This window comes from Pholcus phalangioides, unplaced genomic scaffold, assembly GCF_987345545.1.
Source record: "Pholcus phalangioides strain wild (caught in Gottingen) unplaced genomic scaffold, Ppha-v1.0 ptg000024l_1, whole genome shotgun sequence".
NCBI classification, from domain to species: Eukaryota; Metazoa; Arthropoda; class Arachnida; order Araneae; family Pholcidae; genus Pholcus; species Pholcus phalangioides.
In genome coordinates, this window is record NW_028301616.1 from 12706977 (window position 1) to 12990746 (window position 283770).

At 35.4% G+C, this 283770-nt stretch overlaps 8 protein-coding genes and 1 non-coding gene across 10 annotated transcripts; 5 read left to right on the top strand and 4 right to left on the bottom strand.

Moving 5' to 3' along the window:
- Window positions 1–10600: 10600 nt before the first annotated feature.
- Window positions 10601–103310, bottom strand: LOC149068750 (nuclear pore complex protein Nup155-like). Its single transcript, XM_089251217.1, has 36 exons — window positions 103198–103310; window positions 97441–97644; window positions 95830–95967; window positions 94057–94153; window positions 93421–93491; window positions 85607–85699; window positions 83188–83321; window positions 82957–83059; window positions 78193–78266; window positions 76330–76421; window positions 73569–73666; window positions 73067–73216; window positions 72824–72927; window positions 70018–70194; window positions 68171–68284; window positions 62690–62752; window positions 60520–60634; window positions 58725–58884; window positions 58027–58090; window positions 54297–54394; window positions 48762–48841; window positions 46752–46885; window positions 46051–46110; window positions 45643–45774; window positions 45137–45214; window positions 40889–41085; window positions 40414–40567; window positions 38446–38565; window positions 37755–37859; window positions 36690–36844; window positions 34500–34629; window positions 32954–33061; window positions 30826–30946; window positions 29465–29575; window positions 26651–26894; window positions 10601–10876 (listed from the first exon to the last, which is right to left on the bottom strand). The coding sequence occupies exons 2-36, from the start codon at window positions 97592–97594 to the stop codon at window positions 10732–10734; spliced, it is 4173 nt and encodes a 1390-aa protein (XP_089107343.1). The 5' UTR covers window positions 97595–97644; window positions 103198–103310; the 3' UTR covers window positions 10601–10731.
- LOC149068751 (U6 spliceosomal RNA) lies at window positions 77210–77316 on the top strand. The gene has a single exon (XR_016195161.1). It is a non-coding gene; the product is annotated as a U6 spliceosomal RNA (small nuclear RNA).
- A 312-nt stretch (window positions 103311–103622) lies between the features above and the next one.
- LOC149068752 (metal-response element-binding transcription factor 2-like) lies at window positions 103623–118967 on the top strand. The gene is made up of 9 exons (XM_089250424.1): window positions 103623–103775; window positions 106484–106556; window positions 106740–106792; window positions 108218–108329; window positions 108689–108815; window positions 108991–109058; window positions 110559–110729; window positions 115288–115366; window positions 116182–118967. The coding sequence occupies exons 1-9, from the start codon at window positions 103718–103720 to the stop codon at window positions 116689–116691; spliced, it is 1251 nt and encodes a 416-aa protein (XP_089106550.1). The 5' UTR covers window positions 103623–103717; the 3' UTR covers window positions 116692–118967.
- Window positions 118968–124293: 5326 nt separating this feature from the next.
- On the bottom strand, window positions 124294–131361 carry LOC149068753 (selenoprotein F). The gene is made up of 5 exons (XM_089250425.1): window positions 131272–131361; window positions 131072–131134; window positions 126380–126550; window positions 124854–124917; window positions 124294–124755 (listed from the first exon to the last, which is right to left on the bottom strand). Exons 2-5 carry the CDS (start codon window positions 131126–131128, stop codon window positions 124580–124582), a joined length of 468 nt encoding a protein of 155 aa, XP_089106551.1. The 5' UTR covers window positions 131129–131134; window positions 131272–131361; the 3' UTR covers window positions 124294–124579.
- A 216-nt stretch (window positions 131362–131577) lies between these two features.
- On the top strand, window positions 131578–189481 carry Megf8 (multiple EGF like domains 8). Its single transcript, XM_089251246.1, has 36 exons — window positions 131578–131695; window positions 136309–136654; window positions 140134–140297; window positions 144017–145181; window positions 145352–145523; window positions 146676–146763; window positions 149320–149506; window positions 150969–151171; window positions 151365–151589; window positions 152354–152545; window positions 152639–152878; window positions 152994–153097; window positions 154271–154420; window positions 156330–156478; window positions 159967–160180; window positions 160293–160484; window positions 162416–162592; window positions 163025–163195; window positions 163751–164135; window positions 165282–165560; window positions 166296–166451; window positions 171931–172102; window positions 174383–174561; window positions 175967–176117; window positions 176897–177149; window positions 177448–177589; window positions 177846–178047; window positions 178605–178819; window positions 178918–179182; window positions 179638–179815; window positions 180879–181074; window positions 183312–183476; window positions 183807–183955; window positions 184574–184712; window positions 185510–185615; window positions 188200–189481. The coding sequence occupies exons 2-36, from the start codon at window positions 136432–136434 to the stop codon at window positions 189267–189269; spliced, it is 8418 nt and encodes a 2805-aa protein (XP_089107372.1). The 5' UTR covers window positions 131578–131695; window positions 136309–136431; the 3' UTR covers window positions 189270–189481.
- A 21962-nt stretch (window positions 189482–211443) lies between these two features.
- On the bottom strand, window positions 211444–228347 carry LOC149068755 (zinc finger CCCH-type with G patch domain-containing protein). 2 transcript variants are annotated; one of them, XM_089251279.1, is made up of 14 exons: window positions 228241–228347; window positions 227251–227353; window positions 225494–225573; window positions 223754–224011; window positions 222453–222547; window positions 222060–222122; window positions 221071–221228; window positions 219461–219630; window positions 214995–215038; window positions 213208–213272; window positions 212928–213119; window positions 212645–212727; window positions 212341–212423; window positions 211444–211732 (listed from the first exon to the last, which is right to left on the bottom strand). In XM_089251279.1, the coding sequence occupies exons 1-14, from the start codon at window positions 228283–228285 to the stop codon at window positions 211594–211596; spliced, it is 1578 nt and encodes a 525-aa protein (XP_089107405.1). In that variant the 5' UTR covers window positions 228286–228347; the 3' UTR covers window positions 211444–211593. The 2 variants fall into 2 exon arrangements, with proteins under 2 accessions (XP_089107405.1, XP_089107404.1); XM_089251278.1 differs by having other exon boundaries at window positions 211470–211732; window positions 219461–219633.
- LOC149068756 (ATP-dependent DNA helicase DDX31) lies at window positions 228343–247769 on the top strand. The gene is made up of 16 exons (XM_089251277.1): window positions 228343–228585; window positions 230965–231173; window positions 231961–232036; window positions 233957–234071; window positions 237649–237758; window positions 239371–239412; window positions 240158–240222; window positions 240651–240770; window positions 242503–242615; window positions 243279–243613; window positions 243765–243824; window positions 244276–244466; window positions 244563–244644; window positions 244745–244847; window positions 245078–245270; window positions 246805–247769. The coding sequence occupies exons 1-16, from the start codon at window positions 228475–228477 to the stop codon at window positions 246908–246910; spliced, it is 2031 nt and encodes a 676-aa protein (XP_089107403.1). The 5' UTR covers window positions 228343–228474; the 3' UTR covers window positions 246911–247769.
- Window positions 247770–249525: 1756 nt separating this feature from the next.
- Tsf2 (transferrin 2) lies at window positions 249526–255385 on the bottom strand. Its single transcript, XM_089250517.1, has one exon. It carries the CDS (start codon window positions 255295–255297, stop codon window positions 253042–253044), a length of 2256 nt encoding a protein of 751 aa, XP_089106643.1. The 5' UTR covers window positions 255298–255385; the 3' UTR covers window positions 249526–253041.
- A 5483-nt stretch (window positions 255386–260868) lies between these two features.
- On the top strand, window positions 260869–282613 carry LOC149068758 (cilia- and flagella-associated protein 77-like). Its single transcript, XM_089251218.1, has 6 exons — window positions 260869–260931; window positions 265724–265823; window positions 272583–272805; window positions 276851–276959; window positions 280236–280343; window positions 282383–282613. The coding sequence occupies exons 1-6, from the start codon at window positions 260869–260871 to the stop codon at window positions 282500–282502; spliced, it is 723 nt and encodes a 240-aa protein (XP_089107344.1). The 3' UTR covers window positions 282503–282613.
- Window positions 282614–283770: the final 1157 nt, after the last annotated feature.

Sequence of the window (283770 nt, forward strand, 5' to 3'; positions counted from 1 at the left end):
GAAAAGCCTTTTTGACACGTTTTTGAAATCACGTTCTTCCGGCTCTAAGGATTAATGATTATACTGAATAAAACAGAGTTTTTGTGATGGTTAATTGTTAATACTAATCATTAATTAGTTATGAAAATAAGAGCGAAATCTTTAATCACCAAGTAATTAAGGAAAATTAGCAATTATAGTAGGTATTCTTATCGTGGATATTATATTCCAATTTTGTGACGATTAATTATTGCTAATACTAATCGTTAACTAGTTATGCCATATTATAAGCGAAATCATTAATTAATAAAGGATCATTAATTGTCATACTGAATCCAACGCAGTTTTTTATGACGAATAATTATTGTTAATACTAATCGTTAACTAGTTATGGCATAATATGTCTTGTAAAAGAGAAATCTTTAATTATTAATAAAGGATAATTAACGATTATACTGAATCTGATTACGGAGTTTTTGTGATGGATAATTGTTGCTAATACTAATCGTTAATTAGTTATGACATAATAATAAGCGCAATCGTTAATTAATTAATTATCATTAGTGATCATACTGAATCCAACGGAGTTTTCATGACGACTAATTATTGTTGATACTAATCGTTAATTATTTATGACATATTAAAAGCGATATCGTTAATTATCGAAATACCGTTGGATTTAGTTTTATCGTTAATTAGTTAACTAATGAACGATAAAACTAAATCAAATGGAATTTTGTAACAATTAATTCTTGTTTTTCTAATCGAAAATTAGTTATGACACTAAAAGCGAAATCGCTGATTTATCATTAATTAATTAGTTAACCATAATTAGCGATTACACTAGATCCATTACAACTTCAAGGCGAGTCCTATTCATTTCATGTACATTCGTCATTTTTTCATGTTTAATGTTATGATAAATATTATCAGTTGTCAACAAAAAAATATAATGGATCCCCATGTGATAGCCCCATCCTACATGCAGGCGGACGCTCCCGCGAGCGGTGCACTATAACCACCACCGGCTAGAATCGCGCGGGATCATCTCGCTTTCTGCAGCTGGGGCGGTTTAAGCAATAAAGCGAGAAGCGGTGCAATATGGACATACCCTTAGACCTAGTTGCGCCCGGTGCAAAAACAGTAGTCAGCGCCCCTCCCCGCCAGATGCGGATCCAGAGTGATGTGTCGGAGGAGGCAATTTTTGCTAGTCATTACTGTCCCGTAAAATACGGGACATATTCATTCTACCATATTATCAGACTCGGTGTGTGGTGATCGTCCCCATCGCCCCCCCCCCCCCCCGGTTGGATATTAAGGAACGAAGAAGTCGGAAAAGCTTTCTTCCTAAAATGGGGTTACCACCATTTAACTTGTAAACAAGCATAAAAACCAAACTTGTTTGATTTAAAAACATTAAAAAACGTCACACATTTATGCAGGGTACTCATCACAAAGGATCTATCTTCTTCGGGTTCCGTTCACAATCCCGACAGACGAAATCCCGACAAGTCACAATCCCGACAGACGAAATCCCGACAGGTCAAAATCCCGACAGGGTCGAAATCCCGACAGGTCAAAATCCCGACAGGGTCGAAATCCCGACAGGTCAAAATCCCGACAGGGTCGAAATCCCGACAGGTCAAAATCCCGACAGGGTCGAAATCCCGACAAGTCAAAATCCCGACACGGTCAGAATCCCGACAGACGAAATCCCGACAGGGTCGAAATCCCGACAGGGTCGAAATCCCGACAGGTCAAAATCCCGACAGGGTCGAAATCCCGACAGGTCAAAATCCCGACAGGGTCGAAATCCCGACAAGTCAAAATCCCGACACGGTCAGAATCCCGACAGGGTCGAAATCCCGACACGGTCAGAATCCCGACAGGGTCGAAATCCCGACACGGTCAAAATCCCGACACTGTCCAATTTAAAAATTCAATTTCGCCGTATAAGCCGCACTTCGTGATTTCTGTCGGGATTTGAATTTCTCGCGGTGAAGGCCGTTGGGGTGACGATGAGAATGATAAATTGCTATCAAATAAATTTTTCGAATTTTAATTTCGCCGTATAAGCCGCACTTCGCGATTTCTGTCGGGATTTGAATTTCTCGCGATGAAGGCCGTTGGGGTGACGATGAGAATGATAAATTGCTATCAAATAAATTTTCAAATTTTAATTTCGCCGTATAAGCCGCGCTTCGCGATTTCTGTCGGGATTTGAATTTCTTGCGGCAAGGGGCGTTGGAGTGACGATGAGAATGATAAATTGCTATCAAATAAATTTTCAAATTTTAATTTCGCCGTATAAGCCGCACTTCGCGATTTCTGTCGGGATTTGAATTTCTTGCGGCAATGGGCGTTGGGGTGACGATGAGAATGATAAATTGCGATGAAATAAATTTTTCAAATTTTAATTTCGCCGTATAAGCCACACTTCGCGATTTCTGTCGGGATTTGAATTTCTTGCGGCAAGGGGCGTTGGGGTGACGATGAGAATGATAAATTGCGATGAAATAAATTTTTCAAATTTTAATTTCGCCGTATAAGCCGCACTTCGCGATTTCTGTCGGGATTTGAATTTCTTGTGGCAAGGGGCGTTGGGGTGACGATGAGAATGATAAATTGCGATGAAATAAATTTTTCAAATTTTAATTTCGCCGTATAAGCCGCACTTCGCGATTTCTGTCGGGATTTGAATTTCTCGCGATGAAGGGCGTTGGGGTGACGATGAGAATGATAAATTGCGATGAAATAAATTTTTCAAATTTTAATTTCGCCGTATAAGCCGCACTTCGCGATTTCTGTCGGGATTTGAATTTCTTGTGGCAAGGGGCGTTGGGGTGACGATGAGAATGATAAATTGCGATGAAATAAATTTTTCAAATTTTAATTTCGCCGTATAAGCCGCACTTCGCGATTTCTGTCGGGATTTGAATTTCTTGTGGCAAGGGGCGTTGGGGTGACGATGAGAATGATAAATTGCGATGAAATAAATTTTTCAAATTTTAATTTCGCCGTATAAGCCGCACTTCGCGATTTCTGTCGGGATTTGAATTTCTCGCGATGAAGGGCGTTGGGGTGACGATGAGAATGATAAATTGCGATGAAATAAATTTTTCAAATTTTAATTTCGCCGTATAAGCCGCACTTCGCGATTTCTGTCGGGATTTGAATTTCTTGTGGCAAGGGGCGTTGGGGTGACGATGAGAATGATAAATTGCGATGAAATAAATTTTTCAAATTTTAATTTCGCCGTATAAGCCGCACTTCGCGATTTCTGTCGGGATTTGAATTTCTTGTGGCAAGGGGCGTTGGGGTGACGATGAGAATGATAAATTGCGATGAAATAAATTTTTCAAATTTTAATTTCGCCGTATAAGCCGCACTTCGCGATTTCTGTCGGGATTTGAATTTCTTGTGGCAAGGGGCGTGGGGGCGCCGATGAGAATGATAAATTGCGATCAAATAAATTTTCAAATTTTAATTTCGCCGTATAAGCCGCACTTCGTGATTCCAGAGGCCTGAGTTAGGTCCGACCGTTCATCGCATACAAGTTCCAAGGAAAAATTGATATTCTTTGCCTTTGTAGTCTAGTGGGCTCACCCAGAAAGCTCGAGAACGTGGGTTTGATTCCTAGCAAGAGCACAGGTGAATTTTTCCTTCCTAACTTCATCTCGCATCAGCCAACCGTTGAAACCTTCGTATAGATAGCGGAAAGTGATATCATCCTCGGGAAATACAGTGTGTGTGGCTCAAAACAAAAAAATCTAAATTTTTCTTTGATTTCCCGTCCTTTAACTTCCAATTTGAAAGTTGTTGCATTGTCTCTCCTGATGCCAACAGAAAAATTGCATGTTTCTCAGTGCAATATTCGCTAAGATATTTGAATTCGAAAACTGGAGAAAAGTTATGAAAAGACAGCAAAAACTAATCGACAACGCTCCTTCCCCAAATTTATGCTGTCCTTTCCACCTTTCCTTCGAATTTTGAATTCAAATATCTCGGCGAACATTGTACTTGTCAACTTAGATTTTTTTTGTTGGTCTCAGGAGATACGGTGCAGTCACTTTATAATTAGAAGTTTTAAAAATTTATATTTTTTTATTTTGTTACACACTGTGTTTTCACTCTCAAAACTGGTACAGGTTAATTTTTGAACGCCTTTTGAGCATTTTTTCAAACTGAAATCATCTCTACCACGGATGGTTGAGAAGACAATGGCCGTACTAACTCTTAAAGGACACCCTGTATGCAACTACACTACCACACAATTTGCATACTCTCTTCAAAGCCTTAAGACCAACTTAGAGATAGAATTTTAAGAAATTTTTTTGGGAGTCTCAACAGTATAAAATAAAACTATTGACAGAATTTTATGTTTATAGCTTCGTAGTGAGAAGGGGGGAATTGGGGATCCGGTCCCTTCGAAATGAGAGAAAATGATTGAAATAAGTTAAAACATGGCCAAATATATTATTTGACCACCTTGTCCCCCCCCCCCCCGAATGGAATTTCTAGATACGGGCCTGACCTTCAGTGGTTGCGGCTCGGCGATGAATCAGTGAATTAAGCTGTCAAGACATGTAATTTTATACATATGAATAAAAATATTTCTCTACTATTACATTGCTTTCGAAAACCTTGAAAATTTTAAATTAAGATCTTCATGAAACGGTCTAACTTTGTGCAATATCATTTGACATTTTAAGTCTATTTGAAACTTGAGCGAGAAAGAATTTCGAAAAATTCTCAAAGAAAATAATAAGGAACAGCAGTGTTTGTGGAGGATAGAAAAATCGATAAATGCCAGAAAAAGGCAACCCTGAATCCTTTGCTTTTCGCCAAGTTGGAAAAGTAAATGAATTTCCAAATTATTGATCTCCATTGATCATGGTATGCGCCACAAACCACTTGCAGCGACAAACGGAAATCCCGACAGAAATCGCGAAGTGCGGCTTATACGGCGAAATTAAAGTTTGAAAATTTATTTGATAGCAATTCATCATTCTCATCGTCGCCCCAACGCCCTTAATCGCGAGAAAGTCAAATCCCGACAGAAATCGCGAAGTGTGGCTTATACGGCGAAATTGAAATTTTAAAATTTATTTGATAGCAATTTATCATTCTCATCGTCACCCCAACGCCCCTTGCCGCAAGAAATTCAAATCCCGACAGAAATCGCGAAGTGCGGCTTATACGGCGAAATTGAAATTTTAAAATTTATTTGATAGCAATTTATCATTCTAATCGTCACCCCAACGCCCCTTGCCGCAAGAAATTCAAATCCCGACAGAAATCGTGAAGTGCGGCTTATACGGCGAAATTAAAATTTGAAAATTTTATTTGATCGCAATTTATTATTCTCATCGTCACCCCAAGGCCCCTTGCCGCAAGAAATTCAAATCCCGACAGAAATCGCGAAGTGCGGCTTATACGGCGAAATTAAAATTTGAAAAATTTATTTCATCGCAATTTATCATTCTCATCGTCACCCCAACGCCCCTTGCTGCAAGAAATTCAAATCCCGACAGAAATCGCGAAGTGCGGCTTATACGGCGAAATTAAAATTTGAAAATTTTATTTGATCGCAATTTATTATTCTCATCGTCACCCCAAGGCCCCTTGCCGCAAGAAATTCAAATCCCGACAGAAATCGCGAAGTGCGGCTTATACGGCGAAATTAAAATTTGAAAAATTTATTTCATCGCAATTTATCATTCTCATCGTCACCCCAACGCCCCTTGCTGCAAGAAATTCAAATCCCGACAGAAATCGCGAAGTGCGGCTTATACGGCGAAATTAAAATTTAAAAAATTTATTTGATCGCAATTTATCATTCTCATCGTCACCCCAACGCCCCTTGCCGCAAAAAATTCAAATCCCGACAGAAATCGCGAAGTGCGGCTTATACGGTGAAATTAAAATTTGAAAAATTTATTTCATCCCAATTTATCATTCTCATCGGCGCCCCAACGCCCCTCGCCGCGAGAAATTCAAATCCCGACAGAAATCGCGAAGTGCGGCTTATACGGCGAAATTGAATTTTTAAATTCGACCGTGTCGGGATTTTGACCGTGTCGGGATTTTGACCGTGTCGGGAATTTGACCCTGTCGGGATTTCGACTTGTCGGGATTTTGACCTGTCGGGATTTCGACCCTGTCGGGATTCTGACCGTGTCGGGATTTTGACTTGTCGGGATTTCGACCCTGTCGGGATTTTGACCTGTCGGGATTTCGTCTGTCGGGATTGTGACTTGTCGGGATTTCGTCTGTCGGGATTATGACCCACACCCATCTTCTTCATACTTATTTTAATTGAATTTTATGGTAAAATAAGTATAGTTTCACTCGTTAAGGGTTAAACTGATAATAAAAGTGGTTAAATGAAAGTGATATTTTCGTATGATTACTTTCATATTTATAAAACTCACGTGAACTTCATTTAAAATTATCCCTTTCAGACCCAGTACTAAGAAACGGAAGGGGCAGGCAAACACCAGCTAAAGCACCGGGCTCTGCAACTTGGGCAGGCCCGTAACTATTCCGAAGCAACTTGGACGGTGACCCGAGCGGAATGGGAAGGGGGCACTTGTAACTCCTTTTTCTGAGTATAACCATTTCAAGAAAAGTCTGTCCCCGAGAAAGCACGCTACGGACCCGGGTGAGTCCATGCGTTAAAACGGCACTGAGAAGGGGTTATTTTTCTCTCTAGATTTTTTCTTTTAACCTCGGGGACTTCGGCTTTAATCTCAACGATAACACGCGCAATTCTCTTCCACCTAGTACCTTACCAAGGTGTAAAACAATGCCGTGAAGCATATTTTAGGGACAACGATCCCAATGGAATAAAGCAATATATACACTGCTGGCCACCCAAATTGCAACACCAAGAAAGACAAGAGATATCGCAACAATATTTATTTTGTAGATAACATGTTGGCCAAGCATCAAATGATTAAATTTATAGACTTCTGTGAAGTGTGGTTCCTGCCAAAATCAGTAGCCAGAGTAGCCGCCATTGTTGGAGATCACCGCTGCCACACGCCTCGGCATTGATTCAAAGAGACTTTGGATGTGTTCTTGGGGTACAGCAGACCAAGCAGCTTCCACGCGTTGCCAAAGTTGATCTGGTGTGGCAGCTGGGGATGTAATCTGGGTCAATCGTTGAGCAACCATGGACCACATGTTTTCTATCGGCGGAAGATCCGGAGAGCGAGCTGGCCAGGGAAGCAATTCAATCTGGCGATTGACGAAGAACCTTTGGACAATGCGTGCCACGTGTGGTCGCGCATTATCCTGTTGAAATATGGCTGTGGGCAAGCCCTGAAGGTAAGGAAGGACAACTGGCTCCAACACCTCGGAGATGTAGCGCTGGCTTTTTAAAGTACCGGCAATGCGTACTAGAGGAGTGCGAGAGTGATATCCAATACCGCCCCATACCATAATACCCGGTGCAGGACCAGTGTGGCGGTGCATAACGCAGCTGTTCAGCATCCTCTCTCCACGGTGTCTCCAGACTCGAATCCGACCATCGTGGTGTTGCAGACAGAAGCGTGACTCGCCAGTAAAGACAATTTCATTCCATTGTGCCGTCCACATCCTTCTTTCATCGCACCATTGGCGGCGGAGACGTCTGTGGTTCTGCGTCAAGGGTAGACGAAGCAATGGACGTCTTGCGGACAGACCACTCTGCTGTAAACGGCGTCGAATGGTACGCGCAGACACTGGATGATGCGGTACAGACTGGATGTGCTGTGCTATGGTTCGTGATGTGGCTGAGCGATCCGTCACTGCCATACGCACAATACGCCTGTCATCACGTGAAGTGGTGCACTGAGGTGGATGCGATCGAACACGTCGGTCCGTCGTACCCTCCTTGCATCCAACGATCACATATCCGCATTACAGTTGTTTGGTTTCGTCCAACACGGCTACCGATTTCCCTGAAAGATAATCCACAATCTCGGTAGGCCACTATCCTTCCTCTGACGAACTCGGATACTTGATCAAAAGATGATCGCTGTTTTCTAGGAGGCATAATTGATCGTTTTTTTGAAAAAACCACAAGAAAAACACAATTGCCGTACTTCAAATCGTCGAAATCTCCAAGGCTTAAATAGCGCTTTGAAGTGGCGCCACAGGCGCGCGTGATGTGCGTCTGCGCTGAAATTCTAATCATTTGCATACCTCACCTCCGCTAATGCATGTTGTAAATTTCATATTATTTGCATGCTTCCTTCAGGGTGTTGCATTTACGGTGGCCAGCAATGTATTTTGCACCTCACTTTTTTTTAGTTTAAAAAACAGAAGGGGGGGGGGGTCCATGATTGTAGAACCTGGTTTACAAAGCTGTTTAAAAAACTCAAATTGAACTTCCAACATACGTTCCTCATTAGTTTCTTGAAAGCAAAAAGATGTCCTTTCAAAGTCCCATTGTGGTCACACCTTACCAGAGATACTGTCTAGGAGCCTCATAGGAAGCTTTACCGTTACTCACCGGGTATCTGGAACAAGATCCATGAAACTCCGAAAAGATGTTCAGTTGTGTATGTACGGTTTGTTACAATTTTCAAGTCCACACACACACACGTTGCACTTAGGGGCGGTTCGAGACAAAATCTCTATCCGAGCGGGATTTTTATGTCCCTGACTTCCCCTAATTAAAAAAACTTTTGTTTCAATCTTTTCGTTTTGATGCGTTCAAAGGAACAGCGATATTTTATGTCATAACATATCATGTCGAATTTTTTTCTGCCATTTTACTTTGGATTTGGTGCTCTTCCTAGAGCGGGTAGAAATCATTTTCCCATTTTTCGCCCTTCTCATTTAGCGCCCGGTCCAATTGCGCCGGTTGCACTGCCCTAAGACCGCCCTTGCTGAAGGCACATAGATACCAGAATATTCGGCATTCAGGAGACCACACAAATGTTTCTATGCCACCATTCAGACGAACATTATAGCATTAGCGATTGAAATATACCCCACGTTGCGTGCTTGTCTCCTAGCTATTCCAGTATCGCGATTGTGAAATAGAGCATTTCTTGAAATTATGGCTCTTTCACGTATAGATGGCACACCCACTTCTCACACTTCTTTCATGTACGCAACCGCTCGTTTATAGTTGATCATTCACCGTTTTTGATTCCGAGTACGCCTCGTGTCTTTATATAAACTAATAAATGCTTCATTTATCTTATCACAAAGTAGCATTGGCAAATATTCTTGTGATCGTATGAGGTAACGGCGAATTGGGTAATTTTTCCTGTCTTGTTTTTAGTAGCACCATGTGAGGTAGAATGTGAAACTCGAGTAGTTCAGTCTCTTGGCTACTCTAGATCGGTTTAAATTTCTTCGAGTGAGAAGAACCTTAGATTGTCGAAAGAGACACTTTTCTAGATAATCCTGAAGAGACTCATAAGTTTTATGGATCCAAAGAATGTCAATAACGTTTTTATATGCTTGCTGGCTGATTTCGGAATACTTGGCGCTAATTGTAGTTATCGGTGATCATTTCCCTATCTTAGGACTTTTCTATGATGGTAGGCACCCGATCTTATTTCTTTGAAGCATATAAAAAGAGTAGTTCTTTTATATGCTATTCCACCACACGAACACAACAATTTCCCGCGAGTTCTACAATTCATTACCAAAAGTTTTTCAGTGGAATGTTTTGGAGGTGCCTGAGTGGTTGTGGGAACGCACTATCTGCCATCATGGTTCAAACTTATTGTATGGTTTCGATTTTTAAAGGAATTGATCGTTTTGCCTACACACGATGCCAGCGCGCACTAACGACAGGCCGCGTCAACGGCCCGTCGTTAAGCTGGCAGGGAAGTAAAATTTAACTAGCTCAAAAAGATATTCCAAGTCCCTATGTAATTTTTGGAAGGATTGTGTCGGTTTTGATCATTTGTCACATTGCACAAATAAGGTCATTTTATGCATACAAGGGATAATTAGACAGGGAAACTACAGTTTAAAGTCAATTTTGCTTTTGTCTTTAGGATGGCGCACTGATTGCTTGAAATGGGGACTGTGATTACTGGAATTTATTCTCGTGCCACAATTATTTCATAATGGGAACGATTAGTCTCTCATATCGAAAGATTTGTCAAGAACGATTCTGCAATGAACTGAGTGGGTTTCGAAACCATGAAACATCTGCACATCTTTTGGCCCAGTAGAAGAATGTCCCATTAACCTGAACTGCAGCACCCGCTGAGAGGCAGCTTGTATTTGTGCCTCAATAATCCAGATAAAACCAATTTCAACCAACCACTGCTGTGTAGTCACAAGGATCAAACTCTGCCTTCATGATGTGAAGACAGGGCCGTCTTAACGAAGGTTGGCCCATAGGAAGCCCGATGATAATGCAATTTGGTACTATGACTTTTGAGATATGTATAAATTGATAGGCACACACTTTCATTTGAGTTAGTCAGACCAACACTCCGCCCGGGAACCAATAGTGATGTTGAGACAGCCCTGTGTGAAGAAATGACAAAGAACACTTTGCAATTTCTAGGAACTCTGAAGCTTTAAGCAACTTGGATAGGCAATGAATGATGCAGATTGTTGCAGATACAACAAAGACAAACTAACTTCATTTATTGTCAATGCCGTGAATAAAACAGAACTAATATATAAAATATACATAAAACCAATAATATAACATATGTAGAACACGTAATACGTCTTCATTTTAAATAAAAGTTAAAAATAAAAATGCTAAAAGAAATGAGTAGTATCTCATAGCCCGCATCTTTTCAGATGGTGCTGAATAGTCTGGAACACTTTTTGCAAGGAGAACACATGATGATCGATAACATTCAGGGCATGTAAATCAGTTAAGTATCCAGCCACTAAGTTCAGACACTTGCTTTCGAAACTTTTCCTGCAAAGATGTATAAATCTGTGATTTATATATATTCCAGTGATTCACAAACTTTTTTTATTACAGCTCCATTGCCCTAATGCAGTGTTTCTCAACCTTTTTGCACCCAAAGACCAGTGAAATTTCTAAAGCAATTTTGATAGACCACTGAGTAGTGTGACTATAAGACCCTTATTTTACGCAGGACATTCCTTTAATTTTTAGAGGGCCAACTTTGTACAATTGTCCTATTTTTCAAATACAGCCCATTTTAATCAAGATTAAAATGGTTATCTACTCTAAAATTCCACATGTAGATAACTTTCATAACTATAATTTTTCAACTATGTTATGATAATTATGACTATAGTCCTCCGACCACAAGATGAATTTTCGCTGCGTCATGTCACATCACGTCGGATGATTTTATTCAATTTTTTTTTGGTAAAACGATTGCACATCGAGAAAAGTTCATCAGTGACTGAGCTTTCACGATTGGCATGTCCTTCTAGGATAAAATAGAATCGTTTTACGTGACATGACGTGCCGTAGCCAAATCTCATCTCGTGGTAGGAGGACTATATTTCATTGAATATTCATCTCCCATGTTTGTCAGATTCAATTTTTATTTCCCAGGAAGCTACATTTAAACCGCAACTCACTGATTTCCAGGAGGCTACTTTTTCGGCAATTTTAGCAATAATTCGTGATTTTGCTGGGTTATGAAAAAGCTTTTGGTGACAATTGGCAATGACCTTTATTTTGTCGCATTCAAAATCCATATTTTTCTTCAATAAAATGTGATCACCAGGTTTTCACATTTTTTTCGTAAGATAAATTTTTTCTTTACTGTGATTTGCAATAGCCCTTAATTTCAGTAATTTAACCAACTGGCAATTTTATTGAAAATTACATGCTTTTGAAACAATTAGCAATATCCTGTATATAAGATAGCAATTTATGGTATTTTTCTTGGTGAAATAGGGTCATCCAAAGTATGAAGGTCTAGTTAGACCAAGGCTCCCACTAAAAAAATTAGAAAAAGCAGGATGGAGGGAGGAATTTTTTTATAACACTATTTCAGTATCCTATAACATTGAGTGAAGCCAAAGCAAAATGACAAATGACTTGGTAATAATAATTCTGAGCAAACACAGCATACTAGCAACCACAGCTAATTGTTTTCTTCTCTCCTCACAATATATTACATTCTTTTTTAGGGGTCTTCGAAAGTCCAGTCTGTCAACTATCTTCGTCCAGGTACAGCAAATTACAAACACATGCATGTCTTTTTAAGAATGATCCTCCTTCGAGACCACTTCCAAAAGCACAGTGCAAAATGTGTAAATTACAAAGTGCAATGTAAATAAGCCAAGGTGAACCAGATGGTTTCACTGCACTGCCCATTCTTTTTTAAAGGGATTTGTTTACAATTCACTATTCCATACCAGTTCATTGTTTTTGACAAATGAAGCACTTTCATTAAAAGCTCTCTGCAGAGCTTCGTAAGCATTGTTTATGTCTCTGCGCATCCTAAAAGTACAGACGACAACTGAATGCTATTCAGTAGCATCAGAATCACAAAACCTAAAGTAGGCCTATCTATCCAACTGCTTTGTTATGCAAACTGTTGTTTCCCCCATACACAAAATGTGCACCATAAGTTTGAATGATAAGTTTTTCATGTTAGTTACTGTACAATGAATAATACAAGACCATGAAGTAGTAAATACAATTTTTGTTTATGCAGATAGAAGTTTTTAATGACTACCCAAAACATTGACACAAAATGAGTTTTTGAACCCTCAAATGAAGCAACAGAAAAATTAATAAACAAAATGGTAAACATACACCCCCAAATAACCTGAAAAAACAATACAATTTGTTTTTGGCAGAATCATAATTGCAATCTACTACATTTGTATTATTTGGTAACATTTCATGACTCCCTCTTCATTTAAAAAAAGTTAAACAAATTTTGTTAACAGGATTTCATAAAAGATCATTTTAACGAACACTTTTTCTAATCCCCCAGATAAGTTTACACAGAAACGATGCAAAATCCTGGAATTCCTTTATAACAAAATTTCGTTATAGTGAAGTGTTTTTCCAGTCTGTTGGAGTTCGTTATAGCAGGATTCGGATTATTGCATATTATCAGTTTCATAATTGGATAATTTTCCATTCATTACCAAGTTACTCATTACATTATCATGTCTGCTTGCGACTACTTGTACCATCATAACAAGCCACCTCTGGTCCGCAGACCATAGGTTGAGAAACACTGCTCCAATGGGCTCCAATAGGTATCCACAGCTTCGCATAATAGTCTAACAAAGAACTACTTCATGCTACTACATAGGCAAACATTAATAAAGACAGCTGATCATGACACACACACACACGCACGCACTTTCAATATTTTCTATCTTTCACACTCCTTCAATATTTTACATATGTTACATTTTGTGTGTGTGTGTGTTCAAAAAATTGTGTCCTTCAAAAATTCTCCAAACTTTCCAACACACAGACACACATATATATATGCACACACAGTGTGTGGCAGAGAGGAAACGCCTGCCTTAACTATACTCATGGGTCAGCAAAATTATTATTGTAAAAGAGTTCTTGTTACAAATGAAGTATATTAACACTATGAAAAGTGCATCAGAACAAGAGATTAATATCAGTATAAGGCCGGGATTACACTATAAACGTTTTGTAAAAGCTCTTTCATAAAACTTGAAAAATGCAACCAATAAGTGTATTGGCAACATTAGCTCGAATGTAACCAATGGGGGGGGGGGGGGGGCCTTTTGGTTTTTTTTTCTCTTTCAATTATTGTAAAAGGTCATTCATCCAACTTGTATAGTGTAATATCAGACTAAAGAGTATTGTTATATAGGATTTTCACTGCATTATATGTATAAAAGACAATATTTAAATTCCAGGAAAAAATCCGTCGGAACAAAGACATTTATGCCATGTAAAACAAATAATGTAATACATCATTATCATTGCAATGGGATCGGAAAAAAAACAAATGCTAATAATTTTAAAGATGAGCAACTTCAATGTTCGTTGGCTTGAAAAAAAATTCTGCAAAGTGATTGGATTTGAGAAGTTCTTATTACAAGGAATAGAACAATTTTTAGTCCAGTAGCTTGTTAAAGCTTTCAAATATTTAGGAACAGGGACTGCATTTTCACTGAAAAATGTTTCTGAATAGACAATATAGAAAAATATCTAGTCTAAATAGACAATTACACAGTATCTAATAAAGACTCTGTATTGATGATATATTAAGCAGACAATGATAAAGTCAACAGGTAACAAACATGTTTGAAAAGTATTGACTATTAATTTCTTTAATGTAAAAACGCATTTTGTATGCGTTAATATTTTAATTACAAAGTAAGAGAGACTGGATACCAAGCAGAAATGAAATACTGAAAGAAAATTTCCATGCCCTGCATGTGAATTTTCTTTCCAAACTTCATTTTCATCTCTGCTTGGTATCCAGTTTTTCACATTTAGTATAAACATTCATAAGACCAGTAACTGAATCTGAATATCAAGGTGAGTTCAATTTTGTGTAAACAGTGGTACCTCAAGTTACAAGTTCAATTACATCTTAATCATACCCTGAAAAAAACTTGTATTTCAAAACAGTCTTAAGTCTTATCTCTTTCCCTCTTTAAAAATAATTGAAATTGCTTTAAATTATTCTATAAACCTCTACAGTATTGATACTTGAATAAAAATCAATTATCATGGTACAGCACAGTGTTCTGTACAAGATTAGAGTGATTTTCCTTACTAGACAAATACAGTATCGCAATCACTGTCGACTTTGCCTCATTCAAAATACCCAATCTTCCTTCCGTGAAATGAGACTTTTCTTCGTGCATTTTTAGCTTGTAAGTAGCTCACAAGTTGAAGCATTTTCAACAAGTATATATTTTTTATTTTAAGTCAAGCCATTTGCAACTCAAGATATCACTGTGTATATATATACACAGTAGAGTCTCTTTCATCCAATCTTCACTTATCCGACGTCCCACTGAAAAAAAAAAGCATCATAACGGTAACAAAAACTACAAGTTGTGAGCAAGAAATCGAAAGTTGGATGAAGGATGATGATCAGCATGAAATAACTGATAAAGAAATTGTCGCTCTTGTCAACAGAATCGAAGATCAAGTACCAACTGTTCAGCCTCTCTCTCAGTATTTCACATAACAACGGTTCTAGAAACTGCAATTAAATACATTGAGCAACAAGAAGCTACAGGAATCAGCATGATGATGCTGCAAAGATCGCAAGAGTTGGCAGTGAAGAAACAACACTCATCGGGAAAGCAGACGACGATCAAAATAATTTCTTTAAATCATCACAGGACTGAACTTTTTAAGTACTGTATTTAATTTCAGAATATTTTGTAGCTACGTTTATTTTTTCCGTGGTTTTGTTGTAAAACATGATTATTAGGTTCATAATGTGTAAAATTATAACATAGTTTGACATTTAATAGGCTTTTTCTTAACACCATTATCTGATACATGTTGGATAAGCAACTCTACTGTATCCTCATCAACAACAACCACTTTCAATCCACTGCTGGATGAAAGACTCCTCTAAATTTTTCCATTTTGCTCTGTCTGATGCTTTAGCCTCCCAGTTGACTCCAGCCACTCTTCTGATATTGTTCTATCTTGCATTGGGATGCTTTCTCTGACGTTTAACAATACGGGGGTACCAATCCAGAATACTTGTGGTCCATCATTTGTCCTGTCTTCTCGCAATATGCCCAACCCATTGCCATTTTAAACGTTTAATTCTTTCCATAATATCATATACCTCCGTGTGGCTTCTTATCCAAGTGATTCATTTTGTGTCTATCCTTTTGATGCCTAGCATACATCTTTCCATGCTCTTTTATGTTGTCTGTAGCCTTTGTATCATCTTGCTTGTGAGTGTCCATGTTTCAGCTCCATAAGTAAGTGATGGTAGCACACACTGGTTAAAAACTTTTCTTTTCAGGCATAATGGCATATGACTATTCAGAATTACACCGTTTTTGCCAAAAGTGCTCCATCCAATCCTGATCCTTCTGTTTATTTCATTAATGATTCCGTTGTCCATGGTAATTTCTTGTCCCAGGTATACATAGCTTTCTACTTCTTCTATCTCTGTGTTGTTGAGTAAGATTGTCCTCTTCAACGCGAGTTGAACATAACTTTAGTCATTTGCAGATCCATTTTCAAACAACCTGAATACTTGCCTTCAACAGTTCTTGTATCATTTCTTCTAGTTCGTCTGGGTTACTGCTGATAACAAGAGCCGCTGTGGTGGTCGAGTGGTTATAGTGACGGACACGCGATGCGAGGATCCGGGTTCGAACCCCACAGTGGTGGTCGGCTGAAGTTGGTTTTCTGTGGTTCCCAACTTCAAGGCGCGAATGCGAGCCGATCTCCCCGTTAAAAAGTCTCGCCACAGAGAGCAACAGGCCTACAACGTTACAAATATTCAATCATTACACTTCACTCACAATTTGAAGTATAGATGGCAGCACTGAAATATCATACACAACACTAGCTACACACTTGGACTGTTAGGTGCACTCACTTTGTTTCAGACTCTGCCACGAAGCTGGGCTGGAAGAGATCTCGGCAACGGGATAAGTCAGGTGGCAGAGACCCTGGCGTTCATGCTGATAACAAGATAACAACACGCAAATGGTTGAGAAATTCTCTATTTAATTTAATTCCTTTTTCATCCCAATCCAGTTTTCTGAATGTTTCTTCTAAAACAGCGGTAAAGAGTTTTGGTGAGATAGTATCACCCTGTCTGACTATCTTTACAAGTTCAATTTTTGCTTTCCTTTTATCCAAATTAATCGTTGCAGTTGCTTTGTCATATATTTTCTTGATGATATTGAGATATAAGTCTTCTCTACCCCAATTACATACATCTAGAGCTTTAACAGCAGCAGATGTGAAGACAGAGTCAAACGCTTTCTCAAAATCAATGAAAGCCATACACAATGGTAATTTGTACTCCTTGTGTCTCTCTATGAGTTCCCGGATTGTTTGGATGTGATCCATTGTACTAAATCCACTTCGAAAGCCTGCTTGTTCTTTTGGTTAGGCTTCGTCAAATATGGATTCAAGCCTGTATGTCAGCACTTTTGCGAAGATTTTATAAATTACTGATAAGAGACTGATTGGTCGATAATTCTTGATATCCTCTTTTCCGCCTTTTCTTGTAAAGAACCACCATCATTGCATTATTCCAATCTTCAGTCACATCCAATTTTGCGAGACAATTTGTAAACAAAGCAGCTAGCATACTGGCAAATTCTTCTCCTCCTTCTTTAATAATGTCTATTGAAATCCCATCTTCACCTAGGCATTTCCCTTTTTACATACATCTTTAGCCTTGTAGACTTCTTTCAGCACAGGTGCTACTTGCACAAATTTTGCTCCATTTCCTTCTCTTCCTGCTCCCTTTCTTCTGTTTCAATCCTATTCTTCATGTTTGTATAGAGAATTATAAAATTCCTCAACAATACTAATAATTTCATTTCCATCTTTTGTGATGGTTCCATCTTACCTTTCTAGTGCAAATACTTCCTTCCTCCCAACACATAGTTTTCGTTTTGCTAATTTTAAGCTCCTATTTTCTTCCAATGCTTTCTCTACAATATTGCAATTAAATTTTCTAACATCTTCTGTAATTCACTTTCATACTGTCTTACAAAGTTCTGCATATTCCACTTTTGATTTAGGGTCATTCTTCTTAATCTGGAATTCTCTCCAGTCTTTCATCAGTTTTTTTCTTTCTTCTGTTATTTTGTTCATCGATTTGACTTCTTTTTCTCCAGCGACTTATTTTGCTACTTCTTTTAGGGTAGTGGTTAAAGTTCTGTTCGTGGTGGTGACATCTTTTCCATCTTCAGTGGCATTATATAGCAAATCAAATTGGTTCTTCAGCTCTAACTGGAATTTATATGAATGTTCTTGAACCTTTGCCATATCTATGACAGTTTTTGTATTTTTGATAAGTTTCGCTCTTTCCGTTCTAGTGTTAAGCATTATTTTACATCTCACAAGTCAATGATCGCTTCCTGTATTGAATTTGTTGAGAACACTGCAGTCTTGGATCATATGCTTCTTATTAGATATAGGATCTAGTCAATCTCGCTTGTTCCAGTTGGGCTTCTCCAGGTTCACTTTCTTTGAGGTTTCTTCTTAAAAAACGAATTCATGATGCATAACTGTTCGCTCTTTGCAAATTCCATGAGTCTGTTTCGTCTCTTGTTTCATACACCATAACCATGACTTTTAACTGAGCTTTCAACATTTCTTCTCTCTCCAATTCTAGCATTGAAGTCACCATTATTTTGATATGTTGGTTTCTTTTACTATTCATCTTGTCTAATTCTCATAAAAGTCTTCTACTTTTTCCTCAGAATAGCTTGTTGTTGGTGCATAGAGTTGTATAATCTGTATCGGATATCTCCTTGATATTTGCATAACCAACTCTATCAGATGTACTATCTAACTCAACGATGTGATTTTTCCACTTTTTATGAATGAGAAATTCTACTCCACTAGTTCTTCTATTATCTGTTCCTCTGTAGTAAAATGCATGTCCATTGGCAAGTTCGATTTTCTCCTCGCCCTTTCTTCTTATTTCATAGGTGTGTAAGATATCCCAATTTATTCTTTCCAGTTCTTCTGCCAACTCCTGCAAAAATGGCCGGACTTAGGGCGGAGCGAAAGGTGCGGTCGCACCGGGCCGCAAAAAAAATGAAATCGTTTTTTGCCTCAGGTAAATAAATAGTAATTTGTTTTACATTTTGTAAAATACTAATTTTTGTTGAAAAAAAAAATCTGATTTCCGATCCCATATTGTTCAGGAAATGAGAGCTTAAGGCAAAAAGTAGGGTCTTTTTCTCAGGAGCATGATTTTTTAAATGGAAATGTGTAGGCAGGGTGGTATCCCCATTCTATTCAACAAAATAAGCGGATGCTTAGAGGGCATCAAGAGAAAAGCGGCACCACAAAAAGACACCAAAGTTTTTTTTTACTTACTGAGTGTTGTTACGTCAGTGTAGTTCCATTGGCGGCAAAGGAACATATATAGTGGACATATATATTGCCTACTCCCTCTCTCACTCTGTTTGCAGGCCAGACAATATGCGTCGAAAGGGAATTTAAAAAAACTACGCTATAGCCAACCCCCATCATTCTTGGACATCACTAGAATATGACTGCAGCGGAGCGAAATATACATCAGTAGGCAAATTTGGGGAAAAAGTTAGTCAAAGCTTGCTAATTTGTATTGAAGAACATAAACACGCAAAAAAAGGGGGGGATGGGTAACCAGATGTTTTTCTGGGCAGTAGTAATTATAGGTATGGCACGCCTCCCTGGAAGGCTCTAGGGTAGCGGTTCTCAACCATTTTGGACTCGCAGAGCCCTTTCTGGTATATAATTTCTATGGAGGAGCCCCATAGGCCTATTGGTCATTGATTCATCAAAGTTACTGATTACTATGATACTATTGATACTATATACTTTTGATACTATTCAAAAATACTTATAATTATTTTTTCCAAATTTACTGTTTTTGCATATTTTTCTCGGAGCCCCTGGGGAGTTCACACAGAGCACCAGTTGAGAACTGCTGCTCTAGGGAGGCGTGAGAACATTTTCGAAACTGTCATCACCACCATCTGAATTTGAATCATCCTCATCCTTTCATATATATATATATATATGAGTACATAGGCGTACGCAGAATTTTCTCAATGGGAGTGTTTCAATTTTTTTCCCCTCTCAGGGGGGAAGGGGGGGGTTACGTTTTTTCCTGTAAAATAATACTATAATCTCAGCTTGGGGGGTTAGAAGCATATGCCAATGTATGAGTATGTCACTCCTTCAGGTAACACCAGCACAATGTTACATTTTTATGGTGTCTAGACAGACTAGCATCAGAACACAAACATCAAACACAGAATAAATCGTCTAGCTGGCCGAAAGGTTCACAGAAGGATAGTTCACTGGACCTGTGTGAGCCGAAAACCTCCTCTAAGTAATAAACAAAAGGTTGGAGCTGATAAATTGTTGTACACGAAGATGTGAGAAATTTTTCTGTAAATGGTATATGGATTAGAGGAGAAAGAAACGTTCACATACAGTCATTTCATTTTATCGAAGACATCGTTGAGTATTCTTATACCAATTTGTGTAGTCAACGATAATCGTATCTCATCCTTTCTCCTTGTACTTCAACAAACTCAACTGGAAGAAGATCACCAATATAGAGATTTGCCGTCCATGACTTAATTTGGGTAAGTGCTATCTCAGTTGCTACTCTATAGCAGTGTTTCTCAAATGAAGGGCTGCAGCCCAGTACCAGGCACAGACATTATTAATACTGAGCCGTGAGTGATTTTGCCATTCAAGTTTTTCCATTTACTCTCCATTAGTTGTGTGTATGACTGAGCCTTCTACTTGGAAAATTAAATTGACTGGGCCGTGGGCTTTCAAAGGTTGAGAACCGCTGCTCTAAAGCAGTGTTTCTCAACCGCCAGGCCCCAGCCTGGTGCTGGGCCGTGACATCATTCATACCGGGCAGCGACTGATCTGCTGTTTCCTTTTCCCCCATTCATGTTCCGTTAATCATGTGTTTGACCGGGCCTTCCACTTATAAAAATGAATGAAACCGGGCTGCGGGCTTCCAAAGGTTGAGAACCACTGTTCTAAAGGAGTTCCTTTAATTTTGGGGCATTTTGCAAATGCATAAAACGTTTACTCGGATATTCTCGAGGCCTAAAGCTTTTACAACTATCATCGATGGAAACAAGGACAGATATCAGAATTTAGATAAGTAGAATCTCGATTATCTGGTAGGTGGATTTTCTGGAATGCGGATCAACAGAGTTACAAAAATTCCAAAACTACGGATAGCCAAGCATGAAATTATTGCTCAGATAACATGATGTTGAGAGTAATATTTTATTTGGTAATCAAAAGCAGCATTATTATTGAAGTTATGATTTATATTTACACTATTATAATATAACTATTTTTACGTCAAAAGTGGTCTCTAATAGAGAGAAACCGAAGATATCAGAAAAATAAATTATTCTAAGGGCAACATCTATGAAACCCAAATTTTATTGCTTTACTGGCAGCCAGGACCTTTGACTTGTAGGGCCTTGGGAAAAGTGAGCATTTAGAGCCCCGCCCAAATAGGTCAAAAGTATTTGGCTTCTAAGGGAATAAAGTAAATGCTATCTAAATTTAAGATAGAAAATTATGAAGGCTCCAGCAAATGCCATATTCGATGCAGAAATCAGGCCTGGTACAAAACTATATAATGCATAAAAAGTTGTTTTTGTGTACTTTTGCTTTCATTTAAATGGGATTGTTTGACATGAATATACATACAACATTAGAATACAATGAATATTTATTTTAAACTGGCAAAATACACTGCTGGCCACCCAAATTGCAACACCAAGAAAGACAAGAGATATCGCAACAATATTTATTTTGTAGATAACATGTTGACCAAGCATCAAATGATTAAATTTATAGACTTCTGTGAAGTGTGGTTCCTGCCAAAATCAGTAGCCAGAGTAGCTGCCATTGTTGGAGATCACCGCTGCCACACGCCTCGGCATTGATTCAAAGAGACTTTGGATGTGTTCTTGTGGTACAGCAGACCAAGCAGCTTCCACGCGTTGCCAAAGTTGATCTGGTGTGGCAGCTGGGGATGTAATCTGGGTCAATCGTTGAGCAACCATGGACTACATGTTTTCTATCGGCGAAAGATCCGGAGAGCGAGCTGGCCAGGGAAGCAATTCAATCTGGCGATTGACGAAGAACCTTTGGACAATGCGTGCCACGTGTGGTCGCGCATTATCCTGTTGAAATATGGCTGTGGGCAAGCCCTGAAGGTAAGGAAGGACAACTGGCTCCAACACCTCGGAGATGTAGCGCTGGCTTTTTAAAGTACCGGCAATGCGTACTAGAGGAGTGCGAGAGTGATATCCAATACCGCCCCATACCATAATACCCGGTGCAGGACCAGTGTGGCGGTGCATAACGCGGCTGTTCAGCATCCTCTCTCCACGGCGTCTCCAGACTCGAATCCGACCATCGTGGTGTTGCAGACAGAAGCGTGACTCGTCAGTAAAGACAATTTCATTCCATTGTGCCGTCCACATCCTTCTTTCATCGCACCATTGGCGGCGGAGACGTCTGTGGTTCTGCGTCAAGGGTAGACGAAGCAATGGACGTCTTGCGGACAGACCATTCTGCTGTAAACGGTGTCGAATGGTACGCGCAGACACTGGATGATGCGGTACAGACTGAATGTGCTGTGCTATGGTTCGTGATGTGGCTGAGCGATCCGTCACTGCCATACGCCTGTCATCACGTGAAGTGGTGCACTGAGGTGGATGCGATCGAACACGTCGGTCTGTCGTACCCTCCTGCATCCAACGATCACATATCCGCATTACAGTTGTTTGGTTTCGTCCAACACGACTACCGATTTCCCTGAAAGATAATCCACAATCTCGGTAGGCCACTATCCTTCCTCTGTCGAACTCGGATACTTGATAAAAAGATGATCGCTGTTTTCTACGAGGCATAATTGATCGTTTTTTTGAAAAAACCACAAGAAAAACACAATTGCCGTACTTCAAATCGTCGAAATCTCCAAGCCTTAAATAGCGCTTTGAAGTGGCGCCACAGGCACGCGTGATGTGCGTCTGCACTGAAATTCTAATCATTTGCATATCTCACCTCCGCTAATGCATGTTGTAAATTTCATATTATTTGCATGCTTCCTTCAGGGTGTTGCATTTACGGTGGCCAGCAGTGTATATTGATATACATTTCATTCAAATTATTTTGTGATTACTGCTATTTTTGGCCAATGCTTGGCAAATCGGAAAGAAATTTAGACACCAGCCAAATTTCTTGAGATCCGAGCATGGTTTTTGCTCAAGAAAAGTGGTTCGAAATAATGTTTTCTCGACTTTTCAGGATTTAATATCACTTTCTCATGTTGAGAGACACACTCTGTCATAAAATCAGAAAATTTTATACCACTCTTAAACTCCAATTTAGCAATTGCGTATAAAATTTTTAGGCGCCAATATACCAATTTTCTACTCGTCATTACGACCTGGCACGTGGGGTTTGTCATGTCTATGTTTGGTTATTCCTGGTGGTGTAACCGAGGCTTTCGTTTATCCATGTTCTTCTTCTTCATCATTACCCCGGATAATAAAAGTTCTGATGCCGTTTGAAATTCTCTACTACCACGTTACTTACTTACCAAGTTTAAGCACGAAGCAACAACACAATAAAAAATAAACCTTCCTCATTCAATACAAATACAGTGAAAACTTGCTACAACGATATTCGATATAATGATGAATCCCCTGCAAAACGATATGTTCTCGAATCTTGTTTGGAATTTTTTATAGTGTAATATTAAACTATTTTCCATATAGCGATATGCAGGGCAAAAACTATGAGGGAGCAGGCGAGTCAGAGCGCCGTAGCTGAGGGGCGCAGATACGGCACCTTTACACCTCCTCCAACTCAACATTACAAGAGGGGGTTGCAAAATGAGTGTCTGCCTCGTCTGACCATGCATCTCGTTGTGGCGCCTTGTATACTTTACTATGATAAATCCCTCTATATAATGAAATTTTTTAGGATATTTCGAAACCGCTCTCTCTCTCTCTCTAACAACATTTTTTTATATTTCACTCAAAATCGCATTCTTTTTTAAAGTGTCAATGAAGTTGACGATTTAACTCTTTGTTACTCTGAAAGCTCTTCAGTTAACTTGAGGAATAACATGCAGAACGATCTTAGCTCAATAAATATCTGGTTTAAAAACAATAAACTTAAATTAAATGTAGATGAAACTAAATTTGTCATTTGTTTTACAATCACACCTGAATTAAATTACTCATTTCTTGGATAATGAACTTATTGTGGATATTTTGATTTTTAAATTTAAACTCACACGTTTACAAAATACATAGATTATTTTTAAATGGAATAGATACAAGTGTTGTGTGTTAGATCAGATGTCATAAGCAAAAGCATTTGTCTTCCCACTTGTGAATATGTATTTTTCTGCAACCAGAAAAATGTATTGTGAATATGTATTTTTCTGCAATCATTGTTGGTGTGACTCAGTGATGGTAACTCGTGGGAAATTTCCCATATTCGTCTAAAAAATTGACTAAAATTGGTCCGCATGGGAAATTTTGTGGCGTCTGTGGGAAATTTTGAGAGTTTATCTAACAAAAGAATTTTATTGAAAAAAATATATAAATGAAAAACAATGCTTTTTTCTCTAGTGTAAAATACTTGAATGCATATTTCCACCGATAGATGGCAGGACAATTTTCGGAATGTGTGGGAAAAATTTAGTCAAAAGGGAAATTTTTCTTGACAAGGTTACCATCACTGGACTGTGACTAGTGCAGGGATAGAAAAATCGGAAAAGTTTAGATGTGCCAAGATTTTATCTCCTGACAAAATCCTCAATAAATAGTCTATTTTTTTTACTTCTCTGCTTTATGCTGTTTACAGATTTTGTTTCAGTTATTGTAAGTAAAAAAAAAATTAAGCACCAATGTGTCAACTTTTTAGTCGCCATGGCGAATGTGAGCATGGGATTTTTCAAGCTCTGGACTAGTAGCATTACTACTTCCCACGTAATAGCATTGTATGAATTCAACGAAGTGTGATTCAAGAAGATTCTAGCAGTATTTTATTTCCTATTTCGCAGATCGTTATGCTAATCAATTTGTAAATTCTGGAAAATTCGAACCTGACTAATACTGTGGTTCTCAAAGGGAAGGGTGTGTCGAAAAAAACTGCGACATTGATGAGTGCTTGTTCAGTTCTTTAGAAAAGTTCTATTTTAAACGATTATCATTTCTTACCAAACTATTCTGGAGAGCCGCGGATAAACGTTATCATGGCAAGGGAGCCGCGGGTGACCAAAGTTTGAGAACCACTGACTTATTAGGTAAGTTTGAATGAGGTTTGACAAATATCGACACAAACAATCAAACATTCACCACTATGGCCAAAATACTTCTGTTCGTGACTTGCAAAGTTTGTAAGTCAAGGAGTGGTTAGTTATGACATTTTTGGGGGGCCGCAAAATTAATTTTCGCACCGAGCCAAAAATTCCTAAGCCCGGCTCTGCCTACAAATGATTTTCTGTAGAAAGAGATCGTCCGTTATATGTAGCCAAGGTCATAATCTTATGGAAACCTGGTCGAACCCAGAGATTCTTAGCACCCTGTCTTCATGTCTTGATGGTCACTGCTATAACCAAGGACACTCAGACTGTTGGGGACTGAGGGCCTTAGTTTATAGACAAAGTTCTTTCTTTTATTTTTTTTAGAGGGTTTTGGCCATAATCTTCCATGCTGGCCAGTGCGAGTTGGAGAAAGTCCATCCACATCCGTTCACCACGTGTTAAACATGGCTACTTACATTTTATATGTATATAAAATTGATTTTCTGTTTGTGTGTATGTTTTCTATACAAATCTACAATTTTAGAGCGATCGTCACCAAATTTTGCATATATACCAAATGGGACCCGACTTGAACGATAAGTTACTTTAAAATTTCATCAGAGCAGGGCAAATGCACCAAATGGACAAAAAATTGTCAGGCAACAATGGTTTTTGGGCCTAAACAATCATTTTCCGAATGCTTACTTTGGTTACCGTGGTTCCCTAGCAATGCGTTTAAGATGCGTATATGCCTTTATAATGGTTTGCCATTTCTTCAACGCTGTCAGTATATGTATAATATTTATGCCTTTATAATGTTTTGCCACACTTTCAATACTCCCAGTAATGAGGTTTTTGAATGACGTCATAATCATCAGCATTGCTTTGAGGGTCAGGAAAAGAGTGATCCTGATAGAAATCAGTGTTAAAATTGCCGATTTTAATGCAGAAATGCGGAAATTTGGTGGATTTTCTATCACATCAATAGTTCACAACAAAGCCCAGAAAATTAAATATGAAGTAGTTAGCCGGACCACTTTTGAGTTGGATATCCATGCAATAACATTGATTTAAACTTTTTATTTATATATTCTCAAGCATGAAAATTAATGTCTCCAAATTGTCTTTTAATATTCAACTGCATAAATTCATATAGTTTAGGTTGTTTTAAAATTAATTATGGGCCCGTAAAAAGTACATCGAAAAAATTCCACAGCTTTAAGAATTTTTCGAAACAGAAACAGGCAGAGATGGATAACTTGCAGTTCAAAGAGGGGGGGGGGAATCGAAATACCTAGCACCCTTTAAAAAAAGGAAAAACATATATTTATTTACTTATATATATAATTATTAATAATATATATTTTTACGTTTCTTTAAATCTAGATTTGTTTCTTTCATGAATCGTGCAGGAAGTCGCCATAATGGTGAACTTAGACACGGTTTGCATGTCCCTCAAAGAAAGAGGGAGATATCACGTGATCCAAAAAGCCCATTGAAGAAAACCCGGGCAACGCCAGGTATTATAGCTAGTACATATATATAAATACAATACTTTCATATGCATACTTTTGGTAAATTTGTTAGGAAATCATTAGAAATTGATAGCATGAGACTTGATACAGTATTGTGTTACAATTACAACTTATTCAAATGCCAATCATTTAGCAAGTATAATGCCCAAAGTTGAGATCATACTATATGCAACACACCTTTCATTCTTTGGAATCAGTTTTACACCTCGTGTATATTCTGTAATTATGTGACTGATGACCCATAGAAGATGTAAAGGATTCTTAGTCGTCTGCCAACAATTTTCCTTCAAGCAGTAAATCTTGTGATAAGTATCCAGGATTTCGTTGAAAGATAAACCAATGCGCAACATAATCCGATATACCCAATTCCAGTTGAAACTCAGGATGCATGACTTGAGTTCTAGGTACTTTATTATAGCAGCTGCAGAAGAAATGACAACATCAGCATTTCTCATCTCTAAATTGTAATGGGAATAAACATCCTTACACTTTATATGCTTCTATTCATTCAAGTCTTTTAAAATGTAATAAAAAGTAATAGTTTTTATCTCACACATAACATTAATCTAATTCTTTGTCTAACAGAGAAAAAGAGTAAAAAAAATTATGTTCACAACATACATAACATGTTTTTCTAACTTCAGATCTGAGCTGCCCACAGGGATGTGAAAAAGACGCAGCAGCAACAGCCCTATACTTGGAGAGGGGATGTAAGCACAGTAATAGAAATGAAATAATGAAAACATTTTTTTTCAGGCGCTCAAAAATTATCCTGTACCAGTTTTGTGTGTAACAAAATTAAAAATCTAAATTTTTATACAGTTCCACTGTAGTGTAACTTTTAACTAGAAAATTGTTGCCCTGTCTCTTCCGATGACAAAAAAAAAAATCCATGTTTCTAAGTGCAATATTTATTCACAGAGATATCTAAATTCGAAAAACGGAGGAAATTTGGGAAAGAACATTGTTAAATGCAGGTAAAACGGTTTTTCCCACATTTAATCGCACAGAACTGATTATGTTAAAGCCAAAGCAAAAAAAAAAAATCAAAAGCCTTGTTGGCTTTAATACCTGGTGCACTAACATCGATTTTACAGCCTTTTAATGATTATTTAAAAAATTTATGGACTGAATTAATGAGTGCCGAAAACAAAGAAACAACAAAAAGAGGTGCCTTAAAAAACTTGACATTAGCCTAGTATGCCAGTGGATTCATGTGGTGTGGAATTCTGTTTCCACCTAAATCATCGTAAAATATTTAAAAAATTTGCTGTATCAATAATGTAATGGATAGAAATGAAAATGATATCCTCTTTGAAAATGGCGCCGGTGATGACAGCATAGGTGAAGGCGCCCCCCCCCACCCCACAGGAATGTATGACCGGAAACCCCAACCTGACTCTCAAACTCTTTATTTAGCAATACTTTACACGAGGGCAGTATGTGTACACATTAAGTTTCAAACAAGTGCTCAAAGTTCTTACCATCCACGGGTGTGCACACTTGAGGGTGCACCAACGTCATTGCAAGAATCTCTGTCGCAGCTGAAAACATCAGCAAAAAGCCAGATATTTTTTGAAAGGGTTCAACAATCAATTCGTTGCCGCTGTAAAGCATGGATGGTAAGAACTTTGCTCAAAGTTCTTACCATCCATGCAAAACTTAATGTGTGAAACTTAACATGTATAGGACTGTCCTTGTGTAAAATATCGCTTAATAAAGAATTTTTCCACCCATTATTGACTTGTCATTTCTGCATTTTCGTTTACCCCTCCAGCTAATCAGGTTGGGGTTTCAGGTCATACATTACTATGCCATTCTGTTTTGGTTTTGTGTTTTCTACACCTCTCCTAAAAGTTCATACATTCAGTTTTTAATCACCATACAAGAACAAGACTTTTCATTCAAATGAAAAATCCCTACTTTTTAGAGAATCATAAGAAATGTCTTATCAATAGTCTTATCAATCACAGAAACAATGTAAATCTCCCTCATCCATGAAATTTTCTTTCACACATTTTGTGTGCTAAAATGGAGGCATATAAATGAAGGTGGAGACTTCATTGATAATAATGAATTAAACACAACAATACATATTTCTCTAATGAATGGCTTAGGTTTTCTGAACATTGTTCAATGGTGGTCAAAAAATCAAATAGAATGCTCGGTTTTATTTTCAAAAGGTCTCTTCACGTTCTCCAAAAGTCATTCTTCCGCTTTTCCAAGGATTGGTTCGTCCTGGACTGGAATATGCTGTAAGGTTTTGGAGACCATATCTACAGAGGGACATTAGACTTGGTTGAAGGGGTGCAGAGAAGAGCTACGTGTGTCTTGATTAGCACACAGGGCTTGAGTTATGAAGAGAGACTTCATCTTTTGAATGTTTAAATTGGATGAACGCAGGTATCAGGGGGAGATGATCAAAGTGTTCTAAATTTTCAAGGGATGGATAGGATGGATCATGATTTAATTATTCGCCATCAATCGACTTCTTTTACAAGGGGACACCAGTATCAATTGGTAAAAAACAATTCTAGGTTATATAGTGCCGCAGGGAATTTTTCTCTAACAGGGTTGTGAATAAATGAAATAGCTTACCCTCGGAGGTAGTAAACTGTAACACAATTGACAGATTTAAAAAGAAATACAATAACATGTTGGGGTAAATTGAGAAGCTATTCATACTTAGAATAAGACAACCATAAATACATTATGGGCATTTTATACTATTTTGTCATGTATATATTGTTTTTAATTTTTCTGATTGCATTTTTAATTGGGTTGCTGTATTTTAGTAATATATGACATCCATACTTGTTATGGGCATCTTTTTCTCAGCCACCTTGTTGGGCATTTTGCCTGTTGTGGCCTTGTATTTGTAATGAATATTACGCAGTTCCACAAGCATAGCAAAATGTCATGACACCCGGTCACCATCTCAGCATATATATATATATATATATGTATATCTAAACTAAAACTACAGCTTACCTACTGGGAAGTACTTGTGAGATTTCATGTACAATCGGCTCAATGAATATATTTTCTTCTGCAATAGTTCAATTTGTTCTTCTGGTAGATTTGCACAAGATGCAACAAATTCTAATTAAAACACATAAATATCAGTAATTAACACACAGCTCAGTTCAAAAATTTAATTTAATAATACATTTTAATTTAATCCAACAGCAAAAAGAAGTAATTCACTGATTTTCAACTTTATGACTGCATTAAAAAGTAAAATAAAATGAATTCCTAATTATAAAACAAAGTTGTATTATTTGAAACCATTGAAGAAATCGAACATTGCATTTTAGTTGTTTAATGAAAGATAAGTGATTTTAAGCAACCACAAGCTTTGCTAGATAGTAATTAGTTTAGACGACAGTGATACCTCGGCTAATGAAGATAATTCGTTCCAGAATCTGCTTGTTAGCTGAAACATGATTTCTTAGAGGTTTCTATGGTAAATTTATTAATTCATTTCAGGCACTGCCCAAAATTTAAAGATGCTTTTTGAAAAAATACTAAGGAACACTATAAAAAAGGCAAAAAACAAACCGAAGACTTAAATAAACAGTTTCAAAATTGGATAAATTGATATTTAAAGGAAGATAAGGTACCGAAGATCTTCATATTTTACACTATGTATGCAACCAAACTGGTAAATTAAAGCTGTTGTTGCCACAACCCAGTGAAGTTCAAAAGTGTCCTCATCCATTTGTGATTTGGTCAACTCATTTCTGTGTCTGATACGTGCAGATGGAAAAGATGAGCTCCTAGCATGCTCAGACTGTTCAGTTTGATGCAGAAGAGTCTTGCACTAAAAGAACGTGTGCTCTAAAAACATAGGCTCTTTTCTTTTTTCAATGCATTTTCTATTAGCTAAATATTTCATCTGAAAAGGTTCAAAACCTTTTAAAAAGAGAAGTGTAGGTATATCTGGAAAAAGATTTTGGGGTGGACATGAGTTAATCAGCTCGAGTGACAGCAATTCTGATGATGATTGGCGCAAAAATTCAGCTCACAAAGTGGCTGTTTCATGTTAGCATGTACATAAATATCGAAGAAAATGTCTGTTGGCTGAATTCATATTCGTTAGATGAAGCAAAAAACCATGAAAAACATCTATGCTAGGTGAAAATTTTTAACAAGAGGTATCACTGTATTTTTTTATATGATTAATGTCTCTGCGGATTCACTTATCCAACTGCTTTCATTTATAATCAAAAATGACATCTATTTAGCCATAATCAGAGGCATAGGGTCTACTGCAGAATTTTTGGTTGCTAACATCGAAATCACTAGCTCAAAACTTAGGCAACCACTACAACAAGAGAATATGGTTTCACCTTTGTCAATGATTTTTTTCCACAACTTTTCTATCAGACTAGGGTAGTAATGATCAGCGCAGTAAACAATCGATAGCATGATTTCAGGCAGATCGTATGGTACAGAGTAATCTTCATAAAGCTAGCAGAAGAGTAGCATTACATTAAGTTTTTTGAGCAAGCAGCACCAAGTAAACATTTCAAATATTTAGAAAAAAGATGAGTAAGTTCAATTTCAGCAAAAAACTTGTATACATAATGATGTGTTTATAGATATCAAATACACAGAAAAGTATGAAAGTTGAAAAAAATTCCTAAATTTTGATCTAAATTAAATAAATCTTCTTTGAAGTACAGATAAGGGAAACAAAAGACTAATAACAATCTATGGTGTGATAGCACATCAGCATCATAGCAGCACACACATTGATTCATAGTTAATAATGATTTGCTTCATTCCTGCCTGAATGTTTTTGCCACATTCTATGAGAGAACACAATCTTTTGAAATCCTTTTACCCACACAGTGAAACTTGAATTTACCAATGTTTGCACACATATTAAAAATGTTGTAGTAGAGAGAGTGGTTTCTTTTTTTTGCAGTATAGCAATAAGTCTCACACAGGTGCAGATCCACAGCGATGCATCTGGATGGGCAACTAATTATGTAAGTTCCTAGGATCGTCCAGTATTTTACAAGACAGACCAATTTTTCTCTCAGATTACAGCTCTTAAAAAGTGATAGCCTTCACCATCCCTCCTCTTTATACATGCCCAGCCCTTCAGGCAACACAGTGGTAGTTTGCTGAAGTTAGCTTTAAGCAGTTATTTGCAATCATGAGGCATGAATGGGAGCTGGTCACCTATTCACACAAAAAGTCTCCCCAAAAATCTTTACAAAGAGCAGGCAGATCTCCTCCCTTAAAAAAGATATTGCAAAACACGAAAATTCAAGAACCTGCCACTTTTACCTCCCATTTGGAAAGCAGACACTTTAAAAAAAATCGTAACTTTGACATCATAATTACTTTAAGGCTACACATACACAACACTTTCTGCATGTAAAAATTTGTTAGAAATTTCTCAGAGGAATGTTTACAAGATGCATGTACAGAGTAGTACACTTTAAAAATATAATAATATGCACACCTCAGACAATCATAAATATGTTAGTGGCACACACATACAGTCAAACTTGAGACACTCTAAATAAGGGACACCTTAGGACAAAAAGCATTTTTAATTGGTTATCACAATATTACTGAACAACATATATGTTGCGTATATATATACAGAAAAAATAATTATTTTAAGAAAAAAGTAAAACAAAATTGAATTTTATGAGAGTGAAATAGAACCAATGCAGTGAGTCGTCATAAGGGGCAACCCCATGCATGGTTTGAAAAGTGAGCAGCACTAGTACTTTTGTCATTCAAAAAGGTACTTTTCACTACCTCTCCATTTTTTATCTTCATTTCTCTTGTATTTTATCCTACTATATATATATTGTAGAAGTAGTTTTATATTTTAAATGAGATGCTGCAAACAAATAAAGTGAACTGAAAAGATATAGTAAAAAATGAAAATTCAAAAAGGAATTCAAAAATTAAAAAAAGTTAGCCAATGTCTAGGACTCTTATTGGGGGGGGGGGAGACGATACCCTGGCATTGGCTTAACACAGAACATTTCTGAGAGCATTTGGCCTCCATATCCTAAATATATGCTCGATCCCCCGACGTTCTGCTGAAGTACCATTGAATTCAAAAATCAAAATAGAAGCAAAACAAATGTTTTTTGTCAATTTGAAAGAAAGCAAAGTAGCAATCAATATAAGAATATATAAAATAGATACAGAAGGTGCAAGTATATACCATGTGTTAGTCCTACGTGTGGTGTGGTGGGTTCTGTTCAAAATGAAGAGTTTCGACAAAAAAATTTTTTCCGTAATGTACGTTTATATATATAATTACTGTGTATTCCCCCGTTCAACACCAACATATAGTCCCCAAGTATGCTTTGATATCATTTATATGTGAAGTCAACCACTTTCTTCAGTTTGTGTTGGAATCAATCAATTAAAGCAATTAATAAAACGTCAATAAAATTCACATAAGAAAAATTGAAAAGATGAAAAAAATAGTAAATATACTTCAGTTAAGGTCATGACGCTGGAATCCAATTTTTTAATAGAATTCTGAATATCAGGATCTGACCTAGACTTCAGTATCTGTAGTATGTTTAACTGTATTCGACAGACCTATAAAAGCAATTACATGAACAACAATTTAAAAAATAAAAAAAAAGCGGTTTTAAGACAATGTATTGAGAATATATAAATTGTTTCCATATTAGAAATAATGAATATCACTAATTAGAAAATCTGCGGACAAAACTGATTGCTAAAATAAACACATATCTAACGTATTTCAGTTCTTACCTTGTAGCTCAACACATAAAATTACATCAAAGAACTAATTTGCTTACTGTTGTACCTCCCCTGATATTTTTTATTTTATTATTATCATTCATGTACATCATATACATCTCAGCAAACAAATAAAATCACCAAAGGATCATACGATCCATACTTGTAATCATAGATGAAAAATATACAATTAATTTCATGTGCATAATTCACACAACTACATGAATACAATTCATCATGTATAAATGAAATGGTTTTAGAATTAATGTTTTTAGAATTTATTAAATATATGAAATTTCTTTTAAAACGAAGCAAATAAATAAGCAAATACAAAAATCTGGCATAAAACTTTAATATTATTATATAGCAAAAAGGAGTCAGTTTTAATTCAATATAATATCAGTCATTATAGTGTTATTTCAGAATTAGAGTGAAAAATAGATGACAAATAACCAAAAAAAACTACATTTAAAAAATATTGTTCAATATTAGTAATGGGAAGTACAAATTTTTTAATAATTTTTGGAAGTAGTATTCATTTTTTTCATTTTGGATATCAAAGGGTAGTCTATTTTATTATTTCGGAGCTAAATAAATATTTTACATAAAATATTTTCATTTGGTTTAGGAATAACTAAAATTTGATTTAGTCCTCACGGATTAATAACATTGCATGCATTTATTGCATTGAACTCCATTTCTATGAACGGCAATGCAAATTTTATAAAAATATAAATGTCTGATGGATAAGATTTTAAGGTTTATGTAGTTAGTGAAAATTATACTTTTATTAAAAATAGATAAAATTTTGATAAATTTATTTTGCTTTTTTTTTTTGTAAAACTTTGTTAATGTTAGTGATATAGTTTCCTTCCCATACTATGAGGCCATAATTTATTTGAGATTGAATTCAAGCATTGTACAATGTTAGTAAAAAATTATTGTTTACTTTGAATTTTAGATAAAAAAATTTTCTTTAAAAAAATCTTAATTTATTTGCATCATTTCGACCGACCTATTGCATCATTTTTTATATATTGGTTTTCCATTTCGGTTAGAGTCTATGTAAATACCAAGATATTTAATAGATGAAACTTCTTCTAAGTGTTGGCAGTTACATACAATGCATATTGCATGTAATTGCATGAAATACTAACATATTTACAGAGGAATATCAGAAAGAGAAAATGGTGTCAGACAATAAAAATCATTATAAAATTCACTGAAAATGTTTGAAATAAAAGTGTAGAATATTATGGTAAACAATCACCTCAATTTTGTCCTCTAATTCATCAAGAATCTCTCCTTTGCCCTTAGCTGAAAGTTCAATGTCTGAACTTTTTAAACATGTTACGGCTCGACAAAAGTATTCAATTCTTTGAGATAAGGAAAGGTTTAGGCTGAAATTAGAGTTAAAACAGATATTAAAAAGAGTGATAAATAATCAAAGATACAGTACTTGTTATATATGCTCTTATATTGGGTCACTATATTTTAGTTATATTTAACATCCATATTTTTTATGGACATTTTTATTTAGCAACCTCGTTTGGCAATTTGCCTGTTGTGGTCTTTGTGTTTGTAATTAACATTGAAGAAAACTCCTTATTCAAAAGCTTTAGTTTTTAATCATATATTTGCATGATATACCTACATTAATTGGTGAACCTGATAACTAATATATTCTAATTTTCTAAGGGGTGAAAAATAAGAGAACTGAGAGCAGTGACAGCTGCAAAAATAGATGTGAAGAAATGAAGTAACCCAATTTAATTAACCTTTTAACGGCCAATGTTTCCAATTAGGAACATCAATTTTATTAATTGCAAAAAAATATTTTTCTTACATGAAAGCACTTGATTTTTTTTTTTCCCGAATGCATGAGATTCCAAACTTAATTTGCAAAACAAAAATTTCATTCATTTCAGCACTTATGCCATATGAATTTAATTTTTTTAAATCACCTATTTTTAAGGAAGAATAAAATTTAATTATCTTTGTTTTGATTTTAATATTGTTTCTATGAGCTTGAAAGGTCCAGAAAACATACAAGAAAAAAAAAAAATTTTCATGAATTTTATGGTTGATATCTCTAAACTACAGGATCGGGACAGGAAATAACAGAAAAAAAATTAGAAAATCAATTCAAATCCTAATTCGGCTGGTAAAAGATTAATGACTGAAGAAATAAAGTATGAAGCAAACATAGAATTAAACATAGAATAATTAATAAATTATATTTCAGTAAAGATTTACTATTAACTTGAATAAAACCACAATAAACTTGAATAAAAACTGGTTAAAGCCACTTTTTAGTTTTTATTAGTGTCCTTGTTGAAATTGGTTTTAACAGACAAAAAGGAGTTACGAAAAGGCTACAACTCTCCATGGAGATCCAGAGATAAACATATTTATAACTTTTTTTTACAGGGTAATTTATTCAAATCAATTTAATAAGTAAAAATGGTCTCTGGATATGGGAGTTTGGGGGGCAAATTAAGTTGGGGGGGGGGGGGAATGTTACAAAAATATGGTCTAAAGAGGGTCACTGAACAAAAAAAATAAGGTTAAGGGTCTGACTCTTAACCTTGAGTTATTGTTCTGTGCAATATAATTAATGTAATTTTGTTTAGTATTGACTCAACCAAAACATAGCATTAATTTCTTCTGGAATTCTGTGACTATACCCTGACTAAGTTATGCTCTCAAGTTAGCTTCAGTCAGTGTCGTGAGGCCGGATCACGACACAATCAAATTAGAAAAAACGAAAACAAACAAATACACATTGAGTATACTGAGGCGACATTATTACATTGTTCCGCAATTAAATTTTAATTATTTATTAAACTTCAAAACAATTAAGCTTCATACAAATATAAACGTATCATTTTAATTGCTTAACCTGCGATATTGATTGTTATATAGGAAATCAATTAAAACAAAAAAGCAAATTCATATTACGAAAAGGATCATATTAAAAAGCCGCTCAAATAGAAATTATAATAAAAGCTAGGATAATCTCACTAAAAGCCACCCAATATACAAAAAAAAAGCACAACACTCACCCACCATCATCCCCTGCCATTGGAAGCACCCTGTGGCAGGAAAATTCTTATATTATAATTTATTACATTTTTAAATTGAGTTTCCAAGCAATTCAGGTCGGTTAGGCTGGGAAGGGCCGGAACTCCCTACCCTAAAAATTTCCACCAAGAAGTGTGTGATACACTTAGATTTAGAGAGATTTGACAGAGATACTATTTTCTGATTGGTCAATAGAGATCACGCATTACTTCTGGAATTCCATCCAAACGTGGGAACGAGACAGAAGAGAAAATGTTTATAATCTCAGCCAAAAGAGACAAAAGAAAAAAAAAAGTGTTCAATTCTATGATTCATTAAAAGGAATTAAAAATACTTAAACAGTGGGAAAACGCTCTCACAACATCAGTGTACTTACCAACTATTATCAGCCACATTCTTTAGAATTTTCGAAGCCATAGAGAGATTCTTTTTTTTCTCATAAAGTTTCCATAGCAGATCACAATGTTCTATACGGTCAAAATTAAAAGATGTTTGTCTTTCCAAATAATTCTCAAGAAAAGGTGACTCTACCTGAAATTAGAGGAAAAAACACAACATTCATATAAATGAAAAGCCAACATTAAAAATATGAGTACAAGTTAGATTTTTATTTTTCAGAAATAAGGTATACACGAATCAAAGAAAGTATTATGAAGAATCAGTATCATTTTTTAAAAAATAATACAGCAACACCTGCATACACTCAATGCTCATTATAACGACTTCTACCTTTCCCCAGTAAACAGACGTTATATTGAGGTCATAATTTCGAAAGTTTAAAAAACATTTAGCTCACTTCCATGTTTAGATGATTGAAAATTATATGAAATAATTATGTTTTTATGTAAGCAGTTCAATTTATCAGATTAGACAATATCAAAAAATGGAATAGTTAATTGCATGTATGAACCAAATATTCTTGTCTTAGAAAAATTATTCTTTATGAATGCTAACTGGACAACATCATCTCATGCCATGAATCTTTCATACCCTTACTCCTCAAACCACATTCCAAGAACCTCCCCACCATGAGAAATGGAAGTGTCAGTCATGTAACAGTCACACATAGCTTACATATTTATCATCGAACATCCTATTTTGTTTCTTACAATTACAATCAGATTATACAGAATTCTCTAATATCAAAGATAAAGGTTAAACACACTTTTTGTTCATTCCTTTTTTAAAAAAAGGGGCAGAGATAAATTTGCACGTTATATAGGATTGGTCTTTGCTGGTCGTTATATTGGATGAAAAATAATATGGGACAAATAGGAAAACATTTGAAATTTCATCTCATTGGTTGTTATAATGCCATCATATTCGTTTGATCGAAATAATGTATGATCATTATAACAAGTGTTGAGATGCAAAAATAAATATTTATACTTAAATTTTCATTAAGACAAAGAAATTTAGTAAGATATTATTAATAGCTTACAGATAGCATTGCATGAATCTGGCGAGTTTGCATGAGCCAATCATATAATGCGTAGTGAAACATTTCATCATCACTTTTCACAGCCAACTCAAAAATTGATTCATACTGAAAGGATGTAAGAAGACATAATCAAACTTCATAAATCATGAAAATTAAGATCCATTGGTGAGCAATAGCACACTGATTTATCTAATTAAAGCATTTAGTTCACTCTTAAACATCTACTGCCATTTCCAAAAAAATGCTCTTTTTCTTCTTTTTTCTTCAAACAGTTGATATTTTTAGTAATTCAAAATGAAAAACAAACTTCTGATAAGCGATTTCTAATACATCTGATGAATGATTATCGTGTTTTGTAATAATCAAATATTAACACAAATCAGAAAAAAAAAATCAATTTTTTTCTTTTCTTCAATTTTTCCATTTTGATGAATGTTGTACAATTTTGATGCATTATGGAAGTTAAACATGTTTTTCACATGCTCAGAATCCATAAAATAAGAAGCTAGATCGAGAGGGAAAAGTGAATATCAGATCTCAAACATACAAATGAAAGTTATGTTGTTTGATGCTATAGGAAAGTATTAAAACTTTTCATTTGTAATGTGTGCGATTAAAAATAATTACTAAAATGCCCAAGTCAAGTCATGCACTTCAGTATTTATACTTCTAATTGAATTACAACACTTACATATTTCTTGGTTTCCATCAGTGCCAACTTTTTTTCCAGTTTTGATGATGATCCATCAGATGGATTGGAAGTATCTGCTTTATTAGTAATTTTATTGAATTCACCCTTCAGAATCAGAAACTAAACAGAATAAGTGAATACCGGATCTTAAAATGTAAAAGAATAAATGTCCCATGCTAAAGAAACTGTCAACACTTTCAATTTATAACTACAGTGAAACTTTACTACATCAATACTCAATACAGCAATAAATCTATCTACAAGATATATATTTTTTAAATCTTAAGATTTGCTTTTAGTCAAATATTCAACTACTCTTGATACAACATCTTCTTTTATGATAAATCCAACTAAACCGATTTTTTTAAAGAGACTCGTAACCAACTACACCGCATTTTTCTATATTCTGCTCAAAATCACCTTTTTTTAAATTCTCAGTGACTGAAACATGACTCATATATTAGCTATGTTTCTGTTATGCATCAAAACAATTGAGAATTTTTTCCCCCTGAAGTGCAGTGTTATGTCTCACACTATTTTACGAGTTGAATGGTGTTATTATTCCGGATGAAACTAGGATCACCGATCTGGGTAGTCTTATTGATGATCATCTTAGGTTTTCTGAACATTGTTCAGCAGTGGTCAAAAAATCGAATAGAATGCTCGGTTTCATTCTCAAAAAGGTCTCTTCGCATTCTTCTAAAGTGATTCTTCCACTTTTCTGGGGCTTAGTTTATCCTGGATTGGAGTATGCCGTCAGGTTTTGAGGACCATATTTACAGAGGGACATTTTGACTTGGTTGAGGGGCTGCAGAGAAGAGCTGTACATGCTCTTGGTGGCACACAAGGCTTGAGCTATGAAGATAGACTTGATTTTTTGAAAATGTTTATATTGGAAGAGCACAGATATTGGGGGATATGATTGAAGTGTTTAAAATTTTCGAAGGGAGGGATAAAATGGACCACGAGTTATCAATACATCGTCAATCAACTGCTTTGACAAGAGAACCCCAGTATCAATTGGTAAAGGAAAATTCAAGAGGTTGTGGTGTGTCACAGGGAGTTTTTCTCTAATAGGTTGTGAATAAACCAAATAGCTTACCTCCGGGGGTTGTGAATTCGAACACAACTTACATGTTTAAAAAGAAATATGATAAACATACTGGGACAAATCAGAAAGCTATCCATACTTAGGTAAGACAACCATAATTTTTTATGGGCAGTATATTTATATTTTATCATAATTATTGGTTTTCTATTGCCCTTATTGGGTTGCTGTACTTTGATATAGTTTAAATATATATTCGGCATCCATATTTTTTTATGGGCATCTTCTTTCAGCCCATCGTTGGGCATTTTGTGTCTTGTGGCCTTTGTATTTTGTGTTTATTATATTGTCTAACAAGAGCAAGATAAAATGGCACCAAGATAATAGCAGCTGACCACTAAAAGGAAACTAGAAGGTATAAAAAAGTATAATAGTGATATTGCTAAAAAATTAAAGATCGCAATCTAAAATCACTACTTCTCTGAGGAGGAGATAAGTTTTTTAAGAATGTGGATTCCAATTAAAGCAGTTCCTATTGGAAAATAATGAAAACTACAACAAATGAAGGCATACGTGGAAAAAGCGTGGTTCTGAAAGAAATTGTTTCCCATAAATATATTGCAGCCTTCTTATTATAACTCACATACGACCGCTGTAATGTGGTAAGCATTGATGGGGATACGCTCCAGTGTGATTGTCACAACCTGGAATTTCACATTTAAATATGTCGGTTATTATGGGTTTCCACATATAAAACATTCATAATTTGTTTTAAAAAGACCTTACAGATATGTACTATAAACTAATTTAATTTTTTATAAATACGTTAAATTTATCTTTAATATATAAACATGAAATTGCTGACTTTTGTGCCCACCCTGTACATATACGAAATTGGAAAACAAAACAAAGACACTCACATATTTCTTGACTTTCATCAGTGTAAGCTTTTTCTCCTCTTCTGGTGGTAATTCACCAGAGGGATCCAAACTATCAGCCACCTCATCAGATTCAGACTTAATCTGCGCCTTCAAGTCTTTTACACAATCAATAATGATACTATACAATTTTTTCCTAAAAAAACAATCAAATTCTACATTAATAATTTGTTTCATGGAAAACGAAATGAATCAATTAAAAACAAATTAAAAATGTATGTGTTCCAAGTGATGGAATAAATAATCATTTAAAAATAAATCCTACATAAATTGTTCTATCATTTACAGTGAAGAGCATTTCTCTTAAAGATGAACGCTAATATCCCGGTATTTTCCAAATACATATCTTGCTGTGTGATTTATTACTATCATGTCCTCATTCAGAGTTTTTAAAATAAATAAAATTTAAAGAATTTTTCATAATTACCACAATTGAAGAAAGCATGAAACGACAAACCTTTGCACAAACATAAATTTAATATGCTCATCATCAAGGCACTTCCCGTTCTTATAATAATATAGGGCTAGATCTTGAGGATCAATCTTTTTAGCAGAACTGAGACATAAATCCACTATACCATAATAGAAATTGGATGCTTGAAATTGGCGGCAAATACCGGCGATATCTAAATTTGGGGAGACTTCTTTGCAAAGCTAGAAACATAAAAAATATGTTTTCTGTAGTTTATATGTTTTTCTTTTTTTTCATTGTATCAATTACAAAAAAGATTACAGAGAACTAGAAGTTTTCAGACATTGTGTTTATAGCCACAGATTGACATATAATATCGAAATATATATACTTGTACGTAAATTTGACCATTATCTATATGTACAGCTGGTGTTATACTTACATCTCGATGAATAAGGTGATTTAAAAACCAATCAGTGTAATAAAAAATCAAATTTAATAGGAATATTATAAAGGAAAATACCTTTTGAGCAGATAGAAGTAGTTATTCAACACCTGTGACTTAAAATACAAAATTCAAAAATACCATACAGCTGTTTCGAGACTAATATATCCCTTTTTTCAGTGGAAATGATGTTAGGTTCACAACACATACACAGTGTAGCTCATCCATATTCCTCTGTGGAACTTCTAAGATATAGATTATGTGCATGTGTGGTTTAGTAGTGGAAATGATGGTGGAAAAAGGAAAATGATCTGCACTATATTTTGACAAATTTATGATGCCTCGTCCGAAATTGATTTTTTTCCCGATTAGATCAATTTGGAGCAAAGCTTAAAAACTTTAGGTGTTTCTCTCACATATAAGATGATTTTCTGCATTCCCAGTCAAAGATGTAGATAAATATTGTTATTCACTTATATGTCTCTCTCCCTTGTGCATCTTTCTTTCCTGTTCCCTTGCACTGACATTTAAGCATTTAATAGAGAAATCACTGTATTTCCTCGAGAGTCGCATAAAAAAAGGACAAATAGATAGGAAATACTACCTAATGGTCTCCCACTCCAGGAATAGGATGGATGGTCGTTAATGGAATCCACGAATCCAGATTCTCCGGAAGGGTGGGGGGGGTCACCCACGGACTCTATCAAAAAACAATTATTTCCGTCTTACAGGATTAATCAATTGAGAAAAAGTGCCCCCACCCCAGGAAGGCCCTGCGTAGCCCAAGAAGAATACAATCATCGTGGATGCTGTCAGTGACGTATAACCTTAGTTATGAGGTGAATAAAGTTAGATTGTTGCCAGTCTGCTTAAGCTGAACTTTCCTCGGAGCAGGTTTTTCCAAACCGCATGAACCAAATAGGACCATTTTGCGTTGGCAGAAATGTTAATTATTTGAAAAATAGAGTGTCGCATTCCATAACTAATGAGACTCCATATTTCAGGTGGTTTGGGAAAAACCAAATGTCAGTTACTTCAAACGGATAGGATGCATAGTATATGTGCATGTACTAAGACCAAAACGTCATAAACTGCAGTCTAAAGCTAAAGTTGATATCCTAGTAGGATATGCAGTATTTACAAAAGGTTATAGAGTATGGTATGTATCCGAATGAAGGGAGAGTCATTGAAACCAAAAATGTCACTTTTAATGAAAAGCAAATCGGAATGGGGAGAACCCTCACAAAACACAATTCAGATTGGAATATGTTCAATTGGTCAAAGTTATATTTGCATGAAGACCATAACATTCACTAAGAAGGAGATACCTTGTCAAAGTAGAAAGACAAAGGGAAGAGTTGATGTTTAGTACTATCCTTCAATAGGTGAAACTAGAAATAGAAGCAGAGTAGAAATGAAGAAATACAAGGATGACGTCACTCTCCGCTACCATACGAAGGTTTTTTAACAACTGGCTGTTGCGAAGATATATTTTGGAAAGAGAGAAAATTCAACTGCCCCTGCGGGGAATCGAACCCACGTCTTTTCACTTTCTGGGGAAACCTGATACTAAGAAAATCTGATGTTCACCAAGACTGTTTTTGATGGCTGCTCGACAGAAGTAACATTGTCAACCGAGTAGGTAAGTTCCGCGAACTACGGCAACCCTCCATAGGTTTTTCCCCAATGGCGGTGTCATTACATCACTGATGTAATGACACCGTGCAAGCTGAGGGAAAATCTAAAAAAAAAAATCAATCTAAACGAAATTCATTCTCTGCATAAAATATTCATTAATGACATAAGTTGGGGTATCACTGTAGATGTTTTGCCCCTGAAAGGTGTTTATTGCATTGTACTTCTGTGTACAACACAGAAAGTAGCAAATACAGACATTCGTTAGCACTTTTGATGATCACAGGTGGTGCAAAATACAGATATTATTAGACATCCTCAGAAGAAAAAAAGCAGGCAATGTGAGTTTAAAAAATATATTGAAGGTTATTTTGAGCAAGATATTGAAAAATATTGTAACAGTTCTGAAAAATTTTCAAAAAATATAGATATTGATGGATTTGCCATATTAAAGAATACTGTTTTATCAAGAGTAGTTTAACATAGAGCAGAGGTTCTAAAACTGTGCGCCTCCAATCTTTTTCATGATCACTGCTCCGCGGCGCCCCTGACAAAGGTTTTTCAAAAATATTTTTTGTTAAACAGCTCTGGGGAGCCGGCGGAGCGTGCGGATAGGCATTGAATAGGGAAAAAAGGTGCCTCGGGTGGGAAAAGTTTGAAAACCCATGCATTAGAGTTTAACTAAGGATTTGATAGGGAACTTGAGCTGTTGAGCTGGGGAAACCTTTCAATTTCCCCCTTTTTGCTGAAATTGACAATAATCAGTGCACGTGATGATTTCTTTGAAATCATATGAGGTAAGCTATTACTTGCACTGCTTTCACAGCTAAGCTACTGTTGTGCAATGAATAGAATCTCTGTGAGACCCAAACTGCAAAAAGGGGGGAAAGGGGTCCCGAATTGGCAATCTATAGTCACATCGGGTAGAAAGAATAAATGTTCCAAGGGTTGGAAATCTGACATACACACTGTATATGTTATCCTATATGAGTCAATTCTCAACTGTATACGGGTGCATAGGTAACAGGGCGTATAGCATTTTAATTGCAAACCACTAGTCCTAGAGGCATACTTCCGAATAGAAAAAGTGTCCAAACAGCATGTAGTACTCTGATATGTCCTTCATGTTGCACAAAGGGTTGTATGATTACTAAAATAAAATAAAAAATTACTTTTTACATACTTCCCATGTGCCCAAAAACCCAATTAGGAAGTTGCTGCTTTGTCTTTCCAACTAAAAAAATTCTATGTTTCTAAGTGCAATATTCACTGAGATATTAAAATTAAAAAAACTGAGAAAAATTTGGGAAAAAATCATTAAATGAGGGAAAAACCGTTTTACCTGCTTTTAATCCAGTTTTTTTTTCCCCCCAATTTTCCTCACTTTTCGAATTTGAATATCTCAGTGAATATTGCACTTAGAAAAATGAAATTTTTTTAGTTGGCATCAGGAAAGACAGAACAACTTTCTAGTTGGGTTTTTAGGCACACGGGGATGGTATGAAAAGTTAATTTTTTATTTTAATAACTACAGAATCCCTTACAACATAAATGATATGTCTGAATACTACAAGCTATTTGGATACTTTTCTAATTGGAAGTATGCCTCTAGGACCAATGGTTTGCCAGTAAAATGCCATACTCTCTATTACCTGTATGTGCATCATGTGTATATATATATATTTCAGAGTGTTACATCTGGGAAAAAATATTGCATGCGAAACATGGCAAATTTTAATACCCGATCTGCCTGTATAAGGTAGATAAATACGTCTAGAAGATATGTGGAACAAAAATTGAGAAACACAATACAGAGTATTATTTTCAGAGTATGTTATAATTGAATTCAAATGTATGAAACACATTTCAAAAGCATTGATGTCGATCAATCTTTCATCAATAAAATGTGATCAAATAATAAACAATATCTCGATATTTCGAGGCCCAAAATATTTCATAACGATGCCAACTACTGAAGTTGGAAAATCATAAAGTAAAAAATACCTAAACCAATCCTTTATCCAAAAACATTTTTTAACAATGATTATCAACTTGAAAGAAAACAAAAGATGATATTCTTAGATTCAAAGTTAAAAAAATGCATCGTCACTGATTGTAGTCTTTCTTTTACATCAATGGATGACTTTTTATTATATCTGGAGGACACATAAATTTCAATATATTGAGTTGATGAACAGTTAACAAACACTTACCGCTAGAGCTTTCATGAGAGCTTCTGCTTTCATTTCACTGTTTGTGATTGAAGTGGTCCCAACAATAATTTTTTCAGCCTGGAGGGAACCAATTAAATTTTTCAGATAAAATAGAAATTTTTTTAAATAATAAAAACCACTGGTGCAGAGTGATACTGGAAACAATAGTTGTATTTGTATACAGCCAGCATAACTGCTGCTAATAGTCTGATACCTTTGCTTTAATGGCGACTATGTGCCATACTGGTGATGTTGCTGTATTACATCATGCATTTGTGATTTTATTATGTATAATTCAACTAAAACAGTTACAGCTGCAACAATCTTAAATTTGATAAGCACAAACATTAAAAATATACAGAGATTTCATATATAGTACCTCAATGATGGGAAAATTATTAAAAATGGTACCTCAAGTGGGATAATGATCATTAAAAATTAAAATTAATGTAAAAAAAATTATTGTCGCACAAATGTTAACCTGGACATAAAGATATATAAATTACCTCTGATACCCTGGCATCTTCAGCTCTGTAAATGGAAGGACAAGTTTCCCTCAGTCTGAAGTTCACAGCTGTTATATCAGCATTGTCTTCAAGATAATATTTCATTACTGCAGAAACCAATGCAACACACAACTAGGGGAAAAAAAAATTTTTTTTAATTATAAAGCAAAGTAACTAATTCTTGGTAGATAATGTTCTTCAAACATTATCGAAATTTATTTCATATTATTCACTATACAAACCTATAATATATACATGCATCTTACCAGCATGTCACGTACAAGAAGTTTATTCCCCAATTTTACTAAAGACTGTTTTTGGTTTGGTTTTTTACATGTATTACACATGGACGTCATTCACATAAAATAAGCAAGGAAAAACATTAAATGATGATAAAAAAAATCATACATCAGAACCATCCACAATGAGATCCCTAAATGACAAGTCCTCTAATTGCTCTTTTTCTTGCTGGAAAAAAAATTAATCATGAGAAATAGAAATACAGTGACAATTAAAAACTGTCAGCCAATCAAATCATCATAAATTGATATCTTTCAATAAGGTTTCTGTTTTACTTTATCTGTAGCAACAAGGACCTACCAAACCGCAGTCAAGTTTAAATAACTATACTAAAAATTCACAATAACTATTTGTGTAATGACTTATGGAAATAAAACCAGTGCCTTTATTAGGGATGCCCAACCTTATGGACTTTCTGTGAACCGTTGGAATAAAATATATGGTTTTGGGCCACACTTAATATACTAATGAGTTGATGAAAACACCTGATACCCTTATATCATTCTACACCTGATAAAGTGTGGACTGAGCTCTTCCTCCTACTCCTTGGAAGTGAAAACATAAAATTTGAAACCTACCTGAAACCATAATGAAGCAATTGATTATTCAGGTTATTTTAAAATAGCTGATCAGACATAGTTTATGGCTGTCCTGAGAAGCATGCAGCTAGGGAGCTAAGCATCCCTACTTTGGAAAAAGCGATGTAGGAATCTATTGACATTAAAGTGAATGAAAATTTATTTTCAGATGCTATAAAATTACTTAATATGCTATTTATTTTATCTAATGATTAGGAAAAAAGTCCATACCTCTTCCAAAGAGGAAACTATAGTGGCGAGCTCATGATCGCTCAAAATTTTCCACAGACCAAGAACTTCACATGTGTAGCTAACAAACATTTGTAAATTCTGAAGAGAATTTTTTTCGCTTACTTTCATTCCATCTAAAAGTGAATAAACAAACATAATAAATTCTCATTTAACATAGCAATTAACATAGAATGGATAGATGATTATATTTTGAACTATTTTATGTGAAGCAGTTAAAGGGTGTGAACAAAAAACTCGATATTTCTTGGAACAGTGTTTTGCAATTGCCAGGCCATGTCATCAATCATACCACAACAGAAAGAGACTAAGATGTTTTTAATAACTAGTAGCAGATGTACCAACTTTTGGAATCCAGAAATGCAGAGATTTTCCCGGGATGGGGGGTATTAGGCTTCCCCCCACCATAGCCCCAATTACAAAAAAAATTTTAATTCAATTTTGTGAAAAATAAAATCAATTTAAAAAAACTACCCCTCCCCCCCCCCCCAAAGTAGGTCCTGGGTATTCCCATAAGCAGATTAGAATAACGCAAAACAAACATTTACAGCTCAATTTTTATCGTACAGTAAAACCTCTCTTTTGCGAACACAGACAGGACAAAACAATTCATCCATAAAACAGGATTAATCAGGGTTTAAAATATATAACTTTTATTATACAACTCGAAAATTATTATTTGGTTGTAAAAGAGGGGCGACCGCATCTGAGGGGTTTCCGGGTTTTACTGTATCTGGAATGTCCCTAGTTTTATTTTCAATACAATCGTACCGCTCAAGCTTTTCCATGCGTTCGGCCCATTACAGCGACCATGCAGAGCTGCCACAGATCAATGTAGCAAGAGCTACCTTAACACATCAGCCCACCCAGGCACCTCAAGAACAGAAGGGGCCTTGTGATAATTAGATTTACTGTTATGATTTTTGATAGAAAGCATAAGAGTTGCATAAAGAAAGCATAAGCAGGTACTTTCAGCTAGTTGGGGGGGGGGGGCAGAACAGCACTTTGTCTGGGGCAGTGGTGCTGATAAGGCAGCCCAGAACACAGCTGCCAAAATAGCAGTTGCTAACATAAAGCAAGATCTAGACTGGCCACACAGTGTCATAAAAAACAAAATAGAAGCATGGCTGAGGACAGTGTGGGCGATTATGACGGCATGACAGAACTAATGAAACGGGGGACGAGGGAAATCTCTATACATATATGCTGAATCGAGCTCTCGCAAGCAAGAAATTTACATAAGATGGCAAACTGGTTTGAGAACCGCTTGAGAAACATTGCACATTAAGAAAAAAAGAAGAAACAAAAATCAGCCACAAAGCATATGGCAAAAATGACATGCATGCAGTTAATGCTTGAAATTTTTCCGCTAAAATCCAGAGAAAACTTAATTTTTGGCTAAAATCAGGGGAAAATTCTGGAAACAGAAAATTCTGCAGAGGGGGGGGGGGGTTAAAAATCTGGAAAATTGGCAGGTCTGTAGTTGGTAACTCAGTTTTAATTAGATAATTGTTTTATATATGTCAGTTAATAATCATATAAATAGTGTGCAATTTTATCGTCCTATGAACAAACAAACATTTCAAGACCAGAGCTTAACTCATATAAATTCAATTACTTGGCCACGGTATCAAAAACGTTGAGAACCACTGCCCTTGGAAGTGTAACTCTTTTATAAATATAAACCCCATGACTCCCTGTAGTGTATCTGCAGCTATTACCAGCATCCCCAAGAGGATTGTATTGCCCATTTTTGGGAACTCCAATCTACAGAAAGCGATTGCATGTTATACGTAAGAAAAACCCTTACATAAAAAAATTTTCACTGTCATATTGTTATCAAGCAAAATCAATGTTTTTTTATTAATTTTGTTGGTAATATTTAAAAGAAGCATTAATCATTCGATAGTTCCATTATGAGAACCATTTTTAATAAGAAAAGCTCATGAGAAATCTTATTTCAAAACAAATAATAATGATAAAGATTATTACTCTGTGCCTTCAGTGCAGCTATTTCAGCAGTTGATATATGAGGAGTAATATGTAGAGTTGCTCCATGACTGGGCACAATTCTGCAATGTATGCATACATATACATTTATGCATTTTATGTGATAATCATTTAATTTTATGTGATAATCATTTAATTTTATGTGATAATCATTTAATTTTATGTGATAATCATTTAATTTTATGTGATAATCATTTAATTTTATGTGATAATCATTTAATTTTATGTGATAATCATTTAATTTTATGTGATAATCATTTAATTTTATGTGATAATCATTTAATTTTATGTGATAATCATTTAATTTTATGTGATAATCATTTAATTTTATGTGATAATCATTTAATTTTATGTGATAATCATTTAATTTTATGTGATAATCATTTAATTTTATGTGATAATCATTTAATTTTATGTGATAATCATTTAATTTTATGTGATAATCGCAGGTATCAGATATATAAGGCAAGGTACCACACACGACTGATACTTAATTTAATACTTAGTTATTGAATGTTATTTTTTGATTCATCAAAGATATCAAATGTGGCTAATACACTCTATTTGTCGTCCAATAGATAACCCTTTAACCCTTAGGCTTGGAAGAAACATCAAAATTTAAAAAAAAAAATTGCTTCAAATGTTGTCCTCCAATCATCATAGAAGCTGTCTAATTAAACCATAATTTTTTAGAAGTTATAAAATTCAAATCTTTTATGTCTCTTGGGTCATGCTTATTACTGAGATGTTAGAACTTGGCTGGAACAATGCATTTTCTAACAAGGAATATGGCCTGTAATTCAATATTTCATAACTTGCACAACTTTGGTGCTAATATGGATTTTTTTTTTTGTTTTTTTTTGTTTAACATGACTGTGCATGAAGATTTTCAAATTACATATGACTTATATAGTCCAGGGAGCACAAAAATATTTTAAGAAAAAGCTTTTTAACTTAAAATAGTTTCTAGGATGACAGATGACCACATTTGAAACATTTTGTGTAGTTCAAAGTTTCCTCTAAGACTAATGGTTAAGGAATCAGGAATTGGACTACCTATAGGAAAGACATCCTGTACAGTCAAATATTGTTAAGGAGTCATGCTTCAGAAAGCAAAAATATGATCCTGTAAGTGGAGTGACCTGATAAACGGAGTAGGCCAAGGCATCGCTACTACCTCTTCCCTATCGATGGATTCATGCATGTAAAACAAACTGATCATTAGTCAGCTGAATTCAACCTTGGAAATTTATAGGTTCAATATATATATTTAATTTTTCCTTCCATCCCAAGATAATGAAATTTTACAAGAGTGCAAGATAGGGTCATTTTGACTGCAGTAGATTTTTTTTCATAGTTTTTATGCTAAAAATTACTCCAGTAATAATTAAAAAATAAAAAAAAGTTCAAGATACCAGAATTCATTAAAGGGTGTCATTCAAGTATTACGTCAGCATCGGGGGGGGGGGGGGGGTAGAGGGTTTCGGATTTGCTGACTTTTAACGACAAGGGGGGAGGGGCTTTGAAGGTTGCTTACATCATCAACCACCCCTTTTTGAAGATATGAAATATTCTAAGCTGCTAAAGAAATTTTGCTGACAGGGGAGGGGGGTCAGTGTTTTGCTGACAAGGGGGGGGGTCAAAAATGGCTGAAAATCTGCTTACGTAGTACTTGAATGGCCCCAAAAGAACTAAAAATGAAATTTATCAGAAAAGAATAATTGAAATTACAATTATAGCAACTATTCAAGTTTGGCGTATGAATGAGGCAAAACTAAAAAAAATTATGTTCAGTTTTATAACAGACTACAAGATTTTAAGTTATTAGTTGATTCTAATTTCTATTAATTTAAATTTTTTTTGAAGAGTGGTAACTCAAAATTTCTTGGGAAGAAAATTTTTGTGCCCTCTGCAAAGGTTGATCCTGCGTATGCCCCAACCAAGCTTATCGCTCGTGTACTTGGTATAAAGAGTTCCTAATTTCTATGAAAATTAAAAAAAGGTTATTTTCATAAAAGTGAACCCCTTAAGCAGAGTGTGGAGATGCATTATCTGGAGTTTAATAATGTAAGAATGAGCTATTGAAGATAATCAGAGTTTTAAAAAATATGACCCATAAGAAAAGTGACATGTTATCCGGGTGACTTGATAATAAGGTTTGACTGTGCATATAAAAGAAGCAGATATACAATGGCAAACATAGAAAATAAATCATCTGCAACAAAATAAAATTAATAATTAGTGTTTGCTTCTTTCAAACTTAAATGTTAACATCAGGCAAACTTTCTTTTATATAAATGAATATATTTACTATTGACTAGTAGTTTTATTTGCATCACCTAAAAATATTTAAAAAAAACAAAGACTTTCTAAATGCAGATCATAAAAGTAATGCTGGAAGTTTCTAAGGAACGTGATCATGAAAAAGGAAACTCTTGAAATAGGTTTAGGTACATCTAAAGGCTGTGTATAAAAAAGTTGCAGTCACAGAAAAAAAAAATTAATGGATATAATTTTTCAAATTAAAAGAAATGAATGACCAATCACAAAATACATAATTCTTTTTATAATTTTGAATCCATTAAATATTTTTTTATCAAAATTAACCCTTTCCCTGGTAAAATTTTTAATTATTTTTTTAACTCTCTGTGGAGAAGAATATTACACAGGCACATATTGAAATGGAAAACTGTTTGGTTCAAATTATTAGAATAAATAATGTTTAATCCTTCCCAGCATTCTTCTTTTGAAACTTTATCAGTCACAGTCAGTCATGTTGTGGAGTTGGAACTGAAAAATTAAGCTTCCTAAATTCTTTTTCTAAAAAAATCTCAAAAATACCATGCACCCAAATCATTATAATTTAGTTTGTTTACTTTTCTTCTGAATCCTATCCTATAGCATTCCTACAGCACAGTTTTATTCTAAACTGAAGACCAAAAAAACTGGTACAGGCATGTGTATGAAAATAAAGGGATATGGAACCAATCAGAGTACGGTGCTGCGGTCGGCAACGCCTATATAACACAACAAGTGTCTGGCATAATTGTTAGATCGGTTACTGCTGCTACAATGGCAGGTTATCAAGATTTAAGTGAGTTTGAATGTGGTGTTATAGTCGGCGCACAAGAGATGGGACGTGGCATCTCCGAGGTAGCGATGAAATTTGGATTTTCACGTACGACCATTTCACGAGTGTACCGTGAATATCGAGAATCCGGTAAAAAATTAAATCTACGCCATCGCTGCGGCCGGAAAAAGATCATGCAAGAACGGGACTGACGAGAGTCATTGAATGTGACAGACGTGCAACCCTTCCGCAAATTGCTGCAGATTTCAATGCTGGGCCATCAACAAGTGTCAGCATGCAAACCATTCAACGAAACATCATCGATATGGGCTTTCGGAGCCGAAGGCCCACTCGTGTACCCTTGATGGCTGCACGACACAAAGCTTTACACCTCACCTGGGCCCGACAATACAGACATTGGACTGTTGAGGACTGGAAACACGTTGCCTGGTCTGACGAGTCTCGGTTCCAATTGCTTCGAGCTGATGGACGTGTACGGGTATGGAGACAACCTCATGAATCCATGGACCCTACATGTCAACAGGGGACTGTTCAAGCTGGTGGAGGCTCTGTGATGGTATGGGGCGTGTGCAGTTGGCGTGATATGGGACCCTGATACGTCTAGATACGACTCTGACAGGTGACAGGTACGTAAGCATCCTGTCTGATCACCTGCGCCCATTCATGTCCATTGTGCATTCCGACAGACTTGGACGATTTCAGCAGGACAATGCGACACCCCACACGTCCAGAATTGCTACAAAGTGGCTCCAGGAACACTCTTCTGACTTTAGACACTTCCGCTGGCCACCTAAATCTCCAGACATGAACATTATTGAACATATCTGGGATGCCTTGCAACGTGCTGTTCAGAAGAGATCTCAACCCCCTCTTACTCCTACGGATTTATGGACAGCCCTGCAGGATTCATGCATAGCTGCCAACTTTTAAAAATGAAAATTCTGGAGATTTTCGCGCGAACCCGCATTTTATGCTAAAACCACTCCCTAATAAATACGAAAGGGATTTTTCCAAATCAAATAGGAATTTTCCACACGTAAAAGTTAAAGCGTTGGGGAATAAAAACCCCAACGCAAAAAACATGTGAAATTGGAGGCCAAAACTTCAAAATGGTGATCTAAAAAAATAAATAAATATTGTGTTCAATCAGAAATGCTGCGAACAAACATTCCCCAAAATCATCATCGGAAGATGAAAAAAAGCGTCAATTTTTGAAGAACACTGACTTTTTGTGACACTTCACATGAGTGATGATGACAATTTTTCCATGACTGATGTTTATGTCCGTAACACAACTTGTACAAAGGAAAAGTCGGCCCTTTTCTGGAACGTTTGATGAAAGGAAATTCATGGGAATAAGTATCTTTAAAATTGATTAAATATGTTTTTGCTTATCAGTATTCATGTTTTGTTACATCTCAAGTACGTAACTTCAACAAAAGAAATTTTGACCATATGCACGTCACTATAATCTTCAATTATTATCCATGACTATTGGCTGCTAAGCCATTTCCCTGCACGATAAGACAAACAACTTTCTTGTTACCATCAGAGAGTTTGTAAAATGGGGAATTTCCCCATTTACGACGTTTGACGTTATTTCGAAAGGAGAAAAGAAGAGGCTTCATGCCCCACAAGAAATTTCTTAGGGATTGTTTTTATAAGTGGGGATTTTTTTTAAACGAAGTAGAGAACTTTTAGGGACAATTAGGGATTTTTTGTTATTTTCGTAAAAATTCGGGAGATTTAAGAACTTTTCAGGAGGTCGAGGGATGAAGCTGAAATTCGGGAGATTTCCGGAAAATTCGGGAGACTTGGCAGCTATGGATTCATAGTGTCAATTACCTCCAGCAGTACTTCAGACATTAGTCGAGTCCATGCCACGTCATGTTGCGGCACTTCTGCGGGTTCCCCACACGATATTAGGCAGGTGAACCAGTTTTTTTGGCTCTTCAGTGTAGTACAATTCAAGTATTGGAGAAAATCTGCACTAATTTTTGAATCCATCAATCATTGATCAATGAAAAACCCAAATATGAACGATTTGATTAGTATCAACCTAACTTCACTTCAACCAGTAAAGAAATGGATTGGGCCCCAAATTTGAAGATTTCAATCTGTGGAATTCAATTTATATTATGTGTATGTTATACAGCATAAGTTCCAGAATGTATGAAACTGGAAACACTTATGCACACTGGAAAAAATATTCCTGATGCAATGTATATTCAAAAAATAACATTCTGACTGTTAACTTAAATACATACACCCTGCGCCTAAAAAGAGGATTCTTTGAAGAAAAAAAAAACAATCAGGGAAAAAACTGCAGATAATATTGTAAATATTTTACTGTTTGAAATCGCTTTGCTACAACTTAAAAAATTAACAGAAAGGCTGACTTTTCAAAAATAAAAAAAAAGATCGACCTGGTACATCCCATAGTATTTTTCTGCATGAAATCCCTCAAGGAGGACACCTGCTTGATGACTAACGAAATCTCCTTCCGAGAAATGGTGCTATACAACTGAAATAATTACACAATTCACTGTATTACACTACACCTATACTATTAGAATATAAATCTTTGCCCTTTTCATATACATATATATGCATAGATATTGGGTTGCTTCATAATGTTGATAGATTCTGACAATTCTAACTCTTCAAGAGAGTGTCATAAGAGTGTTACTTTTTTTACTTGGAAGGGTGTGAAATGGGAGGCGTTCACTACCCCCCAGATCTACCTATGATTGATGAGATATATCACGCCTCCTTAAAAAAAGCATCTTCTTTCAGCAGTGTAGAGCCATATTTTGTAAAGTTGATTTCTCAATGTGCAAGTAACACTTTTCCCTATGCCCCTTACTTTGCTGCTGCTGAAAATCGGAAGAAAGCCTACTTCATAAAAAAGATATGACATTTTACAGGGGGGTTTAGTGATTTTTACTCCGCCATGGATAGGGTTAAGAACAGTGCATTGCTGCAGAAAGCAGATTTTTTTCTGTTAATGAGAGTTATGTAATCTTGGTCAGTTACAGCTGTTTTTCGTGTAAAATCAGCATATTATGAAACAATCCTAATAAAAAGAAAAATCTATTTGTACTTGATTGCCGTTAGCCATTGCTAGACACATAAATTTTAAAAATCGATTAGTAAAGATCGCTAGAGTCAACGCCACTACACTACTCATAGAAGTTCATAGACATCTTGATTGCTAGACAAGAAATGTATGTTTTTAGAAACATTATTTTAGAAATTGCAGTGTTTATATCAAGAAAACATATTGCTGCACAAACTTTCATTCTCCCGGGACTTATACACATTTAGCCAAAAGTTACATGCATACATAAATTATTTCAAAGCCCAAATATGAGTGAAAAAAACTGGCGAAATCAATTTATATATACTTGTTTTGTGTTCACTGACGTACGCAGGGGCAGTAATCCCTCACGCCGAGATTATAGTGTTATTTTGCAGGAAAAAACCTAATCCCCCTTGAGAAAATTCTGCATACATCTATGTTTATGTTAAGAGCAAAACAATTTGGCATCATTTTCTTTTAGCATAATCATTAACATGCATAACAATATGAACATAATAATCAATTGGCATGCATGTATGCCATTTGGCTTCAAATTCTACATCATATTTTAAAATAATGGACATTGTTTTAAATATAATGATTAAAAAATTCTGAAATAAGTGTAATTTTTTGCGGGACAAAGTTTGTTCATGTACCCATAATACAGCACATGCATTAATATTTATTTATTTACTTTTTTTTAATTTTTAAATTATCAAAAATAACCTAAAAATGTTGATACTCAGGCCACTAGATGGCACGAGTAGTATTATGAGCCAGCAGCCATTGCCGTGGGAGTTGCACACTTAAGTCAGCAGTACCATCATGGAAAACCATCCATGCAGTAAGCACGCTTGTACCGTTCCCCAGATACAATCTATATGCATTTACATTATTGATTTTCTGTGTGCATGTATTCTCCAATACAAATCTACAATTTTAGACTGTTTGTCACCAAATTTTGCATATATACCAAACAAAACAGATTGAACGATAGGCTACTTAAGTTTGTCAGAGCTAGGCAAATGCCAGAAACGGACAAAAAACTGTTGAACAATAATGGTTTCTTAGCCTCAACAATGACTTTTGGAATGTTTACTTTGGTTTCGTGATTGCGTAACAGCACGTCTCAGATATGTTTATTCCTTTACAATCGTTTGCCACTTCTTCAATGCTTTCAGTTATATGGAGAAAACCCAGCAAGCGCCGGGCATTACATCTTGTACTACAATAATCTGATAGTTTCAAGTATTTAATTGTTCATTTTCTATCAATGGTTCACTCCACACAGGTCATGAAAATCATTTCATTGTAGAACACCCATTAGCTTGAACGAATAAAGGGGACCGAACCCATTTCAAATATGAAAAATTTCAGATACAAGTAAATATTTTTATGTAAAAGGGCTAAAAGATGGGTCTTTAACCTATTAAAGACGACTTTGACTTTTTGAAATTAAAAAAACACTGAGTGGAACCACTTCCCCCCCCCCCCCATTTATTGGCAAAGAAAAAAATTAAAATTTCGGATGGCGAATTTTCTTACCAACCAGCATCAATGGGTTAAAGGTATAAAGGACTGAATATTGTAGAAATTTACTTGTTTGACTTTTATGGTTTTACATAAATTCAATAAAATTAGCTGCACTATTTCTTTTGTCACTGACTTCGAATACACCCTCTTAGCCAACACATGTATAAAAACGATTTTTTGTTCCTGATATGAAGGGTTTGGAGGTTACAGGTTTCATCATATTTTTAAAAATATCAGTTCATTGGGGGAATTGTTCACTGTTCATATGTAGGAATGTTTGTTTACATAATGAAGGAAAAGATAAAAAATTTGAACCCTGCCATAATGAACTGCAAACAATCAAATATTTGGTTTGCAATGTTCACTCCAATAAGAACATGCATACCAACTCACAAAAATATTTAAAAAAATAATAAATTATACACACCTATCAGATAACATCCAGGTATCCGACAATGTTTAAAACATTATTTTAGAACAAAATATCATTTTTGATGAAAGCCCCATTTTTGTGACTCCAAAACAGGCTTTGTTTTGTTTACATGACACTTAGATACAAAGTTAAAGTTTTTATTTACAGATGGCATATATATCTGTGAAGAAAAACTTTAAACGCGTTTAATAAAGAATGCTATTTTTGACATTTTACTTTCGAGTTTGAAACATAATTTTTAAAAATCTATCAATTGTACGAGATCATTAAGAAATTTTAATATAATATTCTGTCATATATTGTTAAAGTTATGAACCAAAATCTAAGGTCGATTACATGTATTTGTCTAATTAATTTTTATACACAATATATGTTAAAAGAAATTTGAAAAATTAACATATACGTCAACAGATTTGAGTGTAACTCACAAAGCATACCATACAATCCCTTAAATTTTGGTTCATTACCTGCATCATTACTAGCTGAATGTACTGTGAAAATAACAAGCCATTTCACTGATAGAATTTTTGCAACTGTATTTCGAATATTACATGAATTTTGCTTAAAATTTGACATAAAAATGACTTATAGAAAATGGCACAGGTAGTCAAAAATTTATTATTGTTTTCTCCATTTTGAGACATTTTCTACCAAAAAATGTTATTAAAGTACCATTTTATAGAAAAGTGACAAGAAAGGTAGTCGGATATCTTGATATAATTTTTAAAAAAATGATATTGATAATTCATTATAATCAAAAAAATTTTTTTTCTTTCTATCCAAACAACTAAAAATGCAATCTTGCTCTCCAAAAGAGCCTTAGTTGGCACTTTGGAAACTTAGAAATCAGCTCTATGCCCCACTTCTTCCAATGACATACAAGAACATCCTATACTATGTGTGGAATAGGGATTAAACTTACTGTTACCAGTTTACTATTTTGTCTTACCAGTTTAATCACTTTCCCTCAAAAAATTACCAGTTATTAAGCTCACATAATAGATTTCAATTCACATAATATGTAACAATATCATCACTGCTTGACACATTTCAAGAAATAAGAAAATTAAAACTGCAACATCAAGAAATTTTTTATCTATCAACTTACCACTTCTTCATTATTTTGGAGAATAACTGTCTCAGCAGAGACTATCTTTGAATGCCAAAGTGGCCTAAAAAAGATTGTAGTAGAAATAATGAAAAGCTGATCTCTGTCTACTATGATTAAAAAAAATTAACAGCCTAACAAACTAGATGTGCATGGAAAAAAAACAATATGTAAAATACATATTTAAAAAAAGAACAAAGGAAATTAGTTTGTACATCCCATCTTTATGTTGAGCTCCAGCACACACTAAAATTCTTATAAGCCAAGTTAGCAGGTTAATTAAAAAAAATTTATAATTTCTTATTTATTCAATTTTTTTTTGAGTGAGCATGTCAGTTGAGGTGGACACTGTTTGCCGCAAAGCGAAGAACATCTTTGGTTTGGCTTTGAGACTGGAACTAAAAAACTAAACTCCCCCTCCCAACTCTTGACAAAGATCTTTCTTATACTGTATTACTCGCTGACTCACACACAGAAGCATGTTCAGTTTGTCTGATTCTTAGTTGTCGCTTATATTTACCTTGGTAATTTTTGCTAAAATGTTTAATAAATTTGTGTTATGTGTACGCCAAGGCTTCATCAGTCTACCTCAGATGAAACGAACAGGCTCAACAAAAATTATTGCAGCTTCCTATGAAGAATAAAAGCCAAATTATTTATCTCAATATAACACATAACCAAAACAAATTAAATCTAACCTCATAATCCGAGAAAAATATAGATATAAAGCATCATGCCTAGGTGAATATAAGTTACTACTAGAAGAAGTATTGCTTTGACCAGGAATAGTACAATTAGGTGGAATTGACATCAATTTTGGTTGAGCAGGTGAAAATTGGTTAACAGAGCTGTGCACATCTGCAAAAGAAAAAAAAGTTTATCTCCAGAGATATTTTTTTCATTCTAACTATTTTACATATGACAACGTAATCCCACATCATGAAAGGTATACAAGACACATAAGAAATTTTTCTATTATGTAGAGATGATTTTTGGAAATAAAAACTCACTTGCCTCCATGGAAATTAAACCAACATCCTCTCATAGTCTGGGCGAGTGCTCTGTGAGACTGTAAGTGGACTGCAAAAGGATGGAAATTCCATTCCCCATGGAGGCAAGTGAGTTTTTCTTTCCAAAAAAATCACCTCTACATAACATCCAGTTCCTTGTATAAACAAGAGAGTGGCATTTTTCTCTCTCTCTATATATATATACACACACGCGCGCGCGCGAAAGGCATATTATGCCTTTCGTATATATCCATATATCCCATCCATATATTTCCATCCAAGCTAAAAAGTAATACAGTCGATGCTCATTATACAACGACCCCCATAATCCCATCGAAAACTGTTGTTATATTGAAAGGAAAACATAATGCAGTCATTATATGAAAATATGTGGGACTCTTATCATACCGGCTGTTATAATGGATCGATTGAGTCATTATTGTTTGGTTTAAGCCAGTGTTTCTCAAAGTGTGTCGCGGCTCCTACTGGGTTTAAGCTAGATAAAAAATTCCTTTCGCAAAAAAAACAAAAATGGTGGGGAAAGCTTTAGCAAAATGCTACAATGCTAATGATTGATGGTTGCATGTCTACTTCTTTCGTACCTCCTGTACGTATTTTTGCAAAAGTGGCTACTACTTCGTTTGCATTCTAAGATTTTCTATCACATTTTTTGCAAAATTCGACTGTAGCTTAAACCCTGGGCTCCTAAAGGCGTAGCCAACCTTTGTGAGGGTTGTTGCAGCAAACTGGAGATATTCATTTCAGTGCCTATTTATGTTTTAAAGTGGTTCTTTTATAAGTGAAAATATCTACTAAACTATTCTGGGGAGCTACTACGGATGAACCATGAATCAGGCAAAGCAGCCAAACCATGGGTGACAAAAGTTTGAGAAACACTGGTTTTAGTTACAACACAACGTAAAAAAGTAAAGTGTATTTTGTACTTTTTCTTTATTTTCCCCAATTTCAAAGCTTGACTAATGCAGATCTTGTTGCAGTTATCCATTGAATAAGTGGAAAGTTTTTGCATGAAAACTTTGTGGTGTTTGGTCAGAACATATCTCACAAAAATGGCTCTTTGATCTAAAAGTATGTCTTGCTAATTATAACTAATTCGAAGCACAAACATGTGCGTATGGCTAAACAACATGCTAATGTATGATATTTTCATTTGTATTTGTGTGTATGCTTTATTTTTGATTTTTAATTTATTTTGATTTTTAAATGCCAATGAAATGTAGTTTTGAGATACCCTTATACCTCAAAACTGTGATTTTGGAGTTATGTTCAGACTAAAAGCACCACTGAATTTTCTATTACTTTTCATGAATCTTTTAATTTTTTGGTCACAGACTGAAAATCATAAAAATCAAAGAAAGTGGATAAGCAAATTGGATAAGCAAAGTGGATAAGCAAAATGAATTTTCTTGCAGAAAAGCATGAAATAGATATATCTTACATATAATAAGTTGTTATACTTTACTTAGTGATTTTGATGGCTTTTCTATCTTATAATGTACATCTCCAGTTGAAGAAAGCGTCATGTTAGAATGGTGGTTACCATATGTTAAGAACACTTTTGTTGCAAAGTCAGAAACCTGCAAGAAAACAAAACATCAAAATTTTCTGCAAAATAATTTCATATCAATCAATTTCAGTTCACATAAATTTACAATGTTCTTAAAAAGAATTCCATGGATAAAGATTACAACACTTATGCAATTACCATAACATTGTAAATATTAAGTTGACAAAAAGTTATATCAATTGATGTTTTTTATTGTTATATAAAACCACTGAGTAGAAAGAAGAAAAACCAACCACCAAATCCAGCAAAAAACCTGAACCTTTTGCAATTTGATGAATTTTTTTAGTTTCTTTTCTTTTATAAAATAATTGTAATAAATATACAGGGTGATTATAAAAAAACTATCCCGACATATGGGCCCCTAACTATCATACCATTCACAGAAACTGAATGAAATTTTGGCATAAGGTATTTTGATGTATGCGCTCAAGAATGATATGGAAAACAACAGTGTCACTCTAACAGTTACGGTTACAGTGAGAAAATTTCGAAAATATCAAATGGCAACACCAAGTTTCTTGTATTGGAATGTGATCTCCATTGTGAAAAACCCTAAATAGCGTTCGAACGGCAACTGTAGCATGAAAATCACCGGTGCTAGATAGGCTAAAAGTGAGGACAACCAATAAGGACAGAGAAGCAGCATAAAATAAAGCATTTTATTGTGTTTCACAAATTTTCCACCTGACCTTGTGGAGGACTAATCAGGCTGGGATCTCAGCCAAAGAAACGGTGTGACGAATGAAACGAACATTAATGCTCTGGTGCACGGCAAAGTCCTTTTTACTTTTTCCCTGCCTAGCTCCGGGGATTTTCGTGCTACAGGTGCCATTCCAACGCTATTTAGTGTTTTTCAGTATGGAGATCGCATTCCAATACAAAAAACTTGGTGTTGCCATTTGATATTTTCGAAATTTTCTCACTGTAACCGTAACTGTTAGAGTGACACTGTTGTTTTCCATATCATTCTTGAGCGCATACCTCAAAATACCTTATGCCAAAATTTCATTCAGTTTCTGTGAATGGTATGATAGTTAGGGGCCCATATGTCGGGATAGTTTTTTTATAATCACCCCGTACTTAGCTATTTAAAAGGCTAAAACCAAGAGGGTTATTTTGCTATCAAATAGTGGCAACAGTGCTTTTTGCAACACAACGTTTTTGTGTCTGCCAGTAAGCAGTTTGGGTATTTTTACCCCACTGCTTAGTTGATGTATCTCCACTTCTGACATGATAAATAATCTGTTATTAATAGTAAACCAGTTCTTGAAACATTATTTATAATAACTGCAAGTAATTTTTAATGCAATAAATACTGCATGCATTAAAGTTCAGATAATTTGCAAACAGATGAGATATCCATTCAGTTTCATTTGTATAGTATTGCATATGTACTGTATCTATACAAAGAATGCAAAAAACACAAGTTCAGCTCTGACTATTAATAAGCATGACAAAAAATTGAGTGTTTTGATGCAATACTGTTTTTGAGTCTGATTTATAAACTGCACAGCATAATTAATCTAAAAAGTTGTTAAAGAAAGGCATTCATTATTTGAACCGCTTTAGGAAGAAAAATTGTTTTCACAATTACCCACATTTAAGCTTTAACAGCTTAAATCACTTTAAGATGCTTATCACTAATTTATTTCCAATGCTGAAAAAAAAAAGTAAATTTTCTCTTGTGCATGCGTAAAAATATATCTCTGACTACTTATGCACAGTTTGAAAGTTGAAAGTATCCTCACATGTCTCACAAATCATATTCTCTTTAAATTTAAAACAAAACAAAAGAATAATATGTGAAAATCGTGTGTTCATAAATTTTATGACTTTTCTTTTATTAATTCCTACAGAGAGTTATCTCTTTCTACATAAAAAATAATACATGCATTGTGTTTTTTCAAGCATTTGTGCCACGAGTTTTTGATAATGAACAATAGGTATAAGAAAATGAAAAATTATAAGTAATATTTTATTGCGGACAATGAAATAATGTAATAGAACCTTTTCATAACTAGGATACATTTGTAAATCATTTTGAAAAAATGGTATTTTTGATTACCTTTACATCCTCGACATTTTTGCAGCATGCAAGTATTAAGCACATCACACAAGCTTCAGTTTCCTGCAAAATCTATTTTTATTTATCAGAACTGAAGTGTACATGAATGATGATGGAAAAATAAACCATAAAGCAAAAAACTCTAGAGGTATTTCAAAGATCCCAGACCAGGAAAATTATATCCTAACACTCTGTCACTGAAAAAAAAAATTGTACTGAGGCATGCACGAGAAGGAGGGGAGGGGGGAACGTATAAAGGAGTTTATGCCCCCTCCCCGAGCCAACCAAAATTGTTTAATATCATAAAAAATTTAAATATTGAAAGAAAATACTGTTTAATCAATTTCTGTAAGTTTAAATACTTTTCGAAGGTTGGTAACTCAAAATTTTGTTAGAAGAAATTCCTTGGACCCTCCCCCCAAAATTCGATCCTGCGTACAACCCTGCTGAATAAATGTATTTTACATGTATGTATCACATTTTATAAAACATTTTGATACTGCAGGAAACACCAAATTACACACATTCAAGTCACACTGATGCGACAATCGCCTAATTTTGACATCAATACTGAATGAAATAAAGCATGTACAGATTTGCAGGACTCTCACTAAAAAAATTACAAAAATAAGAAGCAGGACTAAAAATTAGGATGGAGGACCTCTCTTTCCCCCCCCCCCCCTCATCCCCCAGACAACATTATCATAGCATAACAAAAACAAAGTCTAAAAAAAAATTTTTTTAACACTTTCGGGTCTAAGCCCGGGCCTGACTCATGATGCTGTTTTTGTTCAAGAAAACTAAGCCCGAGTCTAACTCGGGCTTGACTTTTAGCTCTCATAGCTATAAAATGACTGAATATATATATTCCCAGTGTTTTTAAACACAATCAATAAATTTTCTAATTCCAAAAAAATATAGATGGCAGCATCCAACAGATGTAATTTTATGAAACGATGTAGAAGTAAATATAATTGAAACATCTGTTTTCCTAGGTAAGGTAGCCATGTTTGTTGTTTCACGATGTCTCAAAAGATTTTTAAACTTACCAGATGCCAATGATTTGGCAGAACTTAGAGATGCATTAGAACATGATTTTTTGTCAGAGTTATCAGATTCAGATGATCCAGAATACCAGCCCGCTTGTATAAGGGATTCAAAATCGCAGTTCTCAGATGATGACGATAGCACCGGTAAATATATTTGAGTTTTTGCTTTTGAACAATTTTGTGTATATTACTTTTTTTTCAAATGTTTTAGGATGTATATTTTAAAAAATTATCCATTTCAGATGATGAAACGCAGAACTCTTCGCCACAACTAGCAACAGATGATCCAGTAGCATCTACATCAAATTCACAGAAAAAAGTGAAGACAAATCAGAGGGATGTTTCTGAATGGAGTACCAATGATACCCCACCACAACTTCCTGTATTCCAAAAAGGATGCAAAGTGACTGCAGTAGTGGATGAAGATACTACGGAGCTAGATTTTTTTAAATATTTTCTTAGATGAAGCAATGATTAGAAAAACCATGGCTAAGCAAATACAATAAGAGAAATCGCCATGCAATTGGTTGAAAGAGGAGGTACAGTAATGACAGCGTGTCAACCTGCAGCAACAGTTGACAGACTTTTTGCAAGACATTTCCTAAAACTAATACCACCAACACCAAAAAATGATAATCTTGTAAGGTTTGCAGCAGCAAATCAAAGGCAGAAACTGGAAAAAGATTGAGGAAAGAAACTTGAACATATTGCGAACCTTCTGGTGTTGCTCTGTGTGCAAATGTGTGTTTTGAAGTGCACCATGCTAAAGCAAATTTTACAAGATGATATTTTTTTAAATAAAAACTATTTTTAGATATTTGTACAACATTAGGGTAAATTTTTATTCAAAATTTTTTGAAATTTTGTTAAAAAAATAAGGTTTTTGTTATGTGTGGATCTCTTTTTTTATAACTCTAAAATATACTTTTTAATTATTTCTCATTAAATATTAATTATTAGAACCTTCAAATAATTGCTATAGTATGAAAGAAAAAGAGTTTGAAATTTCTAGCTAAAAAAAACTGGCAAGATATATATATTCTAAGTATTTTTAAAAAAGTTATGAAAAAGGCCAAAAAACCCTCAGTCCACAGGGACAAACATAGTCGAAATAGCTCAGACTCAAAAGTGTTAAAAAAAATTTCACTTTTTTTTTTAATAGCACTATTTCAGTATCTTATAAGATTGACTCAAGTCAAAGCAAAATGACAGAAATGACTTGGTTACAAAAACAATTTCTGGCCAAAACAGGCCCTAGCAACCACGGATAATGCTTTTCTGTTCTCCTCACAATATAAATAACTTTTTTTTTGGAATCTCCCACAGTCCAATCTGTCAACTCTCTTTGACAACGCACAGCAAATTATGAAGGCATGTACGATTTTTAAGAATGACGCTCCTTTGAGACCACTTTCAAAAGCAGTGCAAAATGTGTAAATTACAAGATCCAATGTAAATAAGTCAAGGTGAAACGGATGGTTTTAATGCACTGTCCATTCTTTTTTAAAGAGATTTGTTTACAATTCCCTGTTCCATGCCAGTTCATTGTTTTTGACAAATGAAGCACTTTCATTTCAAGCTCTCTGCAGAGCTTCGTAAGCATTGTTTATGTCTTTGCGCATCCTAAAAGTACAGACAACAACTGAATGCTATTGAGTAGCATCAGAATCACAAAACCTAAAGTAGGCCTATCTATCCAACTGCTTTGTTATGCAAACTGTTGTTTCACCTATACACAAAATGTGCACCATAATTTTGAATGATGACTGCTAGTCCAACACCATGAAAAATAAATACAAAATTACTTTTTCCATCCAGACAGAAGTTTTTAATGATTACTCAACTTTTTGAACCCTCAAGCTAAGCAAAAGAAAAATTAATAAACCAAATGGTCCACATAGGGCCCCCCCCCCCTTCGCCAACCAACCTTGAAAACGATACAACATTAATTGCAATCTACAACATTTATTGCAATCTACAACATTTATACTATTTGGAAATATATCGATGATTCCCTGCTCAATTAAAACCAATCACACAAATTTTGTAGATAGGATTTGGTAGGAAAAGTAGAACAAAACCGAGAAAGTAGGACAAAAAATTAGGGCATTTTACGAAAAAGTAGGACAAGTGGGAGCCCTGGATTTGGTATGTTAGGTGTGTTGTAGGCATTCGGGTAGGCATATTGTTTTAATCATGAATCATGCCATGAAATATCCAAAGGATGTGAGGTGTATCTGGTCCTTATCTGTTGTCATGAATAAAAGGAGCTATTTATCAGACTCGCAGAAAGTCAAGATTACTGACTTTTGGGCAAAAAGGGAGGCAGTATTTCAGAAACTGCACAGTTTTTTTAAGTGTTTGTATATGTTGTGGTTAAAGCCCCTTTCGCACAAAGAGGATGCAGATGCCGGTCCGGATCCGCATGCCCTTTCACACAAGTACTAAAGATGCGGGTGTATGCCCGCATCTTTAGTTTGAAATTCGTGCATAAAAACGCTTTTGCAATTTTTATAATTATTTTTCTCCTTCATCCTTGATTCAGTGCTCATAGGCAGCCTAGAGCTATTTTTTAGTGGTTAAATCGAGATCCCCATAGAATATGGGTAAAAGATGTCTTCGGTTAAATCCTCACAAATAGTAGATGGGAGAAAATATCTCAAAATATTTTCAAAACATTTTGATAAAAAAATCTAAGATCTGTCTTTTTGGAAAATATGGAAGAAAAAATCCAAAAAAATCCAATGATGTTCCAAAAAAAAAATTCAGGAAATATCAAAGACTTTGCAGGTAGAAAAAGGGAGGGGGTGGGGACTTTCAAAATGTCTGTGTTTAGAAATATTCACATCACAATTCTGTCTTAAGCCTGGATTTTTTACATTATAAAAATTTTATATCAATTCTTTTACAAATGCAACCAATCAGCTAATCAGTTGCATTTGCTCGAATGTGACCCATAAATTTATTGGTTGCTTTTTTCAAGTTTTATAAAATAATTTTCATAAACCTTTTAGAGTGAAACCCCATCCTTAGATTAGTTACTTCTGAAATATTAAATTTCACTTTTTTTATAGTTTATAGACTCAATATCGTGTAAAATATATATGTAGGTATCAGGGGTGGGGGGGAACACCGAAACTATTCAAGTGCTTACGGCCTTCAAACATCTTAATCCGGCCCTAAGTGTACGCCGTACGTGAATAACGTTGTTTGATAAAAGTATAAAAGTATTTAGTTTACAAAAATTAAAAGATTAAAAATTTAAAAAAATTAATATTTTAAATATTTTTATATTTTTTAAATAATTTTAAATATTTTTATATTTTTTAAATAATTTTAAATATTTTTATATTTTTTAAATAATTTTAAACATTTTTATATTTTTTAAATAATTTTAAACATTTTTATATTTTTTAAATAATTTTAAACATTTTTATATTTTTTAAATACTTTTTTTTATTTAATAAAAAATAAATTTTTAATTAAATTCAAAAGTTATTAAAGTATTTAGTCAATTATATTTGTAATGAATTACAGAGCAGCTTATAATTTTGGTCCCGTCAGTGGCCGTTGTTGTCAGGTTTTATTGTAAAAAATTGTAAAGTATGGACAAAAGGCAGTTAAAGTTTCTATATCTCCTTTATCTCAGAAGGAAACAAGGGATAGACGTATGTGGGTACATCATATTTGATGAACAGGGACCTTCATATGGTGTTTTTAAGGGTATTTATGGCAAATAATTAAAAAAATTCCATGCAAAATCATCTTTAAAAGTAACCAAAGATGCGGACGAATGACCCGGACCCATGTCGTGTGAATAGCTCATATAATCTCTTATGTACAAAACCTGTATGTGCAGATGCAGAGCCTGCACTTAGGTTTTGACACATGCGGATGCCATTCGGATCCGCATGAACACTTTGAAGATGTGGGCGCATTCCTCATCGTCTGAAAGGCTCCGTATATATACCAATTGTTAAAACTTCTTTCGGACCTGCTTCCGCTCTGTGTGAAAGGGCCCTAATGTGTATTAGTATTAACAATGGAGAAATGCCACCATGACAAATAAGCAACAAGGCAACTATGCCATAGACTCATGAAGTGTGATAGCTGGGACTGTGCATTCAGACTAATTGACAAACAGCTTATCAATCGGTGGAACAACGTATTGCCAAAATGAATCTGGGTGCAACTGCAAATTTGTTTGAAGCAAAGCAAAAAAAAGTGTAAAAAAATTTTCATGCATAGTTTGTTATGGTCAATGTCAGACGTATTGATTCTTGGTGAATAGCCAGTGTCTGAAGTCTGACTAATACATGAAAAACCAGCTCTTTAAGGAGTGGTCAGATATCAGACTTTGAATATACAAGCTTTTTTTTTTTTTTAATTTTTAAAAAGGAAAGAAACTGATAAAATATAAAAGTAAACTAACACCATACAGCCTGAAGAATGCTCTCAATGAATTAGATTTTACATCTTCGAAATTCTCTATCAATAACTTCCTCAGCTGATCTACAGGCCTTAGTTTGGTTAGAATTGTGCAACCCTGAAAAATCAATTCCAAATAATGCATTAATTTTTCTGCTATAGCATCATAAGAACATGGTGAGAAAGAAAAAACTTTACAGTAAGGATTTACAAGGAAGTAGCACTGGATTATGAAAAATATCTGTTCTTCACCTCATGCACGTGCCAATGTTTTGAACAAGTAACATCCATTAAATACCTTTTGGCGTTCATATTGACCAAAATTTGAAATGAATTTGCATATTAAATACCTTCAAATTCGGCTCTGTTTCATTTTATATAAGCTCTATCATCTGAAACCATACATTAAAATAACCACTCTCTCATAACATTCTATTATTCCATGTTTCATTCATATTTAACGTACGGTCCCTCAGTTTGGGGAGGAGATTATCTAACTAATATTAACCCTATTATTTCTCTCCAAGAAAAAGCTATCAGATGCATCACTAATTATTATGTTACCCCTCTATTTGATCAATTTCATCGATTAAAAATTCTCCCAGTGTGAGCTACCTCTATTTTTATAACTCCTTATTAATAATAAAAAACCACCAATACTCCTTACCTCTTAATGTATCACGTACTATCACTCATCTAAATGCCATCTAATCACTGCCATTAGTTCATAAAAATATTCTTAAAAAGCACTTCAGCTTTCTGATTCCGAAATTCTGTAATAATCTACTCAAAGAAATCACTGACACTACTGCATTTACTCCCTTTAAAAAATGCCTCAAACTTTATCTGCTCGAACTCACTAACATTGAGTCCCATTTCTGATTTCATCCTCTGACATCATGCTTAATGCTTTAAAAATCGTATCTTTAAACCACCTTCCATAATGCTGCACATATTCATGTGCTGGCCCATATTTATCATATATATCATTAAAATCTTTTTTTTTTCTTTTGTATATTTGGGGTCAATATTAAGTCTATACTAAGAATTCATGTTGATATTATTCATATGTAATTTTTATAGCATCTTCTACCATTGCATGAGAATATCCTTTATTATTTACATTACAATTTTTAACATATTTTATTTATTTTTTGTTAATTATACTATTTTTATTTGTAACTACTATCTTTATTTTAAAATAATAATTTCACTGTACTGTATTTTAACAACCAGTATCGGACATTCGTCTCCTTGGTTGCCAATATCATATAACATGTATTCACACAAATTGTAAAATAAATTTAAAATTGAATTGAATAAATATTTAAAAATATAATACTTAAAATAATTTAATAAAAAATTAAATCACTTCTTAAAGCTGCACAAATAATTTTGTTTGATTAAAACAGATATTTTTCATATCTGAAATAAATTGATTTAAATGTGTGATTTTTTTTTTATAAAAATCAGTTGATTTAAATCACTCGCCCTGATAAAAACAGCCCCTAATAAAATAAAAGGCAGATCTAAAATGGCACATTATTTGGATACTTTTTCTCATTGAAGGTATGTTTTTATCATCGGCCATTCAAAAGATGAAGGGTTTATAGGGATAAGAATTTACACGCTATACATTTTTGTTGTATTTGCATTCATTGTACATTCACAGAGACAGCAATTTTTTTTTTATAGATGATACTTCTTTGTATATGATTTTATTGTAATTGTGAGACTGCATAATTTTGCACTGTATTTCATATAATGAAAGCTCACAAAATGTACATGATAATCTCACTAAGATCAATAAAAAATTACCAGAGCTTAAAAAAAACAAATTCATTGACTGACCTGATTCGAAAGAATGACAAATTGTCGAGGAAATCCATTATGCTGAGTGACAAAGAGTGGTGGATTGATATCAGGTTCTAAGCCTTCTTCTTCACAATCTTGTTTGATGGCAAAGATTGGCTCGCTGTTCAGAATTTCGGACAATGCCCACACATGGCCATTCATACCAAGTCCAGTCTAAGAGTATCACATGCAATTAATTTCTATATATGTATACTGCACAATGTAGACTGAAATACAATGGCAAATCGTATGGTATGAGTAATAGTTGTGTGTAATGGATAATTCAGAGATTTTACTGCATTTTTCAGTTAATTATAATTAATTTGTATCATAAATGTTTAATTGAGCAAAATTATAATTTTTTATGTATCTAAATACACTAAATCATAGTTTCCAAAACTTTTCGTCCCCTTCTTCAGAGAAATTTTTTCTTTCAACGTATTCACCCCTCCCCAACTCAAGCGTACCCATAAGATCTTATGTTATACCCATAGTTTCTATCATCCCCCTAGACCAGTGGTTCCCAACTTTTTTCAGTCCGCGTACCCCCGACCCCGAATCCTCCGGATTCCCCCCCCCCAATCTGTTTCACCCATCATAGTTTTCGGAAAAGGTACATGTTGAATATTAAATTAAATAGTCTCTTTTTTAATTATTTAGCTTTTTTATTTTCCAAGTAAGCAAACAAATTAACACAAAGTTTGGGAAAAAAATTAATATGATATTTGGGACTGTATTGAATCACAAAGTTTTTTAAAAAATTAGACTCAAAAGAGGATTAATACAAACTCAAATCTGGAGCGCGTTTAATTTGCTTCCATATATATTTTTTATGTAAGTATACGAAGAAAACGTCCGTTCAACAAGCTCCGTGCTAACAGACGGCAACAAAAACATTATGGCTTTTCTAGAAAGTTCAACGTATTCGTCACCGCGGCAAGCCCAAAAAACTGACTAGGTTCACCATTCCGTTATTGAAGTGGATATTCAGATGGGTATCTGATGCAAGCTCTAGCGATTTCTCCTTTTCTGGAATCGGCAATTAAGCCGGTTGAAAATAGTCTTCTTTGAAAGGATTAAATATCCACCGATCACCCATTTCCGGCTCTGAAAAATATTTTTCAAACGAGGATTTTAATCCTTCCTAAGTGGCAGACTGTTAAATTTAGCTCAGCTTGAAGCAAGGCATCGTGAAGTGTTTCAAACACTTCCTAAACAAATTACGACCTCGTTCCGAAATTCGAACAGCAAAAGCAGGACTTAACCTCGGGACAGCCACCTAACTTCGGTGTACAAAAGCAAAGCGTTGTGAAGGATGTCCATGTCTTCCCACAACCACGGCCGTCTTAAGAGCATCATGGGCCCCTGGGCCAAGTGGTTTTTCTGAAGCTCTACCAGGTACATTCTAGAAAATTTCAACCGGATCTCATTTTTGTGAAGCCCCCTCTTCTCTTGAGGCCCGCATTAAGACGGCACTGCCCACAACAATTTAAACAACCTGTAGTTGATAGGATTCACCTTGACAAAGTTGAAAACCTTGATCGCTTCATCAAGAACGTTTTGCAAATTTGGAGGCAACGGTTTCGATATCTGTGAATATAGCAGTGAGTCCATTTCATTTTGGGAAATGCCACGACAGCCTGAGTAGCAACCTTCCAGGGATTTTCCTCCATCTCTTGTGAGCCCAATGCATTTTGACCACTAAATTATTTTTCAACGAGATAATGATCAATTGCTTCAAATAAGTCTTAAACAGTCGTATGACCCCTTCAATGGGTGACAAATAAAAAGCGTTACTTTGAGTTCTCTTCCAAGTACTTAGCAATTACAAGTAGCACAGAATATTGCGCAAAACGTTGGTACTTTCGTCGACTTCGATAGAAAAAAATTCACCCTTTAAGCTTCACCTTAAGCTTCTTATGATTGTGCTCTCAACATCGCCTGACACGTCTTATATTTTTCGAGACATTGCATTATTTGACAGAGATATTGAATTCATTATAAGAGCACTTCCCTCTCCAAACATGCATCTGACATCATATTTTCACCAATGGTGTGATTTTTTCCTCATCTCCAGGCTAATGTAGTAGGAGGTCTCGGTAGCTTTAGTAGAATGACTTTTGGAAGATTCAAAATACGTTTTCACGTTTACCGGTGCATGGTATTTCATTTCAGTATTTCAGTCCGCTTCCGCACAGATCTAGTTTTTAGCCACTGATCCATAGCGCAAATCGCGTGAGTAGTAGGTGCTTGGTAGAAAAGTTGACGCAGAAAATTGTGGGAATAACACGCACACGTCTCAATACAAACGCCCACAACAAAAGTTAAACACAACACTAATTAATTCTTCGCTTTTATGCACTGCCCCGCATGTGTCAACAATCAAATCTAAAACACAGAAGTAAAGTGAGTCGAGAGAAAGGAGTTCCGGAATCCTGATGATAGGTTGGGGGAGGGAGGGGGAGGGAGGGGGAAGGCCGACTCTTCCAGCAGACACAACCCCTATGTTATAGAAGATTTTATTGATAGGGAAGGCCAATATATTACAACTGACAATATTAGTAAAAACCTCTACCTACTTTTAAGAAATTCTTTTTTTAGATGGATGGCCGCCATTACCATTTTCTTTTCGTGTACCCTCTAATGGCCTCTCGTGTACCCCCAGTTGGGAACCACTGCCCTAGACCTTTCCATTGCCTACCGGGGGTCATATGCCCCCTTTGGAGAAAACACTGTGCAAAATCAAAAAAATAGACTAGAAAAATCATCTCTTTCTATAAATATGCTAAAATTTATAACTCACATATGTTTCCACCAGATGATTTCCCAGCGAGATAAAATCATTGGAGGCAACAAACAGAAAATCATGTTCTTCAGCGTTTGAGACGGTTGATACAAGGAACAGCCCTAAGATATGAGTACAGTTATGTGCATTTTAATTAATAATGAAATAAATAATATAATAAAAATATGGTTATCATCATTACTAAAGAAGGTTGATATAATAGTTTCTTTAATGCTCTTTAAGGCCTATAAAGAGTGTCACCTTTCCGATGTAGAGCAAGGTGAACATTTAATGGCTCAGCACCAACAGATTTCGCTGAGAATCCAAAAGGTATTCGCACATGAAGCAAAGAAAGCATATTGGGTCTTGAAGGAAATGAATCTTCATTAGTTGAAAAATACAGTCTGACACCTGTGATGATAATCAATAAAGATTTAATTGGAAATGATAATTGTTTAAACTTCCATATCTCCCATAGACAGAATACAATAATAAAAATGTAATTTTAAAGAAAATACTGCTAAATGTGTGTTGAGAAAAAAACTATCCTTAAAAAACACAGATTAATGCAAGAAAGTATGGTTTCATTGATATGAAGCGAGAGATATCAAAATTAATCATGAGAGATTAGTCAAAGATCCCACAGTGACTACTAATGAATCAACTGCACTGATTTGAACCTTCATTATTTTTGGATTAATAGTTGATGTAAAGGAATTAGTACAAAACACATTCAAACTGCTATAGTAGAGAAAAAAATCACCTGTAGAAGTAACAGCAACCATATTTATAAATTTTGATTCTGAAGCCTCTATGGCTGCAATGCAAATAATGGATGTGAAATGCTTCATATCGGTGAACCTAAAACAACACAGAGTTTAGAAAATAAATAACACAGAATATAGAAAATGTTTAACACAGAATATAGAAAATGTTTAACACAGAATATAGAAAATGTTTAACACAGAATATAGAAAATGTTTAACACAGAATATAGAAAATGTTTAACACAGAATATAGAAAATGTTTAACACAGAATATAGAAAATGTTTAACACAGAATATAGAAAATGTTTAACACAGAATATAGAAAATGTTTAACACAGAATATAGAAAATGTTTAACACAGAATATAGAAAATATATAACACAGAATTCAGAAATTAAGTCAGATCATTCAAAATGAAAACAATTTTCTTATATGAGCCATTGGTATATATGAGGTGGGAAAAAATGATGAAACCAAATGAAACTTGACACATTTGTGATAGCCATACAGTGGTATTTATAAACGGTCACAATGTCAGAATGAAATAATTTACTGCAGAGAACAGCACTATAACATGAAAGTCTTGGTTCCTTGTTGGTCTGCGTGTAGCATGGATGCAAGAAGAGATATGGTCTATCATGATGTCGTGATCAGCTGTAATAACTGATGGCACCTCAAACCATCTCACGAGTAGCTGAGGACAAATATATTTTCACAATATAAGCACAAGTCCTCAGCCACCACAGGGCAGTCAAAATTATAATTTGGCTTTCATTGAAAGCCAAAAGTGACTTTCATTTAAAGCCACAACAGTGACTTATTGCTGAGGACAACATAGTTCCAATCAATTTAAATTAGTACAACTGGTCAACAAGCCAATACCAGGCATCTGATATTGTGTAAGGGCAAAAACAAACAGTTGGGAATAAAATTAATAGACATCACTAACTATCCAACTGATGATGACTGCTGTAACTGCAGATGAAACATCACAGAAATTCTAATTCGGTTGGACCACAGCTACACACTCAGCACATATCTTTCTTTTTTATCAGTACACCAGCTATGTAAGCCTTCATTCCTCTGCTACATATGATCCTTGAAAAATTACTATTACTGATATTTCTTACCATAAGTTAAAACAGGCTCTTTGATTGTGGGGGGGGGGGGGAAATCACAGTGTGTGTTAGAATTTTAGTGAATGGAAGGGAGGGAAATTGTCCACCTCCACCCACCCTCCTGCTTATGCTAATAATAAACATTATTTGGGGGGGGAAAGGACCACCCCCATTGCTTTCCCCCTACTTCCCGTATCCATCCACCCATGTTCCTCATTTCATTTACAATATTTCAACTTTCACATGATTAACTACAATTAGAAAAAAACTGGGGTGAATCAAATATATCAACTTCTTAGAAGCTCTTCACACATAGGGGGCTCCTGATTCTTCCCCTCTCTCAACAAGCACTTTACAGGCATAAGCGGCTGTGCAACTTGTGCAATCTAGGAGGGGACACGGAATCAGAGTTTAAAGAGCAAAAAAAGTTTTTTTGACCCATACAGGTAGAGATATTTTTCTCGACCTACTGTTGCTTACAGGTAGAAAAGATGAGGAGTCACTCAAAAGGTAAAAATACCCCACCAGTATATGCCTTGAAAGTACCCTATGACAAGAAAAAAAGTTTTAAAAGTGAAAGGAAGCAAAACAATCTGAAAAGAATTTAGATGCATTCAACCGGAAACGTTGCAGGCATGAAGTGAGAGACAAACCTAGATTTTGAGCACTAGTCAAAGATTCTTCTTTTCATTGGCAAAATTTCATCATTTGATGAATTTTGGGATTTTTTTTTTAAGTTTGGGATGAAGCCGAGGAGTACATGTGTAAATCTGATAGCAGTCATAGAGTGAAAACACAACAGTCTGGTATGCACTATAAATTTAGAAGTTATCAGGAGAAATAAAATATTTGATGGAAATGAATTAAATTCAGTTTAGAAATAGGTCAATAATCCAGTCTTGGAAATTTTATATATATATTTTTTTTCAATTTTTGAAATTTCTTTGGGGATAGTGCATTTATGAATGGGCAACAAATAAGTTTCACCATTTTTACAGAAGCAGCAGAAGATTTCTTAAATGAGAATATGCTCAGAAACACGATTTCCACTCAACTGAGATGGTTACAAGATATTACCATATTTCTAAGGGAATAAGTGTGTGTTACATGTCTAAATGTGCCACAGTGTGAAATAAAAACCCACAAAAAACAAGGTTGTCAGAGAATACTGTACTTACTAAATGTTGAAAAACAATTCTGAATAGGTGAAATGCAATTTAACGAAAAATGAAAGTCATACTTGCTTGTTATAACAACCCTTCCAATATACCATACTGTCGAAAATGAACGTTATACTGGAAGGTCGTTATATCGAAAGGAAAAACATACAGGTTATTAGTTGTATGAGATCATTTGGGACTTATCCTACCTATCATTGTAATGGAATGGTCGCTAGAACAAGTGTCGACTGTACATTATAAGCATGGTAGTATTATAAGATGGTAGATATATTATACATTACTACATAGTACATATAAGATGCTTACATCTCTATAAAGTCAAACAAAAACTAACAACTGCACTGCCAGTTTCTAAAATCATATTACTACAAATGAAAGTGAAACGGTGCTTATTCCAAGAAATATGGGACACTCTACAAAATTGATTTAAAAACTTAGAATACAGGGAAAATAATCACCCAGATATTTGAATGGCAAAGTCTATAATGCTTTGATAACTCATTGAAGCAACTCTCTTTATTTCAGTGCCATGTGCTCCTAAGTCAAATACCTGTAATTTAAACACGAATTAAAATAATTTGGCTTAGCACTAACGCTAGAAATGTCGCACAAAATACATTGTAGAAAAACCAAATAGCACAAAAAAAGTTAGGCTATTATCGAACAAATAGTCAAATTTTACAAATCAGTAACTTCCATTACAAGGCTTCAGCCAAGTTGAATACTTTTCAGACTGTGTTCAACTCTGGAATAAAACCACAGGACAATTTAATACCACCCAAGTTCAATCAGAATATTTATGAGTAAGCTCAAAGCAACATGTGTTTAAAAATGTTTATTTTTGGTTGGTGCTGTCATCTATCTCTCAAATAAGTGTGTAATGAATGTAATGTTGAAATGAATAGTTTTGTGATTACCGTCGCAAGGAGTTTTTTAAATGACAAAACCTCAAAAATTTCACTTTCAAAATTAACTTCAGAGGACCACCAAAATCATATGAAGGATGATTTAAGGAAAATGAGACACTGAATATCACTTTGCCCTTTTATGTAATGTAGTCATCTCATTTTTGCATCGCATATATGCAGATGGGAAAGATAATCTCTTAAAATGTCCAGACCTTTCAGTTTGATGCTACGAGTCTTACACAGAAAGAGTGTGTGCATTGAAAATATTCAGGTGTGGGCTCTATATTTTTATGAATTTCTCTTATAGCTTAATTATTCATTTTATATGAAGATACTCAAAAGCTTTCTGAAAGAAAAATTAAAGTATATCTGGAAAATCATTCTGAGGCAGACATAAAGTAATCAAGTCCCATTGTCAGTAATTCTGATGGTACTAGCTGTGGCAATACATATACTAAAACTGAAACAATTCAGAGAAGATTAGCATGGCCTCTGCACAAGGATGACATGCAAAATTGTGAAGCATTCCACTTTTTTTTTGTTCTTTTTTTGGCACACAAGTGGTGCAGTGGTAAGATGCTCATCCACCACCATCAGGTCCACAGATTCAATCCCAGGGGAAAACATAGATAAAAGTTCCTTCCCCACAAACCTGAGGTGACCACCAATAGATGGCACCTTCATTTCTGACCCAACTGGATCGATTGTAAATTGCTATATGGTAATATGACCGGAATCTGTGTGCAGTAAAGTAGTAATTCTGAAGATGATTGAGCAGAAATTCAGCTCACAATGTTGCTGAAAAACTTGAAAAAATCTAGCCAAAAATTCATAACCAGAGATATCACTATAATGAATTATATATTAAGCTGTTACATACCAGTATGTAGGTATGCATACTTTGCAACTTTGCTAACTGTCCTATATCACCAAACATTGATAAAGAAACAGGTTTATATGCACAGCACAGATGGATTATTCCACTCTGTGTTAAGGGGTACTCACAATTTTGCAGACTATTTCCCTTCCAGATACTAATGAGTTAACTACTAAAAGTTACAAATAATATTCTTTTTCATTTTAAAATTAAGTCAAACAAGAGTGTTTGTTCATCTAAAAGTAACATATAATTCTAAAAACATCTAAAAATAACAATATTACTTAAGAAATTATAAAAATGTGACCCAGAGCTTTTTGTAAAAATCATTTGATCACTTTGTTGCACCATGGACATTTCATGAATATGAAAGCTGACTAGACTTATTCTCTCACTTAAATATCAGATATAAATGACTGTATTATCATGCTCTTTATCAAGATTCAAAACCTGTCAAAGCAGAAATTACTGAGATATAAATTTAGCTTCTGGTGACATTTTTTAACGCTTAAAAAATTTATTTTTTTTGTACTCACTTGTATTGATCCACTTTCTGACATCACATAAAGTATATTTCTACTATTGTCCGCAGTGATTTGAGAAATAGAATCTGAAATGATAAATTTATAATATGGATACATTCAGAATACATAACTAAACTGCTTATGCACTTCGTAATCATTCCTTCAGTACTCAGAATCACCTGAAAGGCGCTAAACACAGAACCCCAGAACATAATCAGGGCTATGGATGATCATCCACAGATATTTCTGAATTTTTGGAAATAATCACAGCACCCATTAGTCTTATTGTGAAAAGGAGTTACATTGAACAAACAGTTTTTTAATGTTTTTATTAACTGTAAAATAATACACAGCAATTAAGATGAAAAGTAAATTTCAGAATAAATAAAATGAATCTACAAAACCACAGAGTAGTATAAAAAATTATTATGATCAATTCTATCGATTGATTTCACCTTGTCTAGTCTTGATTGACAATTTCTCTGATGAAATCTTAAACAACTTGTGATGTGAAAAGATTTTTAAAAAATTGATCAAGTTTATTCTAACAATCATTATAAAGAGTGCAGGTGTGGAAAATGAAAATTCGGTTTTTGTAGCAGGAAAAATTATTTTCATAACAGCAAAAAATAGTTTTTGTAGCAACATTTATTAGTTTTGCAGTTAAATTTTAACAGTAAATAAAATAGTTTTATATACATATATGCGGTAGCGTACGCAGGACTACTTTTTACTTCAAAAAACAGTGTTATCTCAGCTCAGAAGAATGATATCCCCCTAAGGTACAAAATACATAGAGATTTCCTCTATATAGCAGAAATATTTTTTTTTAATCAGAAAAAATTTTGAGACACTCTTCTTGATATTTACATTTTTACATTCTCAACAATATCAACAAATGAGAGGCTAACATATGGTATCTCAGATTTCAAAAATAATTTGAAAATAAAGTGTTTTTAGAATTAGCTTGTAGACTTGATAATCACTAATTTAAAAAAATCACTAAAGGAGAGGCTTGAAACACTCATTAGAAAAGTAATTATTTTCCTTGTTTTTGCTGCTGATTCAAGTCTAAGTAATTCTTTTGTTCTCTTCAGTTCTTCATTTTTGAACGTTTGATATTGCTTCTTTTACCAGAATTTACCCATTTTATATTTAAAATGATGTGTTTCTTTTTGAGTTTGTTTTTGATCATCATCTCAGTTTGATTCAACATATTTTGACATGGTCATTCTTAGAATATTTATTTGAAATTCTCAGAAATTTAATAGAGTGATTAAAAAAACTATTGACTTAAATTATTTTTAACTTGAGCTATAGTAATGTAAACTACAGAATTAAATTATTTCTAATTTAAACTACAGAAATAAAAACTATAAAATAATGACTAAACTATTATAAATTTAATACAATGATTCTATTTTTACAAAAAATTCAATCTGAATACATCTTTTTTCACTCCCTATTTTTCACTGATTTGTGATTGCTCCATGTATTTTATTTTAGAGCATCTTTAACAGATTTTCAGTCTCTCATTTTACTTCCAAGTTTTCTATTATTCATTCTCTTGATATGTCATTTTCCTTTGCGTCATTCACCAGCATGTTTAGTGTTCAATGGAAAATGGTTTCCAGATGAGCATGAATTAAAATTACTTTGTCTAGACCAGCGGTTCTCAACCTTTTCTGACTCGCAGAGCCCTTTTCAGTGTATAATTTCTATGGTGGAGCAGTTTAACTCGAGGAGCCCTTTTTAGTATATAATTTATATGGCTGTAGCCTTCATGGCTCTTTTTTTGTTTATAAAATTTATTGATTTATTTTATTATCATCGAGTGACTGCAGAGCCCAGCACCAGTTGAGAACCGCTGGTCTAGACCATGGTCGTGGTTAGTTTCAAAGGAACGAAAATATAATTCATGTAAGTGTGTTGCGCTTATTACATATTCAAGTGTTGCCATCTTCATCTTTCTTCAAAATCGAAAATGAGAATGAAAATTTTTTCTGCAAATTTCAAACTATAACTGTATTGGATGGAATACTTTGTAGAAATCATTATAATTTCTGATTTATTTCATCTAGCTCGAACACAACTCAGGTAGTATACAATAAATATGTCTAAGTTTATTAAGTAAGTGAATATAAAGCCCAGGATAAGCGCTTTAATGACTAAAATGCTTATGTTATCTCTCATCATATTACTCATGGCATATACAAATCTGTAAGTTTCCCGCAGATAATTTTACTCATGCAGCTTATATACTAGAGAGACACCAAAATGATGTCTTGCACAGGTGCGAATTTTGTTTCAAGCCTTCCCTGCTCCTTCACATGACTGCACAGGAGCTATTATATATCATTTTAGTGAAAAATTATGACCTGGGTGTCTATAGAAAATAACAACGTAGGCAAACCACATTCTCAGACATGGAAGTCTCCAACTGTCGGTATAACTGCTCTATCTCAAAGCACTATAGCCTGCGGGAGATGACTGTGAAAAAAAAAAAAAGAGACAGGTCCAGGATGATTTATTTCATAGGTTTGTTAGATCTCGTATTTTACGATACAGACCAACATTTCTCATAGTATTCAGATATTGGAAAGGGGCGATCACCGTCCTCTGGAACTGTGTCTGTTTTGGAATCGGCTATAAACTCTAGATCCCAATACAATTAGCCTTGGTATGCAAATGTGGTAATGATGTAACAAAAATGGTCACTAGCTGCGAGGGATGCTAGCTTGTTACCGTATTATTTTCATTATCAGAGTGTCTACCACATACCCAAAGAAAAGTTTTGTGAATTTTTGTTGACCTCTGCTTGTCTACCTAAATAAGCTTTGCTGGAATCTCACATCAAACACCCCTTTCAAACCAACCACTACCATGGTCTAAACCAGTGGTTTCCAACCTTTTTCCTTCCCACACCCCGTTGAATAATACGTTTTTTATCTGTTAGAAAATTCAGGTTTTTTTCTGTAATTAATTATGTTAATTATTAATTAATTAATTTCTACAAATTCTTTTACTTATTATTTAATGTCTTTTTCAGTTATGGCTAATATTTAATTTTGGCTTCATTCCATTTTTTTTTTTGAAAATTCAAAAACAAAACAAAAAATTACTGTTTTTTAATATTTGTTTGAGATGTGGGGAAGATTCATTGAATAGTCAGTTCACTTACTGATTCCAACCGGACAACAACTATAAATAATGTTTCTTTGACACTTGATTGAATTTTTTTATGTTTTTTCTGAGTCATGACTCGACATGTTCACGACAGTATCAAATCTAAGCACAATATGCTAATAACACGAGGTACCAATGTAAACAAACCAAGAAATAGTTTCAAGTAAATAATTAATGGTATTTTTTTCTCAACCAAAATGGAAAACTAGTAGAATTGCTTATCAAAAAAGAAACTTTTACAACACAAAATTCATGACACATTTCTGCGAGCAGAAATCACAAGATGAGGCATCAAAATATTGGTATTGATATTTTTTTTATAAATTGAAAACTTCAATATTTATCATCATTTTAATTTTTCTTGAATAATCAGTCAACATGTAATTTTTCCCTCTCGCACTCCAAAAATGTTCTCCCGCACCCCCAGTTGGGATACACTGGTCTAGACAAAATAATTTTAATTAATGTGCAGCTGGAAACCATCTTCTATTGAACACTAAACATGCCAGTGAATGGCATTAAAAGGAAATGGTGGCATATCAAGAGAAAGAATAGTAGAAAATGAATAATAGAAAACTTGGAAGCAAAATGAGAGACTGGAAATCTGTTAAAGATGCTGGAAAATAAAATGCATGGAGCAATCACAAATTAGTTAAAAATAGGGAGTGAAAACAAATATAATCGGATTGAATTTTTTGTGGAAATAAATCAAGGGAGTCGACTTTTTTTTGAAAAAAATGATGAGTGGCAATTTGCGTAGTTTGACCCCATTTTATACATTGTTGGAACACCAAATCCTGAGAGGGGGCTCAAGCTAATTCCATTTGCAGCCCCAAGAAATAAAATTTTGGGGAAAACAAATGATGTCATCAAAGTCAGTTTCTATTGTGATGCAACTTCAAAGTTTCTTAAGGGAAAATTTTGTTTTTGGCGCAAGATGGCACAAAATTGAAGAATTTCAGTGTTTTTGTAGTAGAATGTAGCAAACAAGGGGAAATTGTCAAAATTGTAGTAGACATCGGAAATTGTAGCAGTTGTAGCAGATTTTCCGCCCCATAAGTGTACAATTTTAAAACAAACATTCCAAATTAAGAATAGTAATTGATATTCAATGATTATAAAAGAAATTAAATAATTTACATCCAATGCAAAATATATATTTCAGTGTTATCCCTAGAATTTTTTGTTGTCAGGTGGTAGGAAAGAACATCAGAGATAGGGGAACATCTGGGATGCAGAGCAGCAACTAGAAGCTTAATCAGCCAGGGCAAGCATATATTTTAGCACCCTCTTGTAATGTTGAAAGAGAGATTAACGGGTGAAATTAAACCCCTTTTCCCGGTCTGGTGCCCCGGGCAGCAATCCTACCTACTCCCATCTAATTGTGACCCTGCTGGGATGAATATGCATAGAGCATTATAAAAATTTCAGCTGCTACTTTTAATTCCAACCTATTTGAAGGGGAAAAAGTTTTTTTCAACATTTGCATTGGCTAATGTAATTGTTAAGAAATGTTGTAAGTCCAGAAATAATCTAAACGAAGTATCATCAAGCATTCACTTGTTATGAAAATCAAAAAATTATAAATACCATTCTCAAAAAATGCTTGCATATACGATGGAACCAGATAAAAAAAAATGTTTCTTGAATGATTTATTTTTCTCCAATCCCTTCTGAACCATCCTTCATCAGCCTAAAAGGTTAAATACCTTATGTTATAGTCACTAAAATATGGTATAATGCAATATGTACCAACTTCTTCATTCACCAAATTATAGATAATAAAAATAGCTATGATTATATTAGCATATTCTAACTAACCTTGTAATCAACTTCATATAAGCATCCATCACTTCCTCCAAAAAAGATCCTCCCATTGTGTGTTGCCTCAATGCATGACATTTGAACATTATCTGTTGTGATGCAATGCAAAGGTACTGGCAGCAAATGCATAGCTGTAATAAATTGACTCTATCATTTATTTTAATTTTATTAAGTCAGAAAGCTAGAATCTCTGAACAAATGTATTTTTATAATTTGTATACAAATACAACGCCACAACAGGCAAAATGCCCAACGAGGTGGCTGATAAAAAGATGCCCATAAAAATATGGATGTCATATATTTCAAAATTACAGCAACCCAATTAAAAATGCAATTAACACAAATTATAAACAATATGCACACATGATAAAATATTATATAATGCCCATAAAGAATACTTATGGTTGTCTTAATCTAAATATGGATAGCTTCTCCGTTTACCTCAACATGTTTATTGTATTTCTTTTTAAACGTGCCAATTGTGTTACAATTTACTACCTCCGGGGGGTAAGCTATTCTATTTATTAACAGCCCTATTAGAGAAAAATTCCCTGCGACACCATAACCTTGCATTGTCCCTCACCAATCAATACTGGTGTCCCCTTGTAAAAGCAGCCGATTGGCGATGTACTAAAAGTTCATGGTCCATCCTATCCATCCCACTGAAAATTTTGAACACTTCGATCATATCTCCTCGACACTTGCGTTCATCCATTGTAAAAACATTGTAAAAAAGTATGGGGCCAAGGACACTTCCCTGAGGAACTCCACTTGTGACGTCTGTCCAACCAGAGAATTGCCCGTTCACCATAACTCGTTGCGACCTATCTCTTAACCATGATTCTATCCAATTCAGCAAGTTGCCCCCAATTCCAATCTCGTGTAAACGCTTCAAGAGTTTATCATGTTGGACCCGATCGAATACCTTCTGGAAATCATGGTAAACAACATCGACATTTTTGCTCTTACCCAAAGCCTTAGTCACGTGATCATAGAAGCAAAGGAGGTTAGTTACACATGACTTCCCCTTCCTGAACCCATGCTGATTATCCGACAATACATTATTCTCGTCTATCCACTTCACAAACTGTCTTTTGATGATAATTTCCAAAATTCTCGAGAGGGAGCTCGTCAAACTTACTGGACGATAATTTGACACTGCTTCTCTACTACCCTTCTTAAATATCGGAACAACGTTAGCAAGTTCCTAATCTATTGGGACGATACCCTCAGCAACACTACTCCTGTATATCTGTGCGACTGGCTCCAACAATTCATTAGCACATTCCCTGAGGACCCTAGGATAGATATCATCTGGTCCTGGTGCTTTGCTTGCACATACATTTCTTAGAAGATTTAGGACCTCCACGTCTTCTAATTGAATATCGTTGAGGGTTTTATTACCCCATGCAATATCCATATATCGAATATCATTATCTCCATTAAAAACCAACACGAAAAAGTCATTGAAAGCACTACACATGCCTACATTGCTTTCTACCCTAGAGCCTCCTATCGAGACGGGGCCAACTGTCCCCTTACATCCATTATTGACGTATCGAAAAAATGATTTTGGGTCAGAGCCAATGTTATCTGCCAACCTAGATTCAACTTCTTTTTTACTATCCCTTATCGCTTTCTTCAACAGTCTTTTTTTATCAGTAAACAATGATAGGTCACATCGTCCACTTTTATACTCTCTGAATGCTCTTTTCTTTTCACGATAAAGGTTCTGCACGCTATCCGTGAACCATAGAGGGTGCGATGTACAAACACGCTTTTTTCGAACGAAGGGTATGGCGTCATGCAAAACAGAGGACAGCTTCGTACTAAACTCTTCCCATTGACTTACCACCCCTACTGATTCCAACCGGTCTTTGAAAACTTCCGCTAACCTTCTCCTCAAAACATCAAAGTTAGTTCTCCAAAAACTAGGAACCGGTGTTTTGTTATCAACCTTACCCGAGGAAAAGTTACAGTGAAATCTGACGATACGATGATCACTGGAAGAAAATATAGTATTCAGCCAGTCATTTTATTCCAATGCCTATAATTTGAATTATAAGCATCTCTTTTCCCATGTGTGGTCCACAAAGAATTTGGTGTGCTAACTACTCAGTGTAGGAACTTCCTGCAAGTCATATGTTTGCACAATTATATTGTTTCTTTTTCCTTTTTCTTAGTAATACCTCTGCATCAGAAAAGATTCTGCGAAGGATTTCAAATAAATCAGATTCACATGTAATAAAATATGTTATTAATACAAAAATATTTGTATAAAACATAGAAGTACTTGTATAAAATATTATTTATTTTCATGCTACTTAATTGACTCATGCATGTGTAAATGTTTAAATATGTTGTATTTTCTCTAGAGTTGTTCATAAATACAGTAATTTAAGATTTCATAACTTACTGTTGTTCTGTTGAATGAAATTCACACCAAGAATAACAATTTCAACTGATGTAGCAACACACAGTAAGTAGTTCATGCAGTCATTGAAGACACCTTGGAAAACATTGAAATGCTGAAATCAAATATTCAAGGCTAGAAAAATAGTTTTATTATGATGAAAAATTAACCACATTAATAAGGCTCACAACTTATAAAAGCTAATAAGATCACAGAATGGCTAACTAGTGGCATATACTCAAAAGTATAATATGGTGGAAGCGTTTACTACTTTCGTTCACAAATAAGTTCCAATTTTCTTAAGTTAATTTGAAAAGAAAGACTTTTAAGCTCCTTAATGGTATTCATTAAGATATTCTTCTTGTTATGTGCTGAAGGTTTGAACTCATCTTTTGTTGCCAGTAAAAAAAAAAACACACAGCACTGACAAATAGTGAGCTCCCTTATTGGATTAGAGATAATATTCTTAACTAATCAATTTTTGATTGAAGCAGTAGCAATGATAGATTGTTTTCTCAAATTTCAAAAGGGCATTCCCCTATTTCATCTCCTGACTATAGCCTTGGTTATATTAATCGATTCAATTCATTCAGATTTGATGACTAATTGAATCCAATTGAATTGAATTTCAGAAATTCTTCCTGATGAACAGAGTCGGAAGTTTAGGCTTTAAAAATGAGTGCAATAAGCAGGAAAAAAGACACTGAAAAGGCTTAAAATAGACATTTATAATTAATGGAAAAAAAAGAAAAGTAGCTAAAAGCTACAATATTGAGGGTTCAAAGCCAGCTAAAAAAACTGACTGCACTCACTGAATCTATAATAATAATAATAACTGCATTATTAACTAAGTTGATATTATGCCAAAAAGTGTTTGTGGTTCTTCAAGGTTAGGTCAGAGTTCAATTTGTAATTTTTTGACATGCAAAATAATGCTAGCTGAAATTAAAAAATATAAAAAATATAACGTTTTCATATTTAATCATTTCTATAATATTTAAAAAACATTTTCATTATAACATAAATCTTTCTCTAAAATTTCCAATATTGAGCTTTGTAATCTTGCATCAATTTGAAAAAAAATCGTCCTGAATTCTGGAGATGAGATTTTTGCATATCTAAAATAACTTGCCACGGCTGCTAGCAGTGTATTTATGGTGTAAAAAAAATAAAACCATTATAATATGGGCTCGAGACCTGTCAGGTCCAACTCTGCCTTATTGGAGTTAAGACATCAACAGACAAGCTATTGGGACAGTCATCGGTCATCTACGCACCTATAATGCTATGCAAGGCATAAGCAAAACATATTACAGCATGCGAAGCATTTATTGAGAATTTATTCTCAGGTGGTTCTTTTTATACATACATGGGCTGCTTTCATTTAGAACTCTTACAATCTTGATGTGCATTCAACAGTTTGTTGATAGCTATCTGAAAGCTGTGTGTAGCAGAGATAAAAAGTCTTTGTCATTTCTATGCCTAACACCAATTTTCCAGTCTCTCAGGCACTTATACCTACTTGTGTTTAACTCTATAAAGTCTAAAAACGACCGAAGTCGGCCTAGATAGGGAGTATGGGATTTGTGAAGGATAGGGGAAGAAATTGAAAGATCTCGTCAGAGGCAGAAACCTGGAAAACAAGTGCAAGTCTCATAGAATGATGAGGAGAAAAAGAGTAAAATGAGAAAAAAGATTAGTTGAAACTTGGACAAGTCTTTTATTTTGAGAGAAAAAACCGGAGTAAAAGAGAAATAGGGCGAGGAGGGTTGCTTGCTGATAAGAATTAATACAAAGAGTTGAAGATTTTAAAAAGAAAAATTCCTTTGAAGTTCTTAATGCTAAAAATGTTCAAGTTCTATAGAATATGGCCTCTAAAATTCACAAATAAACAGTTCACGGCAGGAAAAATTCAAAGACATTTTTACAAAAAGTTTGAAAGTAGGCAAAAAAAGACATTCATGACATTCTGACTAAACTTCCAGGCTCTACTGATGAATAACTTCTCTCACCTTTTTATGATTTGATACAACATTTTCATTCAAATTCTTGTGTATGTGAGAACATAATAAAACTTGAATAACTTCCAAAAAATTAATAGATAAAGGTTATCCATTTGAAGCACTGATTCAATTTTCTTTTCGTTGTAAATTGTATATTTCTGTTATATAGCCTGTTTCAAAAGTATATAAAAAATAGTTTTTCTGGAATAAACTCAACCATTCCAGATTTCCGTCTCAAATTTCAGACAGAATCAAGTGAGAGATCAAATGACTACCTGCATGCTGGTAGTCATTTCACATTAGTTGAACAGAATTTCTCTCAAGAACTGAATTATTAAATATTTGAAATTGAAAAATAACCTGTCTCAAAAGTATATAGGCATTACTTTAAAAGACTTGCAAAACACAGATCATAAAATTTACGTATTTTAATGTAGCTGCTATGATGAATTAAAAAAGAATAAATGCTCATTTGAAAACTTGTAATGCAAGTAGTTTTCACAATGCTTCGAAACACACCGTAAGGAATGTGGCTGAAATCTGGCATTTAAAGTCTGAAGAGCGTGGATGTCAAAGACATTGCAGAGATAACAGGGTGCAGCAGATCAGGTACATCATCATCATCATCAACAATCATTTTCAATCCACTGCTGGATGAAGGTCTCCTCTAAATTTTTCCATTCTGCTCTATCTAATGCTTTAGCCATCCAGTTGATTCCTGCCACTTTCCTGATCTCGTCAATCCATCTTGCGTGAAGATGCCTTCTTGGACGTTTAATACCACGGGGTACCAATCTAGAATACTTGTGGTCCATCTGTTATCTTGTCTTCTTGCAATATGTCCAGCCCATTTCCATTTCAAACGTTTAATTCTTTCCATGATGTCAAATACCTTTATGTAGCTTCTTATCCAAGTGATTCGTTTTCTGTCTCTCCTTGTGATGCCTAGCATAAATCTTTTCATGCTCCTTTGTGTTATCTGTTGCCTTTGTATCATCTTGCTTGTGAGTGTATATGTTTCAGCTCTATAAGTAAGTGATGGTAGCACACACTGGTTAAAAACTTTTCTTTTCAGGCATAATGGCATATGACTATTCAGAACTACACCGTTTTTGCCAAAAGTGCTCCATCCAATCCTGATCCTTCTGTTTATTTCATTAATGATTCCGTTGTCCATGGTAATTTCTTGTCTCAAGTATGCATAGCTTTGTGTTGTTGAACAAGATTATGCTCTTCAACGCAAAGGGGTTGAACATAACTTTAGTCTTTTGCAGATTCATTTTCAAGCCCACCTGAATACTTGCCTTCGCCATTTCTTGTATCATTTCCTCTAGATCGTCTGGATTACTGCTGATAACAACGTCAACTGCAAAACGCAAATGGTTGAGAAATTCTCCATTTATTTTAATTCCTTTCTCATCCCAATCCAGTTTTCTGAATGTTTCTTCTAAAACAGCGGTAAAGAGTTTTGGTGAGATACAGGGTTGTTTGGTTTAAACCACGTTGGTTTAAACCATGGTTTAAACCTTGGTTTTAACCAAGTGGTTTTTTTAAAAAAACCACTTCGGTTTTTTTCAAAAAATCAAATAAAAGTTGCCTAAATATCATTTTTTTCCTTGAAAATATCATACTGGTTCATTATTAGCCAAAATGTTTCATTTTTACCACATTTTATATCCTTGGGGTACATTCTCATGGTATATCTTTAAAGGACATAAGATTTTATAAGTGGTTTTTTTCAAAAAGTCTCATAAAAGTGGCCAGAATATATATGCATTTTTCATATGAAGTATCTTAGTCATTTAAAGTTATATATAAAAGCCAAAATTTCTCATTCTTACAACATTTTCTAACCTTTGGCTACATTCTGATGCTCTATCTTTAGCAAATTCATGAATAAGGATTGCATCACACATCTAAATGTAGTGGTGTATTATCTCACAGGGTTTCTTTTTCCCTTCACAAAGAAGCAGCTACAGTAGTGACACCATCATGCTAGGGGTATGTGGTCCTATAATCCAATAAAGACACCAGCTGTCCTTAAAGGACAAAGACTAGTGTACTAGTTGTTACATTACCTCACATACATTTTCATTTTCTTTCCTATAAGAAGTAGCACATCTCCTACTGTATATCTCCCATTCTTAATATTCTATAGTTGTTTTTTTTATACTTTCACACACACACTGTTAAGCCCAGTTAATCAAGGTTCTACTGTATAGTAGTAACAAATTTCTGAAAAATAATCAGCTATACACAGGGTGATTATAATTTAAGTTTTGATTCCAAAACTATACAATAAGTACTGATCAGAATGACTTGAAAATTTGCATGGATACTCCTGAAGCAATGGAAGTTTCTTTCGCAAAAGAAAAATGTGCAAGTAGACGATGCTGTACTTGGCCAGCAGTATAATCTATTTTGTGCAACCACATCATTTCGGCACTTCCACAGCATCAGTGTGTGGATAGAACTTCTATCAAGATGCACATTGCAATACCAGCAAAGCAGCAGCTGAAGACCCATTTTGACAGGATGCACCTTAACCCTTGCAACTTCTGGCTGTGGGGGTACCTCAAAATGTTATAAACAGTGGTCAGATTAAGTGGTTTAATAAAGCTGAATTGCAAGCACATCCACATTATGACCATGGCATACTCCGATTCTGTTGTTGAACAAGAATTTTTGTGCTTTCAACCTCATAGCCAGAACACGCGGTGGACAACATATTTAACATTTCTTAAGTAAGTTGTAGTTATTTGTTCAATTACTTCACTTTTTGTGATGTTTCCATGAATTATGAAATCGTGAAATGTTATAATTAAGGTATCATTCTGCCATGACTGTCTATCGTTTCCATTCTGGGGGAAAATTTCCCAAATGTTGGATGATGTCATTAATTTTACATTTTAAGTATTTTTTCCCCTTTATCAAATAAAATTGAATTTTTTCAGGAATATTCATGTCAATTTTCAAGTCATTCTGACAATCATTCTTTTTTGACAGTGTTTTGAAATCAGAACCTTAGTTATAATCACCCTGTATATCGTAAATCATTGCTAATTAATCTGCATTATTTATGCTTCATTAAATACATTATATTCACCTAATTTTTATTACTTTTTGCAAAATAGCTTCCTAATTAAGTATACTGAAAGTAACTGGAGAAAAACCTTTATATATTATATGATTAATAATAACATTAAAAGAATTTTCAAACACACAGTAATCCATTGAGTTAAGCAAAAAATGATTAAATTGCAAAAGTTGGTATTTGTTGAAATGTAATAAATATTTATTGATTAATTAACATGGGAATAGTGTTAATTACATTAATAAACATTTTATTTTAGTTAATTATTGGAAGTTTGAATGTTTTTTCAGAAATTTCATTGTTTTTAATGTTAATTCTATTTAAAACAAAAAAACCGGTTTAAACCAAGAAAACCTGGTTTAAACCAAAAAAACCCGGTTTTTTGGTTTTTTTCAAAAAAACCGGTTTTTTTACCAACCCTGGTGAGATAGTATCACCCTGTCTGACTACCTTTACAAGTTTAATTTTTGCTTTTCCTTTATTCAAATTAATCGTTGCAGTTGCTTTGTCATATATTTTCTTGATGATATTGAGAGATATATGTCTTCTCTACCCCAATTATATCTAGAGCTTTAACAACAGCAGATGTGAAGACAGAGTCAAATGCTTTCTCAAAACCAATGAAGACTGCACAATGGTAATTCGCAATCCTTGTGTCTCTCTATAAGTTCCCTGATTGTTTGGATGTGTTTCATTGTACTGAATCCACTTCGAAATCCTGCCTGTTCTTTTGGCTGAGCTTCGTCCAATTTGGATTCAAGCCTATGTCAGCACGTTGGTGAAGATTTTATAAATTACTGATAGGAGACTGATTCGGTCGATAGTTCTTGATATCCTCTTTTCCACCTTTTTGTAAGGAACCACCATCATTGCATTATTCCAATCTTCAGGCACATCCAATTTTGTGAACAAGGCAGCTAGCATACTGGCAAATTCTTCTCCTGCTTCTTCAATAATGTTTTTGAAATCCAATCTTAACCTGGGCATTTTCCTTTTTTCATACATCTTATAGTCTTCTTCTTTCAGCACAGGTGCTACTTGTACAAATTTGGCTCCATTTTCTTTTTTTCCTGCTCTCTTTCCTTTGTTTCGATCCTGTTCTTCATGTTTGTATAGAGTAGATCAGGTACATATAAAATATTATCTAAAAGTGATAGCGTAAAAGCAAACTCGTGAACTGGGAAACAGAACGTGACCACAGCTCAGATGGATAGATATTTCACATAATCTAGCCAGAAATTGTCAGTGCGGCAAATGTATAACAAAGCTTATCAATTACTGTATCAAAGAACACTGTTCATCACTGTTCAAGCAATAGACATGCATTTCAAAACATGCGAAACATATCCCTTCTGAATTAACACCACAAAGATGATCGATTGACTTAGGCCAGAATAACGTGAATTAGACAAAAATGTTGTCTTCAGCGACAGAAAACAGTCCAATTCTAGGATGAACCCGATGGCTGAACTTATTACAGGGATGACTTCAGACACAAATCTTGTACTTTCTACAACCAGCAACAAGGAGGCCAATTTGCCATGGAATATTGGAGCATTCAGATTCAATGGAATGATTGGTATTGGTGTTGTGTGTTCAGCAGAAGTCCAAAGTCTATCAGAACATTCTCAGAGCCTCTCTACTTCTGAATCAAGAGCATAATACAGTGTCATTGCTAGTTGTTACAAGTCAATGCCCCTATTCCCACACCTAAATTCACCAGTATGAGGTTCACTACTAGTAAGTGACGCGAGTTGGAATGGTCAGCCCTGTGGGCCCAGCTCTTAATCCAATAGAAAACTTTGGGGGGGGGTCTATTATCTCATCATATTTATTTCCAATGTAATCAGTTTGCAACTATTATGTATTATCCTATGTATTAAAGCAGCAAATTATGCAAAGCTGATTTTCTTTGGATTGAGTTAGTTGGCTTAATTAATGATTTTCATTGGTTTAGTACTTGAGAAAAATTCTGTTGAACAATTGTGAAATGGCTTTACTAACATGAAATTTATGTATAAAAAATTTAAGATCAAAATGTGAATTGTCTGATTTGTTATTCAAGAAAAGCAAATGTCTATATACTTTTATGTTATGCCCTGAAAGCATTTTTCACTTATTGTCAATTGAATCAATATGGTAGCAGATATTGAGAACTAATTGACATAACAGCTAGTTAGACCTAGCTGAACTTACAAACTGATGCTAAAAAGCTATACTTTCATGCCTCTTACCAGGATTTGAACTCAGATTCGAATGCTTTTCACTAAATTTTTACTATGTCACTCATACTGAGAAATAATCATTCAAACTATTAATGGACATACAAACCCATACCCGTAATTTTCAGGTGTTATATTCATACTTGCAAAATAAAATAAATCTTCATTTCACTACCAAAAAAGAAATGATTTTCTAGTTTCATCAGCATATGCAGGATTTATGCGGATAACAATGTTTTTTTGTCGGGGGGGGGGGGGGGAAGAGAAGAAGAAAGAGAAGAATAAGCCCTTTTTTTTGTTACAAGGGGTAACAAAGTGAGCCACACTGACACTGAAAAGAGGCCAAATTTCTATGCATCATTTTTTTGAAAATATTAGCAGCCAGAAGGGTAAAAAAATTATCACAAACTAAATATGTGTGTTGGTATGCAACCTTACCATTGTTTTTAAATGCTTTTCCCTTCAAAAAAACACATCAATGACAGTATACATATTTACCTGCTTTCAGTTCAACAAGTCCCATACACTTAATTGTTTGATTCAGTTCATCATAATAAGCAAGATCACTCCTAAAAACAGAATCCCAAAATTTGTGCCAATATAAACTAATATAATGTTACAAATATAATAGTAATTGTAAGAATTATGCACAAAATATTTGCAAATGACCAGTTTGGCTACTTTCTTTATTCATTATGCACCATTAAAGGTATACACCATTTCTTTATCAACACTTATTAATAAAATGGTATCAAACATAAATCACTATCCAACTTATAAGCATGAACCCAAAACAGCTTGTTAATAAGCTAAAGATAGATAAAGACTGAGCATCACCCTTGAGCCATATAAGTCATTAGACACTTATAAATACAGTAAACGATCCCTACATTCCACAGCAAATGGTCATTATATCGAACGTTTAAAATGTCGAAAATCAAAAATTTTAAAAGCTCACGATTTTTTTAAGCACTGCCACGACAAAAAAACCGACATTTTGGGGATTTGAACACTCTTAACCAAATTACTTAAAGAATTACAACTGAAGAATCATGAATAGCAAAATGTTATTTTAAATTATGTCCACTTTAATAATAATGTTAATTTATGCTTTATATTGAAAAAATTACTCACCCATCATAAAATGACCACAGAAAAATATTACTATCAATCGTCAACCATGCTCTTCCTATTTCAGGGAAGAGACCTGCACGAAAGCCAGTTTGCATATCTGCATTTGAAATGTAGTCAAAGAACACAAAAATCAAGTGACTTAAATGACTTGCATTATCTCTCATTGGGTACCTTATTTAATGTAAGACATTCAGAATACAGAGAAGTTGCTCAGAGTAAAATAGGTATTAATAAAACCTCAGAATAAAGTAAGTCACTCTTAACATCACATGGACTACAATACAAGTTTTTAAAAATCCTTCCAAGCCTAATTAGCAAAATTTAATTTTCTCTTTCTTAGTCACCAAGATCATGAAGAAACTTTATCCCTAGCGGTGATGTTATACCAATGTCTTTCTGCACATGCACATATTGTAATCATTGTTTACAAACAGGATACCTCTAATGGAAATTGTTTTAAAAACTTGTCACCAATTTGACAGATAGTATAAAAAATTTCAACGGGTTATTTGTTTTATTTAGTCAGTGATGCTGATTCAGTTGGACAGAATTTCTTTGATTGAAAGAAAAATATTCATGTTCTACTCCTGATACCATAGTATGCCACAGTTTGACCACCCCTGCTCTATAGCAACAGAGTCGCAGTGAGTTTGCAGCAATCGCTGTTATGCTACCATGAAAGTATCGTAATGACTTCAGATTGCAAAAGCTGGAATTATTTCTATCACTGCAGGCCAGCATTCTTCAACCTTCTTTGTCTTACAACACACTTGAATGAACAATTGAACTTCTGCAGCACACTTAAATTAAGATATTTAAATAAATACAATTTAAATGATTCAATTGCTAACACATACAAGTTATTCATAATTAAAATACAATTAAAATTCCTCTCTCTGGAGAAGGTCTTAATTAGATATCTAACTTTTTTTTCTTTTTTTTTTTGTATATTTAGAATACTTAATGCTTAGCCAGGACAATTTTTTTGAACACATAAATCAATCCACTACTACAAAACCAGACATGCACATCGGCCATATTCCTCTGTGGATCTTCTAACGAATTGGTACATGTTGGAATAAGTGTGTATCCATAGTGAACCTTCTATGAAGTTTGTTTCTGTGTAATGATTACTATGTGTACTGTTGCTATCTGCAATCAATTTTTTAAACTATGAATTTTTTCTCAACTCATAGTGAGTGAAGTGTAATGAATGAATAATTGCAATAGTGTAGGTCCGTTGCTCTCTTCGGCAAGACTTTTTAACGGGGAGATCAGTTAGCATTCGCTAAATCAATCCACTATGTTTTGGCAATTTATCATTGAGTTAACAAGTTTTCATCGGCTCAAAAGTTGTCATCTTCAGGGACTACATAAGTAGAATGAACTCAACACTATTTTATTTTTTTTATTCATAATTAATAACAATTACATTTTTAGCAATTATTTTATCTTTGACTCCCATATTCAAACCTAACACATTTTTGGAATATTTATTTCTTAATGACTATCATGGAAATATTTACAAATTTAAAAAAAACAGTAAAAATTGGATGCACTAGTTATTTGTAAAAAGCAATAACACTTATAAAAAACAAAAATACCATAGGTGGAAAAATTAAAAAAAGAAAGAAAAACTTTTAAAACATATGAGAGTTTAAACTATACAGACAGAAGTGAGAAATTGTGTTTTCAACCAGATGAAAGAGCAAAAAATATTTAAACACTGCAATCATTAGACAATAATTCACTTGAAAGAATCATAAAAGATACAATTAAACTGTTCCTTAAGAGCAGGAGAAAAATCAACCCTATTGCTTACAGTCAGCTGAGTGAGAGAATGGAACTCAACTCCGATCTCAGATGCACTAAGATAATCTGGATCGTTGATGCCACTGATGATTCTCACATCTGAAATAAATGCATACATATATGCATCTAAAAATACTAAGTCTAATCAATTAACAATACGCAGGCTGTAAGTACTTCACAATTTCTGCATGGGCAAGAGAGGGGCATTTATCCTATAATTTTAAAAACTCCAAACTTAAACAATTTATGTTTGCTGACCAATTAAACCCATTCACTGACCCTAGTCAGGGGATGGGGACTACGATAATGCCCGGCTTAACCAGGAGCTGCTCCTGCACATCATGCAATCAACATAAAACTGATAATTTCTTTGAGAAGTCTCTTCACTCAGGAGTGGGAAGTGACAAAGTCCATTTCGGAGCAGAATTGGAACAGCAAAATTCAGGATTCGGAGCAGTTTTTTGGAGCAGAAAATTCAGGATTCTGAGCAGTTTTGGAGCAGCAAAATATAGGATTAAGAGCAGATATTTATAAATTGGAGTAGCAAAATTAGCAAGAATATGTTTGTTAACCCTCACCCCTTTCAAAATAAAACAACTGCACTGTCTTTTGTTATCGAACATCTTTTCATCAGCTTGTTTTTTGTTTTTGGTGTTTCAGGCTATTGACACCTTGTTTGAAAGAGTGGCTGTCATAAAATTTTTCACATCAGTCTAATTAAGATGATTTTTGCTTACTGAGGGCACTATTTACTGTCTGGAACAGCAGCACTCCAAATGGGCTAAAAAGTTTCTATAAATTTTCAATTTTTTTATACTCGGAAAGAAATTGTTGCAAAATAGGAGAGAATTTTGGAAAAATCAACATGATGCTTGGCGATTCAGCACTCATTTGGCAAAATTGGCGATTTGACAATCGTTATTTGGCAATATTAGAAATATGACATTTGTTATTAGGCGATATTGGCAATATGACACTCGTTATTTGTGATATTGACAATTTAATGCTCGTTATTCAGCAAAGTTTCTAAATTAGCATTTGTAATTCGGCTGACATGCTCTTTTTACTCCCAGAATGAATTTTTTTCAGGAAACATCGGGACTTGACGCAATGACAATCGACTACAGTAATTTCTGCTACTTCCAGTGACGATTTTTTGTTTTGAAAATGGAAACTGACTCACATTTACACTTTAAAGCTGGAACATCATTGCAAACCCTCTTCAGTTGCACGATCACAGATATTATCGTGGTTTCCATCGCGAAACCCTGATAAGGGGCAGATAGTTTAAATAAGGCAATAGTTTAATACAGTGGAATAAAACACTCTCTTCTCAGAAAGAATCATTTCGCGGCAAGCAGGAAAACATTTTTTTGTCATCCTTTCCAAAATTCCCGGCATACTGAAGCAAAATTCACAATTTCGCGCAGAAAAATACCAAAATAAACAATTGGAGCAGGATGGCACAAGATGTTAATTTTGGCGCAGTGCGGCACAATTGGCACAGAGTTCCCACCCCTGCTCACTCCATTATCCTATCCATATTTTTGAATAAAAAAGAAAAATAATTACCCTCTTCATCGTCATGCATCTTAAAAGGATCAGCCATGTCACACCAAGTCTGATCAGACTGCATAAAATCTTCCACAGTTTTAGCTGATAGCTCTAGACCATCCTTATCTATCCTAGTACTACTGCTGTCAAACCTCACAAACCTTGAGGTCATTTTGCCGCTTTTATCTATCCAATCGTTGGAACAAAACTGCAACAAAAAATCTACAAGAATAAATTCATTACAAAGAAAAGAAAATGATTGTTTGCTGAAAAATATCAGAGGTTTCATTACACAAACATGGGAAACATCAAATGAAATTTATCTGATAACACAATGAAAAAAAATTGCCCTACAACAATATTTGATATATCGATAAAAACCCTTCTACAGCAATATTTTTTCTAGTCCTGTTTGGAAATGTCTACACTCCAATGTGGAACTGCTGCCTCTCAATATCATGATAATCCCTTTTTTACGATATTTTTTATTGATGTGCAGAGTATCGTTATATCAAGATTTCACTTTATTAACACGAATCTGTTCCCCTCAGAATTCAGAAAATGGCTAAAGCATTTTGTGAGATGGCTTTAGCAGCCATTTAAAAATAGCGCTGAATTCCAAATACAGTCAGTGCTAGAGCTTTATGAAATATTTACAAAAAGTTTTTACAGACTGATTCTTTGATCCCAGATTTGTTCACTAATAGTAGTAGTAGAGGAATGTGTATGAGGTGCATGTAGGGTTAAGTAATACAGTGAAACCTGTACGAAATGGAACATCAAGAAACTGATTAAATACTCAATTTTAGGCAGGTTTTCATTTTATAAAAGTGCACGTAAAAACAATTAATGAAGGGACTATTTTTTGATTTTGTCGAGACAGGTTTCAGTCTAATATTCATCTGTCTCTGTGGTGAGCCAATCTCCCAGTTAAAAAAATCTCACCACCGAGCAACAGGCCTACAACGATACAATTATTCAATCATTACACTTCACTCATAGTTAGAAAAATTGATGGATGGCAGCACTACTCATCACAAGCATCACACAGAGAGAGAGAGAAACAACTTTACATTAGGTTTGCAACATGGACACGCACATTCTAACATGTCCAATTCATTAGACGTTCCACAAAGGAATATGGATGAGATGCGTGTGTGGTTTAGTAGTGGTCATCTTAGGTTTCACTGTAGTAGTAGTCCCAAACAATATGCCAATACTTTAAACATCTTTTCCATTAATAAAACTTTGATTTTAAAAACTAACTGTTCAAGTCCGTTTGCATTCATAAAAATAGACTGCAGGTAAAAATTTAGATTACATAGACTTCTAATAGTAAGCGGATTATCTTTCTTTTTGCAAGAAGATAATCCAGAGCACAAATTAAGCTTACGAAGTATGAAAGCCTGGATAACCAAGTGGAGATCGAGATGTAGTTCCGAAAGAAAATTCACATTCCTCTGTGGGGAATCGAACCACCAATCTCTCACTGCCCAGGCGAGTGTTCTAACCATTGAACTACAGAAGACAGACATTTTCATTCCTTAGAGCATATGTATGAATGCTGAACCGGACTGCGCATAGACAGCCTTGAACCGGATTGCACATAGACAGCCTCCTAGCTCAGGTAATAGCCCTTATGACTAATTTTCTTTCCGAACTACATCTAGATTTCCGCTTGGTTATCCAGGCTTTTGTACTTTGTATGAACAGCGGAGAGCTACATCGCTTCTCTCTACAAATTAAGCTTGTTTGTAGTGGTGTACGCAGCAGGGTTTAAGCTGGATAAAAAATTCCTTTCGCAAAAAGGCGAAAATGGAGAGTAAAGCTTTAGCAAAATGTTACAATGCTAATGAATTGATGGATGGAAGTCTACTCGTTCCATACATCTTTTATGCATTTTTGCGAAAATGGAAACTACTTCTTTTGCATTCTACGATTTTCTTTCGCATTTTGCGAAAAATGTGACCGTATCTTAAACCCTAGTAAGCAGATAAAAATAATATGTTTGGGGTTTGATCCCCCTCATTCAGCAGAGAAGTGTTCTTTACAGTAAAAAAATAATCTCCCACTTTCTTCAAAAGAAACTCCCCCCCCCCCCCGCCTCCGCAGAAAATCCTGTGTATAAACCTTCACTTGTTATGTTAAAAATAATTTTGAGTGGTATTTCCCATATTGATATTTGGCTGGCAAAAGATTAATTTAGCTCTTGAGGGACTTTAAAACAGGTTAAGTAATTTGGTAATTTTCTCTCATTTTAATTTTCAACTGGTGTGGTGGGGTTATTTTGACCCCACATATTGCTCAGCATGCCCCCCCCCCCCCCAGAGAAAGAAATGCATCCGGTGCATCCTGTTATCAGTACTTTTCAAGCTAGTTGTTTACACGTGTTTGACAAATTTATGTTCTATTTTTTTTTTCTTTTCGTTATTTCATTCTTCAAAGTTTCTGTGGGGTCATAATGTCCATAACCTCACCATTTGAGTGAGACATTTGTCTGGCAACCATAGTGTTCAGATAGAAATCATGTTTTCGAAAAGCGGCAGTTTTCTCGATAATGGATTCAAATTAATGGTAAAACATCGGATATTCGAAGTGAGCATGAAAATAGTGTTGTTAGTAAACTGTACGTAAGTTCTATACGATCCTTATTTCATGGTGTTGTTAGCAAATACTGTATTTTCGACTTCGAATAAAACCAATTTTATTGCTTGAGAAAAAGTAGTAAATATTATTTTAATTTGTAAATTTTATTTCTTGAGTATATTGTAATCATATCTGTCGGTGTTTAATCAAGAAAATTGTGTTCAAAAATTTAATATATAATTTTTAAAAAAATGTAAAAGTCACGTAAAATGTAAATCCCTCCATTTTTTTTTTTTGAATGTCTTAATAAAAGGCCATTTTTGGGAAAATTTAAGAAATTTGAAAAATTATTTAGTGAAATAATTGGCAGATGAATGAAGGCATGTAAAAAAGCCCATTGCTTTTATGAAGACTCTTTTCTGATCCAGTTTTTTTTTTCGATTAAGTACGACTTATGGCCATGCAGCAGTGGGCATGGCTTTACTACTTGTTACTTACATTAAAATATATGCGATTATTTATTATGCAAAAGTTTTGTTTTGACATTTGATTGTTTTTGAAACCTTTTTCCCATTTTTGTAAAACTGTGTTTTTTTTCTAATATTTTGTTTTAGTTTGTTGATATTGTTCACTAATAAGCAACTGCGTTCCTTTCTATTCATTATAAACTTGCAATGTATCATCCAGTATGGATCTCTAGACCCCTTGGCTAATTTTTTTTTTGTTTCATCTTGTATTTATGTAAAAAATTAAAACAATAAACAATAAGGCAGATCTTAAAGTAGATTCAAATGTAAAGACGATTCAAAATTTAGTTAACTACTAAAATACTATACCCATATAAACGGCCCAATATACAGCCCCATGAAAGAAACCTTGTACAAAATATAAACTGGCGAGCTGAAAAGTTTGCATCTGTGATGATTTTAATGACCATATATGGTTTGCACTATTAATTATAATTATAGCCTTCACACAGGTGGGCTGATAGGACTCCATTCCAGGACAATTTATTTTTTGTTCCTTCACACTATAAATTGACTGTAAAGAGTCTGGCCGGAAGAGTCACCAAAGATCCCAATCTAATCTCTGTTCGTTCTAACTTGGGTCCTGATGTAAATAAAAGCATGTGTGCGATGCCCAAAATGATTGGTTGAAGAACATTTCACCTTTTCTTACTGTGCAACACCGCCAAAAACATGGTCCTTTGCCCCTCATACCATAAAATACCTCATAATTTTTATTTATTTTTAAATATCTATTCCATATTATTTCAAAGTTATCTGGAAGACGGGAAAAATATTTTTTAAAGATCGGTCAAAGCGTTTTTGCTGCTATGTCTTCAGGGTGAGTGTTGACAGGATACGCCTTTCTCACTCAAACATTACCATCCCCTTTTTAAACAGAAGTTTCATTTTATTATTATTAATCCTATTCGCAAACAGATTTGATATACACTTGTATATGCTTCTTCAAGAGGTCTTGCAAGAAAAAGAGCTTTCTTCTTTATCGTTTGATGACATAAATGAAATATGCGTGTCTATCTTGTTTGGCAGAGCCATTTGAAAATTCATTTCTTTGCAGCTGCTCTGTACTCCTATAAACAAAAGAAGTTGCTGTCAAAAAGATTTTTTTCTCACCCACACACTTTGACGTACACTGGATACAGGTGTGGGGGGGGGGGGTCACTTATCGTTCGTGGTGAATATACGCATTTCAAAAGAATTCGCACTTCTGTTCGAGCAGCTTGTTGGGAGTAAGTAATATTTTTTTCGTCGAAGGCGGTGAGAGCCGAAAAAGTCTGAGGATTATCACAAAGAAATGAAGGTAAAGTTTTGGAAATCTGGTTCCAAAGAGTAATGCTCATTTTTGATTCAGTTAGCATCATTATTACAGACACTATAGATCCCGTGAAAAAGCCTGGCCTGGGGGCCCATTAGTGACCCCAGTCCAGGGGCTCCTGCTGCTGGATGTTGGGGTCATGGCTCGCAATCCACACACGGATAAAAAACCAAAATTGTCTTGACAAAAAACAGGATATCAACAACAGGTTGAAGTAAAGAAACGAAATAATGTGGATGACTCTCTCATCAAATTGGAACTGCTACAGCCCGTGGATTATCATGAAATATTATATTATACAGACCCGCAAGAAATATAAAAAGTGGCAACATAATGGTAAGTTGTACATAATTTGTTTCACGTTATAAGTGGTAGCATATCCAGCCCAGGAAAATCATGTGGTGTAAATTAGCACAGAAATAAAATTGTAAAATTCTGAAGAAAACAAAGTAATAAGAAAAAATGAGGATTTTTTCTCACTATCTGCCGTAAAATAATAAACAACTCGCACAAGCTTTTGTAAAAAAATAAAAAAATGACAAGAATTGTCACAGGCAATGTCCGGGCTGGAGCCCTGTCATCCCAACTCTTGAGGAGTGTGCCATGATAACGACAGAATACCTTACTGAATTTTTTTTTTTTGGGAGATATATATATATCTCTATTTTAATTAGTGTTATAACCAGTTTTTATTACAACAAAATTTGGAGAACAGTGAAAAAAAGTTTTCCAGAAAAACTCTTCATAACGAATTTACAATCTCACGTTTGAGAAAAAAACTCGTGTTCAGAACACGTAATGAAGGGGGTGGGTAAAATTACAACCAATAAAGATAAAGGATGCAGAGTGATATCAAAAATTGGTACAGCGGTTTATTTACATCAGGACCCATGTTACAGCGAACAGAGTATAGGTGACTTGCCGCAGGTTGTGGGGTGCCATGATCATCATATAGTACTGTTTACAAGGAAAAAGTTTTAGTGTTTGTTTGTCACATAAAAACATAAAGTTATTGAAAATATTGGGATGGGGCCTCAACACCCATAATTTCAATAGTTACTATAGAAATGGTAGCATATATTAGGAAAGCTCATCAGGGCTTAATACAAGTTTGCGCCTTTCAATGAAGGCAAAAAGATTGAACAATGAGAAGATAACTGAAATCTATTCAAATGGAATATGAATGTTGAGAATTCATTGTTAAATTTTTAAAATGTTAAAAAAGGGGGATAACTGGTTTCTCTCAAAGCTAAATAGAAATAATCATAGATAAGAAATATTTTATGCATTATAAGATAGGCATGGAACCTGTTAATAAATAAAACTTAGATGAAATTATTTGTTTACTATATTCTTCTTTGATAGGAGTTAAAAATCACTCAATGGCTCATCAAATTCAGAGCTAAAAAAATTAAATGGAATTCATAAATCCAATCTTTTTATCGGAGTTTCGCGTAAAACTTGCGCCCTTCATATTTCGAAATCGAAAATCTGCTGCCAGTAGCATGATCTAAAAACATCTCTCTGACGTCATGACTATAAACTTCGTGACCATACGTCCCACGTCAAACATAATTTCTTTTTGTTTTTGCATGCTTAACTATAATTTCCATACGAAAATTCATATTTATGTATGTGTTTTTGAGATAATACTTTCATTAAAATTTTAAGTCAACACATTCTTCCTTTGAAAAAAAATTATTTCGAGACTCCATGTTTGTTTATGTACTGTAAACCGCAACCGCCCCTATATAACGTGGGAAGTTTTTTTTATAGTACTTCTTTTGGTAGGCAGCCCCGCCGGAGGGCGGTTGATTTGAAAGGGCGGTTTCGGGGCCCATAAAGTGCTTGGTTTTGTTTGATTTTTATGAATGGCGCTTTGCTGATTTTCCGTCGCCACTTTATTCGATACACAAAGAGGAAAGGTAATTTTTGATATCATTCGGTGGCAGTTGCTTTTTTTGAATGCATTTGATCTATAACTTGTTTGTACTCGGTTGTTTACACACACTGTTTGATTGTTTTTAAAAGATCTTGTGGCGATGCTTGTATATCGCACATGTTCAACCCATGGCCCGCGGAGTCAGCTGATGCGCCCCGTGACCCCAAACCTAATTTTGTAAAAATTAACTAAGGGGCTCATTTACTATTACTTTACAGATCGCTCAAGTGACCCGTGGTGTAGTTCCAAATCACTTAAATGGCCCGCGGCACATTCCGAAATATCATGAATGATCCGCGGTGCAGTTCAAGCGTATGATCTGCCCATCGCACATTTACATTTCACTTTGTGATCCGTGACACATTTCATTTCCAGATCGTGTAAGTGACCCGCGGTACAAAGGCCACAACTAGGGGGAGAGCAGGCGGGTCTGATGCCCCGAGCGGTGGAGTAAGGAGGAGGCCTTTCAACTCTTTCTTCTACATGCAAGGAGCGCCAAAATTCTGGCTTGCCGAGGGGTGATAGTGTCTAGTTCTGGCCCTTGCCTCTGCTCAGCGCATTTCCAGATCACTTAAGTGGCCCACGACGCTTTTTCATACCAATGAAGTGGCCTGCAATTTCCAAAAGGTTGAGCACCCTTGTTCTATATGGTGCGTCGTAGCCATGAGATACCATTTATGCCACCATCATTCTTTTTAAGAAGACATTTTTTTTCCTTTTCTTTTATATTCGATGAGAAACCAATAGTCTACGCTATTTGCTCCTATGCACAAACTGATGATATACTAATAACTCACTCAGATGCACTTAATGAGCAAGCAGGACACTCACAACCTAAACAAACACTTTCTTCCTGCGAACCAGGGTTTTTAAGCATGTGAGGTTATGGTCGTAGGTGCTAGAACCCGGAGGCTACCGCTATTTTAATCCCTCCCGAATAATTACAAAATATACAATGCAATGAACCTCTGCCCCTCATGAATAAGGACTTGAGTTCCATATATATAGCTCAACTAGCAACTTTCAGCCCCTCTTCAATGTTTTCATTTCGGCGCCTCTGGTCATGATGTTGATTATTGTGATCAATCATTGATGACCTGATCAGAGATTTTCTTAGGGGTATGTGACAGGTGCTCCCTCACTGTACCATAGGCAGATACAGGAGGGTGTCTCCCTATTCAGTTATCGACGTAGTCCAGATGTGGACATCCCCACCCCAGGGAGATGGTCTGATTTTTCACAACCTGAAAAAACCCACTAAAAACTGCACCTTAAAACTGTACTTACTCTCAAACAGTATATGTTCTAATGGTGTTATTGCACTGTCATACCCATCTAAAGAGAAACATCAATAAATCTATGTATTCAATGCTATTTACAGGAGTTCGAGAAAAAAGTCCTTGAAAACCCCATATGATATAAACCCATTTATCAGAATAAGATGTAAAACTATTTTGATTCCTCCCATAATTTTTTCTAATTAGCCGCCACTGATATAATAATTACATAAATAATTGTCATACATTATTCTAGGTGTATTATATTTCTACAGCATATATAACTTGCTTTCATCATGCTCCAGTATTATAAACCCAAAAAACCCAGTAGGTTGCGTTTTTGCCAACCCCGCCCACTCCGTTTGAAGAGTCTATTAGCTTATGCCCTGCACTCACAGAATATGTATGAGAATTTTATTTTTGAAGGAAAAAACAAGGTGCCAATTCTTTATCAATGATAATTGTTTTTAGAATCAGTACAGGCTTATGTAAAACCTTGGTAAGGTATACCCATGAGACAAGGCTGTCTTAAAAGCATCAGGTTCTGCCAGGTGAAGTGATTTTTCTGAGGTTCCTCTTACGTGGTTCATAAATGTGTGCCTGATAATTTGCATGCTCTCAAAATTTTAATCGGGTCTCGTTTTCACAAGGTCCTTCGTTCATGCCCAGGTGGACCCATGTGTTAAGATGGCACTGACCCATAAGACTGAAAATTTCGACCGCAAAGCGGAGAGTCAGCTGATGATAGAACTTCACAAATCTCCAGCTTCATGTCCTTTTGTGACCACAAAATGTTGTATCTAAAAGAATGTAGTCTCCCAGACCCTAATTTATGGGGACTATATAAATTTCCATAATTTATGCCAGCACATCTACTAACACAACAGGAGTGGGGCTCACTAAGTCCAGGGTAGTCTTAAAAGTATCATAGACCTTGAGAAAAGTGATTTTTTCCGGGTGTCTCTTACCTGACTAGAAATACCCGCCTATATTTTATATAATCAGACCTCGATATAATGAACTCTGATTTAACAATGTAACAATAATTTAGCTGGTGGGAACATTTCAATTCATTCCATGACTGTGAGATTGAAGCATTTGCAAGGGAGACTAATGTTACAACAGTAACCTCTTCCCAACTACAACAAGGTCATTCTACTAAAGCTGTGTCTCACTGCGAATGCTTCAATCACATGCCTTGCTTTTGCCTTTTCTATTCTTCACTAGCGTGCAAACTGGTTGGATAAGTTACTTTCGGAAAAGGCAGCATGCTATAGCGCAATCTTGGCATCACAGCATTTTTTACCAGAGGGGCATTGGCAAAGTGACATGTAAAATCAAAAATGTTTAGACAATTTTTGAACTGATATTGACCAAATATTTAAGATAAAACTCAAATTTTTATATTTTCCAGTGTTCAAAATGCAGAAGCCCAGTTGCAGAATTTCTATAGAACAACGTAACTGTTACTGCAATGGCCCCGGATTGTGAGTGTATATAATTTTTTGAATGATCGATCAATTCTTTGTTTCAAATATTTCTATCTATATTTATATAATTTATTTAATTATTCTATATTTTTTCTATCTTATGTCATTATCAAATGTTTTTTTAAACAGTTCTCAAAAAGTGATAAAATTGAGATTTATTTCTGCTCTTTTTTTTTTCAGATGGCGTATGAACATGATACAATGTACCAAATGTCGACGCTGGTTTCATGATGGTGAGTCTTGTAAATGTCTACATCCTTCCAATTTTACTGCATTAAGCTTTCTCTATGCTAAAAAAACAATGGTATTGGTTTGTGATCAGGATGATGATAGGTACATTTTTACTAATTGCCACAATTTAGTGTGCTTTTGTCATATCAATGCTTTCTTGGCATAAAAAATCACTCCTGCAGTTAAAGTGGCAACCATTTATTAACTATTTTTTCAAAGTTTAAAAATTGCTTTACATTGTTACAAATAGATAGACAGCTTTCTTTCTTTAGCCTGAGCCATCTATCTTTACTGTCCTAACCAGGGGACCATTTGCTGGAGTTAGGGACACTACCAATGCCCCTACTTCAGTGTATCGTGCTACAATGCATGAAATAAGAAAGGCAGGGTTGTGTCTCCAGTAGCATAAGTGGCAGCATTCTTGCCCGGTTTGCAAGAGGGCCTGAGTTCAAGTCCCAGTGGAGATCAGATGACTTCCTTATTATGATAATGTTCCTTATTTTTGTGAAAAGGGCCATTAATTTTGTGGGAAGTAAAATAATCTAGTTAATCTATTGCGAAAGAAATGATATGCAAAATTTATTATTTCATTAATTTTTATTTTGTGATAGTCCATTTTTCAGATCAGACCCAAATTTTAGGTGGACAGACCCCTGATATTTGTTTCCTTGATTGTTAAAAATGTATATATGTAAAATTGATTTTCTCTCTCTCTCTCTCTCTGTCTGTCTGTGCGTGCGTGCGGTTTTTTTTTTTTTTTTTGTCACTTTTTCAATCCTCTCTGTAATTGAAGAAAACTCGTGTAGCACCGGGTATTATAGCTAGTAATTTAGTAAAGGGATAAAACTGAATCAGAGATTGAAAAGAGATAATCAACACCATCAAGAATTTGTAATTGGGCTCAGCTGCAAACTTTGCATGCAAAAGTGTGGGGGGTATCTTAACTGACATCTGGTAATCTTAAATGACTGCTTTGAACATAAAACATTCCCATAGAAGATAATTGGCTTGTTTTCCCTCACAGCTAATTAGTGGTTGTCCTGATAACTAATTAGTATCAAAACAATTAACATTTGCAGAATAAAAGTTTAACCCTTTAATATTTCTTAGCACATCAAATATCCAAAATTTAAAAAAATGCATGAAAATTCAATAGAACGTTTACATTTAATAGCTAATCTTAATAAAATATTTCACTAGGAGGCATCCCTATCTGATAAAAGAGAGCTTAATAAATTTCACACTGGTTTTGATATCTTAATAATCTGGATATTCCATAAACTGGTGGTCCTCTATTCCTAATTAGACCAGATAAGAGAGGTTTTACTCTGGTTTATAAAACTTCTCATGTTACTCTGTGCTTATTTCTCGTGTAAAAAAACTTCGCTTATCATTTTCTATTATAATAAATTTTCTGCAAATTTTAGGATGTATCCTGAGCTTACAAAAGTCAATGCTATATGGGGACAGATTTTTTGTTTTCATTTGCTCCATCTGCAATTCTGGGAAGGAATTTCTATGCAGATTAGAACTGAAATGGTGAGTGGGATTTATTTGTGGTTGAGTGTTTTTCTTGTGTTTTGTTTGTGCAAGTGATTTGCATATTCCTACTCGTGCTGAACAGAGTGATGCGAGTTAAGCCCAGAAATTTCTTAAAAACAGGATAATTCCTCACCAGACATCGTAATCTTGAAGATGCTCATCACGAGTGTGAAAAAATATTAAAGAAGGAAAAAAATATGAATCTTTTTCTTAGGTGGCTTACACAAGAATTTAATATATTTAATGATTCTCTCTCTCTCAAATTTGATAGTTAAAATTATTCCATCATATATATACAGTGAAACTTTATACATTTTCTTTGTATGGTAACTGATTTTTTTTTTATCTTTGAGCAGGGTCGACATTGCTCACTTGGCTCTTTACAACCTCAGTGTAATCAACAAAAAGAAATATTCAGATTTCCATACAGCTTTGATTCCTTTCGTGAATGAGAACTGGACCAGTTTTCAACTCCTTGGAAAAGTTAGTTAGGGGTTTTTTTTTACATCATATTGTCTTCTCTTCATCACCTTCGAGAAATTGATAAGATGTGTTAAATAAAATTAACGCGTTGATTTTAAAAAAAAGGTTGGTTTTGGTTCATATTCTAAGGCATTCTATAAAAAATATGCTCAATATTTTTTTTTCTTTTTGCTAGGTATCTAGTGCTAAGCCTGCAGAAAGGCAAGATTCGATTTTGAGTGTCCTCCAAGCAAAAAAGAAAAGGTTAAATTTCTTTCTACTTGCAATGATGTCATAAAGTTGTTTTTTTCTAATCTTTTTCTCCTTCGAATACCTAGATTTATAAGCTTAGAATGAAATTTATATTGGCTTCTTATTAATATATCATTGTTGAGACTTGATTGCCCTACTTGTATGTACAATGATACTTGATATTATGACAAATCTCGCTACAACAATATTTAATGAAATTATGTTTGTGTAATTGCCTGTAATATAATAACTCCTTGATTCAATGCGATCCTTTACTATGATAAATCCCGCTATAATTTTTTGCTGAGATTTTGAAACTGCTGCAATAATATTTCTTATATTTTGCTCAAAATCACCAACATATTTTTAAACTTCCCACCAGCTTTTGTTCTTTCAAGGGTATGACAAAAGTATTGTATGGCAAATCGCGTTACAGTGTGAAACAACTGAATTTTATTAATAAACTAACTAATCAATTATAACTTTTTGTTGTAAATAAATACATATAAATAACATATAAATGTGTTTTATGGGTTATTTACCTAACAATGCCAATCCAGAAGAGCTGGCAAAACATCATAAATTTGGTGGCGGTTTATGATAATGTACCTCTCGATAGAAAAATAACCCCTCTACAACATTTTTTTCTTGGTCTGCAGAGTGCCGTTATATTGAGGTTTCATTGCATATGTACCAACAGTCATATCTATATAAACGCCTCCTATTTCTCACATCAACTATGTGTAACTAATAAAATAAAGCAAGAGCAAATCTAATTTGGTGCAAATCTAAAGTTGGATATAAGCATTTTAAAAATTTGTCATTTCTGTCACAAATTAAATGTTGTTTCAATATTTTAGATGCAATAAGTGAATGTTCACTGAGAAGATTCTTGGATGCTAACCTATGCAGTACCCATCATACACCATGAATAAATGTTGATTTTTTCTTCCGGGGCTTATTGCATGTTTAAGAAAAGTAATATCATGTAGCCCTGAAATGTCTCAAAATTGTAGAAAAAGTCTGGCCAAAACTTTTAAGCACTTCTCTAATCCTCAATTTTCTAGACTTGGTCAATATAATCATCACACATTTTCCAACAGCTGTTAAATAGACTACAGTCTTTTGATAAATGTAGCAACATTCCAGTATCTTTCTGTGTCACTTCTAGACAATTTTACTACATACTGGACTGCACAAACAGTGTTCTTGTGCATATAATCTGTTGATCACATTACTTTGACTCAGCAGTGTATTTGAATATAAAAAATCATTACTTCCATTAATTCTACTTGAAGGTTTGTCTTTTCCACCTGGTGTAAATTTTAGGGTATCGCTGTATTTTCAATATAATTTATATTTTGTATCAGATCGAGAATGATTTGTCTTTGGGAGAGTATTTAATAGTAATCATGTTACTGAATATTGTTACATAATATCTAAATGAATTTAGAGCAAATTGGCTCATTTAAAAGTTTCAATTTTTTTGATTTTGTAATTACCTTCTTTAAGGTTTAAAAATGGAAAGGAGATCAAGAAAAGCAGATTCCTATGGGGACTGCGAGAGTTGACACCACCAACAGCACCTCATGTGAATCCATGCAAGAAAACAGAAGACAGTGGCAAAATATGGGACTTCAAAGTTCCAGGGAGGAAATTCAAAATTCTACAGAAAGACAAAAAGTATAGTACAACTTTTATTTTATCTTCATATAAAAGAGAAAAAAAAGCAGTAATTATCTGTTGTAAAAGCATAACATAATTTATTGTCACAGTTTCGTGACCTCGTAGCTTTTGGATGAAAAAAATTAATACAGAATCGTGAGATAAATATACTTTTTTTTTTATCTTGCATCACATAGTTGTAGCAGCATTACATTGTGGGAAATTATGACACATTGCTTGAAAGAACAGGAAATTATGTGAGGTTGCTCGGTTCTAATTGTATGGCCTCTGAGATCACCAGCTCTTGAGTTTTTCTTTTGGGGAATATGTCAATGACATTGTCTACTAGACCCCTGTGCCCTCACGTGGTGAACTAAGGAGCAGAATCATGATCCAAGCTGTCACACCTTAAATGCTGAAAAACGGGAAAAAAAATTAATGTTTTAATATTTCATGTCCCATGAAGCAGCCATGTGAAAACTAAAAATTATTTATATAATTATTAAAATTTTTTTAGTGATCTCATGATTCTGTATATATATTTATATTTTTTTGAATTTGAGACATTGAACCCCTGACAATAATTTATGTACACCAGAACTGGGCAAATCTGAGGTCACCACGGTAACTAAAAAATGTATGTTAGCGCTTAAACTTTTCTTTGTGTAGTTACTAAATTGCAAGCTGAGAGCAGCACAAAATGTTTGAAATTTATAGCAGCATATCTGCCAACATGAAAAAGGGTCATTATGCCCTGAAAAAGTCAAAAGAATCATTATTTTGTATACCTTTTCTTCAAGTGAAAAAAAATTTACTGCTTTGATTTTTTTGCGATCTGTCCAGCCCTGATGTATACCCTGTATTGTCATCAGAAAGTTTAGGTTCCATACATATAAATATTTCACTTCAAGTTGATAATCTTGATAGAATTGTGTGTGGTGGGTTTTTAAACAAATCTGCAGGTGATATAAAATTGATGATCAGAATTTCTTTTCGTTTTCTCATGTGAATATTTATGTTGTTGTCGTCAAACTTGAATTTTCATTTTGCATTAATTGTAATGAATATTTTTTAAACTCTCATGCAATTCTGTTGTATACAGGGTTGGCAAGTTTTTGCCACAGTGGAAAAAACCATGGTAAAAACTAGGGTTGTTTGGTTTAAACCAAGTGGTTTTTTTCAAAAAATCAAAAGTGGCCTAATTATTATTTTTCCTTTGAAAAATATCATACATAGGGGTCTTCAGAACTTTGAAAGTTTAAACCCTCTGATGAACATTTCAAAAGACAGTGAAAATCATTGTTTATCAGAATCTGGCTGTACTTGCAGTCATTTGCCGTTGATAGATCACGCAGATAATGATAAGAGGTGTACTCAATAAAGGAGCTGTAACACAGGGTTCAGCATGAGAGTATAATAGTGTATACTCTCATGCTGAAACACATGAATCTCAGTGAATAAAAAAATACCTCATATATTTTAAATTACAATGTGTTGTGTTAATTTTTATGGCCCTAGATGCAGTGTTGTTTGGTTTAAACCATATGGGTTTTTTTCAAAAAATCAAATAAAAGTGGCCTAAATACCATTTTTTCCTTGAAAAATATCATGTTGGTTCAGTATTAGCCAAAATTTTTCATTTTTACCACATTTTATATTCTTGGGGTACATTCTGATGGTATATCATTAATACAAATACAAATACGACGCCACAACAGGCAAATTGCCCAACGAGGTGGCTGACTTAAGAACATCATGGATCCCCGAGCCATTTTTTGGAGGCCCTACCTACTACTGCTACACCACAAATGCACCCCCCCCCCAACGAATCGGTACATGCGGGAATGTGCGTGTACGTGTAGTGCAACCTGACGTAAAGTGTTTGTTTCTGTGTAATGCTTGTTATGTGTAGTGCTGTCATCTGCCCCCAGTTTTTCTAACTATGAGTGAAGTGTTATGGTTGAATGATTTACCGTTGTAGGACTGTTGCTCTCTGTGGCGAGTCTTTTTAACGGGAGATCGGCTCGCATTTGCGCCTTGAAGTTGGGAACCACAGAAAACCAACTTCAGCCGACCACCACTGTGGGGTTCGAACCCGGATCCTCGCATCACGAGTCCGCACTATAACCACTCGACCACCACAGCGGCATATTAAATGGCGTAAGATGGTATAAGTGGTTTTTTTTCAAAAAGTCTCATAAAAAAGTGCCTGAATATATATATTTTTTCATATGAAGTATCTTAGTTATTTAAAGTTATATACAGAAACCAAAATTTCTCATTCTTACCACATTTTCTAACCTTTGGCTAAATTCTGATACTCTATCTTTAGAAAATTCATGAATAAGGGTTGCATCACATATCTAAATGTAGTGGTGTATTATTTCACAGGGTTTCTTTTTCCCTTCACAAAGAAGCAGCAACAGTAGTGACACCATCATGCTGTGGGCAGGTGGTCCTATAATCCAATAAAGACACCAGCTGTCCCTAAAAGACAAAGATTAGTGGACTAGTAGTTACATTACCTCACAGACATTTTAATTTTCTTTCCCATAAGAAGTAGCACATCTCGCACTGTATATCACCCAGCCTTAATATTCAACAGTTTTTTTTATACTTTCATGGTTAAGCCCAGTTAATCTAGGTTCTACTGTATAGTAGTAACAAATTCATGAAAATTAATCAGCTATATACAGGGTGATTATAATTAAAGTTTTGATTCCAAAACTATATAATAAGTACTGGTCAGAATGACTTGAAAATTTGCATGGATACTCCTGAAGCAATGGAAATTTCTTTCGCAAAAGGAAAAAAGTGCCAAGTAGTGCAAAATGTGCAAGTAGATGATGCTGTACTAGGCCAGCAGTATAATCTGTTTTGTGCAACCACATCATTTCGGCACTTCCAAGGCATCGGCGTGTGGATAGAAGTTTTATCAAGATGCACATTGCAATACCAGCAAAGCAGCTGCTGGTTGTCAGTTCATTTGACATTAACCCTTGCAACTTCTGGCTGTGGGGGGTACCTCAAAATGTTATAAACAGTGGTCGGATTGCAAACTTTGGTGAATTGCAAGCTTCAGCGCATCCCCCTATATGTTAGAAGTTCCTCAGGAATATTAACGTGGGGATGCGTTTGGTTTAATAAAGGTGAATTGTAAGCGCATCCACATCATGACCATTGCATACTCTGATCTGTTGTTGAACAAGAATTTTTGTGCTTTCACCTCATAGCCAGAACACAGTGGACAACATATTTAACATTTCTTGAGTAAGTTAGTTATTTGTTCAATTACTTTCACTTTTTTGTAATTTTTCCATGAATTATGAAATCGTGTAATGCTATAATTAAGTTATCATTTTACCATGACTTGTTATTGTTTCCATTCTGCGAGCAAATTTCCCATGTGTTGGATGATCTCATTAATTTTACATTTTTAAGTAACATTTCATTTTTTCCCCTTTACCAAATAAAATTCCATTTCTTCAGGAATATTCGTGTCAATTTTCAAGTCATTCTGACAATTGTTCTTTTTTTACAGTGTTTTGAAATCAGAACCTTGGTTATTATCACCCTGTATATCATAAATCATCGTTAATTAATCTGCATTATTTATGTTTTATTAAATACATTATATTCACCTGATTTTTATTATAGTTTTTGCAAAATAGCTTCCTAATGAAGCATACTGAAAGTAACTGGAGAAAACAGCTTTATATTATATGATTAACATTACAAGAATTTTCAAACACACGCAAAGTAATCCATTGAGTTGAGCAAAAAATAATTAAATTGCAAAAGTTGTTTTTGTGAAAATGTAAGAAATATTTATTGATTGATTAATATGGGAATAGTGTTAATTACATTAATAAACATTTTATTTTAATTAATTGTTAGAAGTTTGAATGATTTTTCAGAAATTTCATTGTTTTTAATGTTAATACTATTTAAAACAAAAAAACTGGTTTAAACCAAAAAAACCCGTTTTTTTTTTTTACCAACCCTGGTAAAAACCACACCAGCAAAAATTCCTAGAATTAAAAAAATAGATTCATCTGTTTTGAATTATATAAATAAATAATCAAATATTTTTGCCACCTGGCAAAAATTCATTGAATTTAAAAATAGGATGTATGTTTTGAATTCTATGAATAAATAATCATAGTCTTTTACTTATGAATTTTGTATAACAAATCTGGATGGTGAATATTTTATTTGGATATGTTTTCATATTTTTGGTTGCTGAATATTCATTTTTACACCATGTAATTTTATATTGGAAAGAATTTTTCGTAATTGAAAATCTAAGCTTGGTATGCCTTGAGTAAAAACAATAATTTTAACCTATTTTTTTCCACCTTTTGCTACTGTCCCGGCAAAAATCCAACCCTGATTGTATATCTAGGCTCTACTGTCCCTATAATGATTTTTTTTCTTCTCGAGTAAACAATCACAAATTATCATTTTAATAATTTTTTTACCTTTTATTAACAAACAAAGTTTTTTTTTTTGTTTTTTTTTTAAATATATTTTCCCTTATTTTAAATAAGTCATTTATTGTCATTTTTTTATTCAGATCTGTCAACAAGATAGAGTTTGGTGTGAGTCACAAGGAGTCTTTATTATGCACCAATGTTGCTAGGAAATGTCGGAATGTGAGTATCCTCCTGTTCACTGTGGATTTTATAGTTTTTATTATTTTTATATATGTAGTGGTACCTTGACTTGCAAATGCATTGACTTATGAATAAATCAAGTATGACTCCAACAAATGTTAGCTAAAATTTTTTTGAACGTATGGACAATTATTAAACTTATAAGTTTGAAGTATACAGAAAAAAAAACTTAGGTCTTTTGAGCACATCCACTCTAACAGTGATTTTGGTTAAACTTATAAGTTTGAAGTATACAGAAAAAAAAACTTAGGTCTTTTGAGCACATCCACTCTAACAGTGATTTTGGTGTGCTGTATTCGTCTTGCGAACAAAACTTTCTATCCCTTACACTAGTGTTTCTCAGTGTACATCACCACTTCTAGGGATGCCAATAGGTTGTCATCTCCTAGGAGTTGGCGATATTGATGTGTTTAAAGTGGATCTTTTATGAATCCACAATATCTATTAAACTATTCTAGGGAGCAGCAAATATATGATTAGTTCAAGGGAGCTGCAATTCACAAAAGTTTGAGAACCACTGCCTTACACAATAGGGTGTACTGTATCATGGTAATTACTTTTGTAAATGGGAAAGCTAACTGTAACTGTTTATGCTCATGTATAAGATGGCTTCCCCCCCCCCCAATTTTATAACTACTTTTTGACCAAAAAATGTTGACTTATATATAAGAATATACTGCAACTCTAAGATAAAAATGAAGGGAAAACCCCAGGAACCTAAAGGAGAAAAACTCAAGGTGCCACAATATTATTGAAACCAATAGTAATATTTTAAATTTTATTTTATTTTTAAGGGAACCACTACAAAGTTGGTAAATTCTCGTACACAAAGTTCAGTGAAGAGACCTGTTGGCAGACCACCTAACAAAGTCAGGACAGTGTTTAGGGATACTGATTTCAAGAAAGATTTGTTGGACACTCTGATACCAATGCCGTTACAGTTCACAAGTTCAAATAATCCATTTACAGACTCAAAGTCAGCTTCAAGGACATCATTATCAAAGCGTAGGGTACAAACTCTTGTCAAAGCTCCAGTAATCCATAGGTTGTCTAAAGATCAAAAAGTGTTTGATAGAAAAGCTCTGAGTAACATGTACGAAACAAAATGGAAAAATGGCGAAGGTTTCATCACAAACAACATAGACAGTGGTGGCAACATCTTCAAGTCGGAAAAACATCTCTTTATCAAGCATGAGCTTTTTTCAAAAAGAGTGGATCTATTGGATAGCGATAAATTTTCAGTCATCGGGAAAAGAGTGACGACTCTTGGTGAAATAGAATACCTTCTTTTATGGGATGCATAAATTACTAGTGGTCTCGATGGTTAAATGTTGCAGATTGTTTCTGTGATCATTTCTAAGGCATCTTGTTAAGCTCTGTGTTTATTCCTAAGGTGTTTGTGTATACATGTATCGTTGCTAAATTAACAAGAACACTCATATGTTCAAAGTGCAATTTTATTCCAATTTTTTTTTTTTTCCTATAAAATTCGAGTTGCATATGTGATGCCTGGCATGTTTTTTTGAAAAATCTTTTATATATTTCAAAACAATTCTTAAATATTTGTTTTTCTTTGATAGTTAATCAAAAATTATTTTTTTTTATTTTCTCTCATCTATTTTTTTTACTATTTATGAACTCTGTGATCATTGAAATTTGCCTTATAATTGTGCCTTCTGGGAAGAAGGAAACAAATTTTGAAATTACTGTATTTGATACATTATTTTAATGAGATGAAGTTTTTGAGAAGTTTTCTTAATTATGTCTGTTTACTTGATTGGTTAGAAGAATATCCAATTACAGTAAGAAACCCTCTTAACAGATACCCCTCAGATGCAGTCACCCCTCTTTAACAGCCAAATAATAATTTCCCCTTGTATAATAAAAAATTTTGCAATTTAAAAACCTTATTAATGGTCACCCCCTTTTTTTCTACGAAGGAAGTTTTTCGTCCCGATGGTGTCTACAAAAGAGAGATTCTACTGTATTTTACAAAGATGAAAAGGATTGGAGATAGAATTTAACCACTCACTGGGTTGTATCTTGAAAAAGAAAACTTATGTAATAATAATGAAATGTACTTCGGTTATATAATACTTGACATTTGAATGTTTGCTGAACTGTTTTTTTTTTACTAATCTGCATTTTCAGAAAATGAGAATTATTTTCCTTTTAAGAAAAATTGCTCAATATTTAGTATAAAAAATTTCAACGGGTTATTTGTTTTATTTCCTTGTGTTTTTCTACACACAATAATTTCTTGCCTATAACCCGCAGATGCTGATTTTTTTTTGTAATTTTGTCTGAAAAAATTTACATCTACACGTTATCTGCAGCAACTGCATATCTGTCATTACTTGATATGAAAATTCTGAATTATAATTTTTTGTATCCTTTTCTTTTTCTGACACATTTTTCTTCTACCACATCTTCCAAGACAATTTTTACCAATTGACTGCATTTTTCATAAAAGTATGCTCACTGCCTTACATCCATTTCTCCCACATTATTCTTTGTTGATCATAATATCAAAGAACTGTTACTAGAACTTAGGTTTAGCACTAATTAGTGCTACTCCTTGAATATTGATAATAACTCAACTATCACTTAAGTCCTGTTTACATGTGTTGAATAGAGGATGGTTTGATAAATATAAACCAAGTTGACAACTCTTTTTCTCTCTTGTGGGAGAAAAGGATTGATTTATATATATACACACACCATCTTCTTCGGTGAATATTCCCTATTCCGGAGTGGAAGATACCATTTTTTTTTTATTTCCCTTGAAAACATATTTTAACAGGATAGCATTCCTCTATCAGAAATTGTGAGGAATGCAAGAGAATGTTCCTGTCTCCCTACTCTTTTCTGTGATACAATTGTTATTTTGAAAAAAAAAATTTCTATGGATTATTTTTCTAAATATCTCAAAAAAAAAGCTGTAGATAATATGTAGTAGACTATAATAGAAATGGAATCTGGTGTTCTTTTAATTATTTAATTTGTGGATTATGGGAGGAAATTGCTGTAGTTTATTATTTATTTTTAAAACTATTTATTTCATTTTATGCTCAAAAATGTTTTTTAAATATGCTTATCACTTACCTCTCTCTGAAAATCATTTTTTATAATTGAATTGTGCTCTCAATCATTAGTTTCCTATGCTTTGGATGAATTTGAAGCTTGTTTTTTTGGAATTGAGATTTTAGAGAGAAAGAGGAAAGAATCTATAAAAATATCTATCATGCTCAATATGTTTGATGTAATTTCAAAGTGTGAAATGAGCTTCACACTTTTTCTAGTCCAATATAATGAATTTATGATGTTTTCACAGATAAATATGTATATGAACAGTTGCACTCTGAGACGAATTTTGATAACTATTACTTTGTACCAAATATATATTTCAATATTATAGCCAAAATATCACTTTTTACTATAACGTTGTGAAAATTTTATACTACACCGAAACTCCTATACAATGATACTGAAGAAACATATCATTATAGATGGAATATATTGGCATTATGAAAATGCATTGAGATCAAAGTAATACCTTTCTATAGAATTTTCACTATACAAAAAAAAAATTAAAAACCGTCCACATTCTTAGCAGTTAAGATCATCTTGTTTAACTGCTTGATGGCTCTTACATTATCTAAACTTTGTGAAATCAATATAATTTAGTTTCATTTGTTGAAATATGCTTTAATCCGTGGGTCTCCAACCTTTTTTTGAGTCAGGAGCATTATCCATGCTTAATATCAGAAGAGCACCCATATTCAAATCTCACATGCCTCAAACTTAAATTTTTTCACTGAATGATCTGTCAATACAGTTCAGATGGGGTTGTTAATCAGCGCTGCATAATTAACAAACATCAAGTAATCTTGGTGCTGTGCCATAGCTGCCAAGTCTCCCGAATTTTTCGGGAATCTCCCGAATTTTAGCTTCATTGCTCGACCTCCCGAAAAGTTCTTAAATCTCCCGAATTTTTACGAAAATCACAAAAATCCCTAATTGTCCCTAAACATTCCCTACTTCATTAAAAAAAATCCCCGCTTATGAAAACAATCCCTAAGAAATTTCTTGTGGGGCATGAAGCCTCTTTTTTTTCCCTTTCGAAATGACGTCACACGTCGTAAATGGGGAAATTCCCTTTTTAAGGAAGTTTTACAAACCCTCTGATGGTAACAAGAAAGTTGTTTGTCATCCTACAGGGAAATTTCTTAGCAGCCAATAGTCCTGGATAATAATTGAAGATTATAGTGACGCGCACATGGTCAAAATTTCTTTTGTTGAAGTTACGTACGTGCGATATAACAAAGCATGAATACTGATAAGCAAAAACATATTTAATCAATTTTAAAGATACTTATTCCGATGAGTTTCCTTTCATCAAACGTTCCAGAAGAGGGCCGACTTTTCCTTTTTGTACAAGTTGTGTTACGGACATAAACATCGGTCATGGAAAGACTGACATAATCACTCATGTGAAATGAAAAAAAAAAACCATCAAGCAAGTGTCAAAAAAAGTCAGTGTTCTTCAAAAATTGACGGTGTTTTCCGTCATCTTCCGATGATTTTGGGGTCATTCGCGCAGAATGTTTGTTCACAGCGTTTCTGATTGAACACAATATTTATTTTTACATCACTGAAGTTTTGGCCTCCAATTTCACTTGTTTTTTGCGCAGGAATTTTATTTCCAAGGGTTTAACTTCTATGTGAGTAAAATCCCTATTTTAATTTGACTAGTTTTTAAGTAGGGATTTAATTCCCTACGCTTTAACTTTTATGTTTGGAAAATCCCTATTTTATTTGGAAAAATCCCTATTGTATTTATTAGGGAGTGGTTTTAGCATAAAATACGGGTTCGCGCGAAAATCTCCCGAATTTTCATTTTCAAAAGTTGGCAGCTATGCTGTGCCCATAAAGAAGAGGCTGAAAATTCTTCCTATAAAAAATGGTTTTATTTATTTTGCTACTATATTCCGTGAAATGGGATTGAATATGGGATGAATACTTTTTCATCCACAAATTTATATGTCCATACTGTAAAATATATTTCAAGTTATACAAAGAAATGTTTTGTCTACAGAAATGTTACATTATTGTATTTCTTCAGTACTTCTCCCCCTCTATGTTTTTAAGAAAATGAATTGCAAAACCCTGATTATATTGCAGTCAAATCCAGATTTTAATCTCATCTATTTCAAAGAACTTTCCCTCTGTATTGTGTTTAGCTGGCATATCGTGGAAGAATTTTTTTAAAGGATTTGAATTTTGTTATTGTTCTGTTTCTTACGAAAAATCTGAATATCCTGTTCCTTCTTGTAATTTATCATCTTCATGAATGGCATTAATACATGCAAAGACAGTGTTCAATACTCTTCTTAAATCTGTTGAGCCAACCATTACTGTACTCAAAACACAATGTTTATCTACTGGATTTTAAAAAAATCATTGTCTGTTCCAAACTTTTTCTGCAGTTTTATAAATTTCACTGATCAGCGGAAATGGCACATTGAGGGAAATAACTCAACCCCTCTATAGAATAATCACATTTTTTTCCGATTCTGTGTCTGCAGGTGATAGTGCTCCCCTCCTAAAGTCAAAAAGTAATTGGACAGAGAACGAAAAATAATGTTAAAGAGAAAGGGGGAAAAGACATATTTTGAACACTGTCCCTCTCTTCCTCTGCTATCAAAACGTGAACAGCAGCTTGCTCTGCCCACTGGCAAATGATCTGAAAGGTTGGAAAACATGTTTTACGAAGAAGCTCTTTGGGCTTGTCATAATCGAAACAAGTGGGTTTTAAAGGGGGGCAAGATATCTTTTAATTGAGCGTACGTTGAAAATTAAATTTTGAGAGAGTTAAACCACAGACTGTGCAATTAGTCCAAGATAAATCTTTCCTTATATGTGCAAGAATTTTTTTTTAGTTTTTTTCCCCATAATGCAAATCACCAATAAGGAATTCAGTGGCCCATTAAACTCGTCTATTAGCCATGAAAGCAGTTTATGTGATATTTTCAGGGTTATGAAATATTTTTTAGATATCTTCATATAAAGGAAAACCATTTCATTATTTTTGTCTTTTAACAATTGAATCTTTATTCTGGTTAACCTTTTTTTTTAGAGACTATGGCTAGTGAGTAGGAAAATGTACTGCTGGAAAAACTGTTTTAGTAACCTCGCACCAATTGGTATCATGTTGTATTCTTTCCTTTATCCATCTCAATCTGTTTCTTTGCAAAGAATGGCTCTCTCTAGTATGGTTATATATATACAGGGAGCACATAGCATTTTACTGGCGAACTGTTGATCCTAGAGGCATATTTCCAATTACAAAAAGTATCCAAATAACGTGTAAAACTCAGATATAGTCCTCCTACCACGAGATGAGATTTGGCTATGGCACGTCATGTCAAACGATTCTATTTTATCCTAGGACATGCCAATCGTGAAAGCTCAGTCACTGATGAACTTTTCTCGATGTACAATCATTTTACCAAAAAAAAAATTGAATAAAATCATCCGACGTGACATGATGCAGCGAAAATTCATCTCGTGGTCGGAGGACTATACATCATGTTGCAAGGGGGTTGTATAGTTATTAAAATAAAAATGTTTAATTTTTATACAGACACCCTAAGCCTCAAGAACCTAATTAGAAATTTGTTGTGCTATCTCCTGATGCCAACAAAAGAAAAATTTCACGTTTCTAAGTGCAATATTCACTGAGATATTCAAATTAAAAATATGGAGGACAGTTGAATAAATGCAGGTAAAAGTGTTTTGCTGTATTTAATGGGTTTTTTCCCCCAACTTTCCATTTTTCAAATTTGAATACCTCTGAGAATATTGCACTTGGAAACGTGGAATCATTTTAGTTGGCATCAGGAAAAACAAGGCAACAACTTTGATTGGATTTTGTTGCACACGGACAGTACATAAGTTAATTATACAACCCCTTGCAACATGAGTGACATATCCAAGTACTATACGTTACCTTGATACTTTTTCTAATTGGAATTATGCCTCTCAGATCAACGGTCCGTCAGTAAAATGCTATATGTCCTGTTATCTATGCACCCTGTATATACATATGTATTGTTTAGGGATATCTTAATTTTTGCATTCCCCCACCATAATATCTTTCATTGTAAAAAAGGAATTAGTTCTCCACTTTTGTTACAGAAAATGCTAAATACTTTTGCTCATTTTTTTTTTTTACCACGAAGAGATAAGGTTAAGCAAAAATTTTATTTTAAAAAATTATGCATGAATGTAACAGCCACGCATCAGTTATTAGGCTTCACTGTATATTTTATTATTTTTGTTTGCAGCAATTGATCCTTATGACTAATACTCTGTGTTCATGAAAATTCTCAAGATTGAAATGAATTTTGTGTTTAGTATTATGTTACACATTGATAGATCATATTTTTTTTATGTGAAAAGAAACTTTAGAGGGGATGCTTTTGTAAATATTCATGTACATAATTGAAATATGCTATGCGGGTCGTTTTCTTCCCCCAAATCTCTTGATATTAGAAGTATTCTATAAAGTTCTGTGTGATACCAGTATTTTACAAGTACAAACATCGTGAAAATAGATATGCTAAAAAAAGTAATTTTTTTATAGTATTTGTGAATAAATGATTTGTCTTGCTGATTGTTTTCCCTTCTCATACTTTCTATGGTTAATTATTTTGATGCATTTGTTATATTAAAGCACAATGTTATGAAGTAATTTTTCCTAATGCCTATCTTTGTCGAGAGGAAAAAAAAATCAGTACCATCCGTTTTAAGCAAACCTATGGAATTTGGTTTTGTCCAAGAGATAATATCGCCCTGTTAAAAAAATACTGTAACAGAAATTTAGAAAAATTAAGCTTGAAACAATGTTTAAGTGTTAATGAAATGTAATTACATCATGGAGAACAATTGATGCAATAAAATATCGCAGCCTAATACAATGCTACTGTGTGGTTATCATGAGGATGCAGGTTCGAACTATTTTTATCCCTTTCCCTTAAGGATATTAAAAAATATTCCATGAGACTGCATTAAATTCATTGTAAAAATAATCTTTGGAAGTATATGCTCCATGTTCTAAAGGTTTATGTGGCAACATTAACCCATTCAGTACACACCATTTGGGAAAACACGAGTGACCAGGTCCCAATATGACGAAACCATGACATCAAGCCAGTTCTTATCAAATAGCAGTGATTCCAGACAAATATGACCATCATTGCAAATTTAAAACAAGTCAATGTTTTTGATGTACAGTAATACACTTATTGTAACATTTTTTTTTTTCTTTTTGTGGAATAATCTTAAAAATAAGGTGACGACGTTACTTTGAAACAAGCTTGAGAAATAATCAGTGCATGCTTATGGAAGTTTGTCTTTCCTCAGATATTTCAGAATAAATAAATTTTCCACGAGTGAGGATTATTGTATAAGTGAGGTGTACTTTAGTATGCAATGATTGAAAAACCATCTTCAATGAAATTCCACAGGAAAATAGGTATAAGTTTGAAATATTGGAATGAATTTTCTTATCGATTCCATTTTTATTTTGTCACAGATTTAACAGTTTACAGGAACAAATGCTACATTTTATTTTACTGTGCATATTTGCAGATCTTGATGGAGTGAATTAATACCTTTTTCACTAATTATTTTAAATTTCTTCCATCAAAAATACATTTTCTTCTCATAGTTTTATTGTTTAAAAGGGTCTCAATAAGTATCTCGTAAACTATCAAACTTTTTTGCCCTTTGATCTAGCATTAAATTTTAAAGGGTAATTTCTTCTAAGGAACCTCCCACGATTATGTTTATTCAACTTTTAAATAATTAAATAGCAAATAGAAAAAAAAACTGACAAGAGATACACCAAAATAATTTAATTTGCAGCCATTTGGGAATGAAGCAATTAGTTTTATGTGTCAAACCGGATTACTGAACATGCATCTCTCTGATGGCATCCAACAGTTTGTACCTAAATAATAGTTTCACATGCTGTTTTCATTACACAGACAAAGGCATGCAACAATAAATAAGCCAACTCACAAAACTTCAAGTTTCCATTTCCCAAAAATTAGAAAACATATCAAAATACTTCATTTTAACACTGGTGGTTATAAAGTGTTATTGTTTTTGTATGTATAACTCTTGTTATTCCAGATGCTCCCGTAAAAATTCCACCACAGTATCTGTGTCCCATTTCTGTATACTGAGTTCTTCCTGAGTGTTGCCATCTTCATCTAACAGTTTGATAATGGGATCAGCTCCACGCATATACTTGACTGTGAGTCCAGAGAATTCATCGGCATAATTACCCTTTACAAATGCTGTAAAATTAAAACAAAAAAAAATGTTTTGTTCCACCTAAGGTCATTTAATATGTATCATATTAAGTTAAAACCCAAGTTCTTTGTTCAAAGCTTACCTTGGATTTGTGGGTAATGGCCGATTTTTCATCCACACACTTCCAAGCGAGCTTGGGGATATTTCTTTGAAAACAAAAAGAGAAAAAATAAACATCCTACAAAAACGTTTTCACAAAACAAAGATATTCATGAGTAGAATGGCCTTCAGTTAATCAGTAAATTCATGAGATCAATGGAATTAAACCATAAAAAAAATTTCTCACACTGTAACACTTTTTACCCAGAAATAAGATTTAATCAAAGTTACAGAAAAACTGATTTTAAAAATCTTGTTCTAACAAATTCTTCAATTTAATTACCGTTTTTAAATTTAAGTCCCTTAAAGTTTCTTCATGTGGGTCATCTTGATCCCTATTTAACAACTTCCTGAATTTAACAAACAAAACTATTATTCCAGTCCAATCCATTATATCAGTGTTCTTAACTGTAATTCCTAAACCCATTTTTGACCCCACTTTGATTCCTAAAGAAAATTATATAACCCTTACAATAAAAATCCCGAAATATCTTTTCTTAAAATCCTCTCATTCCAGCAATCCCGAGCCCAGCTAGCTCTATACAGAGAGCTTTGCCTGATACAGCAGTGGTGCTGACGTGAAAAGAACATTGGGGGGAAGCTGAAAGAGTTGATGGTCCTTGAGATCCTGTACCTACGAAGTAATGGCTCAGCCCTCTTACAAAATTTATTGGGAGGGGCTCAAATGGCCTCAGCTTCTAGGTTCTGTGCACCTATATAGAGCATAGTTTCCTAAATTTATTGTTTCATCACCCCCCTTCTTCAGAAAAATTTTCTCTCATCGCCCACTAACTCAAGCGAACCCATAGGATTCCATGTTATACCTGTAGCTTCTATCGCCCTCTTAGATCTTTCCATTGCCCACTTTGGAAACACTGAGATGGAGTATTTATCTTCCAAAGCATTTGTCGCTGTCACTGCAGAACATCAGAAAAAAATATTCTTTTTGAAAACAGATGCGAATTTCTAGAAGGGGTTTAGTGATTTCCACTATGGCAGTTATAATATAGGGGAAATTTTATCATCAGGGAAATTTTAAAAACCATTTAAAGGGTCAAATGACATATTTGACGTGTTTTGAAAATTGCACATTAATTTAGCAGGTTTTTCTTTGTAATTAATATGAACTTCCAATTAAATTTTTAATATAAATTAACTTGATTTTCCTAAAATAATCAGCAATTATGATTTTGAAAAGTGCCATGTGCAAAAACAATTTAAGAAAAACGTTTTTCCATTTTTAAAAAATCTATTTCTGTTCATGAAAAAAAATTTCCCAGATCAAAAATCAAGGACATAAATTTTTTTTTTTTCGTAAGCAAATTTTAAAAAATAATGTGGCACTCATTAAACCTTTCAATATCAAAGAACGTTAATTTCATACAAAAATTTTTATAAAATGACTTTTTAAAAAAATTTCTAACAAAGCATTGTGCAAATGCAATATTAGTAAAAAATGGACTAAGAGTATTTTGAAATGAAAATTTCTAACTGAAGTAAAATAATTACTTTAACGGCATCTTTCACAGCAGCAACACCGCAACATTGAGCACAGCTATCTTTCAACTCTACAAGATCAAACTGACTCAGTTTATCACACCATGTGCAATGAAGATCAGACCTCCTGAATCCAAGCTGTAGGCATTCTTCATTGCTAATGCTACCACTAGCAATGCTTATCTAAGAAAAATATAACGCACTGATAACTAAAAACCAAAACTAAACCACTAGGAATAAAAAACTAGGATATAGCATAATAATAATCATAAAATGGTTCATAATACAGTCGACGCTCATTTTAATAAACCCATACGGATGTGAAAAACTAGTTCATAAGTAAGAAACACATTTAAAAGAACAGTATATTGTTTGGGACCAGATAATTAGTACGTAAATTGGAAATTTGTGAAAGCGACCGTCGGCCATACTAATATTCATGAAATATATATTTAAAGGAGTGTCGTCTAAAGTCTCATTCACCCAGACTGCTGTTCGCCATGGTTTAGCATTGTAAATTTACAGTGCTTTTTCTCTTTCCCCCTCCCCAAGTGCAACCATGGGTGGAGGTACGGGGGAGGGGATCAAAGGCAAAGCCAACTGATCTAATGCATATGTCACATGAATTAATGCCATCGTAATGCCACCCCCGCTATATTCAAGGTTATCTGTCTATGCGTATGATCTAATGCCGACAACAGCTTCAGCTGTACAAAATCAAAGAGGCACAAGGTTCTCCCCTCCCGAACCCATCGTCAGCAGAGCCACCAAAGTTTGGCATCCATCTAGTGTGGGTTGGTTGGCTTGCACTGAAATATTTTGTGACAGCCATTCACGCAGATGGGAAATCCCAGCAAACCACTCAAGGACAATGCATAGTGTTTGTGTAATGTGCTTTATGCGCACTAAGCATTTTGTTGGTTCAAAACTAATATTTAGAGATATGAGGTGAGAATATTCTCCTGGATGTAAAAATTGGAGAATAATTGAGAATATTCATTTTTCTTTTAAATAATTTAAATTTTTTTACTAATTTTGTTTATATTGTGAAATATAAATCAGTTTTCATTACCTGAAACATTTACAGCAAAACACTTTTTGGTATAATCACTCCCCAATGACAACTTTTAGTTCGAGGTTATTATTCTCCAGGTCATAATAAGAGGTTTTAAAAGTTTGGTTACGAAGATTTTAGAAACCATTAAATTAAAACATTAAAAAATTATTTTAAAATTAGATAAATTTTCAGAAATAAGTTCACAACAAATCAAAGTTGATTGATAAAGAAAGCAATTATACAATCACCATTCTAAGATACAGAACTGTTGTTTTTTCAATGCACATACACTAAAATTCTATATCACTCACATTTCTTTAAAAGTTGTGCAATACATTCCTGTTGGTTTAATTGTCTTGCTTTCAAACTTTAATATTGTGGTCTACAAACTTCAATATACCCATCTTCTTGACGGGAAGAGAGACAGGGGCATTCTCCGGAGAATGTCCCTGAGTAGTCTCTCAAAGGACTACTATTATAAATTACTGGAGAATATTCTTATTAAAAATAATTATTATACAAAAATAATAATTATTATTCTCAAGTTATTTATTGAGATTTATTATAATACATGTTATTACATATATTCTTGATAATACTCTCTGGAAAGATTTCGGTAACTGAAGAATATTCTCATAGAGGAGAATGTCCTCTGGAAGGACTATTATTAATAACTTCAGAATAATTCTTATTATTTTCTGTAAGAATATTCCCCAGTAATTTATGAAAGTAGTCCTTCCAGAGAATATTCTCAAGGATATTATACGTAACTATATTATAAATAAGAGGAGAATATTCTCATCAAGAAATTATAAGAATATTGTGAAATTATTTATAATAGTAGTAGTCCTAGCAGAGAATATTCTCCGAAAGGTTATTCTCGAGAATTTTACATCTCTACTAATATTCGGCATATTCTCAAAGCCTGTTCCAAGAGTTAAGTATTCAACTAAATTTTAAGTGGTCACGTATTTTAGAACAGTAGTTCCTAATTGAGAGTGCCTAGCAGGACTCCAACAATTGGGAGGTGGGAACTGCCCAGGATGGCAGTTTTAGGTAGGAACAAAGAACACACTTACAAAATTATTGAATTTTAAAGTTGTAGGGGCAGCAAAAATCCTAGTTACGGCCCTGGTGTGTGGACTCATAAGGGCCCAGTGCTAAGTTAAAAAATATATGCATAAATAACTTAAAAAGGAAGGTTTCAATTAAATTAAATGCACAAGAGCCCCACTGCAATGTTGGTAGACTGCAGCAGTAATATTATGATCAGGGTTTTAAACTGTCAGAAACAGGTTTAAACCATCAAAAACCCAAAATGAATGTTTTTTGATAATGTTTTAAACACAATAGGTATATAACATGATGCGAGACTTACTTTTTTGCATATTACAATGTTTTATTTTTAAACATTAATTTATTACAATAATATTAAAACAAAATATTAATTATAATTTACAATTTTGAATTTTTTGACATACAAAGAGTCTAGAATAGATAATATATAATTTTATGGTTCATTTTATCTAAACAACTGTGATTACCTGTGTTCAATTTACTAAGCAAAATAGAGCTGTTTATTCAAAATATGTGATAGGGGATCAGAGAGAGTTATGTTTTTTACCTCAGATAATAACTCAGTATTAAAACAGTCACAAACTTATTGTCAATGTTGTCAAATATTTTTTTTAACCTGATATGCTAAATAACAAAAAGCTTACTTTTATGGAGATTAAATTGTTTTATAATTTGATTTGCAATTACTGGGAAAAAATATTTTCTTACTTAGTTTCCTGATCTGCCAAAAATTTTATTCCATACTAAAAATTCTCTCGCAACATCTGTTAACATATACTATACTCATGTCCATAAATTAAGGATAATTCAGAATCACACGGAAATCGAAATCTAAAGTAAAAATTTTACCTGTAGAATTATCACACATATCTGCAAGAATGACATGCAAATTTCAAGAAGCCACCAGATGATGCCGATAGTACGTCACAATGACGAGAGTGTAAGAGAGGGGTATATAAGAAATGGTGGCAAAGAAGTAAAATTGTTCACAAGAGTTCTGTAAGGTGCTCAGTGCCATAAGCGAATAGTTAGGACGCAGAGGACGCATGTGGATGATTTTTTACGTGGTAGAATTATCGGCCGCCTGGAATGTGGGCGTACTCAGATGGAAGTATCCGAGGAACTTGGAATTGCCCAAAGTGTCATCTCTAGGCTTTGACAACGATTCCAAGATAACGGAAATGTCAGTAGACATTACAGTACAGGTCGCTCCCGAGTTACAATGCCGAATGAAGACTGGTATTTGGCAGTAACTGCCAAAAGAAGCAGACGGAGCACAGAATCTGACCTCTCTCGTCAGCTATCTGCAGCCACGGGTACCACAGTTTCAAGGCAAAACTGTGTACAGACGTTTGGGAGATATTGGTCTATATGCTCGTAGGCCTGTCAGATGTGTTCCGCTCACGGCAACTCACTGTCGGCAGCGATTAGCCTGGAGTAGAGAACATGAAATGTGGACATCGTCACAGTGGGCTTGTGTGATGTTTTCCGACGAGTCCAGGTTTAGCTTGCAGTCTGATTCACGTCAGACTTTCATATGGAGAACACCAGGTACCCGTCACCACCAAGACAACATCATTGAACGACACCGTTACGGTGGTGCAGCATTGCTCGTTTGGGGTGGAATTATACTGGGTTCCAGAACAGATCTGCATGTTCAAACTGTAACTATGAAAGCCCAAATTTTTCGGGACATCATTCTGGAACAACATGTGCGTTTGTTTAGGGGTGCCATGGGCGCAGAACTAACTATGCACTTTTCTAACTATGCATGAAGTGTAATAATTGAATAGTATACCGTTGTAGGCCTGTTGTTCTCTGCGAAGAGACTTTTTAACGGGAAGATCGGCTCACATTTGTACCTCAAAGTTGGAAAACTAACAACATCAGCCGACCACTACTGTGGCGACAGTGGGATTAGTGTCTGTCACCACAGGGGCGGATAAAAAGACTGGACAAGCACCAGGTCACCATGCCCTGATAAAGTATTACGGTGGACACCAATATTTCCGGGGGAGTCCATGGCAGACACCAAGGTTTCTGGAAGGGTCCATGACTACAAATATTTGGGAATCACTGCACTCATTAGACAACAGGCAATTCAAAGTAGGATGTGAAAAAATATTGTTGTGGAGAGATTCATCTTTATATTGAGTATCATTGTAGCAACGTTCCACTATACTGTGTGAAATGCGCACGTAACAGCATGTCAGTGACATCACTGGCAACCAACATCATGATTTTAATAGAACAACACTTATTTTAATTAATAGCTTGGAGGGGGGGGGGCAACAATTTCATACAGATCTTGGCGTGAAGAATGGAAATTAATCTTAGTATGGCAATTTAGTATTAACACATTAGATGCAAATAGTTTTAAATATTGAGGGTGATATATAACATGTTATATGTGATGTCCATTGAAATACAATTCTCTGTGCAGCTACCGTGATTTTGCAGCATGGTGACTCTCTATAACAGTATTTTAAATCATAATTTAGGCATAAATATTACTGCATGGGAGTGACACGTGAAGCAATTTTCAAGGAGAATAGTTTTTTAATACTTACTAAAAAAGTGAAAGAGATGAGAATATCGTTCGCGAACCCAATCGCTTTATTCAACATGGTTGGCTGCAAAGCAATCAATAAATCATCAGTTAATTAAAACAATAAAAATGCAATTTTAAGCTATTGGATGACCTAAACAAAATGCATTAATAAAATAATTTTATAATGAAAATAATTTCACAGTTAAAAATATACATTACATAAATCGGTATTTAGCCAATAACCATCCCACAACACACAGCTCAGCACTACACTAAGGCAATGGGCTGTAGGAGCTAATTATTATCAAGGTAAATGTACATAATAAAAATTGAAAACAAAATCTATTCAAATTCAAAAACTCCTTTAAATCTAAATTAATTATAATAGATATATATTTATTTATCTATTCACACAGCAAAATATATTTTTAAATGTGATTAATTGATGAATTTGTGGTAATTAAATTGTGGCATATGTTTCCCCCCTTCCCCACTGCTGCTCCTCGTAAACAGTTGTGTTTACTGAACTGATTGCAGTGTTGTTGACAAGGCTGGCCTACATCTTTGTGCGCACGAAAATCGCATCAATACGATTTTGCGTGTTTTTTGATGCGGGTGCGTATGCAATCCGTCAACTTAAATGGTAAAAAAAAAATGCTTAATGTACACATAAATCATTTTCCCCCTAATAAATTTGATGCGTAATATCTTCCTATACTAAGCAATCATTTAAGTTGAAAGGTGCTGCTGAATCTTTCATCAGTTTTAAGAGGGAATAGTATTCACATTAATTATATAATTGACCAATTCAGCTTTGTGAATGGAAAAAATATGTGTGGTTTGAAATTGACAGCATTTTCGTTTCGGTTTTTGATCTGTGTAATGTAATTTTATATGTCTCAATTATCAGATTTCTCATTGTTGATGACTTGATTGTAACATTACACACACATTACAAAACTATCACACAATCCAATTATCTATCATGCCATGTTTTTTTTATGATTGAATACTTCATCGTACATGCCACTAGTCACACAAATATAAGAAAATGAACACTGTTTAATTGATAATATGCTCGTTATATGTATCCTATTTTATACAAAAATGCTTAGGATCAATTTTTTCAATAAAGTTGTGACGTCAAGTAACTGGTTTCTCAACTTGCGAGTAATCCAAGGGAAAGTGCTAGGCTGTCATCATGCTACAGCATCATTGCTCTCCACCACGCAAAAGGGTATAGTCCTCCAACCACGAGATAAGACTTGGGTACATCTTGTCGTGTTGGTTGATTCAATTCTTTTTTAAAGGAGAAACAAAATGTGAAAGCTCAGTTGCTGGCTAGTGATTCTTCATGTGCAATTGCTTTACTTAAAAATTAAATAAATAGATTTGTCCGGCATAGTGAAGCTAAGTCTCATCTCATAGTTTGAAAACTATGGAGTTTTTCATACTCTCTACCTTGACTGGATATACTGTTTACAACGAATTTACGTAGATTACAGAGCTGGATATCTGTTATCTGGCATGCCCGAGACATGTAAAATGGGACATGTATTTTTTTCGACTGTACGAGACCACTGCAGGCATGTAAAAAATGGTGGAGGATTTTTTTTGTGTTTATGAGAAATTTTTAGTGTTTTATGAGTTCTTTTACAAAACTTGACAAATGCAACCAATGAGCTTATTGGTTGTATTTGCTCTAAAGTAACTGATAGGCTCATTGGTTGTATTTGTCAAGCTTAGTGTAGTACCACAGCCTTAGGCAGTGTACATACTGGGACGAAGCAGTACAAGAATTGCAACCAGAAAGAAAAAAAATCGCATGGGGTGGAGGAAGAGGATAGAGAAAATGACCAGAAGCCGCTATGGTGGTCGAGTGGTTATAGTGACGGACTCGCATCGTGAGGATCCTGGTTCAAGCCCCACTGTCTCCATAGTGGTGGTCGGCTGAAGTTGGTTTTCTGTGGTTCCCAACTTCAATGTGCGAATGCGAGCTGATCTCCCTGTTAAAAAGTCTCGCCACAGAGAGCAACAGACCTACACATAGCACAAATGTAATTCAATCCTAACACATCACTCACGTCCCTTCTGCAATATAAATGGCAGCACTGAAAAATCAAACAACACTACACAGGCACTCAAACTATTAGGTACACACACAGTTACACCTCTGGCATAACTCACTAGGTAGTAAATCGCCCATAAATGGTAATTGGCCTGAGTTGTGCTCAGTTTGAAAGAAAAAAAGAGGGGTTCTGAAATGTAATGATGATGATCCCTTCACAGAAGCTCTTTTTTTTTTCTTTACAGAGGGAAAGGAAGAAAATAGACCAATCACAGCAGATTGAGGTGAAAACAAATGTGTTTGTTCAAGTCACTCACCTTGTTGAGTAGAAAAGACAAAGCTTTATCTTTTTTGCCTGGCTCCTCCAGTATGTGCGGTTTAGAACACAACAATGTAATTGCTTTCATCGCTAGTCTTTCTATCATACTCTCCAGTATCTATCGTACACCCCGCTATGTGCACAGCCTTAGACTAGGTGGCCATCACTGATCGAAACTCTGGGAAGAATTGTCCAAAATCAGTCCATGTGGGAAATTTCTTAGTGTTGTAGAAAATTTTGAGATTTCATCAAACAGTGGAATAATTTGAAAAAAAAAAATTGATGCAATGCATAATTTTTTATATTATCTTAATTTTTTATATTATCTTAATTTTCTATATTATCTGCATATTTTCATCAATAAATAGCTGCACATTCGTTTTCAATATGTGGGAAAAATTTTCTGAAAAGAAGAAACTAAGCAATATTTTTCGAGCATGTAAATTTTTTTAAATGTTTGAGAGAGAAAACTGTTCTCTCTCACTACATTAATGCTCAGATGCTTTGGGAACATTGAAACAGACAGGAATTGCATGACAAATGTAGAGTCTTGCATTTCTTTTTTCTAAGCTTTGACTTGAGGGTTGGATTTGTTGAATATGACACCTTACATGTGTCCCCCCCTTAAAGAGTTAACTCAAAGTAAGTGGGATAAACAGAACTGTTGCTCAAATTTGCAACAAAAAAAAACTGAAAAACTGAGACATTTATTTTGCTAAAAACAGAAGTGAATAGTGGTTATGAATACAGTACAGTAAAAGTTATAACGGCAGTTCACAATCTCACACAGAAGGAAGATTGTCGTTATAAACAAATTTTAGTGTTTTGGACTGTAGAAACATATAAATAAGGGAAAAACAGTCTCCCTAAATTTATTTCTTTTTACTTTTATTTTCAACTATTGCTGGAAGTAGTTGACTGTGCATCCAGAGTCAACTCTTTATGCATAAACAATGGTGATCGTGTAACAAAAAAACAAAGTTGCGATGGAAGCCCAAATTTTTTTGAGATTTCATTTTTTTATTCTTTTTTTTCACATCTAAATAAAATCTGAAGTTTTGTTTCGATTGCTTCATTTTTCTTTTTTCTCTCCATAGTAAAAAATGAAAAGAAATCTAAGACTATCTCATTCATGTAATTTTAACATTTAAAAAAAAGCTAAAATAACTTAAAACTTAACTTAAACACAAAAAATAACTTATGGCAGAGAAAATGATCAAGACCTGTTTTCCCCTGCGTACTGTTTTGGAAGATTCCAAGAAAGGAGAGAGAGAGGGAGAATTTTTCCTGGGAAATAAACGATTATTGAAGAAAAGGATCAAACCAAGGATCATGCACCACCTGCTCAACCACACACCTACAGATAAAATTTTATGTTTTTCCACCTCCTATATAGATAACAAGAACATAAGATATTGCATGTGATCCTCTCATAGGCACCAGAGCCTATTTGAGCACCCCCCTATAATTCATGAATATATACAATGCAAAACACCACTCCTCCTTTTGCATAAAAGCTCGAGTCCTGTATACAGACAGACATGACCGCCCATCTTGGGATGGTTTGCGCTCTTTCCAAAAGGGATGGACGGTCTCTGAGAGAGTCCTGTATACACAGGACAACTAGCAATTTTCAGTCCGCTCAATGTTTTCTTCTTTTAGGCATGTCTGGGTCCTTTTATCTATTGGAAGGTGTGACTGACATGCCCCATTTATAAACCCCAATGAATAAGGTAAAGAGTTTTTTTTTAAATACCACTCTTTCCACTCCATTTTAAGTATAAGATGTGTGAATGGTGCAGTCGCTCGGTTTTCCCATGCTTTCTGAGGTGTTCCCACATGTCCAATATACATAGTTCACTCTCTTAGAAATAAGCAAAATACTCTAATCACATTTTATTTTGTAATAAAACAAGGCAAACTTGTTATTCTGTTATACAAATTTATATAGATATATATACATATTTAATAAAATTCCGGATGCACCCATCTTTCGGGAACGCTTCTATATCTCGAGATGGGAAGCGGAGTGTGTCCGGTCCTTCAATGTTCAATAAAACAAGGCAGCTGTGTCTTCAACTATGTAAATGTTTATGAATGTTTTAGATGGTATAAATTAATGAAAATTATGTGTCCTGCGAATGGATTCTGCAATTGTTTTTTCCATGAGACCCTGCTTCTAATAATGGTGTCTGCCTGTAGAGGCTACTGTTCCTGCAAATAAAATTTTGTTCACATTCTAGGCCAAGTATTGAGAAATCACTGGCACCAAGTCGTCATGGCAACTAAAAAAGAATTAGTGCATGTGCTATGTTTAATTGCTAAATTGAAGTTGGGGGTGGTGTTATATCAGTATGTTTTCTAATAACCAGTATAATGATCACTGTCTCTGACTTATCTCTTTACTGTCATTATTATCTTTACTGTCTCTTACTTTGGACTGTTCTCTTTGAAAAAAGTGTGCTTGGCTCCTAAGAAATGTGTCTGGTGTCTACGTTTTCCCCATATTTATTAACCTATCTTCTAGGCCGCAGTACCTGCAAATTAGCTCATATATTTTTAATAGCTGTTGATTCACATTACTATTGTTTTGATGTGAATACACATACTTCATTTATTCATATCCTGTTAAGAGAGGCAGTATATTAAAAAAAACATTTTATTTTTGCTGTGGGAGATTATTTTGCATTTTATTTTTCTTTCAGGGCACATCCAATAGTTTCAAACGTTGTGACTAATGAAATAATCGTTACCCTGGCGTATTTAAATTATTCCCATCATTTAAAAATTGAAGCATGTTCATGTATCAAAGTATATGCATTATACAGTGCGTTCATGATTTTCATCATTCTCTTAATTTAATTTGCAGTTTTTTGCATGCAAGGCAAGCAAAGTGTAGAAAGTGGATCTACTGGTAATGTTTTCTGAGCAAAATGAAATTTGATGCTGTATACTCACCGCATTGGAGCTCAGGTGGGATTCTTTTTGAGAAATGGCTACCCACCAAAAGAAAAACTTGGCTCTAGGATGCAATGTGCATTGCATGGCATTTTTCTTCTACATCATTCTTGTGTTTTCGGTGAAGCTGGATTTTTTTGCTCATGCTAAAGATGGATGCGAGAAAGAAAGAAAGATATTCACAGACACATATGGAATTGTGTCCAGTGGAAAAAAACCATATGCAATGGATTCGCACTGTGAATGGCTTGTCAAAGGTGATATACACATTTAGACCTGTCATTTGAAATTGATTGCACTTATTTCTGATACGTGTAAAAATATATTTATATCAATGTTGTATAAACACAAAATAATAGCTTGTAAAAACAGTAATTCAACAAATTTGTACATAAAGTAGTTTTCGATAATCTTTAATTTTGTTGCTGCATCGGAGCAAATGAGAACCCCTAATTTAGCTAATGGAAAATCACTTTTGTCACCTATTATGACAATTATGGTAGAACTCCAATTACCCAAATTAATTAGGACTAGACCCTCATCCAGATAATTGGATACTTCACACAAAAAAAAAAGTTATTTCTTAGTAAAAAAAAACAAATTTTCCTTCAGTATGTAATGAAAGTTAACGACTATGAAGAGAATTTTGTTTGAATTTTTTTATATTTACATCCTATATTAAAATGTATCTCATTGCTTAAACATATTGGTCAAAGTCATTTGCTTTACTGTCTATACTCGCTTCCGTGCAGCCAAGTCCAGCGTCTGCCTGACAATAAGTAGCTGTAGGTGGTTGCACTCAGGCTGCTGCTTCATTCATTTTACAGCTGTGCCAAGGCATTTGAACACCTTACTTCCGGGTCATCAATGAGTTCTTCCCTCACACTTTGAATGAGTTCATTGTCAGTGAGAATCTGGAGTTCAGGATCCGCAGAATCACACATCATCCTAAGTCCTCTGCATTTACATTCAGAACATCCAGGAATTTTAATGTTTCTTATGTCCTCGACTGACACTTTGTCCTCTAGCTTTTCTCGGTGCCCTTTCTTCTTTCACTATAGCTACTAGTAGTGACAAGACTGGTGACTCATCGTTTGTGTATTTGCTGTCATTTTACTAGCATCCTTTTTTTTATCATTCACTGATTAAAAACTTTTAAAATGTGGATTTTGCTGATTTTTCTCTCAAAGTGATCCAGATAACTGTAGTCTAGATAATTGGAGTTCTACTGTACTTATGATCAATCAACAGATGCAAGAAGGTACATAACCTGAAAACCATAGGGGAGATAGACTTGAAAGTCTGGGGAGCACGATGATGATGTCAATTCATATATGCACATATACATTAGATCAGTCGACTCCACCTTTGATGCTGAGGGGGAGGGCATATCTCCCCCCATGCTGAAAACCCTGTCAAATGTTTAAGACATCCTATTTCCACACAGTCGTATAAAAAAAGCATAGATAGGCATGTAATTGGAAAGGGCAGTAGTTCAGGTTATCATATTTTATGTCAAAGATGCAAGAAGACAATCTTATGAGTGCGAGCAGAAAAATATTCCAAAACATATCGGCCGTAAAGGAGCTGCAGTAACATAAATTGGAATTTGTTAGGATGGGGGGGGGGGGCAGTGAGACAATGTAAAGCAAAGAAATTAAGGCATACTATTGTCACAGCCCAGAAAAATTATTTAGTTCACTTATTTATTTTTACCACTGTTTGTATGTCCCAAATAAATTGCAATATTATTATGCAGAGCAAGGAAAATATGACAATGTCATTGAAGAAGATTTGATTTCATTTTGTCTTGAGTGATAAAGAATTTAAAAGCTACTGCCATCCCTTCTCTTCATATCAGGAAGTAACACCAAATTATGAACATATTAGGCAGCTTTGTTAAAAAGAACATTATTAAAAAGAACATGTGAAGAAAAAGCAACCAAGGATTTTTTTATTCTCCCAACTTCATTAGTGATAGTGATCTGCAGCTATTTAAAATTAGTTGGGCATGCATCCAATTTCTAAAACTTGATATGTACCCATAAAATTACATCAAGAGTATTCCTATTTATCATCAATTTGAGGACTACCTCAGAAAAGCAGTGGGAGCGCACAACTTTTTCAGTCAGGTGTTCAGTATTTCTGCCGCTCTCAAGCCAGACTGTTGTATCTAAGGTGACTGTATGGCTTGTCATTTTTTGCCATCCAGTTTTTCATATAAAATGTCTTTTTCCCATATTTTCAACAATGTTTGAATTTTTATTTTAAACTGAAATCAAGGATTGAAATTATTTTCATAACTTATAAATTGTTATAAATTGTATTATGATAATTATAACTGTAACTATCTTAATAAATTAATAGTCATATACACATGTTCATCTTGTATACAGGATGTTCAGTTAATGGACCTACAAACTCAGTGGGTTGTTAGTAGGCATCAAGAGGAACAAAAATTGCAATGGAACATACTGTCGCAAACCATGTTTGAGGGTGAAAATCACAAAAAACGTATGCAGACTTTGAGTCCAGAGGAGACGAAAGATGAATGTCAGTTGATCGCTGAATCCGTTCGTGGATTCGCTCACCATATCTGATGTAAGCAGCATCGCAAAATGCATGTGCTGGGGTAGGATCACATGCCATGGACACCGTAAATTAGCTCTATTGCAGTAAGCACGTATGGCAGTTAGTTGTCTGTTTCAATGAGTTGCGTGATGGCTGACTATACAAATGAGGAATATGCTGATATGCATCTGATTTGCAGTTGAGGCGTTGTTCGCCCATGCTTTCTTTACCACGATCGATCAACTACTATGGGAGATGGGGACCTTCCACCCAGCACGACATGAAAGAGGGAGATGCAGGGAGGTGCACCGTGCAACGTACACACTCCTCAAATGGAAGAAACTGTGCTGTAACGGGTTGCAGCTGAACTTGATGTTCAGCACATGGTGGTCTGGAATGTTCTGCATAGTGAAAAGATGTGCCCCTTCCATATCCAACTCCTAACCAAAGACAACTATCCCATCATGAACAGTTCGTGCGCTGGATGCTTGATGTCACCACATATTCTAATCCTCAATTTCCTGCCACTGTTTTATTTACTGATGAGGCCAGCTTTATGTGAGAAGGCATTGTCAACATGCGGCATACATGTGGGTGCATGATGGCATGCATGTGGGTGATGGATGATCTTCATGCCAGTGTACCGTGGAAATCTCAACAGAGGTTTAGTATCAACATAGCAGGAATCCTCTGTGATTATCTCTTGGGGCCATATTTGCTGCTCGAACGCCTGAATGGGGCAATGTACCTTGTTTTTCTGCAACACGTCCTCTCAGAATTACTGCAATGTACTAAGGAATTGCTGAGAAAAAAAAATGCTGTTTTTTTAACTTAAAAAAAACGCCCATTGGGGCAAAAATTGCTGTAGTTAGGGGAGGCTGTCATGTCTCCACTCAGTACTTCATGCTACTAATGCATGTTATGAGGAATTGAAAAGTGTATGTGTCGGGTGTATTGGTTAGTGCATATGCCTTGTGTGCAAGGGGACTCGGGTTCGATTCCCGGAGGTGACAAATCACTTTTTTTTCTAAATACCAGTTTCAGCATAACATCCAGAAAATTCAATTACTCTATTTAGTTTGGGGGAGAAAACAAAGACAGTTGTATAGATTTTTTTTAACTTGAAGGTATTTACGTTGATTACAATAAAGAATTGTTTTTACAGCTAACAAGTCAGGGCAGTACGTCAGTCTTACATTCACAAAGATGGACACAGAGTGTTCTTATGATCATGTCTTTGTGTACGATGGTGACTCTTACACTAGTCCTGTGCTTGGTAGTTTCAGCGGAAACACAACTCCATCAACTCTTGTTGCTAAGAATGGGGCTGTAAGTATTTTTTACATATTGAAGTTGATATTGATATAAATTACAATTGTGGTAGAATGGTTTTTGGGCTGTTGCCCATTGTTGAATTAGTGAATAAACTCAATTTTTCACCCACTCAATCACTTGATCATAGACTTTGAAAACACATAAATTCACCTCACTTATGCAGGTGAAATTTCCAGTTTATTCACTCATTCACAATGTGGTGCTACCTCTTGGTGCAACCATATTCTCTCTAAAACAATATTTTCCCTTTATCCACAAAATATCATTATATTGCAATTTTGAAGTTCCATGGTCTAAAGGTGTGCGTGATATTTATTGAAGACTTTGTGCAGATATGAAAGAAGTTTTTCAATAGCGCTTGTTACATTTAGATGCTTATCGCAAAAACTGAAGGCTTTAGGCTTAACGTTGAGAACTGCTATCCAAGTGTGGTGTGATCTTGCATCAACAGTGCCAACCAAACCACACTCCTTGATCAAACACTGCTTTCAACAAAAAATTCTTAATGAAATGTTAAATCATCCTCCCAATAGTTCTGATCACTTCTTTGTGTTCCATAAATACGATTCACTTCGGATGGAAAAGTGAAGTCAGCGGGGTGCATTCGTAGTCTACAGTTTGGTGACATATAACCAAAGTGCATTGAAAGTGATGGACATTATTTCAAAAAAATATTGTATTTGTTTTTTCTTTATATTTTTTTATATTTGTTTTTCTTTGTTCAAAAGTACAGAGAAAATACCAAATAATATATAGACATTTTGGATACATTTTAAAAAATTAATAAAAAATCATCCATTTGACATAAAAAAGTGTGGTTTGCGCTAAAATACTTATCATAGCCTAGAGGGGTCTTTTTTGTTCTTGATAAATTAAAAACAAAAATTCAAAACTTCTCTCACAAAAAGCGCTGTACCACACAAAACTCCACATAACACATAAAATTTGATGCAAACTGCATAAAATTGATTCACTCCAAATGTTGTAACAAGATGGATGTTTTTTCTGAAAGGTGATGTATAACTTTCGATGATCTACAATAACGGATTTTCCATTCAAAATTTTCTATCTATGTATTTTGCTTTTTCACTGGACGAAACCATTTCAAGAATTATAGTATCGGAAGGTGATAGTTTGAGATTGCACATTCTATTGTGCTTAAAACTAGCTACAAATAAGCATTGCAATATATAAGAGATTTGTAAATGCTATTTTATCTGATGCACCATCTATATTATTTATATCAAATTTATGTGTTATGTTGAGTTTTTCATGATGCAGGACCATTTGTGAGTGAAATTTTGAACTTTTTTTAAAATTCATAAAACTCTAGACCTTAGGCTCCCAACCTTTTTGGAACCAGCGCCCCCTTTTTTAGTGCACGACTCCATAGCGCCCCCCCCCCTTCTCCAGGTAAACTATATTGTACATAGTACATATTGAAAACGAGGATAAATTTTTAAATTAATTTATTAATTTATGAGAAGGCAATAATATGTATTTTTCTCACAGTATTTGATTGAAAATATATATGCTATTTGGAAAAAATGAATATAATACCATTAGTGAGATATCTGAGCTTGATGTGATGAAACTAATTTCTCAATGTTTGATGCCATTTTTGTCATCAATAATCTTAAATATCCGCGTTACACTATTGACAATGTGTTTCTTTTCTTCGTTAATAGACTGGTGACTATGCTAAATCCTTTCTCGGCTGAATATGATGATGGGAATGCAATAAAAAACTTTTTTGCTGCAGTCCATAAAACCGGATATAATGTTTGAATTTGACTTTGTAGCCAAAATTCCTGATACCCTTTTCTTAATTTTAATTTCAACTCTTCATTTGTTGAAAATTCTATCAACTCTTCCTGCAGCGATAATTCTGTTATTTGAGGAAGGTTCTCGGACCCATTCTGGAATAGTCATGTTGACTACATCCTGAAATCTATTCGTAAAATCTTCTGTCAGTGCTTGCAAATGCTGGCAATGAACCAAAATGTCGTCATCAGTTGTTTCAATTGAAGAAAGCATTGGAAACTGATAAAATTGTTGTCTACCAAAGTTTTGTTTGTAAAAAGCAAGTTTTGGCACGAACGCTGAAATAATTCTTTTTGCTTTGATAAAATTCAGATCATTACCTTGAAGTTGTACATTCATTTCATTAAATTTAGTATATAAATCAGCCAAAAAGGTGCAATATCACTCTTAAATTTCAATAAATTCTCTCTTAATGAATCATCCTCGTTTTCAAAAAACTTTGTGGCTGATTCAAAGAGTTCGTAAAATCGTTTCAGACAGGTACCTTTTGACAACCAACAAACTTCTGTATGTAATAATAAACCATTGAAGTGTCTTCATCGTTTTCATCACAAAGATTTCTAAATATCCTGTCATGAAGAGCATTGCTTCTGATCTTGTTAACTGCTTTAATTACATATTGTAGCGAGCGATGAAAGTGATCACTAAGATTTTTTGCGACCAAATGTTGTAGGTGAATCATACAATGCACGGCCACTAAATTTGGTACGACTTTTTTTCAGGATTGAAATGAATCCACGGTAGGAGATTAATATCACTGAAACATATTGTGTTTATTACAGTGAAATGCCTTTATGATTTTACCAGGGTTATTAAAATCAAAACAATAAAAGTAATAAACACATTCTTACTTTTGGTGGTAACAATTTACCTTTGATATGAAGAAATTCCGAAATACATTTGTTGGTATTTATAATAATCTTTAACCTCTGTCCACTGCATTATTGTACCACCCGGGAAATATTGCCCCGGAAATTTAAGGTCTATATGACCTTGAATTTTCTGCACATGCTTAAAAGGGCGGTACCTTCAACGCCAACTCAATAGCCTTGTTTACATGGGGAAATGAAAAAATAAGGGGAAACTGTCATCCACCAAAGCCAAACATTTTTTGCTGAACAGGGAAAACTGGCAACTCTGTTTCCTTATTCCGCAATAGCGAAAAATCGCAAAGGATTATGAGAAATAGTATGCACCGCGAAAATCTCCAAGAGGATATGTAAATACAGTATTCTTCCTCCTCTTTCTTTACTCTTCTGTCTCTACTAGGGAAAACAGTCATCAAGCCAGTGCCTGAACTCTCAGTGATACCGCAATATTGAACATGTAAACCGGGCTAATATGACTTGAACATGAAACTCCCCCCTCATACTTCTGAACGCCCACTCAATATGACTTGAACAAAAAACGCCCCCCTCAGACTTCTCATCGCCCACGTTGGGAACCACTGCTCTAGACCATGCCTATTATACCAAAGGATGGTCAGAGGTGTTACGACTTTGATACCCAATTCATCCTTGTCAGAACCTTTACTGATGCAGAAGTAAAATAGAAACGATGATTAGATGACCGCAGCATACAATTGCTACCACAGGAACCCCCACTGAGTGGTTAGCACACCAACCTTTCTGTGAGAAATATAAAAAAAGAGGTGTCAAATGTTGCTGTTTTGATTCAGCAATTAATTAAAGGTTGGTCTAGTAAGCCCTCGTGTGCAGGAATGACCGTAGTGCAACAAAAATTATCAAATGAGGGATTGGCATAAAATTTTCTGAATCCATTGTTTTTCATCGCATAAAACACTATTGAATTTTTTAATATAATAATTAAGATAATTCAACATTATATTAATAATAATTTATACCCTACATTGATTTTTTATCTCACAGATGCTGATACTTCTGTATAGTGATACAAATTATGTGCGCACAGGGTTTGAAGCTTTTTACACTGTAACTGACTGTCCACTAAACTGCAGTGAAAAAGGTTTATGTATAGAGCATCACTGTGTATGTGACTCAGAGCAATCTGGTGAATCCTGTAATATCCGTCTATGCCCTTCTAATTGCGGCAAGGATGAAGGAAGGGGACAATGTGTAAATGAGCCACCTCACATGACATGTCGATGCCATAATGGTTTCTCTGGGAGTGACTGCAGTTTGCCAGATTCAAATAAGAATGGTGGAAATTCTTGGCATGTTGTATCTCCTGATGGAATATCTGTAAGAGAAAGAGCAGGTCACATAGGCATTTACATAGGGAGTGTCGACACATTTTATGTGTTTGGTGGCTACTCGTTTGGTAAAATTCATGGTGATATTTTTGCATTCATCTTCAATCTTAGCAAATGGGTCAACTTGACACAGCCTGGTGGGCCAAGTCCAAGACGTCATCATGCAGTCGCTCCATTTGGCAATAACTTTGTGATATTTGGTGGAGAACTAGCAAATGGCAGTTTGTCAAATGAAATGTGGTTGTTCAATACCACTTCTTCCAGCTGGAAGGTAATAGTTGCAGCAAATTCATTTTGGCCTCCACCTATAGCAAAGCACTCCCTCACTCTAACAGGAGATTCTACATTATATCTAGTAGGTGGCAGCTATTCAAATCATACATTCTCATCAGATGTATACAGAGGTCATCTTCATAGTGGTTATGTTGTGTCTTGGGAAAAAGTTATTATACATGGAAGCAAGCAATCTACCCGCCGTCTAGTAGGTCATACTGCAGTGTACTATCCACCATCAAAAAGTTTATTCATCTATGGTGGGATTACAGTAGGTTTTTCTCATGTGAGTAAGCTGAGTTATTACATTTATGCGTTTCATATTGAGAAGATGTTCTGGACTCAGATAAATTTTGTGAAGGACAAAATCATGCCACTGGAACGAGCTTTCCATACTGCAGCTGTTGTTGGAGATTATATGGTTGTACATGGAGGGTATACTCACCGCCATACAGAACAGGAGATCTGCTATGATAATGAGACCTACCTGTATCACCTGAGGTGTCACAAATGGATTGATTTGAAGAGCTTAACCAGAGATTATCCCGGTAAGCATATTTATGAGTTTTTAAGCACACTTTTGATTTATTTTCATGAAAATTTAGGTTAGTATAACTTACAAGAGTCATGCTGATTTCTCTAAACTGTGTTGATTCAAACATCCCATTATGTTTCCATCACTCATAGAAGAGATTAAATATACTGCTTTTTTTAACAGTTGATAACAACTTCTCTAAAACTGGAGTATTTTCACATGTGATGAGCATCCGCCATGGTCACACGCTATTGATTCACGGTGGATATAGTGGTGTCATGCACTCTGCACTTACTGCATATGTTTTGCCTCCTTCGATCATTGCAAGACAACTCCTGACAAATCCTTGTGTGAGGTAAAAAAGAATTTTAATGTTGTTAGAAATAATGATTAATCATTTCCAGAAAATACCTTCTATATTCCCTAAAATCTGTACAAATGAACGTCATGTGTAGTTTGCTTTACATTTTTTTATAACCTTTGTTTTGTAGGTAAGAAAGCAATTTTTACTTGCGGATTAAAATTTAGAGTTACAGACTGGGTAAATTTTCATTGATGAGCATCGCAATTTTTTTTTCAAAGATGTGAAAAACTTTTAACTTTGAGTATAAAACCATGGCCAGTGTCTGCAAAAATGGCAGGTGCATTTTTCACAAAAATAACATAAATCAAGGTTCCCCAAAGACAAATAGCTTGATATTGCTTTGACCATAAACAGTCATGGAAAAACTTGGTACACAGATAAGCCTTGAAGTATGAAAGAAGTGGAATATAGTAGAAGTTGGGATAATGCCAATAGTTACCTCCATAATAAAAAAATTTCTCATGCCTTTTCAGGAATCCATCAAGTCACTAAAGTTTCACCATAACATGTGTACATGAATACAATTCTGTCAGAAGTGTTTAGTCAAAAAACAGTTCTCTCTTAGATATATGAGGTGAGGTTTACAGCACAATAAATTACATAATTCTTTTTCATAATTTATGATGTGCTAGCTAGCCATGCAGTAATTTTTCTGAAATTTTCACATCTGCAACTGTGACAGACATGCGTAAGAGTTTGTTTCTCCTGCAAACTCTGGCATAAATAAATTACAGCGATTGAGATATTAGTTTGCACATGCAATATGAAATTAATGCATTTCACACAAGCAAAGATATTCACAGTAAATGAATCTCTCGTGCTAAAGTGGGTCATTGTGAGTTTGAGTATCAACTCGGTGTTTCTCAAGCACCAGTAGTTTGCATTCATCAGGAAATAGATGAAACTGATTGAAACAAACAAAAATGTAGAATCGTAACCCATTAGAGCATATATTGAGCATTAATTGATTGTAACTAATTAACTATTCTTGAAATTTACAGCTTAAGTATTTTTGCAGTGAATTTTCTAGAGTAGTTTACTTGAGGGAGGGTTGAGAATTCCTGCTATTGTTCTGATACTTAAAAATTTGTTTCATTCTTTTATGTATTTTTGTTTCACCTTTTTTTCAACTTCATTTTTCAGCCATCTGAGCAGTAAAAGCTGCATGTCTAATCTGGCCTGCATTTGGTGTCCAGAGAGAAGCCTTTGCATGGAGCGGAAAAACCAAATGGTGACATAATGATTTTACCTTCGCATTACTTAACTCTAGAAGGACTGATACCGGTCAAAATGACCAGATATTCATTTTTATTACATACTCTAAATTTTCATAAATTTTATTATGTCTAAATGTATGAGTATAGTAAGCAATAAAATATGAATTCTGAGATTTTTTTAATAGAATTACACAACTCAATTTTATTTTATATTGTAAAAAATTCCTCATAACATAATCATATTCTGAACATTATAATCTCAGTTACATTTTCACATCTCACTTTTTACATTTGTCAATACCTATGTTACATTACAAATGCATTTTCTACTTACAGATTTCTTACCCATTGAAAATGTACCACTTGTTATGTTATTGCATAGCGGGATTTGATATCGCTGTCTTTATTCTGATACTATGGCGATTATTGTTATTAGAAAGTTCTAATTTTTGAACAAATAAGGTTTTCCTAAACTTTCTAGTAATTTAAACAAAAACGAAAATTCCAGTTTTAATGTATTTTTTCTGCAAATGCGCACTGGCAAATAAGTGATACTTCCACGGATTGCTTTCAAGCCATCTGATCAACACCATACTTACTTTGTTTTGTTGTAAAACTCAATGGTTTCAGGAAATTTTTCCTCACTTTGAGAATATTTATCTCGAATTTCAGTGCATTGAACTTTGTCGAAGAATATTTCCCTTTTTCTCACACTCTAGAAAATACTTAAAGTAACATCTTTATGTGTCATCCAAACACATTTCTTATAAAAGGATCCTTGTTTTAAACTTCAGATAAAATTTCTTCTCAATCTTTTATTATTACACCTACCAAGGTAGTATTATTCTGTTTCAGTGTTTCAGTAATCATTGGTAGTCGCTATACAGTCGTATGGGCATTGTCATGAACCTGTATCGCAAGGACCCAAGTTCAAACCCCACTAACGGTATAGTGGTGGTTAGCTGAAGTTAACTTTCTGTAGTTTTTCAACTTCAAGTTGCAAATGTTTGAAATAAATTTGATGTCACGATTCAACAAAGTATTTGCTGTGCATCCAATGAAGTTGTCTATAATGTTACCGGTCGAATTGGGCGGTCATGGTCCTTCTAGATACAGTAGAGCAGAGCATCAATTATTTGAAGCAATTGGGCACTGGGATTGTTCGGATAACTGATTTTTCGGATAACTGATCATCCACTGAAAAAATTTGTACCAGTGTCATAAGAACAATATGAAACAAAGAAACAGTAATATTAAACACAAAACTGAATACATTTTGTATCACGTCTTACAAATAACACAGAGAACTGACTAGCTTAGTTTAATAAGTTCAAAATGTTCGTTAAAGTAGGCCTACAGTTTAGGGAAAGAAGTCCAAAATTTTCTTTTGCTTCAGAGCCGAGATTAGTTTTTTTTTTGCCAATTTTTTTATGAATTGGATAGCATCACATTCTTCTTATTCTAACCACTTCATAGCCATTTCAAGGCAGTGAATTTGCCCACTGGAATGCTTTCGGTTAACCTATGTTTTGGATAATTGATGCTCTACTGCAGGGGGTTCTCAAACTGTGCACCTCCAATCTTTGTCTAGGGAGCTACGGAGTGGTGACCCTGACAAAGGTTTTTCAAAAATATTCTTTGTTAAACAGTTCTGGGAAGCCGACAGAGCTCACGGATAAGCGTTGAATAGAGGAAAGGGGCGCCTCGGGTGGGAAAAGTTTGAGAAACCCCTGCTCTACTTTATAACCAAAAATATCTCTGCTGATTTTTTTTAAAATTTACAATAGTTGGACAATATAATGTTTCAGTTTTTTTAATAAAAGTCATGAAATTTCATCAATCTAAACAATCTGATTCATTATTAAAATTAAGCGAGAAGATCAAAATGGCTGCGCTGTCCTTTTGGTGTTAGAACTTCACGTGATTGTTAGTCCTAATATATTTTTATTTTTTAGCATCTTTGTGATCATAGGTTATTCACGCATTCTTTTAGAATAAGAGTGATTAAGCAGCCTGACAGCTGCTCAATCTGAGAGATTCTTATTTCATCAGGTTTCTATATTCACATAATTACAGCTTTATATAAGTAAAACTTAGTGAAATGTCAGGTCAATTGGTCTCAAAGTAAAGAGCTGGCTCTTCATTTGCAAATTTAATTGATACAGACTCCAGTTTCAATTGGGTTAAGCCTAAGTGTTCATTTATTGTTTTTCCAGACAATCTATATATGATAAAAACATTTTGAAGGTCTGTTGATAAACACTTCCCTTACGACTTTCCCGTCTGTCCTTGCTGTTCCTTCAAGAATTTCTTTGCAGTAGTTTCATCATGAGAAATATTCATAGATGAAAATGAAAATAGAATGAGGTTATATAATGTTATCATAATCTAGATACGTTTATTCGGATTAGATATGTTTGATAGTGATAGAAACTGTGTTACAGAATGTTACAAAGATTAAGATTTATGGCCCAGAGAGATGAAATATTCAGATGATATACACACATTATTTCTATGCTGTTGGTTTTTAGCAAATTTAAAACTTCTTTTATGTATATGTATTTCTCTAGACATGCAGCAATATGGTTTCAGATAGTTGTCCTGGTATTTGTCCTACCCTTGGAAGCTGTCATGCCTGTTTAACATGGGGAGACTCATCAAGGATTAATGCAATTGCAGATGATGGGATCTTGGATAATTTTCCCATTGCATCCTGTGTGTGGCTAGTACAAGCAGCACATTGTTTCTCTCTTCATGGTATGTACTATTATGTTTACCAGAGTCTGATTAAGATCGGCCCCCAGGTGCCAATAAAGGTATTGGGCCCTTAAATTACGAAAAAAATTTAAAGTTGAGGTTTTGCGAGACCCTTCACAAGTCGGATCCCAGGGCATGCATCCAGTGTGCTCACCATTAAATTCGCCTCTGATGTTTACACAAAGTTATTAGCATGTCTGGCCATAAATATAATAAATATATAGGTTCTGACTATAAATAATATATCTTTGGCCAATCAAATTTTACTCACTTACCTGTTAACTCATGTACTAACTAATGTACTTAAAATCATGGAGCTGGATCTCATTCAATGATAACACAACTTTTTATTACAGCACTGAAGCACAGAATCCAGCTGCCTTTCCTCTATATCCCACTAAGCCTCCATGGCAACTGACATCAATTTCCAAATCATTGTTCTTAAAACTATCTCTCATTTCTCTAGCACTCACATCTCAAGATTTTTTTTCTTTTTAATAGCCATTCTCTAAATTCCTTCACACCAAACAAGATTTGATTGAATTGATTATTTGGAGATTTGGCAAAATGTGACGAATCCACTAAAATTTTATCCATTGGCGAACATTTTCAATTTTTCTTTTAACAGTAATTTTAAGAATAACTTTCAGAACAGGCACTTCAACAATAACTTTCAGACTGTTTAAATGTTTTCATGAGGTGTGCTCCAGTGAAACAGTGTATATATATTGTAATAGTGGTAGTGAAACGGTGTACGTATTTAAAATTCAGCAGCAAATTTTTCACCTGAATGCTAAAACATTGTTTTAAAAAGTGGTTTTATAGGTTTTAATCCAAGCTGTTCATACTTAATTGATGGTAACTGTATTTTCATGAGTAGCATATATTCCATTTAATTTTAGTGTTTTAGTTTTATTTTCTCAAATTTCCTCTGTTTCTTGGTGGCTGTTTCTATTTTGGGTTGCTTAAATTATTATTGACATCCATAGCTATCTATGAACAAATATATTTATTTTCATCAACCACTGCCTCGGGCAATCAGCCTGTTATAGCCATGTGTTTATATATATATAGGGTCCAATGGAGGGAGATTGAGAGGCATTATAAAAAAAAGTCTGAAGAGTACAAAAGATCCTGTCAAATATTTGATATTATGATAGTTACTTTATATTCAAGAAAATGATAAGATGAGAAAACAATTTCGCTTTTATTTTCTCAATAAAATTAATTATTATATTATGTTATTGAAAATATTGAATGTTATGAGACTGTTGCATTTGATTTGCATGTTCAGTTGTTATCTGATGGTTATCTGATTTATTGCCTGGTACCAGTTATAAATTATCATAATGGAAAATGATTTAAAAGAATTTTTTTTTTCAAATGTTTGATTTTCTTTTCCTTGGATAGAAAAGTGCAGTTTATTTATTTTTTTTTTTACTTTTCTGAATTCCATCAACAGAAGTGGAACACTTTCATATTCAGAGAAACAAAGTTGGAAACCCTAAAGCATATTCAATATCATCTGCTAGTGGTGCTGCCACATGGTGGGGCCTCAATCAGACTGTCATCTCAACAGTTGAAGAATGTTATTCAAGAGACTTTCCACCAGGACTCATCTCTGCAAAATACAGGCATCCCATAAATTGGTCTCAGCCTGATGTGGTTAGTTATTATTTTCTTTATTTTTGGGTTTCAAATACAAAATGGCAATAAATGTGGTGATGAATATTGGTGAATCTCTAATTAATTTGCAGGGTGGAAGTCCATTTATATTATTGGTATTTGTATTCTACAAATTAGTCACTTTTACTTTCTCAAAAACAAAAATTAAGTCTATTTATTTTTATTTTTAAAGGTATCATCTTTAAGACAAGCTAATGAGGAATTGTATTTTCGGCCTGAGGTGTCCCGCAATGAATCTTCAAACAAAGAAGTAAATGCAGTCAAGTTTTTAGCCTATCTTCACCCTCTAGGTGCAAAACCAAAATCTGAACGCATGTCAAAACTTCAGTTAGATATCTGTTACAATGGATTAAGTGCCATTTTGAAATTAAGCAACGATTCATCTTTAGGCAACTTGGTGAGCCATTAATTTATCTTTTTTTTTTAAGCATTCTTAATTTATCTTTTATTACTAGAGAGAAGGAGAGAGAAAAAGTTGACTCAACACAAGTAAAATTCTTTGGAGTTTTCATTATAAATCACTGATATTTGTAGTTCATATAGATTGATTTATTCTTTTAAACATTCTTAATTTATCATTTATTACTAGAGCGAAGGAGAGAGAAAAAGTTGACTCAACACAAGTAAAATTCTTTGGGATTTTCATTATAAATCACTGATATTTGTAGTTCATGTAGATTGATTTATTCTGTCTACAAAAATTAAATTTATTTTTGGAAATATACTTCAGGATACTTACAAGTACATTTAACTAGTGGGGGGAGGGTGAAGTTCAATAGTTAACCCTCTTTTCACAAAGTTAAAAAAAAACTTAAATAAAGCAATTTTGAGACTAAAGAAGTTTTAAAGAGTTCAAAATTCATATCCAACGTCACAGGTGGAAAATTTTGAGAACCCCTGTCCAAGATGATGGCAGATTTTTCCTTACATAAATTTTCGAATTCCGTAATATTTAGTTTCAAACATAATTATTTATAATAAAAATATGAATTGCTTATTGCATATGGAACAAATTTGTATGTTATCACAGAAAAAATGACAAGCTTTTCAATTTTTTTTTTAAAAAGCAACTAATTTTCTGAAGATTTTTTTTTTTTTTTTTTGGTTATCATTTGAAGCATAAACCTGTTCTTATATTTTTCCTGCTTCTGTTTTTTTTAGGACACTGTTGCTAATCATACAACAAAATCTTCATTTTCATGTTTTGATGTTCATCGTAGCAGTGGGGCTGTAAATTTTCCAGATTCTAGTCGAGGGTACAAATACCTATTTGATTTCACTGTTTTCCTACCCACAGACAACGAAAGTGCAAACATGCAACTAACTTGGAATGCTTTTTCAGTACAAAGAGAGGTAATTTTGATTTTTATGTAAATGTAAAAAAGGAATCAATTTCCTAGAAAATAAGTGTTAAGTGATTTTTTTAAACTTCATCACATGTTTCAGGTTATTACAGACAGTTATCTTGAGCCTTACAAAAATGGCACTTGCTACATTCATAAGAACTGCCTTGCTTGCCTGACAGACAATGCATGTGGTTGGTGCAAAGTCAATTCCCGATGCATCAGTAGATATAATGCATCAGAAGCCATTTGTGAAAGAGATGGGGAACAGCATTTTCTAGTCATTCATCCGAGTAATTGTGTGTGGTGCTCAGATCATGTATATTGTGAACAGTGTGCTGAGGTATTTATAGCTTCTCAATTTTTAAATAAATAATAGAGATTGTATTGAAAATTAACATATTTATTTAATATGTTCTCATATTCATCAAAAATTGTATTTTTCTTTTCACATCTAGGACATATTCTGTGAATGGCTTGTTGAAGCAGCTTATTGCGTTCGTAGAGGAAGATATCACAAAGCTGTTCAGGATGTTTCTCTGTGTCCACTTCCCTGTCACATGTGAGTGATTAAAAGTTTGCGATATTATATTATTTTCTTAAAATTCTCAGACTCTAGAGCAGAGCAGGCGTCTTCAACCACAGTGCCTCAGGAGTGTTGCTCACGAGCACCACAGTGCCTCCTGAATCACCCAGAGTGCTCGATGCTCGTATCCGATTTCGTTCTCGCAAGCACTTGATTAACTTTATAATTAAACACCTTGTACTAATTGCATTCAAAGACTGAAATCACCCTGATTTCATGCATTCGTATGCCAAACTTGCTGTCAGGGTGCTCTTCTTTTTATGATGGGTACAAACAATGCTCGTGAGAAGTAAAAGGTTGAAGACCTCTGCTCTAGAGACGTATACTTTGACTTTTGGCTTTTATTATACACTTTGTGATATGTTTGTTCAGAATAATTTCACTGGTGCATGCTCTATATGGCAAGAAATTAAATTTTTAGCTTCTTTATGATTAGTGCCTGTGATAAAGTTTTTATTTATTTACTAAAGTTTTTTTATTATTTATTCCTATTGGAAAAGCTATGGGAATTATGATTTTCTTTTTCATTTTCTTCACTTCTTTCCTCTCATTTGAGGCCTGATTAAAATGTGTACGGTTATATAATGTTATCATAATCTAGATGCGTTTATTCGGATTAGATATGTTTGATAGTGATAGAAACTGTGTTACAGAATGTTACAAAGATTAAGATTTATGGCCCAGAGCTCCTACTTTAGCAGTTCAATTGAAGAAATTATTCACCAAATCAAAAAAAAAAACCTATACATCTCAGCAGAGAGCTCCATGCAAGGAATTATTTTTCATAATTAAATTTAGGATACCATCATTTCAGGGGGTTGTTAGACCAATGTTTAATTTTAATTAAAAATTCAGCATTTTGTTGAAAAAAATTCTTTGCCTTTTTAAGAGAATCTTGATGCCTCTTTGTATTTGATATTTTCACTTATTTGGAACAGTAGGATTAAATTATTTCAAAATTTAATGTAGAAAAGAAATCTGAAATAAAATTGAAATAATTTTTTTTCTTATGTTCTGATAAAACAATAAACATGTGTAATAATTAAATTATTACACACATTTATTGTAATACTGTAATAATTACACATAAGACTAGTATATATAGTAATTTTTAGTGTTTTGCAACCACCTGTGTTGAATTTTTTTTAGGCGTTCTAACTGCTCTTCATGCTTGGGAGATCCTGGTGTTTGTGCTTGGTGTGAAGCCACACAAACTTGTTTCTTATTTTCTGCGTATACATCATCCTATATGTATGGCCAGTGCAGAGACTGGGTTGATGAAAATCGTTCAGAACCAGGGTGAAGTATTTTTTATATTTTATTTTAAGGTATATATTTCGGAAATAAATGTTATTGTATATGTGCATATACTTTCAACCTAGTCACATTTCTGATATTATCATACTATTAACTTTTATGTTTCAAAATACTGGTTTCAATTTTTAAAAATGATATTAATTGAATGAAATAATTTATCAAAATAAAGTTTGGTAAATTTACAACCAATTCTGTTAGAAATCATTGGTATCACTTTTTTTGCAGCTTGCTCATGTTCTTTTTTTTTTGCCTCTGCACAAAAACTCATTTAAAACATGGATACGCATTTGTAATCATTGCTTAATTATTATCCTGAGATACACTTACATATGTTACTTTACATGACTTTTTATTACATTAGTACCTCTGTATATGGACACAAGCAACTACTTTCCAAATTTTCTTCCCATAAATGTATTTTACTTTCTATACATCTAGTATAGGAAGCAAAGAGATTTCAGCCCACTTGAATGAAAAGCCTTGATTCTTATTCTATAAACTGCTACTATCATGATTAGAAGATGAGCCTAGTATGTTTCTGAATCACTTTTGATGATTTACTTTTTTTTGTGCACACAGGAAGACATAAAATACAGTGGTACTTGGGCTAACAAAGACTTTTTCCCATGTTTTTCTGCCTCAACTAACAAATGCAGATTCAGCTAAGAAACATTTTAGTTGATATATAAGCATGTGCTAATATAAAACAGCGGTGTCATGAACAAACATTTTCATGCCAATCAAAGACTAATCTAATGAGTAACTGTCACTCGAGCCCAATTAATTTATTTCCATCTCCGAATCACTTTCCAGATATTCACTTCTCTGCCTCTTTCAGAAAGATTTTGAGTCATTTCATGCAAAATGCTGGGAGAAAATGTATTAAAAAAAGCCTTAGATTTTACTCATTTTAGTGGTAATGGTAAGACTTTTAAAACCTAGGTGAACAGTCTGAATACTCTAGAAGCTTATCTTTTCCATCTGCTTGTGTGTGAGAGAGAAATGAGGTGACTGTACCACAAAGCCCACCACCTCACATGCCCTTTTTTTAAAAAATATGGCTTACAAACCCAACTGCATAGAGTGAAATAAAAAGATGTTCAGTTTTATCATCTTCCTTTAAATTAGCCTTCATCCAATTGTGAAGTTGTTCTTGTCAGCCTTCAGTCAGTATTTGTCTTTTTTTTACAGCTTATCATAGTGTTTTATAAAATTTATCTTCAAATATTGGGCTGTACTTGGAAGGAATCAAACGATTTTCCATAGAAACCTATGGAAAATTGCATTTTGGCTAACGAAGATTTTTGCTAACAAGTGTAATTCCAGAATGAATTATTTTCTTTAGATGAGGTATCACTGTTGAAGGCCATAGAAGTTTATAAAACTTCTGATAATTTCAAAAAGAAGAAGAAAAAGCCTTAGAAAACCAAATGCAACTTTTATTTTTGCATGACATTGTAGAGATTATTGTATTTTTATTTTATTTAACGTAATAAATAAATGAATTTACAAGTAGAAATGTTTGATTAAATACTAAATTTAATGTTTATTTAGAAATAGATTTTTGTTATAGTCATTCATTTCTTCAATGAATGTCACTGATTCTGTACATCAGAGCAGCTTATTTTGTTACAATATCCTGGATCTGTTTAACAAAATTTTATATAAATAAAACCCTTTAAAAATATGCATAATTTCTCTATAACAAATTCTCTGATGAAATGAAGTGACATAGTTAAACATAAAAAGTTGGCTATATTTCTTGCTTCCACAACATTTTTCAATATTTTAATTTCTTATAAAGTTTTTATGCAAATTCAAGGTGTTTGTAAAATTTTGCTGAAAGAAATTTCATGTGATCCACAAAACCTAAAATGTTTTTAAATTTCAGCTCTAACCCAGTTCAATTATGTCGGGATTGCTCCAAGCATAAGAGCTGTAAAGCATGTTTGGCAGATCTCAATTGTGGATGGTGCAGTTCAAGTAGTAGCTTATATACTGGTGCCTGTGTGGCTGGAGATTTCAGAAAAGTTCCAGAAAGTAAGTTCATCAAATAATGACTAATGTGTATCAAGCTAGGGTTAAAGTTATAAATTAGTAATCTGTATTAAAGGTTTTGTATACTATATAGTAGATTCAGCTTTACACCTTGTCATCAAGACCATACAATGTAAATATGTATTAAGTGAGGAACTTCTTGAATAGGAAACATTTTGATCTATGTGAGAAAAGAAAAGTACACTCATGTCCATAAATTAAGGATAATGCCAGCTCCGGCAAATAAAGGTTCAGAAACAAAACAAACGTTACTTATTCATAAAGCCCATTTATTAAACAAAAGATAAAGAACAAAAGCGATGGTGTATGTATGATACCATTCATAAAAATTACGATTTTTGCTCCCTGGAGCAATTATAAAAAACATCTCCTTTACAAAAACTTACTATTACATGGTTGGTATGATGGTTAATACATTGTATGTCTCCCATGCGAGTACAACGCCTGGCATGCTGAGTATCAAATTATCGATTCGATCTTGGGGAAGATCACTCCACTCAGCAAGCAATGCTCTCCAAAGTTCCGGTACACATGTAGGCGGTGGTTGATGGGCTTCACCTCGTCGGCCAAGCATGTCCCACACATGCTCTATCGGATTCAAGTCAGGTGAGAATGCTGGCCATTCCATACGGTTATATCCTCAGATTCAAGGCATTCGTTTACGATGTTTGCTCGGTGAGGACGGGCGTTATCATCCATAAACACAAATTCTGCGCCCATGGCACCCCTAAACAAACGTACATGTTGTTCCAGAATGATGTCCCGATAAATTTGGGCTTTCATAGTTCCAGTTTGAACATGCAGATCTGTTCTGGAACCCAGTGTAATTCCACCCCAAACGAGCAATGCTGCACCACCGTAACGGTGTCGTTCAATGATGTTATCTTGGTGGTAACGGGTACCTGGCGTTCTCCATATGAAAGTCTGACGTGAATCAGACTGCAAACTAAACCTGGACTGGTCGGAAAACATCACACAAGCCCACTGTGACGATGTCCACATTGCATGTTCTCTACTCCAGGCTAATCGCTGCTGACAGTGAGTTGCCGTGAGCGGAACACATCTGACAAGCATATAGACCAATATCTCCCAAACGTCTGTACACGGTTTGCCTTGCAGCTGTGGTACCCGTGGCTGCAGATAGCTGACGAGACAGGTCAGATGCTGTGCTCCGTCTGCTTCTTTTGGCAATTACTGCCAAATACCGGTCTTCATTCGGCGTTGTAACTCTGGGGCGACCTGAACTGTAACGTCTACTGACAATTTCCGTTATCTTGGAATCATTGCCAAAGCCTAGAGATGACACTTTGGACAATTCCAAGTTCGTCGGATACTTCCATCTGAGTACGCCTACATTCCAGGCGGCCGATAATTCTACCACGTAAAAAATCATCCACATGCGTCCTCTGTGTCATAACTATTCGCTTATGGCACTGAGCGCCTTACAGAACTCTTGTGAACAATTTCACTTCTTTGCCACTATTCCTTATATACCCCCCTCTTACACTCTCGTCATTGTGACGTACTATCGGCATCATCTGATGGCTTCCTGAAATTTGCATATCATTCTTGCAAATGTGTGTGATAATTCTACAGGTGAAATTTTTACTTTAGATTTCGATTTCTGTGTGATTCTGAATTATCCTTAATTTATGGACATGAGTGTATTTTCTCTAAAAACAAGACGACTTTAACAGGAAATTTTTTGAGAAAAAAAGACTTCTTGAACAGGATTTACTGTGATACATTTTTATTCAAAAAAATGATTTACAAAAAAAATTAGATTAGAATTATTTGTTATGCTGTTTGATTTCTCAGGTTATGAATTTCAGTTACATATAATGAAATCTATCAGATGCATTTTTTTAGCTATTTCTAATTTAAGAATTGATTGGTCCTATTTATCACTATATTGGCACCCTGAAATGAATGCACCCTTAAAAGACAGTATTTCAATGAGTAAAATTTTCTCATTCTGAAGGACCATTGTGGGTTTCAGTATTGAGTCACACACACACTTCATCGTCAGCAGTTGGTACCATCTGCAGATATTAGATGAACCTTAACTGAATCATCTAACCTGATAACTGAATTTTCGAAAAATACTGCTTTCGGACTGACTCAACTTGATATAATGGGATTGGTTATTTACCATTCATCCTCTTTGATTGGCAGAAGCAGAATCATTTGATTGGTTCTTAATTATTATAATGGCCATTGAACCGAAAGGGTCTTGCTATATCACAAGGATATAATTTTGTGTTAATTTTATCTATTACCTCTTCTCTCTTTCTAGCGTTTCGGGGTGTTTGAAGATTCCTCAAATTCGATTAGGTAGTCATTGGTGAGGATGTGCTCTGCAAATTCACAGTCTTAGGTTTCTCTCATGTTCTTTAATTTTGGTTGCTGTTGATCTCTTACATGATCCTTTGTAGACTCCACAGCATGTATAAGGTACCCTATAGACTCCTGCTGTCATTAGAGGTTTGCTGTGGTCTTAAGCTGGCCGCTGTGGTGGTCGAGTGGTTATAGTGACGGACTCGCGATGCGAGGATCTGGGTTCGAACCCCACAGTGGTGGTCGGCTGAAGTTGGTTTTCTGTGGTTCCCAACTTCAAGGCGCAAATGCGAGCCGATCTCCCCATTAAAAAGTCTCGCCACAGAGAGCAACAGTCCTACAACGATAAATCATTCAATCACTTCACTCATAGTTAGAAAAACTGGTGGCAGATGGCAGCACTACACATAACAAGCATTACAGAGAAACAAAAAAACTTCACGTCAGGTTTCACTACACGCACATTCCCGCATGTACCGATTCGTTGGGGGTTCCGCGGGGAGGTGTGGGCGGGGTGTAGCAGTAGTAGGTAGGGCCTCCAAAAAATGGCTCGGGGATCCATGATGTTCTTAAGTCAGCCACCTCGTTGGGCAATTTGCCTGTTGTGACGTTGTATTTGTATTTGAAGGGCTTGGCAAATATTTCTTGTTGGCTTGAATAATCTTTTGTTGATGAATGAATAGTGTCAATATGTTATATCACTTGCTATTCATTATGCTTGAATAATGTCAATATGTTACTATTGCTTGCTATTCATTATGCTTGAGTAATGCCAATATGTTTTGTCTCTTCAAAATGAAGCCTCTCTAGATTTTCTATAATGGGTAACCTTTAGTATGAACAAATGATGTATTTATCATTGTATTAACTGCATGTTCAATTATAATATATGTATATCAATCTTTGACAGAGTCTTTCCATATAAACATGGTTATAATCACCAGTTGGAGGAACAAACAAAAATAATCACACTAAATTTAAGTTTTCATCATGATCAGACAGCCACATTTTTTCTGAAATTGGAATGTCACAAGTTAGAAATTATTTGTTAATTTTCTTGTTTTCTTCGACCTACTTTGTATACATTTCCATTTCTTTTATTATATATGTATGCATACTATTTTTTTTTTCAGGTACTTGTGAAAAAGCCCTCAAAGCCGAACATAATCTAACACTAACATCTGGTTCTGTGATTCACTGGTCATATGCTACGTGTCCAGACATTGATGAATGTTTACTTGGTCTTCACAAATGCCATGAAAATGCTACATGTAAAAACACTCCAGAATCTTACATTTGTGAATGTAACATTGGCTTCAAAGGTGATGGCCATTCTTGTGTGAGAGCGTAAGTTTCTGCATGGTCATAAAATCTATTCTATGCATTATGAACTGATAATCACTTTTTTCTTTTTGTGTGATTATTAATTCATTATTGAATAATTAACATTTGTTTTCAGGTGCACAGTTGAATGCATATATGGCTACTGTTCAGGTTCCCCTGATTATAAATGCATTTGTCAGTTAGGTTGGACTGGTGTAGACTGTGGTACAGACTGTGGCTGTAACAATCACAGCACATGTGTAAGAGGTCCTGGTCAATGTGATCAGTGTCAGAATCGAACAGAAGGAGAATTTTGTGAACAATGCAGGTAAAGTCTTTTTTTAACCTATCTAGTTATGAACTGATAATTGAATTATAAACTACTACTATTTAATGTGATTACTGTAATATGATATGTAACATCATATGTAGAATAATTGTATATTTATCTTTCAGATTTTTCTTTGAACATTAATAAAAAAAAAATACTTTCACCATACAAGTTTTCAATTTTGAAAATTTGTATAATGAAAATCATCTTGATGCAAATCTTATTTTTTACCTGTGGTATCCATGTTCATTGTACAGGATGTTCCAAAACTGTAATGCCGAAATGGGAAGGGGGGTGATAGCACACATCAAGATGAACAATTTTTCCAATAGAACCCAGAGTTGCAACCTTCCTTATTTAGGGAATATATACATTACCCCCACTTCAGTCGTCGCCAAAACATTGCAACCTTCCTCGCATTATAAAGAGTAACAAAAAAAATTTCTTTTCTTTCGGTCACGTGCAGTTATGGAGGGAAGAAATATTGTCCCTTTGGTTTCTCTAATGAAATTATGTGTGAGCTTTTTTGCACCAGTAACTCATTTCATGTTGACATGCAATGATCATAAAAGTCATCTGCAACCCTAGGTTCTATTTTGAACATTGTTTATCTTGACCCGTACTATCACTCCTTTCATTTTTGTGAGCTTTCCGAGACACCCTGTACAAAATACTGTTGAAACTTGTTATAGTGCTGACCCTGCTCAGCGCCACAAATTTGCTGTGAGCAAATCTTCCATATAGGGATTTATAATGTAAAAAACCTGTTTGGCAGTAAGCCAACTCATTATAATGCCAACTATTGCTTGGATGCATATAAAGTCAACGTGTCATTTCCCAAGTTTCCACAACATTTCTTCCATCATTTTGCTTTTTTTTTCTGAAAGGAATTAAGGATTTGTCTTTTTTCATTAAACTGTTATTATCGGCCAACATTGCGGTAATTTAGAGCAAGCAAGTTGAAGAATAAAGAATGTTGTGGTCAGGGGGTCTTAGAAAGCACATGAATGTGTGTGTGTGAGGACCAAAACAACCAACGTATTCAAGAAAACAGATTTATTAATAAGGATAAGTGTACAACATGAGCTTGCTGAACCAGTTTGTTCAAGATTGCAAAGAAAAGTTTTTCAACAGTACATGTTTTTACTCGCTGGTCTCGAAATTATTCAATAATTACATTTCAAGTGCTATCATCTTGGATTTGCTCCATTCAAATCATGTTTGAAAGGAGTTGTTCTTTCAATATTTTAAAAATTGGAAATTTTTTATTATAAAACCAATATGGACTAAAAGTAATGCTGCCATTATTTCCCTTTGCTTACTTTGTTTTTGTACTTATAAAATGTGTCACTAAACATATGCAGAATTAAAATAATTTGAAATATGAGTGTATGCTGTTCTGTTAGGATTTATCAAGAAGGTTTATCAAGAAGTATTCAAGTAATTGTGCAGTTTTTATAATAATAAAAACTCACAATAATTTTCTCACCTTAAAATTGAATGCGTATAAAATAGGTTATTTTATTTAATTAGTATCACTAATAAGACACTGAGCATACAGTAGTTCATAATAAACATGTGAATTTATGTAATGAAGCTTCACTCTGAAATGCTATTCCAATGATGATCCAATATAACGCCAAACCCGTAATAGCGCCAAAATTCTTTGGGATGAATAGTGGCTATATAATGGGGTTTGACTGTATATTAAAAGACCATATACTGTATTTGCAGTTGCTGGCCACTTCATGTAAATGCTAGCCTTCAAAAATAGACTGTAAAATATCCATAAATGTAATTCATGAGCATCAACTTGAAATATTTATTTTAATGTCAGTTTTTCTTAGTAGAATTAGCAAAACAACAATTTCGGTTTTAGCATTCTGTATTGAATAAATGTGGATGTTTTAATTGCTTTTTTTTATTAGACCTGGTACATATGGCAATGCTGTAACTTCAGTAGGCTGCAAGGAGTGTCACTGTAATGGACATGGTAATCCTGATCATGGAATTTGCAATGTTACAACTGGATTCTGTTTCTGTGAAGATAACACGGAAGGCCCAAACTGCACTCAGTGCACTCAGGGTTACTTTGGTGATCCCAGGTCTGTAAGCATTCAGGCTCTTATTTGTAGTTTTATTGCGATATTTCTCTTATTTTTATTAAAAGATATGTTATATTTTTTATACTTAAAACATGAATGATTAAAAGTACTAATACATTGACAATATCAACAGCAAATTAAGAATTTCTTTTTCTAATCATTTGTTAGTGAAGTGCAAGTATTTTGAATTTGCTATTTAAAATTGAATTGTAGTGATTTCGTTTGGTAGATATTAAGCTTTGGCTGACTGGAAATGTTTATTTTTTTCTAAAAAAAATACTTTTTGAAAAATTTCATACATCACAATTTTTTTTTAAATTCTGATTAATTTTTTAATATTTTATTGTTTTACGAAACTGTTTACCAGAAAACGTGTTTGTGGTATCATAATGTTTTCATTTTATACTGCTTTATATTTTCTTTCTGATTTAGAAGTGGAGGTCCTTGTTTTGAAGAATGCCGACCCAGAGGGATTTTAACAGAAGTTTTTGAAGGCAAACTTGGAAGTTCTGGTACATTAAGTCATACACCAGCAGATTGTTTGTGGCTGCTGACTGTTTATCCCCACCTTGATGCAGATTCTTTACTTGGTCCCATGCCCAGGTAACTTCATTCTCATCAACACATGATTTTTTCGCAAGTATAACCTCTGATGTATTGTGGGAAGTTATAAGTGAAACCATGTTTGAATTTTTAAATAGAAAATTCATCTGAAACGTATTTTGAAAAAAAAAGAAAATAGACTTGTTTTTTGAGGTTTCCATCAAGGAAAGACACTTTTTTTAGTTTCCGATTTATTATATACTTTAAAATTTAGATCTTCCTTTTTTTTTTTCTATAGAATCCCAAAGTAATGGAATGAATATTAATTTCTGACTCTCGCTAAATTAAACATGACTTTTTATATCGTTGCACAGTTGACATTTTTAGTTACTTTTTCAAATGAAATTGACACGCTGAGCACTATATTTTCTCTTTTTCTGTTTATCATTTTTTATTTGTTAATTCAAAACTGAAATGAACCTTACAGTTCTCATTCCTTTTTGAATGATGTACATTGTTAAACACCCATATATACATGCAAACCCCTGTTTGCTTCTAAATAAATGTTTTTCTTTTGTGGTATTTAATTTCTGTTTAAATATTTTCAACTTGCAGCACTGATGCGACAATAGAGTTGACGATCCATAAGGAAATGAAAATTATTTGCCCTCACAATCATCTTTATGTTTATGATGGTCTTCCCGATTTTGTTGCGTCTCATCATCCGAACACACTGCTTGGGGCATTCTGTGGATCTAATTTGAGCCAACCAATTGTCGTTACTGCATCATCAGGATATATGACAATCCACTTCAAGCATACAGGAAGGGATGAGCGATTTAAGACATCATATAGGCGTGTAGAGAATTTCTTTAATGAAAACAGGACTTGCTCATCACAACTACATCTCTGCGAAACTTTTCCTATGAGCTTGAATTATGAAGCAGAAACATGTCCCAAGAATTGTTCTGCAACACTGAATCATGGTGTCTGTGACATGGTAAGTTGTAATTGATGTATAAATATTTTTATTTTTATTTTTTATGCTTTGTTATCGTTAATAACTTTGAAAAAGCTCTTTTCCCCCAATATGAGCATATTACAAGCGATCTGTATTTCCACTTGATTATTTGAATATTACTAAAAATGAAATTAATAGCAATGTTTCAAAACAAACGTTCATAGAAATAAAGTACCTGACATTTGGGTTTAGTTATCAAGGAGAAAGCTAGAATGATGGATTTCTTAATTTTAAACTTGTACTGTGAAACATTTGTGACAATTCTCACATTTTATTGTATGTGGCGGTTGTCCCGATCATCTAATTGGTCTGTATGTATTTGGTGGAGATATTTCCGGGAAATTGAAATTAGCCGATTGTTTCAAGATGAATTGTTTGCATTGATTTAATATTATTTCACCATGTCCTTGAAAACATCCATATATACAGCTTCATAAAATCCAACATGTATCAAGATTTTGCCTGATGTATAGTCCTCCAACAACAAGATGAGACTTGGCTATGTCATGTGATGTCAGATGATTCTATTCTTTTCTAGAAGGTCAAGTCAAACATAAAAGCTTGGTCACGTACAAGCTATTCTCTATGCACAATTGTTTTACCTAAAAGAATTAAATAAAATCGCACATCCAACATGATGTGACATTATGTGGTTAACACTCATCTCATGGTTGGAAGACTATACTATCTATCTTTGCCCTCTGAAAAGTTGAACCATCTATAATGAAGGGAAAATCATATTTCAACTTCTCAAAGAACTGGGTGTACATAGGATGAGATCTAAATATGTGTTGAATTTCTATAAAGGTGTGTAAACAAACGTTTCCAAGATCATGCTGGTGAATGATATGAAATCAATGCCAAATAACAACAAACCAAGTAAATGATTGAGACGGGAGCCAGATATGACATGCATTGGATTTGGAATGGGTGTTTTGTCATTGAAGTTTAAGATTGGCAGATATACATGCTCACACACACATCATTCTGGTTTTCACTTTTAGTAATGTCATCCAAGAATGCTGAAGCGAGTCAGGTCTTTAATTGCTGTATATATTTGTTCTATAATGTTAATTTTATTTTTAGTTACTTCAAAGTACTTTATTTTCTTATTCTTTTTTCCAGGCATATGGAAAATGCATTTGTGAAAATGGCCATGGAGGGGATGACTGTTCTGTGTCATTGAAGCCTTCAAATTTAGTTTGGACCTCGCTGTATAACTATGCACAAACAATTGAAATCACTATTGATACACCATCTACTCGCACGGGTCATTCTTTGACTGCAGTCAACAATGAGTCAACAGACTTTGATAATTTATGGTTGTTTGGGGGCTACTCTCATAAAAATGGGGACATGAATGACCTGTATATGTTTGAGACATTCCGCAGGCAGTGGATGAAAGTAAGCATCTTAGACGTTTTTGAAAGTTTTGCCTATTATTGTTTAAAGTTTTATAAAATTGAATTATTTAATTAAAGTTTTTACTATTGGTTTTTATTAAATTTCACCTTATTGAAAAAGGAAAAGAGGCAAGTTCCCACTAAACCAAAAAAAAGCTCAAATTCAAATATTTGATGCACTCTGTCATTTTTAAGGTTCATGTGATTTCTAATGTACAGATACAAATTTTGATGTACCTTATCATTTGTAAGATAAATTCATTCCTGAAATTCACTCATATATATATATATATCATTAAAATCTTGTATTCTAAATCATTTTTTTTCTCATTAAAAATTTAGATTCTGTTGATTTGTCCCTCACCCCTGAAGACAGTTTTAAATTATCAATTACAATATGGCATATTACAGTATAGTAAACTAATACAAATACAAGGCCATAACAAGTAAAATGCCCAACGAGGTGGCTTAGAAAAAGATGCCCATATCAAATACAGATGTAAACTACACAGTGTAATGCAAAAATATAGTTTCGTTGAACTCTAAATAATATTTCAACTTGAGCTTTACATTAGTACAACTGATAATGAGTAACAATGTATAAAAATTGGGTTATCATAAACATATTTATGAAGCATTAAGATAAGCAGATTTGTGTACACGTAATATAAATTATATAGTATCTCTTCATAGTTTTCAATTAATCTCCTTTGGCATCCTTTTTTTTCTTTCTCAGGTTGAAACTGAGAAGCCAATCCCACCTGCAAGACATCTTCATGCTTCTGCATCTTTTGAAGATTTCCTATATGTTTATGGAGGTATGAATAAAAAGCGCGTGTTTGGTGACTTCTGGGAACTGAGCACATCAACTGGACTGTGGTTAGAACTCAAGGTGACCAAATCTGTACCTTTTTTCATTGTTTCTCATGTATTTCTTATTTACTATTAATTTTTTATAGTTCAAATATTAATGCTCGATTTCACAAAAACTTATCTTTTTCTAATCTTTTGATCATCAGCATCAATTACTAGATAACTTGCATAATTCGATGCTTTGTACTGCAGCAATTACAAGATATTTCACCTCCTTAAAATCCTCATATTTGGCAATGATATTTGGCTCAGATATTTTGTAAGTTTTTTTCTTCCAAGAACATGTTGTAAATACCCCCTCCCCCAACCTGTCAGATCAACTACCAGTTTGTGAAATCATCTTTTGTTCAACTTTTAATAACAGAAAGAGGAGAGAAACAGTGGGAATATATGTATATATATATATATGTCTTTTCTTGTTCCTGTGAAGGTTGTATAGGAGTATGTGTACCGTATAAATAATAGAAAAAGACAGAACATTTCTCTTCCTTGATTTATTATACTGGAGTTGAGAAAGGGGGGAGTACAAAATTGAAAGAAAAGTCTTCTTGAAAAAAGATGCCATTTTGCAGACGGTTTTGTTATTTTCCACCATGCAGATCAATGAAATTTATAAAAGTGCAGAAAGGGTAAAAGTGTTTGATATTTCAGATTCTTATTCAAAAATTTCATCATGATAAATAAACTTCTCAAAAAAAATTGTTACATTCTAACTGTGCTGGGCTATTTTAAAGAAATACTAACTACATAGGCGAGGAATGGACATCCATTTCCTTAATAATACTGTAGCTTGATATTTCTCTACAATGAAATAGTATAAGCAAAACATTTGAGATATTTCAGTGATTTTGAGGGTAAATGAAACCAAGATACCGCACCATAATGTTATCGCTTAAATTTATTTGCTTTCTAGTAACATTATTCTGAAGACCCTCAGTTTGCGTGCACATATACATGATGTAATCCTGACTAGTTATGTCTTGTGTTGGTTTCGGCTCTGCCACTCTCAATAACAAGCTGTTCATTGTTCACTCGCTCACATTTTCACTTACTTTAATTTTATAGCAAATTAATTAGAATTTTTTTTAAATCGTCCGTAATTCTAAGCAGCATACTGCCTGAAAGTTCTACCAAATTAATAATTTTCATATATATATATATATATATATATATATATACTAGGGGGGCTCTGCCCCTCTGCCGCCTTTGGCGGCCAACCCCCCCCCCCCCCCCCCCACTTCTCTCCCGGACATATCTTGTTTATTTCGTCCCACTTCATCAGCGTGCTATGGAAAAGGGGAAAGGGACGTGTGAAAGCACCAGCCTACTGAAGAAGCGAATTTTAATGAAAATAATAATAAAGCAACAAAAAACAAATGAGATTCATCAAGTATCCCCAGAAAACTTCCCCATGGGGGTCCCCAGATTCAATTCGCTGAATTTCAGTGGGGCCCCACACTGGGTATATCTTGGGTTACCGATGTGTTGCAAATTTTACAATGTTAAACCACAAAAATCAATGAGATACATTCAGGGGCACTGAATTACAACCTGCCAACATTTCCATGAAGCCCTGACCTGCAAGCTTGTCGGACACCCCCCTGTGAGAATTTTTCATTTTTATCAATTTTACAACGAATAAAATCCAGGGCCCCACATCCAGTAGCGGGGACACAATACGCAGATTTTTAGTGGGGCCCCAGACTGGCTATATCTCGGGTTTCGGCTGTGGCAAATTCTACAACAGAAAAGAATGAGATTCATCCAGGGCCCCCAAAATCAAACCTGTAAACATGAGGCCCCCGACTTGGAAGCTTGTTGGTCATCCCCCGGTGCGAGTGCCATGAAAAATTCCATTTGTATTCGTTTTACCAACGAATAAAATCCAGGGCCCCCAACCAATTACCCGGGACACCAATTCGCATACTTTTGGTGGGGCCCCAGACTGGCTTTATCTCGGGGTTCCGCTGTTGCGAATTCTACAACAGAAAAGAATGAGATTCGTCCAGCAGGGCCCCAAAATCAAACCTGTAAACATGGGGGCCCCCGACTTGGAAGCTTGTCGGTCATCCCCCGGAGCGAGTGCCATGAAAAATTTCCATTTGTATTCGTTTTACCAACGAATAAAATCCAGGGCCCCCAAAATGAAACCTGTAAACATGGGGCCCCCGACTTGGAAGCTTGTCGGTCATATCCCGGAGCGAGTGCGATGAAAAATTTCCATTTGTATTCGTTTTATCAACGAATAAAATCCAGGGCCCCCAAAATGAAACCTGTAAACATGGGGCCCCCGACTTGGAAGCTTGTCGGTCATCCCCCGGAGCGAGTGCCATGAAAAATTTCCATTTGTATTCGTTTTACCAACGAATAAAATCCAGGGCCCCCAAAATGAAACCTGTAAACATGGGGCCCCCGACTTGGAAGCTTGTCGGTCATCCCCCGGAGCGAGTGCCATGAAAAATTTTCATTTCTATTCGTTTTACCAACGAATAAAATCCAGGGCCCCCAAAATGAAACCTGTAAACATGGGGCCCCCGACTTGGAAGCTTGTCGGTCATCCCCCGGAGCGAGTGCCATGAAAAATTTTCATTTGTATTCGTTTTACCAACGAATAAAATCCAGGGCCCCCAACCATTTACCCGGGACACCAATTCGCATACTTTTGGTGGGGCCCCAGACTGGCTTTATCTCGGGCTTCCGCTGTTGCGAATTCTACAACAGAAAAGAATGAGATTCGTCCAGGGCCCCAAAATGAAACCTGTAAACATGGGGCCCCCGACTTGGAAGCTTGTCAGTCATCCCCCGGTGCGAGTGCTATGAAAAATTTTCATTTGTATTCGTTTTACCAACAAATAAAATCCAGGGCACCCAAAATGAAACCTGTAAACATGGGGCCCCCGACTTGGAAGCTTGTCGGTCATCCCCCGGTGCGAGTGCTATGAAAAATTTTCATTTGTATTCGTTTTACCAACAAATAAAATCCAGGGCACCCAAAATGAAACCTGTAAACATGGGGCCCCCGACTTGGAAGCTTGTCGGTCATCCCCCGGAGCGAGTGCCATGAAAAATTTCCATTTGTATTCGTTTTACCAACGAATAAAATCCAGGGCCCCCAAAATGAAACCTGTAAACATGGGGGCCCCCGACTTGGAAGCTTGTCGGTCATCCCCCGGAGCGAGTGCCATGAAAAATTTTCATTTGTATTCGTTTTACCAACGAATAAAATCCAGGGCCCCCAAAATGAAACCTGTTAACATGGGGCCCCCGACTTGGAAGCTTGTCGGTCATCCCCCGGAGCGAGTGCCATGAAAAATTTTCATTTGTATTCGTTTTACCAACGAATAAAATCCAGGGCCCCCAAAATGAAACCTGTAAACATGGGGGCCCCCGACTTGGAAGCTTGTCGGTCATCCCCCGGAGCGAGTGCCATGAAAAATTTTCATTTGTATTCGTTTTACCAACGAATAAAATCCAGGGCCCCCAAAATGAAACCTGTTAACATGGGGCCCCCGACTTGGAAGCTTGTCGGTCATCCCCCGGAGCGAGTGCCATGAAAAATTTCCATTTGTATTCGTTTTACCAACGAATAAAATCCAGGGCCCCCAACCATTTACCCGGGACACCAATTCGCATACTTTTGGTGGGGCCCTAGACTGGCTTTATCTCGGGCTACCGCTGTTGCGAATTCTACAACAGAAAAGAATGAGATTCGTCCAGGGCCCCAAAATGAAACCTGTAAACATGGGGCCCACGACTTGGAAGCTTGTCGGTCATCCCCCGGTGCGAGTGCTATGAAAAATTTTCATTTGTATTCGTTTTACCAACAAATAAAATCCAGGGCACCCAAAATGAAACCTGTAAACATGGGGGCCCCCGACTTGGAAGCTTGTCGGTCATCCCCCGGAGCGAGTGCCATGAAAAATTTCCATTTGTATTCGTTTTACCAACGAATAAAATCCAGGACCCCCCAACCAATTACCCGGGACACCAATTCGCATACTTTTGGTGGGGCCCTAGACTGGATATATCTTTTGCTTCCGCTATCGAAATTTTTCAACGTTAAAGCAGCAAGAAAACAATGAGATCCATCAAGGGCCCCTGGAAATGAAAACTTTTTACTTATACGTGAAATCTTCCCCGGGTACCCCGACCCTGTGTTGGGAGCACTGCTGTTGTGTGTGTATATTATACATATATATACCTCTCGGCATGGACCTCCCTCCCCACAAAGGAAGGGCTGACAGGGGCCACAACGATTCTTATCACTTTTTGATTTTTCACACTATAAATTAATCACAGAGGGGGCCCCTGAAAAGCTGGTTTTGTGGCTCGAAATCTAAATTCCAGCCTAAGGGCTCTGCTGTAGGATGTAGGAGCCTCTTGGTACATGCACATAACATGGTCCCGATGGGTCAAATGGGTCCCGATATGTGAATATCGACCCAATATCGATATATGATATATGATATCATATCGATATATGAATGTGAATATCGATATATGAATCGAACCCACTTCCGTAACAGATTTCCGTCACTCAAAAATTTCACCCACTTCCGTCACTCGGTTGCTTAGCAACAGGCCCTTTTCGAGTTTGTTTGTGATTTTATATTATAGAATCACACACTAATCCTATATAGTGTATGTTCTTGGTCAAAAACAGTCTGGTGTCAAAAACAGAATGAATCAATGAAAAACGTGACCATAAAAGTCCCAATAAAGTCACTCCATCTTCTTTATCACTGAAACCAGCTTGTAGATAAAATCTGAGTCCTTGCTGAGTAAAAGAGTAGTGTTGTGCGTAAATTAAATTATTATGCATCCTTTTCAAAACTTCTGAGTATTTGACCTGCTATATTGCATCAGTGATATGGGACTTAGCTGAATCCCATGAGGTCCCATATATAGCCTTCTTGCACTATGGTATCGTTTGGTATCCAGTGCTCATTATACAATACAATACAAATACAACGCCACAACAGGCAAATTGCCCAACGAGGTGTCTGACTTAAGAACATCATGGATCCCCGAGCCCCTACCTACTACTGCTACACCACACATGCAACCCCCCCCCCCCCGCGGAACCCCCCAACGAATCGGTAAATGCGGGAATGTGCGTGCACGTGTAGTGCAACCTGACGTACAGTTTGATTCTGTGTAATGCTTGTTATGTGTAGTGCTGTCATCTGCCCCCAGTTTTACTAACTATGAGTGAAGTGTTATGGTTGAATGATTTACCGTTGTAGGACTGTTGCTCTCTGTGGCGAGACTTTTTAACGGGGAGATCGGCTCGCATTTGCGCCTTGAAGTTGGGAACCACAGAAACCAACTTCAGCCGACCACCACTGTGGGGTTCGAACCCGGATCCTCGCATCACGAGTCCGGCACTATAACCACTCGACCACCACAGCGGCGTATCAATGTATCATGTTGATACATTGATCAGTGATACATTGATGTTGAGTGTATCAATGAAATCATTATTTGGTTTTTTTTAGCCTCCGGATAAATATCGTAGAGTTGGTAGTACTCTTACTGCTATTCGAAGTGGTGAACTTTATCTGATTGGTGGGTTTTCTACAGAGAATGGTTTCTTTGACAAAGTTATGATGTATGATACCAGCATTGGTGAATGGCATATTGTCAACTGCACAGGTGCACAACCAATAGGTAAATATGATAGACTTTTTCTTTAAGTACTTTATGGGAGCAAATCAAACTGTGCAAAAAAATTAGTCTTCCCCTTTGAGATATTATTGACTGTCAACAAATGCAGACATTCAATTCTAAAAAAACAAATATTCATGACATATTTCCACACTTATTTTTAAATTCAACTTGATCTGCATTTTGAACATAATTTTCTTTCTGTATTTGTGCTGTAATTAGTGTAGTCATCAGCTTTCAAGTGTATCATCATGCCTCCTGAATTTCAGGCAACTGAAAGTGTGTGTCATGCCTCAAGCAACTGAGGCATGATGTGTGTGATACACAGTTCATGATTCCTGAATTCAGCTCATGAAAACAAAAACTCCAGGTTATTGGTCAATTTGTCCCTTCCAAGAATTTTATCCATCCTGCAAAGAAATTTTGAAACATGTTTTGAAATATGTTATGGACAAATAGTGAAATGTATTATGTGTGTAAAATATATAGCCAAATATGGTATTGATTTTGGCACTGTGGTAACTATGCATAAAGTATCTTGGCACCAATTAAACATGCTCAGACTAATTTTATCAGCGTTTTTCCATTGATTTTCGGCCTGCAAAAAAATTAATTCAGTTCTAATACGACCTGCAAAAGTAATACTGGATGAAATATGGCTTACAAGCTAAAACGTTTGGGCACCCATGGCATAAAGCAATCTCTCTTCTTGATTTTTAAAATTAATTTTACATCAGTAACATATACTGTAGATAACGAGGCTTTCAATCCTTAGATTTTGCAAATTCTCTTTTTTTTTTCAAATTGTGTACAATTGTTGTTGTTGTTAGAAACCATCGAGTTGATTCCAACTCCTGGTGACTCTATAGATCAGTGATTCCCAACATGGGTGTTAACGCCCCCTGGGGGGGGCGATGGAATGTTCCGGGGGGGGGGGGGTGCGGTAGAAGCTACAGTGATAACATATGATCCTATGGGTTAGATTGTGTTGGGGGCGATGAGAGAAAAAATTTCTGAAGGGGGCCATGGGATAAAAAAGGTTGGGAAACTATGATATAGATCATAGCTTTCCAAGTTGGTCTGTCATTCACAGCATGCCTCAGTTGTGCTAGCTTCATTCCAGTGCTTTACAACACCTCCTCTATCCATCTGGTACTTGGTTTGCCTCTTCCTCTCTTTCTTTCCATTCTTGCAAGCATTGCCATTTTTTCTAGTGAGCCTTCTGTACACATTATATGACCAAAGTAAGATAGTTTATGTTTAGTGACTTGCTTCTAACGCATGGGCGGAGATACGGAGCGGGCATTCCCCCCCCCCCCCCAGCGTCAAAGGTGGAGTTGACTGATCTAATGTATATATGAATTGACATCATCATCATCTTGCCCCCCCCCAGCAATAATGACCGTGCCCCCCCCCCCCAGACCTCCAAGTCTATCTCCGCCTATGTTCTAGCAAATAGTCAGCCTTAACCTCTTTGATAACCTATTAGTCCTTTTAGCTGTCTATGGAATTCTAAGCATCCTCCTCCAGCACCAAAGTTCAAAGGAATCAATTATTTTTTTATCTGCTTTCCGTAGTGTTCAGCTCTCACATCCATACATTAAGACAGGGAAAACCAATGCATTTATAATCCTAATTTTTGTTTTCATTGAGACATCTTTGTCTTTCATTATTATATTAAGCTTTCTCATGGCTGTTTTACCCAGAGCTACTGGTCTTTTTATTTTTTCTGTGCATGTTCTTTCTTTTACAATTCTTGATTCTAGGAAATCAAATCTGTCCACAATCTCAAAACTTTCACCATCTAGTTGAAAACTCTGAATATCTGCTGTAGTCGTGATCTTTGTTTTTGGTATTTAAATAGAATCCAAGCTTCTCATTTTCTGTTTTTACTCTTGATATAATGTTCTTCAGGTCCTCTTCAGATTCTGCCATCAGGGTTGTTTCATCAGCTTATCTAAGGTTGTTGATGACTCTACCTCCAATGTTAACACCTGCTTCCAATTCCTCTAAATCTGATGGTCTCATTATATATTCTCCATACAGAGTAAATAAGCTTGGGGAAAGAATGCATCCTTGCCGAACTTCTTTTTCAATTCCAAACTGTGTATAATTAGGAACAATATATTGAGTGGTGATTGTTTTGAATGACCAAGTATGATCATGAATACAATGAAACTTTTGCAATCCAACCTGTAAATTATGTCACTGGCATTTATGGGCATTTACCATTAAATTGTTTTTATACTATTGCCAAGGTTTAGTTTTAACACTTTTTTTCAGGTATTTATGGACATACAAGTGTTTACCATTATGACACCGGTAGCATTTATGTATTTGGTGGCATTGAATTTGATGTAGAGAAAGTCATAATCAGTAACAATCTATATGCTTTCCAATATTCATCTGCTAAATGGTTTCGACTACCTGCTGATGTTCATGTAAATCCTCTCAATACAAGGGCAAGTATTTGTTATTGCACATATTTTCCAACTCTATATTTGATCATTTTTATATGATATTTTATCTGAAAAATCAGGATTTTTTTCCAATTGTATATGATGGTGTACCCAGATGTATTCACAAAGACCAATATCCATACATACATGATATGTACATGAGTACCATAGTTTTCTGATGATGAGCCACACTCTTATAAGATACATACTTAAAAAATATTTTGGAAGGACTTTTTACTATACAGGATGCATAGATGACAGGGCGTATGACATTCTACTGGCGAATCATTGATCATAGGGATCTTCCAATTAGAAAAAGCATCCAAATAATGTATAGTACTCAGATATGCCATTCATGTTTGAAGGAGTTTTATAGTTATTGAAATAAAAAAAATAACTTAATGGACACCCAGTGCCCAAAAACCCAATTAGAGAGTTGTTGCCCTGTCTCTCCTGATGGCAACAAAAACATTCTGCATTTCTAAGTGCAATATTTGCGGAGATATTTGAATTCGAAAATTGATGGAGAAATTTGAAAAAAAAAAAAGCTTATTAAATCCAAGTAGAACAGTTTCCTGCGTCTAGTGCTATTTTTTTTTTCCAATATTTTCTGTTTTTCGAATTTGATCATCTCAGTGAATATTGCACTTAGAAACATGGAATTTTCTTTTTGTTGGTCTCCAAAGAGGCAGGACAACAACACCCTAATTAGGTTTTTGGGCACAGGGTGTCCATATAAAAAGTTAAATTTTTTATTTTAATAACTACACAACCCCTTGCAACATGAATGACATATTTGAGTGCTACACGTTATTTTGATACTTTTTCTAATTGGAAGTATGCCTCTAGGATCAACAGTTGCCAGTAAAATGCCATACGCCCTGTTACTTATGCACTTTAAATAATATATACTGTTTCTAAAAGTCTGTTCCCTTTTTAGAGTTTAAACATTTTCTTGAATTTCTATAAAAATACTGGACGAATTGTTTTGAAATATCAGTAATATATACTCTATATCCATACTCACCATTTCAAATGGCAATTCAGTCATGAGTGTATTTAGGGGGCCATCAAAACATTAAATAAGAAAAAATATTTTTGATAACCCTGTACCAGAAATACTTTTGTGCATATTCATGAGAATGGCACGTATATTCATTGCATGATTTTTGCTTATAACTTCCAAGCTTTTCACTGTATTATTATTACGTATTAAAAAATATTTTCCAATATCATGCTATTTGAAATTTATTAGAAGATACACAGAAATTATAACAATATTTGTAATCCTAATAGTGTTACTCTTGTACTATGTGTTAAAATTATTTTTCATAATGATCTGCTTAAATGTCATCTGGTCTTGTCCGTCAATACTGCAAGTTTGAAATGTATATGATTTTTTTATTAGCCTCTACCAAGGTATTTTCACTCTGCTGTAATATCCAGGAATTATATGATCATCTTTGGTGGTAGAAGTAGTTTTAATGGAGAGGACATTTCTCCTGCTCCTTTTGCCTATGTTTTCTCATGCAATGTTTGGATTTCTCTCAGTGGGGAAGGTAATATTCTCAAGAAATGCATTCATTTCATCTCTGTAATATTTCACAATGTTTTTTGTTTTGTTTGAAATTTTTAATTGTAAATATTTTTTTTACTAATCTACACACGAGAAGTTACTAAATTTCAAAATACAAAAGAAATTTTTTCCCCCTGGAAATTAACCTGGTTTATGTAAGAAATAAGAAGAGAAAAAATTGTAGCATTGGTGAAACAATCGTGTAGATTGCTTTACAGATGGATTTAGATTTCTTATACGTCTGTATCTTGATCTGTATACAAGAGAAAAATATTTTCAAGAAATTTATCAATCTGTAGGCAAATATTTGACTTAACAAGCATGAAATATACTTGAAAAATCTCATATTTTGATGCACAAAAATTTGACTGTTTTTGAACAAGTCTAAGCTGATAGTGTTATCTGGCTGTGTTGTGTACTGCATTTGTCTACTCTTATTCTGCATTAAAAACGTTGTACTCCATTATTAATTGATTTTTTTATACCAACATTATAATTTTGAGGGTTTGGAATAAACTGATGGTATCCCCATTGTTTTATATGGGAAAAATTGATTCAAAATAAGAGACTGTTGTAGTTTGAGTAACTATCAGGAACAAATTAATCTTGTAAGTCTATATGCTATGCTTAAGGATGAACCTATAGTAAAAGGTTGAATCATGCTTTTTAAAAAAAAAAATTTCATTAATTTTTATGATCTATAAATATATGGTTAAATTTCTAGGAATGTCATCTCAAAGATTAAATTTCTTTTGGTTCCAGACATTGATTCGGTTGGTAAACCTCCTGATCGGTTTACAGCCAGCTCTGCAGCTATAGCAAATGGTGACACCTACTTGTTTGGTGGAGATACTGGGGAAATGAAAAAGTTGTCTTTGCCTGTGGATTTGTGCCAGTTATTTTCATCCAGTAAAGTTAGGTGTATTCTTCACACAGGTTGTGCTTTCTGTTCTGTGTATGAAAATAACAAGAATCAGACATTTTGCTATTCACAGATATACAGCATACCACCAAGGTAATATATTTTTTGTATGATCTTGTAGATTTTCAAATTATGTAAAATTTTTTATGCCATAGTAAGACAACAAATAGGTGCAATATCGACCAACATATAATGATGCATTAACCATATAGTATACAGCATACCCAACACAATACTTACAGAGTATGTCTCCTGAGACAAATTTACCTCATCACATGTTTTCAATTTTTTATAATGTTTTTGATGAGTGCTGGTTCATTTTTATGAACTTTTTCAGTATAATTTCTGATGCAAGAGATTATTTGATTTTTTTCCCCTATCTCATGCTTAGTTGTTACAATCCGAAAGGCTCCTCAGAAGTTGTACCAGCGGTATCATGTAATTCTGAATGGATTGAAAAAAGGGATTGCACTCAATACACTCGCTGCACCGATTGTGTTGCATCTTGGCCAGCATTTAGTGCTGCAAGACAAGTAAATATTTCTTTATTGTCTAGTTCCAATCATTATAATGCTCTTGGTGGTGTGTTCTGTCACCAAAGTTTAAAGTCTGTTTTTAAATCCCGAGATAAATATTAAAAACTCAATGAATAATTAAACCATCGTATTTGGTAAATGTGTTTCATCAAGTGATTCATTTTATACACATTTCTCTTTTTAAATAAATTAGGAACATGATTTAAATGTGTCTGCATATATTCATATAATAGATTATTTGTTTTAATTTTAGGTTTGCCACTGGTGTTCAAATTGCAAAGTTGGGCGATGTGCTTCGATACAAACATCATGTGAGAATGAAAATGATTGTAACATCTCTCACAAGGTTATCAACCAAACTTCAATATGTCCAATTAGAACTTGCTGGGCAACAGATTGTGATAAATGCCTGGCAATTGGAGGCTGTATATGGACCAGACAAGTACAGCGCTCAAGTAAGTTTGAAATCATTGCTCTGACCTAGCTGTTAGGGTAGAGTTGATCTCACATTTGAAAAAGTCTCTGCGTAGAGAGCAGGCAGACCTTCAACACAGAAATTCAGGCATCTTCTATTTTTTATTTGAAAGTATGTAAAACAGATGGCAGCAACACTAGATATGCATAACTCTGACAACGTAAATACTTTAAGGCTATACAATATCAGAACACGTTTCTGCATGTATAATTCTTTAGAAACTTCCCAGAGGAATTTTTATGAGGGACATGCATGGTTAAGTATCCTTTGGTACACATTTTGATTCTGATCTCAGAATCCTTCCAGCAAATTACAGTGAAGACAAGACTAACTGTTGTAGAGTACTGCCTAGAGACTAATTTGAGTAGAGGGTGGTTCGGGTATAATCCTCCTCCTTTGCCAAGGCTAAAGAAACAATCAAAAGCGAGCATTCCCAAGGGACGTATTTTTAAATACAGATATACATTATACTATTACTGTATAATGATATGAATATTTCTTACAACACATATTTTAATCAATGTAACTTATTTACAGGTGGCTTTGCTCACATGCTGCATCAAAAGCCCATTTACAACTGGGTGTGTGTCATGAAAGAAATTCAAGATGCACCACCTTTTCCAATAAAATCAATGCCACCACTCAAATGTCCAATGCCATGCCATGGATACAGAAATTGCACATCTTGCCTTCGCAGCAGTGGTGGAGAAGGTGGATGGCATCAGTGTGTTTGGAGTGAAATGACTGAAACCGTAAGTTAGTTCCTAAAATTAACTTCAGTTTAATTATTTAGAAATACATAATTGATAAAACCTATGAATTTAAATAATTCTCTGTACTTTGTTCTCAGTGCATGTCACCCAGCTTTGAATTACTAAGGTGTGAAGATGGTTCATGTGGTCCAGTGTTCATGAACAATTCTTCAATGTGTCCTATGCCATGTTGGAAGCACGAGCAAGCATCACACTGTCTTGCTCATTCTCACTGTGGATGGTGTGCTTTTGTTGGACCTCTTGTAGATGGTAGAGGTCTCTGCATGCGTGGTGGCATCATGGGTCCTACTGGTGGAATGTGTCGTGAAGGTCAAGTTCTCTTGCTTGGAGCTCCAGTCCCTCGTTAGTGATATTTTTTCTTGCCCATATACTCATTTTTTGTGTATAAGATGTTTAATAATTTATTGAACGTATTTAATATTTTCCATCATCTGTTTTTTTCCTAGCTTTGAAAATTTTAAAATTAATCCAGAAAAATTAGTTAATAAAAGTAAATAGTAGACTTAATAAAAATTCTAAAAGCCATTCTTCATTTCCAGAAACCAATCTCAAAGTGTCATCATTGTATGACTGATAACTTCCAACACTTGTTACACTTTAAGATAGAATTTATTATCATTCAAATCCTGTTAGGTTTTTTGCAAATTTTGATGAGTCAAGTATTGCTATTTATGTCTGTTCCACTCTGATATCAAGAGTTATTTTTTTAAAAAAGAAGATATTACATTATTAAATTTTCATGTATGCGTTTCAATTAGCAATAATTTCTCCATTCTAATGGTTTCTCTATTCTTCAGCTCATGTTGCTCAACTGTTTGCATCATCATGGGGACCACCAAAATGGGCTTACCTAACAAAACCCCCAGAAAATGAATGCAACAATGGACATCACACATGTGATGATAGGCATCAGGATTGTGTTGACACCTTTGATGGGTTTGAATGTCATTGCAAAGCAGGATATGAATCGAAGGGGTAAGCAAATTCGATTAGTGCAACTCAAACATTCTGTATGTTCTTTATCTTACTAAAAAAATTTTGAATTTTCTTGTGGAATCAAGTTTTTTACTTTTTTATCTAGTTGTACAAGTGATACAAATACAAAAGAAGGCATGAGTACACAAAATCCAGATCAGGAGGCTGAATCTATCCAATTATCTTTGAATTTCATCTGACTCACAAATTTATAAAATATTTCATTTTAAAATACACCATAGCACATGAACTTTTAAATTGTAAAACTGCATTAATAAGAAATAGTATTTGGTAAAATATGAAGATTGATTGAGTCTGAAGTTTGCACCGATCATAGCAAGTAATTTAATACTTATACAGCCCTCAAAAGTTATCATGAGGTAATATATATGTCCCACAAGTCAAAGTTTGTCCACCCATGAATATTGTGAAGGATATGTATAGAAGGAAAAAAAAGTCAAATAAATATGCTATCAATTTATATATCACAATGACAAAAAAATCATTGTCATATAGATTGTTTATCTATCAAGTCTGAATATATTGTCAATTCATACAGCTCTGTGATTTAGGTAGGATTTAGCAAAATTTTAAGTCTGCATGCATGTCTTTCTTGCTTGAATCATGTGCACGCACACTATTTTCAAGCTGTTGATAACTGAAGCTGCAGATAATGGCGCCCTATTTTGTGATAATTATAGATATATAAATAAATAGATATATATTATAAACTGTACATGTATAATAGTTTTCAAACTGCTTTGAAATGGTGAATATTTAAATTTCATGCCTAGCTACCTCTACCCAAAACTGTCTGAAAGTTCTTACTTTCAACAGGTCATGTATACATAATAAAACAATATAAATATTGATTTCTCGTCATTTAAGAATTTATTAGTCTTGACTCACAGTCATGCAAAAATTAACAAATTTCTGTGTTGATTCAAAAATTTATTTTTGTTATGTTTTACTCTGGTTTTGTGGTTTTTTTCTTCCTAAGTGCATAATCATAGTTAGACTTGCACATTTTTATTTCCATTTAATGATTTCTTGATTTTTCCAGTGATGGAACAGATGAGTGCAAACCAATCTGTAAACAGGGTTGTGTCAATGGTACATGCATTCGACCTGATGACTGCAAATGTAATTTTGGTTTCGTGGGGAAGAACTGTTCAATTGCATGCAAGTGCAATGGACATAGCCACTGCCCTGGTCCTGATGCTCTTGATTTATGTCCTGACTGTCAAAATAATACTCAAGTTAGTATACATATACAATAAGAAGTAGTATTGTTTTTCAGCACAAAAGCATTATTTTTTTTAAATATGATATAAGTTACAAACAATTTTTGTTTTTGAGTCTGTTCAGTGAATAAAGTTGGCAAGTTCTGATCTGTCTATAGCCTTAACTACCCATCTAAAAATCTGAAAGCTATGAACTTTTGGAACGTTTTAATAAAGGGATGGAAAAGGAATTGAGAGCAAAAAATCTGTGATGGCATTCACTACTAAAGGTTGTTTTCTATGATAATTTTTTTGTGAACAAGTGACTAAACTACTTTAGCTTCGTGGCAAGGCATTTAAACATCTCCAGCAGAACTACCGTATTTACTTGGGTATAGGACGAGGTTTTTATTCAATTTTCACTGCTTCAAAAAATTTGGTTATCTCATTTGCGCAAGTGAAGGATGCTACATTTTTTATTTTTTAAAAAAAGATCACATAAAGAAATTATACATGGACGACTGGCTAACTGCCAAAGATCATGAAATGATCATAATTGGCCCCATGAAACAGGCTCATGTGTCACAGCTTGCTTCATGGGTGTCAGTTGCAGGGAAGATAATACCTCTTGAGCCTGGGCAGAGATGTGGCATCAATGACTGAATCATTTGATCTAAAATATATGCTATATATGAATTGGAATCACTATCATCATAATACCCCCAGTCTTTAAACTCTATCTCCACCTAAGTTGATATCAAAGCCATTCAGGAAATGCTGCATTTCAAATGTACATAACGGATCAGAGGACGATGCTTTATTGAGTGAAGGGGGGAAAATAGGCAAGTTGTAGCAAAAAGCTTCGGAGGGAGAGTCCAAGTAGACGAAAGCTGATAGTGTTAAGAAAACATGGTTGCTTGCGGTTAATACATGCATTTTATGCAAATACAAAGACCATAACAGACAAAAACCGAATGAAGTGGCTGCAATGAGATGTCATAAAACATAACATATGGATGTCAAATATAACTAAAATAAAGCAACCCAAAATTATCACGAGATGCTTATCATGATTATGCTGTTATCAGTGAGTAAATAAAATAATAAATTGTATTAATAAATCTTAATTTTGATCCCTAAAATTATTAATTATCCTCATCCTGTATGCAAGTAATTACAGTATTTCCATTCTTTTTTTTCACTAAATACAAATACAACGCCACAACAGGCAAAATGCCCAAGGTGGCTGAGAAAAAGATGTCATATATTTCAAAAATACATCAACCCAATTAAAAATGCAATTACAGAAACAAGGAACAATATATATGTACATGATAAAATATACAATACCCATCAGAATACTTATGGTTGTCTTATTCTAAGTATGGATAGCTTCTCGATTTACCCCCACATGTTTATCATATTTCTTTTTAAACGTGTCAATTGTGTTACAATTTACTACCTCTGGGGGTAAGCTATTCCATTTATTCACAACCCTATTAGAGGAAAAGACACATTGGCATTAGAGGAAAGACACAACGCACCTCATATTGTCCCTTACCAATCGATACTGGTGTCTCCTTATAAAAGCAGTTGATTGATGGTGTACTAATAATTCATGGTCCATTCTATCCTTCCCACTGAAAATTTCGAACACTTCGATCATGTCTCCCGACACCTGCGTTCATCCAATGTAAACATATTCAAAAAATGAAGTCTCTTCATAACTCAAGCCTCGTGTGCCAATAAGGACACATGCAGCTCTTCTCTGCACCCCTTCAACCAAGTCAATGTCCCTCTGTAGGTATGGTCTCCAAAACCTTACAGCATAATCCAATCCAGGACGAACTAAGCCTCGGAAAGAGACTGATACTCGGGTTTACAAGAATGTGCCTTGCTAGGAAAACTCTGGTACAGAATCAGTGTTTGTAAAAGAGAGATTCTATGTTGATATATTCTGTCTTCAAAATTCTTCCCATCCTTTCATTAAGATATTCTCCATGATACATGCATACTCTCCTGATAGGTAATTAAACTCAGAACTCGCCAACTTTATTCATAGACACCCTGTACATCACCATTATAAAAAAGTTTTATTGCATATACATCAATACCCGGCACCAATTCAAAGCTACACTTTTCTGTGAAAAATACTGGCTGAAGTTCTCAAAATTTGTTGGTTCCCATTTTTCAATAACTTGATAGAGAAATCATTATTATTTTCAATTCACTCATTAGTAATCGTTTACATTTTTTTTTTTTTTATTTTCCAGGGGCCACATTGTCAAAAGTGCAGACCTTTGTATGTTGGTAATCCTGTCAATGGCGGCAAATGTACCCCTTGTCATGAATATTGTCATGGGCACAGTGGTATTTGTTTGAATGCTGACCTTCTGAACAGTAATGGAACTGTCATCCAGCTTTACAATCAAACATTTGTAATTATGTTTTCCTTGATATTTTATATCTCACTTATTCATCACAGAAAACACTGGTTAAATTTTCTTCTTTCTAAAATTTGAGCAATTTCTTCACCTTCAAAAGATGTATTCATATTATACATTAACATTACTTTTTTTTTTTTTGCTCATTTTAAATTTTTATTTTGTGAATGTACCAATTTATGAACTTGAAATTTTAAAGAAAATATTTTGCACCTCTATAGTACTTTTTTTAACCACTATAGAAGAAATCATGTAGTATTGTACAACATTTTTTTTTCTTTTTATGTGGCATTTAAATCTGCTTGAATGAAATGTTTTTTTCAGATGAATGACATAATTGAACGTCTTACTGAAGGTGCATTCAACGATGCTATCTGCTTAGATTGTCAAAACAATACAGAAGGCAAGAAATGTGATCAGTGTGTCTCTGGCTATTTTAAAGCAGGAGAGGCATTTGAGGATGGATGCCGACCGTATGTATAGCTATGCCATTTACATCTTATATTTTTTTTTCATCAGCAAATTCTTTATATTTGGTATTTTCATTATGAGGAAATCTGTGTTTTTGTTCTTTTCCAAAATTTATTTATTGATTTTTTTTTCTCCTCACTTGAAATAAGAAATTTAAAAAAAAAATTTATCAGAATTTTAATTTTATTTAAATTGAATTTCATTTTAATTAGCAAAAAATAATTATATTCAGTTTCTTTCACTCACTCATCTCTGCCAACTTAAAATATAATGGCTGTTTATGTTAAGCATCTGCCTAAAATAGCAATTCAACATAATTTGTATGAAGCAATGCTCTCTAAATTCATTCAAATAAAAAATATATATAAAAAACCAAATTAAGGAAAGTAAATACCATAGCTTTAAATTTAATGAGTTCAATCTCACCAGTAAATTAAAATGTTTGTAAATAGAGGATCTTTGAATCAAGGTTTCACGCTTTATGCAACTGTCATGCTGTTTGTAATTGATAAATTCAAAAAATTTTTACAAATTACTATTAAAGGGTTTTTCTATATCTCTTGGGAGTACTTTTTTGTTATGATAATATGAATCATCTGAATCGCACTTTATTTTCTCAGTTGTGAATGCCATGGCCATGGAGATACATGTAACCCATTCAATGGAGAGGGATGTAACTGTCAGAATAACACAGAGAATGATCGGCAATGCAGTCAGAAAAATTCTAAGAATGTTATCACTCCTTGTTGGCAACTTCAGGTAATAATTTTCTTTTCTATGTTTTGTAAAAAAATTATTCTTGTTGATTTTAAGCCAACTTTATTTTAATGTATCATGACATATAAGAGTTTTATTTTATTTATTGATTTTGACAGTTGAGAGTGGAACACTTCATGACCAAACAATTATTTTATTAATGTATGAAAAATTCTGAAACAATGTTTCAAAACCAAGGGAAGAGGATTTCTGGATATTATGCTGAGGTGAACTCAGAAGGAAAAATCTATCAGTCTTCACTGTGGTTTGATTCTCAGTGGAGACTGATGTGACTATGTCCACTTACATCCGTATTCACCACCATAGTTTAACTGCAATCGCAGGTTAAAGGATTAGAGATTGATACCGATCGGTTAAATTCTGGATTTTAACCAATCCGTGTCTATCTCTAATCCTTTAATTCACGGTTGCAGTTAAACTGTCTGTGAATACAGCCGTAAGAGCATCAAAGAGTTACTATTCGCCCAATGATAAATAGATCTGTTACAGCACTTTAATGTTAGCTGAAAGACCTGCCAAGTTAATATTCACCCAACGATAAATAGATCTGTAACAGATCTATTATTGCCACTCACAAGCAGTGATGCCTTTTTTTTTCTTTTGGAAATTTTGAATTCATGAAAGTGTTATACAAAAGCTTTTCAATTCAATTTAAATATTACATTTCTGATATTCTTGTTTTTAAATTTGCAGATTTAAAAACAAGAATTTTAAAACAAGATATATTAGCTTATGTGGATTTGTCATGTTTCCTTCTCAAAATTTCATACATTTTCCAGTGCTCTAAGTGCAAAGAGTATTTTCTGGGAGCACCTGTCCATGGACATCAATGCTATCGCCACATGTTTCTTGATAAAGATTATTGCTTCGATCCAAATACTCATGGTATGATTTTTTTGCTCAATTTCACATATCCTTCGTTTTATTTTCAACATGAAGATGATCACAAAGCATAAAATAGTTATAATCATGCTGAATGCATCTCTAGGAGAAGGGACTCTTTTTTTTAAAGGATAGAAGATCTGTGATTAGCATGGTTGATTGGACTGAAGGTACGTATCACAGCATCCTCGGATTAAGTTAAGAAAGAAGTAAAACTGTAGGAAGCTTGGGTTGGAGCTGTGAACAGAACATTCATCTCCAACTAAATCAGTGATTTCTAACTAAACCAGTAACTGACCAGAAGCCAGACCGATCTTCAGAGGGAAACTAAAATATTCAATCATACACTTTGCTCACAATTTGAAATATGGATGGCAGTACTAAAGATTCACACCCAACACTAGATACACATTCAACGCTCAGCCTGTTAAATATTTATTTATGTATACACACATTTGTGAATGGTAATTTAAGCACTTATATTACAAAGGGGAAATGTGGGGAAAAACCACAAAAGAAACAAAAAATGAATAAAATAAGCAAGTGAATGGGTATGTATGAAAGAAATGGAAAAAAATTACAAACTACACAAGTAAAATCAAATATCTTCTAAAACTATTAAAAAGGGGTGTATATATTAAAAAAAGCATAGCATATATTTGAGATGTGGAGACAGACCGATTTCTTAAAGCAGCCTTGAACTGATAGATTGTGGGCTTCGTCACAATCTCACCAGATAATGAGTTCTACATGCAAGCTGTGCGATTGAAAAAATTATAATACCTCATATTATTTCGACAAAATGGAATTTTGAATGTAAATTCATGGGCTCTCATTGTTGAGTTGATGTAAGTAATGGGGAGCAACTGCTATGAATGTTAGTCCTCTCAGTATTTTGTAGAGCAATATTAGATCAAAGAAGTGTCAGTGCCTTTCAAGTGAATATTGATTCAGATATTCCCCATTCTTTCTCTACAGGGTTTTTCACAGAGACCTGGTAGGTTTTTACATATTCTTGGTATATACACACACATATCTCACTCGGTAGGAAACTGTTCATAGCAATAGATTGAGTTGAGCTCGGTTTGATAGAAAAGAGGAAAAGTTGCAGAGAGAGAGCGAGCTACTTGTGGAAGGGTGGGTTAAGATGGAAATCTTTGGTCACTTATAATTTCTCCCTTTGTGAGTTTAGCTCTATCAGCTATATGAATTTGGCTATTGCTCAGCATACTTCTTCAGATTCATATTGCTTTTGTCTCTATTTGTTGTCATTGTCACTTCTGAAAGGTTTTACCTCCATAAATATAAATTGCATTTGAATTTCTGTGAATAACTATGGCCATGCAACACCTCGGGAAGCCTTGAGATTGTTTGGAGGTAAAACAAGATATTTATGGGATAAAAAGAAAATACAGATTGGGTTAAAATTATATTGAAAGCAGTGCAAGTGTGCTGCAATTATTAGCTTGTCTGCTCTATTGCACTTTAGGGTTGCAATCTAAATACCTTGAGATTAGAAGATATGGCAATGTACTTGAAATATATATCTTCCCCCTTAGGGGCCATTCACATAAGCAGGTTTTCAGCCATTTCTGCCCCCCCCTTTTGTCAGCAAAACACTGATTCCCCCTCAGCAAAATTTCGTCAGCAGCTTAGAATATTTCATATCTTCAAAAAAGGGGTGGTTAATGAGGTAAGCAACCTTCAAACCCCCCTTGTCATCAAAAGTCAGCAAATTCGAAACTCCTCCCCCTTGGATGGTGACATAATACTTGAATGACCCCTTATCCCAGAAACCAGAAACATGAATGTGCAAATTTCAAGAACTTGGTTGAATGTGTACTCTACCCATGTTACTCTATGGAAGTTGTTGTTCTGAAACGTTTTGTAGAACTTGTTTCAATAGGGGATACACATTTGGGTTTCTGGCAAAACTTAGCAAAATAAGTGATCAAACCAGCTGATAAACCCAAAAGTGAAAATTTGCACATTCATGTCTGTGGCATAAGGGGGAACTATATGTAAATATAACAATATACAGGGTGCATAGCAAATGGGGTATGGCATTTTATTGGAGAACTGTTGATCCTCGGGGTATACTTCCAATCAGAAAAGTTTCCAAATAACTTGTATTACTCAGATGTGTCATTCATGTTACAAGGGGTTGTATAGTTATTAAAATAAAAGAAAAATAACTTTTTATACAGTTCCTGTGTGTCGTAAAACGCAGTTAAAAAGTTATCTTATCTCTCCTGATGCCAAAAAAAATTCCATATTTCTAAGTGCAATATTCACTGAGATATTCAATTGAAAAATGAAGTTTGGGGGGGGGGGAAAGAGTGTTAAATGCAGGTAATGTTTTCTCCAACAAAAAAAAAGCACAAGTATTGTACAGTTAATGATCATTGTAACGACCATTCCATTATAATCAATCCCAAATGTATTTTTTTTACTAACAACTATCCTATACGGTTTCTTTTCAATATAATGTGTTTTTTCAATGGAATGATAAGGCTCGTTATAACAAGCGCAGACTGTATTCAATTAATTTCTTTTCCTTCAAAAATAACATTTGTTTTATTCTCAGATGAATGCACTCGTACTCCAAGCCCATTGTCACAGGGACGCACAGTTTATTTTGCTGTTCAACCAAGGTACATGAACGTCGACATAAGAATAGTCGTAGATGTAACCGAAGGTGCAATAGACTTTTTGTTGTCACCCAGAGAAGACACTTTCATTGTGGAAGTTAACAAAACCACTGGAGTTCATTACGTTTCTGTCGATAAAAAGTATGGTGAAGATCTGAGGACACAATTTGAATTTGTGTACTATGGTAGCCCCGGAGGAAGCAAAGTGAAAAAACGGGATCTGGCAACTGAAGAATCTCTGCGTGAAAATCCCAACTCTACAGAATCTCATTCTTCATCATCGTTGTACATGAGGGAAGCCAATGCAAAAGATCTCACAACATATATAACCGTTAAAAAGAAGCATGAGTTTTTGGTCATTCGTAATCTTAAAAATAGGTTGGTCATAACTGTTCCCCAAGAAGTGCATGATCTACGCAGCACAAGGTTCTATATGATTTTACGAGGAGTCGGTAGCAAGCAGTTGTTTACAGCTTATGGCAATCTTTTCTTCAGACAAGACCAAACCAGAATAGACTTATTTGTGTTTTTCTCAGTCTTCTTTTCATGTTTCTTCTTATTTCTTGCCGGATGCGTTGTCGTCTGGAAAGTGAAGCAGGCTTTCGATGTTCGAAGGGCTCGTCGGTTACACGCAGCTGAAATGAAACACATGGCAAGTAGACCCTTCGCCCATATCATAACAGTAGTCGATGGTGATTATGAGGACTATGATTTTCCTTTTTACTCACCCACAAACTGTCGGAAAAAGACAAAAAACAAAGCATATGGTAGAGACTCTCCAAAAATTAACGAGGAGCGCTTCAGTCTTCGTCCAATTGCTGTTGAACCACTCGCTAATAACAATGCAGCAGTGGCAACTATACTCGTCCAGCTTCCAGGTGGAGCTCAATCCGTTGTTAAGATGACTCTTGCCTCCGCATTGATTACAGCCCGGAGCTCCCATTACTATGCTGGCTGTGGAATTAGGGCTGCCATGAGGAGGAGAACAAGTCATGTCAATGTTTGAGTCCATTTTTTTAACCCACCTTCAATGTCTCATTCTTTCTCCCCCTCCCATCTCTCTTCCTTCCAAAGAGTTTATGCCATTTTGTTCTGTAAATAAATAAATATATCTGCCTTGTTAAGTTTGTACAGATGATACCACACGTATGTGATTATTTTATTTAAGTCCTGTAAATTGAGAGAAAAGTAAAAAACAATGAAAGTTTACAACTTGAATGGTGCTTAAGAGTTATTTTATCTGTTATTTATCATTATAAATATCTGTGTACTATGGAAAGTGTAGTGAAACTTCACACACACAATAGCTTGACTTCACAAAGGGTTCAAGAAAGTAGTCAACTTTAGCATGGCAGTAAGCAGGATTCATTAAGGCAAACATAATTTCACTGTAAAAGTTCATTTCATAATTGTTTATTTTCCTAAAATTAGTCGATCCCTCAAGTTTTAGTACTGATTTGAACTGATGGCGAGGTTTCACGTGTCTACCTTTAAGTTTTTAGAGATTATCAAAGTACAGAGTGGTCATAAAATAACTTTGCCAATGTACAAGCTCCTAGCAGCTACAAAAATCAAAGTATGCGCTCAAGAATTAGAAGAGGAACAAAAACCTAGCTCTCGCGATTGCAGTAACACAATTTTCACTTTTTTATGCATTGTGATCGCACTGTAAAAAACCCATGAATGGCATCTGTAACACCATAAATGCAGCGCAGGATGCACATGAAAGATCTCACCAAGGGATTGGTGTGCTAACCTTTCTGTGGGGGGCTTCCTGCAGCGGAAATGTGATCTGCATTGGCTGTTTCCACATGTCACTGCGCCAGCATTTATCATGCTACAGGTACCATTCCAACGTAATTCATGGTTTTTCACTGTGGCCATCACTTAGCAATGTATAAAAGATAAAAGCGAGTGCCACTATTTCAATTTTTTAAAATTCTGTTGGCTAGAACCATGAGAACTAGGTTTTTGTTTCTTCTACACTTCATCTCAGTCGAGTTCGCAATTGTTGCCATGTGGGATGTGGCTAGCTAATTTCTACATGCAGGTAGGAAAGATATACCCTCCCAAAATGTTCAGTTTGATGCAAAGAGACTTGCATGGGAAAAACATTAGCAATAAAAACATCTTGGGCTCTTATTTTTTATTCCGTTTCTTAATAATTTATTTTACATAAAATGGCTGAAAATCTATCTGGAAAATAATTCTGAGATGGACATAAATCAATCTGGCTTGAGACACATTAATTCTGATAACGATGATTGGCGCAAAAAAAACTCTCAATGCTACAGAGTTTATGTGAGGGGATGCAAACATTTTAACCAAAATACTTGTAAGCCAAGATTGAAATAGAACAAAAAAAAAATCTTTGTAAGTGAAAACATTTGTAGGCGAAGGTATCACATACATATAATCTTCCAAGCATGATATAAGACTTGGCTAGGTCACATCGAACAATTGCATTTTTCCCTAAGAGAAGCCATTCTCGAGAAATTTTTTCACAATATTGTTCTACCTAAAAAATAAAAGTCTCTGATGTGACGTGGTCAAGTCTCATCGCATTCCTTTTGGAGGACTATACCTTATATCTTTCAACATTATTGTTTCATCTACTAGTTCACTATTTTTGTTAAAACTCATTTTTTAAGATTTATAGATGGTATATATGGACATTAGTACAAAAAAATGTACAACCGCTTCCATTCCTTGATTTCATTATTGCTATGAATGAAATTTTTGCATTCAGAATCCACAACAGGATTCTGAATTCAGTAACTCTTTTACAAAGAGTTTAAGAAGAGCATCAATGAACAAGCCATTAAGGCTAGTTATATTTGTGCTCAAGAGCGTACTCATTCTTTTCTTTCATAAGACTAAATTGCTGTTTATGAGTGAGTGGATATCAATCAGTGAGGTTCCCTTTTAGAGCAGTGTTGTCAACTTTTAGAAGCTTGAGGCCCGGTTTTGTTTATTTTTGTAACTGGAAGTCGTGGTCAAACACATGGAGTAAAAGGAACGCATAGTCACTCATAACCCGATATGAATAATGTTGTGGCCCGGCAGTTGAGAACCACTGCTTTAGAGGTTCTTTTGCACTCTGTACACTTCACAGTGGGATTCTGGTAACAGAGTTGCCAGATTGGCTGTTTCCGCGCCAAATTGGGCTGGTTTGAAAACGGTTCGGCGGGAAATTTTTGGCTTTAGTGGGTGGCGGTTTTTCCAAAATCGTGTTCACACATGGCGAATTTCTCTCCCTATTCTTTTTTTTTTGCTTGTGAGCACCAAAGACATAGGTGAGATACTCGGAAGCCTGTGTGGGGAGGGCACGATGATCATGATGTCAATTCATATATACATTAGATCAGTCAACTTCACCTTCGACGCTGGGGGGGGGGGGGGGGCAATGCCCCTCCCGTATCTCCACCCATGACCAAAGAGGTTTTTATTTTTCACTTCACTCCCCATCTCATGCTGTTGTCTTCATGACAAGGGGGAGAGGGAGGGGGGCATCTCACCCAACAACGGAAAGTCAGATCAATGGGCGATGAGAATAAAATAATTGAAGGGGTGGTAAAAAAAAAAACTTGGGAAACTGTCCTATATTCCAGGGCCGCAACTAGATGTTTGGTCACCCGGGGCAAGTGCACATTTTGGCGCACCTTGTAATGTTGAAGGAGAGGTTTGAGAATAAAATTTGCACCCCCCTCTGGTCCAGCGTCCGGGGCACGAAACCCGCCTGCTCCCCCCCCCCCCTAGTTGTGGCTCTGCTGGGTTCTCGATCAGCGGTTTTCAACCTTTACGATACCGCGTCCGGTCGACTAATAAAAATAATACATGATTTTTACATTAATTATATACACTCTCTCTCTCTTAATATAATTACCTAATATCACATTAATTAACCAATTAAAAATTGTCAAGTATCACTGAGATCTTAGTCTTCATCTCTTCAAGATTTGAAGGTATGGAGGGATATGGCCCATGCGTTAAGACGGCACAGGCGCACAGTGGTGCGTTTTGCGAAAAACGTGGTCAAAACTATTTACTCACCTTGAAATTCGTTGCATATTCTTGAAAACTGTTTGGAACAATAAAAATTATGCTTTTTTAACGGCAGGGCGCAGATTATATCATTAAAGGGATTTTAAGGATATGAAATGGATAAAATATATGTTTGCATTATGGCTATTGATAGAATTGCGATAAAAAACATAGCATGGATTTGTTCATGATATCTCATCATCATATATATGACATTTGAATTGCAGTAACATGTAAGAATATTGCTGAGATGCATTAAAAAAACTTATAATAACATAGAAATGCTGCATAAAAAAATTAATTAAGAATTCAAAAAGAAGTAAAAACAGGAAATTAAAATAAGCATAAAACGTTATTTAAACACAGAAATTTATGATAAAAGTTTGTAATGAATGGAAAAATGTTTCTGGTCGTGGTCTGGGTGTAAAATCTTATGGTCAGTACTATATATTAATTGTGTATCATAATTTTATAATCATAATTATGATTTATTAACAACTAGCTATAATAGCCGGCGTTGCCCAGGTTTTTTCAACGTACTGCGAGTATTGAAGAAGTGACAAACCATTGAAAAGGAATAAACATGTCTGAGGCGCATTGTTAGGAAACCCCGGTGAATAAAGTAAACATTTTCCGAAAGTCATTGTTGAGACCCAAGAGCCATTCTTGCCTGATAATTTCGGGCATTTGATTTGTTTTGTCAAACTTTTACAGTGGCCTATCATTCAAGTCGGGTCCTGTATCGTTTACGAGTATATGTAAAATTTGGTAACGATCGATCTAAAATTGTAGATTTTTAGAGAGAACATATACACAGACAGATACACAGAAAATCAATTTTACATATAAGCCTATAGATATCGCTTAAATAGTCAAAACTAGTTTTGGGTTATTGAAGACGTCACATCTTGATAATTTTTGCAAGAAACTTTTTTCGAATTTATTCAAGTTTTTGATGTATGTGCTGTTTCCTTAATGAATCAGTTATTGTCCTTTTTGTTCTCTTATTAGTCTGAGCAAATTCTGATATGTGTTCACCACAGATTCTTTGTGTGTACAGTACTTCTCAGAAAATGAGAACGTTTGTTAAGATGTCAAGATTTTTTTTGTTTTTTTTTATTAATCTAACAATACACAAATATACATATGAAATTGAGCGCGCACACAAACAATAAAGACATCTGTGTGGCCCCAAGGACAATTGTCCTTTGCAATGATTTGCAATTCATTTTTTTTTACGATTTCTGTACACCTTTCAAATTTTACTTAATTTAAGCATTTATAAAACGTCATTCTGTATTCATTTCTTTACGCGATTTTCTAAAACGGTGCATTGCTGCCTAAAATTTGAGCTATGATCCTTTATAAGTATTTTGTTAAAAATCTAAATTTGTTTTAGAGTGGAGCACACTGAGTGTTTGAAACTAAAAAAGACAAAAAAAAAAAATCTGAGGCATGTTTTGCAGCTTTCAATGTTAAAGCTCAAATAATCTGCGGTTATCAGAGCAATAATCCCTGCCATTTTTAAAGAAATTTTCTCAAGTTCAAATCTATTCCGCCTTTGTAAAGGCAAGCCTCAGGTATATGTTGAAGTCGCTGGGGTCAGCGGAGTAGCAGATATTAGCAGCTAATTTCACCTTTTTCATAAACTAAACATGTTAAAGTATGTTGGGAAATGAATTTCAGGAGGTCACATCAGATCACTTGTTTCTACCGCCACTCACAAAAATGAACTTTTTTAAAAAATGACTTGGCATTAAAAATTATTTTTTTTTCAATAAAAATATCAAAAACGAAATTCAAAATGTATTTCTAAATTGCTAACACACTTGAAAGAAAAGAAATAACTGCCCCTAAAATTCCCCGGAGAGCTACGAAATTTCTGAACGAGAGCGACTTTGTAAAAGGTTTAGATTGATGTGCGGTATACTGCTACTTTGAATCACCACATTGGAGCTCCTTCTGGGCAAAAACTAAGAGGTGATGAACGAAAAAAAGTGTACGTCAGAAGCCGGAGGTTATTCACTCTTCATCTGTGAAAAAATCAGGGTCGAACGGCAAAATGTTTTTTTGGGGTTTTGGCCACGATTTTCGCAAAACGCACCACTGTGCGGCGGTAGGATTGATGTCATGTCGATACCTGGCCGCGGTCCCAGAAAGCGTAAGCGCGAAGCTTTGACGTAATTACTGAAGTCGCCCATTTCACCTGTTGCCATTGGATATAGCAGTCCGACGTAAGACGACTTCATATACTTATTATTATTAAGGAGTATAAAGGAGTTCTAGTCCGACGTATGCAAAATCTTTACCTTTTTTTGCAGTATATCCAATGACTATAGGGAGAATGTGCGACTTAGTGACGTCACGAGCTTCGCGCAGAGGCTTTCTATTTACTATAGAAGGTGTACCAATGCCCGACGGTTGGGAGAGAGAAACACAGTATCTAGACCAATGATTCCCAAAGTGGGCGTTAACGCCCCCTTGGGGGCGAGGTATAACATAGGATCCTATGGGTTGGATTGCGTCTGGGACCGATGGGAGATAAAAGTTTCTGAAGGAAGGAGCAATGGAACGAAAAAGGTTGGAAAATTATGATCTAGACCAGGAGTTCCCAACCTTTTTCAGGTCGCGTACCCCCAGCTGGCTCGGTTCCTTTCCACGTACCCCCAGCTGGCTCGGTTCCTTTCCACGTACCCCCGACCCCGAATCCTCCAGGCATCTCCCCCCCCCCCTCCAATTTGTTTCACTCATTGCAGATTCCGAAAACTTTTCTAAAATAGGTATATGTTGAATTAAATTAAATGGTCTATTTTTTCATTATTCATCTTTTTTATTTTTGAAGTATGCAAACAAATTAACACAAAGATTGTAAAAAAAAATTAATGTGATGTTTGGGACTGTATTGAACTACAAAGTTTTGAAAAATTATGCTCAAAAGAGGATCAATACAAACTCCAATCCGGAGCTGTGTTCAATTTGCTTCTATATTTATTTTTTATATAAGTATACTAGGAAAACGCCCGTTCAACAAGCTCCGTGATATAACAAACGGCAATAAAAACATTATGGCCTTTTTAGAAAGTTCACTGTATTCGACCGCGGCGAGTCCAAAAACTGACTAGGTTCACCATTCCACCATTAAAGAGAATCTTCAGAGTGGTATCTGACGTGAGCTATAGCGATTTCTCCTTTTCTGGAATCGACAATGAAGCCGGTTCAAAATACTCTTCTTTGAAAGGATTAGATATCCACCGATCATATCCATTTCCGACTCTGAAAAATAATTTTCAGGCGAGGATTTTAACCCTTCTCCAAGTGACCGACTGTTAAATTTAGCTCAGCTTGTGACAAGAAATCGTGATGTGTTTCGAACACACACTTTTTTCAACACTTTGTCCGGGACAATAACCTGGCATCGGTGTGCAAAAACAAAGCGTTGTGAAGGCTGTCCATGTCTTCACACAATTCAAACAACCTGTAGTTGGTAGGATTCACCTTGACAACTTTGACCGCTTCATCAAGAATGTTTCGCAAATTTGGAGGCAAAGGTTTCGATGCAGGGCTCTGTCTGTGAATATAGCAGTGAGTCCACTTTTATTTTGGGGGCCATTTCTGCCACGCGAAGACCTGAGTAGCAACTTTCCGTGGATTTTCCTTCATCTGTGGTGTGCCCGATGCATTTTGACCATTGAATTCCTTTCTCAATGAAATAATGATCAATTGCTGCAAATAATTCTTTAACAGTCGGCCACCCCCTTGGATGACAAATGAAAGAAAATTTGAAGAAAATCTTTTTAAATACTTAGCAGCAAGCATATACAAGTAGCACAGAATGTTGCACGAACTGTCGGTACTTTCGTCGACTTGGATAGAAAAAAAAATCACCACCTTTGACGTGTCCTGTATTTTTCGAGACACCGTATTATTTGACAGAGTTATTAAACTCATTATAACTATAAGAGCACTTTTCTCTGAAATTAAATTTTCACCAATGGTGTGATTTTTTTCCTCGTCTCGCAATACGATAGCTAATGAAGTAGGAGGTCTCGGTAGTTTTGACAGAATCACTTTTGGCAGATTCAAAATATGTGTTTTCACGTTTACAGTACTTCATTTTGGTGTTTCAGTCCACTTCCGCACAGATCCAGCTTTTAGCCACTGATCTATAGCGTAAACAGGGCCGGACTTAGGCAGGTGCAAAGAGTGCGGGCGCACTGGGCCGCTAAATATTTGGGGCCGCAAAACTAGAGAAAAATACTTTCATTACATTTCGACTTGAATGTTTTTAACAAATCAAATAGCTCAAAATTCTGTCCAAGGACTCTAAAATTCAGACATCGAGCCCCCTGACCTAGGGTTTCCACAGATAATCGGTTCTCTAGCTTGACAGCTCCCCCCTCCACAATCTTTAAGTGCCTGAAGGCACACTTGAACGCACTATTGTTCAAATTTATTGGGGAATGGCTTTCTCAAATGCTTTTTTATGACCATGGAAAAAAGTAGTAGTTTGATATTAATTATTGGGTGCAAATGTGAGCCTGGCGTGCACCCAGTGCCGTCTTAACGCATGGGCCCACCCGGGCACGGCCCGGGGGCCTCAAGAGAAGAGGGGCCTCACAAAAATAAGGAGTAATTGAATTTTCGAGAATTTTCCAAGTAGGGCCTCAGAAAAACCAATTGGCCCGGGGGCCCATGATGCTCTTAAGACGGCCCTGCGTGCACCAGGGGTTTCATGGTTACTGGAGAGTTGCGAAACTTCGCTTTAGAGGGCCGCAATAAGACGCCTTCATATACTATGTATTAAGGAGTTCTAGGCCGCAAAGCTGTTTTCGCACCGGGCCGCAAAATATTCAAGCCCGCCCCTGAGCGTAAATCACGTGAGTAGTAGGTGCTTGGTAGAAAATTTGACGTAAAAAATTGTAGGAATAACACGCACCAATACAAACACCTACAACAAAACTTAAACACAACAAGAATTAATTAATTCTTCGTTTTTATGCACACCCCGGCATGCGTCAACAATCAAATCTAAAACGCCGAAGAAAAGTGAGTCGAGAGGAAGGAGTTCAAGAATCCGGATCATAGGTTCAGCACGGCGGGAGGAGGGAAGGCCGATCCCTTCAGCGGACGCAAGTCCTCTGCTATAGAAGATTTTATTGATTGGGAGGTTAATATATTGCTGCTGACAATATTAGTAAAAACCTCTACCTACTTTTTAAAATTCTTTTTAATCTTTTGTTCTTTTTTCAGATGGGTGGCCGCCATTACGCATTTTCTTTTCGCGTACCCCTTAACGGCCTCTCGCGTACCCCCGGTTGGGAATTACTGATCTAGACCACAGAAGCCTGTGAAAAAAAAAACCCGTAGCCTCCATAAGTGTGGAGCTGGCAGGGCTCAAGCCCAGTAAAACCCGGAAGAGTTCTTAATTATTTTTTTTTTGTTTATTATAGACCGTGAAAAATCTGGTCTGGGACCCTTATCTAATTTTTAAAATCATTGTACCAAATTTGTTATCACAAGGCACCTATGCACTTGAGGCACTGCTGTCTTGGCATGCTTGTCCCCCACATCCTATGGCAGGGCATTTAGGCTGGGATCTTTTGCGGCCCCTAAACCAGACCTCCAAGGGCTCCTTTACGGTGAATTTATAGTGTGAAAAAAATAAAAAATGATGAGAATCGTCTCGGGGCCCCAGGGCTGGAGACCTGCCAACCCCACCCTCATGTGGGCCATGGATGCATGGTCCCACCCGGGCACGTCACGGAGACCTTGAACGAAGAGCGGGGAGGAGGGATAATGAGATATGGTTATAGGATTTGCGAAATTATGCATGTGAATTGGTAAGTAGGCATTTCCAGTCCGGATGAAGGGTTGGGAAAAATAAATTTGCCCCCGGGGGCCCATGATGCTTTTAAGACGGCCTCGATTTTAGGCCATCTCTGGGCCGTTTTTCCCAGGAGACAGAATGTGTAGCGTTGACTTTCTCAACTTTTCAAAGAAATCAATTTGTAACCACTGCACCGGCAAGACTTAAGGCCCCTTTACACGTACAATCTTTCCCGCACGCCCGGAGCGGGACGTTCTTGCGCGAAGGATTGGAGGGCGGTTAGGAACGCAGCGTTCAAGAGCGCGTTGTTAAAAAGTGACACATTCTTGCGCGCGCTCTTTCCTGGACAAAAGAAGGCCCCGTTCAGAATTGTGTGTGTAAAGGCAACACCTTCTAGAGCAAGTTTTAGTATGTGGGATGTAAAAATTGGAGAATAATCGAGAATATTCATTTTTCTTTTAAATTTAATTTTTTTTTACTAACTTCGTTTATATTGTGAAATATAAATCAGTTTTCTTTGCCCAAAACATTTACAACAAAACAGTTTTTGGTATGGTCACCCCTAACGATAACTTTTAGTTCTAGAATATTCTCAGATCATAGTGAGATGTTTTAAAAGTTTGGTTATATATAAAGATTTCAGAAACCTTAAAAAATTATTTTAGAATTAGTTATATTTTTAGAAATAAGTTCACAACAAAAGAAATTAAATCAAAGTTGATTGATAAAGGAAGCTATTCTTATACAACCACTTTCATTCTAAGAAGATACAGAACTCTTTTCTTCAATGCACATACACTTAAATTCTGTATCACTCAGTTCTTTTAAAAGTTGTGCAATTCAGCTCTGTTGGTGTAATTTTCTTGCTTTCAATTTTTCATTTGTGGTCTACAAACTTCAACATTCCCATCTTGACGGGAAGAGAGACGGGGACAGAAAATATTCTCTCAAAGGACAACTATTATAAATTACTAGAGAATATTCTCAAGTTATTTATCAAGATTATTATAATACATGTTATTACATATATTCTTGATACTCTCTGGAAAGATTTTGGTAACTGAAGAATATTCTCTCTGCAAGCACTATTATTAATAACTTCAGAATAATTATTTTCTATATGAAAATCCCTAGTAATTTATGAAAGTTCTTCCAGAGAGTGTTCTCAAGGATATTATATGTAACTATATATTATAAATAACAAGAGAATATTCTCATCAAGAACTTATATAAGTCTCAAGTTATTTATTATATTTATTTCACGAAAAGTTCCTTTTACATATTTATTTTTTTATAAATGACTTAAAATATATATTGTATGTGTTGAGAAATAAAGGATACTATATAGTTGAATTGGTCTCAATTTTCTTTTGGTATTCAATGGATATTTTTTTGGTTAAAGTCAACAGAAATGAAGTTCTGAAAAATTAATGCTCTTGGGGAAGTTTTGAGGTCAAGAGGTAATTTTTTTCAAATATTAAGTTTTTATCAAAACTCTGGCCCTAATTGATACTTGGAAATAATGAATTATAAGTATAAACTTGTCTATTCGAGTGCAAGTCTTTAATAATTTAGCCTCTCTTTATATATAACATTAAGAAAAAATATAGCAGCGTGGGTCGATGTGTTATCACATCGGCGTTAGTGTGGTGCTGGAAAACGATCTTACAGGGAAGATGGGTTTCGTAGGACGGAATTCGATGACGTCACGAATCTCGGGGGCAGGCCTTCTGCTTTAGAAGGTATTGGTAAAGGGAAGCTTGCGGCGAAATTCACATACGCTTTTGCGTGGCGCGTGGACTTTCGGGGAAGCACAAAACTGCACGTTCCAGGGCCAAAGTTTTTTCCCTGTTGGCAGATCGAAATCGGTTGACGTTTGCGCGGGAAAAAAAAATATATAGATTTCAAAAGCTTATTATTACTACGTGGATTACTCGTTTTTCAAAAATAATTTCAATAACTATTTTTTGAAATTACTGTTACAAATGTATGGTAATTTTTTATGCAATTGATAAGAAATTCGGAAATAAAATTTCTGTTATCGTTAAATTCTAATTTTTATTGTTTCGATTCGACTTTCATTTGTTCGTTCGACTTTAATTGCTGTAATTATCTCTTAACTACCTTTTCTGAATTTAATTGTTTATATACTTAATATTATAATTTTACCGAAACAAGAAAAAAAATCAGATTTATTTTCTTCCATCAATTATTGACTCGGTGTGTAGCCGATGTTTTCTTGATACTACCAGCCATAAAAATAGATAAAAATTGTTAAATTGAAACCTCGCTACAACGATTCTCGATATAACGATAAATCCTTCTACAACGATATTTCTTCAAATCTTTTTTGGAAATGTCTATATTCTAATGTTAAACCACTGCCTCCCGATATAACGATAATCCCTCTACAACAATATTTTTTTCTTGGTCCGCTGAGTATCGTTATATCGAGGTTTCACTGCACTTTTTTGAAATTATGGTGTTATTTTGTAGGGCTTTATTTCAGATATTTAAGAAATTCTTGATAAATTTCTCTCGGTTGTATTCATATCCTCAAAAAATCATTTCAGTTTAATGTTGTCGAGCATAAGCAGTTCATAACAATACAAAAAATAACAAATAACTTGAAGCATAATTTTTTTCAAATTTTTAACAACAACATTCCGTTGTGTGTCATACTATGACAGCAATAAAATTAAAATTGCGAATAGCAATACGTTTTTAGTTGGATATCGTTCATGATATTGGATGGTTTTTGGTTTTAAATGAAATCGGCATCATCTTATAACATGAAACATCCCTTTTACTTGGTATTTTGAACATCACTTGACCTTGGACATCTTTTGTGATCTTATCATGGAAAAGTACAGCACATTGTCCACTGAACACCTGCTATGAATGAAGAGTTGGCTGGATCTAATGATAGGGGGCTTCTTTTCAAACAGCACCATTGTTAACTTTCAGACATTCAGATAATGGAAGTTTTTTTAAGCAACCTCAAATCCCTTTTAATTTTTTTTCTAGTGTGTTGAAGTCAAATTTATACTATCAAATCAGATGTTCTTAACCTTTTTAGCAGTGACTTAACATCGACACCAACTTTGTGTTCCCCAGATATATTTCCAATTTTAAAAATATGCGTATTCAATAAATTTCTAATTAAAATGGGGCTTTTTTTTCGAAATTTCTGTAGCCAGTGGTAGGCATCTTATCTGGTGAGTGAACAGGAATGGAACCAGTGCCAAATCAAAAAAGAGGCTCCAAGTTATTGAAAAGCTTTCATCTATTTTGAAATTATCTTTTTTCAATTCTGGATTTTTATTAATTTTGGAATAATTTCTTTCATCAATTCTCGCATTATTTTGCATTAATTATGCGTGTGTACTTCTATCGTTAATTTCAAATTTTGAAACTGATCTGGTCGGCTCAGTCGGCTGAAGTTGGTTTTCTGTGGTTCCCAACTTCAAGGCGCAAATGCGAGCCGATCTCCCCGTTAAAAAGTCTCGCCACAGAAAGCAACAGTCCTACAACGGTAAATCATTCAACCATAACACTTCACTCATAGTCAGAAAAACTGGGGGCAGATGACAGTACTACACATAACAAGCATTACACAGAAACAAACTTTACGTCAGGTTGCACTACACGTACACGCACATTCCCGCATGTACCGATTCGTTAGGGGTTCGTTGGGGGGTTTCGCGGGGGGGGGGGGGGTGTGCATGTGTGGTGTAGCAGTGGTAGGTAGGGCCTCCAAAAAATGGCTCGGGGATCCATGATGTTCTTAAGCAGCCACCTCGTTGGGCAATTTGCCTGTTGTGGCGTTGTATTTGTATTTCTTAAAATACTTTTTTCTATAAAAAAACAATTATTTTCTTATTTTCTTTAAAAAGAAAAAAAATAGAACTTATGTGGATTAAGAGCCCCTAGTTAATTCTTCCCACACCCTGAGGATAAATGAAAGCTTGCGAAGTTATCAAAATAATAATAGTAATTTAACATATCTATAAATCTGATATAATAATGGTAGTAGATAAAGAAACCAAATCAAAGTTCGAAAATTATTACAATAACCTAATAAATGTAATTACGGCACTTGAAACTAATTTATCATATCCGTTGGAAAAAGGAAGAAAAATCGTCAAATAGACTCTGAAAAAAAAATTGCAATAAATATTATCGCTGAAAAAAATTATTTACATTGTACACATCTCTTTTTTTAGAACGATAATGAAGGAAGACGACGCAGGAGACGAGAGATTCGCCCCGTTTTTGCCCGTAGGGTGGGTTTGCGCTTAGACGTACGATTTTGAGTTCGCGATTGAACGATGGAATGACCAGTTCTTGCGCGCACTACCTAACCGCACACTTTTTTCGCCTTTACTCGCACACTCTTGAAGCCGGTTCTGAAGTTGTTTACAGCTATCGCGCGCGCAAAAGCGTACGTATAAAGGGGCCTTTACGTTCGCGAACGGCACGCGGTAATACCACGGTGGGTCTAAAATCGATACCTTTCGAAATGTTCAAAAGAAAATTCAAGGGAATTCCTTTAATAGGGATTCCTTTTAATAGGAAAAAGTCATTCGCTGGTAACACGATCTTACGGAAATTGAGAAACACAACGTCATTCAGTTGGGAATCTATTCATTTGATATCGTGCTTGGGTACGTTTGGAAAAGTGACAGTGGATCCTGGCCAATACCACTATATTAGGGGCAATTGTGAAACCCGCTATTGTCTTTTACTAGCAAGTGGGAGGACCAGTAGTCAGGGCCACAACTAGGGGAGGAGCAGGCGGGTCTCGTGCCCTGGGTGCTGGACCCGAGGGGGCGCAAATTTAATTTTGAAACCTCATTCAACATTACATGGGGAGTCAAAATGCCCCGGGTGACCAAGCATCTGGTTGCGGCCCTGCCAGTAGTCCGTATCACTACGAACCCGAAGGCAGTGGTGGTGTTCCCACAAGAATTCACCTTCTGTTTTGTCACGGAACATCCCACCTTGGTAGAAACTTTTACTTTGCCAGATTAGAAGTCGATGAAGGCTACCATATCATCGGTTCTCTATCGACGTTCTCACCGTCGTCCACTTATTTTGGGACGAGCGATTGCCGCTCTGATTTCAGGCGAAAGTAATCCCGGCCTGAGGCTGGGATTACGCTATAAAACTTTCATAAAAGTTCATTGATAAAACTTGAAAAATGCAACCAATAAGCGCATCGGTTGCATTTGCTCGAATGTAACCTATGAGCTTTATTGGTTGGATTTTTTGAGTTTTTTAAAAGGGATTTTATCAAACTTTTATAGTGTAATACCGGCCTAAGACAGAATTGTGACGTGAATATTTCTAAGCACAGACATTTTGAGTCTCCACCCCTCCCCTTTTTTTCTACTTGCAAAGTCTTTGATATCTCCTGAATTTTTTTTTTTTTTTTGGAACATCATTGGATGATTTTGGAATTTTTCTTTCATATTTTTCCGAAAAGACAAAATATTTTCAAAAAAAAAAATCTAAGATATTTTCCCCTATCGACTACTTGTGACGATCGGAATGAAGGCATCTTTATACCCATATTCTCTATCGTAGCCGGTCAATTTGTCGCAATCAACTTGTCGCGCTCAACTCGTCGCGCATCAATTTGTCGCGGTACAAATTCGTCGCAGAGCCAATTCGTCGCGATACAAATTCGTCGCAGAGCCAATTCGTCGCGATACAAATTCGTCGCAGAGCCAATTCGTCGCGGTACAAATTCGTCGCAGTGACAATTTGTCGTGTAACCAATTCGTCGGGACGTCAATTTATCGCAGAGTCAACTCGTCACGCGATCTGTATGTAGGTTTTTTGTCTCATACGTGAAAAAATAAACATGAAGAAAAGTTTTTTTCCATCAAGAAATGCACACAGTTTACTAAATTTTTTTTTTTGTCATTTCGAAAAAAATCATCGAAATTACATCGAAATTAAAATTACAATTGATATTAATGTTTTATTATTTAATTATTGTAAATGTTAAAAAAATCATTTTTTCTATGATAAAATTTTAAAATTCTGTAAAAAAATTTCGGTGTTTATGATATTCCCCAAATTACAGTACAGCGGAGTCTGTCTTTAAGTGTAAACTTGTATCTGTCCCATGTGGAATCGAGACTCCCACCAACATTAACCACTACAGTATCTCCACAAGAACCTGAAATAATTGATAATTTAATTTAATTAATATTTCATTTTCACCGGATAAGCCACACTTGTCGCTTTCTCTCGAGATTTCCATTACTCGTAGCGAGGGGAGTTGGGGCGCACACCGAGATGATAAATTGCGATCACATACATTTTCAAAATTTAATTTGCACCGGATAAGTTGCTCAAGTTAAAAACTCAAAAAATTCCTCAAAGATGTATTCCCTACATGGCAGATACATATTCAATAGTGAATTAGGGCCATTCAAGTATTACGTAAGCAGATTTTCAGCCATTTTTGACCCCCTCCCCCTTGTCAGCAAAACACTGACCCCCATCCCCTCCCCCGTCAGCAAAATTTCACCAGAAGCTTAGAATATTTCATATCTTCAAAAAGGGGTGGTTGATGACGTAAGCGACCTTCAACCCCCCCCCCCCCCCGCCATCAAAAGTCAACAAATCCGAAACTCCCTCCCCGATCCTGACGTAATACTTGAATGACCCCTTAGGCAAATTATGCTTTGGGATGGGCATTGATCCCAATTTATCATCTTGGTGTGTTCGCCCAACGCCCCTCGCTGCGAGAAATGGAGATCCCGCCAGAAAGCGGGAAGTGTGGCATGAATACCATGAAAACTGAATTTTGAAAATTTATTTGATTGGCGTACTGACTCTGCGACAAATTTGTACCGCGACGAACTGATTCTGCGACAAATTCGTACCACGACGAACTGACTCTGCGACAAATTTGTACCGCGACGAACTGATTCTGCGACAAATTCGTACCACGACGAACTGATTCTGCGACAAATTTGCACCGCGACGAACTGACTCTGCGACAAATTTGTACCGCGACGAGTTTGTAGCACGACGAATTGACGCTGCGACAAATTGATTGCGACGAATTGTCGTGCGACAAGTTGATCGCGACGAATTGACCTAGACCCCCCTTTCACAGAAGTATAGCATAAAAACTATTTTTTCGCAATTTTTGTAATTATTTTTCTCCTTTTATCCCTAATTCAGAGAGGAGAGTGCCCATAGGCAGCCTAGAGCCATTCTTTGGTGGTTTAATCTAGAGCCCCATAGAGAATGGGTCTAGGTCAATTCGTCGCGATCAACTTGTCGCACGACAATTCGTCGCAATCAATTTGTGTCTCAATCAATTTCTCTATGGGGCTCTAGATTAAACCACCAAAGAATGGCTCTAGGCTGCCTATGGGCACTCTCCTCTCTGAATTAGGGATAAAAGGAGAAAAATAATTACAAAAATTGCGAAAAAATAGTTTTTATGCTATACTTCTGTGAAAGGGTATGCAGACCCGCGTCCACTCCGTGTGAAAGGAACCTTACTCTTTACTCCTGTACTAGACTTCAGTCCCGATAACCTCCCTCCCACGGATTTAGAGCGCACCACGATTATCGCCAGAAATGTTTAGTGAACAACTCTGCCACACATGGGATTATTACGGCATTTAATTAAAATGTCTAAATTCAATTTTAAATCATTTAATTCAATTCAAGTGGATCTGATCATTTCAAACCTAGAAGTTTCACTTCTATCACGCGAGATTCTCTAACAGAATTTTTTTTTAAACATACAGTATAATATGCGGATTGTGCGCAGAAAAATATCGTTTGCTTCAGACATGAATGCCTATATTACTCTGTATAACTTTACTATGAGAAAAGTTAACTTATTTGAAACATCACGATTGAAATAGCTTTATGTCAAGCTTCTAGGTTTTGCTGAATGGTGAATTTAACAAAAAAAGGTGTTTCTATAAGTAGATATAGTTCTTCTTGTAGATAGAAAGACAGTAATAATCTGTCCGTAGAAATTGATAGTCATAAGCATTGCTGCTGTGGTGGTCGAGTGGTCATAGTGATGGAACCCCGCCGTAGTGGTCGGCTGAAGTTGGTTTTCTGTGATTCCCAACTTCAAGGCGCGAATGCGAGCCGATCTCTCCTTTAAAAAGTCTCTCCACAGAAAGCAACAGACCTAAAAATGTAATTCAATCATAACACATCACTCGCTTCACTTCTGAAATATATGATGGCAGCACTGAAAAATCAAACACAACACTACATACACACACAGTTACACTTCTGTACGACTCATTAGGTAGTAAATCGCCCATAGATGGTGATAGACTTGAGTTGTGCTCATTTTGAAAGAAAGTCATAAGCATTTTTGAACAGTTTTATTTATATATTTACATACATACCATGATGTGTAATGACAGGTCAAGATAATATTAAAAAAGCTAAGAGGTTGTTACAAATGATACACTCTGTTGAAAATTATATGACCAATGCAAATTTAAAGCCCAGTAAAAAAGAGGACACCCACTTTTGCTTCCCATATAGAAGGCAGCACTTCTTGAACAGGAGAAGCACACATAACTCTGACATCATATACACACACACAACCCCAGTAGCACAACGACATAGTACAATATCTGGACCATATCGTTATATATCAAAATGTCAGAGGAATATCAGATCAAGTCTAATTTTTCAGTCGAATATGTATTTCAGTCCATGTGAATAATCTTTGCTTAAAGGACAACCATTTGGGACAATAAATTATTTTAATGTAGTTTGAAATACACACATAGATCGATCGATATATATATATCTCACTCACTCATGCACCCCCTCCCCACATCAGATTCACGATATAGACCTGATATAGATCTATCATAGAAGACATATATCTATATTGTGAACCTGACAAAGATATATATATCAGATACACATATTGCGTGCCTCCTAATAAAAATTTGCAGAAAATTTAAAGTCGAATGTAGAGAGAGAATTTTTTGAATGAACGATTGTTAATATGAAATTTTGATTTTAGTAGGATAAATTATGTTGATATATCAAAATCATTTCATCAATTACAATTGAATACTTAATGTGTACGTTTTACATCAGTGTTTCTCAACCACCGGGCCCTGACATCATTCATATCAGGCCGCGAGTGATTAGCCGTTTCCTTTTTCCTCATTTATTTTCTGTTGGTCGTGTGTTTGCCTGCGCTTTCAACTCACAAAAATGAGCGAAACCAGGCCGCGTGCTAGCAAAGGTTGAGAACCACTGTTTTACATCATAGATGTTGGTATTTTAAGAAGAGCAAGAACTTATCCACCGGAAATTTAATTGACACTTTATAATTGCACATAATTTTTAATTTAGAAAAATTTGCTCTTGTTTTTGTTGTGTATGTTTTTTTCTTAAAATTATTTATTACTATTATTTCTTTTAGATGTTTTGTTAATTTTTTACCATACTTTGAGAATTTTAACTTTTTTTGTGTTGCATATTTTTTTTTGTTATAATTTTAAATAAATAATTAATGTATTACACAATACATCAATTTTAATACATTAATTAGTCTTTATGTTGCATTTTTTTACATTATATAATTTCCTGAATTATAATATAATTTTTTCATTAATGATCAATATCTCACATTTTTTATTTTGTAATTTTTGTATACACATGAAAATGAATAAATTTGACTCATTTGAAATAAAAGTAAAAACTGTTACTTGTAAACTAATATTATAATAGCACCTCATAACCAGTGCGGCTGTGGTGGGTTGATAAGAGACAGAATCAGAAATCAGAGCCCAGGGTACATGGGTTCAAACCTTAGAGAAGAAATAAGGGTAAAATATATAAATAAAATGAGGACGGAACTCCCAATGCTACTGCAATATTGTACATGTAAACCTGGCTAATATGAATTGAACACAAATCGCCCCCCCCCCCCTGGCGCCAGTGTTGGCAGAATTTTGATTGGGCAAGCATTCGCTGTCCCGCTCTTCCGCCCCCCCCCCCGGGTTATGGGAATTTTTACTGCAGACCATTTTCAGTCAGTTGAGGACTCATTGCAAAACAATACAACACATTTTGTTTTGATGACTTACCTTATAACACCCGAAAAAGTGGTCATATGACTATGATTGTCTACGTCCTGTAACTTACTTTTACACTTATAAGTCGAAAAATTTACATCTCATTATCTTTTATTATTTTTCAGACTTTTTTAATGTTTATGTGATCATATTCGGCTAGGATTTAGCGACTGCTGATAATAATTATAATAGATAATTAGCCGAATCTGTAACAACATCAATTCATGTGTATACTGTATACGAGAGTCATTTCAAAAGTGAGAACTGATTGGTCTAAAAAAAGACACATTGTTTGAAATAGACACATTCATCAACATAACGATGAACCTCTCCGCCAATTATACAAATTAAAATTGCCTGGATACCAAGCAAAGATGAATTTTTGGAAAGAAAATTGATGGAGAGGTTCATCATCATGTTGAAAGCTAATATCATCTTGAACTGTTGCTGAGTCAGGAGGCTGTTAACTAGCGCAGTCCTGTTCAGCATAAGGAAAGAAAATGTCTGTCCTCTGTAGCTTAATGGTAGAACACTCACCTAGACAGTGAGAAGTTGGCGGTTTGATTCGCCACAGAGGAAAGTGAATTTTCTTTTCAAAAATTCATCTTCACTTGGTATCCATTCAATTGTGCTTTGTGTATACATTCATTATTTCTCAGACACATTTTTGATTTAAAAAAATGTGCTTTTTAAAGTTCAGCATAAAAATCTTTTGCCAGTTAAGCAACGTTTTTAAATTGCACACCACAATTTTTACAGGCTTCACAGTGGACTTGCAATGAGAGGGTTGTTCCATGAAGTTCACAAAAAATTTATACTTTTGGATCATGTTTTTTTTTTTTTTTTTGTGATTAAATCAATTTCCTAAAATTTGGTCTTTTTTGAGTAAAATAACTGAGCAGATTATAAATCAACATGAATATTCAATTCAGCATTCATTATTTTTTAATACTAAATTGCACTAACACCACACACACATAAATCTTCTCTAAGGAACATTTTCAGCAAATTGTATATGCATCTCCATAACGTATTCATGAGCTGTTTGTTTGAGAAATGTTGCCACCCGTCTTCAAAAATTGTAAATGAACATGGTAGATGTCTGAAGTATCATGTAACTATTGCATTGCTAGGCTGCATGCTCTCTCTGGAGAGAATCACTATTCACTTTCACACAAAAGTGAACAGTGATATAACAGTTCAAAATTACCCATTCACGTACCCAAAAAATTAGTAAAAAACTATTGCACATGTACAATCCAATAAGATTTGCCAGTCTTTCTTTACTGACCTTACCCTTGCCATCAGAACTATTATTATTTATGAAAAATGCAATTAAAAGTGACACAGCTCTATATTTTCGATTGTCTTTTATACAGTTTGTTAAGCAAACAAACACTTCCTGCTCATAATAAAACATTTCTGATTTTTCTGATATCTTCTCTGCACATGTTTTCCTAGCCATTTACTGGGTGTTCAGAGCTGGCAAGAATATAGGGTGCTAAAGGAAATCATCTGAAAATTATATAAATGCTTAAAATTTGCATTTTCCTCTGAATCTTACTTCTTTCACTATATGCATGCCATAAGAAAATAAACTATTTTCATAGGTACACAACAGGTTTGGTACAGAAGACTCATTATAACCATTTTATCTTTTCATACTGAAAGGCACATACAGGGTATTCACTCTTATTACTCTGTAATAGCTAATTTCTAAACTATTTGTCTTGGAGGAAACTTCCAATCTCATAAGAATGTTTTAATGTTGTCATAAATCATCCCAGAAACCATCTGTTAAAATTAAAAAAAAATTCTTAAAAGTCATAAAATTTTTTACATAGTCTCGGGATGCTATAAATCACATTTAGTGAAAGACTTTGAGGGGAAACACAAAACACTTTTATGAAATCAAACTTGCCACCTTTTAATAGTGCTGCCTGAAATACATTACTCTCCGCATTTCTAAACTTGTCCATGTATATGACCCTTATTTCCTAGGCAAAAAAAACTTTAATTTCAATTATATATAACAGTTTTGGCCGTAAAAAAAATTTAAGTCTAAGACATAAAACCCAGGGATTGTATAAAAATTTAAATTCTTGACTTTTTCGAAAATTTTTTTCACTGAAATTGTTTCTAGCTTGATGAGGTGGCGACTTTTAAAATATTCTCTGCAACTGAAAGTTTCCTCAAAGACCAACACCTACAAAATCAGCTATTAGACAACGATAAGAGTGGTCATCCTGTATATAAAAAGTTTAAAATGCTACGTCATTCTTGTTACAGATCATTATTAGGAGCAATTTCTATATGGGTTTATAATTCTACTAATTACTGAGAACAAGGTTCCATGTATTCTCAATTTATGCACCGAATATCCCATAAATTCATAAATAGTTCAAAAATGCATAAAAATTCTAGGAATTGATACATTTGAATGCAGTATGTGAAAAAGTTATTCTCACCAAGGGTTTTTTTTTGTACAGAAAAAAAAATAGTTAAAAGTTTTGTCAATAGAGGGCACTGCATAAAAATCCAGACGAAGTGATTGGACCTGAACTTTTCTTCAATCTCTTCTGTGATCAAAATGTTGGCAAAGCTTTAGCCTGCGATTCGTAGCTGAGATAAAACGTTTTCACCAACAGCACTTTATCTACCAATGACAACATTACAATGGAAACCTCATGTAAGCGCCAGTAGCAGACAGACAGACATGACCGCTGACCTCCCAGAGAGACCATCTTGGGATGGTTTGCGCTCTTTCCCAAAGGGATGGACAGTCTCGGAAAGCAGCGCCAGTAACAGGAAAACTCAGAAATGAACTGTTAATCATACACACTGCATTTTATAGGACTCTGATTTGCGTATCTCCAGTGATTTGCTTTCATGCAGTGCCCTCTATCGACAAATGTACTGAAAATAAATCTCCTTCTTTAGAATAACTTTCTGTAAACCACATTCAAATAAATCAATTCCTTCGATTTCAATGAATTTTTAAACTATTTATGAATTTATGGGACACCCTATATAACATGGTTTTTATCAGAACCTTTTTCTACTAATCAAACTTTATATTATTGATTTTTCTTTTTTAGAATTAATTATCGTAGCCATTAGAGCAAAAAATATTGCTCTGTCACAGCTATATGGACGATATATAAAGCCTTATAGAAGAATAATAATTAAGGATTTGGTTTTTTGAAACTATTTTAATCTATGCAAAATTTTGCATTCTCAAGTTATTGGAAGTTAAATAATGAAGATGGAAATGCAAACATTTTCAAATGTTTGCTTGGTGTGATACTTCACCACAGATTCATAAATACAGAACTAATGATTTCTGGGACATCTTAAAACACTGTGAGCTTCTTGTGACTATTCTGCGATTTAAAGTCTCTATTGAGTCTCATTTCCTTTGCTTGAAGATTTCGAAGAATATCGCTTTGAGCTTCTATCTTCTTTAGTACTTGCTGCCTTGTCACTTCATTTCTAGAATATACGTACATATATTCTCTCAAAGCAAATAAGTTAAAACATTATGAATGAAATAGTGATTTAGAATCAATAATTCTCCAAATCAAGCTTGGGACTTCATAGGGGAAAATATAAGGCAGACTGAGACCAGAGCTTAAGAAAATTTGATTAAAAATTTTAGGTCAAGCATATTTCTGTTGTCAGATGGCAAAATGTCACAAGTCACTTTTCCCAAAAAGTTGAGTTGTTGCATACTGGAGTCTCGTTCGCCAAAATTTTGGAAGGTGACAAAATTTCATTCATCTCCTTTGGTTTATGAGGAACCAACAGATTTGTAAATTGCAATAAATCAAAAAAGCCATGGTATCGCATTTTAGTTAAGCAGTATTTACAAATTTGCCCTTGTGAAATTTTGAAAAAGTGACTTGTATAACATTTTGCATCTGAGTACAGATTTAGTGAAGCATATTTTTTTCGAAAAAAAATGAACCAATGTAATTTTATTTTTTACTTTCCTGAAACTTAGTAACCCCTTTATATGTTAATGGACAGGCTCACACAAATTTCTAAAATTTTATCTTTTCCTCAGATTTTAATTTAACAATTGCACATAGAAAAATTACCTATTTGTGTTCCTCTGCAGTGATTGCTGTAATCGATTCAACTCTTTTCTTGCCTTCCTTATGTCTTCACCAATGGAAAAAATCTGAGAAATTTTTTTAAAACAATTCATTCTTATAGTGGAGAAATAAAATCACAAAGTTTTGAAGGACAGAAACAATATATTTTCTATCAGACTATAAGCTTATTATGAGCATAGTTTTTTTTCAATATCTCTTGCTTATTCTGCAGACATAAATAAACATACATAATTTTATGGTATTTTCTCAATTTGAGCAAGCTGTAAATTTTCACAGAGAATATTACCTGAATATTCAAGCTTCTTGTATCAGTTTTGTCCCCAAGCTCATTCGTTACCCCTTTCCCTATTCCATGTCGTCCAACTTCATCTACAAATACATAACAATTTGAATGAGTAAAAAAACCCAACATTTTGAACACAGGGTAAAAATTTACATGAAAGCATTCATGAAAATAACAGGAACAAAGTTATGTGAATGCAGACAGATCAAAGAAAAATTTGATAATTAGAAGTATGAAAAAAATATGGAAAAGATTATGTACTGAAAGTGAACGGGAATATAAATACCCTTAGTTTTTGCTATCTTGCTATTCAAGAAATCAAAAACTGTTTCCCTTTTGGCAGCTTGCACCTCTGTCTTTGCTTTCTTTGCTCGTTGTTCTTCTTTATCTTGTTCAACTGCAAGTCGTGTCTCAATCAAAACGGGACCTTTTTGATCACACTTGTCTCGCATCTCTATGCATTTGTCTAGTGACTTCCCTGCATGTAAGGAAAAATACAAGCATAATTAAAAAGTTATTTTTTTTTAAATCCATCACTTTCTATACTTAATAGCTACCACACTTACCGGCTGGTAAAATCCAGGCTTCCACTGGTTCCAATCTACCATCAGAATGTTTACCAAGGCCTTGTCTAAAAATTTCAATTAGAAAATCATGAACTCTCATGAAAAAACACAACTCTAATATTCAAATATTTCTCGAAATTCTTATATGAAGATGCAATTCAGGTAGTTAGATTCAAGAAAAATTGCATTGGGCATTCGAGTACAAGCCCTGCCATTAAATATATTTGCCACACACCATCTCCATAATATTTTCAATAACTTAGCACTTATGGTCATTTGATTATCCATTGATATTAGCTGGATATTCCTAAGGAATATTTGAACACTGAGCTAAATGCATAGAGTGACAAAATAAATATACCGTATATACTCGTGTATAAGCCGAGTTTTTTTGTGGAAAAATTTGTTCCCAAAGTGTGGGGGTCGGCTTATACTCGGGTCAGTTTTTGATGAGAAAATATTGACCTCCCGCATTCAGTATTCATTTTTGTAGCAGTGCTCGAGAAACCGGCATTATTGGTATAAGAAATGTTCAAACCCCACAGAACTGATAATGTCAAAGCTGAGACAAAGAAATGGAAAACATCATTGGTTGGTGGTGGCTAACATTGATTGTACAGCCTTTAGATGTGAGCATCAACAAGCCTCTCAAAGGCTTTTTGGGAATTTGTGGATCGAATGGATGAGTTCCGATGATAAAAAAACTACAAAAAGCGGTGCCTTGAAGAAACCTGACATTGGCCTTGTGTGCCAATGGGTACATGAGGCGTGGAATTCTGTTTCCACTGAAATTATCATCCGATCCTTCAAAAAGTGTTGCATCAACAATGCGATGGATGGAACTGAAGACGATATCCTCTTTGAAAGTGACAATGGCAATGACAGCACAGATGAGGATAAAAACGAAGATGCCGCACCCTATGATGATCTGATGGATTACGATGAGCTTGGAGACTCAGAAGAAACAGATTAAAAAGTTTGAATCATTTTCTATTGTAAATTACCGCAAGCTATTCATTTTGGGGTCGGCTTATACACGGGTTTTCAATTTATTGCGGTTTTGGTGGTCCTGAAGCGGGGGAGTTGGTTTATATACGAGTCGGCTTATACACGAGTATATACGGTATATGTTATTCATGACACATACTAAACATTTAGATAATTTACAACTATTTATGTGAATTTCACATTTTTTTTGAAAAATTTGTGTAAAGTATTATGAAGCATGTATAAGCAATAATTCATATTCTGTATAAGAAAAAGGAAATCAACCTTCTGTCGAATTGATGATTCGGTTCATGAGAATTAAAGTATTTCTGGAGAATAGTCACATATTGATATAATAGCAACAGAACCTTTTTCACACACACACACACACACACACACACATTGAACCTCCAAGAAAGACTCTAGCTCAAGTGGTTTGACTGTCCCCATATTTTGGTACTTAATGACCATTACATGTAGGCTAGTGAAATCAGCTGATGGCACAATGTGGCGGCAACATTATAGCTTTGTTGAATTCATGTATAGTTTTGTTTTTATACCAGAGTAAATTTTCCAAAAGCTTAGATGTCAAAATATAGCATATCTAACAAATGAGTTTATTTAGTAACTTCATCAGTTAGACGTCATTTTCAATAATCATATGCTAGCTTATTTCATTGGTAGCACAAATTTTTAGAACACAACTGGAACCAGTATATAACTTAGACATGAATATTACTCAATATCTTGAGGCATTACCAGACTAAAGCATGCACCATAAGATACATTTGTTCACTTACCCCCAAACATGACCCATTTTCTCCATCAGTTTTGAACCAATGCCCTGGAAATAGAAAACATAATGTAAGTGAAAATATATGGTTTTATTTTAATTTCTTTAGAATGTTCATTTCATTGAGTTTAAATGTGAAGCGTACAGCAGATTTTTAAATGACCAGAAACCACTGATAAACATAATATTTACTGTTATATTTGTATAATAATTACTGTTAGATACTCCAGTCACATCCTTGGACCTGTAGCTCAAATTCGCTTTTGAATAACTAAAACATGCTGCTCAACAATTCAAACCCATCCCATATCAGTCTAACCCAAAACCTTTGTACACTGTTCAACTACTAGGCAGTTTTAAAATTTTTTCTTTGCATTTATACATGAAATGCACTGCTGAAAAAATAAGTGATATGTGCAACGCAAGATGATTTCAACTTTTAGGCCAGACCATAAGCTACAAATATTTTTCAGCTAGAATATAAACTGAAGAGCCAAAAAAACTGGTACAGGCATGCATATGCAAATAAAGAGATATGGAACCGATCAGAGTATGGCGCTGCGTTCTGCAACGCCTATATAACACAACAAGTGTCTGGCATAGTTGTTAGATCGGTTACTGCTGCTACAATGGCAGGTTATCGAGATTTAAGTGAGTTTGAACGTGGTGTTATAGTCGGAGCACGAGAGATGGGACATAGCATCTCCGAGGTAGCGTTGAAATTTGGATTTTCACGTACGACCATTTCACGAGTGTTCCGTGAATATCGGGAATCCGGTAAAAAATTAAATCTACGACATCGCTGCGGCCGGAAAAAGATCATGCAGGAACGGGACCAACGACGACTGCCGACGAGAATCATTAAACATGACAGACGTGCAACCCTTCCGCAAATTGCTGCAGATTTCAATGCTGGGCCATCCACAAGTGTCAGCGTGCGAACCATTCAACGAAACATCATCGATATGGGCTTCCGGAGCCAAAGACCCACTCGTGTACCCTTGATGACTGCACGGCACAAAGCTTTACGCCTCGCCTGGGCCCGACAACACCGACATTGGACTGTTGAGGACTGGAAACACGTTGCCTGGTCTGACGAGTCTCGGTTCCAATTGCTTCGAGCTGATGGACGTGTATGGGTATGGAGACAACCTCATGAATCCATGGAACCTACATGTCAACAGGGGACTGTTCAAGCTGGTGCAGGCTCTGTGATGGCATGGGGCGTGTGCAGCTGGGGTTATGGGACCCCTGATACGTGTAGATACGACTCTGACAGGTGACAGGTACGTAAGCATCCTGTCTGATCACCTGCGCCCATTCATGTCCATTGTGCATTCCGACAGACTTGGACGATTTCAGCAGGACAATGCGACACCCCACACGTCCAGAATTGCTACAAAGTGGCTCCAGGAACACTCTTCTGACTTTAGACACTTCCGCTGGCCACCTAAATCTCCAGACATGAACATTATTGAACATATCTGGGATGCCTTGCAACGTGCTGTTCAGAAGAGATCTCCACCCCTCTTACTCCTACAGATTTATGGACAGCCCTGCAGGATTCATGGTGTCAGTTACCTCCAGCACTACTTCAGACATTAGTTGAGTCCATGCCACGTCGTGTTGCGGCACTTCTGCGGGCTCGCTGGGGCCCTACACAATATTAGGCAGGTGAACCAGTTTTTTTGGCTCTTCAGTGTATATACTCACTTTGCGATATACTAGATATACTCATAACAGACATACTAGACAAAATCTGATTAATTTTGATACACACAAATATTTTTTAACTGTGATCACAGAACTTTAACCTTAACAATGTTAACCTTAACACATAACCTTACCAATCAAGTGGACACCAGTATCGATTGGTAAAGGACATTTCTAGGTTATGGTGTCACAGGGAATTTTTCTCTAATAGGGTTGTAAATAAATGGAATAGCTTACCCCCGGGGGTAGTAAATTTTAACACAATTGACACATTTAAAAAGAAATACAATAAACATGTTTGGGTAAATCGAGAAGCTATCCATACTTAGAATAAGACAACCATAAGCATTCTTTATGGGTATTGTATAATATTTTATCATGTACATATATATTGTTCCTAGTTTCTGTAATTGCATTTTTAATTGGGTTGATGTAGTTTAGAAATATATGACATCCATATTTGTTATGGGCATCTTTTTCCTCAGCCACCTCAATGGGCATTTTGCCTGTTGTGGCTATTTAAAACATTAGGGCATATGTCTTGCAAATCCACCGCTTTTAATTCTATCCCAGCATGTTATTTCTCCTGACTATTGTATTGTGATACTACTTAATTTTGCAAACACAGCTCTCCAGAACTGTTAATTTCTACTGGGATGAGATAATTATTGCTTTTGGGAGTATACTGCACTACTTTTTACAATAGAACCTCTCAAACTTCCTATCAAAATTCTGTTTTAGCTTTTTTTATTACATTAGCCATTATTATTATTTTTGTACCATATCTTCTTGATGTATTGTGGGTGTGCACTGCGTTTTTTAGGCCTTGAGGGAAAATGGAAACAATGTTGGCACCATCATGTCTCAGTGAATTAGTCAGAAATGTCAGCTTTGGTCAAAAGAACTTTTTTTTCATTTCATTTCTCCATGCTGTAAAGTCAACCTTTGCGTTTTAGAACTTGTCCAGTGCTCGATTATTTTCTGTGCTTATCTAAGTGAATTTCAAAACATGTCAAAAACATCAAGTGATGCGACAGGTATAAGCCATAAACAGAAACATAATACTTCAAGTTTTTGTGAGGAAAAGTAAACTTCTGAAAAAGCTAGAATACGAAACACCAGTATGAATGTTGTGAGAAGAATATAGAATTAGAAAATTTACCTTTTATAATCTCCACAAAAAACAAAATTGAATCCATGCAATTCGTATACAAAAATATGTTTAAAGGAAAAGTAAAGGGATCTTTTTACTAGAGACATTATGTAATTTATAAATTGTGGTTTAAAATTAAATTATCTATTATTATACGCATATAGTTACCAGAATACGTAGTCACTCTTCCTGTAAAAAAAAAAGGTCACTAATTCAAAACTTGTCTTTAGAGGTGGAAACCTACCGTGCAGTTTGGCCTCCAAAATACCCCACAAAGGTTCAATTATATTAAGATCAGGGGACTGAGTGGGCCACACGAAGTGTTGCAGTTCATCATCATGTGCATCAAGCCAGTCTCAGATGATTCCAGCAGTGTGAATGAGCGAATTATCTTCTTGGAACACAGGTCGAGAATCAGGGAACTGGTATTGCACCATTGGATGAAGATGGTCAGCCAAAATACTGACATAAACCGATGCTTTAACCCACCCATCCAGGACAACAAGTGAGACATCGTGCCCCACAGCATCACTGATCCCCCCTCCACGCTTAACAGTAGAAAGGAGACAATCAACATCATAGGGTTGTGCTGGCGTTCTCCAAACATAAACACGTCTGTTAGTCTAGAATAATGTGAATGGCGATTTGTCTACCAGATGACATTCTCCCATTGTTGTTGTGTCCAATTCTTATGTTTGTGACACCATGTTCTTCGTTTCAAGGCATTGCATGGTGTCACCAATGATTTTGGAATAGCCCCTCTACCGTGCATGTTTGGTGCATGCAGTTCACGGTGGATAGTTTTTGTCGATACACCTTCCTGTAGATGTGTGTTCATCTCAGATGTTATCAAGGATAATGTTGACTTGTGATTTCTGACCACAATCTGCTTCAAAACCCTTCTGTCTCTATCAGTCATTTTCAACTTTTGGCCACTATTATGCTTTGGCAGATGATGTCTTTCCCTGTTTGCTATAGGCTGTTATTACCATCGACACAGTACCTCTCCCGACACTAACAAGGGGTGGCCATTTTCATTACTGTGGCCCCGGCAAGAAGGGCTCCAACAATCATGCCTCTTTCGAAATCTGTGAGGTCAGCCATAATGAAGTTTTAACGCCCCAATATACATCGCATCCGAACGCTATGACTGCTATGACTAGACTGATGTGTGCACATTCTTGCCGACTAGGTAGCGGGAGTATATGACAGGTTCCCTTGAGTGTTGTTTTTTTCAAGGTGTTCATATTATTTTGTCCAACTCCTGTATATATATATATACACACACATTTCCTTATTAATTTTATTTGAAATGAATATATGAATCAATATGCTCAAAGAAGCACATTACCGTTATCAATTATAAAAACATGAAAAATAAACAAAATTGGATCTATTATCTGGAAAATTCCATAATCTGGAATCACCTAGGTCCCAAGGATTCTGGATTTGAGAAGTTCTAATGAACTAGAGTGAAAGAAATTAGTCTAGGATTGATGAAAAATTAAATGAGAGCATGTTTTTACAACCTTATATTCCCATTCATATTATTTAATATTTTTGAAAGAGTTCAAATTAAAAGTACTGCAAAAATACAAACTGTATACTTTTGTATGCTGCTCCCAAACAGCAGGAAGTGAAGAAACTTGATCTAATGGTAAAAAGTCTTTGTTGAAGATACTACTGCTAGAAGGACTCGCAGAATCAAATTCCTTTGGTGAACTTGAGTCCTCCTCATCACTATCTCCAACAGAATGTGATCCGTCCTGATCAACCACTGCTTAAAAATTAAAAAATTAAAAAAAATTAAAAATACAAATCATGGCGAAATAAATAAAACTAATAAAAAATTATAAGTGCGTAACAGACAAAATGGTACATCTGAGAATATTCGTGTTGAAGTACCACTTCAAATAATACAAATAGAAAAAGAAAAAAAATCCAAATAAAAAACAAATTTTGTCTTATTACATTGCATGCCAATTTTATTTAAAACAATTGTTTTTTGGTTCGCATCAATCATTTTGAAAATCATGGAGTCCAGTGTTTATCTGGATGGATCACACATTGTCTTTTTTATTTTAATCAGGTTCCATCTATGATTTGGTATTGAGAATATGATTAAAATTAACATCAGATTATTTGTTATAGTTATTCAATCGAACGCTACAAGCCTCCAAAATTGTAAGCTAAAACTGTAAGTGCAATGGCAGATAGGCCAAAAAATACTGCACATGCCTTGTTTTATTTTCAACAGAAGTAAATTCAAGCATTGCGACCAAGAAAAAAAAATATCATGCTTGATATGAATGTAAGTTTAACCAGAACTAAAAATAACATCTCGGATTGACTTTCGGTCAAAGTTCTGAAGGCAAAAAGGCATTTAAAAAACCCCTTCAATGTAATAAATATAGTCTAGGGCTTTCAATGCTGCTATTCAGTACAATATAGGCCTATATGAAACTTCCAAATTGTTAGCCCATAGTCAGGGGAAATTCACTTTGCAACGTTTCATGGTTTAAGCAAGAATAAAGTTGACACTCTTCTCTCTCTTTCTCTCACACACATGCTATACATAAATAAACACACATAACTCACTCCTGAAAATTTTTCTAGTCAACATTCACATGGCATCACTCATCAGTTTTTGCAATGTTTCTTTTCTGTGTTTTTTTTATGCTCAGCCACATTGTATTGAGTTTGAAATGCCATGTATGTGCACATTCGTTTTAATGCTTACAGACTTATGCTCAATAAATCATATTCATTTAAGTTCTCTTCATTCACTATTGTTTTGGTCTCAACACCTGCCCCAGATTTGGGTGAAATGCCAGTATATAAATATATTTTCAGAATATCGGCAAACAGACTCAAATTTGGGTATATTTATTTGTAAATATTTCATCTCCAATCTTGCAATTGTTTAACATTTATTTTTAGAGGCACAATCACTTTTTTGGGCTTTTTATATTACAATGAAATTTTATGTTTCTTCTGAAGAATCGTTCTAACAACTAATGACAGGAAAAAAAATTTCCCAATAAAATTTGAATAACAAATAGGAAAATTTAAATATTCTATACTTATGAAATTCATTCACAAACAAAATTCACTGCACTTTTAAAAACCTTAAAGTTCATACATAACCAAAGAAAAAAATATGTAAAAAGCTTTGTGTTCCCTTAAAAGTTATGACTACATAAAAATAAAATTTGACCTAATGGTATGATGCAGTCTGCTCCCAATGTGTGAGTCTTTCCTGACTTGTCAAATTTCACAGAAAATTTATGGTCCTTTGAACATTTCTCTACTGTTGCTTTTTGCCATAAACCATCATCACACTTTGCAAGGCACTTTGAATCTATTTTCAAATTCCTACAAAAAAAAAACAAAAACAAAGAGGTTAACTTTATTGTTTTGCATTCTGATGACTGTTTTGAATTTCTTCATATCACAGTTTAATTTATAAGAAATCCAGGAAATGGCACAATGTAATCTTTGTATATAATTCTCATTTTCACACTGTGCATGTGTGCGCATATTGTCAATACAAATGTTCATTTTCAACTAATCTTAGCAAAATTCTGCACATATAATTTACAGGACATGTCTTAAACTGGTTTACTTTTTTTTGAAAACTTTTTTGAACTTTGAAAAAAAGGGAAAATAATCAAAAAATGATCAAGTCATTTTTTCTTTTTATCTCATGAATAGAGAAAGATAATATAATTAAAATGCAGAACCTCATCTGAAAACCAAAGACCCTGTGAAAATTACAGGTGTTTCACAAGTGTCTTCCCCCATAGGTTAGTGTGGGTCTGGAAGCATAAGGCATATTTGAATATATTCATATATCATTTGTTATATAATATTACTAAATTAATTTCGTAACTTTTTCATATATGCTAGTGGAAATGAAAGGAGGAAAAATCTTTCACTATAACCGGTAAAAGCCCAAATTCATAACTGCCCCTAATTCACTGCAATAGGTGACCATTATCTTACTGGTCTGAACAGTGAGACTATGAAAATGCTGAAATATGTATATCAGCTAAATGCTCTATTGTACATTGTTCATTTACCACTATTCCTGTTCAACACTAGGTAAGTTTTGTTGGTTTTCCATAAAATGAAGCCACAAACACACATACAAAAAAAGGGAACAGAAAACTGCATTAAAAAAATTTTTAAGAAACTTCTTTCAACCTGAGATCAGGAAGAACAAACTCTTGCAAATCAGAAAAACTAACTTTGTGTCCGTGAGAATACCTGTAATTATAAATAAAGAAAATTAGCCCTAATTATAAGGAGTGAGTTTTGAAGCAGCAATTTTAATTTGCAATAACCCACAACAAAACTAAGAAATAAAATTATTGTAAGCTAACAACAATTATCAATAATATAATATATTACGAGTGTTCACATTTAATATATATTTTTTATAATGAAACTGACTAAGACAATTAACCATCAGTTAAAAACTACTTAGTTATCAGTCATTTAAATGCCTACACAAATTTTCCCAGTTTTGCAAAAAAAATTAAAATATTAATTACTTGAGTAATATGTTATACTGCTGTAAGTTCAATCGATACAAACCTGCATTTCTCTTCTGAAAACTTACAATGACCATCCAAGAAAAATGAGCAAGGTTTCATTTGATCACATACTGGATTACAGAACATCACTCTAACCTGCATTAAATTGAGTTGGAATTAAAAATCATCAAATTTTACATGTGAATGGTTTTCATTATACAGTCAATGCTTGATTTTAGGAACCTCCAGTTTACAAAATAGTTCTCCAGTACAAAACATTAGATCATTTCTTTGAATGTCTTTTCGGTTCAGAAACTTTCAAGTTTACAACTGATTGTTTATTTCTGTTTGAGTTCACAATAACGACCCTAGGCTATACAAAAATTTTTTAGGTAAAATTCATTTTCTCAATATTTATATTGTTCAAATATATTAAAATTTTTTTACTGTTAACTTTGTGATGCATTTGTACCATACTGAAGTATCAGATATTTCTTGATTTGAGGAACTTGACTTAGAATAAAACATCAGACCTAAAATCAACATGGCAAAAAAAATGTAATTCCTATACATTCCCCTAAACCTGTGTAAATTTTAGTAGTAAAAGAGGATTCATGTTTTGTGTATGAAAAATAATCATGAAAATGTTGATGAAAAATAATCATGAAAATGTTGATGAAAAATAATCATGAAAATGTTGATGAAATGGTCCATCTTTAATGCAGTTACCTGCAAAACGTGCTATGTTCACTTCTATCATGAAAGCTTTTCTTCAATGTATATAACTTGATTATATCACTTAAATGTTATCTAACAAAAAGATTTTGCAAGTTTACAACAAGGGTATATCTAAGCTATATTTAATCACAGAAGTCATCCAAAAGTTTCAGTTGAAAAGGAAGCTTCTGGATTATATTCACACAGGGCAGCTTAGCTACCAGCACACACCACATTTTAATGCAAAGTTGTTGATCCTAGAGGCACCCTTCTAATTAGAAAAATTATCCAAATAATGTGTAGAACTCAGAAACACATTCATATTGAAAGGGGGGTGTACAGTTATTAAAACAAAAAAAAAACTTTTTATACAGACACCTTGTGCCCTGCTTCTCCCAATGCCAACAAAAAAAGTTCACGTTTCTAAGTGTACTATTTGCTGAGATATTTAAATTGAATAAAACAAGAAAAGTTGGGGTAAAATAGAATAAAATTTATCATCTATGTCTCCCTACACAGATGTTATGATGGTGGAGGGTTACTGCTATATATCACACAGTTTCATCGAAATTCCTGAATATTATATCTCAAAATATCAGGATAAATATAATATTTGATAAACTACTTTTATATACAACATATTACTTCTATGTCTTCAACACTCTTCATGCCATTTGGATCATAATCTACTGAGACAACCAATGCATTATAATATCCCTGTTCTCCAGAAATCTGCTTATAAGGAGCCCTGCACTTGCTTCCTTCAAGGGATGATATAATTTGTGCAAGTTCTTGATATGACTCATTTTCAATGTCTTCATCTTCACTCTTACTATCCGTGGCATCTGGATGAGTATCTGAATCATCTTCATTGGAATTCCCTTGAAGAGCTTTGATTTCCATCTAAGTAATAAAACACACATTGATCACTTAACATATCAAAATATCACTAATATCTCATAATTTGTTGATAAATTTCCAACAACACAAGATCTATTTTCTGATTCACCCTCTCAATTACCTTATGACAGAAGGTTCGCAACCAAATTTACCTAGCAATAAACTCTGACTTTTTTGATCACTAAAATATAGCCTACGCAGAAATATGGGAAGAGTCTCTCGTATTTCATCTATTTATATATAATAATTGATTTTCTCATTCTGTGTGTGCTGGTCAAAAATTTGGTCAACATCCAGTCATGTGAGAATTTCGAAAAATAAAAGATTTCATTTCCATGCTGCGGGTTTTACAGGTGGCGTCCAAGAAATTAACTATATTATAAATACTGTATAGATTTATACTCTCAATGAACACAACTCTTCATATTTCTTCCAACATATTTGGAAGAATCGATTCAAAAAGAAATTAAACCTTTTCCATCTAGAGTAATTTATTTACTTGCAACACTTTTAATTTTGGTGTTTTATGAAGATCACAGTTCACTTCCTATGATAGAAAATCATTATGCAGACATGCCAACATTGATTTAAAGCACAGCAATAGTGATGAATGTTCACCTTTACCATGGGGGGGGGGGGGGTTGGTTACCCCCTAGGACAACATAGTCATAGTACAATAAAAAATAATCACTCAAGAATTTAACTTCAAATTCAACATTCATTAAATACAGCACCTCAGTGGCACTAGAACCTAGAGGCCTCCAGCTTCATGAGCCCCCATGCCACTTCCCGATGCAACGTTCCAAGGTCACAGAGTCCCTTAATAATTCATGAATATTCAATGTAATCCCAACCTGCATACAGGCCGTATATATGGATGATTAGCAACCCTAGACCGCTCCATCCCTGTTTTCTTCATATCAGAGCTCCTATGGCACGTACGATGAAATATTCTTTCTGACACAAGTTCTATGAGCTTAACCATGCACTGTGCAAATGAAGCAGGGTCTGGACCCACAGGGTGGGACGGTTTTGGCAGAAAATAGGTTTTTGTGCGTTTAGGCATCAAGTTCAGCGGTGGGTTTAGATGCGGCTTTACAGATTTCCTTCTGCGCACAGACAAAACAGATCAGCTATGAGTTTGTCTTCTCTCGAACTCTCACATGCGTACACAAATTCATCATTACAGTAAAGATTGATGTAATTTTATAAAAATAAGTAAAGCGCCACAAGAAACTAAGACTTAATTTTTTTAAACTGATTTCCGTAGCATTAAGTTTGTCTCCTGCAGCTTCGTAGTTCATTGCGGCCATCCGTGGAAACTATGGACAATCCGTAGCAGTTGGAAACTCTGATTTTGATAGAATTCATATGAAATTCTGGACACTCATTTTCGCCATTCAGAAACTTAACTCAGACTTTAGCTCATATTGAGTTTTTTTTCAATATTTGTACCATAATGAGATGATAATAAAGTAGGCTCACCTGAAATTTAGCAAATTCATCATCAATGGATTGATCGTGATTCCCTGAAGCTTCAAGGCCATTACTAGATTCTACTCCTCCTATTGATAATACCAAAGCATAAGAAAACTTACAAATTTTAATCTCAGCTCAATATAGTTGTGCAACTGAAAATGAAAATCAGTGCATAGCATAGAATTGGAGAAACAAACTATTACAACATTTTTCCAGAAAGAAAAACCTGATTGCTACAATCAGCAGAGTACGAAAGAAAAGCAGTAAAAGAATACTCATACACCTGGCAACGAGATCCAACAACCATGAGCAAAATTGTTATAACAGACTTTTGCTCATGGTTGTTAGATCTCGTTACCAGGTGTACGAGTATTCTTTTACTGCTTTTCTTTCGTACTCTGCTGATTGAGATTATAACAGACTTCTTGTTATAAGCAAATGTCAACTTTTTGCTGTCAAGTTAAAAAATTGTTAAATTTTGCTTTATCTGCACTAAAATGTCTTTTAGATAAATATGTTTGTGAATGAACAGAACTACTTTTGTGAAATTGATTACTGGTGATAGATTCTACAACATTTTTGCATGTAATTTGGAAATTCTCACAACAATTTAGCTGGCCGACCAAGCAATTAAAATCCGCTATTATTATATTGCTGTTCACTTTCATGGCTGTATGGACTCATTAAAACTTCGTCATGATTTCTTCAAAAATTCTGAAACAAATTCATATTGTAAGTTGAAGTCTAATATGCTATGGCAGTAACCGTGGTCTCTTAGACACTAGGAGAAACAAAAGTCATAAAATTGTCACATATTTTGTGTGTATAGTGAGGAAGACTAAAAATAGGAAAAGTAGGTAAAAAAAGGTCTTTTCTGAGTCCGTCCATTGTTAGAATAACTTAGACTAATATTCACAAGGAGCATGTATGATGATAAGTGTCATCCTATGTAATTTTGGAAGAAAAAGTAGAGGAAAAAAGCTAGTGTTTTTGAAATAATGTTTTAAGTTAGTAAAAAAAACTTTTTAATTTTCAACTCGCTAAGACAGAGAATATTTTTGCATCTTTAATATTTTTCATCTTTGACAATAATTTGCAGATTACTCGTTATAATGAGGTTCTTTTTATAAGCCATACTCATTATATCAGACTTTTACTATATTGCATTTGCTCACAATCCCCAATTTCCAACAACAATGGTAGTTTTTAAATTTCTTCCATGAAGAAGAATGCTTTCTGCGCAACCGAATATGTTTTCTGAATTGACTAATAAAATCTGTTTCCCAAATTTAAATTTATCTCATATTATTAAAATTATTTCCTGATACAGGGGTACAACAAAACTGCAACTTGAACGCAGCAAAAAATTGCTACCACAGGGAGTCTCCCATCAAGGGGTTCCAACCTCTCAATGAGTATAAAAAACAAGCCTGCCGTTTGGAATCGGCAATAAATTGGTCCCGGTCTAATTAGCCCTCGTGTGCAGAAAATGACCGTGGTGCGACAAAAATGATCAGAATGATTAAAATTACATTTATTTTTAAAAGAAAATACTTCGAATAAAAATACTTTAAATATTTTTAATAACTTCTGTGGTCATTGTCACCCTCCTTTCACGGACAAAGTTTCTAGTCTCAACTATTTACAAAAGAGTGGTTCTACAGTATAGCTAATGTTTTGAGACAAAAAAACACAAAACAACAATCATATCAAAAACTTCCAATCAAATGGTTAAGAACTTAATGGACTTGAAATTTATTTACCTCCAAGTAAGGAAATCACTTCCAAAAGCTTGTATTTCAAATCTAGAAGTTCAACTTCTTGCTCACCAGTAGCATGCTTTAAAGCTTCTTCTACTGCTGCTAGCTAGAATAAGAATGAAAAGCCTGTAAACTGATATGAAATAACATCACACATAATTGTACAAAATGATCATAAAATAAGATTGCCTGCATGGGCAGAGATATGGAAGATCACGTTCTTTATCAACATCAAAAATGTGTGCTAAAGATGGTGACCAGCTTCTTTTTTCTCGAGAGCCAACAGAATGGTGAGCTTCAGCATTGCGAGCCACGCGCGGCCTAGCTGTTGGCCACCGCTGATTTGGGCACAGTTTCCTAAACTTTTTGTCCCATCGCTCCCCAGCTTCTTCGAAAATATTTTCTTTTCACATTCCCCCACAACACAACCCATAGGATCCTATACTAAACCCAAAGCTACTATGCTGAACCCAAAGCTTTTACCACCCCTTGGACCTTTCCATAACCACCTGGTACGATATTGCCCACTTTGGGAAACACTGATTCAGAGGGAGAAGTCCCGGTAGTCAGTGAACGACGAAGAAAGTGTGAAAGCATATGAGTGATCAAAAGAGTGACTTAGAGATCGTTATGCGAGAATACATATCCCTGAGGAGATAAATTTGAGAAATGAGTGGTCTAGAAAAGTGAACTAGAATGGGAGAAGGACGTCAAAACTTATGCAGCCCGAAGGGGAACAAAACCATAAATCCGTCTCTGGATGAGTATTAACTATCACAAGCTTAAGAATATTAATATAATTTAGTTAATCACCGATTTCTTTGTTAGGAAGTTTGTTAAATCTGTTTGATCGATCTAGGTATTCGCCCAGGGTCCCAAAAATTGAGCAATATGTAACCACTGACTAACCGAAGATGAAGAGCGGGAAACCTTCTTTACCCAGGGGCTCCTTGGGTCAAAGTCGGGCTTCTCAATAATAAACGTTACACTTACTTGAAGCTTATATTGCTCTTCCTGAGGGACATCGGTTTCACTCATTTCTGTTTATTGTTTACATATGCAGTACGCTCTTTAAAAGTTTTCAGATGAGGAATGTTTCATTCCCATAATTATCGCTCGCACGTAAACCCAAGGTTTCTAGAATATATAAAACCGTCGTATCGACAAGTCAAGACAAGTCGTGAAAGTGAAATTGCTTGTAAACTTTTTCACGTGGTGGTCGGAACCATGGATCCAGAGGACGGCATGAAACTGAACATCTCCACTGAACAACCAACCTTCAAACGTAAAAAAGCTGTCAACAAAGTTGAGAAGCTTGCGCCAGAGGTTGGAAATGAGGTAAATTTCATTTATCATGCATATCCACGAAGCTTAGTTTTTAAAAACATGTAGGCTAACATGAATTCATGTTGTAAGTAGTGATATAATACTCAAAAATAACGGGAGAAATGCAAGATGAGTTAATCACCAATAAAATATCATTGCTATCTCTCAAGTCCCATAATCAGAGTCAATGCCAACCCATAATCAAAGTCAATGCTAACTCATAATCACAGTGAATGTGCCAACACTCGACATTTTTAAAGTTCCCATGAAATTCAATATTTCTAAAATTGTCTGATTGGGAAATTTTAGATCAAAACACTCATAGAATAGTTATAGCAATCATGATTTGTCGATTCTTCCAACCAACATTATAAGCTACTTTGAAGGAATGCACTTCCATCCACAGAAATTTCCATTCTATAAAGTGATGTCTCGAAATTTCTTCTTACATAATTCGTGGCATAGGCAGGGACTGTTTAAGCAATGATGCAAGGGAAGTGGTATATTTGGGGTGGCAGCTTAGGATTGAGGGAAAAGACATCCTGGAACTGTTATATCGGAAATAATGTATTTGGTCACATTATGCAAGTGTGCATTTTTGGTACCCCCAACCTAGTAATTTTTCAGAAATGACCAAATAAAGGCAATGGAAAAATTTTGCTTTTGGTTTCTCAGTTGTTCTGGTTCTTTTGCTACCAGAAACGCCTTTGAAATAAATTTTTTAATAAAAGCTGCCTCATTATACTTACTCTTCACAGGATAAGATTGAATAATGACTCATGAATAAGATTTGCAATGTGGATTAAATTACCTAGCATGATAAAGAACGATAAATTAATCCTGGGTCAAAGAGTGAGACAATTTTTTCAACAGCGGGACGTATAGGCATGCACATTTTGCTCAGTAAACGATGGTTTGCGGCTTTGTACTAATAAACAGGCTTATCCCAAGATCCCCTAGACCAGGTATCTCCAAATCGTTACTTGCAAACACCACGGTGCTCCTTGAAATGCCCAGAGTGCTCGATGTTTGTGTCTGATTTTGTGCTCACGAGCACTTGATCAATGTTTCACTGAAACACCTTAAAGGAATTGCATTCAAGGATTGAAATCATCATCATTTCATGCATTCATATTTTAAACTTGCCGTAAGAGTGCTCCTCTTTTGGTAATGTGATCACTGCTGGAAAAGGTTTGAAGACCTCTGCCCTAGACTAAAGCCCCACAAGCATTGTCTATAGGGTGGCACATTAGGCTTTTGCATTCATGCAGCAGGTAAGTTTAAGCTGCTTTGGTCATAGGTGGATACAGAGGAGGGGTGATCCCCATTCACTACACACTTCCTCGGAGATCTGTCCCCCCCCTATCTCTTTCTCCCTTCAGAAGAGCCCGCGTCCACTTACGATTCTTAGTAACCGAAATTCATGGATATATAATTCACCAACACCACTGTCATGGACCAAACGGTTACTAACACAAATAATCATTCCCAATAAAAAAAAATTCTATTTGAATAATTGGAGACACAAAAGTTCTTTTGCACTTCTTGAATGCAAAATTATTTGTGTGTGAGAATTGCAGCCATTAAGCTTCCACATTTCCGAAAGTGGTTGATGCCTGCATTTTCATGATTGTGCATTGTTTTGAAGGTCTCCTTGCCCTCTGTGGAGGGACTTTTAAAATCTTACTGTGCTTTTGGGTGTCTCAGAAAGTTTCTAGCCCACAGTTTTTGGTTACTTAGGATTAGAGAGGGAGGCAAAAGCGAGTATTTCTACCGTTTGAAAAATTTTCTCGGCAGAGAGCAGGCAGACCTTCAACACAGTATTTACATAACATGAAAATTCAGGCATTTATTTTAGTTTCAAAATTTGAATGACAGATGGCAGCACCAGGGCCGTCTCAAGAGCATCATGGGCCCTTGGGCCAAGTGATTTTTCTGAGGTCCTACGAGGCAAATTCTTGAAAACTTCCACCAGATCTCATTTTTGTGAGGCCCCTTCTTCGCTTGAGGCCCCTGGGCCGTGCCCGGGTGGGCCCATGCCTTAAGACAGCACAGGGCAGCACCAGTATAAAACAAAACGAACACAACTTTATAATATTAAACAAGTTAGGCCTTGTATATATACACGCCGAACACATTCTTTCATGTGCCAATTCATTAGATTCCCCAGAGAAATCTTTACAACGTGTATTCTATTGATACCTGACCATGACATTTGGTAGACCTCTATATTGAATTTTAGTAAGTGAAATTACATTATGAAAATGAATAATGAACTTGATCTCAGACTTTTAGGGTTATATTAATAAGTTTGCCTTTCGAAAAAAAATCGAAATATTTTTCTTATAAAATGTGTTTTGTTGTGGTAAAATATCAGTTTTTTTTTTCCAGGGAAATTCTTTTAACAGAAAAAAAGGCTCTCTCTTGCAGAAGAAAGACTTTCTATCACAGAAAAATATCGGCAATGATAACCCAAATATTCTCTCAAACAAACTTCACTCTGATGTTCCAAGAACTCATGGGTTCAACAAGACTGCTCCAAATAGGCTGCATATCGCTTCACTCTTCTGTAGCAATCCAGAAATACCACGTATTGAAAAGTATGTGAAGTTTATAACAACGTAATTCATAGGTGCTAATGCTTCTGATTTACCTGAAAGCCTTCCGGTTTTGTAGCTTTATCAAAATCTTTCGGTCGGAAACCAGATTCTTCCGATTTTTAATGTGTTATTAGAAAAATTCTCTAATTGTGCTTTGCAAAAATGAAAAATCCCTAAAAAAAATTCCTCAATTCTTACAGTCCTTGGCTGACCATGTTTTTCGATAAAAATATGGGGAAATTGGGATTTCAAATATGCCTCGTCATCAAAGATGATGCTAAAAGTGAGCAAAGTTGCCAATTATTGCTAAAATCACCAAAAAATTCTAATAGTGGGAATTGAAGCTCTTCTGCAAATCAGTAAAGTTTTTTTCTACAGGGAAAAAAATGTTTAACGTAACAAATACGTGACATTATTTATAGTCATAATTATCAATAATACTGCATAATTTTTTGTTGGCAAAATAATTTTATCCTTGATTTCAATAGAAAAATCCAAGTATGTGTTGGTGAAGAAAAAAGGCAAAAAAAAAGAGTTGGGTGGCCCAAATTACGGGAAAATACAACATAGTTTCAGAAAACTGGTCGTAAGTTCACAATATGCAATAGTCAAAAAAATCCCTATTTTTCTTTTCATGTTGACATGTTTTCTTTGTTAATATTTTTTCACGATTTTTCAGGCCTGGGAATTGCCGCAGTATGATAATTTAATATAATGACATACTTCTCAATAAGAAAAACCCTGCATATAACTTATTTCAAATATACTCATTTTTGTTCTCTATCAGATGCAGCAAGGAACAAAGAAAAGAACATCTGTTTACTAACGACGAATTTTCCGACTTGAATCTTCATCCTCATTTGGTAAGCGTTGTGCGATTTTTGCAGTAACTGCTGATAATTTTATTAAATATTTTATTCTGTGTTTGTATCTTCTAGGACTATTTAAAATTAGACCCATAGTATATACAGAATATTCACTCTGACAATTTTTTTTCATTCATATATTTCTTTGTTTTCAATTTTGGACTCAATATTGCATAGGTTCCAATGCTTCCAATTTGAGAAGCCTTCCAATTTTTCAGCTGTCTTAAAATATTCCATCCAGAAACTAGATTCTTTTTATTTTTCGAATCTTTATAGAAAAATCACTAAAAATCCTCAAGTTGTTCTTATTTAATGAAAAATCCTGAAGAAATTACTCTTAGTCCTTATAATTCCAAGCTGACCATGTTTTCTCGGGGAACATATGGGATATGCATTATAGGATTTCAAGTATGGGAAATCTGCAATTGTCGTCAAATGTAACACCATAAGTAAGCGAAGTTGGCAATTATTGCTAAAATTGCAAAAAAGTCATCAATGTTAGGAAATAGAACGCTACTGTAAATCACAAATCACAGTTGATTGAAACAAATTATAAGAAAAACATTTATGATACAGTGACCTCTCAGATAAGATGATTTTTTGCGCTCCTGGTCAAAGATGTAGCATAATAATGCTACTCACTTATATGTCTCTCCCACTTATGAGTCTTATTTTTCTTGTTCCCTTGCACTAATGAATAAGTGAGAGATAATTACAGTAAAACCTTGGTAAGCCATCATTTTTCTTTGGTCCCACCTAGCTTTCATAGATCAAACCCTTGTTTACTCGTTACTGATTTTGTTTAACTCATCACTACAGAAAGATTTGAGAGAGAGGAATAGATGGTTTATATGGCTCGCCTTAAAAAAAGAGCTTGATATATTTTCAGAAGCTACCACAAAAGCCTTATGTATCAAAACAGAACAGCTGAAGTGATGAAAGTGGCGCTAATGAAGTTCATTTGCCGAATTTAAAAAAAAACAAAAAACAAGTTCTTGAAGCATTAGGGACTGTTCGAGCTGGACCTGATTTCTGCATGGGCAAGTACGGTATTTGCTAAGAGCCTCCACTTATTTGGGGCTCTTATAAGTGGAGCTCTTTTCGGTTTCAAACTTGAGCAAATATATTTGTTGACAAACCAGACATTTTTTCTTAAATCAAGAAGGCTTACTTTAATGTCTGCTTTGAGCTGTCCACTGTCCCTTCAAGTCAAAATCAGGCTTTGTATTCAAGATTACCTCATGTTTGTACCATGAACTAAAATTAAATGTGTTGTAAAATTAATATGCATTAAATGTGTTAGGAAAAAGTTAACTATTCTAACAGTATCTCTGATCTGTCTAAATTGAAACAAAATTGTATAAATTGCAAGTTTACCCGTGTACTGAACCATAATAAGTTGAATACTATAAAAATAAAAATCCTGTTTGTTTTTATTTTTTATAAATGTTATATTATTTCAATTTTGTGATTTTTGCAGAATTGCACTTGAAACTGACTACACTTCGCTTAAGCGGTCACAATTTCTGGAGAACTTAGTGACGATTTATTGAGATTTTACTGTTTAGCACTGTATGTGAGACAGTATTCATATTTATAGTCATAATTTTCATTTATAAGGTAACAAAATAATTTTAATTTTTTACTTCAGTGAAGGATAAAAAATTCAAGTAGGTTTCATTGAAAATATGGAAAAAAAACTACATTTTCCTGAGGAAAAGAATCAGAGTGGTTGAAAATATGGGAATGTCCCGAGAAAGCAGGTCATACGGTCACCCTATGCAATCCAAAAAAAACTATTTTCCCCCCTTATTTGCATGAAATGTTTTATTTTTGGTGCAGAACACTTCATCACATGATAAACTACAGATTTTCCAAGTCTGGGAATTGGCACCTATGATATTGTATTTGTTTCAGGTTTCTTGCCTGGGGAGTAAATTTAGTGCAACTAAAATGACTGAAGTCCAGCGTAATGCAATACCACCACTTCTAGATGAGAAAGATGTTCTCGTGAAATCTTGCACAGGATCAGGTGAAATAATTTTCTTACATACTCGTCCCCCTTCCATGATAAATTTACACAACAATCAGTTTTGGATGACAGCTTTGAACATTTAGTCCCTGATTTGTAATATGTTGGAGTAATTTAAAAATTCTTCATTACACACATCAAAACACTGTGCCACTTAAAAAATATGTATATAAAGACTTCATCAGAGCAGCCTTGCATAATAATAATTCCTTACTTGCTGGTTGGGAAATACAGTGCAACGTTGATAACTTGACACACAGACAACTATGATAACTAGACTTTCCTTGTAACTTGATATTTATTATCCCCCTCAATGGTTCGACAATATTAAATTCAATGGGAAAAAACCTCTCTAACTCGACACATGATGGCCATATCCTGCTTAATGCTACGATACATTCGCATTATCACAACTCATTTTTAGAAATCCTGAAAATAGATGCCAATGCTTCCGATTTTTCAACCTTATTAAAATCTTCCAGTCAAAAACCAGATTTTTCTGATTTTTTGAATTTTTATAGCAAAATTCCTAAAAATCCTCAAATTGTGTTATGTTTAAATAAAAAATCCCTAAAAAAATATTCTTTCCTTGTAATTCCAGGCTGACCACGTTTTCTCAGGAAAAATATGATCAATTTGATTTCAAGTATGGAAAATCTGTAATTGTCGTGAAATATGATGTCAAAATTTGCCTGCCATTGCTAAAAAAATTGGAATGGCGAAAAATATATGGGAACGTCCCAGAAAAAAAGGGTCTTATGGTAATCAACCGAAATCTCTAAATGATTAGTTTCCCTCCTTTCATTTGTATGCCATGTTTTCTTTGGTTAGAAACCTTTCATCACGTGATAAACTACAGATTTTTCAAGTCTGAGAATTGGCAAATATAAAAGTCACCCATGTGTTAATTAATCAGTTCAAAAAAATTTAAGACCTTACTCTCGTGTATTTCAAAACTTTTGTGTTTCATTGTTTCTGCTGTTTGTTTGTTGATTGATATGTGTCGAAGATTCTCCCTCATATCTTTGGATAGGGTTACTTCCTGTGATTTCTCTTTTTGGAACCTGAAAACAGCATATAGACTAAAGCCATAGATAGATGTGAATGATTTCTGAAATTTTTAAATGAGAGATGATTGAAAAAACTAGATCAAAATGTTTTATGTGAGAGGAAAAAAGTTTTTTTAGACAATTGTGCTGCTCATTCACAAAGGACAATATTTGGCAATCAAAATATGCTTTTCCCAATAATTCAAGATTATCCTCAATGCGAAAACTTTTCATAGAAAATTGCAGATCGAGCATTTTATGGATTTGTAGATTGTAGAGTATAGAATAATTGTTCAACAATATACAGGTACATAAACTGAAGAGCCAAAAAAACTGGTAAAGGCATGCATATGCAAATAAAGAGATATGGAACCGATCAGAGTACGGCGCTGCGGTCGGCAACGCCTATATAACACAACAAGTGTCTGGCATAGTTGTTAGATCGGTAACTGCTGCTACAATGGCAGGTTATCGAGATTTAAGTGAGTTTGAATGTGGTGTTATAGTCGGAGCATGAGAGATGGGACATAGCATCTCCGAGGTAGCGATGAAATTTGGATTTTCACGTACGACCATTTCACGAGTGTACTGTGAATATCGGGAATCCAGTAAAAAAGTAAATCTACGACATCGCTGCGGCTGGAAAAAGATCATGCAGGAACGGGACCAACGACGACTGCCGACGAGAATCATTAAACATGACAGACGTGCAACCCTTCCGCAAATTGCTGCAGATTTCAATGCTGGGCCATCCACAAGTGTCAGCGTGCGAACCATTCAACGAAACATCATCGATATGGGCTTCCGGAGCCAAAGACCCACTCGTGTACCCTTGATGACTGCACGGCACAAAGCTTTACGCCTCGCCTGGGCCTGACAACACCGACATTGGACTGTTGAGGACTGGAAACACGTTGCCTGGTCTGACGAGTCTCGGTTCCAATTGCTTCGAGCTGATGGACGTGTATGGGTATGGAGACAACCTCATGAATCCATGGAACCTACATGTCAACAGGGGACTGTTCAAGCTGGTGCAGGCTCTGTGATGGCATGGGGCGTGTGCAGCTGGGGTTATGGGACCCCTGATACGTGTAGATACGACTCTGACAGGTGACAGGTACGTAAGCATCCTGTCTGATCACCTGCGCCCATTCATGTCCATTGTGCATTCCGACAGACTTGGACGATTTCAGCAGGACAATGCGACACCCCACACGTCCAGAATTGCTACAAAGTGGCTCCAGGAACACTCTTCTGACTTTAGACACTTCCGCTGGCCACCTAAATCTCCAGACATGAACATTATTGAACATATCTGGGATGCCTTGCAACGTGCTGTTCAGAAGAGATCTCCACCCCCTCTTACTCCTACGGATTTATGGACAGCCCTGCAGGATTCATGGTGTCAATTACCTCCAGCACTACTTCAGACATTAGTTGAGTCCATGCCACGTCGTGTTGCAGCACTTCTGCGTGCTCGTGGGGGCCCTACACGATATTAGGCAGGTGTACCAGTTTTTTTGGCTCTTCAGTGTATAACATACATAAACAATATTTTAAAATTGTTAAAAGGTGAAATGAAATCTCATTAATTTGGCATCTGCTTATGTTGGCATGTTTTTCAATCCTCTTGGGGTGTCGAGTTATAAAGGTTCCATTGCATATGGCGACACATATTTAATCATCTGGGCATAATGTATGTATGTGCATCATGACATTCCCAATTTAAAAAAAAAGTTTTTTTTGATAATTTAGTACTTATAATGTAGTTTTTAAGAACACTAATAAGTCCAGAAAACAAAGGATTTTCTTTTTTTTCCCTTGTGAATTTCTTGGCATCAAAGTGTTGCCAAAGCCCGAAATTGGCCAGTTTGCGAAATGGTCGATTTTGGGGTAAATTGCCCTGGCTAATGCTAGAAATTCAGACATTGACCAGCCAGTTCACAATTTTGGGTATCTGTCTGGCAGTTCAAGTTCAAGCCAGTTCACAAAGTGGCCGGAGCTCCCTGGACAAAGTCCAATAAAAAAAGATATAATTCAAGATCATCGTCAAGTTGCTGTTTTCCTTTGCAATAATAATGTCCACGTTAGTTATGGCAACCCATCAATCCACAGTCACCAAATCATTATTTTCTCCAATATTTGGCAGAAAAAACTATATGTGTATATAATTATTTATAGTTTTTCTCTCAAATTTCACCTTTTTTTTTTCTCACATGGAGCTAATCCAATACAGCTGCTATATATAGACATGTATAACACATTGGCGATGAAAAAAATGCATTTGGCACCTACCAGACCATCTTACATCAGCACATCGAACTTCATTCACTTTGCAAATTGGCTGGCAAAATCCAGAATCATTTCTGAAAATCGGACTTTGGCCAAAACTCTATGCCATTCTTCAGGCTTTGGCAGTAACATATACATGGCTGTTCAATGGAAGGTGGTACAAAAACCACATTATATACATGTATACAGGTGGAATATATGAATCATATCTCATGTTGTTCTTCATGTTTGTCTAGGAAAAACTTTGGCATATGCTGTGCCAATAGTGCAGAAACTGCAGGAGATGATCCCAAAGATCAAGAGGTCAGATGGTACATATGCACTTGTCGTTTTGCCTACAAGAGAGGTATGAATTTAGCTATCCCCTCATTGCTGAATGAGTTAGTGATCATTAGTGATAATACAGATAACTACAGTACCAAGCAATTTGCACAAGTAGATTGTACGATGATTTTTTTTTCATTCAAAGTAGCAAAATGCGCATGTGAATATTATAGGGAAGAAATTACTATATTTGAAAATCATTGAACATGGGGGGGGGGGGATCATTCTGTTTGCTAAATGTCCATTTAATTGAAAAGACCAGTGATTAGAAAAAATAGTATTTTATTGAACAATGGATATGAATATTTTTCATAGCAATTTTACTGCATAGGTATTAATGCTTCGATTTTTTAGCCTTATCAAAATTTTCCATTTGAAAAGAAGATTCTTCTGATTTTTCATAGTTTTATAGAAAAATCCCTAATAATTCTCAAATTGTTTTACGTCGCAGAAATTAAAAATCTCTAAAGAAAACCCCTCAGTACTTGCAATCTCGAAGTGGCCGTGTTTTCTCGAGAAAAAGACTGTAAATATTGCTAATTTTGTAGCTAAATATATACCAAAACTGAGCAAAATTATCAATTATTGCTAAAATCTCCAAAAAAATACCAACGACGGGAAATTAAGTGCTATTGCAAATCAGTGGATTAAAATGAAAAAAAAACCATTTCATGACAAATATTTCGGATGAATAGTCAGTTATAATTAGGGTGACCATATGTCCGGTATTTTCCAGGACAGTCCTGGTTTTTTCTGTTTTTTTTTGGCTGTCCTGACTTTTTTGTAAATGTCCCGATTTTTCATGTATCTTTAAGGAAGACAACTTGACTTTTTATTCTTTAAATCAATGAGTAAAATTACCTTTCCAACTCAGAAATTACATTATGATAATTACTACTACAGACAAGAATATTCATCTCGCATGCTTTTTCTTAATTTTTTTATTTACTGCAGTTTGAAGTGGAGGTTCACTTTCCGTGATTAGAGACTTTTCTGTGATTTTAGCATGAGTTGGTGACTTTGCTTACTTTTGGCATTATTTTTGACGATAATTGGCAGTGTCCTATATTTTCCCATATGTCGAAGCCCAATTTCCCATATTTTTCTCTAGCAAATACAGTCAACCTAGTTATAGTAAGCAGCTTGATTTCAGGAATAATAAAATTTTGTACAATTACAAACAAAGGCAGCAACACGCAAATTGCTGAGTGAAATGCCTGAAGAAAGATGCCCATAAAAAATATGGATGCCACAAATGTAAGTAAAATACAGCAACCCAATATAAAAGCCTCACTCACTTCACTTCCTTCATTCACTTCTGAGATATAGATGGCAGCACTGAAAAATCATACACAACACGAGATATGCACCCAGACTGTTAGGTACACATACTTACACTTCCGGCGCAACTCACTAGGTAGTAAATTGCCCATGGCGATAGACCTGAGTTGTGCTCAGCTTAAAAAAAAAAAACCAATATAAAAGCATGCATTACAAAAAAATACTAATAATATATAATACACTGTCTATAAAGAGATTATGGTTGTTAGTATTCTAAGTATGAATAGCTTCGCTATTTATTCCAATATGTTTATGGTGGTAATGAAATTGATATATTTTCTTTTTATTTTCAGCTGGCACTTCAAAGCTATGAGTGTTTTTCAAAGCTAACCAATGTATGTATATTTTTTACTTATTAATTAGTCATTATTTTCAAATATTGTTTCTCATGAAGAGAGAATCATAGTGTGTTTGAAATTGATGGTTCCATTCCTTTGATAAAGTACTCCGCAATCATTGACTTTTTTTTGTACTGTTTCGATGAAAATTCCTTTTATGTTACATCCATTTTTTTTTTAAATCTCATTTTATTGTTCCTACATGAACACGAAAATGGAATTGACTTGAAAATTTTTTCTCATCATCCTAGCTACTGACTTTTCCACATTGATGATAAAATAGGATACACGTTAAAAGCAGCATCTATTTTTTTCTTTTTTTGCCCTTGCAGAATGCAGAATCATAGAAATATCTGGTTATCTGACCATTTATCAGATTGAAACCTTTAAAAGTTTTTAATTGTCTGGCCTCGTGTACGTTTTGAATAATAATAACTTGTATTAGTGAGCATTAAGTGTCTAGAATATACACACAAATTCTGATTCAAAATAGACCCATCATTTGCTTCCAAGGTGATAGTCTAACTCCCTTCAAGACGAGATAGAAAGCATTAACAATCCATTTTATGTATACGGGTTATTTTAATTTGGAATTCAGTTCAAGAATTTACTCGTTGTTGAAGCTTGCTGTTTATTGATGATATGATAAATTGATGTCATTTTTAATACATTTAGTTATGTATTAAAAATTTCTTAAAATACATTTTATGCCTGACATTAAACCTTTATTGTCGCTTATTAGGCTTTCACTTGGATAGTGCCTGGTTACTTGATTGGTGGTGAAAAAAAGAAATCTGAGAAAGCAAGGTAAAAAAACTCTGAGTCTTTATTTGTCATGTTTTTTGTTATATGAAGGTATTTCATACCTATGGAAGAGTAAACCAACTTTGCCCAAGAATATTAAGAAGTCATTAATAAATAAGGCAAATACATGAAAAATACAAAAATTCTTAATGCATTTCTATGATTCTGACCACAACGATATTGAAGTGATGAGAGCAACCGAGAGTGGAGATTTGGTATCCAAACCAAGTGGGATCCTTGGTCAGCTCGATTAGTGGTTGAAAATTTTTTCATCTGAAGATGGCACCCATTGTGCATCGAAATACATCAAGAGTACATCAATACACAAGTTTTTGTATTTTTCATTTATTTGCCTTACTCGTTGGTGACTTCTTAATATTTCATACCTAATCTGAAAATTCCGTAATAATATATTTTACTTCTCTTTGTAGAATCAGGAAAGGGATCAATATTCTGGTGAGCACCCCTGGTCGACTGCTTGACCACTTGGATAACACTGCCACATTGGATTTTCATAAGATTCGTTGGCTGGTGATAGATGAAGCGGACAGGTATGGTAATCTTTGATTAACATTTGTTTCTAAATTTTTTTAAGATGATTTGTTTTTATTTTTGATGTTTCCTGTTTAACATTGAAAAAACACCATTATATTGATCACCTAATGTTGTAGATGGATGCGTGACTTGCGTGGTTTGGGTGGTTTTCTGCTCTCTGTGTCCTACTTATAAGTAACTGCATGTGAGTCCATCAATGTTTTTAAATACTTTATATCGGGGTGCACAACCTTTTTAGTCTGTGGGCCAGGTGTGTCATATCACTACCATTTGTGGGGAAATATATAGCGGCCCTATTTCACGTGACATCCCAATAATTTTGGTGGTTCCAGCTTTTTTATTTAAAATGTCATATTTTTCTCCATAATTTTGGCTTTCCTGACTTTTTATTTAAAATGTCCCATACTTTTCCCCGTGATTGTAGTCATCCTAAATTTTTTTTAAATAAAAACGTCCCCTACTTGTCTGTAATTTTGGCTATCCAAACTTTTTTTTTAATGCCTGTTGCTTGTGTCATGAACCATGATTTCAATCCTCTGTGATTTACAGTAATGTTTCCCCTTTTCCATGGTGCAACCTTTTTGGTGGTGATTTAACCAGAATGGATTTCTGGTGTTTTTTTATAATAGTCTCGATTTCCTGTATTTTTCTTGAGGAAATATAGTCAGCTTATAGGTACATATTGTGTTGTGATTATTAATACTTTCCTTAAGAAGTACGCACCTTTCATGGGCCAAATGGCACACCTTTACGGGCCACACTACTACTACTAAATCACACATGTACCTCATCCATATTCCTCTGCGGAACTTCTAATGAATTGGTACATGTTGGAATGTGTGTGTTCATGTTGTGAACCTGGCACAAAGTTTGTTTCTGTGTAATGCTTGTTATGTGATGCTGCCATCTATTACTTTTTCTAATTATGAGTGAAGTGTAATGATTGAATAATTGTATCATTGTAAGCTTGTTGCTCTCTGGCAAGACTTTTTTAATGGGGGGATTGGCTCGCATTCACATCTGGAAGTTGGGAACCACAGAAAAACCAACTTCAGCCGACTACTACTGTGGGGTTCGAACTTGGATTCTCGCGATGTGAATCCGTCACTATGACCACTCAACCACCACAGCGGCCACACTGCAGGCTAGAAGTTGTGCACTCCTGTTCTTATGACAACATTGATGGTGTATCGTTTTTGAGAGGTCCTGACAAATTTAAATCCTCTTATCAAAATTTTGTAAACCATTCAGAGCGTATGTATTGGACAGGAGTTACAGATCTAATAATTCCATTTTGTTGGGTCTGTCTCAAAGGGTTTTGAGGGGGGGGGGGGGAGGCTTTTCCGATTTACTAAAAATAGTCTTCCAGTAGGTGAACACTGAACCAAATTGTGAATAGAGAAACAAAACATTGAAGTTTAAAAAAAAATTAGAATGAATAAAAATCTTCTATGATTAGGGGGGGGGGGAGAGGTGGTGGTCCACGAAAAAAAAGAAAACCATTGGTTGCTATTACATTATGTATATGTGCACATGTTTCTCTTACTCTGGTTTTTATTGTGATAGTATGACATTTAAATCTTTTGTCTTATTCTGCTATAGCCATTAGTTAACAGTTATAAGTTGACACGACCACCAGTATATCATGATACTACTTTCAATATGTGATCTCCCATTCAGGCGTTAAAGTATTTAATGTTTAAATTATCTTTAATAATTGAAATTTAGGCTTTTTGAAGAAGGGTTTCAAGAAGCTGCAATGAAAATTATCCGACGTGTCAAAGAAGACATCAGTGACTCAAATCTGCAAACAGTTCTACTTTCTGCAACACTGTCAAAAGGTACAAAGTTTCAACATTGCCTTTTTTCCCCCAGTTCATTTCTGTTGCATGTGCTTTGTTATTCGGAATACTTCTAAACCTGTGGCATCGCCGCCAACACGTGTGGGAAAAGAAAGTCACTTCCCCAGAGTGATGATTGATGTACGCGCTCAAAGTGCCATCATGTGATTATTAGAGTTATCGCTCAGTTTGTTTCTCATCCTGTACATAGTATATTGTGTAAATAAAGTCTGTCCTTTCTTGTAAGATAAAAATGCATGTCTGTTTTGAATTGAAACTACACGCAACTGTCTAACAATACAACAGCTGCCTCATAATATCCGACAAACCAAACATGCACCTGGTCCATATTCCTCTGCAGAACTTCTAACAAATTGGTACATGTTGGGATGCGTGGTGTGTGCATGTAGTTAACCTTCCATGAAGTTTCTGTGTAATGTTTGTTATGTGTAGTGCTGCCATCTGCCATCAGTTTTTCTAACTATGCATAAAGTGTAATGATTGAATAGTGTACCGTTTTAAGCCTGATTCTCTTTGCAGCGAGAGTTTTTAATGGGGAGATCTGCTCACATTTGTGCCTCGAAGTTGGGAACCACAGAAAACCAACTTCAGCCGACCACCACTGTGGTGATATTGTTATTCTGACTGTATTTCATTTTTCAGGTGTTGAGAAACTGGCTGGAATGAGTTTGGTAGATCCGGTATGTGTCGATATAGCATCTAAAAGTTTTAGCTCAGAAGAAATGACTGACCTTGTTATTCCTGAACAGTTGAAACAGTATGTTGTTGTGACACCCACAAAACTGAGGCTTGTGACTCTTTCTGCTTTCATCGTGGACAAGTGCTCCGAAGGCGATATGAAAATGCTGATATTTTTATGTGCGCAGAACAATGTAGACTTCCATTTCATTCTGTTTAATTTCATTCTCAAGCCAATGCTCAAGTTCAAAGGTCATAAAATCAAGTTCTTTAAATTGCATGGGAACATGAAACAGGAAGTAAGTTTTCATTTAATTAATGCTAGTGATTATGAAGAATAGTGAATTTTTAAAATAGCAATCAACGCATTAAATATTTAAATTATTCTAATAAGCAAAAAGTTGTATTATTTTTATTCATGAAATGACTTTTTTTTGCAACTCTTTTTAGGATCGAACAGAAGTTTTTGGGAAATTCAAGTCTTCAAAAAATGGCATTCTACTTTGCACTGTATGTTGTACTCCAATTATTTCTTTCACATAATGAAGCATTTAAATTTTCTCTAGGCCAGTGTTTCCCAACCTTTTTATTGTCGTGGACCCCTTTGTAGTGAAGATCAATGCAGCGTGGACCCCTTTGGTACCAATTAATGATTGGCGGGACCCCTGCAGTATTTAAAGATCAATTTCAATGTTTCCCCCAAAATGTATTGCTTTTTTTTCTGATTTGCACATCATAAAAATTGAAAAATTAAAATTTTGCATGGATAGTCTAATGCAATGATAGGAAATGGAAATGATCCTGCGAGGCCCCTTATAGAGTACTAGCGGACCCTTAAGAGTCCATGGACCTCTGTTGGGAAACACTGCTCTAGACATTGAATATCTTCTGGCATTTTTTTTTTTTTTTTAGGGGTGGGATCAACGAAATTCCTAACGCTATTATATCATTTATTATACAGGATGTTGCAGCAAGAGGTCTAGATTTGCCAGAAGTTGATTGGATAATTCAGTACAGTGCTCCAGTCAGTCCTGAAAATTATGTGCATAGAGTTGGACGAACAGCTCGTATCGGAAATCAAGGGAATTCTTTAATATTTCTGATACCTTCAGAAATGGAGTTCATTTCCCTTCTCCAGAAATATAAAATATTGTAAGAATTTGGGGTCATTTACCATTTTTAGTTTTATGATTTTGTGAATCTACCATAAGATGATCGAAAACTGACTGTTTACTTCTCCTTTTGCAGCTTAGAAGAAATGGACATGAAAAATATACTGTGTTCATTAAACGTGATTGGAGACATAATTTATCAAGAGAGTGGGAAGCAGGTAATTTTTTTACTAACAAAGATCTTCCTTTGATATTTTTTTCATTTTACTAAATTATTTTTCACAGTGATGTTATTTTGATTTTTCTTGATCATTTCAGCGTTATTGTCCAAGAAACATTGAAGAACAATCATCTGCTTTACAGATGAAGTATGAAAATTCCATTTATTCAGAAGATGCTCATCATACTTGTGCCAAGGAAGGTATGTTCGGTTTGTGATTTTGAGTTTTTCGAACATAATCAACCCGCATAGCTTTGAGGCACACAAGATTTTGAACGACAAAATTTTTTCGATCCTGTGGTTGTCTGTAACCGAGACGCTTCACTATGTAGATTTTATAGAGATTTTATAGGTTCATATAAGAGGAATTTTTATAATCAAGATTATTGTGTGTATATATTTTAAAACTGCTCTTTTTCCTCTTTTATTAGCATTCTTGACTTTCGTACAAGCCTATTCATCATATCCGAAGAACATGCGTCCTGTCATTCCTTTCAAAATGTTGCACCTTGGACATGTCGCCAAAAGCTTTTGCTTACGAGAGTCTCCATCACAATTGGGATGTCATTTCGCTGATAAACGGTCATTGCCCTTCAGGAATCAGAGGTCGGATAATCCAGCAAGGTCAGTATCATAATTTCATGCATACATAGAGACATAGCCTGATGGTAATAGCTCTGGGCATTTTTCTTTAGAACGAAGAAAAAGAGTGTAAGACTTTACCTCTATTATTCGGTGTATACCTTTTTTCCAACTACGCGCTATTTTTTGAGGGAATTTAAAAATAAATTCTGTTCATGTGGAATTTAGTTGACGTGAGGCAAAAACTTTATCCATATGACTTTTGTGTGTGCCATCACTTTAGTGTGTTTTTTGGATGAAAAGTTTGAATGGAAGCGAAACAACAACGAAAGTTGTTCTGCTACAATTTCTGGTAAAATAGTGGATGTGATAAAACATCTGAGCTGATCTCTGAAGAGTAAAGAAAAGTATGTCTCCTTTAGTGTGTCCCCAGAAATTTTTCAAATTAAAATTTGAACATTAATCTGCATGGTTTTTATGTCTAACTATTTCTAGCAAATTTTTGTTAACTGCACTTTTAAGAATATTTAGAATCTCTGTAAAATTTTGATTGGCTGATTTTCTGTTTACTTAAATTTTTACCTGTATGACATCCTAAACCGCTGCTATATGTCAATTAGTCAAATTTTTATCTTACACCAAAATTCCTGAATTTAAAACTTCAAACCATCAGACTTTTTATTCAACTGTAGTGGGAATGTTATCTGTACACACAGTTTAAAAATGGATTTGTATTTTCCTGCCACTTTAACGTGTTATATTCAAAATTCAGATTGATTTCCCTTTTTTTCCCATTATTTCTTCAGTTCAGATATCAACTGAGAAATTCACAAATTAAATTTTTTCCTTTAAGTTTTTTCTGGACCTACCCGTGTCCATATAAATAATAATAAATTTAAATCATTTACTTCCTCAAAAATATGTAATTTTAGGAAAATGAATTTGTGGCATTAAGTGCTGCAATTTTATTTTTTTATTGAAGTTTGGAATATTGCAGCTTCAGGCGGGGGAAATCAATTTTTTTAGTATTAAAATAGAACTGATGGGTTAATCCATCAGCAAAATCCGCTGTGCTCAGGTTGGGTAGTTTCACAACTCATCTAACATCAACATCGGTTCTTCAAACTATCACCTTTACAATTATTTTAAAAAATCACTTTTCAAACCATTGATTAGGTGGAAGATGTGAAAATAGCTTTGTAATTTTTTACTCAAGCACAGAGGAGTTTTGAAGTTATAATAACATAATTTTTAGTCAGCATGCTTTGTCATTTTTGACCATAATTTGTCTCACTCATTATCACTGATCAAGTTATCTTGTGGCCTTCAGACTGATCTTGATGAACTTATTTCTCTTAATCTTTTTTGAGAGATCAAATATCTCTTCTTTTTTCTATATATTTATTTGGTTTTTTTTTTTCAATTTTAACACACGTAAAACTTATTGTCTCTTCACTTGGTTCCCCCCTCCCTTCACCCCGGCATATGTAACTTTATGTAGATTTTTAGTTTGGTTGTAAGTCATTTCTATTCTGCAGCAAATTGCCAAATTTTGTCTGAAAATTTTTATTTTCAGGGAAAGGATGAAGAGACCAATGCCAATCATATCCGAGTATGACAGTGGATTAAGTCAATGGAAAGGAGATTTGTCACGGACGAAAAAGAAGAGAAAACTACATTAACAAAGAATAAATAATATAATCTGAAGGACAATTTTTTTATTACAATACAAGATATACTGAAAACTGACTGTTTATGTAGAGAAACTGATTTTTGGAGAAAAAAAAATTACCTCTGCCTCTACGGGCACTTAAAACCACACACTCTCACATTCTAGACATGTATGCTACCACTACACTATAGAAGCAGATGGAATATTCCTTCCTTGGAGCATATATATATATGCTGAATGGTACTGTGTAATGGATGGTTACAGCGGTTGTTGTAGCCGCCGATATCGATATCTCCAGCTCGTTGTGATGCCCCTGACAAATGTTAGCAACTCACATTTTGTGAAACACAGCTAATGGCTCATAAATGACATCAAGACTACCAGATGTCATTTATGCAGTATTAGATGATTGTTGTTACCATCCATCGCACCATACTATTCAGCATATATATATATATATGCTCAAAGGAAGAAATACTCCGTCTGCATCTGTAATGTAGTGGTAGCGCACTTGTCTGTAATGTGAGATGATGTAGGTTTGAATCACTGTAGAGAGCAGAGGTAAATTTTTCTTTGCAAAAATTAGTATCTCTACATAGTCAGTTTCCAGTATAACAAGCGGGGAGGATGTCTTTCTCTACAGTTTTTACAAGTTGTTATCGTGGGTGATGACGATAACAATGAAAAAATTAAAACCAAAACGCCATCATTATGGTGTTTCTAGGTGGAAATTTTAAGCAGAACATTTAGAGGCTTCTGATGGTGAGGAGATAATGTTATATATTGCATGTGTATAAATTATCATCTGTATCAGAAAATATTTTATTGTAAAAATGAAACATTAAAAAGTCTATAGATTCTGTGCAGGAGTTTGTGATATCTGATTTATGTTGTATTATTTATAAGTTATAGAGAGTTTTTCAAATTGTTTGTCCATAGGACTATCTCTAACTGTTGACTTTAGAAGTACACCTCCAACTATAATACGTTTTCAAATGACATGCAGTTTTTTAAAATGTTTTTTTTTTTCTTTTAGGGCTCATATACATAAAAAAAACCTTTTTATATGGTCTCCATTTGCCATAACTTCCAACTAGTGAAATGTAGATCATGCTCTGAAAAGTCATTTGCAAAAAATTCAAATTTTTAAATGAAATATTTGTGGAGATATTTGATATTGAGAATTTTCAATATTTATCAATAATGATTGAGGGTGTCGTTTACAAATTGCAAAAATGGAAATTAAATTCAAAGTGTAAAAATTCTGTACGAAATGACATAAACAGTAAAATAGTTTCTCTCATAAATATTTTTAAGTCTTTTCAACGAAGTTGTTTCACAACGATCTTTTCATTTACATTTCTTATGTGACCAATGGTCAGGTACGTATCCAAGGCAATGTGTTGGGATGATTTACTATGTAGGGTTTATTACAAGTTACTGTGGCACTAAGTTGCCAAAACATTGTAATTTTTCATTCTCAATATCTTGGTGAATATTGCATTTAAAAATATGAAATTTTTTTCGCAAATGACTTTTCAGTCTGCTTTGCATTTCACTAATTTTTTAGCACAAGGGGACTGTATAAAAAAAATTAAAATTTTTCTGTGTATATGCCCTCTGAAAAAAATTGACATTTTAAGAAACCATGTCGTTTGAAAACTTCTTGTAATTGGAAGTATATTATTTCCAAAGTGTACAGTGTATAGATATATTTCTATGGACAAACAATATTTGAATCACTGATTCAAATTTTTGAATTTTATTCATTTTTATCAGCAACCATTCTTGATCCCTTGCTATACATAGGCCATTCATACATTTTCTTTTTGTCTGAAGCTTTTATTATCCAGTTGATTCCAACCAGCTTTCTGATCTCATCGCTTCATTGTGTTTAGAGATACCTGCCTGGATATTTTAGGAATGCAGATTCCTGATTAATTTTTCTTAATGTTTCTTTCCAGCAACTGTGGATGATTTTCTGATGAAAGAGGTAGCCTGTTATCACATACCTAAGGGGGGTGTGAACAACATAGTGTGTCTGTATTTCAGATTCTGGAAACCAGTGTCTCCGATTAGTTAAAAACCCAAATTTCAACTTTTTTAGTTTGAAATTCAGATTTTTAACCAATCGGAGACGACGCTGGCTTCCAGAATCTGAAATATGGATGCACTATGTTCACACCCTAAGGTTATATTATGCCAGCCTTATTCAGGGCTGTCTTAAGAGCATCATGAGCCCCCCCGGGACCAATTATTTTTCCGAGGCTCTATCTAGCAAACATTCAAAAAATTCAACTGCTTCTCATTTTTCTGAGGCTCCTCTTCTCTTGAGGTGCCCGGGTGGGCCCATGCGTTAAGACGGCACTGGCCTTATCTAACCTAGAGATTATCACCTTTTGTCTGTTTTGCTAGCGATTGCTTTAGTTTGGGACAATTAATTAAACAAGGTCCTTTTCAATTGATCACAGTTGTTGTTAGTTGATGGCGCATCAGTGATGTCTATCACAGCTTTCTTGTGACCACATTTGCCATTATGTTGCTTATAAAGCCACCTCAACTATGGGACATTATTCTACTTCCAAGTAACTAGGGTCTTGATGATTACAATGACATGAAACAGGATTTCCTTTGAATATGAAATTTTATTCACATAAAATATGGAATGTACACATTTTTACCTACATCCATAATTATTAATACAAAGGTCATAAAATATGTGATCAAGTGTAAGTTCTTATACTATTTTCCTGGTGACCCAACAGAGCACCAAATCTAACATTTTGCCATTCAAAAAACCAAGAGAACACAGGAATGGTTTTAATGAATTGAGCACAAAGTATAAAAACAAGAATATAATCAAATATATAATGTATAAACTCCTAATAAAAAAACTATGTATAAAAACAATGATGTTCATTTTTAAAAAACCGAGATTCAAAACAATGAGATGATAAAGACTGCTCTAATGAAACCTATTGGAAGTATGATGATTCGTCAGTTGTCAAGTTCAACCACAGAAGAATCTGTGCTGAGAGCAGTCCTTTGTCTGGTATTTTTTTTTCTTTTGCTGGATGGGTTTTAATTTTAGACTCGTAGCAATATGAAAAAACATCAATGCAGTTCCTAATTAAGGATTGCGAGCCAGTGGAGATTTAAATGGGGGTGGTCACTGGGTACAGAGAGAAGTACTTGTTGAAGATGACTGTTACTGTTTGTAGATGGCCACAAGACAAAAATGATCTTTGCAACGATGATAGTCTGATTGTGAATGTTAGCAATGCCAACCAAAAAGTCTCACCATAAGACTGTTCCATTAATATTGCACATAACATGTCACAGATTACCCAGATAACAAAGGAGCCAGGCAGGGATCGCTCAGGAAAAAAAATCTATACCCTACATTTTTTTAACCCGGATATTTGGCATCCCTCTTAGAGCAGCAGCCATGAGGCTCAAGAGCCGCACCTACTAGATTTAGGTCTGATTTGTATATGGGCAAATGCCACACTCGTCCAAAACTTAAAAGATATACATTCATTGAACGATCAAATTTTTATTTGCTTTCTGTTTGATGTCCAGAAATCTCTGAGGCAGGTTTCAGTTGAACATTCTTTATGCATCATAAAATATAGATTTAAAACTGGTATAAAAGACAAATTTAATAATCAAAGTTTCAAATATATGCAGTGGATTCTGCTTATAACATTCCCACTTAAAACGTTTTGCCACTTGGTACAACTTATTTTTGTGGACCCAACTAACACTAATACTTATCAAGATTTCCTGTTTACGCTTTTCTATCATAGCTTTTTGAAAAACGTTATAAGCAGGATCCATTCAATATCAGTGCTGCTCAGTTATTGGGATGGATAACCATTAGCATGATTTTCAGCACTTTGATAGTAACCTGCCATGGCTGTGATTTAAGCGGGGACATTTTTCTAACCATCAAAACATTACCACTGAAACAGCTATTTTTGTTATTGCTAAATGGCAGCTCTGTTCCCAATAACCGACTAGTACCCACATTTCAGTGTGCTTAACTTTTGTATAAGTAAAAGTACATTTGTGTATAACTGTCAAATGTTAAAATTTGTGCAACATGACTAAACTTAACAATGATTTTAACATTCAAATTTGTATATACACACAGAAGTACCAAAAGTCATGCAATCTTTCAAATGACACTTTTGTTTTGTAACATATAAATAATAGGCAGAGCAATGCGATTGCTTTCATCGTGTGAAATTATACTCTAATATTGACTGTGGCTGCACAACAAGAATTATGAGGGTTTAACCAGGGCTTAAAACTACTGGAGTCAGAAATACATTTTCCTTATACAGATCAGAAAAATTTCCTTCCTCTTCCTTATATTGCAGGCCACCAATATGCAAATTAAGTGGCTTAATCTCATTTGTTTGTGATGGAGGCAGTTTAACTCTTTAACGGCCCAGATAAGATGTATGGAGATGTTTCGGAGGCTTTTTGTGAACAGCAGTGGGAAGAAGAGGAGGAAATTCTCTCACCAGAGATGGGAACCTGAAAGACAGGTCCAAGTCCCACAGGAGGGTAAGGAGAAAAAATATAATTTGGACATCAATTTTCGGAAGAAATATCTGGGTGAAACACATGGACCACAACTTTTGAAGATAGATGTATGGGATCAAGGCAGTTTTTTGCATAGGCGAATGAGGCAAATGCCCAGGGCCCATACATATTCAGTGCTAATTCGGCATCTTTTCAATATTTTAATTTTTTACAAAAATATCAAGAAATATTTTTGATTTCTGATAGTCTTGAGGGGTGGGTGTGTGATGCTGATCCTCTACCCTTGCATACCCCTCTGCCTCAACAAATGCTGAATATAAAGGCAGTCCAAGTTGTCTGAGCACTTAACATTCCTCAACCCACAGTGTAGAGGGTGGTACACTGAGATTACATCATTGTTGGCCTCCCACAAAGCACTAGACATACATCTTGCCATGGCCAACTGCATCTGACCAAAATGGTCAGTATGAACATACAAAAACCTCCACATTTAGTGTGGGGGTTTACTAAAAGCAGGGGTTTCCTCAAACTGCACTGCAGCATCCTGGTAATCCTTTTTTCAGGGGCAGCACGGAGACATGGCCAGATAAAGGTTCCTTTGTTAAACTGCTCCAGGGAGCTGTGGATAAGTATTGATTAGGGATAAGAATCCCTGAGTAAAGGCATGTCTATGATATCAACACATGAGCTGATGTTCCTCCTCCTTCCCCCCACTATAGATAAAAATTGTCAATAAGGCACTGTGCAAATTGGTCACATCTATTTAGTGTTGAGTCTGGGGAGTATTTATTTGTCAAATTTGGGTCAAAGTGAACCTGTTATTGACCAAGAATTATTGTGTTGCTGCACTCTTCCCTGAGCTAAAGGTCATCTGGCATGATACAGTCAACACACTCATTATAATGACCCCATGTTGTAGCGACTATTCGATAACAATGGCTGGTAGAATAAGTCCCAATGTTTTCACGGAGCAACTATCATATATGTTTTACTTTCGATATAACGACCGTTTTTGATGGGATGAAGGGGTTCATCATATCGAGCGTCGATGACGTGCTTTGCCACGAATTTTGGCAATTCTGTGTGTGTATAATTTAAAAACATTTGATTTGATTATTTCTCGAGAAGTAAATTCACATAATTTATCACAAACACATAAAATATTGATATTCATACATGAAAAAACGTATATAAGTCTTAGGGAATGTTTGTTGGACGGAATATTTCTTTTATCATTTGAAAATCCCATTTGGGGGGCACTACACGCAGCCAAGACATAAATGCATTTTGTTGTCATGAAAATACTGTTTTTCAGTTACCCGATGATTTGATTGAGATTCTAATTGATCATGCTGGTATGTATCGCCATCTAGAAGTCTTACATGTACATAATTGAAGCTTCTGAAATTCAACATGGTTAAAAACATCGAAACAATGTGATGCAGAATAAAGTCCTAACAAGAACTACTTTGGACGGAATTTCTTTTCTAGGCACATGTCTCAATCACAATGTGTTTCTTCGTTTTCATAAATACTCGTATTTCTTTTTTCGTGTAACAATTTGTCAATTCGATGTATTTTATTTTGTTACAATGTCATCACCAGCTTCACTATGACTGCAAAGAATATGAGGTAATTTGAAGGAGATAAGTTCATTCCAGCTGCGGTACAATCTACAACTCGCATTGCCTGTAAGAAGTCATTTCCCAGGTACTTCTTATAATCCCGTTTCTCTTCCGGAACGACTTTTAACATCTGAGTTGCATCCTGGAAAATCAAATCGCTGTACCCTTCACCCGATACAAACATCTTAAATGTGAACTCGTCACTGTATTTTGAGCCGTAATATTGCTGGGCGTATATGAACAAGTCTCTGTAAGCATTAATGTAATCGACGGGTTTATGTCTGTGTGTGACGATGGCATTAGATGACACTTTGGCGAGATTGCACTTGTCGTATTGGTCATAGCTCTCTCTGGTGCCGTCACGGCAGAGCAACTCGAAATCATCAGGCATCATGGGCCTTGACCACCACTCCTGGTTCTTACCGGCAGTGTTCTCTTGAATTGTAGTATGTTTCACGAATGCTATCTCGCCTCCTCCTTCAACCAAACACCGCAGAGCACCCGTATGACCATAGAAAGGTTCCTGGGAGCTACGAGCACAGTAATGAGCACTGGAACCATGACAAAGATCGCACAATGTTCCATAGTGCCAGTCACCGACAGTATATTCTCTGGACAAAGCACCGGGAACACAACTTTTCTGAAAGAATTCTGCGGCCGCGTGGGCAGAATCGCAACCATATGATCGCATCCTTTCATTCATCAACAAGAAACTCATCGGGATAACCCAGCCAGCTGCCATGCCGATACCAGTATGGCATGATCTCTTCCCTTTCAAATACAAAAGGTCAGTATCTTTATCAGGTTGTCTCGCCACTGCAACCACATAGTAAGCTGGTTCCTCAAGATCGTACTGCTCAGCAATAATCGGGATCAAATTATACTTCGCTCCGGCATGATAGATGTCTCCAGCATCCAGAACGACCAGATCCACAGAATTTTCTGTTATCATCTGCATGCACTTGCTGTGACTGAAACCCTTGATGCACGCTAAATCTGGTTTCAGCATCTGAGCATGGAACGCAGTCTTCATCTTAAGACACTTCTTCATCTCTTGATCCGAAGTCACGCAAAGCCTCGCTGCCGGTATGGGACACTTCAATAACTTCTGTTGATAATTCTCGACATCACCGAGATAACCAGAGTAAGTCTGTTGATGCTGTTTGAGCGGAATGAAAGAAGTCGCTGTGTCTTGAAATAAGAGATTTGCTTTACCCGAGTACATTTCGTTCTCACCAAACAAGTGGAAAGATCTCGACGTACCCGGCCCGAACTGCCTAACTGCTTCCATCAAGAAGTTCTGCAGCTTTACCCGTCTCTCCGGTAGAGCCGCTGTAGTCGTGACCACAGAATGTGCTGGTACGAAACCCCAATTACAAGTGGCGAAAGAATCAACATTAGCTGTGGATCCATCGGGGCATACAAGCCGGAACTGACTTTTACCGGGTCCTCTGTATCCCGGTCTACGAATCTCTTCCTCCACGGTTGTGTGTTTGAGAAACGCAACGTCTCCACCATTGACCAAGCAATTGAAGGCACCGTCAAAATTTGCATATGGGTCACTACCAGAGCATCTCTGGGTCTTCTCCCCGGCACAAATTTCACACATGTGTTGGGGATTGTCACCGGTGGGGTTGTACTTATTGATGAGAGAATTCGGGGCGCAGCTTGGTCCGAAGAATGCAGCGGCACTCTTGATGAGATTGTTGCAGTCTTTCACCTCGATTATCTCTTTCTCGATCATGAGCCCTATGGGTATGACCCATCCGGCCATCTGGCCGACTCCCGGGAAACAGGCTTTCCTCCTCTCCAGATCGATCAGAGTCCGCACGTGTAGAGTCGACGGTATGACGGCTACGGCATAGTAGCCGGACGATCGATCGGATCCGCCGTACTGCTCGGCGACTATCGGTACCAGGCTGTTGTAACGTCCGGCCACGAACACTTCCCCGGGATCCAGCGTGATGAGATCGGCGCGTCCGGAATCGACGAGGCTCATGCAGTTCTCCTTGTCTGTCGTCTGCTCGCACCTCAGTGACATCTTGAAGTAGACGGTGCGGTTGACGGCCGCTGCGAAATCCTGGCATTTCCTGTGCTCCGCGTCACTGACGGTACACCACGTTATCACCGACGGCTTTTTTCGTTCTTTCTCCTGACAGCTGCCGAATCTAAAACTGGAGGCGATCATGAAAACGATGAGAAGCTCAGCGATTTCCATGATCTGATCTTAAAAAGTTGTTTATTTACGTTAACAGCAACATAAACACAGACGACACACCCATGAATTAAATCAGTACGGCCAGAACCGCGACGTGTTTGTATCGTGATAGCCTCCGTGAACAATGGTCTCACCACCTCATATGAGAAATAAAAACTCCAATTAGAAATTAAATTAAATAGTTTTTATCATTGCTAATGGCTTAAAAAACAGAAAGAAAGATAATTTTATGTGGCCACTATATTGTTTTCTTATAATAGTTTTGATTTGATATTCGTAGATTTTTATGAGATCATATGATATATTTTATGCACTGAGTTATAACTTATACTTAGCTATAACTATAACTTAGCTATAACTATAACTTAACTTATAAACTTAGCTATAACTATAACTTAACTTATAAACTTAGCTATAACTATAACTTAACTTATAAACTTAGCTATAACTATAACTTAACTTATAAACTTATCTATAACAATAATTTAACTTATAAACTTAGCTATAACTTAACTTATAAACTTAGCTATAACTTAACTTATAAACTTAGCTATAACTATAACTTATGCACTGAGCTTTACTTGCAGCTCAGTGATTTTATGGGACGAATGTTTGGTTTTTTTTAAGATTCCTGCTGCCATCTATCAAACAAAAACAAAACTAATTGAGGCAAAAAAGCAAAACCACAACCCTTCTTTTGTGAACAACCCAACACACAAAAGTGCATTCATGGAAGGAGTGGGGGGGGGGCTTAGCGGGCTACAGCTAGAGCCGTCTTTAGAGCATCGTGGGCCCCCGAGCCAAGTGATTTTTCTGAGGCCCTACCAGACAAATTTTCGAAAATTTCAACCATATCTCATTTTTGTGAGGCTCTTTTTCTCCTGAGGCCCCCGGGCCCATGCCTTAAGACGGCACTGGCTATAGCTCAGGACATCACGTTCACCGGGGCGGCGAATTTGAAGGGCGGTAAAAAAAAAAAAACATAACTCCAGTTCTATCGAGAGAGGGTGATTACAGTGAGTGACCAAACGATTGAGCTAGATAGCTAGAGAGTTTGCAAGCATGTGAGCGACCAAGAGATCAGGTCGGTGGCCAAAAGTGGCCTGGCGTGTTCGCAATCATGGAGTGAACAAAACCGTTTTAGACCGAAATAGTGACCTACGACATTGGTTTCCACCTGGTGTTCCGCGAAACCCTGGTGTTAAATGACAGGTTTTTGGGGGTTCCTCATGACCAAAAACGCCACGGAACCCTTTAAAATCCCGGAAACCGGAGAGCTTTCGAAGAAGAAAACACTTTCTTGTTACTAATACTCACAAAGCTGTTCTTTATTGTGTATTTCAATGAGATAGTGTCGTCTAAAAAAAATTAGACCACTCTGTTGGATGACTAAACAATGTAGAAACGGTATAACACGGCATTTTTTCGCTTCCAAATTTCGAACCAGAAGTTCATCAATATCGTTTTCCGTTTCATCAGGAAATTTTAAGTTATAAAAACGATTTCTTCTCTTTTTTTTTGGAAATTTTTTATCCACTAGAAAGAGGATTCTTGAATTATACAGAATTTACGTATACTTTACGGGACACCCAGGGCCATCTTAACACGTGACTCTAACCCGGGCACGGTGCAAGGACCTCATTTGCATATGGGCTTCCACGATGAGATCTAACGCAAAGATTTATGACGATAAATATGCAAATTAATAGGTGCTGCCTAAGACCTCTTTCAATTTTCCTTAGAGCTATGATGCTGTTGAGTAAGGATACACTTTTTTTTGGATAGGAGTTCCGTAGAACAGTTTCATTACCATTAAGGGTTCCACGGAACAGCCTTATAAATATTTCTACGGTTTTCCAACTTCAAGACTTGAATGCAAGTCGATCTCACATTTCAAAAAAGTCTCTCCACAGAGCGCAGGCTGACCTACAACACGATTCTTACATAGCATGAAAATTCAAGCATTTACCATGTTCGCTTCAAAATATAGAAGCCAAGGACGGAAACTGACAAAAACAGCAAGAACACGGAACAAGCACAACTCTGACGACATAAGTACTTTAGGGCCACACATACACTTAGAACCACACATCCCGGCATGTACCAATTCGTTAGAAACTCAGTAAAGGAATGTGGACGAGGTGCATGAACGAGTAGTAGCTTCACAATTATGGTTCCACGAGAAATTTTGACCTAGAGAATGTTCAAGTATGTGAATGACCAACAGAATAACCTGGTGAGCGGTGGACGAAAACAGCGTCCTAGCCGGTGTGAAAGCATATAACGACCAAAAGAGTGACTTAGATACAGAGTCATATAGGGGTGTGGGGCTAGTGGCAATAGCGTATTTATAGGGGGTCTAAGCGGGCTATAGCTCAGTGTGGCAGGTTCGGTTCGAAGGGGCGGTAAATTCGAGGAATGAGTGTTCAAGAAAATTGGTAGAATGGGAGAAGGGTAGCAAAATTTTTTTAGTCCATCGTATATCCATCTCCGTCCATTGAGCAAGGGACTAATTCAGTGAGTGACCAAACGAGTGACCCAGAGAGTTAACAAGCCTGTGTGAATGACCAAAATAGTGAACCAGAGAGTTAACAAGCGTGTGTGAATGACCAAAATAGTGACCCAGAGAGTTAACAAGCCTGTGTGAATGACCAAAATAGTGACATTGAGCGTGTGCACGCACGTGAATGAACAAGACAGTGATCTAGAACGTGTGCAAGCATGTGAATTACTTAAAAAGCCACCTAGAGTGGTGCAAGCCTATGAATGATAAAAAGGGAGACCTAGAAAGCGTGGGACCAGGAACAAAAGAGTGACCTACAGAGTATGTAACATCAGACTGACCAAAAGAACCATTTAAAGAGCAACGGATCAAGTCACCGAGCGACCAACGAGTGGCCTCGAGCGTCTGCAAATATTTAAGTGACATTATGCAAACATATGACTGAAAGAGTGATCCAGCTTATGTGTGAGCGTGGGGGTGACCAAAAGAGTGCGCAACCATGAGAGGCTTTACTTATAGGAGTACGGAGCTAAGCAGGTGGTTAATCGAAGAATGGATGGACAGGAAAATTAGACTAAAATGGGACAAGGACAAAAAAAATAAAATAAAATTAGTGTAGCCTGTGGCGGAGTTTCGCCAACGCTTGGCGTGGAAATGGACTACGCCGATTACGCGCGCCAAGTGACCGGAAGAAGAAAAAAATACAGTAGTTGCGAGTCGGTGTAAATAACATGTTGATGTTTTTTCGTGTGTGTGAATTTTTGTAAATAAATTAATTTGGTGATTGTTGACAAGTCGTCTTTTAATCAGAGTGGAGTCAGATGAGCGTTATCAAATCAACACGGTCGACATCCCAAACCGTAATTACAGATGGCAAAACCGTAAATCCGCCTCTGTAAGAGGGCTACAGTCCATTGCATCTAATTTGGAGGAATGAATAGTCAAGAAAACTAGACTAGAGACTGGGTGGTAAAATTTGTATAGTCCAAAAGGTAACAAAACTTTAAATCCACCTCCGGAAAGGGGGGGGCCTCGGGCGAATCTCCTAACTGGAGGGATATAAAAGTATGTGGCCCTTGTCAATTGCTCGTATTTTCACGTGGAAAAATGAGTTATTTGCCAGAGTGTTATAAATAACAGCACCTGATTTCACTATCGTGGAGTGCCCCCATGCTCCCGAGAAGGCCCCCGGGCCATGCGTTAGGATTTATTAAAGAATTAGGCAATCTCCTTCAATTTAGAAACAAACTAAATGAGTGATACAACATAATGCCTGATGGACAATTAATAAATATCCTCCATTGACACAAGCACCGTTATCAAAACATTATTTTTTCAAAAGCGCTTCTTGTTTGGTTGTAAAACAATTGTTGTTTATTGTCGGTGTGTGTAGTTCCGTTGTAAACATATTGCGTTCTGTTGTAAATATATATAAGGAACATAGCCGAAGATGTGCGCGCATGCGTCCTTGTGTCGAAGTTCAAGAATTTCTGGTAACTGTACGCTTTCCCGCGCATATTCAATACGTGAATAATAAATAATATCGTCATACATTGGCGTACGCGTTATTACGCATTGGCGATTGTAGTGTTATTTTGCAGGAAAAACTTAAAAAAAACCTCGCCCTGAAAAGAAGAAAAAAAATTGAATCCCCCCCCCCCTTGAGAAAATTCTGCGTAAGCCTACGTCGTCTTTGTTTTGGCGCATTTTGGCCTTATTGGTCCTTGCGCCATTAAACCCAAAATCCAATTCAATCCTACGTCGTCACATAACTTTCCTTCTAGCTCAGTGAATATAACAAGGTACTGTGTACGTCAGCGATCTTCAACCTTTCAGACATTACGGGCCAAACAAATTTTTCCAAGAAACCCGCGGGACACCAAGTCATACGCGGTATTCTCAGTTATTAAACACGATTCCCCAAATTATTGAACACTTTCATTTACCCTAAAATTAATTTCTTTCCTTATATATAATTTTTAATTTATTTTCAAATAACTTCCTTCTTATTGATTAACTAATTAATTAATTAATTATTTCTTTTATTATATCTGAAATTTGTCCGATAATTCCGAAATTAAATTTGTTCATAAATTTTAAAAATTTTCAATAATTATGAAATTATTTCTTTCGAAAAATCTTAATATTTTCATGAATTATTACTTTTAACAATTCTGTGTGAAATTACTCTTAAAAATTTTGAAAATCACTATTAACAAATTATTTCTATCACTAGTTCTGCAATTATTTCTTTCGGTAATTCTGTAACTATTTTATCATTATAGATTTTCATCAATTATGAAATCATTTTTTTCAATAATTCTAAAATTTCATTAAGGCTCTTTTTTTTAGCATATTCGTAAATTCTGTAATTATGCATACCTTTTGGATGCCGAATTCGGCCTTTAGAAATGTTTAGCCTATATGAAATCACAAGCTTCGAAAAACTGTTTTAGCCTCTCAATTTACATGTTGGAATAGAATTTTTCCTTTATCCGCGATCATCCATGGTGACCGAGTGAGTTGCGGAATGAATGACGGTATGAGTGACTTCACGAGGATCCAGGTTTGAATCCCCCCCACCGTTGTTACAGTGGTGGTCGGCTGAAGTTGGTTTTTCTGAGGTTCCCAACTTCGAGGAGCGAATGCGAGCCGATCGATCTCTCCGTTGAAAAGTCTGTCTCGCCAAAGAGAAAAACAGGCCATTGTTTGTCGGCGAATTTTGCGGCGGTTAATTTCTGGCGATGAATTTTCCGCACAGGGTTTCAAATAGAAATGCGAACTGCTGAAAATAAAAATAATGAATAATTTTACAGCTTTCGAGACTTTTTTTCCACACTCCGTTAAAAAGGCTTAAACATTCATTAGAATCAAAAAGACGACACTATATTATGTCTGTTTTTGATTCGAAAAATGATTTCAAGCCCCAGTAGTTGCTGATGATTGAATAGCTCCCCTACGTTATCGGTCGATCACAAAAAAAAAGAAAACAAGTCGAACGCTTTTAAGAGTTCTCTGGATTAGCTTCTTGTGAGAAGAAAAGCAGTGTCGGAAAATACAAAACAGAAATGGAGGATACACTCTTAGGAACTTATCGTAAATCGATGAAGTATAACTATTTGCTGGAAAGGGTGAGTACAGTAGTCATTTCAACGATTGAAAAGTCTCGGGATGTTTCCACCTTTTCGTTATTTTCATTATGCTGTAATTAGCAGGGCCTGTTCCTCATATGTTCCGGCCTTGGGCAAAAAAAAAAATTCGGGGGGGTTCTTTTATTTATACCATTATCTAGGGGCAGTACGCAGTGGGTAGAGGGCTTTACCCAAGATGGCCAAAAATTGAAAATATTTGTTAATATTTTGGAAAAAACTAAAGTATCGAAAGATGCCAATTTTGGCATCCGAATGGCTCCCGAAAATTTGTAGAGTCCCTTGGCACGTTCCTCGTTTGACCATGCGAGGAAACAGGCTCTGGTAATTAGGGCCATCTTCACGCATGGATGGTAGCGAAAACGGGCTCTGTAAGAGTTCCATAACTTTTTCCCTTATCACCAATATAAACTCTGGCGCTTTTAGCGTAGTAGCGTTGTACCCGTCTAGTGCTTGAGCATCCTCAGTATTTTGTATCACTCGTCAGAGTACCTCCATAATTAATTTGGAAATCAAATATTCATATGCAAAACTCAAGTCAAGCACCTACTGGTCTGAAACATTTTGAATAGTCTAGTCAATAGTCCTGGTCTAAAGTGGTGGTAATCACCATGATGTACTCAAACTTTTCCCACCAATGGGTTCCGTCACTCAACTCGTCGTATATAAACGGCTTCCCTTGTCATTCATTAATGCTATGTTAAATAAACAGCCATATTTCGGAGAACCCATCTTTAAATGCACACACATACTCAGCCTAATTTCCACGAGGGAAGTGAGGCATATGCCCAGGACAATGTCATCGTATAAAGCCGAAGCCATACTTGTGTCCAGCGTAGACCAATACCTTCCAAGTAGTGCGGTCGAGTAGTGTGGCCACTCCACCATTGGCAATAGTCGTCGAATGTTGGAGGCTGGTCGAAAAAAACGACCAGGACCTTCCAACACCAACCCCAAGTCAAAAGAGCCGCCTTCCTTCCCAATCTTTCAATCCGTCTGGCCACACATTGGTCGAAGAACGCCGACAATCACAACACGAAGAGTGTTCTGGAAAAATATTCTCCAAGGAACATTGGGCCCACTGTGTAGCCAGTCTATGTTTGCTGGTGCTTGTAGCAGGGGGAATGCAAACATTGGAAGCAAATATTTGCGAATGACTATTGAATCAGGCTGGACATGACTGTGGTGGCCGTAGCTTAGGGGGGAAAAAGTACCTAAATACTTTTCTAATATATATATATTCCTCCTTCTCAGAAAATCCATTTCTCACAGCTCCATCTTGTCCACTCATTAAGGCAAACCTTAAGATCCCATGGTGTATCTTGAGCGTTCACAGCCCATACCCCCGCCCTCTTGATGATATCGCTCGAGTCTTTAAGGAATACTGATCTAAGTGCTCCAAATTAAACCACACACTATATTCGCTGACTAACCAAACACTTTACCGACGCACCGGAGTAAAACTCGTGGAATTCCTGAAAGTCTGCTGTGTGAAAGCCCACGTTTTTGACTCGCAAATTCGAGCCCCACAAACATATTTACCCCTAAGTCTATTTGTCTCTATCGAAAATATGAATGGGTCGAAAATATTTCTTAACCACTTCACTTACAAGGTTTAGGAAAGAAATTTGGACTATCTCTATTTAACGAATCGGCGATGAATATGGTAACCTTGTCCCAACCTAACCACACATTAGAAGAGGGAAGAAGGGAAGGAGGAAAGAAAGAAAGTATAAAAGGAGAAAGTGCAATGGATACTATAGATATAAGAGAATAAGACAGTTCTTTTTTTTTGCTATCACATGTATATAGCAGCAAGATACACCATAAAGAAAGGAGGGAAAGGAAAAGCAGCTTCCGTTAATAATAGACAATCGTGATAATAGGGTTGTTTATAAAGCTTCCAGATGGTGAAGAGAGAGGAAAGAAAACACAGAGAACTTGTTTGAATTTATTCCACTGGTCTTTGGACGTAATATAACGCCCGCGATCGTAAAGAGATTAAGAGGTGTATTGGCTTGCGCCTTGTAGAAAGCAGGTTTTGTTTATCCCTATGAGTAAAAGCCCCGGGAGATTTCAGGGCATACAACTGAAGGAAGGTATCAAATAAATATTTCAAAACACTGACACCTGCATTCTGAGAAACACTGCCATGACTGGTTATGATTAGAGCCCAGATTATATGCACTAAAAAAAGGGCAAAATATGCATTAAAAATATGCAAATATTTAACGTGGAAATATGAATTAAAAATAGAGAAAATATGAACTAAAAAAACCGAAATATGATATTGAAAAAGAAAAATACGCATTAAAATTGGTTGCATTGATAGGTCAAAAAAGCAGAGAAAATCAAGGTTGCAAAAAGTCTAGTTAAGGCAGGTAGTACCTACAATTTAAAAGAATGACCATGCAATAAAAAATCCAAAACACATATTTAAAAAAGAAAAAAAACAGTAAAAATATGCTAATTCCGCAAAAAAATATTTAGTTTTCGGAAAACCCGCCGTATAATGCATTGCATATCATGAAGAAATAATTAAAAATATTCTTACACAAAAATTTTAAACTTACTACTTCGTCAAGAATCATAATTCCTCTTAAAATACGGGGTGATTATAAAAAAACTATCCCGACATATGGGCCCCTAACTATCATACCATTCACAGAAACTGAATGAAATTTTGCCATAAGGTATTTTGAGGTATGCGCTCAAGAATGACATGGAAAACAACAGTGTCACTCTAACAGTTACGGTTACAGTGAGAAAATTTCGAAAATATCAAATGGCAACACCAAGTTCTTTGTATTGGAATGCGATCCCATACTGAAAAACACTAAATAGCGTTGGAATGGCACCTGTAGCACGAAAATCCCCGGAGCTAGGCAAGGAAAAAGTAAAAAGGACTTTGCCGTGCACCAGAGCATTAATGTTCGTTTCATTCGTCACACTTCGGCTGAGATCCCAGCCTGATTAGTCCTCCACAAAGTCATGTGGAAAATTTGTGAAACACAATAAAATGCTTTATTTTATGCTGCTTCTCTGTCCTTATTGGTTGTCCTCGCTTTTAGCCTATCTACCGCCGGTGATTTTCATGCTACAGTTGCCGTTCGAACGCTATTTAGGGTTTTTCACAATGGAGATCACATTCCAATACAAAAAACTTGGTGTTGCCATTTGATATTTTCGAAATTTTCTGACTGTAACCGTAACTGTTAGAGTGACTGTTGTTTTCCATATCATTCTTGAGCGCATACATCAAAATACCTTATGCCAAAATTTCATTCAGTTTCTGTGAATGGTATGATAGTTAGGGGCCCATATGTCGGGATAGTTTTTTTTATAATCACCCTGTATATAAAGATATGCTTTTCAATGTTTTGCAGTCATGCTCTGTCTCTTATCCTGCAGTAGAATCTTATACGCAGAAAATCTCCTTTCTACGTCCACAGAGCTTACGGGGCAATATTTATAAAATTTAGGTTTCGATTCTTGAATTTCAAATGGTAATTGGACATCTTCGCCATTCAAATAACAGTTAATTGTCTGTAATGACCGAAAAAACTACAATTTTTCTCCAACACCATCTCCAATTTTTCTTTTATGGTCTCTCCCACAGAATCTGGAATGTCTAAAATGCGTTTTTGAGCTTCCCTTACAATCTGTATGGCTTCGTTTAGTCACAGACCCCTTGTTTCTAATTTGGTTATACTGCTCGGCAACCAAAACAAACGTGTTTCAATGAGACACAAATCTCTCCTCAGCGTTTCGCTGGAAAAAACTGCTTTGCAGCAATTATGGCAGATCAATCGTTATCGAAAGAATCAACCACACTTTTTACGTCATCAAAATTTTCAGAATAAAATAATGCTGCTTCCACCCACGTTGCCCATCTAGTCAAAACAGGCTCGGGTGGCAGGGGGATGTTTGGACATGTTTCTTTGTACACTTTTGATCGCAATGGGGCTTTCACATATTTTTTGCACTGATGAAATGACTGTTCACGGATACATTCAGCTCTCTAACTTTTTCTGCACTGCGATGATACCCATGAGCTAAGCAAGTCACGTGTACAAGGTTAGGGTAAAAAACACTGAGCTTCTTTCCAGCTTTCCCCATGTACGGGGCCTGCATCACTGATAAAAGCAAGGACATTTTCACAGGAGGAATCGCTTCCCGGACATAAAATGCACAAAAAATCATTTATAAATCTAGAGATTCCATAATGATCCAAGAGACTTGCATGCGAGCAAATGTGGTCGAAAAAAAATGGCCCTTTAAAATCTATTTTTCCACATAGCAACCACAAGCATCAGTGGTTTCATCTACAGTTATCAAAATATGATTGTTTTCCAAATCACTACAAATTTCTTGGACACATGTGATCATATATACAATCTCCAAATAATTTTCCCGAGCGGTTGATTCGTCCAGGACATTCTGATTTTTACAGTATTTTTTAGAAAACTTCTAAAACTTATATCGTTTAGTTTGTAGAAAGGAATGTTGCTTCCAACCAGAGCATTGCCTAAATCCATTGAAAATGCGTTTTCCCTTCGCACTGCGAGGTTTAAACGTGGGTCAACAGTGTCTGCATAGAAGAAAAAAAACCAACACCTTCAAGAGTAGAAGGTCTGCTTTAGAAGATGTTGATTGAGCGTGGGCATATTCGGGAACACTCGATTAGCTTTGGGATTTCATTTTCTAATCATTGGAGTCGAATATAACGGAGAAAAAAAAATCATTATTTATACCGGAATATTTCAATTTATAGGCAGAAGTTGGAAAGACAAGCCATCCTTTCTGCAAACTTCCGGGATCCGAATTCACCTACGGCATGCCGAGGCCTCCCTACGATGGTGGAGTGAGATTGGGTGAGCGTGAATGGAATATATATTGTTTTTATTTAATTATGAATATGTGTACATTAAAATGAACGAGAATCAGGGCCGTCTTAACGCATAGGCCCACCCTAGGTCTGTAGCCAGAAATTTCGTTCGGAGGGGGACCACTTTCATTTCGGGGGAGATGGACCAAAAGAATGGAACAATAGATTTGGCCAACTGTTTCCTCTTTTTCTGTCATTTTGTCACATTTCGGGCTCCCCCCCCCCCCCCCCCCCCCCTGCTACGGTCTTGACACCCGTTCACGATCCGGCAGCAGAAGCCTCGAGTGCTTAGAGAACATCGCGATAATGAAATTCGGTAAATATGATTTTCAAGAGTATGAGTATGATAATTAGTCTGGCCAAGGGTCCATGGTACTGTTAAGACGGTCTTTCCAGGGATTTTTCTAATCAGAGCAAAAGGGTGTTCAGAAGATAACTGCACACATAGGGATGTGATTGCATTCAATGGGTAAACAACGGCCGCTGAACGGTCGTAAAGGGCATCGTGCTGGACTTGCATCGCGAAGATCCAGGTGTGAACCCTGTGGACGCAGAGTGGTGGCTGAAGTTGTTTTTCTGCGGTTTTCTAACTTCAAGGGCGCAAACGCGAGCCGGCCACCCATTTAAAAGTGTCTCCGCAGAGAGCAGGCGGGCCTTAAACACGCTGCTGTCAGTCATGTGGTCATAGTGTCAGACTTTCATCGCAAAGACCTGCGCTCTAGCCCCACCGGCCACTCATTGGTGGTCGGCTGAAGATGGGTTTTCTGTGGTTCTCAAATTTGGGACGTGAAGCCAAGACATTCTCCCACATTAAAAAGTCTTGCCACAGAGAGTATCAGACCTACAATGGTAGCGGATACTTCGCACTTTGAAATACTCATACTATGAATTTAGTTTCATCGTTAATCATTATTAATTAATGACTAATTAACGATTTCGATTTTATTGTTTCATAATTAGTCAATGATTAGTGATGACGACAATTAATTGTTACAAAAATTGCGTTGGATTTACTGTTCCACTTTAAAACGAATACTTAGAGAAGCCACCTTCCACCTGCTTCTCGCGAGCACCATGGTGATCCCCGAAGTAGGAGATTGTTCAATTCTCGCGTCTGATTTCGTGCTCGCCAGCACTTCAATTAAACACCCAGTAAAAATTGCATTCAAGGATTACAATTAAAATACAGATGAGATCTCAGACATACGTATGCCAAAGGTGCTCTTCGTTTGATGGTGGATATAGGCAGTGCTCGCGACTGGAGAAAGGTTGATACCCCTGACTTGGAGGAAAATGTATCCGTTTTACAGTGCATTTAATTCCATCTTTTTCAAATATCTGCGAAAAACGCATTTCCATATTCCTTTTCATTCCGTTGAAGACACCGGTGCCATAACCTAAGGATAGAGGCCATTTGAGTCCCCCCCCCCCAATAAATTTTGTAAGAGGGCCGAGCCCCCAACATAATTTCTGAAAAACACAATCCATTGCACCCTCCCTCTCCTGCTTAAGCACTTGAGTCCAGTGCCGTCTTAACGCATGGGGCCCACCCGGGCTTGGCCCGGGGGCCTCAAGGGAAGAGGGGCCTCACAAAAATATAACTGATTGAAATTTTCAAAACTTTTCTAGGTAGGGGCCTCAGAAAAATCACTTGGCCCGGGGGCCATTGTACTCTTAAGACGGCCCTGCTCTTCCTTCCTTTTCCATGAAATAAGGATCCTTATTTCATGGACTATGGAGTGAGGCGATGGGAGGCAACACCATACTTATAGAAGGGAAGACGATCTTCTATAGGTGGTGTTAACTGTGAGAAATAGACGCATCAATAGTCTCTCTTAGCTTCAGCAAATACCAACCTCTCCCATGTGCGACGGTAGAGCATGACCCGTGACCCCCACATCTTGTAGCAGGGCGTCTAGGTTGGGATCTTTTGCGGGGCCCCCGGGCAGATTTTCATAGGTTCTTCTGTAACTAATTTATAGCCACGGCCGTCTTAAGAGCATCATGGGACCCAGGGCGAAGTGATTTTTCTGAGGCCCTTCCTGGAAAATTCTCGAAAAATTCAACTACTTCTCGTTTTTCTGAGGCCCTCCTTGATTTAAGAAGAGGCTCCTCGTTTTTCTGAGGAGCCTCTTCTCTTGAGGCTCCCGGGTGGGCCCATGCGTTAAGACGGCACTGGTTAGAGCTATGAAGTCTTTCAGAAATGCCAATCAATGCAAAAACAAAGTTCTTGGCCATAAAAAACACCTCACCATGCTCAAGGCCAGTGATTCCCAACGTGGGTGGTAGAAGTTACGGGAATAACATAGGATCCTATGGGTTACCTGCGTTCGGGGTGATGGGAGAAAAAAAATTTCTTAAAAGAGGGCCGATGGGACAAAAAAGGTTGGGAAACTATGCTCTAGGCCAGCGGTTCTCAACCTTTTTTGACTCGCGGAACCCTTTTTAGTAAAAATTCTATGGCGGAGCCCCATAACCCAATTTTTTAATTATTCATCAAAGTTACTGATATATTTAACTATTTAAAAATATTTATTTTTGTAAATTTTACTGTTTTTTTATTTTCCTCGAGTGGCTGCGGAGCCCCTGGAGAGTGCACAAGGAGCCCAAAGGGCTCCGCGGAGCACCGGTTGAGAACCGCTGCAGGTAAAGACCGCAAAGCAGTAAAGCTGACCAGACCGTGAAGTTGAAAATCGTAGGGAGACGGATCGTTATTTGTTCCCATTTTGGTTTCAGTTGTGAAAAATTATTGTGGTGGAAGGTTGTTGTGTGGTTTTTCTGTCAGTATAGTGGCGCTATCTGTTGCAAAACTTCGCAAAAGTGGCGTTACCTAAGGTTAGCACTAGGCGTCCTCCTTTCTCAGTTTTGAATGCAGTAATCCTATCGAAGACCACATAATCCGTATTTTCACTTATTTGTTCGATCATCCATATTGTCAGGACTTTTTGGTGGAAAGAAATAATTATATTTTTCCAACAACAAAATAATTGATTATTACAAATGTACGAATTTTGTTACCGAAATTTTCATTTCATAAAGAAATTTTATCATAATTTACAAGCTTTTATGATAATTTAGTAAGTAAATTATCATAAAAGTTTTTTTTTCATTTTGATCAATAATTTTTAGGTTCATATTGATTACGAAGTTGATGATGTTGCTATGCTAAACAAAAACGACCGCTTTCTCTTTGTTTTTCATCATCGTTTGAGTTGAAGGATATTTCGAGATTAGATGGCAGCACCAATGGTGAATAAATCAAGCCTTCGAATCTCTGTCGTCTGCTTCTCCCAAGGTTCTCTGTTTTAAACGTCTCCTTATGTTATAAACGAATGACTGAACTTTTAGTTTGCATTTCCGGTTCAGATTTTGAGCTCAGTTTGTAAAGAACCGAACAAATCTACTTTTTGCCTGTCGTCTGCTCATTAAGAGGTTCTTCGTTTTGGCCGTCTCCGTATGCCCACATGAAATAGCCGAACTTTTAGTTCAAATTTCCAGCTCAGTTTATGAGCATTGTTCGTAAGGAACTGAGCGGAATGAATAATATAGTTTTTTTTATTGTACTTCATCTTCACCACATGTGTCACTTTTAATTCTGAGGTTAGATGGCAGCACATACACTATCAATTATCGTGATGAAATCTCACTTCTTACCTGTCGTCTGCTTGTTGGAAAGACCATTGTTTTAGACGTCTCCTTGTTTCCTGGAAAAATAACTGAACTGTTAGTTCGAACTTTCAGTTCAGTTCATAAGCTTTGTGTATAAGGAACTAAGTGGAATGAAGAATATAGTTTTTTAACCTGAACTTCATCATCACCACATAAGTCACTTCTAGTTTCGACATGAGATGGCAGCACCAAAATATAAAAAAAAGACATAAAGCAGCAGTGCTCAACCGGTGATCCGTGTGGACTTCAAAGTAGCTCCAGAGCCACCCGAAAAAAATAAAATAAATAAGTAAATTTTATAAATAAAAGAGAATATCTCCGCCATGAAAATTTTATACTAAAAAGGGCTCCGCGAGTCGATAAAGGTTGAGAACCGCAGTCAAAGTATTCCAGAGTATTAAATTAATATTGTACAATATCTGTGGGAGGCATTGGCGTACGCAAAGGGGGGTGGGGTTGCGGTTCTAATCCCCCCTCAAGTCGAGATTATAGTGGTATTTTGCAGGAAAAAACGAAAAACCCACCCCCCCCCCTCCTTGAGAAGAAAAAAAAATTGAAAACTCCAAATTCTCTGCGTACGCCTATCATAGGAGGTAGTGGGAAAGAATGGGTGTGTGTGTGTGCATTTAAGCACCCACATCCTGCAGCAGGACCCAGGCAACACCACCTATGGAACATGTTCCATAGGTGTTGGCTCAGGGACAGTTTTGGACGTTTTTAGTGTGAACGAAAGATATTTTGGTGATGAAAAAAATCATCCCTCCCATCAGTTGGCGCCATCGAGCTTATATTACAGGAGGGCAGCCACAGTCGCCTCGACGGCAGCGACATCAAATGCAAAGAAATCACGTGACTCAGTGGAAACACAGTTCGTGCCTGACAATTTCCTCATTGAAATGTACGGTTCGGTCGCTATAACATTGCGATTTAAAGATTAGGAAAAAGAATGGAGAACTCATCTAAAAAAAAGATTAAATAATTTCTTTCATTAATGCTGGAATAATTTCCTTTATTAATTATTATTTCTTTCATCCATTCGGGATTTGTTTCTTTCATTAATGCTGAAATTATTTCTTTTATTAATGTTGGAATTATTTTTTTCATTGACTGAAATCTCATTAATTCTGGAATTATCTCTTTCATTAATTTTTGAATTATCACTTTTTCATCAGTTTGAAATTGTCTTTCATTAATGCTGTATTTATCGTTTCATTAATTTTGGAATTACCTCTTTCATTGATTTTGGAATTAGAGAAATTTAATTTTGGAAGATGACAAGTAGTTAAATTTTTGGAGAATTTCTAAGGTGGGGCCTCAGAAAAATCACTTGGCCCGGCATGATGCTCTTAAGACGGCCCTGAGTAGGTGGACCACTCTAATCATTACTAATTGTTTATTAATTTTGTCAAATTAATAAAAATTCCCTCTCAATGGATCGTGTTTGATTACGATCCAAACCATGAACGCGATCCGGAAATAACGAAAAAATGAGATGCGTCTCTCTTTCTGAACAATATTTTCCCTTTCAAGATTTATGTTCGTAACTGGAAAAGTTTGTTAGTCGGGGAGCTACTACAAAAATTTCTTTTGGAGGGGGGTCGCAAAATTTCCTTTGCACCACACCGCGAAATTCTCAAGCCCGACCCTGAGGTGAATTTCTGAAGATATTTCTTTTTTTTTCTTTCCTATCTGCTTGTCTTTTGTATTAAGGCCGGTATTACACTATAAAAGTGTGATAAAAGTATTTTTATAAAACTTGAAAAATTCAACCAATAAGGTTATTGGTCACATTCTAGAAATTACAACCGATGACCTTATTGGCTGCATTTTTCAAATTTTATAAAAGGACTTTTATCGAACTTTTGTGGTGTAATCCCGGCCTAAGAGATAGTATTTTTTTCGGCTCGTAATATGTAGGGAAATTGAATTTTCTGGATGTTATACCGAAACTCTCTAAGGCCAGTATTACACTATAAAACTTTGATAAAAATCCTTTTATAAAACGTGAAAAATGTAACCAATAAGAAAATCTGTTACATTCGAGCGAACTTAACTAATCCGCCCATCGGTTGCACTTTTCAAGTTTTATAAACGAACTTTTATCAAACTTTTATAGTGTAGTACCGGCCTAATACGTATTTGGAAAGAACAGTAATTTGTCTCCTCCGGGAATCGAAACCGGGTCCCCTTGCATACCAGGCAAGTGCGCTAACCAATACACCAGAGACACAATTTTCAATTCCTTATAGCACGCATCAGTAGCGAGAAGCACTGAGGTGTATTGGTTAGCGCACTTGCCCGGTAGGCAAAGGGATCCAGGTTCGATTCCCGGAGAAGCAAGTCACTTTTCTTTCCAAATATTAGTTTCGGCATAACATCCAGAAAATTCAATTTTTCGGTGTATTTGTCTTTTCTTTATGCGACTCTCTAAGGCAGTGTTTCTCAACCGCCGGGCCCTGATATCATTCATACCGGGCCGCGAGTGATTAACCGTTTCATTTTCCCTCATTCATTTTCCTTTGATCGTGTGTTTGACCGGGCCTTTGACTCACAAAAATGAATGAAACCGGGCCGTGGGCTTGAAAAGGTTGAGAACCATTGCTCTAAGGCAGCTGTTCTCAACTGCTTGGGGCTTCGTGTGCACCTCCCAAGAGATCCGCGGCAGCTCGAAGAAAATAAATCAGTAAATTTGTTAAGTAAATCGAACTTTTGTAGAAAAGAGGAAAAAGGGCTCTGCCAGTAAGACGAGATGACCTAAATAAGGGTGTTGTATCTTCCAGTATAGTGGCGCCATCTGTACCAAACATAGAGAGTTAATTCTTCACGGGGACCTACCCTCGGGGGGGGCCTCAGGTCACCAAGTGGTCCAGGGGGGGGGCCCTCCGATGCTCTTAAGGCGGCCCTGCTTGAGTTCCGTATATACGGGAACGACCAGCAACTTTCAGCCTTCCCACCGTTTTCTTCACGCCTGAAGATAATATTAAGCGATGTTTATATATTTGTGCGCTTGTGTGACCACCTGAATTCACACATTGGTTTTGCTCTGTTCTAAAAATGTAATTTGCCATTATTATAGCCATAGGGACGTGGAAAGTGCACGAGCCTTCCATAAAGAGTGTGCACCCGCGCAAGGACTTCATGAGGATGCACGTAGACTTCTTGAAGACCGGCTTGAAGACGAAAGAGGAGGAGCGCGAGTTCAGGAAATGTCACTCCGATCATCCGTTGTACCTGATCAGGGACTATAATATGATCAAGCTGATCAACGTTCCGGATATTTGTTTCGGGAAGGCACAAGGGTAAGTCTCTTTCATCCCTCTTCCATTTAATATACTCAACCGATGGCCCGCGGTTCCAAATGCACCACTCGCGTTTATCGACCTGCGGCACATTTACAGATCACTACAATACTCTGACTTGCGGCACAGTTCCAGATCATTTAAGCGTCCCGCGGCGCAGTTCTAGATCACTTAAAATACTCGCGCCACTGTTCCAGATCACTTAAGAGACCCGCAGCACACTCTCAGATCATTTTACGTAGGTGACCCGCGGCATATTTGAGTAACCCGCGCCATATTTCCAGATCACTTAAGTGATCCGCGGCACACTTACATATGAAGTGACCCGCACTCTTCTAAAGGTTGAGCACCCTTTAATTTAACAGAATTGAATTGATTGTGCCTGGGGTATACCGAGCGGACTTATCTTAGAACGGCATAAACCAGTTTTCTATTCTAAGTGACGTCTAATCATTGCAAAAAAAAAAAGTACGACATAGGGAACAGCTATTGGCTGCAGCGGTGATAATGACGTCACATTTCACACAAATATGACGGATGATCCAGCCTAGGATTTCGAGGAGCTCTAACTTAAAGGGACTTCTTTTTCTTAATGCCAAATAGGTGGTACAGTCGAATCCCGTTATAACAAACGCCAAGAGACCGGAGGAATCCCTTCGTTAAAACGAAATTTCGTTATAAAGGAATTCCAGGTTACCTTGCATTGTTCCTATGTAAACTTATTTGGGGGATTAGAAAAGTGTTCGTTAAAACGAGATTTTCGTTAAAACGGGATTCGACTGTATAATACATTGACGTGCCACAGAACGAAGGAGTAATCAGCGACGTGCCGCTTTCATTATGCCATTATTTGCGTTTGCGCGTGTTCGGGTCCTACTGTCGTTTGTACAGTCGAACAACCATTGCAGCTCAAAATAATGTCGACTACCGGAAGTGCTTCGAGATAGTGTCATCTTAAGGCATGGGCCCACCCGAGCGGGTCTCAAGTGCATAATGGGCCCCGTGATAGTGAGATGTGATGCTATTATTTTCGAGAGTAAGCGTAGAAATTTGTAAGCTAATTAGGGACCCGAATATCACTTTTCCCGGGGGAAGCTTCTGCTGATATGTATTTAACAATCAACTTCACTTGTGTATTTCCGTGTGGCAGCCATTACCAAGGGCAGCTGTGGTGGTTGAGTGGTCATAGTGGCGGACTCGCATCGCGAGCACCCGCGGGTTCGAACCCCACCATCACCACAGTGGTAGTCGAAGTTGGTTGACCTGAAGTTGGTTTTCTGTGGTTCCCAACTTCGGGGTACAAATGCTGCCCGATTTTCCCGTTAAAAAGTCTCGCCACAGCGAGCAACAGGCCTACACAACGTACAATTATTCATTCATTACACTTCATTCGCAGTTAGAAAAATTGGTGGCAGAGATGTCATACACGAGCTACACTGAAAGGGACCGTACATGGACGGCCGGACCAGACTCAGGCCAAGTTCACAACTGCTGACGCTGCCACCAGATGGCGACTTATGCAAGGGAGCTTGGCCGGAGTCTGGCCCGGCCGTCCATGTACGGTCCCTTTCAGTGTACACGAGCTCCAAGGAAAGATTGAGAGATTCGGTGCCTCTGTAGTCTAGTGCGTTCACCCGGAAAGTGAAAAGATATGGGTTCGATTCCCCGCAGGAAAATTGAATTTTCTCTCTTTCCAAAATATATCTTCGCAACAGCCAGTTGTTAAATCCTTCGTAAAGTCCGTTATAACGACAGTTTATGATCGCGAGGGACATTGTCTTTATAACGGACTTTATAAGCGAATTTCCATTTTTTTTTTCCTTTGGCAGGATACAAAATTGCTGCATTGAAACGTCTTTTAGATCACATTCCGTTCCAGTATTAATAACTCTAGCCCTGAAACTCATTTTTGGTCCCGCAGCAGTTTATTCTCCGAGACATTTTTGCACAGAATTTTCGTATTATCAAAGCGGTTTAGTCGAACAACCGAACAATTAAAATTATCTCTATTATTACAACACTGGTCACTTCCATGGCTGCTGTATAGCATACGTGCTCAACCCATGGCCCATCTGATGTGGTGTGCGACCTGAAGCGTAATTTTCATACAGATATGAATTAAGCGTCCCATTTCCAGGTCACTTATGTAACCCACGGTGCAGTTCCACATCACTTGTGTGGCCCGTGATATATTCGCGTCATTTAGGGCACAATTACAAATCACTCAAGTTGCCCACTGTACATTTCCGTTTGGGCATAAGTGATAGAACAATAGATTTAGCCATCTTTTTCCGGTCATTTTCTCAGATTTCGAGAGGCAGACCGCCCAAGTCCCCCCCCCCCCCCAGCTACGGCCTTGCACGTGACCCCGCAGCATATTTACAGACCACAGAAGCACAGTTCCAGATTACTTGAGGGACCCGCAGCACGTTTATAGATCACCGTGGCACAGTTACAGATTGAGATTACCACTTGAGATTTTTATAAACAAAAATTAATCGCATGGCGGATAAGTACATTATACAATGATAAGTTCCGTTGGAAGCAGGATTTGATAATGGATAGACAGCTTTTGAAATAACAACAGCTATTAACACGCATTACTATTACAGATGCACCTCGTCCATATTCCTCTGCGGAATCGGTGCCTGTTGGAATGAGCATGTGTAATGCACCTAACGTGAAGTTTGTTTCTGTGTAATGCTTGTTGTCTGTAGTGCTCATCTGTAATCAATTTTTCTAACTACGAGTGAAGTGTAATGAGTGAATAATTGTATTGTGTGTAGGCCTGTTGCTCAAGGCCGTAGCGAGAGGGGAGACTTGGGGATCTGGTCCCCACCCCCGAAATGTGAGAAAATGACCGAAAAAGGGAAAAACATGGCCAAATCTATTCTTCCCCCCGCCCCGAACGAAATTTCTAGCCACGCGTCTGCTGTTGCTCTTTGTGGCGAGACTTTTTAACAAGGAGATCGGCTCGCATTCGCGCCTCGACGTTGGGAACCTACAGATGCAACTACTACTACTAAACCACTCATGTACCTCGTCCATATTCCTCTGCGGAACTTCTAACGAATTAGTACATGTTGGAATGTGCAGCTTGTTTCTGTGTAATGCTTGTTACAGTGCTGCCACCTACCACATATTTTTCGAACTATGCTACACATGCAACTGCGGTACTGTTCCAGATCACTTAATTAAGTGGGCCGCGACGACTTTGCAAATCAATGAAGAAGTGGAACTAAAGGTTTCAACCTTTAGTTGTCAATCACTATCGTGAAGGATGAGCACCTTTAGCGTGTATAGATAGACTCGTCACCATTCTACAGCATTTCGGAAACTTTTTTAGCACGATTTTTTTTTTTCAGTCATCCGAGGGAAGGACCTTAAACTTCTGGTCCTGTGACCTCTCAGTGACTGGGAGAGACAAAAGCCGATAAAAATCACCACATAACCCTTGTGTATAGCGGAAGAGCCCAGAAATAGGACGAGAAGGAAGTTTAAAAAAGTGATTTCTCTGTGGCCAGTCTTTGTATTTATAATTACCTCAAATTACAGTGGATTCCCGTTTTAACGAATAGCGTTATAGGGAAAAACGAAACATAAATGATCTAATCACTAATTCTCTCTCCATTTAAATTAAAAAATAGAAACAATGTAAAAATATTCAATTCCTTTATAACGAAGTGATTTCTCCGGTCTCTTGGAGTTCTTTATAACAGCATTCGACTGTATAATTAATGACATTAAAATAGCATGTACCACGATAAGAGTCGCCATGTTCAATTGTTGAAAAAAGAGAAGCAAAAACTGGCATTTGAGAATTTTATTTCCAGGTTATAATGAATGCTTCCTCATTTTCAACTCGCTATAACTGAATATATTTTTTTAATCCTTAACATTAGCTATTTGACAATCACTTGCTAATCATTCGTTATATCGGACTTTCAATGCTCGTACTTGAGCTCACAGAATTTCGAAGGTGTTTGTATTAAAATGAAAGACCAAAATGATTTTCTCGGGACTGATTCTGGCACTTTATTTGCAGCCGACACGAAAACATGGCAGAGATAATTGGCCAGAGATTCCGGGAAATTGAATTACAGAGATTGAGAGAAAACGAGAAATGGAGGAGAGATCACGCAGAAAAGAGAAAGGTAAGTCAATAGTGGATACCGTGATGGTATGCGATATACCAATGATTCCCGAAGTGGGCGTCAACGCCCCCTGGGGGCGATGGAATGTTCCAGGGGGGCGGTAGAAACTACGGGTATAACATAGGATTCCATGGGTTAGATTGCGATGCACAGTGGTCCAAATCGGGAAATTAGCTGGAAAAAAATAAAAAATGAAGTTTTTGCTTCGGAGAAAAAAACCATATGGGTGTGTAGAGAAATGTCTGGTACATCTTGAGGTGATATTTGTTTACTTCGGGGGGTCAAAGGAGGGTAATGACTGACTCAGATGGGGTTCTCGCCGAAATGTGATGAAAAGCTTAACTTCTCTAGGTTGTCATTCGGTTGCATTTGAGTGGAACTATGAAATTCTTTTTGCTATTCATTTTTAGTCCTTTGTCCTTTTCAGTTCGATATTTTCCAAGCTCCGAGTAGAGGAAATAATTTTCGTAATTCGTCCTTGAAGTTTGGCTTATTTTTGAGTAGTTTTGAGCACAAAAAGTGAGTTATAAAAAAAGTTTAACTCTGTTCAATCGTGAAATGTTTTTTCGGATGTTCTACATGTTAGTGAACGTTTTGCATTATGCGTAGCCGCCCCTTTTTACGCAAGAAATTTTTGAAATGGCCTTATGTGTGACTCGTCTAGAGTTTTTTGACGTCATTTGCGCTAATGGTGGGTTGAGCTTGCCTTTTAAAAAGTCTGCAGACCTGTTAATCCAATATATTGATGAAAAGTCAAAATTTGAACATAGCCTTTAAGTCAAGAGTACTAAGTTTCGTTTGAAAATCAAATTTTTCATCAGTTTCTTATCAAAAAAGTGGAGATCTAGTAACAAGACCTTGACACGTTTCCTCGACAAGAATTCAGCATGGTTACGAGGGAAAATAGTTATTCCATCCAAAATAGTCCAGAAAGATCGTAGCAGACCTCAAAAGAATTTCGAAGATAGTGGCCCGAGGACCAAGAAGACAAAAATAAAAAATCTCTTGGAAGAACATAGAACCAGCGAGTTGTGCTGTGCAGCACAAGCCAGTCTTACATCATCCGGCCAACATACGGCCTCTAACATGAAATAGATGTCGAAAAATTTAGAGAGTTTGCAAATACTACTGCAAAGCTTTATGTGCAACTTTACAGTTGGTTTTACATGCCAGTTACTGTTCACAAAGTTTTGGTTCATGGTGCAGATGTTATACAACATTTGCTACTTCCCGTTGGTGAGTTGACGGAGGAAGCACAAGAAGCCCGACATAAAGACTATAAGCAAGCCAGAGAATATAGATCAAGAAAAATTTCACGTCAAACAACTAATGAAGATTTGATGAACTATCTTCTTACATCATCAGATCATCTAGTATCTTCTATAAGAGAACTGCCCACAAAAAAGGCAGCATTGCCAAAAGAGGTTTTGACTTTGCTGAAATTTAGCGAGACAGAAAAGGGAGAAAAAAGCACATCCTCAGAGTCCTACAGTGATTGACACTACGCATAAGATGGGTGCGTTTTAGGTAAATTTGTATAAAAAAATTACTGTACATAAACGTAAATTAATTCAGAGAATGAAATAATATATATTTTTAAGTGTTTGTAGAATTGAGAGTATAAATTTGTAAGTATTTAATAATCAGCAGAATTTGGTTGTTTTTTATGAAAAATTTCATTCCGATTTGAAATGTTCAATCGGTAATCAAGCCCCCAAATCATAGATTTTGTTTATTTGCACTGTTTAATTTTAATGTTTTGTGTTACCAAAGAATAATTTATTATTTTTTGAGTGAAAATCTTGATTTTTTACATATTAAACTTCAATTAAGTGTTCCCCCCCCCCAGTTTTCATGGCAATATTTTGTTTAGAATGTGCTTTGGTATTACTATTATTTTTTAAATATTATTCGTAATAAATATGAGTGATGCATTATTATTTTGAAGACAGTGAATCAGAAAAGTAGGAAACGTCAGTAAAAGATGGAAAGATTAATTAGAAATAAGTAATTATTTCATTGAAATGGAAAGAATTGCAAAAATGTAGAAAACGTAGTAATCATGCCAAAGTAGTTTTAAAATTACCAAACGTTATTATTATTCAATTATACTTCTCAGCCTGTGTGGATGCTTATTTTTGATGTGTGAAGCAAAAAGAATTTTTCAAAAATATTCATTAGTTTCGGAGAAAACATTTTTTTCCTCCTAAATTCGCTATATTGACCACTGTGCGATGGGAGAAAAAATTTCTGAGGGGGGTTTTCAAAGAAGTTTCCAAAAAAAGTTTGGAAACTGCGATATACCGACAATGGTTGATACCATATCTCAAACTTTAATTTCATAATCACGCATATACAGGGTGTCCTGTAGGTGCTAATGCGGTCTTTATCTCATCAATCGTCCATCGCAGAGGTATAGTTGCAATTTAAAAAATGCTCAAAAAGAATTTAAATATTACTCTGTACTAGTTTTGAGAGTGAAAAAATATAGTGTGTTACAAAAATTGAAAAAATATATAAATTTTTATACAATCCCCCCTCCTCTAACTTCCAATTAGAAAGTTGTTGCCGTTTCTCTCCCGAGGCCAACGAAAAAAAAATCCAAGTTTCTAAGTGCTACATTCGCTGAGATATTCGAATTCACAGAAAAGGACAACACAAACGAGGGAAAAGAGCATTGTGTCCGTGAGTTTTTTGCTGTTATTTTCGTAACTTTTCTCCAAAACATTTGAATTCAAATATCTCAGTGCCTTCATTCTACTTAGAAACATGAAATTTTTGTAAGCCTCAACTTTCTAATTGAAGGATAGAGAACAAGGGGACCGCATAAAAATTTCGACTTTTTACTTTGGAACACACCGTATTTTCGATCTTAAAACTGGTACAGAGTGATTTCTGAACACATTTTAAGCATTTTTAAATTGAAACCGTACCTCTACAACAGACGGGTGGCGAGATTAATGCAGCATTAGCACTTACAGGACACCATTTTAGATACGGCAACCAGGTGTCTGGGATTTGTCAATCCGGTTATACACCATCTTTCAAGATTTGACACTTAATTTAATTTCTCATTTAAATTTAATCAATTTTGAAATGTTTCTCTACATGAAAATTATATTTTATACTGAAGTACGTACTGGAAAAAAAACCCCATTCATATAATTAGTAAATACCGCCTTTTAGGAATTGATGCAAATTAATTTCACCAATAACAATGACTTGTACTCTATGCATAATAGCTAAGTCATTGATTACTGCGGTAATTTATTCAAGGTTGTTATCAAGAGTCCTAGAAGGAAGATCGAACAGATCAGGGAATTTATGTCACACGCACCACCAGTTGAGCCACCACCTTTGTGGAAGATGTCCAAGTTCAAGAAGGTAAGAATCTTTCACTGTGATTGTTATCAGAGGTGTATTCACAGGCGGGGGGAATAGCCAGCAGGCTATAGCCCAGGGCGGCAAGTTCGGATGAGCAGTGAGTGGCCAAGAAAACTAGTAGACTTGAAGAGTGGAAAAGGTTTTTATAGCCCACTGGTGGTGAAACAAGAGAAATCCGTTTCTACCCGGAGAGCGAGGAACTAGGTCAGTGAGTGACCAAACGATTGACTTAGAGAGTTTGCAAGCATGAGAGTGACCTAGACGCTTTGATGATCATGCTAGTGGTGGAACACATGGTTCTTCATGGTGGCACCATCTAGATCATAAAACACCAATACATGCGGAGGCGGGTTAAGGTCAGTTGAGGTTTCAGGTGTAAAAGAAAAAAAATATTGGGTCCCTTGACCATTAAAAAAAAAGGGTAAAGTTGGGCTTTTGCCGGGGCCCAGCGCATGAATGATCACCGTTAAATCTGCCTCTGGATATACGGTCATACTTGTCTGTAGATGGCAGCATAAACTTCAACGATACATTGTTTTTCTTCTCACAGCATGGGGGCACCAGCAAAATTAAACATAAAAAAAATTGTAAATATTTCATATAGAGTGAAAAATGTTTCTTCAAAAATTTTAAGTGCCCTAGATTTTTTTCAAGTTTATTTAAAACCTCTATTTTTGACAGACACTTTGGTGAAAACTGCATTTAAAAATTCTAATAAGGAGAATTTACACAATTTTTTGAATATTTTCGGATTCTAAGGCAAGCAGAACCATTGTTCAATTAATTGAACAACTATTGTTGTGATGCCATTGTTTGAATTCAAACTGAGATTAGTTAGTCTTGATTAAATCAAGAAACCTGACAAACCCATTATAGTAATATTGAAGTGTTTACATTTTATCAGTTTCCTCATTTTGTTGCCTAAGCATATATTTGCTTCAGCTGGTATTGCCCCCCCCCCCTCCCTAGTATAAGCTCACTTATCTTTCACAAGATGCCACCACTATACTTATAACCATTTTCTCAACTTGTATAAAGTATTTTTTTAGGGTGGGGGGTTTATAAGAAAAGCAATCATCGTTTGAGGAGTATCGCTTCACTCATTTTATTTCTGAATAGAAGAACACTAACCCCAGGGCCATCCTATCGAATGGGAGCCCGACCGGTTCCTCAGGACAAATCTCGTCATTTTTTGTTTTTCACACAATGAATTTACTACAGAGGGGACCCATGAAAATTTTAGCTTAGGGTCCATGCTGCAGGATGTGGGGTCCACGGCAGGAAAAGCTTCAGGTCCATGAGGAGGCTTTAAATTATGAGATCTGATGCTGATTTTTAAAACTTATGTAATTTTGTGGGTGGATGTCAGCCAAGTAGAAGGGTCGTAAGAATATTACTTTGCCCAGAGGGCCAAGCCTGTTGAAACAACACCGAGTTTTCTGAAAGTGTTGAGTTACAGTAAAGTTATTTTGGTGTAGTACATGAAAAGTATTGCTTGGTAAACTACGAAACAACTGAGTTATACTAATCAACTAATCAATTAGAATTTTTTGCTGCAAATAAATACTTATAAATGCATTTTATGGTGGTACTGGTGACACAAATTTTTAGAAGAGTTGCCATTAAGAGCATAAATTTGGTGATGCTTAATGACAATACTACCTCTCTATAGAACGATAAAATCTTTATATTTTTTTCTTCGCCCACAGAGCACCGATATATACACAAATATATTTTTTCGCATAAAGATAATTCTGGGACAAAAAAAGAAAAATTTCAAAAATGTATGAGGACGTTTGAAATGACATCAAAATGAGGACATCTGGTAACCTTAGTTTAGAAGAATCCTTTACAAAATCGAGCCTTTTCCAAGTTGTTTTGTAACAGTAATTTGAGTCTTCAAGCAGATTTTAGATAGTTATTTTAAGGAAATCTTTCAGCAGTTAAGTGTAGGATGGATATAACAACAGTAGTAATTAAGTTTTCTCAGACACATTCATAGAGGCTATAAAGTTCAAAAAATTTCTTCTTATTGTCAGGTGCAGAGGCGAATATGCACTAAAAGGGACTGCAATTGCTGTAGCAAATCAAAGAGCCTGGATGATGATTCAGACAAAGAGATCAAGCCCGTTATGAATGATGAGAATGATCCTGAATAAAAGCTGTGACAAACCCAAACAATTCAAGACAGGCCGTTCAACAATCAGTAACACTTTTTTTTTTACTGAATTTCATTAAACACATCAGAAATACACAGAGAACTCATTCATCAAAAAACTGTTGTCTCATTATTTGTTTGAGGTACAACTGATGGTACCTGTCCATGCATAGAGTGCAATTAATTGACATGATTATTGCACATGATTAATCTATTTAATCCATATAAGCCCAACCCATAGCCCACTAGTCATATGTGGCCCTCAGAGTAATCTGATGTGGCCAATGATTACAAACCTAATTTTTCAATAATGAATTGTGTGATGCGAACATAAGCATGTGAACATTTACAGATCATTTAAATGATTGGCGGCACATTTAGGTTAAGAAAGCCCATCCAAGTCAGAGTCATAGAGCATTCAAGCGGCCTGTAGCACATTTACAGATCATTTAAGTGATCCGCAGTACATTCCCAAACTCATAGTTAGAAAAATTTATAGCAGATGGCAGCACTAAACAGAAACAAAATTTGCGTTCAATCTGCAACACGTACACACACATTCCAACATGTACCAATTTTTTAGAAGGAATAGGGATGAGGTGCATGTATGGTTTAGTAGTAGTACATTCCCACATCACTTAAGTGACCTGCAGCACAGTTCCAAAGCAATAAGTGCATACAACACATTTCCAAATTTCTAAAATGACCCACGACGTATTTTCAGATCACTTGAGTGACGTGCATCACAGTTCCAGAGCAAGTTGAACTGCTCAAGGCACAGTTCTAGATCACAACACGGGGCCCACTGCACCTTTCCATAAGACCTGCAGCATAACCACAGATCACTAGTTACAGCGGCTCAGTTCCAGAACACTTAAGTGGCCCCTGACACATTTCTAGATCATTTAAAACTTGCGATACAAGGCACATTTGTAGATTACTTGAGCAACCCACACTGTTCTAAAGGTTGAGTACCCTTGATTTAACCATTTAAAGAGCTTAGGGAATCATAAGATACTGAGAAATAATAAAATGTAATGACACTTAATTTTTATAACTCACACTAATATTTTGAATCCCCTTACCAATCCTTATAATCCAACGATTTCCAAGCAATGGGCCATGACATTACAAAACTCTGCCAAACAAATAAAGAGTTGAAATGCTTTTAAAAACAAATACATATGAAATTACATAACGAGTTGAATGCATCATCCATGCTACTAGACTTATTCCATTGTAAAAATCTCTTCCAGCCTGGCTTCGTGA

What these genes read in the sequence shown, in the direction of transcription:
- LOC149068750 (XM_089251217.1), bottom strand. Translation starts at nt 97,594, where the DNA reads ATGACCTCAAGGTTTGTGAGGTTTGACAGCAGTAGTACTAGGATAGAT. An exon ending in CCTTGCTCTACATCGGAAAG is followed by an intron (nt 72,928 to 73,066) that starts GTGACACTCTTT and finishes CTCATATCTTAG; the next exon opens with GGCTGTTCCTTGTATCAACC. An exon ending in AATACTATGGGATGTACCAG is followed by an intron (nt 48,842 to 54,296) that starts GTCGATCTTTTT and finishes CATACATTGCAG; the next exon opens with AATTGTGCCCAGTCATGGAG.
- LOC149068752 (XM_089250424.1), top strand. Translation starts at nt 103,718, where the DNA reads ATGAATGGCGCTTTGCTGATTTTCCGTCGCCACTTTATTCGATACACA. An exon ending in TCGATACACAAAGAGGAAAG is followed by an intron (nt 103,776 to 106,483) that starts GTAATTTTTGAT and finishes TATATTTTCCAG; the next exon opens with TGTTCAAAATGCAGAAGCCC. An exon ending in TGCAGATTAGAACTGAAATG is followed by an intron (nt 108,330 to 108,688) that starts GTGAGTGGGATT and finishes ATCTTTGAGCAG; the next exon opens with GGTCGACATTGCTCACTTGG.
- Megf8 (XM_089251246.1), top strand. Translation starts at nt 136,432, where the DNA reads ATGGCTACCCACCAAAAGAAAAACTTGGCTCTAGGATGCAATGTGCAT. An exon ending in GACTGTGGTTAGAACTCAAG is followed by an intron (nt 166,452 to 171,930) that starts GTGACCAAATCT and finishes GGTTTTTTTTAG; the next exon opens with CCTCCGGATAAATATCGTAG. An exon ending in GCAGGATATGAATCGAAGGG is followed by an intron (nt 179,816 to 180,878) that starts GTAAGCAAATTC and finishes TGATTTTTCCAG; the next exon opens with TGATGGAACAGATGAGTGCA.
- LOC149068755 (XM_089251278.1), bottom strand. Translation starts at nt 228,285, where the DNA reads ATGAGTGAAACCGATGTCCCTCAGGAAGAGCAATATAAGCTTCAA. An exon ending in AGAGTGTTGAAGACATAGAA is followed by an intron (nt 222,548 to 223,753) that starts GTAATATGTTGT and finishes AATTTAATGCAG; the next exon opens with GTTAGAGTGATGTTCTGTAA. An exon ending in CAAGATAGCAAAAACTAAGG is followed by an intron (nt 212,728 to 212,927) that starts GTATTTATATTC and finishes ATGTATTTGTAG; the next exon opens with ATGAAGTTGGACGACATGGA.
- LOC149068756 (XM_089251277.1), top strand. Translation starts at nt 228,475, where the DNA reads ATGGATCCAGAGGACGGCATGAAACTGAACATCTCCACTGAACAACCA. An exon ending in GTGATAGATGAAGCGGACAG is followed by an intron (nt 240,771 to 242,502) that starts GTATGGTAATCT and finishes ATTGAAATTTAG; the next exon opens with GCTTTTTGAAGAAGGGTTTC. An exon ending in ATGGGAACATGAAACAGGAA is followed by an intron (nt 243,614 to 243,764) that starts GTAAGTTTTCAT and finishes AACTCTTTTTAG; the next exon opens with GATCGAACAGAAGTTTTTGG.
- Tsf2 (XM_089250517.1), bottom strand. Translation starts at nt 255,297, where the DNA reads ATGGAAATCGCTGAGCTTCTCATCGTTTTCATGATCGCCTCCAGTTTT.
- LOC149068758 (XM_089251218.1), top strand. Translation starts at nt 260,869, where the DNA reads ATGGAGGATACACTCTTAGGAACTTATCGTAAATCGATGAAGTATAAC. An exon ending in CGATGGTGGAGTGAGATTGG is followed by an intron (nt 265,824 to 272,582) that starts GTGAGCGTGAAT and finishes CCATTATTATAG; the next exon opens with CCATAGGGACGTGGAAAGTG. An exon ending in TGTTTCGGGAAGGCACAAGG is followed by an intron (nt 272,806 to 276,850) that starts GTAAGTCTCTTT and finishes CTTTATTTGCAG; the next exon opens with CCGACACGAAAACATGGCAG.